Raw genomic sequence first — 282639 nt, forward strand, 5'->3', positions numbered from 1 at the left:
TGGAACAGGGTTATATAAAATAACGGACCAAACCTATTTCCCCTCAGTGCAAACCCAAGCAAGCAAGGGAATTTACAATTTCCTTCATTTCCTCTTCCACACTCATTTCCCTTCATCTCCTTTGCACTCACTTCCTCCTTACTGTGGTAACCAAACTAAGTGTGAGTTCAGCACCGGCAGAAAACAAGTGCAAACACTCACAAGCAGCACCCATAGGCGCAGGAGTTTCCACCACCAAAATGAACAGACATCATCTAAATATAAACAAGTGCACAAATGCAATACTCCAAATCTTCTACGGAAAACATTCTTCAAGAACATAATTAATCTACTTCATATCATTTTGTTTAGAATTGATGCGGACATGGCACCAGTTTTCAGAAGATTCTTGCTTACATTTCTAGGCAATCCTTCACTAAAATCGTGTTAGCCTTAAACATACTTCCAAATCTAATGCTCGAAGTCCGCCAAACAATAAAGAATTTTCCCTCCAGACTTGACTGAGAAAATCGGTACCAACTGGGAACATCCGGTTTCAGATACAAAGACATTGATTCAAATGCATACATCACCATTCCCCGAGCTTCTACACTCCTCACATTAAGAAAAGGTGCATTGGATTTTTGTATACTCCCTAGATCATCAATTCGGATTATCGAAGCCAACAGGCATGGAAAAGGAGAAAAGGTCAATCGTACCATCTGAAACTCATTTTGTACAACCGCAAAAACCTAATTCCAGAGGGAAAAAATTGGTTTGGCAATATTTGTTACAAAATGCTGCTTCTCTTACTCCATTATTCCAGAACCTGCATTTTCAACATCAACTTCTCCCATACCTGTATCTTCCTCTTCTTCACTATCTTCATCTCCACTAACCTCCTCGTTGGCACGATTTAACTGAAGCATGTGCTCAGCAAGTAATTTGTCATCCCGTTCACTCACCTATTCAGATATGAGCTCATTACAGTCTCAAAGAAGCAATTTTCAAGTTTGCAGAAATGCTAAAGCAGATGAAGATCTCTTTAAAGTTTGCAAGCGAAGAAAATTCGCAGGATCACATCAAGTTCAGGATGCATAAAAAGCGCATAAGAAAATGCCCCTAGTAAATAGAAGAAACTGCTCACCGCTCTAGGGGCCTCCTTCATAACAAGTTTCCCCTTTTGCTTCTCAATAGCTTCGCTGCAGGCTGCAATAGCTTTATTAAGAACTGCCAATCCTTGCTCCTGCCAAATGCAGTACAAAAGTGGCCAAGGTTTCATGAGCTGACATGCCACCAACAACTTACAATCCTCTTGAGAAACATCAACATGTTTGAACAATCTAAGTAGCAGTTTCTTTAAAGAACAATTCAGAGCTTCTAAGAATTATCCATGCCAGTGATGAGGAGAAAGACACATCCAAAAACTATATTGGCATCCAAAAGCATCGATCAACAAAAATTAGATCCCACAAAAGTAGATCAAAGATCAACAGGGGAGGAATTTTACATTGCAACTTTTTGGACAAAACTTGCCATGAGAAAAAGATCTGTTAAAGAAGCCAAGACAAAAAAATCAAAGGAGTTTTCAGACGATCAGATGAATAACATGTTAGCAAAACCATATCCTTCTAAGGCCGAAAAAAATTAGGACAGGAACCTATCATCATAAAGCTTATAGGTCAGACTCCACAGACATCCACATATGGACTAGCTATAAAAGTGATAATACTCAGAAAGGTGGAGAGAAATGTTGATGATGATAAGTACAGTTGGACAAAAGTATATTTCTCACGGCATCATTAATATTTCACATCTGTACACAAAAAAACCCAACTCCCAATGCAAGAGTTACCAAAGGCTTGCAGTCTCGATATTTTATATTTTCCTCCAAAGAGGCAAAACCTAGTTATTAAAAATTGAGAAAATAAGTATGGACAAAGGGCACTTCTGGAAGCCCATAAAAGAACCAAAGTGGGAATGACAACTTTAAAAGAGGTCGAGAGAAACACCGACCTTGTCCAGAGTTTGAGTAGTGAGGACATAAAGTGGAGGTGCAACCAGCTTGATTTTCACAGGACAATCATCATTTCCAGCAGCTTCAGCTTTCCTCATAGCATCCTGCAGAGTCGATTGCTAGAACAATTAAACTAGAACAGTAACGAGTGAACAACTAATAGATAAAATCACTACTCTCTTGAACAGATGTATTCTAGACAGAGTGAACATAACCAAAAACTAAGTAGGGACCTTAATGTGCAGAACACCATCGAGCTGGAAGCATTTCATTTCAATATCAGCTCGTATCTTCAATGGTTGTGGGGTCATTCTTCTCCTAATATTCTTTACCAACGCATCTTTCACTTCCTCCGTCACAGCAGGGACCACTTTTGTCACCTACATACCAATTAAAGCTCAATTAAGTAATAAGCTAGAAGAACCACTCACAATCAGCATGTCGTGCATAGTCTACCTCTTGTCCATTAGGACCAACTTCTTTGATCTCACGGGTTAGCGAATCAAGAACTGTATCAGGATCTGTCACAATTATCTTAAATGCCTGCACAAAAAGATGTAGTTAGTAAACTTGGGACCCCAGGTCAAGCACCTGCAGAACTCAAGGCAAGCAAACCCCCATAAATGGCTGAACGGCTCACCTCAAACGCATGTCCGTATTTCCTGTACAGAGGCCAGCCAATACTAACGTACAGTTCCTGCGAAAGATCATTGCAAATTCCCTTTATCATCACAGAAAACAAATAAGAAAAATAAAGCAAACTTCCCAAATTAGAGTTTCCAGCATGTGAGACTTTCATTTCCAGTAAGCGAATCCACTGAAAGCAACAGCAATTCAAGTAACTTCTCTCGAACGAGAAACTCACAGCCCTCAAACTTTTTACTACTAGGAGCCTAACTAGTAACTACCAAGCGTGGAGAAATTGACCTGCTCCAGCAAGAACACTGCTGTCCTCCCAAGCAGCAAGCAAGACCAATGACAACACGATTCCTAAAACAATCTTCAACAGAAATATTTGGTCGGAAACGACATGGGCAACATCCGCGAGTTCTCAATTTCACTTCAGAAACTCAAATCACTGCCTCAAAGACAAGATACTCTTCGCCACAATTTACGAGGAAAAAAGAAGACAACCAGCAATCGTACTAGGGCAACTCGCAGGTAAGCATCCGAACAAACTTCCCTAACCATACCGACAAATCAACCGTCGGCCGATAACAACGGACGCAGAAATCAGGCGAAACAAAATCGACTAAGAACAGAACTCGAATCGAATCACGCGCACCTCAAGATCGATGCCCAGGGTCTCGGCCACGTGGCGCATGATGGAGTGGACGAGCTTGCTCTTGTTGTACCGCTCCTCGCAGGCCTGGATGTCCTCCTCGGACACCCGACGCTTGCTGAGGTCGATGTAGCCCTTCTCCTTGTCGACGCGAAGCACCATGACGGCTCGATGCGGCCGACCTTGATGAGGCTGCTGACGGAGCGGATCCGGCGGCGGGAGAGCTCGGAGAAGAGGATCATGCCCTCGATGTTGTTGTACTCGAGGAGGGAGACGTAGGCCCCATGTCGGCGATGTTCTTCACCTGGATCATCACCGCCATGTCCACCTCCGGGTACCGCGCCTCGTACATGCGGCACTCGAGGTTCGGTGCGTGCGACGCCATCGGAGCGGGGAGCGGGGAGCGGGGAGCGGGGCTGGAGAGTCTTCTAGGTTTTGGGGAGTTTCGGAAGGGAGGAGTGCAGGTTGCGCGAAGAAGGGACGAGAAGGCGACGCGCGAGGCGAGATGAAAATGGGTCGGGGGATTTTGTCGTCACGGTCGCCGAGAGGAATGACCCGAACGAGCTATTCGGTTCACCCGCGTCCGATTCGAGGAGGGGGCGGCAGGCCCGCATCGCTTGGCCCAAGCCCGTTTGGCTTCGTTCGGGCTTTTTTGGGCTGGAATGGAAAAGAAGGAGGCCTCACTCGTTTGGCCCAAGCCCGTTGGACTTTGTTCGGGCTTTTTTCGGGTCTTACTTTCTTTTCCCCATCTTAATTCACATAGAAATTCAGGAACTAGGGTCCTAGTTGAACCAGAGAGACACGAAGCCCGTTTGTTTTTTTTTTTTTTTTTGGTAAAGGGTAATGATATATTGAGCTAACCAAGAAATATATGGGATCCTAAGACCACAAAAACTCGACTCAACAAAGCATGTGTTCTAATCGAGTGAAAGGGCGCGGACACAAAACACCGCAAAGCGGTCAACTCAAGCAAGGGCCGAAACAAAAGCCCAAAACAACGCAGTCGAAGCAACAACTAAAAACAGATAGACTAAACAAAAGGCCACATAGGGCAAGGAGAAACAACTCGCAAAACTAGACTAAGGCGACCTCGACGATCGGCATAGGAGAGTTGAAGATAGATGGGTCAAGGCCCCGTTTCTTTGTAACCTCCTATTCCTCAAGGCAATCTTCCACGCTTTTGAACGTTAAGGCTTTATCCTTCACAACTTTAATGAGATGCTTCTTGATAGCCGCAACCACAACCTGATGATCTCTAAAGAGGATGTCGTTTCTATACCTCCAAATGAGATGGCACAAAGCTCCAAAAGAGAAGCGACCAATGGCGTGATAGAAATCCTTACCGTAAGGAATCTCATTGCCCACCGAAGATTTTCGTCCAAGTCCCATTTCTCCATGGGAGATTGCACTGGCCGCCCAAAAGTAGGCCATGCTAGCCGTGATGCAGCAACCAAAGAAGAGGTGGTCAATAGAATCCGGCGTGAGCTTGCAAAATGCACATACTTCATTCCCAATTCTCCCATAAGACATAAGAAAAGCTTGGGTAGGAAGTCGGTTCTTAGTGATCGGCCGAGGTTGAATTGGTATCTCGGAGTGATGGCCTTGTTCCAAATAAAGGATGACCATACCACCTTATCTTTCATTTTTCGAGTAAATGCCAAGCCGAGGCAATCGAGAAGACCCCTAAGGATCATCTCTCCATACAAATCTATCCGGAACCCTAGTGAGAAGAAGAGGAAGGGGATGGTTCCAAGAATCCATCACTAGCTCCGACTTCCCGACCCGCCGAAGAAAAAAGGTGCGACAACCGCATACCACGGTAGTCCCGAATCGAGATAGTACGTCCGAACAAATAAGATCCAAATGGACCTCTCGATGCCAATGGTCAAACCAAAGGGATGTCCCCCTGCCATCTCCAATCTTCCAATGGAAGTTGAGGCGGAGTCGGATCTAAGGTGGAGGATCCTCTTCCAAGCCCATGAGCGGTACCCCGTCTTAGCCACCCAGTTCGCCTTACGAAGAAAAGTAGAGTGAATCCATTTGCACCAAAGAGACTCCTTGTCCGTGAATAGGATCCGGATGTGCTTGAGCATTGCCGCCTTATTGCACTCTCGCAAACATCGAATCCCAAGGCCCCCTTCTTCCCTTGGGAGACAGACATCCTCCCAGGAAACCTTAGCTCCTCCCTTGCCAAGGCTGGGTCCCTTCCATAAGAATTGTCTAAGAATCTGCCGCGATACGGTCCAGACTCCTACGGGAATAATGAACACACTAGCCCAATAGGCTTGAATTGCATGGAGCACCGACCTTATTAGCCGAACTCTCCCCCAAATGAGAGAAATCGATGGGTCCAAGATTGCACCCTAGCCATTATGCGATCGACTAGAGCTACACAATCCGCCTTCCCGAGCCTCGAGGAAATAATCGGTGTTCCTAGATAACGTACCGGCAATTTTCCTTCCACAAAACCGAATGTATCCTTTATATGGCCTCTCAATTCATCCGATCCCCCTGCAAGAAATACCTCACTTTTGCTATTGTTCGGCTTGAGTCCACTCCACTTCGAGAAGGTATCCAGCCCATCCTTTAGAAGCCGGATGGAGACCATATCCGCACGGCAAAAAGAGGAAGACATCGTCCGCAAAGAAAAGATGAGATAACCGAGTGGCCTTGCACCTCCAAGAGAACTTGAAACCCGCTCCGCACTAGAAGTAAGGATCCCTGAGAAGACTTCCATAACCAAGGTGAAAAGATAAGGAGACATTGGGTCACCCTGCAAAGGCCGCGGCTACTGGGAAGAATCCATGGAAATCCCCATTCATGGAGATAGAAAACATCGGGTACGAACACATATCATGATAAGGCGAATGAAGTGGTCCTGAACCGAAAGGCACGGAGAACGATTCGAGGAAATCCCAATCCACCGTATCGTAAGCTTTCTGAAAGTCTACCTTTACCGCACATTTGGGGAGATATGGCAGCAGTGAAAGCCGGCAAATAACTCCACAGGCTAGGAGGATATTATCACTAATCCGTCGACCCTTCACGAACGCATTCGAGAAGGGCTTATGGCATCCTGGAGTACTGAGGCGATGCGGTTAGCCAATACCTTGGTAATGCATTTGTAGATCGTATTACAGCAAGTGATGGGCCTATAATCATTAACCGAGGTAGCATTAGGAATCTTAGGGATCAACACCAGGATGGTGGAATTAATTTCCTTAATAGTCTCCCGTAACAAAGAAATCTTTTACGCTTCAACCGTCAACGGTCCAACAATATCCCAATTACTCTTGAAGAATTCGACACCAAACCCATCCGGACCCGGTGCCTTCCCACGTGCTAGAGAAAAGATAGTGTCCTTAATTTCCGTCTCCGAAAAGGGACGACCAAGAGAAGCGATTTGATCCTCTGAGAGCGGACGAAGGATGGCTTGCTGAAGGTCTCCGAAGGCCGGTCCAATAGGGAGGAGAGCGTGATGCAAACAACTCCTTAAAATGAGCGACAAATGTATCCTGAACAAGGCTCGGCTCGGAGACAAGGTTGCCATTCCTATCAAGAACCGATATAACCCTATTCCTTAGTTGCCTCGTAGTCACAGAGTGATGAAAGTATTTAGTGTTTTATCACCCCTCTCAAGCCAACGGATTCTGGATTTCCGTCTCAAGAAAGCCTCCTCCCCGACTCCTCAACTCAACGAACATCCTCCGATGACTTTTTCTAGCTCGCAAGAGGGCATTGTCCGATCGTCTTTGAAGGGCCACTTGAGCTAGTGTAAGAGCATTTCTGGATTGAGCAACCCTCTCGGACAAAGTTGGAGAAAGAGTCTCTATTCAATCGCTTAAGACGCCCTTGAGCGCTTTCAATTTGGTAACCAACCTAAAGATGGGTACTCCATCACTCGGTCCGCCACACCTGGGTAAGAATATCTCGAAAAGATGGGTGCTCCATCCGAAATCAAAGAATTTGAAGGGCTTTCTTGAAAAACTGGCCGGATCACCTTGACCACCATAGGAGAGTGGTCTCAAATACCGAAGGTAAAAAGGAAGCTTCAGTAAGAGAAATACAAGCTCCAGAGAGCGTTAACTAGAACCCGATCAATCTTCCTCGCTTTCCGATTAGCCCCCGAAGACGTTGACCAAGTAAACCTAAGTCCAACATATCTCAAATCCTCAAGCTCTGCCTGATGCAGACACTGATTAAACTCATCAAAGGGGCGGCCGGCATTAGTACCCCTAGCCTATCGGACGGGTCTCTTAGGGCATTGAAGTCACCCGCCACCATCCACGGTAAGTCGAAAATACAAGAACTCATCCTGATCAAGTCCACCCATAGAGGTCTCCTACGAACATAAGAATTCTGAGCATAGACTACCGAGATACAACAACAAGAACCCGTCGAGATCAGGGCCTAACTCTTCCATGAATAACTCCGATCATTGGAGGATATCTCCTCAAAACATGACAACAAGGGTCCCGGCCGATCCACACCCCGCCGCCCTGAGAAGAATCATAGTTGGCAATCCACGTCCACCCCGATAATAGACTCGACGGACGAGAGAGCCAAAAGATGTTCCTAGGGACTTTAGTTTCCAATAACCCAACCAAACAAAGGCCACTAGAGAGAGCCCACTTACGGACCTCGGCTCTCCTCAAAGGATTCACGAGACCTCTAATATTCCAATAACCGAAATACATCTAAGTTATGTACAAACTACTCTAAACAACGAAGAGCAAAGGGCAGCAAGGCCTACCTCAATTTCTCGAGGCTGCGCGGCGAAGCTCCGGACGCTCAACGCCTCCACCGCTCCGGGACAGGGCTAAGGACAGCAACTGTGTTGGATTGTTTCGACGATGTATCGTCAAGCGAGGAGGCCGACACGGCGCTTACGGGAGGAGATATCATCATCCTCTCGAGGAAGAGCAACCTCTTCCAAACGCTTTCCGAGTCCTTCAAGGATGGGGCACGGGTGGGTCGGGACCAGTAGTGAGAGAGGAGACGACTTTAGGGGAGCATGGGCGCCCCCTAGCCCCCTTGCGAGCGAGGCGGAAGGAGGGGGAGTCGCTACCCGGTGTCTGTCCCCCGAAAGGCTGGTCGGCACCAAGGGAGAGGGATTCACCTATCTTGAGGTCCTTATTCCTCTTCCTCCTGTTCTTCACCCTTCTCCAAGGTTGATCCTGGTCGGGCAAAGTTGGAGTCGGTTGAGGGGAGTCGCTAACATCTGTGAGGGATGCCTGCACAGAGACCGTGGAAGGTTGCAACCGAACCGGATCTATATCAGACTGAGGTGGGATGGGGGCATCCACCGCCCGAGGCGACTCGGATCAACCTGGCCTCGCACATCCCTGTTCCAAGACAACAGCGAAGGAGGAGTGGCGATCGCGGATCTGGAGCATGGACGCCGGAGGCAGAGCAACCGCATTCGCCTACTGGATGACCGGACTGCCCCGCATTCTGCATGTGCGCCTCGTGGGATTTTCCTGGGAGCACGGCGGTTGTGGCCGAAGGCGTTACAATCCGGACACGCAATCGGGAGCCATTCATATTCAATATTAATGACCCGAGAGACACCCTTCAAGGTGACTTTGGCCTTCTCAACTCTTGGCCGATTGGGCCGTGACTCGACACAAACTCTTGCGAAGGAGACCATCTTCATTTCGTCGGTCCGTTGATCCACATACAACGGCTTCCCCGCCACACTAGCTATGGCACTCATGGCTGGCACTGTCCAAATGTCAAACGGCAAATTCCGTAGGCGAATCCAAACGGGTATGGTGGAATGCTCTTCTCTCTTCAAATCCATGAGAGGCTTCCACTGCCGAAGTATTAACGGCACCCTTGCAATCGTGATCGGCCCATCTTCAAGGATCTTTCTTCTAAATCCGGTCCTGGATTTGGAGAAAGAGGAATCATTGATCGTCGGCAAAGATTTCACCAATCTTGGAGCCCCACGTTTTCCTCGGACTTGCTCCACCAATCCCGAATGGTAGCCTCCTTTTCGTAACCAATTGGCCAACCAAGCAAGTCATGCCATTTCGGGTCCATAGCATCGAGTGCTTCATCCAGGAGATCCACAACAGCCTCTCCCTCCACAAAAGTGGGCGGAACAAAAGACAATTCGGAACCTTTCACTACCAACCGAGCCACATTTGCCCAAGAATGCGCCGGGGCATCATGGTGACCAGCGGGTGCTTTCCCCGGGTGCTTGGAAGTTGAGCGAAATCGGCTTCGTCCTCTCGACCGACGAGCGCGAAGGTCGACTCCTTCGAAGCTTGCTGCCTATTCTTCATTTCGTGTGTCGGATGAAGAAGCCGATGCCTTACTAGGTCTATTAGAAGTGTGGAGTGGAAGCCCTTCCGAGGCAGCCTAAAGGTCGGGCATCTCCTGCACTGATTCCATCCCCAAAGAGTGCATAAAGACATTCTCACAAACACCTTATCTATATCCCAATTGCAGCAAGCGAAATCACCATTGAACAGAGAAGACTTACCCTGGACCAAGTCAAAGAACACCCACTGGGTCCCGTAAGAGACCAAGCTCGCACGGCGAAGCACTAGAAAACCAGAGCGGCTCGAATCGCAGCTTGCCGGGAGACAACGGGGAGAAGCCAAGCTAGGAAGTCAGAGGAGAATCCCCCGGCGAACCGAATCCCTAGCCGTTTCCCTTCAACCCGCGATGAGGAGCGAATGGCGGCTCCCACGCGATCACGCGCAGAACTTATCCCATGGAATTCCTCAACCAAAACAACCCAACCGGGGACATTCGGAGGGTGCGAAGGGCTAAGTCCGCTAGACTCTCTTCCGAGACTCGGCCAAAAACAGCCATGGAATCTCACCAAACGAACAGCGGAACGCATCGGACAACTTTAGGAGAAAATTGCAGAAATTCAAAATTACCCTAGGCCGACGATTTCTCTCGCATGCAGCCTTCTATTGCGAAACCGTTCGTGGAAACGTAGAGGGGACCCGAGCTGAATCTTCCTTCCGAAAATCAGCCGAAACCACCCATCGTAACTCCTCAAACGAACAACGACGTCGAAACCGAGAGAGAAAAACTGGGCGGTAATTCATAACCTATGCCGATGATTTCTTTGCACACAGGCCATCTTATGCGAAACCGTTCGGTGGGAATGTAGAGGGCCTGAGCTGAAGCTTCCTTCCGAAAATCAGCCGAAGACACCCATCGTAGCTCCTTCAACGAACACAAAAACAGCCGAGAAACCAGAGGAGAAAACTGGGCAGAAATTCGTGAATTTTAGGGGCAGGCGATTTCTCCGCATCTAGGCCATCTTTCTTGAAACCGTTCGGTGGAAACGTAGAGGACTGGACTGAAGCTTCACGAAGCCCGTTTGTTGTTTATTTGCACTTAGAAGAATTAAGTTAAAAAATGATTTCTCCAAATTCACAATGTTTTCCAAATATAGATAATTAGGAATAAATTGTATATATGTTGATATTAACAAATTGCGAAAGTTTTGAGTGTTTTGTTCAAAAGTGATTTTAGTTGAATTTTGTATTTTGGGTTGTTGAAATTAAGGAAGTGAATTGGGTGGGCTCAGTCGGATGTTTAGGAAATTTTAGATTACCAATGTCCATTAGAATCAAAATAGACTCGTTTTTTTTTTTTGTGAAAAAATGAATAATTAAGAAAATATTTTCCTAAAAATAATCGATTATATCATCAAGCAATAATATTTTTATTATTGGCAACAAGTTATGTCTGAAAATTTTCATGAATAGTGAAAATACTTTATGACTCATTTATTTTTGTGAGCGACACGAGTGATCATATTTAGAAAAATGCTTTTTAAATCCTTTATTTCTTGCATAACAAACACACCTAGAAATATAAAATGGAAAGACTAGAAACGAACGGTTGGTGTTTTCTATTGACTTATAGCCATGATCAGAGCAACATTTGATCAGATTTTTGAAAGTAGAAAACAAGTGTATAGAAAATAAGGGGACCTGACCCGAACCCAATCTCACTAGCAGTTGTCTGTGTCTCAATCATTCATGGCCTTGGCCCATGAAGTCCACCAAAGAGCGCTTTATCTCCTTAGTTCCAAAGCAAAGACAAAAGGAAGAAGAAGAAGAAGAAGAAAAAAGAAAAAGAAATGGCCGTTGTACTTTCGCCAACCCCAAAAGCAAAGCAAAGCAAAGCAAAGCAAGGCAACGACTAAGCAAAGAAGCTGGCAACTTCAAGAGCCAACAACACCTAAAAATCAAAAAAGCCACCTTAAACTCCTCGCTCGCTCTCGCACTACTACTCCGACCTTCGCTTTAGTTCGCTCTCCGTCTCTCCAGAGCCTTCCCGCTCCATTCCCACCGAGGCACGTAACACGTTCATGGCGACCTCCGCAGCAGCGGCAGTGACGGTGAGCTCATCGGACGCCCTAGCCCTTGCGAGCGCGATCGTGTCGTTGGCCAGGGACGCCTTCACCCACCGGAGGAACTGCCAGCAGCTCGCCGAGCACGCGGAGCTGGTGCGGGCCCTGCTGGAGAAGGTGGACGGCACGGACCTGGCGAGGGTACCGGAGATCGAGGAGGGTTTGCGGGAGCTGGAGGAGGTCCTGAGAGAGGCGCTCGAGCTGGTGGAGAGCTGCAGAGGGAAGAGCTGTATGTACATGGTCGCCACCGGGTGGAACGCGGTGTACGAGTTCCGCCGCGTGGAGACGGAGATCGATCGGCGGGTGAAGATCCCGACGTTGACTGCGTTGGTGCATGAGTTTCGCATGGAGGTAATTAACGGGAGAACTCTTCTCCCTATCTTGTCGATCTACTAGTACTCCCCGTAAGCTAGTCGAATTCGACCCGATAATCACTTAAATTCTTAATCATCTTAGGCTTATCGAGATGAATAAATTAATGAATTACACTATTTTTCAACATGTTCGTTTAATAGTGGTTTTCTAAATTAACATGTTCCAACTTACCGGCTTGACCTCATTATCAAGTCGATTAAGTTGAACTCGAGTTTACAGAAAACATAGTCCTATTGAGGTAGTATTCGAGAAGTCAAACTGGAGACAAATATTCCGTCTTACAAATTTGAGTTTAATCAAGATCCAACATTAAAGAATGTTTGCTAAACTTGATTAGATAAATGATTGTTGATATATCAAAGTGCTCACATCCTTTGTTAATGAGATTTATATACCCCTTATATATTTATATGCTCTTTCTTTGCTTATAAATTTAAATTTTCAGATTGAAATTTTTTAACATAATCAGTCTACAGTTACATCTTCTCTTGTTTTGCCATGTCCATCGAATAGCTGTCGCACCGGTGGGACGAAAAGTTGAACGCGTGCGATAAAATTCGATAATAAATCATTAAAGTCAGCACGTTTCTAAATTAAATAATGCTTTTGCGGCCAACAATTCTTCCTTACTTTAAGATTTTAAAAATAAAGTTGCCTCCACGGATGGCCCTGTTGCCTTTTCATTTTGTGAAAAATAAATCACAGGAAATAACTGTTATTAGCAATATGACCACCAAGCAATGACGTCAACTTGTTATTTAATCGCGTCATGTAGAGTTCGCACGAAGCGCTATATGCGACCGAGTGAAGTTCTCATCTTCTTATCACGCTCTGATCCTTACTTGGGATTTTCTCGTTCCAGCATTTGAAGCAAGCCCTGCGAGCCATCGAAGACGACCACAGAGATTACATGCTGGACGAGCTGGACATCAAAGCTCAGAAGGCGATCCTGAAACCCGACCGAACCAAGAGAGATGCGGACGTTTTGGAGAAGTTCCTGTATCGGGCGTACCCGACCTGCGATTCGACGAAGCTCTTCAAGAGGAGCGAGAGAAGCTGCATGTCGAGTTGCAGTGGTTGCGGTCAAGGAACGAGACAAAGCAGTGTCGGGTGATTGAGCATCTCATCAGCGTCGCCGAGAACCCGTCCAACACATTGCCGAGCAAGAGGGTCACGAAGCTGCTTGTGAATCAGCCGGCATTCGTCATGTCGGGGTACGTAATCAGTCTGAACTTTAATTCTCTTAGATTGGCTTCAATCCTATTTAGCAGAAACTAGCTAGTGGGATTCTTTTCATGTGGCCAGGTATATAAACAATGTAAAGTCCATCAGAGAGAGCTTTCAGGATCAAGGACAAGATGACTGGCAGGCTGATCTTTTTGGTTGCTGCATGGAGCCCTCTTTGAGTGAGTCTTTGCTTACATAAAACACTTATAAGTGCTCTTAAAACCGACTATGTAATTGATTTATTCTAATAAATCAAGGCAATCATGCACATGGAGTGTATGTAATTTGGATACGAGTGATCGGTTCTATCTGTCCCGATTACCATAAACGTGTTTACCTACTAATTCATTCTGATGTAGCGGCAGAAATATAGATTAATCAATGACTTGAGAAATTACTAGATGAATTGGCTCCGTAGCGAAGTGATAAGAAGCAAAGCCAATCAGCCTCAGCATGTCTTCTTGTTGCTTTCTGACCCAGGATTAATAGCACTCGATCACTTTATTTAGGTTGCAAGCCATTCTATCGCGTTACCATTCACTCCTTGACTGGACAGCGGTTTAGCTTACGATTAATGTCATCAACTTTGATTAATCTCCATGAAGAAATGGTGTTGCTCAAACGGGAGGTTCTTTGTAACAGGCTTCAAGACCTGCCTGTATCCCTGCGGAATGTTTGCAAGGATTGCAAACGCAGTGTCCAGAGGAGAAATATGTAAGTCCTTACGCCAAAAATGACAGTCCATTTGAGAGAGGAGAAAGCGTGCGTGCGTGCGTGCGTGCATGAGCTAATTCGTTCTGAATCTGATGGCCAGCTCGTGAACTTGCCGTAAACAACGTTTTTGCATTCTCTCTCATTGGCAGTTGCTGCTGCTACACTTGCTGCGTGAGAAGAAGGCTGAGAAAGCTTTTCAACATTCAGGTGCTTTCCCTTACTAATCGGTTGCTGACATTATGTTCCCTCAAACGATTTCCAAATTCATTTGTAAGAAGTAGGAAAAACTCTCATCGAACTCATGGTTTGCTGTGTAGGGAAGCTTATGCGATGACTTCCTAACGCACCTGATGTGCTGCTGCTGCAATGGTTCAAGAATGGCGTGAACTTGAACTGAGAGGCGTCGAGGGTATGTGTGTTTTCCAGATATAGCCTTCTCGTCTGCCAGTCTTGCTACTTATTTACTGCAAATCCGTTCTTTGCAGGGTGCCAGGGAGGAAAATGATTCCTCCACCTTACCAATTCATGAAGCCTTTTAAACCGGTCGACTGGTAACTGGGTACCATCAGCCCTTCATTTTGTTTTACATTGCTACACAGTTTAGTCCACAGAGTCTGTATTAATATGAATCTGTGTTTACACGGATTAGTTTCTTTGCATGCTTAATCTATGGAAACTCAATATACATTAGTTACTCCAGCATCAGCAGATCAAAGACAAGAAGAAGAAACAGAAATTTTTCTAAACAAATCTGCTAAGCAATTGGATAGAAACCTCTACAGCTCATGAAATTATCCAAACCGGTACATGTCAAGTTCTTTATGAACTTCTCAATAGATACAGTCTCACTATCAGATGAATGACCGAAAGAGCACTGGCATCCGATTTAAAAGTCAATGATTTGTGCACTCTTCAGCTTGGTGAAAGAAGCGGTACGGGCTATGGTTAAAGGTACAGTTTGGAAGGTGCCTCCTAACCTGAAATTAAACTAAAGGAAGGGTCAGCAGCTAAAAGAAAGACCTTCCATCACCATGTTGGCAAAAGCAAAATTACAACTCATTTCCGTGGGCACCTAGCTCATTGATTCCCGGCGGGAAAAGCCAACGGTACAATGCTGACAACTTACTATCCACAGAACTCTGCTCCACCTGAGCGGCCTTCACATTACATAATGCATTATAATCATGCTTCAAATGGGAGCTGCTATCTTTTCCTGAGAAAAATAACACTTTCATGAAATATGAGCGAATATTCTATCTCAGGGAGAAACTTCAAACCACGAATAGTACCTTGAAAACCTCAAATGGACAAGAATCAGCACCACCGCAACCCTATAGTAGGAGGCAAATAAATGAGGCAGTCTTACATATATATGAATACAAATAAGGCATACAATGAACTCGAATATGGTGAAAAGAGAAAATAAGACAGTTAATGGCAAACGCAATAATGACTATCATAATCTGGCTGACTGTCTCATTTGTCTAAAACGAACAGTCAAAGATAATTATGCTATGAATACAGACAAAAAAAAAAGAAAAAAAATGAGCGAGGAGTTCAAGGTTTATGATCAGACAACATACCGGCATGGAAGTGGGATGTTCATTGTGTAGTACTTGCACGTAGTACTTGCTTGAAAGATTAGCAGGACAACTATAAAGTACCAGCATATTATTCCCACCAAAAAGGTGCCACGATGCTCCCCTCCAATTTCTGTTATGAGGAGGTCTTGAAGGATGTGGCAAAGGTTGCTCTCTCTGGATTTGCTCAAACTCTAAATTATCAAGATACAAAACCATTAAGAGCAGTGTAATTACAAACCAACAGAAGATGTTGGAAAGTGGTTAACTTCAGCCTCATCACACACTTCCAAAGAAATTTAAGTACAGAAAACATTTGGCCAAAAAACCAGAGATGATTTGCTCAAACTACAACCAAATAATGAAGTTCGAATGAGCTTACCAGATCCTTCAAGGAAAAGGCCTAGGAGACAGGAAAAAGGAACCACAGTTTCAGCATGCGCAAAATTGAAGTCTAGCTTTCATAACTTCCTGGAGGATGCTTTTCTAGAGAGAGAGAGAAAAACACAAGTAGTTAAATTAGGACTAGGAACAGGTACAGCCAGAAAGAGATAACAAGGCAAATCCACGACGAAGAAACTACAGTAACAAGAGAGAAATCATAATTGCATGCAGTTAATAACCTATCCAGCCATGATGAAAAAACTATCAGGTCAGTGCAGATGCCATTACTAGAGATAGGTCACAGTCTATCATAAGGACTACGTTAATGAAATCTACATTAACTAAGAAAACATTAACTGCCCTGAATGTGACACATGGGACAAATAGTTTGATCTGTTTACATATGGTTCCTTTCTACATTCTATGCATGAACAAAAATCCATCATTCTTTCAAACCGAAGTTGGTAACACCAAACAAAGTCTAATACTGCAGCGGCCCCTGCCCAGATCCAGGAGTTCCAAGGTTTTCTAGAATTAGAAGTCAATGTCCAATAAGAGACTCACCCAATTACCCAAATGTAGAAAGAAACTGACCAGCAGGATCCTCCTGATTAGTGAAAACCCAGATACGAATCGAGAATAAACACATAAAAGGAAAACTGAAGTTTGAAGATTGATTTTTGAGAGAACAACATACTACATAGCATGCCTAGGAACTGAATTTATTTGTTTATTATTTAAAGGCACAAACCGTCGACAATTTACTAAAAAAAACAAAAAATAGAAGAATCATTCCAATTTTCCTTTCTAACACTATGAAATCATCCTCACTCAGCTCTACCAAAGCATTCATAAAGCTCCATCTAGAAAAGGTTAAGCTTATTTACTGACACACTTCCATAGTAAAATGAGACAGAAAGGTCAAACAAGATGAGACTTGAAACATCTGTGTCACCTTCGTTCGCCTGAATAGCTTCCTCCATGGATTGAACGACATCTTTCAGCAAAGGTACGCCCATTCTGTAGTTCAGTGCTTTACCATATCCTTTTAGCATAAACACCTCCAAATCATCGGTCCACTCCAGCAAAGCAATCTTACCAAATAAAATATCAATTGAAGTAAAGCATAAAATCGTCAGGGAAGAAAAGCTCCTCGAACTTCAAAAAATACTTAAGTTTGACAAATAAAGCATTCAATTTGCAACTGACACCACTAAATTCATGGTTCCATAAACCTTAGACATTCACAAAAATTCACTATGTGAATGATTAATTATTCAACATCAAGTACCTAAATATTAAGCATGTTACCAACATAGATGTTCAGAAACAACCAAAAAAAAAAAAAAAAAACGGTTCAATAAACTTAAAAGTTGTGGCCCGAGTTCAAAGTGGGCACCCACGAGATACCATCATTACTCAACCAAACTGCACGGAGATTGGTAAATAATAGACCCGGGGGAAAAACAGTAGAAAGCAATTTACCTCATTGGGGTTGAAAAGAGCACATGCTTGATTGGTTATATCCAACAGTGATGCCTCTGTAAAGGGAGAAATGAAAAAACAATAACCACATGGTCAGTTCTAAATGGAGAAAGTATAACTAATCTTGAATTTGGCACAAGATAAGCACGTCTCTCAAGGGGAAAACAATCAAAAGGACAATCAGATATTGTCACCTCTTTGCAGAGAAACCAGAGAAGCTGTGTCCTGCCTTGTAAAAATTCAACTTATAGCGTTTGCTATAGCCCGAAATTTCGTCCAAAATGGGTTCCTTAAGCTTATCAACAGCAGGCTCCTGCTTTTTCTAATATCCTGCACCAAAATCAGAATGCCTTTGTTTCGTTAATGCATCCGTGCCACAAGTCCAAGAGTTATGCAACAACATGGGCTTTCAATACTCCGATACAAATTTTTTTTTTTTTTTTTGAAATGCCGTAATAAGATCCTTGAATATTAGGCTTTGTACAGACAGATATATGCGAGCTCTTAAATTCAAAAAAACACCATAGACTCACATGGAAAATACCTTGTAATTTGCACAAGAATCAAAAAATCTGAGCAAATATCACTTGCATCACTGGTGACAGCAAAAAAGCTCGATGCTTCCCTGGTCCAAGAGTTCCTTTTCCACTAAATAGCCCCATTCCAAAAGCCACAGCACTTGCTGCTGCCAGGGGACCTTGTATCATTGAAAAGAAGAATAATTAGGACAACTTCACGGTGGACAGAAAGAGAAAACATTCCCAGACAATATGACCTTTTGCTGAATGCAATTCAGAATTCATGATGATTTGTCGAAAATAGAACCACAGACCAATTTAGAATATCCAATTTTTTTTTTTTTGGTCTGTCATACTCTAAGCCTACTCTAACATTTACTCTCAGACTTTTGTCCTGCCTCGGTGCAGGGCGTGGGAGTCGAAACCCACTCCTGAAATGAAATCGTCCCCACCCCAATCCCCCCTGAGAATGTGGGGATTTGAACCCCACCTCCCCCTTCCAAGTTGGAAGGGTGGCCACTGGGGCGAACCCCCAATGGTTGAATATCCAACTTTATTTGCTTACCTGTGTTGCTTTCAGTCTATATATATCAGGATGGTAGTCTTGACTGAACAATTCAGGAAATCTTTCACGGGTCCTGATTCCAAGATCATACAACTCGTCTTCTCCTTTGCTAATTAACTCTCCACCTTTCGCTTTCCCCTTCCAAGGAGACATCCATCCCCGCAACCAAGCAGGAGTATTATGTCCTAAATTCTTTTCTTCAGCATCTCTTATGAGTTCCTGTATGTGAGAAGCCAAATTTTCCAACTGTCTCATTCGCTTCTTGGTTGGATTGCGAGTTCCATGCCTAGCCTATGTATACAAGAACCAGGTGTTAGAAACACAAATGATGACGATATCATAACTCAGCATATTTGAAACAACTCCTAGCAACTGAAAGTACTGACACAACTGCCGATCTAATGTATGCAAGTGCAAGCTGAGAATCGCAAAGAAATTTTAATGTGTTCCCAAACTTCCCACTCCTGGACATTGTGCCTGGTGGACGATCACCACGCTAAACAAAGGCTGAGTTTGCAACCTTATCAACCTCACAGTTTTCATAAGTCGAGTCAGGTAAATTTAAGTTAGTTGATCCCAGAGGATACAAATCCCGGCAAGCAGGCAGAATGCCTAATAAATCTACAGCAGGCAATAAGGCAGGACCAAGTTAAGATAGGAATAAACCAGAAAACTCCACAAACTTCACAGAGAAGCCTCTACACGTTACTCCTTAAAGGTTTAACTACATCAGTCAGTACTAACACTTCGACCAAGAATGATAAGATGGTCAGTCTCCCAATCAAACGCCAATCACTAATGCAACCATGTAACACAAAAGAAAGCAGAGATTACCACGAGATTTAAGTGAATAGGAGTACATCCATCGGGCACACTGGACGGCACGTAGGCGTTGCTCGCGACGTCCTTCACACCATACCTGCATCAGAAAAATAAAGCAAGATAGGGCAACACAGAAGACCGCGATCCGACTTCGGAAAGAACCGATCGCACGCTTTTTCCGCAGCGAAAATTAGCGCGCTTTCCTACTGAAACGAACGGGGAGGTTGGGGAGAGATTCAGCTTAAGACGCACGACGATCGAACTTAAACAGTTCCTCGGATGGGAATCGAATCAGACAGTTCCACCGAGGCGGAAACGCGAGTTGGAGACCCGATCCGATTGTTCCGTATTCGTTTGGGGAAAACCGTCGAACAGTAGAGGTTCGGATCAAGGACAAGGAGTTACCTGGTGACAGTGCAATAAAGAAGTGTTGTGAAAATTTTTGCATTCATAAAAAAGTGAGACAAAAATGTGGTTATACTTGAAAAAAAGGGGCGATCATTCGGTATTAAAAAGAGTAATTTTGAAATGAAAAAAAAAGTGAGAATGATAACATTTATCCCTCATCCACGTCTTGACTTATAAATTTTCCATCCCTCATCCACGTCTTGAACGCCACTCAATTTTTATTCTTTTTTTGTAATTTCAAGTATTATAAATATTGACAAAAATGCAAATATCGGTGGAAATATGAAAATATTAATAAGCATGTGAACGGAGCGGGGGAGGGCCCATCCCCACCAACCCTTGGGGCCCCTCCACGTGTCGGCCAACGAGCGAGTGAGGTCCGGCCCAATCGGGTGGAGCGGCGTGTCACCCTGCAATTGGGTGCCACGCTCAAGGAAATAGTTGACTTTCTGAAATGATTTTGAGACCGAGGCGTTGCTAAAATCATCATGTCTCGAAAAATTTTCACCTGACTGTATTTTGAAAGAGAGAAAATCTTCTACGTTTCTCGATTTAAATTTGACGTGAATCTGATTAAACTCCTAAAAGTTTCAAAATGGCATCAAAATGTCTCGTACCATCAATATAATGTGCAGGCCGTAATTGCTTCACACAAAACTTTTTTTATTGTAGGCTTGTTGGAAATGGTTAACTATTTGTAGCTAGCGAACCATGGTGCCTTTTTGAGACTCTGGTTTTTTGGCCCTGTGATTGGTGTTGCAAGTATCAAGTGATTTTCTCCATGGTATAAGATCATTTTGAAAATAGTTTCTCCAAATATAACTTTTTTCCGAGAGTTCATCGCACTATATATTAGAGAGAGACAGAAAAATCATCTTTGCTTTTCATGAGAGAGGAGTAGTCCAAGACTTACTGAAGGTTTGTTAACTTTGGTATTCCTAATGTTGATGTGGCCATAACGTGCCCTTTAGTGGACATTGAGTCAGCAAATAAAGGTGAAAAAATGTCAAAACCAGAAAATGAAATTCCTAAGAAAGATTTTTTTAGGAAAAAAATTTTGGAACAAAATAAAAGTATAGAGAGTATATTACACATTAAACCAAAATTTATAGATTATTTATGTCATTTTTTTATTTTTCTTCTCTCTCTATTTTTTGTTTAGTTTTTAATTTCTTTTAGGATGACCTAGCTTTTCTAAATGATGCGGCCAGATCCACATAGATTGCCGACTCATTTAGTAGACTAGAGCTTGTTAAACTTTTCATTAGCATATCATTACTCTAATCATGGAATTTAGACAAGCTCCTTGATTTCGAAATTTGTGAAACTCTGACAATTGTTCGATGTTAGAATGAGCTCCTTTAATTAATTACTTGAATAAAATATACATAGAGCGAAAGATCCCAAGGTTAGCTCCGGTACCAGGATAAACAATCGGCTTAATTAATTTTCTCACGTAATCAAATTATTCTTACGTTGAAAAAAAAAGAGTGCTCCCGTAAGGAAAGACTCTTTATTTTGTTGCAAAAGATATCGATTGACATTGCTGCAAAGATTACGATGTCTTATGGAAAGACTGAGTTGCACGAATTTGAAAATCCAAAAACTATATTGAAATTATCATAAATCATGAGCTAGTTGTCGGACAGTGATGGGGAACCCTTAAAAGTCGTAGATAGTTTTTTTTTTTTTTGTTGGTTTGCTAGCTTTGGGAAAATAAACAACTCCGGAGGGGACTCAAAATCAAATGGAAATTAGATTATTATATAGTTTAGTCAAATTGGCATGTTGACACTGTGGAGAGCGAGAACTTGGTCACATCAAGCTAACGATTATTATATAGATGGTCGGTTCTTCCTTTTAATCAAGCAATTTTTTTTTGTTAGTGTTGAGAAAGCATGAAAGATGCCTTATGTTAAATATTCTGTTTATGAAGATATCAACAATACGTGTGTTTCTTTGTTAAAGATCCCAACTTGCATGTCCTTTTGGATTTTCTTCATGTGCCTCCATTGAACTCTTATGAAGGTTGTAGTTGCTAACACGGTGCTTGGGGCGTCGACTAGGCATCATTTGTCAATCAAGTTAGTAATAAGATTATAGAAAAGTAAGAGAGTTCCTAACGTTTTGCTAGGTAAAAGTCGAAAAGGCTCGATTGCACTATTGGAATAATTTAGAGTATTTAACTGTACTGTACTGAACAAAAGTTTAAGAATCCAATCACATGATAGTAAGCAAAGGAAAAAATAAACTTTTTGAAGTCTGATGTGTAAAACAGTCCTTTTAAATCATCAATTAAATAGACCTTTGTCACCTTTCAAAGTAACGTGTACGTAATAACAGCTTAACCTCGCGTTCAACTCTCCTTTTCGAGATGGGGTTGCAATAATATCACATGCCCGATATTCATAGAGAGAAGCCAGCCAAAACAAAACATTCACTTGCATTTTCCTATCAAGAAGGTGCCTTTCTTTTTTTTAATTTTCCGGAGGAAGGTACTTGGGTAGCAATAAATAGAGCTTCCCTTTTAGGCCCGACTTGGCCACTAGGATGTGCAGGAGAACCTGTAGAATACTAGAATCCACGGGCCTTGTAAAGTTATATTATCAAGTAAATTTTCAAGGTAATTTTAGAGGTTGCATGATAAGTTGTAGGTTCTCAAATACTTGAATAATAAGTAAAGCTTCTCTTTTAGGCCTGACTTACCCATTGGGATGTGCTGGAGAACCTGTAGAATCTACGGGCCTTATAAAGTTAATATGATCGGGTAAATTTTTAGGGTAATTTTAGAGGTTACAAAAAAGAGGTTTTAGGTTCTAAAATTTTGAAACCAATGAGTATAAAGTATGTGCCCTCTCCTAGGCACTTACTTGCTCACATTCATGGTGAATTTATTGTTTAATTTGTCTTTGAAAAATTAAGTCTCTTTATTTACTCTATTTTATAATTGAAGTTTTGTTTACATACTATCGGCAAAATACTTTTACATAAAATATATAAAAAGTTATGATATAGAAAAGCAATGCAAATCGAGGCAATTTGATAATTTTTATTATAGAAACTCCGTGAATGATACTAATTTTTGTTAATCTAAAATGAACAAAATTTCGCTATCATTATAAAACTTCAACCTACTTTATACAAAATTCTGACTTTATTTTATATTTAAATTTTCTCGTTGGGACTGCAATTGTGTTTTTATTTTGGCAAATCCTTAATAAGGATTTGTTCTTCTTTTTTCATCGGTCATCCCATTATATCGAGATAAGTGATAAGAAAGAGTTTGACTATAAATTGTCATAATAAAAATATAGTTTTATAAACATTGGACTTGTTAAAAAGTTATTTATGTTTACATTTTTCTACTTGACACGATTAATCCATAAGTTTACTCGATAATATGAAAAAAAAGAACTAGATTTATAAAAATTTCCTTTTTAAATAAAAGCTAATGTGTACAAAGGTAGAATCTAAAAATAAAAATAGGATGACATATTGCTATTATTAGAGGAAAGATACGATATTCTTGATTATGTCAACGATTCTCACATAAATAAAAGGAAAGAATTACTTTGGGTTTAATTGGAGTGAATTTAGTTATATGCATAGATACGGTCTTTATAAAAAAAAAAAGATTTTGCAGAAAATGAATGATTTGGAAAATAATTTCTTAAAAAGGGTTGTGCTTGTGTCATTTAGAACAAGTGGTCAACTACATCTTACATAAATAAAAGGAAAGAATTTCTTTCAATTTAATTGAAGTGAATTTAGTTATATACATGGATACGACCCTTATAAAAAGAAGTTAATTCATGAAAAGGAATGATTTAAAAAATAGCTTCCTAAAAATAGCTGTGCTTGTATCATTTAAAATAAATAGTCAATTTTCATTAGTGTGAATGATGAAAATAATGTATGTTCATTCAATTAAAACATTTTCTAGGTTACCTTTTTGGGAAATAAACAATGGCTGAAAAAGAAAGGGTTAATTATACAACTGTTTTCTAAATTTTTGGTCTTCGAACTTTTAATCCATTTAATTTAATTCTTAAATTTTACCCATGTGCAATATTAAACTCGAACTTTAAATTTATTCAATGATTTATGAAATTTTTAGTATATATTAAATCTAATTCTTGATTTAGCTGATTGACTAAATTGAACACGTATCAAAAGGTCGATGACGGTATTGAATAAATGAAAAATTCATGGACGATATTAGATTAAAGTCTACGGATCGTATTGAATAAATTAAAATTTTAGGATAAGGATTATTTGCCAACTTTTTTTTTTATATATAAAAAAGAAATATCTACCACTGTTCTGCCTGATGCTTGCGAGCAAAACAAAGGAAGGTCGCATTCCATCATTTTCTATGGATCCGACTGTGGCGATGCCTTTGGCTCTTTCTTTTTTCCAGGCTTGAGAGCTTTCTGAAAGCTTCCATAACAAGGTCACGCAGAGACGCCTTCTGCCTCTCCACCTCTCTCTCTCTCTTCTCTCTCTCTCTGTGCGACGAGTGCGGCTCACTCTACTCTTGGGCCGCCGCCGAACCCAGCCGCCATGGCCGATTCCAAGGTGGAGACGCTGTCGCGGCTCGCCCAGTGGAGGATCGACGGCTTCGGACCCTCCTCTTACCGAAAGTCGGAACCTTTCAAAATGGGCATCTGGAACTGGTGGGTGGGTGGTGGGGGCTCTCCATCTCTATCGATCGACGGCTTCGGACCCTTTCTTTTTTTCTTTCTTTTTTTTTGAACGAGCGGCTCGTGCTCATTCGCTCTCTTTCTCTTTCTGGGCAGGCACTTATCGGTGGAGAGGAACCGCTATCTGAACGTGCGCTTGTTCCCCGAGCTCTCAAGGATTTCCAAAGAACAACCCCCCCTCGCGCGATTCGTCGTGCGCGTCTCGGTTGCTGGTTCTGGCCGTAGGCTATTCACTTCGCAAGGTGAAATGTTTTCTCCAATCTGATGATTCTATTGTTCTGGGTCTAGGGGATATTCCTGAATGCTTGATGATCTGCTCTTTTTGCTGCTTTTTTTTTTTTTTTTTGTCGTTTTGCTTCCACCTTTTTTCTTGGTAGTGTATTGGGTGTCAAGATTCCATGGACCTGTTTATATACTGTATATATCAGTGAAAATCTGGTTAATTTAAAGGGGAGAAGAAAAAGGGTTGACCTTTTTATGACTTTTTGAAGGAATCAAGTTGCTCTTTTGGGTGATTTCGTTGTTTGTGTTTTTTGTGTTTAAGTGCTCTCTGTTTTTAGGGGATCATCATTGCGGCATGCTGCTCATTCCATGTAGAAAAGTTGGTTTTTTTTTTCCCTTTCTTTTCTTTTCTTGGCGCAGCGGGAGGGGGTGTGTGAAGAAACAGAAAATTCACCTGCAGCTTGAAACAGCCTAATGCAAATTTACCTTTCTCCGGCCTTCCAAAGTTGCATAGGATGGTGGAACTAGAGAGCTTACTCGTAGCCCTGTGTAGCTTTTCATCGATTTCAAATTTGGTACTTTGAGTCCCATGTTGCTTGCTGTGCTGGTGGCAGTTGAAGCTAATTTGTCAGAGTTTTGGGTCTAAATCATATCATTTCTAGCTAGGCTAGTAAGACACGGTGGTGCCATCCACATTCGCATTCGTATGATTTCCTTCTTGCTTCTTCTGTCCATACTGTGATTTGCATGATTGAGCATGCATTTCTGGAACCAGAGTTCCAAGGCAATAAAAAGGCTTCTCTGACATGCGATATTTCCCTGAGCACGGTAGGAAGCAATAATTGCACGATCTCAAGAGGAAAGCACCACTTTAGACGACATAGGTGTTGATGAAACAGACTGATGTTCTTTGCTCTTTTATAGTGATTTTGATCATATTCCAATTCAAATGTCATATAGTTAACTGTTGCAGAAATGATACTAATGTTATATGAAAAATTCTTTGTTGGCAGTAACAGGCACATGATCTCAAATTTCAATATACTGGCGAGCATAGATGCTATTGCTTTGAGAACTTTCTAATATTATGTTGGTGCAGCTATATCTTTATCCTAATTGTCTCGCCTATTAAATTTCATCTGCAGTACATGACAAATTACTTCGGACATGTGACGACTTTGTTTGGCCTATCGACAGCCTTCCATGGACGTTTTATCATCGATGTCGAGTTTTGGATCTGAAGATCTACCCATCGAACGTGAGATTTTATCAATAATCACTTTAATCTTGTAGCAGCATGTTGGGTTTGCATGGCTTTATAAGAATTTCTGAACTATGTCAGCAGCATAACAAATTTGATGTTGGTTTATTCTTTTCTTAGTAATCAGAAATATGTCTTAATTGTGCTGTTTCATAACTATTGTTGAATTTGCCGATATCTGCCAAGTTTGCTTCATTACCTCTTCTACTATATAATTATTTATATTATTTAAGTACCTATAAAAGAATTATATCATTTAGAAGAGCTGTATATGAAGGAAAAGTATTATCATATCTGACATAAAAAAAGAGAGCAATTTGATGATGTAACTGAACTTTTTTGGCGTTCTAATGTTGCTCTTTTGCTAATTGACCATCAGGTAGGGGAGGCCACTCCTGTATGGCTCGGAGATGGGAGTGGGTTAATGCAATCTGCAGCGATTCAAAGGACTCTCCATTGCCTCTCACGAATGCTCGAAGAAGCCATCCATTCTGACATCACCATCAATACATCTGACGGCTCTTTGAGGGCCCACAAGGCCATCTTATCCGCAAGCTCTCCAGTTTTCCAAAGCATGTTCCATCACAACCTAAAGGAAAAAGAGTCTTCCGTGATCTCCATCGAAGACATGTCCCTCGAGTCCTGCAAGGCCCTTTTGAAGTACTTGTACGGATGCATAAACCAAGAGGATTTCTGGAAGCATCGTCTCACGCTTCTCGGGGCAGCCAATAAATATGGAATCGCAGATCTAAAAGATGCATGCGAGGACAGCCTGTTGGAAGACATTAGTTCGAACAACGTCCTCGAGAGGCTGCAGGAGGCTTGGCTGTATCAGCTGGACAAGCTTAAGAAGGGTGCTTGATGTTCCTGTTCGATTTTGGGAAGGTATACGATGTTAGAGAGGAGATGAATAACTTTTTCAGACAGGCGGATAGGGAATTGATGCTGGAGATGTTTCAGGAGGTGCTTACTGCATGGAAACCTGTATGAGGTTTCGCATAAAGTTTTCACCGATTGTACATTCTCACCCTAGAAATTGTATATACTGGTGTGGATCGAAGTTATGGTGTTCTGTCTGAGCCGCCCGGGGTTGATGCGAGACAGCGACATGTTTTACACTTCTTTAAGTGCTTATTATGGCAGTTAAATCCCAGTTATCAACTGAGATATCTTGACAATGTAACGCCCTACTATATCTGTGCAGTTCATTAGTATGGGTGTGTTCTTTCATCACTTTGATTCCCTCCTTCGGTAGGTTCATGTAGATGAATTTCCTGGATGTTGCAGATCACATTGCTGGCTAAGCAAAATGAGATGTGTCCGAACCGAAAAACAACTACCAATCTTGAGATAGTGCAGGATCAGTCGGCTTGACTGAATTGTTCGAACCATTAGTTGTTACTAGCGCAATATGATCAGCTCGATATGACCGAACATCTCAGATCGATACATCCAAGTTTGATGGCCATGACCTCCGGACGACATGGAAGGAGGGCGAAAGACGAGGATGAGAAGTTCAAACTTGCGGTTTCGAGCGATGATGGCGATGGAGAGGTGGGGGAAGGGAAACGAGTAATGGTAGTAATGGAAAATCACATCCAATCAGCTATAAAATAAAAGCTAAATCTGGTTATGCTAATTGACTCAAAAGATAGAGATGAGGGTGGATCGGGCCGTATTAAAATCCAAACTTAGGGTCTGGTCGCCTAAGGTTAGGAGTATGTTTTAGGAGAAAAAAAAAAAAAAAGTTGTCGGAGCACGTATGGGACTGAACTTAAAGTTACCTTTTTTGTTTGGATGAAAAAGGGTTCGGGGTAGCAATGGAACCAGACTAAATGTGTGGATTTTCGTTAGATAAAAAAAAAAAAAAAAAAAAAAAATTAGGCAAAATTAAGATTGATTCAAAAGTTGAGATTTTTATTTTATGGATATATTTATTAGAATTCTTAAAATTTGTCATGAAATTACAATTGAGTCTTAAATCTTACAAATTGTGCAATCAAATCTTAAAGCTTATTAAATTTGTACAATCAAGTCTTATATACCATCAATTTGATTAACAAAAAATGTTAATGTCGCATTTTTAAATTAATTTTTATTTTCCACATGGTATTTTTTATTTATTTTTTATTCAATTTTTTTTTTTAAAGTTAGATTTAAAAACTAAAAAGGAAAAGCTAAAATTTATTTAACAACAAAATTTGAAAAGAAAAAGAAGAAAATGACAAGATCGCTAGTAGATGCTTTTGTGGTTGTCGCCCATTCTTTGGAGGGTTAACGACGATTGTCGGCCGTGAGTAGAGGTGTTAAATGGGTTGTGCAACCCATTTATGAACCCATTTATGGTTAAATGAGTCGTTAATGGGTCAAGCTTTATTTCATAAAGCACTTATAATGAGTTTTAATGGAGTCAAGACTAAGATATATGGGTTTTAAATGGGTCAAAATCGCCCATTTATCAACCCATTAAAAATGAACCAATTTATTTTTACTCAAAACCTCACAATCTCTCTCTCTCTCTCTTTAAATTTATAATTTTTTTATAGAAACCGAAATTATAATTATTTTTATTTTATTTTATTTCTTTTTATTTCTTTCTTCTTCCTCTGGTTCTGGCTAACGATGGCTAGCGATCGACTGAGCGACCCGAGCTCGTGGCGTCGGGAGAGCTCGAACTCGCTAGATTTGGCGAGACTCGAACTCGCGGTGTCGAGCGAGGCTCAAGCCTTGCTAGATCCCGAGGGCGCTCGAGCTCGCTCGACACTTTGGCGAGCCTCGAGCTCGCCAAATCTGGTGAGGTGGAGGCCTCGGCGACGTCCGCAAGGCTCGAGGCTCGCCGGATCCGGCGAGGGGCGAGCTCAAGCTCATCGGATGCGAGGCGGAGGCCTCACGACGTCCGGCAAGGCTTGAGGCTCGCCGGATCCGGCGAGGGGGCGAGCTCAAGCTCACCGGATGCAGGCGAGGCGGAGGCCTCACCGATGAGCCTCGAGACTCAAGCTCGGCGGCATCAAGCGAGCTCGAGCTCGCCGAGTCTGGGGCGCGTGAGCTCGCCGACGCGTTGGCAAGGCCGGGTGAGCTTGAGGCTCGCTGTGGCCGGCCGTCGTGGTGGCCGGCCGCCGGCCAAAGAAGAAGAACAAAAAAAAAAAAAGAAAAAGAAAATTAAAAATTATATTAAAAAATAAAAAATAATTAAAATTGATTTTTTTTATAAATAAAAATAATTAAAATTTGATTTTAAAATAATTATTTTAAAAATTATAAAAAATTGTCCAATGTATAAAACTATTTTAGTTTTTAAATATATATAAGAAATATTTTTTTTTTGAAAAATTATAAAAAAATTAAAAAATTATTGATCGGATTTATATTGCTTGGAAGTTTTTAGTAATATAATTTTTTTTTAAAAAACATAAGAATAAGTTTTCCTAAATTTGGTTAAATATGAAAATATTTTATTAATATAGGTCAGGTCGGGTATGGGTTGAATATGGGTCGAGTCGAGTATGAATCAAAAAATTTACATTAAACATAAATGGGTCATAAATGGGTTAATGGTTAATTTGGGTCGACCCATTAATGTGAACCCAAACCCGACCCGACCCACCCCGTTTAACACCTCTAACCATGAGTGAGGGTGGCCGATCCTTGCCTGGCTAGGGAGGGCTGGCAACCCTCTTTAGGCTCAGGCATCTAGATTTGGGCATGCCAGCCCTAATGGGGGAAGTGCTTGTGATTTGGGCAAGCCTCATCAACACAAAGCAAGGGTTGACGAGGCCTTGTTTGTGCCTGGCAAAAGTCGTCGAACCTTGCTCAAGATTGGCGACCATCTTTAAAACAAAAAAATTAATTTAAAAATGCCACATCAACATTCTCTATTAGTCAAATCGGCGATGTTAAGTATAGAATTTGATTGTATCAATTTAACAAATTTTAAAACTGAATTATCTTGTTGTAAATTTTATAACTCAATTATATTTTTTACGACAAGTTATAGGATTTTTAGAAAACAAATCCCTTTATTTTGAGGAAATGAGGCCCACGGAGTTAATTTCATAGGTGAGGCCTTTAGAGCGTGGTCGGGGGAGACGTAGCGTGCCGACAGCATCCGATTCGGCTCCGTCGGAATCCGGGTCGGGTCGGGTCGGGTCGGTGACGATGACGATACTGTTCATGTCGCATTCGTACGGCCACGGCTAGAGCAGAGGCCACGGGTTACGGGGTGGTGACGTGCGGCGTCGAAATCCAGACAAGACAACCTCTCGAGAATCGACCGCCTCCGGCACCGTTCCGCAGCAGCGCTCGCTCGCTCGCGAGGGAGGAAAGACGCCGCGCCGGAGAATGGCGAGGACGAGGGGCCGCGTGGGGGGCGAGAACAGGGCCGGGGCGTTCTTCCTGGCGACGCTGATCCTGTGGCTGGTCTCGGTGCTGTTCGAGATAGCCTTCAACGGGAGGACGGAGCTGCTGTCCGTCCTCGCGGGGTGCTGCTTCTACCAGGCCGCCAATTGGGTCGTCCGGTCCCGCGTCTCCCGCGACCCTCTCTTCGTCAACACCGCCGTCTCCCTCCTGCACGCCACCGTCACCTCTTCCTCAGGTTCTCTCTCTCTCTCTCTGGCTTCCTCGCCCTCTCGTTTCTAACGTCGTTGGTCGGAGCCGGTTCTGTCGTTCCGTTTGAATTGGGTGGTTCGGTGGCAAGCGGGTACCGGCAATTATACCAGTGACACTTATAACGCTCTGCCTCTCTATCTCCGTACGTGCTTTGCGGGATTATCTTACGACGAAATTCAGAACCTGAATGACAGCAGGTCCAAGTTCACATTTTGATCTTCCTACTAGAAAAACTGCACTGCAATCTCCAGTACCCAAGTATTCTTGGCATGCATTATTCGCGAATTCACGGTCCATAAGAAGCCACTCTGCAGTATTCTGTTCGCACTGCTTTTGTCCTGCCTTTCCTTGTGTGGTGGAAGCTAAAAGACTAAGTCCTTCTCCGGCGTTTTCGGCGAGTTAACAAACTGATAGTGTCGAGTGCCTTGTCACTGAATTGTTAGGAGTAGATCAATGCTAAATTACTGATTTCCGAATAATAGTAGGTGCAATCTCCTCTAATTTGGAGTTTCAATTGTCTTGAAATTGTACAAGTCTTTGGAAGGGGTTTCACTTGTATCTGGTTTCTTGGACACTTCGCTCTCCATGGAAGAGCATAAGGACATCTGAGGGAGCGGCGATAAGATATCAAGGAATTGAGGACAATTAGAGATGTGTGTGTGTGTGTGTGTGTGAGAGAGAGAGAGAGAGAGCACCGTTAAAATACTAGCCTCGTTGGAGCATCCTTTTTTGCACATGTTAGCTCTGATTGTAGTGAATTGAAGTGTCCATGTTCTTTTGGGTGTATTGCTTAGGTTTGTTGAAACTTTTCCATGCTGAAGATTTCTCTTCTTTTTCAAGGCTAGATGTCTGCTCACTTTCTATTGACTTCTATATGTTTTGCATGCTTGACATCCGGTAAAGTGTCAGCTGCATTCACTGTATTGATTTTTTGGTTTTATTCATATATAGATTAGACCATAATAGATATCTGTTTCCTATGCAGTGGTCTTCATTTTACTTAATTTGTGGCTAAAAGATGGTTATAAGGACATCTTTGAGCATTCAAGGTTGGTTGGGGCTACCTGGCCTTGGGCGTACAGGGCATTATGCTTCTCCTGTGGTTATTTTGCATATGATCAATGGGATATGCTGCAGTACCGACTATATAGCGGTTGGATACCTTCCATCTTAGTGCATCATTTGATACTCCTCATATGCTTTACTCTCGCTCTATATCGAAATGTGACCATCAACTATCTTATCTTGACCCTCATTTGCGAGGTATGGTATGCTTTCTTTCTGAAATTTAGACATACTTAGACATTCTCTGCCTTATATGTGTGCTGTCTTTTTCCAATTTAGATCACAATGGGCCCATGGGGTAGTAAGAAATTAGGTGAGTATATACAGGATATGCCTTGTAAATAAGCCCAAGAATGTCATGTTAGCTGTTTACAATGTGTGTGAATGCAAAGAAATTGATGATGGTCTATGTGATATCCTTTTTTCTTATTGATATCCCGCATCTTGCAAGGTCTCATACTATGATATTTTTTTCCAAGCATCCAACCTTTGCCTTAATGATGCATCGTTACCTTACCAGTGGGTAAACTAGCTGAAATTGAAACTACCTGAAATTGGGCCCAAAAGGAAAGAGTAGCTGAAATTGAGAGCGGCTGTGTCTAATGAATCCAAGAATTCTGTGCATGTAATTTCAACCAGCATATGTATGTCGTGCATCATGATGCACGTGTGAAATTTTGAGAGCAGCTGAAATTGAGCCTAAAAGGAAAGAGTAGTTTGAATTGAGAGCAGCTGTGTAAAATGAATCCAAGAATTCTGTGAATGTGATTTCAAACAGCATACGTAGGTGCATCGTGATGTGCATGTGAAAATTTGAGTATCTTTTCCTTCTGTGCGATTCACTTTTGTTGTTTAGACACTGCTGATGTTTTTTCCTTGCTATAGCTGTCTCTGGTTAGCTTCTATTAATCCTTTGAAAGATCTGTTTTACTTTATGCCCATGGGTAATTCTATCTCAAATTTTGTTCTTTTAAAGGCCCAGTTTTGGGTCAAGTCAAACCCACAATAGAAATATTCGATCTCCACAATAGTCTGCTATTAGCATGCGAGTCTCAGACTTGGAGCAAAGAACTTTTTGGCATTCAAGTAGAATCCGAGCACTATCTGTGAGAGAAAATTTTAAAGTTCAAACTATCATGTTCTAAATTAGGTTTGCTAGAACTTGGTGATAACTGCCAAAGCAAAAAACCACAGCCGTGTTGAGTTTCTTTCATTTATATTGCTAAACGTGGTTGTTCTCTCCTTATGGCACAGATACATTCCATATTTCTGCACATGAGGAAAGTACGGAGAATGGCTGGTATTCGCGATGCCAAGAACGTGGTTGTGAAGATTGAGTGGGTTCTGAATTGGGTCTCCTTCTTTGTTGCGAGGCTAGCAGCTCATGTTTTCATAACAGCAAAGCTCATTATAGATGCTTCCAAATTCGAGAAGGGCATTGAGTTGCCACTTGCCTTGTTTGGGATGGCTGGAATGAACATGCTCAATATCGGTCTTGGTATTGATCTCTTCGGTGCTTTTAAGAGAGAGATGTGGACGTCCAAGAGTAACCATCGCCGTGATTGAATGCCATTGCCAAGCCCAAGAGTACCTAAATTTGCTGTGCTCACACCCCTTGCTGTGTTTGGGATGGCCAGAACGAGCTTTGCTCAATGTCAGTCTTGGCATCAATCTCTTCAGGACTTATTAAAAGAGAGCTGTGGACCTCAAAAAGTGACCGTCTCTGTGTATGAATGCCATTGCCAAGCCCAAGAGTAGATAAATTTGTTCTATCTTGTAAAATCTGATTCTTTACATTGTCTTGTGTGTTGAAATATTAAATTGATGCATTTTTGGAAAACCGTAATGAACATTGTAAAATCTATTTAGATCATAGTTTACCGTTGGTAAACCAACTACGTCTTCGGTACTGCTGTCGCATGCAGGTAGATGAGGACTGTCTCAAAAATCGTTGACAAGAAAAAGACTCCAGTAGAAACACTGATGGACTCTGGAGTTGGTGCAGCTTTATTCTTATTTAATGGAAGTATGATATACTAAGACAGATCTAAGAGATTAGCTTATACTAAGACAGATCTAAGAGATTAGCTTAATAGCTGATGTGATTAAAAAACAAGTGTGCATGCTCGATAGGCGGACCGCATTCAGCACTCAGACAATGATCCGCCGCATTACTAGTCCTTAGCATTTTTCAGAAAAAAATATTGGGTCATCTGCAGACCATTCCACTATCATATAGTTGTCTCCCTCACCTTTTACATTTTTATATGGCGTAACACCAGAAAGGCCATTTGACAACACACGACGAAAACTATCATAAGCTGTCTAATTCTGATATATACGCCTGAGTCACCAACCAGATACAATCGCCCATCAGAGTGGGGTATAGGCTGACACAAAAAATTGGCCAACAGAAATAGCAAAACAACAGCACTAAAACAGATCACTCACACTTCACATCTACTCTAAAACAGATCACTCACACTTCACATCTACTTCTCCTGCTGAAGATACCCTTCACGTATCAATGAAGCCCTTCACGTATCAATGAAGCAATGATATAAAACATTTAAATGTGGCTAACAGCAAAAGTTAGCCAATCCCAAAGGACCCAAAACTTGCAACTGTTGTCTTGAAACTATCGTACCGAAGTTCTAACCTTTCCTCCATCTTCCTAGATTTCCAGCTGAATTCCATTTTTTGTTCGGGAGAAGAATTTAGCAAATCCATTTCGATTCTTCTCTGAGCTGACTTGAGCCAATGGCATGGCAGATGAAACTGACGACAATGAAGATGCTGGTGGCTTTGCAGTATCACTTGGATTTAATGAAGGACACGTACTGTCACCTGGCATTTTGAGAGAACTGGCATCTCGTTTAGGCGAAAAAGTTCCGTTCGAATGCAGCCTCCACATCTCTCCATTGGTTCTGGGAACAATAGATCCGCCCGCAGTGAATTCTGGTATGTTGGTTGTATCAATAAGGAAGTCTTCAAGTGTTGCCAGAGATTCCAACTGCTTTCTGAGAGACACTATTGTCTTCTGGCAGTCTGAAAGTCTTCCCGCGGCCACATCTAAATCCTCCTAAAACGTCACAGAGCCACCATTAAAATGGTATTGTCAATATTTAGTTTGATATGCCCGGTAGAGTTTCAGTAGACCAATTAACAAAGTCCTTTGTCATGATCAATACAGATTATCCTTCCAAGACTCTGTATTAAAATTAAGATAAGTACACTAACATGGAAAGAAGAAAATAAAAAAACAATGAACCCCACTTGATACCTTTTCATTTTCAAAGCACCATTAAGCGGCCTAAACAAGTGCCCTCAAGGCTTAAAAATATCTGGTTGAAAAAATAAATGAAACCCACCTGCTTTACCTTTGGTTGGCCATTTGAGCTTGCAATTTCCTGGGAATCAAGCTCCTCTTTTTTTCTTTCTAACTCTTCCTCCATTTCTTCACACTTGATTGTAAGTTCGTCAAACAATGCTCTCTCCTTCTTCACTTCTTCCTCCAATGCACTAACCTTAGTGTCCTTCACCTGAGCTTCTGTTTCCAGTTTCCTCAGTTGAGACTCTATGGCTTGCTTCTCCTCATTGGCCATATGTAGCTCCTTTTGTAGCTCTTCTATCTTCAACAGAGCCTCTCTCAGCTTTAGCTCCAATGCCTCAAGAGAGTCGCCACTTGCAGTTAGAGCCAAACGCAACTCATCTTTCTCCTTTTCCAGCTGCTCTCTCTTCGCTTCCAATTCTATTGTACAACCGGTCGCTGCATCAAGTTCTGCCCTCAGCTGAATCTCTGATGCATTAATGTAGATTTGGCTCTCAGCTAGAGCCATCTGGAGTTCAGCCTTCTCTTTTTCAAGCTGCTCTTTCGTTGCTTCCAATTCAATCATATGATTAATGGCTGCATCAAGCTCTGCCTTCAGCTGAACCTCTGATGCATTTATAGAGATCTCTCTCTCAGCTAGAGCAATCTGGAGATCAGCTTTCTCCTTTTCCAGCTGCTCTTTCTTTGTTTCCAATTCGATTGTACGGTTAGTCATCGCGTCAAGTTCTGCTCTGAGCTGAAGCTCTGATGCATTAATAGAGATTTGGCTCTCAGCTAGTGCCATGTGGAGTTCACCTTTCTCCTTTTCCAGCTTCTCTAGTTTCTTTTCCAGTTCTGCTATAAGATTGAGAGCAATATTAAGTTCCTCTTTAAGAGAGCTTCCAGCATCAATGCTCTCCTTTGGAACTGCTTCTGATCCTTCTCTGCTAACCTCAGGTAAGGCAGCAAGCTGTTCCATCTCAAGGAAATCATCCATAAGGTCTATCTCAACAGAAGTTCTGTTAACACCTTTTTCACTTTTGAACCGATTGAGTTCAGCAATTTGGGCTGATGGCCATGTGTCAGAGCGGCCTACCTCACTTTTTTCAGTCTCCACATTACTCATTTCCACCATATTAAGCCGATCGCCATTGTCTGATTGACTATCTGTTAAAGATTCGACATATATTGATGAAGCAGCAGCAGATCTATTATCAGCACCTGAGGGTGACTTAGTAGCCATAATTCTTAGCTTCCGGCACTCAGCCTCAAGTTTGGCAACTCTCTTTATGCTCTCGAGATGTTGCTTGCTTGCTGCTTCTGCTGCCTGGGTGCTCAAGTCCCTCTCAATTGTCCTAATCTCTAACTCTTCATTTTGTTGTTGGAGCTCGCACCTGAGAGAAGAATTCTCTCGCTCCAAAAGCTCAAGCTTTTGGTAAAGATAAGGATCTGCATCTGCAGGAGGTTGATTTTCCAAGGCATCCACTTTCTTTTGGAACTTGAGAATTTGATTCTCAAGTTCGGTTTTGGTCAACTCCCATTCCTTTGTAGTCTTCACTACAGCTTCATGAATCTTATGCTCCTGCTCCTCTCTACCTTGTCTTAACTGCCTAACACATTCCTTTAGGGCCCCATCAAGGTGACTCACCCTATCCTCTAATGATTTCTTCTGCTGTATTGCGACCTCTAGTCTTTCCTTAAGAATTGCCGCTTCATTTTCAGCCTTTTCCCAGCCTGTACATATTTAACAGTTATTACATATATTTGAAATAAAGCATAACTTACAAGTAAAAAATCAGATGGAAAATGTGAATGATGTAGAAAATTGCAGGAAAAACTGTACAAGTACTTATTGGTACCTGCAACAGCTTCTTCGGCTACTTTAGCATGCTGTTTTACCAAATCCTCTTTGGCACTTACATTCACCAGTGCAGCTGACAGTTTCTCTGTCAAACTCCTCATGACTTCATTGACATCATTTTCAGCCATTCCAGCTCTAGACATGACTTCAGGGAAATGACTGTCATGACTAGGAGATGCCTTTGATGCTTCCTGCTTTGAAAAATTAGAGCAACAATCATTAATTCTATAGGGATGAGCAAGTTTGACAGAAGACAGCACTTATGACTCCAACGAATGTAGAACAGTTCAAGCAAAAGTGCATGGCTCGATTAATCATATAGCAAACTGCAGCTTGTTCAAGCAAAGGTGCGAGAGGAGCCGCATTCACATGCACTCCGATGGGCAATATCCTTACTACTTCTCCTAGTCATTAGTTGATATGGAATCTGATGCATCATATCCGATGTCGTACAACATAATTATATCTTTAGGAAAAAGCACATGTCATTAAATACTTTAGACTTCACACTACCAGCAGTTTTGGTCTATGATTGGCAGTTTTACTGAAAGCTATTAATAAATAATCATACAGCACAATTACATGTAGATTTGTTACCAAGTGAACCCCAACAAGTGAGACTGTTTCTCACCTCTAAGCTAAAAGTGGCCAGATTTATTCACCGAGGAAATCAGATAACATAATCGGAAAGATGCCATGTCAACTAACAAAGCACTTCCAGTATAGAGAGTACAGTTTCTATTGTCACAGTGAAGCTAAGATTAACAGCAGGGCAAAGCTCTCATCATCTATATATCTCAACAGTCTTACTCAACCATACCAGAAGGATCGACGTTTGTAGCTGACCAGACAATTGAATGCATGTCTAGAATCCAGATATTTATGTGAACATTATTACTTCCAAAGAAACATAGTCAAAAATCTGTAACGACTAGAAAAAGATAGAAATTGTGCGACTATCTCCAATCTGCGGTAGTAGAACTTGCATAGAGCAATTTGATACGAAGACTGGGAAGACATAACACCATTATCTTGGGAACTCCAACGACCTAAACATTTCATGACAAGCTAATTAAGAAATATGAAAAAACAGGCCCTGCACTTGGTTACTGCGGTTTTAATCGGTCAAGTACTGGGAAATCCAACCTTGGCACCAGAAAAATAAAAAGAACTAGCAACGCCTACAAAAGAGAGAGTATCGAGCTGAAAAATGTGCAGAAGATGGATGCGATCCCAACCTGACCATCAGAGTCTTTCTCAGAAGGGGAAGAAATTGATTCTGAACTCTCGCTATCACCAGGGCTCTTATCAGAGGATTTCCTCTTCCACAGCCATTTTCGCTTTTCCATCACGCCTGCCTTTAGTCAATTAGCACTACACAGGCAGGTCAAATCTGCATTAATTTGCAATTTTGCAACATCCATTATGGAATCTACAATCTTTCCAGTACAATCACGAAAGGACATCCTTTTGAACTAGCCCTCAAGCCGTCATTATCTCACCTAAGCTCAAATTCAACCTCTTTAGCCCCCCACCAAAAAAAAAAAAGAAAAAAAGAAGAAGAAAGAAAAGCAAACTAATGATAAAAGGCACAAAAGATTCCCCCGTAATTTACTAAACACTGATCATATTGAAAGACTAGCCACATAACAAAGTCCAATGCAAGATAATATCTATCCAGCTTCAGTTAGCCCATAAAGAAAAGATTTTTATTGGTTAGCCACTGGGGGAGTGCCCTTTGCTGAAAATATTTGTTAAGCCAGTCGCTAGCTCCAGCGCAGGAAATACAAGGAAAGCCTAACTGAGCAGAATCAAAGATGGGCACTATTCACCTGCTAAGAGCAACCATTTTCAAGATCGTCTTGCATGAGAAAACAAGATCCCAGAGGCCTTTACAAGAACAAGAGAACAAGGAGTGCAAAAACCCTAAACGCCCATTCCCAAGCACGCTCTCTCTCTCTCTCTACTTCAATGGCCAGCCAGGCATCAACCTCCAAAGCTCCCCTGTTAACTTCCCAGAACCCAGAAGCACATCTAGGAAATGAACACCGCTGCGCCCCATTAAAGGAAAAAACGAACAAACAGTCGGAAGAATGCAGGAGCAGAAAAGGCTAAAAAAGCGAGTACCTTTGACTGGAATCAACAACGACCCAGAGAGATCAGTCGGGGGGCAATTAACTAATCGGATAAAGAAGCCCCCCGAAAATGATGGCGCTGGCTCAGACGTGAGTTACAAGATAATGCAGAGCGCCCCCCCGAATAAAATAAAGAACTCTGCAACTGCAAGAACCCCCTTTAGAATGTCAGTTGACTCGTTTACAGATAGATTTGCGAGCGAGGAGGAACCCACGAAAAGCAGCAGCAGATAATTCGGTGGTTCCCCATGAAAATGCAGAAATCAAGAAGGAGAGGCCATGTGATGGGGAAGGCAAACCAGAGGGAGCGACACCCAGAGAGAGATAATGCAAAAAACAAAGAGAAAGAAAAAACCCCCCCACTTTTTCAGCTTTTGGGTGCTTGCTTGCTTCACATTCAAATAAAAAGAATCATTTGTTTTGGGTTTGAATTTAAAGGAGCTGCCCCTAATTCCCGCCCGTGCATCACAGCCTATGGCTTAAATGATAAATCAACGATTTTTAAGGAGGTTCGGTTAGTGGGTGGAGCGTACTCTGTTCTGTTCTCTGTTCTCTCGCACCGCGTTGTGTTATTGACCCCGGTGGGTGTTTCTGGCAGCTTTTTTCCGCATTATTTTACTGCCTGTCTGTTTGTAGAACGGAAGGCAAAGAAGCGAAAAGCACGTAGGTGGGGCCCCTACGAGAAGAAGAAGAAGACGAAGACGCATCGCATGGTTAGAGAGGAATCTCTCTCTCTCTCTCTCTCTTGCTCGCTCGCGAAGCTGGACGCGCTCGGAGGTGGCGTGCGCTCTGTTCCATAGGCGTGCGTTGGAGCCTGCATTTTCTGGAGATGTGCGAGCGAGCGAGGGAGCGAGGGGAGGAGCGTCTCGATCCGTCATCGAACGGTGCACGATCCAGCGCTCTGCACGGAGGTGTCCTGTCCCGCACGATGCCGTCTGTCTTCGAGCGTCCCCGTCTTATCTCAACCGTCGACGCGTATCTCAACTTTTGGACATTAACGATTGAGGATTTGTCGCAATACCGACGGGAGCAACCGTGCAGGATCGAGTGCCCAATTTTGCCCCCAGCAAATGCTTTCTTTTTTCTTCATTCTACGATGAATGGTAAGATTAGCTGTTCAGTCCATCTATAAGTGTACGAATATATTTTCATTATCTTCAAAATGCGTCAAAAGTCAAGACATCTTTTCGCTTCATGATTTCGTGAAAGATGATGCAAATTATTGGGTTACCATATTTGATGTGGTTAAGTCTTACTTGATGCTTTGATCAAAAGTTAGAAATTCATTGGATCTTTCAAAATGAGCTTTTGAGCAAGAAAAAGGACTTGCTGCAAAAGCACTCTAATGACGTCTTTTTCACCTTGCCAAATGGTTGGTTTAGATGTGTATTAGATCGGGTGATTAGCGACCCACAAATTTGGCGGCACATGGGTCCACCGACAATCACAAGGGCTGAAATGAAAATTTGGGGGAGTCCGAACAATGGCTTATGATTATATGGCTCTATTTGACCTCCGTCCAACCCACACAATTATGACATTTTTTCTTAATGGGCAAGATCGGGCAACAACTCTTGTAGGCACATGATTCTATATTGAATCGCGTGACTAAATTTTCACTAAAAATTTGATCAAATGGAATAATTGGAGCTTCCTAAGTTTGCCTGATTTTATCAAATCAAACAGTTTGATCTCGAATTATTCACCGTTACCCAATCTCGATGATGTCAATACACTCGTGATTTTGAAAATCGTTTCTCATAAAATTCAAGTCATGAGCTTTCCAACGTATCGAGAATCAGGTCAATCAGATTTAAAATGGAGGAAATCAGGAGCCAAAAAGTTTTGATCAAATTCCTTGACGAAAGGACCGCTCAACGACGAGGCAAAAATAAAACAAATAAAGGGGGTTGGTTTCAGGACGGACTTTGAAACCCAACCAAACTCAGGAAAAAGAGAAGAAGCTCGAAACCAGCTAAGGACGAGCCGGTCATTATCAAATATTTAATTCCCTAGACTTCATTCGAGTGCTTTTGGACAACAGCATAGGCCCTCGTTCAACATGCCGACCATATCATTGCGACACACGGGAAAACTCCGGATTCCGTGGAAGAAGGCATAGGTGCGGCAAGTACATAGAAATCAAGGAAGTCCTAGTAACATCACAGAGAAAGGTGACCGAGTGCCAGATTCACAGAGCCCCATTCCGGACTTTGTCGACTTTGGGATTCCAACTGCCACAGTAGAGAAGGAAGAGGGATGGTAGAAAGCCTAAAAACCCAAGAAAGCAGGGAGGCCGAGACCCGATATCATTATTACCAGACTCCTGCCCTGGCTAGTAGCTACCTTCCTTAAAGAACGTCACTATAAATGGCGCACTGCGGAAATAGCTGGAGAAGTATTTTCTGTGGTCGGGATTCCCTTGTCTGCATATCGTCTTTCTCCATTGTATTGGTACATTTTTTATTTTTTTTGGGGTCATAAGTATTGGTACATCATTAAGTCATAATATTAAGGTTTCCCTGGTCCGGAAATTTCAACCCCTCAAATTATTTGGTACTATCAGTCCGCCACGGTTAAGAAAACCTTTCTTGTTTTTCGGCAGCAAACGGCAGATTTCTTCTGGCATCCGGCTATAATCACGGAGAATTACACTATCTCAACATAAGGATTGTTATTAGGCTTAACGATAATGCAACCTTTCCCATTTTCGCAATTAATCTCTCCAGCAGAAGGAGCAAAATCCCCGGCAGAGCACAAACTAGAGCTGTCGTGCAGAACTCTGAACAAACATCAGGACTAAGAGGAGCATTCACGATGTACAGACCTTCCTTCTGCATTATGGAAAATACTAATGGCAATCACAATTATTTGGCAAATTCTTTCAAATCGAACTGCTGTATAAAAAGCATGACAATTGCCCCCAAATCCCCAACAGGGGAAACAAGAAATATTCCATGACGAGACAACACCAACAGACCTTATCTTATCTTACAGTGTGGCGACAGAGAGAAGAAAGAACACATATTTTAGGACCATGTATGAATATGCCCAACTTGCTTGCAGGATTATTTACAGAAACACAAAACAAAGCGCAAATGCCTATTGAGAACCACAGTTTTATTGTCAGCCAGGTACGAAGAAATCCATCTTATCGACCGGAAGATTAAGAACTGATTTCTCCACCTGGGTACAGTGTAAATATACGTCAAGCACATGAATCAAAGGCAAAAAAGAATCATCCACTTCATTGAAAAAAACTTGCTTAGATCCAAGGAAAGAGAAAAGGGAAAGAAGGGGTGGGGGGGGGGGAGATATGGTAAGCATTCAAATAAATCGTGATCAATTTGTACTAAAAAGGCAAATGTAAAGAGATATTCAGCTGATAGTAGAGAAGTTAATATGATGCACTTCGTACAAAGGCATGTAAGGATGCATATCTTTCACAACCAATCAAAGTTTGCACTTCTTTTTTATTAATTATTGCTAAGTCAACTGAAGTTTCAGTTCATCCCCCTGAATTAGATGATGGGACAAACGATCTTTATTTACCTATGTCGGTATATCTCAGAAAACATCCTGCAGCTGCAGGGAGATTGTTTGTTGAGCTACTAGGCAAGTTCCCGGATACACTTTTGACTTATTTCTAACTATATATGGTTTGTTTCATTGTTTGCTTTTTCGCAAGATATTATAGGCCTAACAAGTAGGAGAGCATCAGGTAAAGCTCATCAATCTAACAATATTTCCGTGTATCAACTGCTTCTGTCTTACTCTCTTTAACTCGATTGCTACCATAATAAAGAGAACCTAGGAGCAACTTCTCAGAAATATACAACTTTTCAACTGGGTCAACTTTTGGATAGGTGGGATATCCAGTACGGAGCACTCACCTCTTCAAACGGAACAAAGACAAAGGGGTTAGACCCCTCTTGTGCAATATGGCAGGAACATCTGGATTGTGAGTTTCATCATCCTGCCACCCTTCAACCACTCCAAGGATTGCTTCTCCATCGCCCTGGAACTCATTATCGTTCACTCCACTTGTAACGAGGGATAGCATATCCATTCTGTTGTTGGCCCCTGCAGTTGTTCCTCTCAACCTATAAGATGAAATATTTCAGCAGCCTCATCAAGAAAACAAGAGAGGATTCATTCTTCCTTCAGAGTCTCAAGCTAAGCACCACCTGGATCTTTTTTCCATGCCCTTATTTCTTGGGTCTTAACAAGAAGGGAAAGCAGGAGGGAGGACGCAATGGAGTCAGGAACATCACGACTTACTCATGGAACAAAACTGGAAATGTTATATTGTCCTAAGGATGTGATGCCAGTTCAGTTAACTTCTGCATCTTCAGTCCACTTCCCATTTATACCATTATTTATCTAGTACTAAAGGAGTTTAGGGAAGTGAAAGATAGGCAAGTATGCAAAGAAAAAGAACTAATTTCATGAATTCATAAATCATCATCTCTGGCATGAAAATATTTTAGGCTGTTCATAACCATATACCTGATATGAACAAAAATTGATTCTCATGTTACCCAAAAGAATATATAAAGATCTTAGAATGAAGGTGATGTTAGCCCACCACAAAAAGTACCTTAGTCGGATTCTTAAAACTGTAGGCCGCGTGCCCGGATACAAAAGAGCAGCTTCAACCTGCCATTAGCAAATGACTACCAGGTGAGCAGAAGCACACCCAAAAAAAAAAAAAAATTCAAAACAAGCCCCTCCCTCACTCCCTCCCTGAGACAAAATATTTTTTTCATAAATGCAAAAAGGAAATAACAAAACCGAACCTTGTCATCAGACAATGTGTAGTGGCCGCCGAAAACAGAATCCGTTTTAGATGCACGAAAGTTCATGGATTTTGCAACGTCTTTCACTTTTTGAGAGGAATTCTGATAATTAAAGATGAACACAGAGTTTATCAGATACGACCTTTTGCTCTCACACACACACCCGCTCAAAGCAAAAGTTCAGTATTTACACGCAACAATCAATTTGTTAATAACCTTGTAAAGAAACCTCCCCGAAGGAAAGAATCTTATATAACGGAAATAACAGACCTGAAACATGTAAAGGAAATTATTAGTATCACAAGAAGGATCACATGCAAAATGGGTTTACTGGTTAGAGCAATGATTTGATCCCTAGGGAAACAAGTACCAAAGCCCTTGATAATGCCTATTACAATCAGTGTAATATGAAGGTTCAGGTATAATGGTACGCTCAGTGATGAATACAGCATACAGGAATGCATACAAGTGCACATTGTGTTGGTAATTAGCTTAATTAGCATAGTATGAACTCCACTGAGTGCATGTTGTTAATCATTAGCTCCATTAGCATAGAAGGAACTACTTTTGAGTGCACTTCCCCCTCCTTTTGGGCTTCATGCCCCAACGATACCCCCGTGGTTTTAACTTTTCCATAAGACCCCAGTTCTGCAGTTCTAAAGTCGAGTAGTGTTTTGAGGTTAGTGTGCTAGGCTCAGCATCCGCCTTTTAGCGGACTTGAATATTTAATTGGCAAATTTCCATGGTTAAAATTTTCTAGATTAGCAAAGTTCATGATCGCCAGATCCTGTTCAGCACAAGTTCCATCTCAAAGATCACACTTAGTCCACTGCTTTTCCCTTTCAATCATGTAAGCATAGACTAAAATCGGGCTAGTCAAGTCACATGACAAACTGCGCGTGATCAGATAAAAGAAGCAAGCACAAGCACATCATGATACCATTAAGTAAAGCACAAAATGAATGTTCTATCGATAGGCTCAACCCTCTCAACAATTCAGAGATCCTTCTAAGGAACATGATGGTCACATAAACTGGGAGCCTAGAAGCTTGCTTGACCAAATTATCTGGAGTTCCCCAAGTAAACTTGCTTCTGCTTCCAAGTCTTTACTTTGCATAATAAGATGCTTAAACTCATTGGTGCATAAAATATAAGCAAAAACTTGAATACATACCAAATGCACTGGGTTGGTAACCGTCCACTCAGCAACTCCAGTACGAATGTAGGTATTTCTACTGACATACAGACCTGAAATACAAAGATCAGGATTTCATTTGATTTTCTCAAGAGTCAAAAGAAATACTTAAATTTATTAGAAAATGCATCCTACCCATTAAAACAAATTGAGAGCAAAAACACCCATTAAATATGCTCCAAATGTAAATTTGGCAAAGATACGGAATATTAAGCAATGTTCTGCAACAAGCGCTGGTTATTTTATTGATGAAAATCAAATACACTAAGATACAATCTTGAACACCAATGGATGCTAAAAGAAACTTGCGTTATCAGAGGAACACAAACAGTAACTGCATAAAGGATCATATCTGAATTTTAAGATGAATTCACATTTGAACTCAAGTTAGTTAATCACAGGTCAAATCTGACCAATGTGATGCTCGGGCAAAATTGAGGACCCACCACATTGCCCAACTTACGCATCCTTCCCTCTTTTCTTTCTGTTTCACAAATTTGGGAAGATGGTTATTAAGAGTTGAACCTATATCTTGTACTAGGTGAAGGGGAATATATGGATTGGTCTCAACCCAAGCATTTACCCAACACTATAAATACTTTAACATGTCTCCCAAAAATTGAACATAAGTGGAATATATGGATTGGTCCAACCCAAGCATTTACCCGAAACTATATATAATTGACTAAGTGATTTCTTCATTAGTTTACACTTAGAGAAGCTAGCTAGAGCTCACACTGTTTTGCCAAGTCCAGAGTGGCAGCTGGCTGGACATTGAGCACAAGGATGAAGACAGCATTTTCGACATATCTAACCTCAACAATTAAAAACTTTCAATTAGAGTGGAAAGTCAATGCTTGATAATCCCAAGGTAATATGAGCAACCTTCAAAACAAAAAGGCATGCATTTGCAGCTTTCTGTTGAGATATAGATTTTCGGAAGAGGTTATTGGGGATTACACAGAATGAAGTAGTCACAACTTTTGCAGACTACTTGATACCACGATATACAACATTCTTGCATCCTTCACTATACCAATCCATGTCACTTACCCTGCCAATGATTTATCCATTAGTCTGATCAAATATCTTTCTTTCCTCAGTGTTGATTCATGCAAATGCACAACAGTAGAAAGACACAAGCTATGATGACTAAATTCAACCTCTGACCCTTTGTACCATTTCAAAGTTATTTTACAATGCTCCACAAGAGCTCCAACTCAAAAGGATGACTTACCATCAGTACGAACCCTTGGTCTGTCAAGCCACATCTTCCTCCAAGAGCCTGCGTATTTTTTCTGCAAAATCTTGTAATTTTCCACAACTCCCGAGACCTTCATTAGTGGGGCATCAAATAAACAATTTAAGCATCGGATGATAGTTCATAGAGATGAACAATAATAAATGATGAACAATAATAAAAAGTACTGGAAATTTACCTGCCAAGCCTTCAAGCATGCATTACGCCAAAATATGGGGTTCCGAATGCTGTACCTCCATTTTCTACACACACAAGAAGCCCTTCCTAAGTCATATGGAGCTAATCGCGCAAAGACCTGCAAAATAACCTTCATATAAATACTCTCTAGGACAGTCGCTGCATTGTATTATGTAATTATCATGCAATTTGATGTCATACAGTAGTAGATGAAGTTATTTGGACTTGTCAAAGGAGAAAAAGAAAAGGTATAGTTCTTTTGGCCATTATATCGGCGGTAGCAAGTTGATCCAGATTCACCATCGCTTACCTCTACAAGATATCGAATGCCACAAAATTGTCCTACCAAGAAACAAAGTAACCTGAAGCAAACAATCTACAGTGCCTTTATGTTTATATGCATAAACTCTGTGAATTCATGTTTATATTGACAATAGAACATGATTATCATTATGCCTACACCAACTTCAATGAATGAGCACAGGATGTCAAACTTCAGAGTCCTGGGATTTCACCATGTGCTCAACTTGTTTTCAAGGTAACCTAATAAAGACCAGCAATCATATATCATATGGTGCTTGCTGCAAAGCTCCCAATGTATGACCAGAAAAAACCATGAAGCCTTCTCACCGATAATACCCAAGTGTGGGCACTAGGAAAAAGAGAATCTGACCTATATTTTCTGTATCAACTAAACATTTATTTATATACAAAATACACCTTGTACTCATTCCACATATACTATCCAGCTCTGGTGGTTCCATTTGGTAGGGAAAAAAAAAATTGCTCTGTCTACAGTTCAATTGGTTAACTACAGCAAGAATAGCAAAACATTGAGAGAATTTTGACATTTGATATAATAGAAACATGAAAGAAATGAATTTCTTGATACATGGTAAATCTAGTGAATTATCATTGATCAGAAACTTTGCATTTTTTAGTGGGCCGTAGGAACATAAAAGTCCATATGTTATGAGCCTGTCAAATGATTCTGAGGCTCTTAGTCTAGATGCACACAAACCAATCACCCTTCTTCACTGATTCACGCACACACAAAAAGATTATATAATACAATTCTGGCTTAGGATCACACTTCTTTTCCCCACCATATAAAAAACCATAGCTTTCTAGGATTAAATTGCAATACCTCATGAAGAAGCTCATCAGGGAGGCAACGATGGATCGGGGCTGGATCCACATAGGGTTTCCTACTCACACTCCCAAATGGAGCAACCGGTCTGACATGTATTCCATAAAGATCTGGAACAGAAGTATCAATAAGACACCATATCAATTCCCCATGCAGCAATTGAGCCGAGAAAGCACCTGGAAATATTATGAACAGCTGAAAAGTACCTAACCATGGTCTTTGGGTAACTAAATACTGCACGTTCTTCAACCGCAGAGCCGATTCGAGCTCAGCCGGAACCGACAGTGCGAAATCTGCAGCAAGAGGACGATTCATTACTCGGGAACAACCAACAAAATCCCAGAAAGCACCCGCCTTGTCACCAAGAACTTGCTCGCGGGTAATCAACGCAGCTCCGACGAAGAAGGCCGACGGAGCCTCGCCCCACTCAATGCGGGATGGCCATACGGATCATATCAGCAGGCTTCGCTCGGTGCAAATACGGCTCGACAGCTCTCGCTGTCTCCTAGATGACGAGAATTTCGAAAGTGCGGAAAAAAGGGCGAACAGAGCAGAAGTTTCGAAGACAAAACGACAATCGACGCGCACAACTCCCCCCGACCGCGTCATTCCCGCCAAACATGACGTCAGCACGAGAAAAGGGAAGGGGGGAAATGGAAATGGTCCTCCCTCGGCTAGAGAAAACTCAGATCAATCGCCGGACGACGAAACCACGCACTCCGTCCGTCCACCGTACATCGTCGAGAGAGAGTCGCGCCGCCAACACGCGAACCGCGGAGCACTCGACGTCGTCCGTACCGACATTCCGCGAGCGGCGGAACGCGCGCGCGCACGACAGATCAAACCGAGGAAAAGCCCGAGGAGAAAATCGAGAGACGGAATGAACGAACGTCGAATTCGACGGAACGATTTTCTCACCGGAAGCCATGAGAGAGGACGGGAGAGGCCGGCGGCCGTCCTAATCCGAAATCCTCCTCGAGCTCTCGAGGTCGCGCGGTCTCTGCCTATCCAACAACTTCGCCGGAAGCATCGAGAGTGGGGAAGGAGAAGCGGAGGTCGGTGAAGGGAAGAGAATTTTATAAATCGATTTTCTCACCGCTTTCTTTCACTTTTCTTTTTTTTCTTTTTTTTATAAATCTTTTGCGGTCGTTTTCTTGAGAGAAGGGGGAGAAGAATTACCGGCTGTGGATTATTGCAGACCGCCATTCATGTGGGACCCGCCGTGGGAGTTTTGGGGACTGGATAGCTCTTCAGGCCGAATTCACGGCTCGATTCTTTCGAAAAAAGAAAGAAAGAAAGAAAGTATTTTGTAATAAATGATTGATCGTGTCTCTTAAAAAAATTAATCAATAAAAAAATATTTTCACCGTTCACAGTATTTTATAAGTAATACAAATAAATATTTTTTTAGAACATGTTATTCAAATCGTGAGTTCTTTGATGAACAAATGCAACCCTAATGCTAATGATATAATTGGATTTAAATTTACATGGTGAGTAGGCTTTTATGGAAAGTTATCTTCTCTGAATTTAAATTTACATTGTGAGTAGGTTTTTATGGTAAGTTATCTTCAAGGAGGTAACAGTTGTGTTCAAGAAGAGGTCGTTTACGATTTTTTCGCGATCGATCATGCTAAGTTAAAATAAAAATAAAGAAAATAGAAGAGAATACAAAAAATTAATGGAATTTTAAAAAATTATCCACGTTAACACAATAAAGCCAATGCTAATTGAATCGTCACATCAATAATTTCGAATAAAAGTTAACCAAGAAAGATTACATTGATAATTCGTTAAAAGACTTCAATCTAAATTTTGCACAATTTAATGATTTACAAATGGATTGATAAATTGTCAAAATGTTTAGAATTAAACTAACATAATTGAAAAATTCGAAAATGAATTGATGAGCGTATAATAGGTTCAAAACTTTTTGGACAATTTTCAGGCTGAAAGGAAATTATTGTTAAGTGCACTCGGAAACATTTTCGGAATTTCAGGAAGTGGAGACTGAGACGGAACGGAAGTCATCTGCGTGCGGGGCGCCTGCAAACGCCGTGACCACATGGTTTTCTAATCTTCACGCCGTGCACCTCAATTAATGCGGAGTGAATCCGTCAAATCATCACCTAGATACGGAGGTTCTCTGCTGACGCGAGAGATGAGAAAACTGTCGGGTGAAAACTCGTGAGCAGGAGTGTCCTGTCTTTCAATGAAGGAAGATCACCTTCCTGATCATGAAGAGGAATTATACTGAGGAAACCCAAAACAAAATGTGTTCAAAAAGCTGAACAAAAACAGCAGAGCCCGAGGATTCGATCGAATGAAAAAGGGTTCGGGGATAAATTGGAAAAACAATAAAAGTTCAAACACTAGCGATGCCTTTATCATGACGATGCACAGTGCATGCAAGATCAAAACTTCCCGAGTTTCGTCTCTCTTCAAGTGCAGAGCGCTCTCGCAAGGCTCGTTTGCTCGAATAGAATTGGTAAGGTGCATTTCTACGTCAGTTCAGCAATTTGATATTGAAAAATGCGATACATAAGTCGATCGAGAACGTCGTTTAGAGGGGAAATAATGAACTTCTCTAGGTGAAGATTCTGGGAGGAAACCTGAGTATTCAGTAAATGGGGTCAATATGAGTAGGGCGGAGGTAATTTTAGACGTAAGATTTCATGCTGTTATTGTACCATACTTTTGTGATGCAAGACTCTAAGTAAATACAAATAATAAAGCACGACTAATGAAACATCGATAGTCAAGTAAGAATTTTTCCAACGAATTGAAGTATAAAATAATTCCTTTATATTCTGAGTAGCGTTTTAGGTGAATGGAAGTGTTTTTACAGGAAAAGTTTATCAGAAGTCCTAAGCCTTGGGTATAAAATCAAATTCCAGGACTCCAAGGAGACAGTAAGATATAATTCCGCACTCATGCAACCGAGGAATCTGGCGAAACTTACTGAAGTTGCTCCCACATACAGAGGATCACTTGACATGTTCACTGCCAGTAGAAGGCTTTCCATCACCAACTGAAGTTATGGTGACAGCCTTCACAGCTGCCACAGCTGAATCTCCCCTTTTAATAATTTTCTCGAGCTCTTCAACCTTTTCTAACAGCAATCCGGCATTCCCGTGTGTTGATTGTACCAACTTATTAGCCACTTCCAGAGAACTGCACAACTGCAAATTTTATGCTAAGTAAGAACATGAAATGCCAAAGTTGACTGAAATAGCTAAAACACCCAAGTTCATGTGAATGGATTTTTCGAAAATAGACTGATGGTGAAGAGAAATAACAAGCACCAAGTCGTTCGACGAGAAGGAAAATTACACCTTTCCTCAGAGAAATCATTTCATATAATAGAGAGATGTCTCAAATTACATCAAGCCCTCTAAATATTTCATTCTGTGAAAACTGTATTGGATGGAAATCAGGAGTGCTATCCACACATAGAGGAGGTAACAGAGTATGGTGCAAGAAAATGGCAAGGAAATATGCAATGAAGCATGCATAGTTAGTGAAACCCACCAAATGAGCTCTGAACTAACATAAGAGGGACGGAAAAGCAGAGAACTAACTAATGCTCATAGACTAACTCCAGTACGGTTTTGCAACAATAAACTGAAAACAGGCTAATTGCTAATGCAGATCAATGAATCATTTCTTAGCCAAGGAACATAACATCATCACCTTTAATGTTAGGGCAGTCCATGAGTGGTCTCCTCTTGCAAGTGCTTCATTCAACTTGTCATAGTTTTCCTACAGGATGACAAGTGGATTCACCGATTCAAATCATTGATAGAGTCAGCATACAAACTAACAAATCCGCAAGGCAGAGTGGCACAATACAATGACAAGATTTGAAAAAAGGTTCCTGTAACTTGTGAGTTCACATCATATCTAGGACATTGTTGTTTTAAGGTGATGCAGGCAAATAAGTGGTAACAATTATTCAGTCGGGCCAGATGATCAGGATACGACTTAAAGCCAAATGCTCTGTCATTAAGATTCAAGACATCGATATCAAGCAAATTATGTAAGTTGATGTAAAATGCAGGGACAAAGCAGAGGACAATAACAAGCAGATATTTAATGGATACAACCATTCATGTTCGACAAGTAATTCATGAGTGTCCCTTGCACTGCGGGGTCTGGGAAGTAGTTGATGCACAAGCAACGAAGACAGCACTCAGAAATTCTAATGCAGTTTGATTCGGGCTGCTAGAAAATCATTCAAATCAAAACTCTACAGGACTATACAATCTCGCCATTATCTATCTCCACGTAAGAAGCCTCATCCACATAAAACAGCAGCCGAGGAGGCAAAACCTCATCTGCTGTAAGACTTCACAACATATCAAGCCATGGAAATCAGCGATTACTATCACAATCCTGGACAAAAATCAACACATTCCAAAGAGCTTCATGGCTATAGTCGCAAACACGGACAGACATGGATGTTGCTCAAGATACCACCCTAATCAATGGACATCACTTAAATTACCGCCACAACCACTTACAAACTGCCACTCAAAAATCCATCAACGCACCACCTCCGGAGTACGCGAAATCCTAGCCCTATATCAGCGGTACAAAGCAAAACACTAGAGCTTCCTTAAATCTACCGTGAAAAATACCGCCCCGAAGATCAGACCAAACGAGAATTCCACTTTTTTCATTCACTTTCTTCAAGGTAACGGAGGTTAATCACATAAAAAATAACCCTCGATCACTCCAATTTCCAATCTGACCCCCCGCACATCCTCAACGGCTCACGATCATCAGCAAGTTCAAAGCGTCGATCCATGCTCGCTTGCGCACCTTCCCTTTCTCAAGTCCAGAACTCGCCAATCGCCATAACCTAAGGCTAACGGAAATGTCTGGCTCGGGCGAAGAGGAAAAATAAGCAAGAACAACAGGGAGAGAGATTCTTTCAGCATCGGAGAAACCTGGAAGAGCCTGGGCAGGTCCGAGGGCTGAGCGGCTCTGGCGCCGACCTCAGGGAGCGAAGGAGACGAAGACGGCGGCGGCGGCGGAATAGTCTCGGGGGGAGCGGCGTCTTCTCCGACGTCGCCGAGCAGATCTCCGATGCAGAGGAGCGGACCTCCGGTTGCTCGCATCATCTCCGACGACCTCTCTCTCTCTCTCTCTCTCTCGCCCTCCCCGGCTTCGCAAGCTTCGTGATTTAGCTCGGCCCGAAACTCCATTGGGCCCTTCGAATGGGCGGGCCGATACGGCCCGAATCGGGCCCGGCCGGCCCATCAGATTGACTCTATAAAGGCTTTCTTCTCCGCGCTTCGCAACGACCAGAGAAGCTCCTAGAATCGGTGATTTCGGCAATGGCGTACGTCGAGCGAGGTAAGCTGTATTCCCCAACCGGAGATGCCCCGACCGGCCGCTTTTGGCCTTCGATCTTCCCTTTCTTTGATCGTCAATTTGCTTTTGATTCGATCGAGAAATTCGATGTCTGCGAATCGCGCGTTCGGTTTACCTGTCGAGGCTGAGTGTTGTAGGTGCTCGAAGGCGTCTGTTGGATGATGAATTCGTTGAATTGGTGTAAATTTTTGCTTCATTTTTGTGATTTTGAGTTCGTTTTGGGGAAACGATCCATTGGTTCCGACCATGTCGGGGTCAACTGTCGAATTGACTTGGGCTCTTTTGCATTATTTCTTCATGAAAGATCGAGGCTGAGCACATATATGACATGTAAATCTGTTCGATGTGCAAATCACCCGGCTCGCGGTGTTTTGATCCTGCCCCTGGCTTGCGAATTTGAGGTGTGATGGTCGACGGTTGGCTCGACTCGCGTGCGTGCGTGGTGTGTTCTAGGAATTGAATGTTTTTTGTTAGGTTCAAACTGTTCAATTCTATTGAAAGCACCTGTAAGCCAGTTGGATATACCTAGGAAGTGCGCAAATTTATTTTGCTACCGGGGTCGTTCCTCTTGTCGAAATCTATCTTTGGAGTTTGATCTGCCATTCTTTGACCGTATGCTACTGGGCAGCTCATTAATGTTTCCTTGACTCCTTTGGCGTGAAAAATAATACAATCCACCCCATTAGAATTGAGATTTTACGAGGCCGTGTACTGCCACAGAAGCTGCTCATTCATTATCTTGGCCTCTCTGGGCTTACCAATGTGAGCTATCATGCATTCGTGGATGCCCAGGAAAGGTGCTTCTGATGAGTGATAATTTAGTCTTATGCCACTGCACTGGAAACTGCTGATACATGAGTTGTTGTGTTGGCATGCTTAACCTGAAGGAGGAGTCCAATGTACCTTAAGAGTAGTATGACTTGGGACAATTATTTTCGTCGCCTGCATTATACATTCTCCTTGAGTTCTGAATTTCCTATGTTAGCCCTTTTTACAGATGCTTGTAGGGGTATGAAATCTTCACTATCACTTTGAAAGATGATGAAACAAGATTTCCTTTGGCATTTACTTAAAGGTGTTTTGAGTGGTTTTTCATAAATTACTTCGTTTCATCATAAAATTACCATGTCTCGTTGTTCATGTGAGATGTATTGCATAATCTTTTATTCTGAGTGTTTCCTCTACATTGAAAGATGTTTCCTTTTGAGTTATTGTGTTTGGATCGGTTCATAACAGCACAACAATGAGAAATGCTTAACATGTTTAGTTCTATTGCGTTTTATGGATTTACAGTCTTCTGTCATCTAAGTTTTCATCACGACATTTTTTGGGCCGCCTTTCTTTCCTGGTTGTCATCAAGTTGCTCTATGACAATACTTTTACCTTTTAGTGCCCGGGTTACACTGTTTGGAATCTGTTAGAATGGAAGGTAGAGCTAGATTAGTATGAAGAACTTATGTGATCGATATATTTAGTTTGATGTATGATGCAGTGGTGTTTTCTGGACTTGCAGGTGTGGTGAAATCCAAGAAATCAATATGGCGACTTAAAACGATCACGGACTTATTCTGGGCAATTGTTAATTATATAGGCGTGTTTTTCGCTACAATGTTTTCGGTAATGTGATCACTGTCTTGATTGCTCCTTTGGAAGTAGGCACTAGCAACTCATTATTGTCTTAATATTTTGCCTGTTGTTTCCATATTGTGTGAATAGATGGAAAAGTCTGACGCTTATAGGAAAGGCCTTGCCTCTGGCAAGAAATGGGATGGTGGTGGTGGTGGCCCAGGAGGTTCCGGAAGGGGTCCATATGGTGGCGGTCCTCGTGGCCCACCACGTGGATTGGATAATGTCCGTGGAATTGACCACAGTGAGTTCGATACCATTCTTATGAGTGCTTATGTTTGTTACCATCAGAAGGTTTTCTTCAGTTTCTATGTGTACTTATCTAGTAATTTGTCTTTTGCCTAGGTTCGTTGCCTGCATGTGGTTCTTGCTGTGGTTGAGGGGACGATGCCTCTATTCTCCTGCTTATGGAAGCGTTGAGTGTCTATGATGCCTATATTTGAAACGACAAAAGCTCAGTTTACGTCTATGTATACTTTATCATGACTCCTGGATTGTGTTAATGTCAGTAAAACTTCTAAGAGGACAGGAATTGGTACTTGCCAGATTGTCTTGCTCATCAGCACATAATGATTCGAAAGTTTGTAAGTGCTATTTCTAAATTAGCACGATTGGTCTATTGAGGATATGCTGCTGTGCCGACTCTCATCTTTTGTTCTGTTAGTTCTTTTGAACAGACGGTGAAGACTAATCATCTATCATAGAGTTGATTAAACAGATGGATAGGGCTTACGATGAGATTCCGATATCCCCAAATATTTTTCCTCTTAAGCAGGCAGCTTCATTTATAACTAGCGATAACTTGTGAACGAACCGCGATCGAAGTAGCATCCCGATGTTCTGCTCACAGTGAGTTTTTAGGGTGAACGTTTGTGCACTTTGATGTTGGTTTGGAAATTGCTTTTGTTAGAATATTTATATAATAAATCACCTCTTTATCTAATAGTTTAAAATTTTGAAACAGCTGGCAATGATCTTATAAAAATTTCACATAGTATCAAAGTTAATGTTATACCTTTTACGAATGTGCAGCCACAACTTATTAGTCAAATTTCATGTGTTGCTAGTAATTCGGCTTGCACGTGAGAGGAGTGGTGAAATCATTGTCCCCTGCATCCACCTAATAGCTGAAATTTGTCAAAAGGCTTGAGACAATACTCCAATAACATTATCTTAATTTGAATGAGGGTTTGATTCAGCAATTCATTTGTAAACAATGAGACGAATGCAACTTAACTTGACAATCATGTATGGTTTAAGTGGTCTTCTCTACTTCAATCCTAAAAGTATGCAATGTACCTACTACGCGATATGAGGAGAACGAATCTCGGGACTTACTTAAATACTAACTACTAAGTTCAAAGAAAAAGATACCAATTATCTCGTGTAGCGTTGCATATAGGGTTAGAAATGAGATGTCTCATAAGCGAAATACTTTTTTTCCCATAAACATTTGTAAGTTTGTCCGTCTAGTAGCTTTTAGGCTAAAACTAAATTGGTACACCAATAGCAAGACGTCCACGTGCCGCGTGCCCATACGACCCGTTCTAAAGCGAGGAAGAAAAAATTTCCGCTGATTTTCTTGGGGAAGGTCTAGTGGAGCAGTTGATAAATCTAACTAGTTGTCTTTTCCGCATGGACCGAGTAAAACACTGGAGATCTTATTTGATGCTTTGGAAAGAAACCATCCGCTTTCGTTCGTTGTTTCCTAAGCCGTGATTGTCGGGTCCATCGCATTGACTTGGCGATTCTCCTAGCTCTCGTCGCAAATCATACAAGGGAGGACCACCCACTTGAACCCAACAACCACATCACATGCATATCATACAATGAATCCAAATCACAAACAGAACATGCTAAGGCAATTGAAGCGTTTTTCACCATTTATGTGCATTCTTAAACAAATCCTTTTTAGGGGACAAGTATAAACTTCCCCTGTGAGGGATACCATAAGTTAGGCATACGAGTAGAATGAAAGGAGCGAAAAAACAAGGGAAAAGATAAGCTCGTTACGGGAATAAATCAAACGGCCAAGAAAATATTCAGTGATATTTCACCAACAAGTCATGTGCTGATGTCAGAGCCTATCAAAACCTCACGCGTCAATTTATAGTTGGTCCAATAAAATAAATGCAAATTTAATGTCTACTGTGGTTGGAATGCAGATTAAAGCAAATTAACTGCATTGGCGGCTTTAATAAATGCCTTCGAAATCGAAGTGTACGCACCACCCGAGTCAATTTTCTCCACTCTTTTACGTTTAGAAGTTTTGTCCTTTTATTGACTTTTCTCGATCCTTGTTCGCTTCTGGAGGAAAAATCCCCATCAGATAGGTGGAGATGTAAAGAAGAATTGGAAAAACAAAAGAGAAATCGTTGAAAGTTAACGAAAGGACAAAATTTCTAAACCTAAAAAGAGTGGGTGGAGAAAGACGTCTCGATTAGGTGCTGCGCGGAGCTTCCCACCTTCAATGGATAATTTTCCTTGACAAAGTAAACATCAAAGAGTGACGAAGTGGCGAAACAATTATCCAATTTTGAAGGCGCTCGCTGAAGTTGCCAACGCAATCGATTTGCTCTCTTTCGCAACCCGACTTGACATACACTTAATTGATACGGGTCTAATTTTTCATATGTTTTAGACTAGGCAAATGCCTTAAGGGGGTGGCATAAAACCACTGAATATTTTTCTCCATACACCTGGGTCTGAATAACCGAACCGTGCTCTGTCAAAGTTACTACTTAACTTCGCACCAAGAGACCAGTTTAATCTCATTTTGAAAACTCCAAGCGGATTTGGGCTTCAATTAGCTGGCCTTGGTTTGGTACAATCGTATTTAACCCTCTGGGAAGAAAACTCATTTAAATCAAAGTCATTCATTCTTTCTGGTTTTAACATGAGCATCCGCACAAGATCCATCCACTAAACATAGAAGATCAGATGGGTAGGGGTTAAAAAAAAAAGCAAAAGCAGCACACACCGGTATAAAGGAAATCAACGAGGCACCAGAAGGAAATTGGAACCGCGAACTGACTTCGAAAATTTTAAAGATGATGGATATCTCGAACAGTGGCCGCAGAGATACATCATAGATTAAATAAAACTAGACCTAATGTAAAGAGCTAAATCACTCTACAACCCCAAAAACCCAATTCCCTTTTTATTTCGAAATTGGCAAAAAGTTCATAGGAAGGAGAGGGAGGGCAAAGGGGGTCAGACACGACGATTCCTAATGTATTACAGCATGAAACCTGTATGCAGCTGTGTACACCAGTAAGCAAAACTTCCTGCACAAAAGGGAAAAAGATAATGAATTTCCAATCGTTTAAAAGAAATTAAGAGGGATAGTGAAGATCATTGCACATCTAGAGATTGGATTATCACACAACAAAGAATTTTTCATCAGCATGCTAGACCATCATCCGCCAAACATGAGGGATACCGACATGCGAGCTCATGGCTAACAAACATGAGGGATACGACGTGTTATGAAAAAGTGACCAGCCAAGTACCTTCATCTAGAGCTCATCCTTGCCTACGACTTTCTCTTCTTCGCCTGCGACTTTCTCCTCTGCTTTATCACCCTCTGCTTTATCACGGTTCTTCTCAATGAAATCTATTATACCTTCCTTTGTCCTATCGCCATCATACTGCACCACCTTCCCGCTTGATGACCTAAAGTAAAGAGTGGGGTACCCCTTGACATCGAAGGTGTCACTTGGGACATCATTTGCGGTAGCGTCCTGAAAAGGAAAGCATAATATTGGTACAGACATGGTTGTGAACCCAAATAATATTATTGGGTAAGGGCAGCCAATAAAGAAGGTAAAAAACAGTACTTCATATACCAGTACATGTACCTCGCATGAAGCATATTTCATCCAGAGAATTTACCCACTAGATCAGGATATCTCTTTGCCTTCTCCAAAGAGGGGAAAAAACACAGAAATATATTAACAGTAGTTTAAATTTCTAGCATTGTTCTTTGGAAAACATATGACTTTTTTATGTCACTTCAGTTTCTATAAAAAGGTCCCTAAGTTCGTCATTTGCGCCTTTCTATGATTCAATCACGCATTGTGTCCCAAAACCAATCAGTACCAACCCCCACACCAAAAGTGCTTTTTATAGGTACTCAAACAATAATCACTAACATTACTCAACCAGTTTTGAAAAGGTTAGATCACTGTTGCTGCAATTTGGGAAAATTATCAACCTAGTTTAAGCGGGAATACTTACAAACTTAGCAATAACGACACTGGCATCACTTTCGAAAGAAAGTGCAACTTCATCCAAGATAGGTGCCAATTTTTTGCAATGTCCACACCAAGGAGCATAAAACTCCAGAAGAACTGCAGAAAAGTTTTCCAGCATGTTAGGTGAAAGTCTTCTAACACTGAGTCAGGAATGAAATTAAACATGACAGATTATATCAAACTGAAAATAAAAGAAATTACACAACCTCCTCCTTTATCATCCAATTTCCTCAACTATAAAAGTATAATAAGGTGTAATAAGAAAGCATCCCTTTTTGACACCGACCAAAGACAGGAAGGCAATTTTCCAACAGAGAAAAGTACATAGAAAATAATTCAAGACAAAGATCCCCATCATTTCTACCGTATGAAAAATACTTACTCTATGATCGATTAAAGCGTTTGCGAGCAGAAGACATCCATGAAAAAGCCAATAGATATCAAATCGATACAAAGTATACATCAATGAATAAAAGATCCCTGCACAGTATGCTTGCAGACAACACAAAACAACACAATGCATAATGCTATGTACCATTTTTGTCAGAGTTCAGCACCATCTCCTGCAGGCTCTCAGCTACAACTACTTTCACAGGCTCGCTGTTATCTTGGGGTATGGGTTCAGACTTCTTGTACTGTGGAACCTTGCCTTCCTGCAATTAACATAACAACATTAGATTAAAGCTTACAACGTGCTTTAGAAACTCTCAATGTCTCCCACGTTTTGTGAGAGACAGAAGCAGAAGACATATATGTAACCTTGTAGTCCTTCACCCAAGGGGCAATATCATCAGGTTGCAGATTTGGTTTCAAGTACTTTTGCCCATCATTTGTCTGTACTACAATAAGTGGCACTTGTTCCTCCTTGAGTCCAAAATACTGCACGTAAACATTAAACAACAATTTTTTTATCTACATAAGTACATGTGCAGCAGCAAATGAAGAACTTAAAAAGAAAAGAAAAAAACTAACCTGGAAAGCACCTTGACTAGCTTCAAGATCACCTATCAAAAAGATGATGCCCTGTCCTTTATATTGCTCAGCAACAGCGCGGTAATTTGACGTGAAAGATTCAGCTTCTTCAGTGCTAACATTCAAAAACAACATTGCCTATGCAATGCAAATGGAGTTGTCAGATGTTATCCATGAAACCAAATAAGGAATAACAGACAAATCCGAACTATTCAAGAGTGATCTAGTAAGTGGAAAAGCAATTGTGCTTGAATTTAACTACCATGCCCTCGATTAAAAAATCGATGACCAAATAACAATCTGCGCAGAACATTCTCACAAATAAAATTAATGATAAACAATTAAGAAAGCATATTGAGCTTCAAAAGAGAAAAGAAAAATAATTCAGGAGAAAAGGCTTGCCAATTATTTGACCATTAAAAAGAATTTAAAACCAACCAAAGATAGTAACAATCATCACTCTCGTGCTGGACATGAACTATCTAAAATTATGTCAACAAAAAGATTTGACACATTGCACCATTGAAAAACCCTATAGTACAAGCATATCCAAAGAATAGGTGCAAACCACATTTTATTGTTAGAGATATATAGCAACACTTACAAGGTCCACATAACATCATACTATCACCTGAACCATCCACCCAAGAATAGCGCAAACGGTCTTCACCAAGGAAACAATCAACGACATAGAGATCCGCAAATCAAACACCAGTACCAAGTGTGAAAGAATAAAATAACAGCTTGCGACTATCTACCTTAGCATTATCACTGTTAAAAAACTTGATCACAAAAGGGTGGTTGCTTGGGTCATTATTAAAGAGAGTGACGAGAGGCACACTGGATTCTTCAACAAACTTCTCCAGAGCATCCACATGGAATTCCTGCAATATGTTTGTCCACTTATTAGTGCACCATGCATCCGTGAAAAGGAGGAAAAGATACATCTATTCTAAAAAAGAAGTACCTGTAAATCAACGAAGAGTTCATCAAATGGCTTAAAGAGCCTAACAACAGGTCCAGCAACTGATGACTCTCCCCGTGGAAGCAGTTTGGCATCCAAAGTGTGACCAAACTCATAGTCAGAGCGCAAGGTGTCAGCTAAAGCAGTGAAATTCTCATACTCTTCACCAGAAAACTTTGGGAATATCCCAACCTGTGAGTATAGCCCCCAATAGCATATAATCAGATATGGTAGGGAAGTCATCGAAATAGAAAACCCAAGGCAAGAGCACTTACAATCACTATCTTTTTATCTCCTATCAGAGTGCTGGCATCTTCAACAGATTTAATTTCGACAGAAGCAGGACCGCTTTGTTTCTTCAAGTATGAAACAATGCCGTCCGCTTCGCGGGGACCTTTGTACTCTTGAATAATCTTCCCCCCTTTTCTCAAGATTTTAATTGTGGGAAAACCCTTGATGTCAAATTCGCTAGCAAGCTCCTTGTTTGCTTCTTCATTAGCATCAACTTTGGCTAGAGCTATGGGAGGGTCATGACTGCTCAATGCGGCCGCAGCTTTCTCATACTGCGAATAGAACAAAAGCCATTGTTACCAACCGAACACATACAGCTATCTATAGAATTATATCGTGTGTCTAACAGGATCTATGAAATCTTGTTACCTCAGGTGCAAGCTTCTTACAATGACCACACCTGAAAAAGGGATAAAAAGCTAGTCAAAATCCCATCAGTAGGTGATTATTAGTGTGAAATGTCCTGCCTGGAAAGAGGGAACAAGACTAGATGGAACAGAATGAAGGTAGGAAAATGCCATCCCTCTCAGCATTAAATTCGGTAGAAGACAATCTCCCACTTCCCATCCTCCATTCACCCTCCCCCTCCCAAAAAGAGAAAATCAGCTGTACTTCTTATCATGCATGAATGGGCAGAGTAAAATGTACCCATAAAGAACATTTCTTCACATCATCACCGTTGTCACAGTAATTATCACTCCACCAATGTTAACCGGAACTCGGGGTTTAACAGAAACCCAGAATGAATTAATAAACCCACACGGTAACTGCAATCAAGTGCAATTATGATTCCGCAAAACTCCCCCTCGTTAATTACGGGTTAAACATGAATTGCCCAAAAAAAAAAAAAAAGGGGTCTCAACAATGCATTTACTCAACACAAAAAATGCGTAACCGATTCGATTACGCCCAGCCCTGACGGACATGAGTATCAACCAATTCCTCGACGATCAGATACATGCTGGGCGAATCCAAAACAGGAGTAGAAAGCGAAAAAGGATAACTGTTGCTGTCACAGATTCCCACACCGAGAGAAACCAGCGAATAAAGCGATGTTTATCTCGTGCATGCAAAACAAAGGCAGAAAAACTTTTGCCTCCGGAAAGGCCCAAAAATTTCACGAACAAAGGAGACTTCGAGCGATCGCTAGGCTGAGATTCGTTTCGAACAAGAAAAAGGGGGAGAAAAAAAAAAGAAAACCTTTTTTCCGTACAATTGTACATAAACAGTAAGCAACCGGAGAAAAACCAGCCAAAAACCTCGAGATCCGAAGCGGATCGATCGCATCGACCCGATTCGAGCCACCAGAGGACTAAAAGGGAGAGGACGGGCGGGATTTTACCAGGGGGCGTAGAACTCGACGACGATCAAGTCGTGCTTGCCGACGGTGTCGGAGAAATTGGAGTGATCCAGGGTCAGCACGAACTCCTCCGCGGGCCCGGCTTCCTCCTCGGCGGAGACCGCCGCCGCCGCCGCGAGGAGGAGAGAGAAGATCAGCCAATTCGCAACCCTAGACGCCATTGCCGCAAAGTCCTCGGAATCTCCCCCGCGCCGCGAGAAGGAGAAGGAGATGGATTTCGTCTTCGAGTGATAGAGAGAGAGAGAGAGCGTTGGGGGGTTTTAAAGGTTTAAAGAGAGAGAGAGAGGGAGACAAGCACGGGACTCGCACGTGACTCGTGTCTCGGCTGATTTTTTTGAGATCCTTGCGAGTACGGAATTTCCAGTACTCGCCCTCCCATTGGGCAAGGGGCCCACGTGGAATGCTGTGGTTGGCCCCATCATGTCACCCCCCTTATATGTGCGGGTAACGCGCTATAAAAGGAAATTGTAATCCGAGGGTTTTGGGTAGTAAAATTAAGAGCATGGGAAAATCGCGCGGTGCGGCCATTCCCAGCGTCAGCGAGGCGACGGGGCCAACCACGTCGCGCCACGTCGGCGACGGCCGAACACGTGGCGAGCTCCGCTCGCGTCTGCGTTCGTTCTTGGGAAATTGGTGATGTCTACGATGAACCTGCGGGGTTGATCTGGTGCGTTGATTGGGACCGGCGTTCTGATTTTTGACTTTTAATGGGATCGGGTGAATCGGCGTGGATGATTTTTAAGCTTTAGCATAATATTGAATATTTATTGAACATTTTCATGCAATTTGAAGGATTGCGTTGAATAATATAAAAGTTTAGGAACAGTATTACATATTAAATCAAAATTCAAGACGACTAAAATTTTCATATAATTCAAAAATTAAATAAAATATGTATTAAAAATCTACATATCTTGAACTATTTAAAATTTCATGAATAATATTATACATTATATCAAAGTTCAAGAACCATATTAAATAAATTAGAAATTCAGTGATTATATTGCATATTGTATTAAAGTTCAAAAAACATACATATCATTTTTTCATATTATTTTGTGAATATTAAATTACATTAAGAAACTTTACAATGACATGTCTAATTTGTACGATGTTTGTGAAAGGTGAATTGAAGATGCTTGTTTTAAGCATTCTAATCTAGTTAGCTAAAACTTCATAGGTCTTCGCTACAGAAAGACTATTCAACAATACCCCCAAAAAGAATTTCACATGCCCTTTTAGCGCTTAATCCAATAGATAGCTTTTATAAAATCTCTTGCAACATTTTAGATGTGTTTCTAAGTGACGTCATCTTAGACCTTCATAGATCCCTATGGGAGGTTCAAGATCGATATTCCAGGCAATGTATTATATTAGGATGTTGACTTATCTGAAATCATTCTTAAACCTATCATAATAAGAAGGTAATATATATATTAGAATACAATTGTGGTCCAAACTCTTGACGTGACTACACAAAGGATGACGTTCTTGTTGCTTTGTCAAAATTCGTTTAGATCAAGATTTATTTGATTGATGCCTAAAAAAAAAAGCATTTTCGACTCAAATAACTTAAAAGCTTAAAGTGAGTTAACTAGATGTATACTGAATTTTCATGATTTGGATTAAATATGAGAGTATTTTAGTAAATAAATCGAGCTCGGATACGAGTCAAGTACTGATCAAGTCAAGTCAAGCTTGGGTCACCAACTTTTGTATTACATGTAAATAGATTAAAACAGTTTAAATGATCAATTTGGATCAAATCATTTTCGTCTCAATCCAAACTTGACTCAATTCACTTATTTAACGGCCCTATTATCAACTTTCATGTCTCAAACCCCCAACCCCCCAAAAACCCCGGCGAATGACATTCCATGTCACAGGGGAACTCACATCGTTTCCTCGTTCACTAAGGTGACTGCGTCTCTCGTGAACCAGCAGATTTTTCAAGCCCGCTTGTCACGGTAGAACGGTCCACAAGGCCTGTCCGGCAATCACTCGTGGTCGAACACCTGTCGCTGCGAGTCCTAATCATTCAATTCAGCAGCCCACGACAAAGTCCATTGCGGTAGCCTCCGTTACCATTTCGACTTAGAAAGAAGTGGTAATCACCAAGTCTGTATGGTCGTCGAGAAAAGGAGAACTTGACCTCGAGACCATATCTGTCGCGTGTCTGACATCGTCTCGACTCTCAAGTGCTTGGTCCCGTAAGTGAGAACAATTTCGTATACGTGAGATACCAGTGTCGGACAGGGAAACATAGATTGTGGATAAGATAGAAAAGAAAATTACAGCAAGCTAACTCGAGTGACATGAAGATCTCGCACAGAGATTTTTCAAATAATTAGTACTAGCATTGCGAAAGGCGCTGCGCGCGTGCCTGAAGAAGAATGCTGGTAGTCAGATCAGACTATCCTAAAAGTGACACCAAACCCACCGTTCCAGTTTATATCCCGCGGACCACTATACATCGTGGAGCAGTTGAGCCCTTCATTACCGGGCTCCTAAGGGGATGTTAGAGAATGACTGGTATAGTCGCTTGCTCCAAGTCACGCACGATGCTTATCGTCCATTCATGCTGTAGCAAGCTGTTCGTTATCCTTGGTGTGCAGAATGGGGAAATAAAATCACTTAGAAGTGAGTTCTAATAGGACTAGAAATTCAATACTCCATGTGAAAGGAATCACAGCAGGACAAAATGTAAGCGTGGGTTGCCTTCTGAGGAGGGTTTAATTTGATCAGAGTCAACAGGGGAGGACACGAGCTGGCCCGGGTGACAAAGAACTGGTGAAGCTTCCATGTAAAGAAGCCTGGAGATTCTGAAGGTGTATAAAGGAAGTGACCATCAATTAGTTGGCATATTGATGAGGCATTCATCAATCAAGGATTGCTTTCCTCACTGCTTACTCATTAATTTGTGGAATGGCTTCTGCTCGCACTACATCTGTACCTGAGTAGCTAGCGTCTTGCTCAGGATCGAGGACAGCACGTTTCTCAGGAGCGAGGATAGCATAAGCCACAGCCGCATGATACATAATAGAGTAAACAGGCCACAGAAAGTAGGATTAAGAAGGATACATGTTGCAACTTGCTAAAGTGACTTCGATTGGATCTCTTTATCCTTCAATTTAAGCTCTCTCACTCCAACAATTAAGCTTGATTGCAAGGATTATATTAAACATTTTCGGAAGAAGTTGAGCTAGTTCTGGGCCCCTTGATGATGATTGGAGAGGCCAGCTCATTCATTACCTTGAGAGGATTCACCATAAGCAATTTAGCAGTGAACTCTGTTTCTTAAGCATTCCAAGACTAATGACTGTTGGAAGCTCATTAACTCGGCTGATAAAGAACTGCCTCAAAAAATGGATTGAAAATCAAAATTATTCAAATGCAATCGGATTGCATACAAAAAATTGCCGTACTCACAGGCTCAAACACCAGTTCAATTTACTACTAGAGATGACAAGAGTGCCAAAGCAGCAATGACAATGATTATGTTCAGAAAATAGTTGGATTGCAGGGGCTTATCTGGGCTGCCACCGAATCCTTCATACTCAGCTCGGATCTTCTGCTTCATAGCATCTGACAGTTCTCTCTGCAATTCAAATACGCAACACGCGTTGAATTTTATTCCTCCTTTCGCTAAGACTCCCCAAGTTTTAAGAAGTGGTTTCACAAGATTGAAAATATCTTCCATCTTTTATTTATAAAAGACACGGCACAGAAAACGGGACATTGTTTTCTAATCCTGCAGCAAACCATAAGAAACAAGGAACATGAACAATTTGCAAAGAAATAGTCTCTCCGTTAAAGATCACATAATGAAAAGGAACTCTCTGTAACAATGGAAGATCAAGATGTAAGTTATTTCTTAGTATAACCTTTCCAGATGAGTAGGTGGCAGCCACAAACTTCTCCGGTGCAGCTTTAGCAGGACCATCTATCACGATACCCTGAAAGATTACTCAACGTAAGCTTTAGTTTTCACCACAACTCTAACCCAAGTTCTGTATAAGTTAAATTGCAAACTAGTAAATCTAGACTGAAGAAAAACTTGTAAATCTAGACCCAAGAAAAATTTGTAAATAGGTAGAAGCGCTTGTTATCTACGCACAAATTTTTCATAACAAGCCAAACATCAATGCTGATAAGATGAACTTGATGGTTATTCATGCCGTGCAATATTTGGCAATAAAACTACAATTGATGCGTCTCCAAATGGGAGGCCCCATCAATCCTGCAAATTTCACTTGATCCAGAGGCCAATGCCATCACAACAGATGGTCAAATAGCCAACATGAACGTCATGGAAGAATTTCAAATATTCGGACAGTTCTTATAGAACTTTGGCCATTGGCTCCTTAAAAACTTAAAATTAAGAAGGCATTGGAAATGATTCGAACACGGTCCAGCGTCACTACAATTAGCAAAGGAATGACCATAAGAGAGCAGTGACAAACCTCTGGAGGATCAAATTTTGCACCAAGGTTGCTGAGTTTTGCATGTGCTTCAGCATAATCCTTAAAGAATGCTTCCTGATCTTCAGCGTATTTCTCAGCATAGACCTACAATTCGCTAACATTCTTTAGAAAGATAACTCAAATTTAGAGACTTCTTTTGTTTTGGAGCTTTCAGAAAAACTCTTATTACCTTGAATGAAGGATCTTCAAAAAGAACACCATCAGTTGGCAATACCAGCAGGTCTTCATCCTTCCGTTCTTTTATATCCTGCATGAAACATCAAGTTAGCATCCCACTTGATTCTGAATCACCACCTTCCCATGGAAAAAGTACGTATGGATTCAACTCGCAAACCTTGAAGTATGAGTTATCAAACTTTAACCATTGCACGGTCCACGACTGTCCACCTGGTGCTCCTGGTCCATCTTTCTGTGATACGATGGAGGCCATTACGATTCATGAAGGCCATTTATACTATTCTTAATCATTTCAACTAAACTATATTGTTGAAAATAGTCATATAAGTTCAATTCAAGCAGCCATTAATTTGTCCACTGGGGAGAAACTTTTCCCAAGCTTCAATGTCCACAACCATTTCTACTGTCGGTAAGAAAGGCACACGTACAAAACTAATATAGCTAAGATAATAATGCCTAAGGATATTTGGACACTAACACAAGATCAAGTTAGAACAGATCATAGCTGAGGGGGTGGCTTAAAGTGGGAATAAGATGAAAAACCTTTCTAAAGTAGTTTGGACACAAAAGGCAATGGCCTACAGATGATAAAGTAAGAAGATGTGACATTACAATGGACACATGTAAAAGAGGTAAATAAGACCTAAAAGACATGGATGGATACTTTTTAGAAAGATGCCGAGTTCTTGAGTTTTATAGAGGATTTGATACTACACAGACGGTAATGATGTAAACAAACTCTTTAAGCTGACCAACTAACCCCTAAAATGCTTGCTTCTTGTACTCCTAGAAGAAAAGATCTGCAAATATCAGTTGATATGGACCTCCTCTATGGAAATTAATAGACAACTGTCATCCTTAACAAAAGAGACTCTGAGGCGCAAATCCCATGGCAAATATGGCTATTGAGATTCATTAACGTGGTCACAAGCCACACTATAAATGGCTACTTTTTCTGGGCATCATCGTGACCATCAAGCCAAAATATTGTAACCCAAATCATGAGTCGCAACTGTGTGAGACAATGGAGATTACAAGCACATAAAAGAATTTACAACAACGTCCTTGGGAATATCAATCTATTTCTGATGGTTGATCACTGATAGAACGCCATCCTACTGCACAGCTCCTTAAGTGCTTGGAGCTCAATGAAATATTGTTTCTAAATCCAAACATAACATTTCTGTAGTTTTTCACATTTAATGGACAAGACTATGACCATCAGAGTCCTGTTCCCTGTTATTCGTTTAAAGATGATCAAGAGTTCATAACTCTAATTGTATATCGAGGATAACTTTCAATTCACCAATGGTAACCATGGAAAATACATTCTCGACACTATGCATGCTGTTTCAGAATTCCTATGGCAAGTTGAGTTTGTCAAATGATTAGTACGGAGCATTACATTAATAAATAGAAAGTAATTAGTTACCGTGTACTTTGTTTCTGGCTTGCCCCACCCACTACGTTCTGGTCTTGACCTTCCAAGAGTGTGTGCCCCAGATAAAGCAACTATTTCCTGCAGAACAGAGAATTCATAGTCTCAAGCACATGAGATACACACAAATAGCACACAACATCCCATTAGGTAACGATTACAAAAACCTTGTCATTTAGTCCCATCCTGTAGAAAACTTCCCGGAGATGATTGGCTGGTGAAGGGGGGCCAGCATCTGAAAGAAAGAACTGTTCAGTAAAAAGAGAAGAAATGGATTGTTCCAAGAGGAACCGACAAAAACTTTTTTTCTGGCAGAAGTAGAAAGTACACTAATAAGTGAGACAAAAGGATCCGAGAAAGAGAAGAAATCAATCACTGGAGACAGAATAAAAAAGTGAAAACTCCAGACGAGAGATAGAAAATGACTTCTGACCATAGAAAGGACGGGATATTCAAGTTCATTTATGTGTGATAAAGCGCATCTAAATGCATATTCTTTTTTTTTCCAAACAATGCTTTGTTTCAAGAGCTTACCACGCATACGAATGTGATCCATTCAGAAACAAAACACAGACCTAGGATGAATACATCTCTTGTTGCTTGAATTTTTTTAGTAAATGCCTAAATGAATCAAGTCATCTAGAACTTCATCTGTTGCCCAAATCAGCAAATTACAGTTCTTTAAAATTACCACCTTCAACCTTAAGTACAAATCTCACCTAAAAAAGAAGCCTTTGCGTGTTAGGGTGCCCACTCAGATTTATCATAGAAAAAGCAGTCGAATAATCGGCACATCACAACAACTTGCGCGAGATAGTTACAGTGCTTCATAGAGCCAAATTAGTGATCCCCTAGTACAACAAAGCCGAGTGGATGTCTACTCTTTAATGAACAACAATGTTTCACTCACCAGGAAGCCTCCCTTCTTCAGGGCACTCCTCAGGTTTTGAGACATCAACTCTTCCATACTTCATGGGAATCTTGGGACCACCAGCTTCCTGAAGAATAAAGTAAAAGGAAGAACATTTTCACAAAGAACGAGTGAATCTCAGGTTACATATGGCTTCAAGAAATCTCAGGTTAAGCAATTAAGAGCACAAAAACTAACCTCGATAGCAGTAGCGCCAGCCAGCTGAAACAAGTCTGCATATGTCACACTGGGATATTTTTCTTTGATTGGCTCAATAAGTTTTAGTGCATTTACAAGACCTGTAAAAGCTAGTTTTGAGAGAAGTTCAAGAAACAAGTCATGCCACCCGTAGTATCACTGCTAAATTATTACCAGCATTAGCTGCATGCTTAAGCTCAATTTCAAACCGAAGACTCCCATTAGCTCCACCTCTTTTAGGCCATTCTTCAATGTTCTTATTATAAGTACCAGCATCATGCCATCCCAACCGAACCTGTAAAGTACTCATATGTCATTAACGGCAAATTCTATTTCCTTTTCCTACAAAACACATGTAATGCAGAGACTGTCAGACCTAGTAGATTGCATAGACGAGTGGGAACATGGTGATTAGCCACTTCAGGATTTACAGTTCTCTGTTGTCAGCTAGCTAAATGGATGGGAACAATGTAATGAAGTTTCAAAATCTCAGGTGCTTCAATTATCCATAGCATCTCAGAGGTGTATTTTCTCAACTAAGGGTTCATTCCAAAAATAGATATGCTTTCTTCAGGGGATAGATGAATCTGTGCAGTAGGCTAAACACATTACAATAGCAAGAGCAATTTCGTTCATTCAGCATCATCTCATGCCGCGATTAAAGTATATATCTTCCAAAATCACTGAAAATCAGAGCCGGCTAATTCAAACAAATGACACAAACAGGCAGAATAAGAACTAATCCTTTTGCAGAGGATACGAAGGCACGTTACCAGAAGAGGATGACAGAACTTAGTCTTGAGAAGCTCCTTAATTTCTTCCCTGGCGCCCTTCAGCTGCTCCGGATCGGAAGCGGCGCATTTGGGAGACGCGGCTCCGCTGTACTGCGCGGCCAACAGGTGCATGGACGGCCTCCTCTGCATTTTCATCACGAGTCAAGCCGAAAACCACTACGGAAGCAGTACGAGGCGACGGAATCGAAACAGCAACAAGGGAACAGGACCGGAATGTACACGATCCACACGCGCTTATCCAACGTAGACGACTTAAGCAGAGCTACGTCCGGACAGACGCACTCAGAGAGAGACCGAACCGAAACGCAGCTAATCGAGCAAAACAGCGAGACAAAGCGACGCACGATCACCACACGCGAATGCTCACTCAGGTCCTCCTCGACACAGAGAGGAACGCCCAAACCTAAACTCGAGCCGGTCGAGGAAGAGGCGAGACGCGAGATTCGAGGAAAGAAAGGAAGCAAGGGCGCGGGCGTACCTGGCTGAGGAAGAGGCGAGAAGCGAGCGGGGACGATCCGCGGAGGCATCGGAGAGAGGAGAGAGGAGAAGCAGGGGAGCGGCCGGCGGAGGAGGAGAGGGAGAGGCGGGCGCGGGAGGCGGAGGGGAGGAGGCGGGAGGCGGTGGCGGCGCCGGTGAGAGAAGCCATGGGCGCCGTTGCTGTCGACGCGGATGGTGGCGGTGACCAGGAGAAGGACTGCGGTTGGAGGGGGAGGAGTTGCATTTTTTTTGTTGTTGTCGCTTTTCGTGGGCCGTTGGAGGATCACACGCGCATTTTTATTCGCTGGCTGCCCTCTTCCCTTTTGTGGCTTGTGCTCGAGCCCAGTGTTGGACCGCGAGTGGGTCGCCGCTGGGGATATAATCCCAATTCTTTCTTAACACATCTCCAAAAGACAACATTCGGGGCATCTAATCTTCCAAAGTCCTAATTGCGATTCCACGCCTTCATCGGTCACCAACTAACTAACTAGGTGGGTCGAATCGAAATTTTAGTCATATATATCCGACCCGATCTATATATAGAAACCGAGTTATATTACTAAATATTTTCATATTTAACCAATTTAAAAAAAATCATACCCAAATTAATATAGAAGCATGGAGCGAATGAAGGAGAGAGAGTAAAAAGAGAATCTACGATAGATTAAATTTAGATAAGTCTTGAACTCATATAATATCAATATTTTGCCATTCTAAACTTATTTTTAATTCATTTATTAAATGCAATCAATCTACATCACTACTCAACTTATGAAATATGAGTTAAAAAATTGGTCATGAACCCATTTTGACTGGTTTGCTTGTGCCGTGGCCCTGGCCCTATGGCTTCATGATATAAATTGTCATGCAAAATTCTACTAATGACATTCGATGTTAATATGGGAATGCAAAGATATGTTTTGTTATATGACGATTGAACATCGCATCTCATCCAAAAATGAAAGACAAGTTGGGCAATTTAGTAATACTGTAATTTCTTTTAAACATATAATGTTGTTGTCTTTTAAATCATTTGGGAAGGGCGATCTCCCCACCTTTTCAGATATTGAGGTAAGGAATGCATGAATCAGTGAGTGAGCAGAATTTCACAATTTGGGCACAGAATATAGTACACAAAGTGATTTGTAAAATACATATGGGATAAGATAAAAGAAAGAAATAAAGTCATTTGGAACTTTTCCATAACGTTTAAAAATAATTTTTCGACTGAAAAACTGATAAAAATGACATCTTTCTATTTCAGCTTTTTATGCTACAGTATTACATTAGCTTTGAAAATGCTGATAGGAAGTGGGATTTGTTTAAGCGTGGCGTCTGGACACCGTTTGTGGTAGTCGAAGGGGCAAAATGGAACACCGCCGTTATGACGTAAGCGCGTTCGAATGCCTCCAGTAATGCCGCCGTGTCTATTTTGAAACATTTGGAGATTAGTGGACCCCACATAATTTTATTTTCATCTAATTTACCTTCTAGCAAAATCTTCTTTGAACAAGTCATATTCCGTGGACCTAACTTGTCATTCTGATAAAAAAACAGAGTTGTTCACATCAAAATTAGAAAATTCACAAGATATTACTTTTTCACGACTCAGCATCGAGTAATTAACTAAAACCTAAATATTTTTTCACTAGAGTGACTTTCTTGTCTTAACAAATCGTTTTAACAATCGAAAATTGGGGGTGTTTAGCGTGATATCAAAGGCAAAACCTCATTTTATATCAAGTAAAGATTCGAAAGTAAAGCTTTAAAAAGTAAGACGTCTTATGAAACACGCGCCTGCTCGATAAATGTGGAACTTGACACGGGTCAAAAGATCAAAAGGGAGTAGGAAAGTGAAGACATTTCCTAGCCTCTACTCCACACGATAGAAGTCAAAAGTTAGGCTCCAAGGAGTAAAGTCGACGACGGACTCGAGTCCCTCATCCCTTTTCATGATTTGATGTTTTAGTGCAACTTTTGTAAAGGTTAATTCTCACCGAATAGTTTTTTTTTTCAAAATTTATTATGCTGACCAAATTTGCATCAAATAATTGATGTATTTTGGAGCAAGTCTTAGCATGTTGATTCATGACTCATTGACGTAAATTTTTGATTATATATGAATTGTAATCGAATTCAATAACTAGCCTATTTTTCTTTTAGTGATCTCCCCCGAGCCAAAGCAAGGATTTATGCCTCACTTTCCAACAAGTGATGCCACTATAGATGGTTGATTGATGGAGCTTACAAGATTGATGTCTTGATGAAAGATCTCGAAAAGGAACCTTTATTATAATCATCAAGGTTGTTTGGTGAAAATTGTTATGTGTTGTGATGTTCAACAACAAAACAAAGAATCGAGTCAAGATGGATGGGGACATAAGGACACTTGGATTCAGGGGGAGAAGCTCTAAAACAAAGAGACTCACACGGTAGGAGTTCATTAAAATGAGCACACAGGAAAGGGTGCTAATTGAATCCCACCTTAGAAAATTGTTGTAATCTAGAGCAATTGATTGTCCTACGATTCACTATCCTAAAATTTTGAGGAAATGGTATCCGATTGGGTATGTGAATGAGATCGGCCTATTGGACATCTCTCTTGGTGATCTCCTTGAAGTGAGGTGTCGAGCTTTCGTTGCTTGTTCCCAACACCCCAAATTCGGGAATTGCGGCTTTTTTCTTTTTGAGCTTGAGTTTTTGCATCAAATAGAAATTTACGATAATGATGGAAGTGTGAACGCAAAACATCCTGGCAGATTCCTTGGTACATTATTCAACAAGAAACTGCAGAATGCTTGTCATTTTCCATCCAAGTTGCAAACTTGTTATCCAAGCCAAAAGCCGCATATGGATGAGGATGTTCTCTCGGACAAGCTTTTGTGGATGCTAATGTTTCAGAGTGCCTGTCTTCTCAAGAGAGAATACTTTGGGAATGGTTAGAAAAAACTAAAGAATTAGCTAAACTTTCATTTAGGAAAACAACACCAAAAAAATGGTAGGGCCCTGCCCTTCCAACTATTGTCAGAAAAAACGACGAAGGTGGGGTAATAATGGTTGGCCCTCACTAGCCTCGAGCCAAATCAGGGTTGGGCTGATGTTTGGAGGCTAAGGGCGCGTTTGGAAACAATTTTGTTCCATGAACGGATTTTGATCCGCAATCATTCTTTTTTATTTTGTTATTGAGAACAATTTCTAAGCATTTAAAGCCGTTTGGTAATCGTCTAAAATTTATGATTCTGGAATATAATTGTGTTTGATACCGTGCTCATTGATTTTATTCCAAATCAAATTCTTTTAATTTTTAAATATTTTTTTTATTTTTTTTTATTTTCTTTTTTTTTTTCATTTTTTTTTTTTCTTTTCTTCCTCTTTCTCCTATTCTTCTTCTTTTTTATGGATCGATGCCGATCAAACGAGGGCCGGCGACCTCATCGAAGCGTTACCGGCCCTCGGCGAGGTCGGCCCTTGTCGGTTGAGCCTCGCCGACAACTGGGCGAGGCTCGCCTAATCCCACCAAGGCTCGGCCTCGCCCGGCCGGGTGGGCCCGCCCGCCACCCCGGTGGGCAAGGCCGGGGGAGGCTCGCCGAGCCTCACCGAGCCTCTCCGATGGGTGGGCTTGCCTTCGGCGAGCTCGCCGATGGGTGGCTTGCCTTGGCCCGGCTAGCTCGCTAGACCAGTTCCGACAATTGGCGGTGGCGGCAAAAGACGGCGAACGGCGGCATATGACGGTACGATGGTGGATGGCGGCAGCGGGATGGCGGTTAATGAAGAATAAGAAGAAGAGAAAATAGAAGAAAAAAAGAGTTGGTTTTTTATTCTTAGATTTGATCCCGGAACAATAATTAACTTTTTTATTATTTATTCTTGATTTTGTTCCAAATCTACTTTCGAGAATAAAAAAATAGAAATTTATTCACATGAATAAAAATTTTACCAAACGCAATTTTGTTCCAAACTACTCCTAAGAATAAAAAATCAAAAGCGGATACTATTTGGATGGTTACCAAACAGCCCCTAAGGAGGCTTGCCTAGATTTGGGTGACGTTAGCCCTCACTAGTTTCGAGCGAGAGCCAACCACCATTGTCATCATCGGCCCCTCCAATAATGGCTGGCAGCAGCACCATTCCTCCTTTTTCTTTTTTAAATAAAATTTTTGCTCTTGTTTTTTTTAGTGTTTAAATCTAATTCAAATAAGGTTTGGAGAAGAAAATATCACATAGAGTAGAGAAATTAATTGAAAAATGCTACGTTAACATTTTTTATTAAACAAATTGACGATGTTAACAAAACCGCATAATTGCACAAATTTTATAATTTTTAGGATTTGATTTTTGAAAATTTCAAGATTTGATTGTGCTTTAAAAATTTTAGTTCACTCATCCCTTTTTTTTTTATCAACTTTTTTTGACACTTATTAATACAAATTGAAATATACCGACATATAAAGAAATCTATATTTTCGAGCACAAAACAAAGAATTCTGCAAGCTTAAAATGTTTCATTCGTGATTAATTTGACACCTTAATCGATGCATGCACAAGATAACTTTTTCTTTGGAAAATGTGTTTTATGCTGTATAAACTATATAAACCAAGTCCATGTCGACCATCAATTATTTTGATCCTACGATGAATCTCACGTAATCAATGGTAGAGATGATATTGATATGGCCTCTAAGATATTCGAAGAAGTCCAAGATTGTTGAATGTATCCCCTCAAGTTACTTGAAGATTCAATGTAGAATTATGCAGTAACTTTTCTCTCAAATAAGGAAAAGATGCCCTCTCGTCCCTTCTGAAAGAGGAAGAGAAGAGAGATCATTAGCAAGAGGTAAGAATACACATGCATGAACTTTGACATGGAGCAAAACCCAAACCATCACTAAAAGTTCACTCTCTGATCAAGCAAACAGCTTCGGCTCTACAAAATCTATTGCAATGCCTGCTTTGACTTCTATTGTAAGCCTATACACCACGAAAGTCCCTCAGCTATGTAACTTCTACAACAAAACAAGCAGCGATGTGTTACGTAGAGAGCCGTGACAAAACCGAGGCTTCTCCTTCAAACCGACCCTTCCAGGACGCCGACGATCTCGGCTCGCTGGTCGGCGGTCAAGTCTGTCGGGAAATGCACTAGGAAAATGACCTTCAAGTCGCCCCTCCGGCCCTGCTCTTTCGACACGGGCATGCCGTGCCCTGCGATGACCTTCTGGTAGCCAGGGTGTATGATCTCATCCACCGTCAGGTCCAGGCTCTCGCCACCCAGCAGCGGGACCGAGATGTCGCACCCGGTCAGGGCCTTCACCAGCGGGATCTCGACCGCCAGTTCCAGGTCGTCGCCGTCCCTTCTGAACAGGCTGTGCTTTTTCTCTGCGATGACAAAGGTTATGTCAGCCGGCTGAACGCCGGGCCGCTCGTTGCCCATGCCCTGGAATGTTATTTTGGTCCCCTTTTTCCATCCCGACTTCACTTTTATCGTCAGTAGTTCTTCTTCTTGAATTATTTGCCTGCAAAGAATAATTCATCGTTTGATAAAAATTACACCTTGCCGTCTTCAGGGTAATATTGTATCTTGCTGAACAAACCATGTTTCTTAAGTACTTTTTTAGTTGTTTCTGTTAAAAATAGAACATACCCAGTATTCGTAAGGACGTCTCTTGTCACCTTGATCTTCTTCATGCAACCGTAGCACAGCTCCTCGAGGGTGCACTGCAAGGTCCGCTCGATCGCCGGAGGCTTCAGCATCCCAGTCGAATTGGAGAACATGATTGGCGTGGAGCTCATCCGGCTCGAGCTCCTCGAGAGTGAGGTAGGGGCAAAGGTGCCGGCATCGGTGGTGCTCCTCCGGCTTGCGCTCCTGGAGATAGAGGAGTGCGCCACCGGCAGCTGGCTCCTCCGGCTCACGCTTCTTGAGAGAGGGGACGGCATGGAGGTGAAGAAACTCTCTTTCCGGGGCCCGAAGCATCCTCCCCTAGGACTCTTCGGCTCATCGATGCCGTTCCGGTGACTATATCTGTAGCTGCGGATTCCATTCATGCTATCTTCTTCTTGATCGATGGAACCAAGTTCCTGGAATTGATAGGGATCATACTTTTAGATCATTACGAATTATTTAACCAACAACCATCACGGTTCATTCATATTCATCGACCAAGTTATCGAAATCCCATTTTTTTAAATTCAGTTTCATGTTGGTGCAATCGACATTGAAGAATCCTAGGGTCATTGGCCGGTAGAAACTTCGTTCATAATCGATCCCTTTCCATCACACATATCGATCTTTAGCCTAACTACCACGTAAAAGGAGAATAAACGCGCACCTCGTCGTCCTCTCTAATGGATATGGAGGTCGGATTCGCTTCGACGTCGCTCGACGATGAATCCGTGGCGGCTTCCACAGTCTCGGGCACGTTTCCAGCTCCAATGCGGCGAGGGGACGAACGCCTATTGGGATTCCATTTCGCCCGGAGCGATCTGTAGGCTTTGGAGATTTCAGGAATGCAGCCGACGCGGACGGCGTCTGAATGATCAACCATGAGTGAGAGGGAGAAGGAGAGGGAGAGGGAGAGGGAGAGCATGCGAAAGGATTGCAAGGTCAAGCATGCGCGAGCCGATATAAGTGGGCCTTAGATTAGACAAATCCGTTGTAGAAAGATGAGACAGGGTTGTTCGTTCTCCTTGGTATTTTAACATCGGCTTTTTGCCAAAAAATTTAAAGCATGAAAAAATGAACAATAAAATTTCCTTTTTTTCGCCCGAAATCACCAATTATTTTCATCTAAAATGAGGGTTGACGCCACGGCTTGCGTAATTTAATGCAATTTAGATTTATCTAGAGATGAATTGCATGGCTACTACACCCGAGGTTACTGCGCATATGATTCTTGGCAAAATAGAGCATAATCTTGTTCACCAAAATAACCCTCGAGCTTGTTGAAACCCATGTGATAAGAAGCTTTCCATTAACATGAGATCCGATTGATTTGACTGAGATATCGAGGTAGCTATCCAATCAGTCCTATAATTATTATTCGGATGTTGACTCGTTCTAAACTTTTTGATTTGGTTGATTTAGTACTGAATTTTTGTGCAAAATTTCAATATAGTCATTTGGTTAGCGTATTTAGGGAAAGAAGACTTATATTGTATAGTATTCATTAGAGAGTCCCTTTGTAATTTATTATATATGACTCAGTAAGTTTTTTATTTTTTAAATTTTTATCGCCGAGTAGCAAGAGAGCAAAAGTCATTTTGCAAGGCAGAAACTGTAATTTTCTGCTATGATCATGTCGTATACTAATTGAATTAGGGCCTAATACCCTAAAACCTAACTTTAGGTCTATTCCTAATTCTACCTCATTTTTTTTTTTTTATCTCATAGAAACCCCTCAACTTTAGGTCTTGCATGAGATAAGGGTCTAGCGAGATTTTTATTTTTAACTTTTAACTTGAGTTATTTCTTAACAAAATTTTAGCATTCTTAATTTTTTTTAAACCTAATTTAAGTAAGATTTAGTAGGAGTAAGCAAGACAACCCGATCAAACTGGGAATTGTCCAGATTGGACCGAAACGACTGGTTTTGCACATTTCCGAGGAGTGCTGTCGATTCCCGATTGCATAAAATTGGAATTGGTAATTTTCGGTTTGGTTCTCCATTCTAAGGTGGGAATCGAACCAATCAGACCGGGCCAACTATATATGTATTTTTAATTTTCTTTTTAGAGTCCGTTCTGTTTTATAAAATATCATGTTTTTGGAAAACATTTTTCTAGAAGTCATTTTCTAGGAAAATAACTTTATTTTCCGGTGTTTGGCCGAAACCTAAACTTCGAGTGGAAAATATTTTCCATCGTTTATTAGCTAATTTAATTGTTTGGGAAAAATTAACAGAAATTGAATTTTAATATTTTTAATTGACCAAAAATTAGTTTTATTTTTTATATTTTTTAAAAGAATTTTTAATTATTTGTATTTTTAAAAATTGAAATTTTTATTATTTTTTATTATCTCTTTCTTTTTCTTTTCCTTCCTTTCCTTCCTCCTCCTTCCTCCTTCCTTGCCACCGCATGCCTTCTTCCTGATCCTTCCTCTCGCCACCGCATGCCCGGATGATGGCCGATTGCCCTCGGCACCACCAAGACCCGGCCGCTAGATCCGGCGAGCGAGGGCGAGGCTCGGTCGATCTTGGTCGAGCTCACAGCTTGCCAAAGCCCGGCGAAACTCTAGCGAGCTTGAGCGAGGCTAGAGCCCTACCCAACTCGCCGCCTCGCCAGATCGGGCTAGGTGGAGCCTCGCCGGCCTGGGGTGAGGCTCGAGCTGGCTTGCAGCCGATCGTCAGCCGCCGCCGTGACCGGCGATTGGCCACCAAGGAAGAAGATGAAATGGAAAAAAAAAAGAAAGAAAAAATTAAAAACTCGATTTCTTTTAAAATAACAGAAAAGGAAAGGAAAGCATAAATGCGTTGGTGAAAATAAACAAGTGGAAGAAGTTATGGAAAATGTTTTCCTCTTCTCAAAAGAGAAAATCATTTTCCACAATGTTAAGAGGAGATTTTTATTGACCGGAAAACATTTTCTTTGACCATATGTTTTCCACCATTCGAACACTGGAAATTCTGAAAAATGCTTTCCAAAAATTGTTTTCCGCGAAACAAATAAACCCTTAATTTCTTAAAACATCAACTAAAACCCCTAATCTCCTTCTCCAGTCCCCTCACGCGGCTCTTTCCCTCTCGCCACATTGCCCCATGCCTCGCTCTTCGATCTTTCGGTCTTTCCCTCTCTTGACTAAGCCAGCGAGTCATGTTCCTCTCGCCTCTCCCTCAACTCTCGGTGCCCTTTCGCTCTCACGTCTCAACTCTCACCTCCTCTCTTGCTCTTTTCAAGTTTGTTTTGAAGCTTTGCCCTTTCAATTGGTTCTAGATTTTGGGTTGCGTCCACGTCTTGCATTTTTGTGCGGTTAATTGCGATGAGCGAACTCGTAGTTCAATTTGGTTCATTGCAACATCTTTGATGCTTCTTGCGTGGTTCTCCAAGCACTCGCTGTATCGTAAGTTGGCCGTCGGCGGAGGTGTCGCTTGGATCAAAGTCATGATTTTGGGAAATTCAGCTGAAGGTGAACTTGAAGTAGGAATTCATGGTTGAAGTAGATGATCAAATTGTGAAGTAATTGGTTTTATTGGATGAGACGAGCTTGAGCCCGATCCCTGGTTCTAAGCTATCCGGTTCGATCCCCATTCTAGAAATCGAGAACCATTTTTCTTAATGTGATTCTTGGTTCTTGTGCAGGACTTGATCGAACCGAGAATTGATTTATGGAAGAAAATAATAAAAATGTCACATATAAGAGATAAAATAATTAAAAAAAAATGCCACATTAGTATTTATCTTTTTAGCAAAATTAACAAAGCTAATACAAAATTTTGAAATTTGATTGTCTCTTTTAAAAGTTCAGCTAGTTATAGGACTAACGGTTTGCTTATCTTTAAATTAGGCTAATGACAAGAAAGTGACAATTAACGTATTTGCACTAAAGAAGACGAGTATAAATAATAATCCATGCTTGATTCTTGACTCAATTGGCGTTTAAAGGTAATTTAATCAATTAATTAAAAATAGGATGCGTTTTAGCCCCCAAAAAAATAAAAAAAAAAAAGAAAAGAAAAGGGGGAAGGACTGAAATAAACCCCGACAAAAAAAAAAAAAAAAACAAAAAAAACAGAGAAACCCCAAGAAATTCCATTGGCGCCATTTCGAATCCGGACAAGAAAAACCTTCCCCTTCCTTCCTTCCTTCCTAGCCCCTATCGAGAGAACCAGCGGACGCCCCCCGCTCGACCCGACCGACCGACGATCCGAACCCGGAGGATGACGACGGAGGTGCCCTCTCTCATGGACATCGACGGCGGCGACGAGGGGCACGCCGACAACAACCACGGCGGCGGCCCTCCGAAGTCCGACAAGGGCAAGGGCGCCGCCGTCCCCGGCGCCTCTCCGGACGGCAAGGCCGCGCCGTGGGTCGAGAAGTACCGGCCCCAGTCGCTCGCCGATGTCGCCGCTCATCGCGACATTGTGGACACCAGTGCGTCTCCCCTCTCTTTCTCTCTCTCGCATTCCTCCTTTTTTCTACTGAGGTTTTTTTTCCGGTTTCGCTCTGATTTTTCGCTTTGTTTCTGGAACTAACGCCGGAGAAAGAGGGGGAAGAAAGTGAGCTTTAGGCCTGCGTAGGGTTCTTGTGTCAGTCCTATTGAAGGGGTTTCATCGATTCGGTGGTTCACTGAATTGGTTCAGTCGTATCCCGGTCGGTGTTAGGGTAAAGTTGGTGTCCAAATTAGGGGATTTCGATTCGAGCTCTTTAATGTGATGCGTCCTATGTGATTTGAAGTCTCTTCATTCTCTAGTTTTGAGCTTTGACTTGTTCTTATGTGGGTATTGGGTGTTTTGGGCAGTTGATAGGCTGACGAATGAGAACAGGTTGCCGCATTTACTGCTGTATGGCCCTCCCGGCACAGGGAAAACGTCGACCATCCTGGCAGTGGCTCGCAAGCTTTACGGGGCGCAGTATCACAATATGATCTTGGAGTTGAATGCGTCTGACGATAGAGGCATCGACGTCGTGCGGCAGCAGATTCAAGACTTTGCTAGCACTCAGAGCTTCTCATTTGGGTAACTATGAATTTGCATTCGCTGCTACAACCTGTACCCTTTGAGTAACTGGTGTGATTACTGGCTTTTTGGCTCTTTGGAACCATGATTGGCGCTCTTCCCCATGCGTAGAAATTTACTCGCTTGAGATTTTGAATGTGCTTCAGTTTTATCTATTCCTGGAGTCATGAAATGATCTTTTGTTTGCAGTACGTTTGATATTTCACTGCACTTAGAGATGTTATATACTCGTACATGTTCCTACACTCTACCATGCCATCATAAGTTCGAGATGGCTTCTTTGAAGTACCATTACTGGAAAGAAACAGTGGCACATGAACTCAATATTCCCAAACTTCTCAAGAGTGAAATTTGGATCTTGAGGGCTTGTATGTATGGGTTGACGCTGTCTGTGTAGCATCTCAGTTTAGGTTTTGAAACTTTGCATGATTGTGAACCAGTTGTTTTTGTTAAGGAAGTGTTGCTTGTGTAAATTATGGCGTGCATCGCTTAATTTCTCTCTAATCATGCTTAAAATAAGTAGGTCTTAAGCAGCTATATGGCACTGCTTTTTGTTGAATAGTATTGGCAATCAAATGGTCTGGAGTGCCGCACTATTTTACCAGCTTTCTAGTATAAACATTAATAGGCAAAATTCAACCCTCAAGCAAGCCAAATGTCAGCAGGTATGCAAGTATGCATTGCAAATGAAATGGCATGATTCCACTGAGTGAGATGGGAAACAGTGAAAGTAGTACAAAGAAAAACTTGCAGAACAGAAAATGGAAAGAAATTGCTTGAGATGTTTCCCCTCTTTCCATAGATAGATGAGTGGTATTGGGAAAAAAGATAACCTGGAGTTGACGTGAGGCCCCTAAAAAACGAAAGTTAGAAATTTCTGCTGGAATGTAGAATTACCGACCTCAGTTCCGAGGTTTTGGAGACTGTTGGTGTGGTTATAGTTTTGTGACAGTTCTGGGTTATTGAATCCGCATCTGACTCTACCAAAGTTGCAGGAAAGCTCTGTTCGATTGAGATCGGTGAGGCTGAGGGTGAGCTGATCTTACGTATTAGTTTCTATTACTTGCTGCTGTGATCTTGGAGCGTATGTTATTAATATTAAAGCCCTAGACTGTGACTATGAATACCTTCTATAAGAGTCTTTTGTTGTTTGGTTGATTTTTTATTCAATTTTTTATAGAGCACTTCCAAATGTTCTTCATTGCCAGAGATGGCTTAGAACTCACATAAATGCAACTGCACTCTTCATTTTAGTTTGTGGAGCAAGAGAATATCTTTTTCTTCTGAACTCTTTGCACTACTGGATGACCTGATTGCTTTGAAGCTCCTGACTGTCTATGTAAAGTCCTCATCTAGAATCTAGATAAAGACATCTTAGATGAAATGTACCGAGTACAGATGCTTTGCTTGAACATTTATCCTGGCATTGCTTCAAGCATTTTGTTCTTGAGAATTTCTACCTATATGATGGTCATCTGAAACTTTATGCATATGTTGGTTAATCTTGCAGTGCTAAGTTGTCTGTGAAGTTAGTACTACTGGATGAGGCTGATGCCATGACAAAAGATGCCCAATTTGCACTACGTAGAGGTCTGAACATTATGAGCCCATTACCACTTCCAACACAAGTGAATTTACTATTTTTATTGTAAACTTGACTCATTTTATTCCCATCTGTGCAGTGATCGAGAAATACACAAAGCACACTAGGTTTGCTCTTATCGGTAATCATGTCAACAAGATTATTCCAGCTTTGCAATCTAGATGTACCAGATTCAGATTTGCTCCTCTTGATCGCATCTACGTTGCAGATCGACTGAAACATGTCATAGCAGCTGAGGGGTAACTTTGGCTGTGCTCGATTTACATTTTTCTCATCTTTTGTGTGTTCTATGAGACTGTGTAGTAAGCATACCATTTTCAACCAAAATTTTTTCAATTGACTTTTGAAAGCAGATTATTAATGCCATGGGCTGGCTTGTCCTTCACCCTTTTCTTATATCTTATGTGTACCCTGGAAAGATTTCCTGATATGAGTGTTTTTTGGTGGGTGAACTCATTAGATTTTTCTTAAATGACCAAATTGTTCTCCTTGTTCACTCATGGAGACAGTCTGCAGGGGAAAAGTGGCAGACTGATCTTTACTTTCACTAAAGAACTCATGATGCATTTAAGGGATTCGTTACAATGGTTTACATAATAACAAAACATCTGATCAATGTGTTGGGGTTTAGGTTGATTACTTCCAAAGCTGGGGTTTTTGGCCTATAATGATCTACTTGTGTCAGTCTGGCAATAGTTATGTTCCTGAGTGTAACAAAAGTTGAGAGTTATCTGATTATTGTTCTTTCGATAGGCTTGATGTAACCGAGAGTGGCTTGGAGGCACTTGTACGGCTCAGCAATGGTGACATGAGAAAGGCTTTGAACATTCTACAGGTTACTCTCTAGACATGTCCATGACCAGTGGATTTGCATGTTCAGACACATTTTTTGAAAATTTAGTGACTTACTGTCTAGAAAGCACTCAGTGAAACCATGCATCTGATGCTAGATGCTCATGATTGCTTGTTTTTACCTTTGCTTGTTGCATCCGTGTTTCAATGCGTACAATTTTTTTCTCAAAGCGATTCTCTGTTCAGATGCGTACGCACAGAATCACCTTTTTAGTTGCTTCTGCTTACCTCTCAGTGTGCATGTTATGTTATTTGTGTTCTTCTGTCTGAATTATTTAAATTTATCATCAGCTACATTATCAGGGATGGTTTTATAGTGGACACTGTTTGTGCGGAACGCTGCTTTGGATCCATGTTCATATGGTGGGACTTGTCCTGCTGTTGTTGTTGAACTGCAAGTTCCAAGTATGAGTGCACATGATATATTACTCATGTTGATATGGGTGAAAGAAAGAACACAAACTGCACTTTTGTTCAATTTCTTTTAACCTCTTTTGCTTAACTTAAAAACCATATGTAACTCATGAACAATTTGCCCTTGGTGTCAACTGTATGCTTTATGTTATACCAGTTTATGGTTCTGCTGTTCCGCTTGTGACCTGCTTTTACAATGCTCTAGCAGTGAAGAGCTGATTCCTTGAGGTGATGAGTGATAATTGCTGTTGTTTCTTTAGCTGACCTATTGTTGTTGTCATCCTTTAAATGTAGCATCTTAATGATGCTGCATGGGGGAAGATGTTAACTGCTGAAGTTTCCTTCTGGTGCCCTTCTCGATTGATGCATCTCCCATGCTTCTGTGTCACTGGATGTAAAAAGAAATTCTTTTATCTTTTGTGCAGTCCACGCATATGGCTTCTCAACAAATAACTGACGAAGCTGTCTACCTCTGTACCGGAAATCCACTGCCCAAAGACATCGAGCAAATATCTTATTGGCTTCTAAATGAATCTTTTGCTACAAGTTTGAAACGTAGGTTATTGCCACCTCTGTTTATCACGAAACTCTTGTAGTGGGAATATTTGTTTGAATTCATATTAACTTATTTTGCTTTTGGTATTTCTTTATAGGAATATCTGATATTAAGACGAGGAAAGGTCTGGCCTTGTTGGACGTTGTTAGGGAAGTGACGATGTAAGTACTGTGTGGCTTTTGAGGGACATTTTCTCTGCCAATGAATGGATCATGACATCCAGAGGTTCTTTCTTGTAGGTTTGTATTTAAAATCAAGATGCCGTCAGATGTTCGTGTCCAGTTGATCAATGACTTAGCAGACATTGAGTATGGTCCCCCTCTTAGTTCATCTTGTGCATTTTATGATCTATCCATTGGTTGCTACAGGAGTAAAAAGTAGAGTTGGACTGACAGGATCAGTTGCATTGATCAGCGTGTAAAACCATTAAGATTCTTAAGGACCATATCTTACACAGTGTATATCAATCTTAAATCCACGTAGATAAGCACTTCTGCCTTTATGAAGAATCTGGGAACGAGAAGTTAAGAAAGATACCATAAACAAGTGATATAATAGATTTCTGAATTTGAAGGACGAAGGGTTCTTAAAAGTTGAATAGGGTACTGCCTTTTCTTTATCCAACCAATTAGTCTAAAATCTTCTCAGCCTGATCTAAACTGAACTACATTGTGGCAAGCACTTCTGTCGCTAATTTAATTGTCATTACTGAAATTGTGGTCCATTCTACCATGTCTTAGCCTAAGAAGTGTCATGCTTTAGTCGGTAGAATAGTTTTGTTCTTTTTCTTTTGGCCCAATCCTGATAGGCAGTATAGGTAGCAGCTGTCACCGATAGTGACCTTTCCCTGTTGATGGCATCTTATCTTTGTTATGGTGCATTTCGGTTGGTTTGATCTGCTATGCCATGGACTGGAGTTAACCTGGCATCCACAGAAGGGAATCGCCAAAAGGAATCATGATTGTGTTTAGGGTTTCCAGATTTCCTTACTTTCCATTAGCCAGGCGCTTGTGGTACTGAAAATTATAAATTAAAAGCATGGAAACTCTAGGAAAGAATAATGTTGACGGTCCTTACGGGTAGACGAAAGCTTTTATGCTTTGATGTCTACTTCAAATTGCTGGTAAATGTGATTTGACATTCGTGGTTCATCTTTACATCTTCAAACGCGACTATGGTTTCGCTGCAGGTACAGGTTGAGCTTCGGATGCAATGACAAATTGCAGCTTGGATCGCTCATTGCCTCTTTCACACATGCTCGCGCTGCGCTGGTTGCTGCCGTGAAGTAGACATGCCGTAGCTACAACTTGTTTCTACCCCTGGCCTTAAACATTTATCCGAGTTGTATTTTCTGTATCGCGCAATGAAAGTTGGATCTATATTTTTAGAGTGCTTTTGTTCGGTGGAGTAGTAGCGCTCTAGAGTAATGCACAAGGGTGATTGCAAATTGATATATTACCAAAGGTCACAAGCAGTGCTTGATGCGGTGCCCATCATCTCCGGCATCAATCTTGGAGTCCGTTCATGTCTTGCTAGATAGAGCAAAATGCATTTCAAATAGATAATTTCATTATCGGTCGTTAGATACAATTACATCTTCTCAAATCCTCTCTTACAGCCTTGGATATTGCGCTCACAAGAAGAGACGACCCTAACTTCATTCATAGACTAATGGTTTTTGTATGCATACACGAAACATGCATATACACAGATGATGTACACAAGCTATAGGCGACTAAATCTGCTGCTACAATTAAACGTCCAAACATCGCTGCCCGGTCGAAATAATCATCTCCCGGATGCCGCGCCCGCACCAGCGCACTCATGGACTTTGCGGTCTCGTGCTACCGTCGCGTGCTCCGCCAAATCTGGCTCGGTACGCTCGTGGTTGTCGAACGAGAAAAATTCAAAACGGCTTCTGCAGGTACATGAACATGTCCTGCAGCGGCGACATCTGACCGGCGGCAGCGCCGCCAGTGAAGTACCCGTAGCTGCACCCGCCCCCGAAGTCCAGCATGCTCTCCCATTCATTCTTCCACCGGGGCTCGCTCTGGACCTCGCACGCGAGCTCCGGCGTCACCACGTGCTCGGAGCAGCTCGAGTCCGTGTGCAGCCTCGGCACCGAGTCTGACGTGTCGAAGTGCACCAGATCGTTCAGCACGGGGGGCGGCGGGGGAGGCAGCGCCGGCATCGTCAGGACCGGGGGCTTCTCGTCCTCGTACTCCGTGAAGCTGCTGGCCGCCGCGGGCCCCAGAGACTGGATCGCCACCGGCGCCGGCGCCGGCGCCGGCACCGGCGGGGGCTGCGGCTGCACGTGGGGCTGCTTCTTCTCGATCGCGCCCTTCTTGTTGTATATGCGGCACAGCACCCAGTCGTCAAGCTGCCGAAAGAAAATTAACCCAAGAGTAAGACCGCTGATTCAAATTACGAAACGGCCCCCCGAAGTCAACATTATCCGCGCGAACGGTCAACAAAAATTAAAAAAGAAAAGTCATCTTTCATTTTCCGGACATCGTGGTCGTCACCCGTGACTTGACGCGAGAGAGAGATAAGAAGGGAACAATTTTTCCCACCACTTCGCTTGCCTTAATCGAAAAGGAATCGCCGTCGGCGCACGAAAACCTCGTGCCATAAAAAAAAAAAAAAAAAACAAAACAAACATTCACCCGTCGCGCCGTCTCCGCACGTGCGCTTTTTCAACGCCGGTCGGCGTCCAACCCGTACGACTCACGGGGGACGCGAGGGCGGCTTATGTTGGGGAGGTCGGGGGAAGATCGAAGAGGAGCCCGATCGCGATGACGTCATGCATGACGCCAACGCAAATTCCACCCCACCACCCCCACCCCCCGGAAGCATATTTTATTCCTAAGATCAGCGGGCGGGCCGGCGCCGGGGACCCCTGATCTGCGAGGATCCGATTGGGATTCCGCAGCGAATGTACGTTTCTACCCCTCCCCGGACACGACCCAATAATAACAACCCACACCCCAAAAAAAAAAAAAAAACAAAAACAAAAAACAAAAAGGGAAGGAGGAGAAGGGCGGGACGTTGTTCATACCCTCAAGCTGTTCTTCTTGCGGATGGATCTGTCGACGTCGGCGAGGCGGTACTCGTGCATGATCCAGTTGGTCTTGTCCCCACGGGGGGCCTTCCCGGCGTAGAACACGAGCGCCTTCTTGATCCCGACCGGCTTCGGGCTCCCGATCGGCTTGTCGGCCCCAGTCGCCTTCCAGTACCCGCTCCCCGCCGCCCGGTTCGGCCTCGACCCATTCGGGTACTTCCGGTCCCGCGGCGAGAAGAAGAACCACTCCTTCTCCCCGTACAGCGCCAGCCCTGCACCCTCATCCGAAAACCCGAGAGACCCCGTTAGACATCGGGAGCTGGCGGCGACAAAAAGGAAAGCCAAAAAAAAAAAAGAAAAATCCGGGAGTTCCGGTCGATCGTACGTACCGGGGAGGTCCCAGGGGTCGTGTTTGTAGAGGTCGAGCTCGGCGATGATGGGGACGGCGATCGGCTGCGAGGTGCAGCGCCGGACGAGGTAGTGCATCACCAGCTCCTCGTCCGTCGGGTGGAACCGGAACCCCGGCGGCAGCTCCATATCCACCGTCATCTCTCGCCGCCTCTCTGTCCTTCTCTCTCTCTCTCTCTCTCTCTCGTCTGGAGTATCTGCTCAACTCTAATCTCCGTCGGAGGTTGAAACTTAGGAATGAAGGGAAGGGAGAGGATATATAGGGGGAGGAGGGGGTCGGGCGGTGGGGCCCGCGGGACACGTGGCGCGAGGAGGGGGAGAGGGCTCTAGAGAACACGTGGACGGTACACGTGGAGGGCGGGAAAGTGGTGTGCGTGCGTGTCCGTCGCCCACATGGTGGACTCGATTTTGTCACTGCTTACGATACTTCTTTTGGACTCTTGTGCCTTTTTTTTTTTTTTTAATCATTTTATGGTGTAGTGTGTGCGCCCAGTTGGTGCCTACACTTGCCTGAATACATACCCAAACAGACAAAAACCAAAAATCACGCGTATTATTTTGTGCTTCCTTTTGTTTTTTTCATGGCATTTTATTTACTCTAATTGTCTTACCACATAACAAAATGGGTATGTTTCATTGACAAGGGCCTTCTCGGCTTACTATGAACACAATTTTTTGTTTTGTTTTATGAGGTGTGTAATTCATATTTAGAACATTAGAGCTCCCCTTGTGACCATGTTCGGTAATTGTCCAAAGACAACATTTGAAGAATCCACATTAAATTGCCAAAGTTATCGTCTGAGTAGATCATGTCCCATTTTTCCTATTTGATTAGAAAAAGAATTAAAATCATAAAAAAAAATTAAATTATGACTACTATAACATAAATACCTCATATTATGATTATACATGTGTGTAGTAGCTGACATAATTTGAGGATTTTTTGAGGTATTTGTCCGTAAAAAAGAAGAAGAAGAAGCTTTTTTTTAAAATCGTGTACAATGCGGATGAAACTGGGGGAGCTTTGGACGTAGACAAATTAACGGTGGAGAGGGGGGGACAAGTCAGCAAGTATGCTTTCCGCGTGGTCGTGTTGATTTGTCAGCATCCCACAACCTAAACTGACAAAAAGTGTGGTCCTGGTCCTTGACGTTTAACAACCATTTCGTCGCAGCGAAACATGCGCTGCCACGCGTGTATACAAATAAAATTAAATATTGTTCCGTAATAATTGTAGAAATCGCAAAAGGAAAATCGTTTCACAAAATACGAATATTCAATTCGAATGATTATCTGACCAAAAAAAAAAAAAAAATTCCAATGATTATGATTTATACACACACACACACACACATTATTGGGTTAAATTTTAAGCATGTAGTTGGTAATCGAATTTTCGTATTCCAAAGAATTGAGATTGTAAGGGAGAAAAATCTTTTATGGGTCTTCCTTATTTTCAGCTAATTAACCTTTTAGTTAACACGTTTTTTCACCTTTTGTGAATTTGTCGATGTTATGTGGTTCATTTAGAGAAAGGGTGAACCGTGTGTTATAGGTAACCTTTGTTCCATCCTAGTAAAATGAGGGTTTTTGAAATGGAGATTAAAGGTGGTGAGGAGGATTGGCCTAATTTTTGAAGAGGAAATTGGTATTTGGCCTATTTTCTAAGTACTCACAGATTTAACTGGATGAAAGAAATACATATAAGATAATATATTTAATAGGTGATCCGATTATTTGAATGGTGAGGTCTAAATCTGATACTTTGAAAAGGTTTTTAGGTTATTTAGAAAGATCATGTCGCCGGAACAATCAAATAATGCAAATGTGATGCATTTCATTATTCCATCTAAGAGAATGATCAACTCAACATTTTTATACTCCACGATTAGTTGGATGGATGGGTGTCCTGATTTGCCTAAAATTTTTGTTCAATATGTTTAATTGTCTTTTGACCTTTTCCCTTTCTAGGTGGGTGTTGACTTCTTCGATGATGGTAGAAGTTACTCGAATAATCATTCAATCTTTTGTTAAAAGATGATTATTTGATAACAAAAGCCGAAAATCGGATTACTTTGCAGAAAGAAAAAAAAAATTGTTTCTTAATAGCTTCTACTTAAAAGCTTAGATCTTTATGGCATCCAAGTTGGCAAACTTCCTTTTAGATCTCTCCATTTTAAAAATCTTATGAGCATATTATACTCATTTTGAACCGATAGTCCACATCATATTCATATCATGCTAACCTAGTAATATTTTTCATCAAACATCACTACCAAATGGAAATTACCTTGCCTATCTATTTATTTACATTTATACAATGTCTAAAGCCAATTGTTGCTCTAATAGCATAACTCTCAAATTTGGTGCACACTTTTCAGATGATCAACTTACATCCCTTCTCAATTTTAAAAGAAAATGATATAAGCAAAAGCTCGATATAGCTTAACAGAGACGTAACAAATCTTTACTATCATGTACACATAACCTCACATTTTAAATTTATATTTATGTTCTTGTGCTGAAAAAACCTATATTTTCAATTGAACTAATTCAAATAAATCGAGGCAACCCATTATTTTCCAATAAGATCTATTTATTACTTTCAATGTGCTTATTCTTTTACTTCAAGAAATTAGAAATATATTGATGCCAAATTATCATTCTCTATCTTGTATATTACATATCTACTATTTAATTTATCCTTTCGACACCGTCACTTGGTACATGGATGGATTCAATGAACCTGGATAATAAAGGTGAATGTCAAGCGTAATTAAAGGAAGGTTTGTCCTGATATGGCTCATTAAATTATTATGGACAAATTGATTATGTGAGAATTCTGTCACATCCATCAGGACAATTTACTTTATCATGCAAAAGAAGAGACGACGTAACTTTTTACTTGGAAAACAATTATATAAACTAAAAAGAAAAGAAGAGGGGTCGGGCAATTTCATTTTTCAATGAAAAAATTGTAAATAATGGGTTCCCATTAGATTCTAACGCCGAGAATTCCTTAATTAAAAAGCCCATCTTAATTCAATTTAATGTCCCCTCTACCATTTCTCTTCGTTTTTATTTTTATATTTGTATTTTTAATAAAGTATATCCCAGAAATTTTGACGATTCACAGTTGGCAATTGGGCACATGCGAAAAATTTAGAAAAAGATAGACAACACATCAGTGAAAGCGAAATGAATTAGTCTTCCACAGCTGTAATTATTTCCCAAAATGTTGTCTCCTTCTTTGTAATAAAAACAAGTAAATAGTATTAAATAAGTAAATTCGATGAACGATGACTTTCCGCATAAGTTTGTAACCCAGGTACAGTGGATAAAGATAACGCTTTTCCTCCACTAAAATCGGCCATGGCATTCTAATATATTTATATATATATATATATATATATATATATGTATATGTATTTGTCAACTAATCCCATCTCCTTTAGGAAATTCAAACATCCCTTTTGGAAAGTCTCCCATGAATAGCGGGATCCCGATTTCTTCGCGAATAAGCTTTCGGACTTTGTTCTTAGCTTAACCTAAAGCATCCTATTCTGGAAGGATGTGGACTTCTGTCTTATCGAACTGTTAAAAAATCTTAATAGCTCCCTTCCAAAATATTCGAACCAGCCGTCATCACCCACATAATTTTTGCATATAAACGTATTTTTTATAGGCCTTTTCCCCCTCTTTTTGCTTTTTTTTTTTACAGGAAAATAACACAAATTATCCCTATATTTGATTTATACGGTTCTGAATTTTTGATTTATTTAATGTGATATAAAATTTTAATATTTAATTTAGTCCGTAAACTAATATTGTCTATGAACTTAAATCAATAGAAGATAACATTGAATATTTTCCCATAATTTAAAATTAAGTTAAATATGTATCAAAAGTTTAATGATCATATTGAACAGATTAAATATGTTTGGAGACTGCAGTACAAATTGAGATAAAAGTACAGAGATCAATTGAACAAATTAAAAGTTCAAGAATTATTTTACATCTAATCAAAATTCAGAGCTTATTTATGTCATTATATCTTTTTTCAAATTATTCCATAGAATTATTCCATTATTCTTTTTAGTCAAAGGAAGGACAGAATTCCCACCGAAGGCGGCGGGCACACGTGGTAAAAAGGATTAGGGCGACGTTGAGAAGCTTCCCGGCTACTTCCCTCGTTCCTATCCTCAAGACAGAGCCGCGTAAAGGTCGTCCCAAATCGACCGTCATTGTCGCTGGTATTGAAACGTGAAACGAGCCATGAAGAATTGAAAGCAGATGTAATAATGGCATCGACCAATATCTATCAATTTCGACAACTTTGGTCGTATAAATGGTTGAACCACACCAACCCACTTTCCCCAGACGGCGGTCCTTTCTCGATCCTATGGTAAGAATTCACATGAGTGAGAAATTGACCCGAAAGTTGACATTTGAGAAATTCCGTCGCACGAACATCGATTCAATCTTAACTTTTCAATTTTGTCTATTTGGTCTTAAACTTTTACATGAAATTCAAATACAGTTTTTTCGATTAATTTTCATTAGAAATGACTGATATTGAAATATGTCACGTTGGACGGCTGGTAAAGTATATCATGATGTCGATTGTCTTTACCTAGAACAATGGTCCCCCAACAGCACATGAAGAGCAGGCTTAGACTTTACAGTCTTTTTTTCTAATCTTTCATGCGTTCCCATTACCTTTGTTTTGAGATTTGTCTTAAAAGGAAGAGATTCACGAAATCCACAAATCAAAGCATATGCGAAATCAAGATCCGTTCCCAGAACAGGAAGACCAAAAAGCAGATTGATTGCAAATGCGAAGGCGCCGGACGATTGGAAAATCTCCCAGTTCTTCGCTACCCACTTCGAAATACTCGTGGAGCGTGCGCAAATAAGCTTTTTCGACGTGCATTTTTTGCGTGCTGGGGTCGAATCCCGGACATAGATCCGTCGTCCATCAAGCTCGGGGAGAAAAAAAATCGCAAAATTACGACATTCGCCTTTCTTTTTATTATTATTAATGTGGACAAGCAGATGATTCTCTGCCATGGAATATTGGATTGCTTTGAACAAACCACTTTCCGGCGTGGACCCCAATCTGCACAATTCACATAAAAAAAAAAAAAAATAGAAAACACGAGAAGATTCGACGAGCGTGAAAGCAAATTAGGAAACATTGAACTAAGACGAGGCGATGGATGGTGCCAGATTGTAACGTGTGAGAACATGCCGAAAGGAAAACCGAACCGAGAGATCATGGCACTGATTCAGAGCACTCCGGCGCCGCAATTTGGGGTGAAGCAGACCGCGAATTTGGCATAATGTCGATTGTCGACGAGAGCGACGGGCATCGTTTTCTGTTCTTGCGGTGGCGCTCCTGCCGCCTTCTTCAATCTTCTTTGATGTGTGTAATCAGAGCTCGAAAACCTCGAACTTATCATAGCTTTTATCTACTTTAGCTTGTGCTTTGATTTATTAAGTTAGAATCCTTGGGGCATCACGTGGCTTTTGTTTTTTTAAGTCTTACGTGACCGTTGGTTATGCGACGGAGCACTCTGAACGAAAACCATGATGCTTTTGTGGAAAAGAAGAAAGAAGGCAAGGGGCAAGTGCCGGCCGGCCCCTCCTTTGCCGGCGACGGCCAACGTCCCTTGCCTGACCACTTGCGATTGGCCTTGACCCTCCTTACAAGCAAGCGGGGGCCTTTGTTGCCCTTTTGCGTAGCTAGATGGTGGCGCTGTGGCTGCCGGTGCCCAGAGAGGGGGGCTAGCCCTCAACCTGGTGGTGGCAAGGGCAGCCCCACCCTCGCTCGATGGTGGGGGCCGTGCGCCACAATCGGGTGCTTGTCCTCCCAGATCTGGTGAGAGCACGAAGGTTAGTCGGCGGATGGGCGAGGGTCAGCAACCCTCACTATGACCCTAGCGAGGATTGCTAAAGCTAGCGCCCCTTGCAACTACCACCTAGATATGCTGCTTTTGTCTTTTCGTGTTTGTCTTCTTCTTTAAATTTTCTTCATTTCCTTTAGTTTTGATTCTCCGTTGTTGTGTTGAAATTATGTTGTTTTGATACCAAGAATTGAAAAAATGATTAAGAGAGCCGCATGTGATAAAAAAAAAAAATCATAAAAGGAGCTACATGACATCTTCCGTTTACTCAAAAAATGAGGTAGTTGACATAAGGACGCAAATACATATGTTAATAACTTGTAGAATTTAAATGCATGAAATGAAAATTTTAAGACTACAGTGCAAGAAGCGTCTAAGTTTTTACTAGCTCTGCAATTTTGATAGTTGTGGAAGCAGATTGAGTTAGTAAGCAAGAGAAATAAAAGTTCATAACTTGATAAATAAATAAATAAATAAAAACTAGATGAACGTTAACATGATAACTTGATAAAAAAACCTAGATAAACGTTAATGAGGAACTCAAATGAGAGTTCATAATTTACTAGCTGAAGTTATTCGAAACGTGGAGATAATTGAAGGTCGGCACGGGATACTGCGGATATGGTTGCCCTTTATCAGTGTCACCCGAATATGCATAATGCGCGAGCACTAATGGACAGTTTGCTTTGAGTGACCCTGATTGTCAAACCTAATTGGCGTGCTAAAAGCATAACGTGAAGCGAGAAAAAGTGAGAAAAAGGGGTTCCATTGTCTCGTGTGTAGTGGCAAAGAAAAACAAGAGCCTACCTGCATTGCCTGTAAAATGATTTGCCTCGGCATTCAGCACATACTTTCTACGCATCCAATAGCCGCTACGTCCTATCGCATCAGCCCATACGTAATCCCAGCAAAAGACAGACACGACCTAAACAACCATATCAAGTCATTTTCACAGGATTCGGTTTTGAAGGCAATATTGCTCAATGATGTCGTGCGCAGACACTAACAAGCAGGTTCACGCTTCTCTGCTGAAAAGACTACAGAAACCAGAGCTCATGCTAGACCTTCATTCTAAAATGATACGAAAGAGAAAAAGGTTCAGCGCAACATAACTTGCCAGTTGCCACCCGGCAACAGATTATATGGCCAGTACAGGAAAAAGGAATCGCCATTCAAACTAAGTGTTCTCGTTGAACTGGTTTGCTCAAACTGCACCCATTAACTGATGTCCAAAGGGATGAGGGATTGTGATCCCAGCATCGAGATTTCAATCACCTTGCAGACATTAAAAAGAGTACAGCATAATTAATGCAAAAGAAGAAAAAGGAGCAAGCAGTCCCTAATTGATTCACTCTTTTGGAACAAAGCGAAAACAAGGATGATGGAAAAGCTACAGGTGGTTGAGGAACTCTATGAATGATCAGCTTCCAGCTCCAGAGAAAGATCAGTCCATTCTCCCCTTCAGAATTCGTTCTCTGATTTCAGTCGATGTTCTGCAGGAGGAAAAATAAAAAACACAACGATGGCATCAGCCATAGTTTTCATCGCACTTCCACAATGCTGTCACATTCAGAATGCCAGTTTTTTATTCTTTTCATCCACCTTAAGACAGTTGAATAAGCAAATTCCACCAAAAAAGGAAAATCAAAGCACTAGGGAAGTACCGACTAAACTTATTAGTGGTTGTTAGGGTGGAAAACGGAGACACTATAATTACAGGCCTTTCCTTATATTCTCTTCCCGGGGTGGGGTTTTGTTTTCTTCATCTTTCTTTGTTTTTTGTTTTTTTTTGGGGGTTGGGTTTCCCCCAGGGAGAGGGGGGAGGGAAGTGGGTGGAAAACACTATTTTGTCAAATCCTTACAAGGCTAGCTTACTTCAGCTATCCATTTCTCTCCCAAAAACCTCCCCATGAGTGAGAAAAAGAACTTCTAGAAACTGAAGAGGGCCATGGAATTTTAGATTTTACCAGATCCATGACAAACCAGAAACTACAATTTAACCTCATGCATGTAGATACACTCCTCACACAGGAGGCTACGATATCAACAATTGTCCACAGAGCCACATTCATACAGATAGTCATGAAGACATAATCTAGTCATAAAAAAGACGAGAAGAAGGCTTACACAACATAGACATGTCCTCCCCAACCACTTAGACAGTCCCTGTCTACTGATGATAATAGAGCTTGAGAGATAGTTTCAAACAATTCCTCAGGTTCCTGATAAAAAGGCCAAGGCAAATTGACAAAGATGAGTAGTTGCACATGCAACATGTAACATTTCCGGACTATTATGAGCACACAGCTTGTGTAAAGAACTTTACACGAGCCGTGTTGGATCCATGATGTGGCATCTTGAACGACTTTTTGAACCAAACATGACACAAGTCATGCATCCAACATAGCCTGCGTAAGCCTTTCTCTACACAGATTGTGTGCCAAACATTAATCCTTATGAAAGTACAAACCAACCATGTCAGGCTTGAACATTGACTCGCAGGCACCATAAAGAGATTCTGAGGCAGTGCCAGCAACAACAAAATCTTTAGCTAGCTCCCTGCAAAACAGAAGCAACCAAAAGAAATCACTGGATTATAGAGAAGTTATAACATATAGCAACAAGAAGCTTACGGTATTGTAATCATCTTTTAGTAAAGTGAATCTACTGAATAACACCGATACAATCAACCACAAAACAAGATGGATCAAAAAGAGCTCCACATGGTCTAATGATAATTTTTGCTCGTAGGTAATCCTTGGTTAGATTTGGACATTGAATGAAGACAGCAGCATATGACCTAAAAAGTCATTTCCTAGCTCAAAGAGAAGCAAAATGGTATGGAATCACCAAAAGTTAAAGAAAGTACTGTCACTTGGTGTCAGATGCAAGGAAATTTGAAAAAAGAAAACACAGATTAGTCAATTAAAAGAAGATAGAACCAAGGACTGAAACTTGGCAAATGAGAATATCAGCACAAGGACTGAAATTTGGCAAAAGAGAATAAGAGATAAAGAATAATAAAAAAAGAAAGATAGAATTGAGCAACCGTACAGGCATCTTTTGCGCATTGCATACGGCTATACAATGGAATTCACTTTACCTTCCATTTCCATCTCAGCACATTCTCACTTACATGTACACATGCCAATTTCTCTTTCAATTGATCATGGAGGTACCGTTTACACTCCTTTTTATAAAGTAACAATTGGTCTCACACTTGATCTAACAACCTTGAAAAGCTTTGTCAAATGTGAAATCAAGCTTGATATGCCTTGACAGAAAAGTTAAAAGGACTCATGTAACCAGGTTATTTATTTTCTAATCTCTTAGGCAAACCACGTGCCTATTTTCAGGTAAGAAATAATTGGTCTCACACTTGATGTAACAACCTAGAAAAACTTTGTCAAATGTGTACCAAGCTAGATATGCCTTGACAGAGAAGTTCCAAGGACTCATTTAACTAGGCTAATTATTTTTTCACCTCTTTTGACAAGTGTCAGCAGTAGAAAAGTTCCCAAATGAACAATTGTCACTCCATCTTCATAATAGGAGAGAGATATCACTAAACGGTAATGAGTTTTTACAGCAAGTTCTGCTAAAGACCAAAAGACGTAGGATTCACAACCTATACAAATATGATGACAAACATTGAGAGAACTAAAGAAAAGAGAAAGCATGGATAAGGATTTGATACAAACCTCAAAGATCAGACTTATATCATAAACAAGACATTCAATGAGTGGCTATCACATGCCGTTAAAGATTGAAGATGTCGATACAGCTAGTCAGATGATGCAAAAGTAAGACATGGAAATATGGATGTTCAGAGTCATGCAAAACAACACCACAACCGCCTAATAATTTTCCGACCAAAAAAGAGAAACCTCCTGATAATTTGTTTAAGTTGAATTTAATACAACTCGGACTGCAAAATGTCACGGGACAATGGAAAAAGAGCAAGAAGGATAGGTGTTGAAAAAGGAATATGACAGCAAAATTTGAGAGAAGATGCAAAAAATACTGAGATAGGAATTCTAAGAGTACAGACGAAGAAGTGGGATACCTATAAGCTACATAAATATGCCGACCAACAAAACAATGAAACAAACTCATGGCAAATAAACATGATTCCAACCAAGTACATCTCTAGTAAGGTTATGACAACATTTATCAGCAAAGTTATGGCTCCATTGCAGAAAAAAAGAGAGGCGACTACAGTAAAGTCACATAGACAAAACCCAAGAGATGGCATTGAGTTGACAAAACAAAGAAACACAAATCATACATCCTTTTCAGTGATTACAATGTAGAATATTGAACAGAATAATCAAGATAAGTACAAGAAACGATATTCTGTGGAAAGCACAGGAATGCATGGAAAAAAAACATGATAATACAAACAACGGGGGCAAAAAGCATACCAGGAAATTGTTCTTAACCTGAAAATTCTATTTGTTAATTACTACACTTGTTTTTGCCTTTCAATCTAATGATCAAGCAGCTTATTCATCCAAAAAGAAAACTTAGATCCTGTCAAAAATATTATGATTGAGAAAGGGGGAGAGAGGACTTGATCACCATCACAAATAAGCATTAGGTATCAAAGGTCATCTTAGCCATTACGCAGAGTCAATGGGTCGATTTGGAACTTATTAAGGGATTTCCTCACTCATGTGCAATTTAACTCACCTAGGATAACTAACTAGATGTCATTGTATTTTTTTCTTCAGTATACAGTAAGACAGAATTCAACAAACATACAAGCAGTTGATGGTACAAGCAATCCATTTGTGCTACTCATTTCAATTGAAAATTTAGGATTTCAATTCAAATTTCACAATCCAATGGTGCTAAACTGAAATAAATCTAAAATAGTAGAGATACATGGCAAAGTTACAGCTACCACAAAGATTTAAGGGGGGAAAAATTAGGAAGCGATATAGTCTAAAGACGATGTTAATAATTTAAGCTGCAAGGATTTCACAATTAGCAGTAACCAATGCGGCAGAAAAAGAAGAGTAAACCGTAACATACTTGGCTCCAATAGAATCCATCGTGCAAATGAAGGGCTTGTCTTCATCTCCCAGTCCAGCAATTACAGGTTGGCAAAAGTATGGGCCAAATCTGAACAGCAGACAGAAGCAAATTTAATTTTAACTAAGACCTGCCTGCACGACCTGAGAAGTAAATAAAAGATGCCAATACTTGGAACTTTTTTATAGGTTTTTCTAATCATACTCATAATAGAAAAGAGGAACATGCAGTAAAAAGAGTATGATAGTTAAAGAACATACTGAAGAAACCGCATTCTACAGAATTAGCTTTTAAAACCCAGTGAATTAATAATTAAAAATACAAGACCATCAATCTCTACACTATGAAGGAAGAATTCTGCAAAAGCATCAATACTCTGCAACGACCCAACACATATAACTTAAAGATCACAATGGCATTTCACATCTCAATGTGCATCTCAATTTTTTTCTAATGGGGGGAAGAGCTGACCAATATGTGGCTGGACCAGTCCAAGACAAGCCAAAACGAGTCTAAAATTGCAGGGACTATTCTCTATTGCTTGTCTGCCCATTATAAGTCGAATGTGAACACCAAGCACACAATTTTGAAGATTTTCCTACACAATCTCCATATCTTATGGCTTATAGGACCAAAAGCAAAGGAGCATCCTCGAGAAGCCAATTTCTCATCCGACGAATTGGTTCCAAGTGAATACACTTGTAACTATCCCCGCAAGTCAAATTTTCCGAACCAAAAAGGGGGAAAAAGAAGCCCTGCGAAGTAAGAGTTGAAGCTAACCTTTTCTCGTAGAGAATAGACGAAACAAGGTTGGCAAACGTCTCGGGCTTCATGTCCCTCTCTTCCCGAAGCTGATACAGCTTGTGCCTAAACACCAGCCTCTGGTACCTTCAAAATCACACGCCATCAAGACTCAGTCAATCACACAAGCAGCTAAACCCTCAAACACCAAAAAGAAAAATACTACATTCAGTTAGCGACCGAACACCGAAACCGAGCTTAACGAAATCGACAGCTCTTACAGAGTCTGGGCATCGGTGGCGAGCCCGGAGAGGCCGAGGAAGAGCTTGTCGTGGACCTTGTAAATCTTCTGGAAGTCGGTGGCGATCGTCTGGAGCTGCACGCCGAGCCTGCGGTCGCTGGCGATGGCGAAGCAGTTCTTGCCCACCATGGCGATTAGGGCACTCCCGTTGTACTCGAAGATCTGCAGCACCGGCGTCGCGCACCGTCCCGACGAACCAATCCATCAATCAATCAATCAGTCGATCGACAACATTCAACGCGATCGGTACTTACCGACATCGGCGATCCGGCGGGCGTATCGATCCGGCGAGCGGCGTCGAGCTTCGCAGGAATGGGAGATCTTCCGGCTGAAAAATGGAGGCCTGAGTGAAGAGGGGAAAGGTTAAAGAAAGCGCAGGATTCATTGGCTTGGTGGTCACTCCAGGAATTGTTTATGGCCGGGCTTGTCGTTATTGGGCCTGGTCCTGGGCCTGGGCTTGGTCCACGTCCAACCGGTCGAACCGAACCGGAGGCTCTAAAACCCTTCCGTCCTCCATAAATTTCGTAAACCTCTGCTGTAAAACCCATCTCCTCCTCCTTCTTCTCCATCTTCGTCTTCTTCCTCGCGCTCTGCAACTCCAGGGCTGGAGGATGGGTTGAAGCAGCAAGGCGCGCCGTCGGGTATCGTCGTATCCTTATGCGCTGGCGTCGCCACGAGATTGCTCGGTCAGCCCTCCCGAGACTTTGCTCTTTTCGCTCTTTTCGCTCGTTTCGCTTCGCCTGAGAATTCGTTTGGGGGGGGAAGCTCATTCTTTCTCTGTCTTTCGTCTCCGAATCAACAGCCATATAGAACCGATTTTAATGCAAAGTTTGGTCGCGTGCTTGGTGTTTGGCAACTCGTGCTGATTTTATGGTGTCTCCCATGAATTAGGCGGTGGTGATTTTGCTGCTTTAGAAAGCTTTATTTTTAGGAATGGAGCTGAGACTAGTCTAGTTGCGTGTGCATTGAGAGTTTTGATTATGTTGCCTGTCGCGTCAATGTCGAAGCGAGCGTTTTTGATTGGCGGCTCTCCTCAAGTTCCTCACTTTACTTTGTCATTCGCATTGATTAGTCTGCCCATTTGTTTTCCTCTATATTTTTCTCGTATATATGTGGTGTATGTTGCATCGGTACATCCGCTGATCGTATTCACTTCTGGCAGTGAAGAAGTCTGTTCTTGCTTCCTCTACATAGCACGACCTTTACGTCTTGTGCTTAAAAGTAGCTGCTGTGCGGGTTCTGTTGATACTGCTATTTGCTACCGCAGAGAGTTTAACACACAGGCTTGGTCAGAATCGCATAGTGGGAGGCTTTCTAACCACAGTCAAGCCGTAAATCTTCCATCTAGAAGGGAGTTGAGCAATCTGGGCTGTACTCTGAAGGCTGCGCGTGATGGACCGGACTCTGTTCTCAAAGCGGATTGTTTACAGCACTGGTTCAAAGATTGGCAAGAACTAAGGAGAAATAAGCTCACAGCAAGCACCTTTAGTTCAGCGATTGGTTTTTGGCGTAAGCGAAGAGTCCAGCTCTGGTTAGAAAAACTTGGCTTGATTGAGCCATTTTCTGGTAACCTGGCTACCTGTTGGAATAATATAAAGGAAAAGGAGGCGCTTGAGAGGTACAGGCTTATCACTGGAAATGACGTCGAGTTACCTCAGTTTCAAGTTTATGGAAACAATAATTCCGAAGACAGTTGGCTTGCTGCTTCACCGGATGGAGTAGTTGAGCAATTTGTTTATGGATTGCCCTGCAATGGAGTTTTGGAGATCAAGTGCCCATTCTTCAATGGAGATATGAATAGAGCTTCTCCATGGTCTCGGATTCATCTAAATTACATTCCTCAAGTGCAAGGTTTGATGGAAATTTTGGACAAGGATTGGATGGATTTCTATGTATGGACTCCCAGAGGCAGCAGTCTTTTCAGAATATACCGTGATAAGGAATACTGGGATCTTTTGAAGCTTGCTCTTTCTGATTTCTGGTGGAAGCATGTGCAGCCAGCAAAGGAACTGTGTAGTAAATGTGAGATAACTGATCCCCTATATCAACTAAGATCATTTCGACCAGCACCGAGGCATGAATTATGCAGTCGTATTGTCTGTGAAAGCAAACGCATTGTGGACTCATCCCAACTATTGGTTTATGAAATTCATGGGAGACTCCAAAATTGACATCTGGACAGCCATAAAATGTATTATAGAAACGTTTGGTTGGTGTGGCTTAATATGGTTGAACATCATCTCATACATAGTGGAAGATTTGATCAGAAATTTAAGATATAGAAGCATATGTGAACTTCATGTTTCTGGACTATATAGTGAAGCAATCTATGCAGAATGCAGGGTAAAGCTTCAGACTTTTCCTTTCACTGGACCTAAAATGCTGGAGCCTATCACACCAAAACGCTGATTTGAGGTAATGCTGAAGTAGACTATTTGATAATGCCATGAGAGGATTGGTAGCATTCTTGTTCACTGAAAGATTATTCTAAGAAGATGGACAATTTTGTATAAGCGTCGTTGGGCTTGAAGCTCATGTAGGTTCCTCTGTCTCTGTCTGTCTCCGTTTCCATCTGGCAGTCTGTCTGTCTGTCTGTCTGTCTGTGTTCATGCACATGCATGCAGGGATTGATTTTCTTTGGTCTTTTCCTATTCAGTGCGTTTTTTTTTCTCTCTCTGTGGTTTTGCTGTGCTTTGGGTCAAGTCTTGTCATTGTCCTATAATGTTTGAGGATCACCTGTCAGAAAAAGAATGTTTGAGGATTAGGAATAGTACCTTGTTGAGGTTATCGTTGGTACCCTGTGCTCACAGCTCTCCTTTCTTGAAGTTCGAACCTTTTTCTTAATTAATGTCATCAAGAAAAACAGAGCCTGGCTCGACTACTTTTCTGTTCTTCCTTGGTTTAATGTTAGTTTTTATCTAGCTTGGCACATTAAGAGACAAGGTGTGGTGATCTAGTGATTGTAACTCATATAAAAAGACCTTTTTTTTTTTCTGCTAATGGTGGTCACTCTTTCGTTTTTCATTTGTTGGCTGTTCAAGAGCATGGTACTTCATTAAATGACGTAGATATGGTTCATGCCAATCCATAAGAATCCCCACAACTATATTATGCTGGTAACCAATAATAACATGACCCTGTGTCATAAAGGGATTTCTATGTTGGTGACCCATTTTCTTTGCAATGAACTTGAAGATCCCAGTAATTCTTTGGAAATTTGATGATTTTATAATGTTTCTTTGATTATCTTGACACTTTGATAATCCACATACCATTCTCCAAAATTGATAAAGCTGGCATCAGTATGATTTTATGGTGAAGTTTCTCGTTTTGAGAATGCAACTGTCTTTTCTAGTACTCAACCAATTCGTTGTCACATCCTCAGACTTCCTCCCTTCTCCACCCTGCTAAAGTACATGTATTAGTTAATAAATAAAAGGCAGCATGAACTTTGTGAAGGTTGCTTGTGGTTCTGCTTTTGGCCTATTATTCAGGTGTTTTGCACTTCTTGGCTAAACTTCTAATTCAATTTTTGGCCTTTCATACAAGTGTATAAAACTTCTTGACTGAGAGCATGGAAATCAGTGGCTCCCCTCATTTAAGAGCAAATCAGCAAAACCCGGTTTTGCTTCCTTCCCCAGTCAAAAGCCAGTTGACTATGGTCCAGGCTGTGCACCAGTTTACCTCAGTGTGTATGATCAGACCGATATGTTTCCTGGCTTGGACTTGGCATCTTTGACTCTGGTGTAGAGGGTAAGCCAACCTTATTCAGTTTGTATTTTATGGACATATTACGTCTGATTGTCCAATTGGACTCAATATGGGAGTTTATAGATTAAATACTAGAAACGAAGGTTACATATTTGGGGATATTTTATTTTCACAGGTAGAATGAAGTGCAGTTCTAAAGGAACATAGAACTGTGCTTGATGCTGGGTGGTTTCCATCTAAAATGCACGAAAAGACTAAAAGTTCAGGTTATTGTTGGTGTAATATGTATATGTGGGTCTTAACACAATTCTTCTTTCTCTAAATGCTTGAAAGGATGACAGGTGGATATATCTTTATTGTACCTTCTGACAAGCAATCAGTCAGGAAGTTGTTCCTTTTATATAATTTTTTTCTATAGAAATATTTCGAACAAACTTCCTCTAAATCTCATAACTCCTATTGGCAAGGATAGGATGGGGTATTGTTTGGATGAGTATAAACATGTCCAGAATCCTCAGAGAGTGAAATTGACAGTTGGATGTATACCTACACTAACATTGCTGCCCGTGTGTCCTTGAGGAAGCTGTTTTATATTGGAGAAAGACATACAGAATTAATTGTCTTTTTGCTGTGGATGAGCAATCACCGTGCATTGTAATGTAAATTCAGATATCCTGCACTAAATATTTCCAAACTAAGTTCAACATTTTGACAATTGCAACTTCTTGGCAGTTCATGGTGAGGAATATGCATTTTGAGACCATGACTATCGGGTTGAACCTTGGCAATCCCCAGCTTCAAGTCTATCAAGTTTAGAAAATCAATATTCATCAGGACATCCCCTTGGACCCTACTCAGGTTAGGGAGTTAATGGAAAACCATGCGATAAGCCACAATGGTGATGTCACTCGACTTTAAGAATTACAACCACTTCTGCAATGATGTTTGTTACAAGCTGGCGGGAAAAATGATTCCAAAATGGGTCATCTGGCTACCAAAAATAGGTATCCAATTCGTATCTCACTTCTCTACCTGAGTTTCTTCTGAAATATAATAAAACCCAAAAGTATGCTTCCGGAGTGATTGAGTTTATGCTAGATTTTTTTCTTTTTGCTTTTCTTTTGCTGCTTATGCCTTCTTGCACTCTACAAGTCAACAATAAAAGACGGATAAAAAATATGCATGGCCTTCATTTCCTTTTTAATCTTTCCCATGAAACCTCACTGTTCTGGAAATTGGTCATCACTGCCTATCTTTTCTGCTGCCTTTAAAATCACTTTTGAGCTACTTAAGTTGCAGCTTTTTTGTCAAATAAAATAATGCCCCTCTTTTGTAATGCTGCTGCTTTTGTTTTTAATTTCTCTCCTCCACTCTGGAGGATTGAGAAGTTATTGGCTTTCCAGTTTACTTTCAAGGTACCACTTCTTAAAATTGCTGCATTCACTTGTTTCATCTGGACTTCTTTTCAATGTTTTTCTTTGTTTATCTTGCTTCAAGTTAATGATTGCAATAAGGGAAATTGTCGAGTATTCTTGGTTAGGAAAATTCTAAAATATTGATTGCACTTATCAAAACAAGAAATAGGGCATAACTGCAAATTTTCCTTATTTGATTACATGATGAGTGCCTAAAAGGCTCTTCTAACGAAATGTCCATGATAATTTGGTTTTGTCAGTAAAGGAATGTAGCAGAATGTTTTCTGGTATTCAGTGCAAAATAGATTGTAAGCCTTTTGTTGTGCGCTCATATGTGCAACTTAAATGAAACATTTGTTTAGATCAGAGATGAATGCATGGTTTAATAATGGTGCTTTGGATGACATGGTCTTCTCTCTTCCACAAGAAGGATCAGAAGAAGAAAAAAGAATGGTTAGTTCACCATTATATCATAAATGACAGATCCCCAAATATAGAGAAAAGAAATAGTACTCCTTTTATTCCAATAAAATTCTTAAGTTCTTGCTGCTGGTAACTTTTGTAAGTTTTTGAGAATTTCATCTGTATCTGTCCATCATAGGTTCTGCTAGCAACTTACTTCCCGATGCCCTTAATGTCACTGCAATACGTCATGACCCTATCTGCCAATTATGCGAAAGTGAGAAGTGGAGGTCAAGAAACAACTTCAGTTGCCTGTCTTCGGTATTGATAAGGCAGAAGCAGGTTCCCCATTCTCATTATTGTTTTATTCTTCCTAGGGAGGCTGTCCACTGCCACTCATCAAAAGGTCTAACAATGTCTCCTTGAAGGAACGATGTGAGAATGCCAGGGCTGAAACTGCAGTGTGAGTAATCACGAAGCTCTGGGATGTTCAGTATCTGATTTTGTGTATAAGCTCAAGCACTGTGGCTTCTCATATTATGCTGCTCTGGTTAGAAAAGAAGCTTGTTGCCAAATTGTTGGACATGTCTAAGAAATCCCTAATTCTATGCAGAAGGCAATCATGTGAATTCAGAGAGAGTAACCTGTATACAGTTGGTGATTCTATGAATAAGCGGGGTGCTTGTTCCCTAGGTTTTCCGTACCAAGCTCTTGTAAAGCATGTGCTAACATGCTTTGTGCCAATGGAATAAGAAAGGATTCTGCATGGCCATCTTGTGATGTGCTTATTCTCTTTGCCTTAGAGGTTCATTTGGGGTTAATCCATCAAACTCCGATCGATAACTTGGCATTTATTATTTCTAGTCGCTTAATCGTAAGACTCTTCTCTATCTTGTCTCCATCTATTTTCCCCTAATCTTATTGCAACTTGTCGAATTCTATTTGCCAGTTTATGGGCCAAACAATTTTAATTGCCATTTTTTTTTTGTTGAAGGAAGAATGTATTCATTACTCAAAAGGATACATAAGAAGTACATAACTTTCATGGCAAAACAAATTGAAGCAGAGCAAAGGTCGGAATACTACAAAAAAAAAGGCAAGTCTAGAAAAAAAGAGGGTTAATAGAATATCGGCAAGGTTAAGTACACACTCAATTCATAAGAAATGGATCTGTTAAGTAAAATAACTGGCAACGGATAATTAGATTTTATATTATCGTCAGTGATGAGCACATGTGAGAAATTCAATCTCCAATAAGTACATCGTCATTTGGCGGTGCACGCCTAAGTTTGGCTTCCTCTGCGCTTAAGTTTGGCTTCCTCTCCACTATCATTGTACGGAAACAACCAAAATAGGTTGAATAAATACAAATCTAACTTTTGGAATAGCAAATCTTCATAATTAAGTGAGACAACCAAAATAGGTTGAATAAATACAAATCTAACTTTTGGAATAGCAAATCTTCATAATTAAGTGAGACGCCAAATCTCATGCGATCATTAATGAAACCGAAGTGGAGGACCCATGGATTGAGCACGGGGGTATCGAATCCATGAAAACATTATTAAACTCCCATATCTAAATTGGGAGAGAAGAACTCTCAGATCTAGAATTAAAGTAGGAGAGTTCAAACTCTCAAATCTAGAATTAGACCGAGAAAAGAGAGTTTCTAGATCTAAATCGAGAGAGAACTAGAAAATTCAAATAAAATCAACAACTGATAGAGGGTAGCGTGAGACTGGCTTAAAACCTCCCCATGGTTGAAGGCTGAAGAAGACGATGGAAAGAGAAAAGAGAGGGAGATTGAACGACTTTTCGGCTACAGACGGAGTCCTTTTTTAATTGCCAGTTGACTTCGATTAAAGTGAGCTTGAGCGGCTGCGGAAATAAGTAAGAATTAATTATAATCCTTGGAGATAAACTATTGATAACTACGCAATCCATATTATATAATTTCATAGCTTGTCATACTCATACACTTATGCGACTCTAATAAGAGGTGGGTCTTGCACATTTATTTCTTATCTATCTGTTTTTACCTATAAAGTAACTTTGCATGATGTTAATAGAATCAACCTTAACCCAGAACTCATGTCCAGAGATATTTCCGAAGCCATTTTGTTTGTTCTCTTCCTTTCGGTCGATAACGAAATGGACCGTTCACGTCTCCCATCAGATAATTGCTTTTCAGAACATGTAGTGGTCCATGCTAACAAGCTTAGCTACGTGCAAGTGACGATTCCACTCCATGTATCAACTCAACTACTCCAGTGTATCAAAGAGATGAATCGTGCACGCCATAAGAAAAATGATTTTGCTAATCTAAGACTGGCTAACTATTTTGGCGACCGACAAAATAGTAAAGTAGATGCACTTGATTAGGCCATCATTAGTTGGTCTTTGAGTTTGAAATGACGGATGGACGTGTGAGATTAAAATGCGTGATGAGATGGTCTCAGAATTGCTATATAACATCCAGTAGGTAAAAACTACATGCGAGATGATGAAATTTGGGTCACTTTTCGAGTGAACTTTCTGTCTTAATGTTGGGAGGAATGTGGCGGGAAAGCACATGAAGGGCGAGAGGAAATGGAACAAAGTGAAAAGTAGATCGAGAGATTTTTTTTTATTTAAGCTCTCTTCTCACAACACACTTTGTTCTTAGTTACAGGAACAGAGAGACAAGTACATCGACATTTGGTCAAGATCAGGATCATTGATGAGAAAATTACCAAAGAGCCCTAAACTTATTATGTGGATGCCAATTCAATTTTGAACATTTTAATTCATCTTATTTAGTCCTAAAGTTTTTGACGATTTGCTAAAATATTCATTTTGACCAATTTTAGCCGAAAATGGTATTGTGGCCATTACCTAGAGTAAGTGAAGGCCTTGACGCCCTCTCCCAATGCAGATGAGGGTTGCCGGCCCACATTAAAAAGAAAGAGAAAAAGAAAAAGTAGAAAAGAAAAAAGAAAAAGAGAATGAATAAAAGGAAAAATTATCTATGTTAGCGTCGACCATGTCAAGTAAGATAACCAGCATCCACGTCAGTGATTTTTGGCTAAAATTAACGAGAATGACTATATTGACAAATTGTCAAAATGTTATATATTTAAATTGACCAAATTGAATGGTTTATTATTGAATTAATATGCGTATTATAAGTTTAGGACGTTTTTGGTAATTTTTCCATCAATGATTGGTTGAATTCAATTGATTTTCATTGTGGAGTTGACAATTTGACAAGAGCGATTTTTGAATGACTTAGAGACATAAGAAGGGATCTACCCTAAAGATTGTTGTCCAGTATTGCTTTTTAGGGGCTTAAGCAGTATTTTGGATCGTATCGTTTTTAAGTGCATATTTCTTAGAAATAAGAAAAACATTTTTTCCTCCCTAGGCATGTCGCCTGGTAGACTGAAAAGTTGCTATTAAATCCTAAGCCTTTATTGAAAAAGTAAACATAAAGTTATCATGCAAGTGTTTTGCAATGGCCTAGTAAGCAATTTCCAATAGTGACGATAAGAGGACTTGATTGCGCTTCTCCAAAATTGATTTAGATTTGATTGCACATAGCAAAGGTTCACGAACAAATCGCTTTCCACATATTAGGTCTGTGGTTTTTAGAGTTCTTCCATTGCCTTGGAAATTTTCCTGATTAAGTCTATTAAGAGAGGGGTTTTGGGAAAAGTCTTGTGCATTGTTCTCTAGTGTGTTTTCCTCAATTCAGAGAATTGAATTCCCTAGACTAGTGCCGTTGTCTCAGAAATTTTCATTCTCCTTTTGCCTTTTTTTATTAATCAAATCGATGAGTTTGTTCCGAAAGCAATGCACCACAATAGTAGGGATAAGTTAGGAGGGCTTTTTGTCCACTGGACTTCCATCGACGGCTTCCTCGAAGTTAGTTATTGTTTTGCTGTTAAAATGTTGGATTTTCAGGTGAGGGCGCCATACCTTTTCCGTTTTGGCCGTGAGCTTCTCAAACCATTGAGAATGTGCAGCACAAGGAAACACAGCGGGAATGGGGTTTCCATTATATGAGTTTACCATCTCTTGCATAAATACACGAGGGACTCGAGAAAAGCAGGTGTTCAGGTCACTGAGCACAAGGCCTTGTGTTCTATTTCATCAATAATTAGGTTGGATGAGGTAACTGGCATAATGCTTCTTCAGATGTAAACTGTGAAATCTTCTTGTGGTAGCTGGGATTGTTAGTCTCCCTCTACATTGTCTACTTCTCATGCAAGCTTTCGTTCTTTGCTGAACCTTTTAATACGAGCTTTCAAGCCTTGTTAATTAGTCCTAATTACTACGTGGCCCATTGTCTGTTATGCGTAATGATTAGGTTAGCCCAAGAGGATCTCGAATCACTTTGCCTAAAAGAAAGGATCCAACAAGATAGGCCCATTATCCTCTATGAACAACAACAAGAAAGCGGATTAATAATGCTTAATTATACTCTGCCTTTCTGCTCAGTGTTTTACCAAATTGATTCTGCATAAACATTTAGAGTTCATACTCCTGACAGTGAATAATTTTGACACTACATATGATTTTACACAGCTCAACTCTAGCAACTCTTTTATATTTACATGATAGATTCCAAGTATTAAAGGGATGGGAGATACGGTACAGGGGAAAAGGAATAATTGTTAAATCCACTTGGTATGAGTCGGTTCAGCAATTCAACATTCTGAATCCTGTTGAGGTTGTAGTGCAAGGGAAGTAGCATCGGGTTCTGGTGTTTCGATTTTGCCATTTTGGCATCAAAATGCATCAACAGATGGGCATTATCATCGTTCACTTTATGGTATCATGCCTCTGCCTCATGTTGAAGTTTATGTCCTCTCTCAGAGATTACTTGTATGGTTTTGCAGTGATGTTGAAAAACCGCAATGATCCTGCGGAGTTTTATATTTACTAAAGATAAAATTTAAAGGAGTCTACTAATAACTTAAAGTTACAAAGGCATTTTTGCTCGATGTTTTGCCCAGTAGCCCTGCTAAAAAAAGCTGCAGCAAGAGAGTACCTTAACGATCTTGACTCTAGCTACGATTCTAACAGCACTATTTTTTACCACTTTTCTACTAGATAGTTTCACTCTAGCATCTGTCTCTGCATACATTGAGGGATAGCTTCTTGAGTTGTTAAGCAATGTGATGCAAACTATTCCGGAAGAGGAATGTCTGCTAGATCCTCTCGATAAGGAAGTCGGTCTGGTGACTTGCCAGAATTGCCATAGCCAAGTTCGATGGCCATTGTCGTCGCATGCTTAACAGGGTCATCAGAAAATGTGATGATGGTGTCTTTTCGGAAAGTTAAGTAGATCACTGCAACGATGTAGACTGCCATGAGTGGGAACACTAGGATTCCAATGAAAACGTTGGCAACTTTGGGAACACTATTGTTGATTAGCCAGCCGACAAAGCCCGTGCTGAGGTAGTAGATGTTGATACCGATGAGTCCCACTCCTAGTATCCATGAGATCACGATAATCTGCGTCCAGAGACATAAAAGATTTGAAAAGACAGGATTGTCATTTTACTTGAATTTCCAGATGTTCTTCTGCATTTTTTCAATTCTTCCTTTTTTCCCCCGAATTTGCATCTCTTTAGGACTTCTGAACTAACCTACCAAGTCTAAAGTTCACTTGTGTAAAGATCAAAAGACAAGCTTACGTAGATTGAGTTTTTGTGGGGTCCCATCTTTGTTGCACTGCTACTGAACTTAAGGAGTGGGATAAGAGCAAACGGAAGCTCAAATGATAGAATCATCTGAAAAACAACATCAAACTCATTATAGAATGAGCATAGAATGCTCACATATCTTCACCAGATTATGATACAAAGAATTTAAATGTAGAAGTGGCAGGAGACATCAGAGGAATCTTCATACCGACGCAATGATGATGAGCCTACTGGCTCCTGAAGATCCGCTCATTATAGCGACAATGAGACTTGACGTAATGGCAGCACATCGAGTCACTAGGTTCCTCATCCACTTCTTAATTTTGAGATCCAAGAATCCCTAAGCAATTAACCAACTCGCACACAAAAAAATAAATAAAAATCAGATCCATTCAAGTGTTCACTTTAAACAGCTAGTTACGTGAAATTTCTTAATTAACAACCTGCATGATATATTGGCCTGCATAGGTTCCTGTAATTGTGGAGCTTTGTCCTGAAGCTAGCAATGCAATGGCATAAACTGTTGAGCTAGATCTTCCCAACATATTCTGTAAATGCAGGTATTTGAGACGATAATAAGAATATTATTCTTAGTTAAAATGTTATCTTGTGGTCCAACTGGTTTATAGTCTCTGTTAGGAATTGGAACCTTGAGGAGGAATGCAGCAGAATTGAGAGTTAGATCGTTGCATTGACTTGCATTCTCACTGGAAAGATTGTCGGCCGAGCAGACGGTGCCAGACACGGAAACAACGGCGACGTTGATCAAGAATGCCACGAATAATGCGAACCCACTTTCTATGAGGAAAAAACGGCAGGCGTCCTGCAGAGATTGATGAGATGAAATGAAAAGTGCACGTTTTTTTCTTTTGGATAATTGACTAAACAAAAATACACGTTTCATAACATTGACAATAAATTTCTCCTATATTTTGTACGTTTTACCAAATATAATTAGTGAAAACAGAAGTGACGATTATTGAACGCACATTATGCCGTCTAAATAATAGCCTAGTTTTTCACACGAGGAATAAGATCTTCACCAATAAAATTTTGACAACAAAAGAAAATGAAGACGAAGTTAGGAATTTAGTACATTGACGCCTCGGACCGATCTCGGAACTTTTCTGGACAAGACCAAAGCAGAATGGAGGAACAGGTTGTGCCTGTTGACAAGCAATATAACTCTCAAATCTGGAAAATCAGTTTCATGTATATCTAACGACAAAGACAGTGTGTGATGAAGTATAAAGTGATATCATACGGCATCACGAGGGCGCCGAGCATGGCGATGGCATCGCCAGTGGCACTGTTCCCAGAGAGCTTGGGGATGAACATCCCCTCCAGGACCTCCGTAGCAGGAGGCTTCACGTAGCTCATTTCGCCAAAGAAGCATGCCGCCATTATGAATACCAACGTAGCTATCAGCATTTCCAGCTTCCGAATCTAGTAAATTTGAAGACCACATTTTTTTTAGAAACAACCGAGGTTCGGAAAATAGTGAACAGCATTGAATTAAATGACGGTGAAACAAATCTGGTCTTCAGACAAGTCAGTGTGACTATTATATAATTGGCATAGGCAATTCTGTAAGGAGCCAGGTCTTCACTGTACATATATTGTCCGCTTTGGACACTAAGTCCAAACGATTTTGTTCTTCTTAGAGTAGCCCATACTACCCGAGAAAACGTGTATGTACAGTTTGAAGGACCAAAACCTTATAAGCTAGCCCATGACTCCCCCTAAGTGATGTGGGACAGGAGACATGCACTTAGCCTCGCCTGCGTACTGCCGAGGTGATCTTAGTCCGTTCCTCTGTGCTGCCCGGGTTGTCACAAATTCAAAGGAATCTAATACACACGTTCTCATTGAATCAATGGAATTCCAAGTACGCATACCCCATATGTCTGCAGGCCAAGAAGCGCGATCGTGCTGAAACCAGTGAGCAAAATTCCAGCCCACACTGGGATGTGAAACAGTATGTTAAGTGCGAAGGCCGTCCCAATCACTGCAAACATGAATATGGTTGGTCAGTAAATTTGAGAGTTCCGAAGGGACATATGAACAAGTTTTTCTCCCATTTCTTTTAATTTATATTCCTTCTCTTGTTCTTGTACTCTTAACGTCTTCCTTGTCATAATTCCTCTTAAAGCTCATCGTGTACCGTCACTGCTGCCCACTGGGATTGTCCTCTCCGGCAGTCTCCAAACAGACCACCGCCATTTTCGTTGTTGGATGTCTGTCGTAATCACGATATGATGTTGCAGCCTCAAATTGGAGGTCTCAAACTATAGACGACCTCCAATCTAGTAACACTTGGTGCCGTGACTACACTCTGCCTAGGCGCTGTAAAGAGGCGAGGGACTGTAAAAACAAAAGAAAGAGGAGACAAAAATTTGGAGAATAGGGTTTTGTGTGTGATTTTCATAAGAACTAATATGAGGCATGCATATGAGCAGGCCAGAAGTTGTGAAAGAAAAGTTTGATATGTTCTTGCAATCACATGTTTTGTGTTGTATCTATTTGAGATGACATCCTCGTTCTTCATCTTTGTCTCTATTTAGTGTTTCATTCGTTTAATCCATATATATATATATACATATTAGCCATAAGGGTAGTTGTGAAATTCATGACTGAATGATGAAGAATTGAGATTTGTTAGGACATCAAACGAGACATTTGTGCAAGTAGAAGATTGTTGGTCCTTAGAATATTGTTATGTATTTTACCTTGTGAATGTCGATCTCTATTGATTTGATAAGTAATTATACTTAACATATTTGTGTATTATGATGCCTAAGTTTTTTTTTTCCTCTAATTTTTTCTTATTGAAGCACATACAAGGCGAAGAATTTCATGACACCAAATGCTTTACTCTTTTACTTAGTAAAGTTAAACCATGTATTTTAAGAGATTCAACTATCATTTCATATCTTAACCCTATCCTTAAGATTAGTGGAAAGAGAAAAGCATAAAGAGTGCCAACTCAATATGTACAGATGAAAAAGTTGACTGAGATCCATGACAACTAAAGAATGATTGAGAAATGATATATAAGATATCGAGCTCGAGTTCTATGAGCTGATGAGAGAGAGAGAGAGAGAGAGAGAGAGAGAGAGAGAGAGAGAGAGAGAGAGAGAGAGAGAGAGAGAGAGAGATGCCTTCTGGTATATCGGCGGCTATAACGGCCACTTCAGCCAAAAACCATAAGCAATACTTCACCAACGGTGGGTATTCAGCTTTACATAGCTCAGATAGGTGTTTCCCTGAAATTTCGATAAATTTACAATAGACAAGTGAATCATCACAACAATAAAGAGAGTGTTCACGAGTAGAAAAAAGTTGTCATATTCCTCCTTAATTTCTCTAACGAAATAATTACCAGTGCTCACTCCGAGATTAGCAGCCAGTGATTGGATGATGAGAGCGAATATTAACCCGATGAGTATGATCCACAGAAGCTGGCCATATGATCCAATATATTATAAAAAAATTAGTATACGATTTAAATATACGCTATATAATTGCATAAGTATGAACGAATATATGTTGGGTATTGTCCGTTCGTTTGTGTTACCTCATATCCATGATTCGCTCCTGCCTGCAGATCAGTTTCTACTGCAACATTAATTGTAGAACTGTGAATTCAACATGAACTCATTCAAAAGCTTCATGTAGGCACGCACGCGAACAAACACACTCACAGAGAGAAAAGGTGGGGGGGGGATGAGGTATGAGAGAGAGATTACAGTTTCCAGGGTCAAGATATGCGAGGGAAACGAGGAAACCGGGGCCAACAAATGATAAAAGCGCTCTCCATCCAGGTTTCTGAATAATTCTAGGGACAAATGCGATTAGATCATAAACATATATCACAGTTAGAACAAATGACATTCTCACTTAGATATGGAGAATGTTCAAATTAGGAAACATCCACCTAGAAACAAGCTAGTCCCGTAAGATTGTGATTGGTTTGACCCTTTAAAGATTGGAGATTGAGGGACTTATTGAAGGTTATAATCCCCAAATGTCTGAAAAAAGAAGAGAGAGAACCTGATCATGTGAGTCCTGTTGATCAAATTCACCTTGCGTGGAACTAGGGAGATCAAAGGATGGGATCCTGCCCTCCACATCAATGGTGCTCCCTCCCAATATTGATGGGGCTCCGACAGGTGCCATCTCATGCTCCTCCTGCATACTCTCTCTCTCTCTCTCAACTTGCTTTTCGTGAAGCAACTAATGAACTTGATTTATACCCGCTTCACTTCGTGTTGCACTCCAAACACAGCCTACGACGGGAAAATTACCAAAAAAGTCCTACACCTATTATAATTGTGCCAGTTTAATCATAAACTTATTTTTTTTTTGACCAATCAAGTCCTAAAATTTTTAAAATTATTCTCGATTAGTCCATCTGGCCAAAATTAGCTGGCCGGGCTGATGTTGCAATTGGCCAGCCGCCGACCTTTTTTTAATAATATTTTATTTTTTGAAATATTTTATTATTTTTTTCCCTCCTCCCTCCTCCCTCCTCCTTTCTTTGGCTCCGGTGGGATTGCCTCGCTAGTCGATGAGCTCGCGCCCATCGATGGCGAGGTGAGCCCCAGTTAGATCTGGCGAGGGCTGGCCTCGCCCGACGATCGTGAGGTGAGCCCTCGCTAGATTCGATGGGGGCTCACCTCACCGTCACCGGGCGAGGGCAAGCTTGCCTATCCACAAGTGAGGCGAGCCCTTGCCAGATTCGGCAAGGCTCACCTTGCCAGACCCAGCGACGGCGAGGGCTCGCCTTGCTAGTGGCTAGGTGAGCTCGTCCTCGCCCCGAGACGGTGAGGCGAGCTAGCGCGGCCGCCTCAGTCCAGTGATCGGCCAGCCCTCCCCCTGGCCGGTCCCCGGAGCCAAAGGAAGAAGGAGGGAGGAGGAGAGGAGGAGGAAGGAGGGAGAGGTAGAAGGAAAAAAAAAAAAAAAAAAAAGAGAAAAAAAAAATAAATAAATATTTCAAAAATAAAATATTATTAAAAAAGGTCGCCAGCATTGGCCGGTTGCCACGTTAGCGCCAGCCGGCCAAATTTTGGCCGGATCAACTAATCGGGAATAATTGTAAAAGGTTTAGGATTTAATTAATCAAAAAAATAAATTTAGGACTAAATTGACACAATTGTAATAGGTTTATGACTTTTTTGATAATTTTCCCACCTACAACTGACTGCATGCTTCATAAACCAAAGTCACCACCTCTGGTCACTTAATAAATGCAATAAAGAAAAGAGAGTCAAAGATCTGTGGGGAAGGATAAAACTAAGACCATGCAGACTAAGATCCCTGCTTAAAATGCCCTTTTGCTATCATTTTTTTATATGTGCACCAAAATCCTGTGAGATGCATCTAATGTTGGCCCTCTCTATTTTTGTTTGGGTAACGTCATATATATTAAGACTTGTCTCTAAATTTGACAATCTAATTCTCGTGATAGGCTGTAACAGATAAGTGAGGAGCCATATTTAACACCCAATCAATTACGGATCATCATTTCATTCAGTGTACCAACCTTTGTAAATTGAACGTGATATATACCCGATGTTATTACTTTTCTAGAGGATGACTTAATCCACATCTAACCACTAGGCCAAATCTTCCAGGTATGACCAGGAAAGATGGAGTCCCATTCAGGGCTGATCGCCTCATTGGTTGCGATTATCTTCGCCCCTTTCTTGAGTCGAAATAATACAATCTTGACTTAATTTATTTGCTTGCTGATGTTTGTCTTTTAATCTATTCCTGCTTTCCTACATAAAATATAGACCATAACATGAGTGCTTAGATTAGAATTCAGCTGGCTCTGCGTGATAGTTTACTTGGAGTAAAAACTATGCATTGCGAGTCCAAGACTCGAAGCCGAAATTAAGATTTCCTTTTTTTCTTTCCCGCAATTAAACAATCTAAATTGGCCATGATAGGGGAGGCTTTGAACATGATAAGTTGTAATTAGCTCTAATTCGAACAGGTGTAGCCGAAAATTGATTCACGCAATGAAATACTTTTCACCAAAAATTGATCTTCGATTTTTATTGAATTGGATGTTGTGGCGATTTGGACAGGAGGTAGAACGCATGACCAAGAACTGGAACTAATTTCTGTAAAGGAAAGTAAATGCAGGAATTGGAAATATATATTGATAATAGGAAAGATACATAATTTGTGTTGATGATTGCGGATCCCCTCTACAACGATTCAACATGACTTATATAGTCCATTACAAAATGTAACTGCTCCTGAGCGGTTAATATTCCAATTAAAGATTATAGCCGCATTTCCATTGTTTTTAACTCCATGATCACATTCCATGATTGAACGTTGGCCTTATATATAAGTGGTAACTTTTTAGCTGCCACTAGACTCAATCGTATCTCCATAATTTTAGACTCCATGATTGCTCTTTATGCTTGCATGAGGATCGTCTCTAGAAGTAGTTATGACTTCTCAATTGTCATTGAATCTAACCTCTAATCGACATCTTCGTTTTTTTTCAGTTTTTGCATCATATAAATGTTGATGGTTGACTTATCTTCATCACATGTTGTTAACTGTCCTATGGTCATCAATTATCATAGTCATCGACAAGCATCTTTGCTGTCAACGACTCATCGATGATATAATAACTTAATATCTATTTTACGAATCGACGTTATATCAATTTAGAAGGCAGTCATTTTTGGGTGTCAACATAAAAATTTGCTAACATTATGTGCATTTGGGGTTAATCCATCAAACTCCGATCGATAACTTGGCATTATTATTTCTAGTAGCTTAATCGTAAGACTCTTCTCTATCTTGTCTCCATCTAATTTCCCCTAATTTAATTGCAACTTGTCGAATTCTAGTTGCCAGTTTATGGGCCAAACAATTTTAATAGCCATTTTTTTTTTTTGTTGAAGGAAGATTGTATTCATTACTCAAAAGGATACATAAGAAGTACATATACTTTCATGGCAAAACAAATTGAAGCAGAGCAAAGGTTGGAATACTACAAAAAAAAAGGCAAATCTAGAAAAAAAGAGGATTAATAGAAGGCAAGGTTAAGTACACACTCGATTCATAAGAAACGGATTTGTCAAGTAAAATAATTGGCAACAGATAATTAGATTTTGTATTATCGTCAGTAATGAGCACATGTGGGAAATTCAATCTCCAACAAGTACATCGTCATTTGGTGGTGCACACCTAAGTTTGGCTTCTTCCACGCCTAAGTTTGGCTTCCTCTCCACCATCATTGTACGGAAACAACCAAAATAGGTCGAATAAATACAAATCTAACTTTTGAAATAGTAAATCTTCATAATTAATTGAGACACCAAATTTCCTGCGATCATTGATGAAACCAAAGGCGGAGGTCCCATGGACTGAGCACGCGGGTATCGAATCCATGAAAACATTATTAAACTCCCATATCTAAATCGGGAGAGAAGAACTCTTAGATCTAGAATTAAAGTAGGAGAGTTCAAACTCTCAGATCTAGAATTAGACCAAGAAAAGAGAGTTCCTAGATCTAAATCGAGAGAGAAGAAAAAGGAAGAAAAGAATTAGAAAATTAAAATAAAATCAACAACTGATAGAGGGTAGCGTGAGATTGGCTTCTCCCTATGGTTGAATGCTGAAGAAGACGATGGAAAGAGAAAAGAGAGGGAGATTGAACGACTTTTTGGCTACAGATGGGGTCCTTTTTTAATTGCCAGTTGACTTCGATTAAAGTGAGCTTGCGCGGCTGCGGAAATAAGTAAGAATTAATTATAATCCTTGGAGATAAACTATTGATAACTACGCAATCCATATTATATAATTTCATAGCTTGTCATACTCATAAACTTATGCGACTCTAATAAGAGGTGGGTCTTGCACATTTATGTCTTATCTATCTGTTTTTACCTGTAAAGTAACTTTGCATGATGTTAATAGAATCAACCTTAACCCAGAACTCATGTCCAGAGATATTTCCGAAGCCATTTTGTTCTCTTCCTTTCGGTCGATAACGAAATGGACCGTTCACGTCTCCCATCAGATAATTGCTTTTCAGAACATGTAGTGGTCCATGCTAACAAGCTTAGCTACGTGCAAGTGACGATTCCACTCCATGTATCAACTCAACTACTCCAGTGTATCAAAGAGATGAATCGTGCACGCCATAAGAAAAAATGATTTTGCTAATCTAAGACTGGCTAACTATTTTGGCGACCGACAAAATAGTAAAGTAGATGCACTTGATTAGGCCATCATTAGTTGGTCTTTGAGTTTGAAATGACGGATGGACGTGTGAGATTAAAATGCGTGATGAGATGGTCTCAGAATTGCTATATAACATCCATTAGGTAAAAACTACATGCAAGATGATGAAATTTGGGTCACTTTTCGAGTGAACTTTCTGTCTTAATGTTGGGAGGAATGTGGCGGGAAAGCACATGAAGGGCGAGAGGAAATGGAACAAAGTGAAAAGTAGATTGAGAGATTTTTTTTATTTAAGGTCTCTTCTCACAACACACTTTGTTCTTAGTTACAGGAACAGAGAGACAAGTACATCGACATTTGGTTAAGATCAGGATCATTGATGAGAAAATTACCAAAGAGCCCTAAACTTATTATGTGGATGCCAATTCAATTTTGAACATTTTAATTCGTCTTATTTAGTCCTAAAGTTTTTGACGATTTGCTAAAATATTCATTTTGACCAATTTTAGCCGAAAATGGTATTGTGGCCATTACCTAGAGTCAGTGAAGGCCTTGACGCCCTCTCCCAATGCAGATGAGGGTTGCCGGCCCACAGTAAAAAGAAAGAGAAAAAGAAAAAGTAGAAAAGAAAAAAAGAAAAAGAGAATGAATAAAAGGAAAAATTATCTATCTTAGCGTCGACCATGTCAAGTAAGATAACCAGCATCCACGTCGTGATTTTTGGCTAAAATTAACGAGAATGACTATTTGACAAATTGTCAAAATGTTATATATTTAATTGACCAAATTGAATGGTTTATAATTGAATTAATATGCGTATTATAAGTTTAGGAAGTTTTTGGTAATTTTTCCATCAATGATTGGTTGAATTCAATTGATTTTCATTGTGGAGTTGACAATTTGACGAGCGATTTTTGAATGACTTAGAGACATAAGAAGGGATCTACCCTAAAGATTGTTGTCCAGTATTGCTTTTTAGGGGCTTAAGTAGTATTTTGGATCATATCGTTTCTAAGTGCATATTTCTTAGAAATAAGAAAAACATTTTTTCCTCCCTAGGCATGTCGCTTTTTTATTAAATCCTAAGCCTTTATTGAAAAAGCATAAAGTTATCATACTGGTAGACTGAAAAGTTGCTATTAAATCCTAAGCCTTTATTGAAAAAGTAAACATAAAGTTATCATGCAAGTGTTTTGCGATGGCCTAGTAAGCAATTTCCAATAGTGACGATAAGAGGACTTGATTGCGCTTCTCCAAAATTGATTTAGATTTGATTGCACATAGCAAAGGTTCACGAACAAATCGCTTTCCGCATATTAGGTCCGTGGTTTTTCGAGTTCTTCCATTGCCTTGGAAATTTTCCTGATTAAGTCTATTAAGAAAGGGGTTTTGGGAAAAGTCTTGTGCATTGTTCTCTAGTGTGTTTTCCTCAATTCAGAGAATTGAATTCCCTAGACTAGTGCCGTTGTCTCAGAAATTTTCATTCTCCTTTTGCCTTTTTTTTATTAATCAAATCGATGAGTTTGTTCCGAAAGCAATGCACCACAATAGTAGAGATAAGTTAGGAGGGCTTTTTGTCCACACGACTTCCATCGACGGCTTCCTCGAAGTTAGTTATTGTTTTGCTGTTAAAATGTTGGATTTTCAGGTGAGGGTGCCATACCTTTTTCCGTTTTGGCCGTGAGCTTCTCAAACCATTGAGAATGTGCAGCACAAGGAAACACAGCGGGAATGGGGTTTCCATTATATGAGTTTACCATCTCTTGCATAAATACACGAGGGACTCAAGAAAAGCAGGTGCTCAGGTCACGGAGCACAAGGCCTTGTGTTCTATTTCATCAATAATTAGGTTGGATGAGGTAACTGGCATAATGCTTCTTCAGATGTAAACTGTGAAATCTTCTTATGGTAGCTGGGATTGTTAGTCTCCCTCTACATTGTCTACTTCTCGTGCAAGCTTTCGTTCTTTGCTGAACCTTTTAATATGAGCTGTCGAGCCCTGTTAATTAGTCCTAATTATTACGTGCCCCATTGTCTGTTATGCGAAATGATTAGGTTAGCCCAAGGATCTAGAATCACTTTGCCTAAAAGAAAGGATCCAACAAGATAGGCCTATTATCCTCGACGAACAACAACAAGAGAGGGGATTAATAATGCTTAATTACACTGTGCCTTTCTGCTCAGTGTTTTACCAAATTGGTTCTGCATAAACATTTAGAGTTCATACTCCTGACAGTGAATAATTTTGACACTACATATGGTTTTACTCAGCTCAACTCTAGCAACTCTTTTATATTTACATGATAGATTCCAAGTATTAAAGGGATGGGAGATACGGTACAGGGGAAAAGGAATAATTGTTAAATCCACTTGGTAGGAGTCGGTTCAGCAATTCAACATTCTGTATCCTGTTGAGGCTGTAGTGCAAGGGAAGTAGCATCGGGTTCTGGTGTTTCAATTCTGCCATTTTGGCATCAAAATGCACCGACAGATGGGCATTATCATCGTTCACTTTATGGTATCATGCCTCTGCCTCATGTTGTAGTTTATGTCCTCTCTCAGAGATTACTTGTATGGTTTTGCAGTGACGTTGAAAAAACGCAATGATCCTGTGGAGTTATATATTTACTGAAGATAAAATTTAAAGGAGTCTACTAATAACTTAAAGTTACAAAGACATTTTTGCTCGATGTTTTGCCCAGTAGCCCTGCTAAAAAAAGCTGCAGCAAGAGAGTACCTTAATGATCTTGACTCTAGCTATGATTCTAACGGCATTATTTTTTACCACATTTCTACTAAATAGTTTCACTCTAGCATCTGTCTCTGCATACATTGGGGGATAGCTTCTTGAGTTGTTAAGCGATGTGATGCAAACTACTCTGGAAAAGGAATGTCTGCTAGATCCTCTCGATAAGGAAGTCGGTCTGGTGACTTGCCAGAATTGCCATGGCCAAGTTCGATGGCCATTGCCGTTGCATGCTTAACAGGGTCATCAGAAAATGTGACGATGGTGTCCTTTCGGAAAGTTAAGTAGATCACTGCAACGATGTAGACTGCCATGAGTGGGAACACTAGGATTCCAATGAAAACGTTGGCAACTTTGGGAACACTATTGTTGATTAGCCAGCCGACAAAGCCCGTGCTGAGGTAGTAGATGTTGATACCGATGAGTCCCACTCCTAGTATCCATGAGATCACGATAATCTGCGTCCAGAGCCATAAAAGATTTGAAAAGACAGGATTGTCATTTTACTTGAATATCCAGATGTTCTTCTGCATTTTTTCAATTCTTCCTTTTTCCCCCGAATTTGCATCTCTTTAGGACTTCTGAAATAACCTACCAAGTCTAAAGTTCACTTGTGTAAAGATCAAAAGACAAGCTTACGTAGATTGAGTTTTTGTGGGGTCCCATCTTTGTTGCACTGCTACTGAACTTAAGGAGTGGGATAAGAGCAAACGGAAGCTCAAATGATAGAATCATCTGAAAAACAACATCAAACTCATTATAGAATGAGCATAGAATGCTCACGTATCTTCACCAGATTATGATACAAAGAATTTAAATGTAGAAGTGGCAGGAGATATCAGAGGAATCTGCATACCGACGCAATGATGATGAGCCTACTGGCTCCTGAAGATCCGCTGAGTATAGCGACGATGAGACTTGGCGTAATGGCAACACATCGAGTCACTAGGTTCCTTATCCACTTCTTCATTTTGAGATCCAAGAATCCCTAAGCAATTAACCAACTCGCACACAAAAAGAAAAATCAGATCCATTCAAGTGTTCACTTTAAACAGCTAGTTACGTGAAATTTCTTAATTAACAACCTGCATTATATATTGGCCTGCGTAGGTTCCTGTAATTGTGGAGCTTTGTCCTGAAGCTAGCAATGCAATGGCATAAACCGTTGAGCTAGATCTTCCCAACATATTCTGTAAATGCAGGTATTTGAGACGATAATAAGAATATTATTCTTAGTTGAAGTGTTATCCTGTGGTCCAACTGGTTTATAGTCTCTGTGAGGAATTGGAACCTTGAGGAGGAATGCAGCAGAATTGAGAGTTAGATCGTTGCATTGACTTGCATTCTCACTGGAAAGATTGTTGGCCGAGCAGACGGTGCCAGACACGGAAACAACGGCGACGTTGATCAAGAATGCCACGAATAATGCGAACCCACTTTCTATGAGGAAAAAACGGCAGGCGTCCTGCAGAGATTGATGAGATGAAATGAAAAGTGCACGTTTTTTTCTTTTGGATAATTGACTAAACAAAAATACATGTTTCGTAACATTGACAATAAATTTCTCCTATATATTGCACGTTTTACCAAATATAATCAGTGAAAACAGAAGTGACGATTATTGAATGCACATTATGCCGTCTAAATAATAGCCTAGTTTTTCAAACGAGGGATAAGATCTTCACCAATAAAATTTTGACAACAAAAGAAAATGAAGATGAAGTTAGGAATTAGTACATTGACGCCTTGGACCGATCTCGGAACTTTTCTGGACAAGACCAAAGCAGAATGGAGGAACAGGTTGTGCCTGTTGACAAGCAATAGAACTCTCAAATCTGGAAAATCAGTTTCATGTATATCTAACGACAAAGACAGTGTGTGATGAAGTATAAAGTGATATCATACGGCATCACGAGGGCGCCGAGCAAGGCGATGGCATCGCCAGTGGCACTGTTCCCAGAGAGCTTGGGGATGAACATCCCCTTCAGGACCTCCGTAGCAGGAGGCTTCACGTAGCTCATTTCGCCAAAGAAGCATGCCGCCATTATGAATACCAAAGTTGCTATCAGCAATTCCAGCTTCCGAATCTAGTAAATTTGAAGACCACAATTTTTTCAGTGGATAGAAACAATCGAGGTTCAGAAAATAGTGAACAGCATTGAATTAAATGATGGTGAAACAAATCTGGTCTTCAGACATAGGTAATTCTGTAAGGATCTGGGTCTCCAGTGTACACATATTGTCCGCTTTGAACATTAAGTTCTCACGGTTTTGTTCTTTTCAGGCAGTCCATACTATCCCAAGAAAATGCATATGTATAATTGGAGGGATCCAAGTCTTATAAGTTAGCCCAGGACTCCTCCCTAAGCAATGCGAGACAGGAGACATGGCCTTAGTCTCGCCCACGTACTGCTGAGGCAATCCTCAGTAGTTCGTCCCTTCGTACTGCCTCGGGTCTGGGTTGTCACAAATTCAAAGGAATCTAATACACACGTTCTCATTGAATCAATGGAATTCCAAATACGCATACCCCATATCTCTGCAGGCCAAGAAGCGCGATCGTGCTGAAACCAGTGAGCAAAACTCCAGCCCACACTGGGATGTGAAACAGTATGTTAAGTGCGAAGGCCGTCCCAATCACTGCAAACATGAATATGGTTGGTTAGTAAATTTAATTAAAATATGATCTCACCGGACAATCTGCGTATGACTATCATACGGCACATTCAATGAGTTACTGAACAGAGGTTTAGAACTATGCGACTTCGATGCGATTCTCGATTGGGTGTTTCAGGACTATATTTGCGATGTGGATTAATCAAAGCTCTACTGTAATAGCTTGCTGGTGCTGCGGCTTGGAGTCAGTTGAAGGTTTCAGTTTATCCCTAAACAAAGAGGTAACATGTTACTGAGTATTAATAATATAGAGAATCAATGCATATTTCAGGACTGGGATCCTCTAAATCTGAGAGTTCCGAAGGGACATATGAACAAGTTTTTCTCCCATTTCTTTTAATTTATATTCCTTCTCCTGTTCTTGTACTCTTAACGTCTTCCTTGTCATAATTCCTCTTAAAGCTCATCGTGTACCGTCACTGCTGCCCACTGGGATTGTCCTCACCGGCAGTCTCCAAACAGACCACCGCCATTTTCGTTGTTGGATGTCTGTCGTAATCACGATATGATGTTGCAGCCTCAAATTGGAGGTCTCAAACTATAGACGACCTCCAATCTAGTAACACTTGGTGCCGTGACTACACTCTGCCTAGGCGCTGTAAAAAGGCGAGGGACTGTAAAAACAAAAGAAAGAGGAGACAAAAATTTGGAGAATAGGGTTTTGTGTGTGATTTTCATAAGAACTAATATGAGGCATGCATATGAGCAGGCCAGAAGTTGTGAAAGAAAAGTTCGATATGTTCTTGCAATCACATGTTTTGTGTCGTATCTATTTGAGATGACATCCTCGTTCTTCATCTTTGTCTCTATTTAGTGTTTCATTCGTTTAATCCATATATATATTAGCCATAAGGGTAGTTGTGAAATTCATGATTGAATGATGAAGAATTGATATTTGTTAGGACATCAAACGAGACATTTGTGCAAGTAGAAGATTGTTGGTCCTTAGAATATTGTTATGTATTTTACCTTGTGAATGTCGATCTCTATTGATTTGACAAGTAATTATACTTAGCATATTTGTGTATTATGATGCCTAAGTTTTTTTTTTCCTCTAATTTTTTCTTATTGAAGCACATACAAGGCAAAGAATTTCATGACACCAAATGCTTTACTCTTCTACTTAGTAAAGTTAAACCATGTATTTTAAGAGATTCAACTATCATTTCATATCTTAACCCTATCCTTAAGATTAGTGGAAAGAGAAAAGCATAAAGAGTGCCAACTCAATATGTACAGATGAAAAAGTTGACTGAGATCCATGACAACTAAAGAATGATTGAGAAATGATATGTAAGATATCGAGCTCGAGTTCTATGAGCTGATGAGAGAGAGAGACAGAGAGAGAGAGAGAGAGAGAGAGAGAGAGAGAAAGAGAGAGAGAGAGAGAGAGAGAGAGATGCCTTCTGGTATATCGGCGGCTATAACGGCCACTTCAGCCAAAAACCATAAGCAATACTTCACCAACGGTGGGTATTCAGCTTTACATAGCTCAGATAGGTGTTTCCCTGAAATTTCGATAAATTTACAATAGACAAGTGAATCATCACAACAATAAAGAGAGAGTGTTCACGAGTAGGAAAAAGTTGTCATATTCCTCCTTAATTTCTCTAACGAAATAATTACCAGTGCTCACTCCGAGATTAGCAGCCAGTGATTGGATGATGAGAGCAAATATTAACCCAATGAGTATGATCCACAGAAGCTGACCATATGATCCAATATATTATAAAAAAAATTAGTATAAGATTTAAATATACGCTATATAATTGCATAAGTATGATCGAATATATGTTGGGTATTGTCTGTTCTTTTGTGTCACCTCATATCCATGATTGGCTCCGGCCTGCAGATCAGTTTCTACTGCAACATTAATTGTAGAACTGTGAATTCAACATGAACTCATTCAAAAGTTTCATGTAGGCACGCACGCGAACAAACACACACACACAGAGAAAAGGTGGGGGAGGGTGGGTGAGGTATGAGAGAGAGATTACAGTTTCCAGGGTCAAGATATGCGAGGGAAACGAGGAAACCGGGGCCAACAAATGATAAGAACTTCCTCCATCCAGGTTTCTGAATAATCACAAGGACAAATGCAATTAGATGAGAGACTTAGGTCGCAAGTTTACTGACCCTGCATGTATTTTAACTTTTCATCCACACTCCCTGCAAGAATAGTGATTTATTAGTCCCATGGGACCCAGGACATGGTGAAAGGTGACCCGACGGGAAGTCCCATAGCAAGTGACATTACACCCATTGTTTGCCTTCCTTCCCTCCTTCCTTTCTCTCTTTCTTTGTCGTAATGGACAACGTAAAAGTCTTTATCGAAGGTTCTATTCCCTGCAGTTCTTCGGACAGAAAGAAGAGAGAGAACCTGCTCGGGTGAGTCCTCTTGATCAGATTGACCATCCGTGGAATTAGGGAGATCGAGTGGGGGTCGGGCCCTCCACATCGACGGCCACTATCCTGTTGCTCCCTCCCCATATTGTTGGGGCGCCTACGCTTGCCATCCGATGCCCTTCCTCCTCCTCCATGCTCTCTCTCTCTCTCTCTCTCTCTCAGTACACTCTTGCTTTTGGTGAAGCAACTGATGAGCTTGATTTATACCTGCCTCACTCCATGTTGTACTCCAAACAACAGCTTAGGCCAATTGGCATTGTCCTTCGTGCTTTATAAACACGTCACCATCTTCGGTAACTCAATAAACGAAAGCAAAGCATAAAGAAGTCCAACTACCAAACGGAAGGATATAACTACGAGCATGCAGACGAGATTTGTCTTATAAAATGTCCTTTTGCTTTCCATTTTGATTTTTGGTCCGAAACTTTGCGAGGTGCGCCTGACATTTAGCCCTCTTGCTGGTCTTTCGAGTGACATCAGATATATAGGACCAGATTCCAAATAAGATATTCTTCGAATTGGCTACAGCAATGCTTTTTAGATAAGCGAGCAGCTGCATTTAATCACCCAATTAATAACAGTCGGCCATGTCATTGAGCATGCTAACTTTGGAAACCAATGTCGACGTATACCCAATTTGATTTTTTTCTTCGGAATGACTTGATCTAAACCTAACCACTCGTTATGTCAAAATCACCTAGATATGAACAAGATCGCACTCAAGGCTTGCCGCCTCATTGATACAATTACTTTTCCCTTTTCTGGGTCGAATGGATGGAATCATGACTTCATTTATTTGTTTACTGGTGTTCGTCTTTTTATCTATTCCTGATTTCCTACCCGAAGTATAGACCATGACATATGTGCTTTGATCAGAATATGCAGCTGGCTCTGTATGATAGTTTTCTGGGATGCAGTATTGAGTCCATACATTTGCAACCAAGCGAAGGGAGAAAAACAAATGATTCCAGTTGTATGCATACGCGGTGGAGAAAGATTTCACTAACGGGTTCAAGAGGATAACCATGCCCGAATTCGCCCGATTCCAACAGAATAGGATAGATAAGAAATTTAAACTTTAGATTTAAGTATTTATCATTGATAAATCCCAACACAGAACGTGCTAAAAAAAGAAGATTCAAGGCTGAAAATGATCTCGATCACCTCTGGAAGTTGGCACCATGGCATCGAGCTTTAAAGGGGAAAAGTACCCAAAAAAAAAAAAAAAAGAAGGCAATCCTTCCAACCAATTTTGATCATAAATCGTTAATGTGGATGCCGGCCGTTTTACATGACATGATTGGTACTAATGTGGACAATTTTGTTAAAATTTTCTAATTTTTTATTACTTTTTTTGTTTGTTTTTTCTTTCCCTCATTTTATTTTCCCCAACTATGGGTTGGCGAGGTTGTTGGTCCTTGTCAACCACGAGCAAGGGCCTCTATGCCCTTGTTGGCCACAAGCACAATGCCCTTACTCAAACCAGGTGAGGGTCGCTAGCCCTCGCCTATGCATAATGATGGTGGGCCAACGACCTTGCTAGCCTGGAATTGAGAAAAAAAAAAAACACAAAGAAAGAAAGGACACGAGAAAAGAAAGAATAAAAAATATTTAAAATTCAGAAAAATTAAAAAAATTTAAATTTTGTCATCATCATTATTGATAGTGTCATGTAGGATGACTAAGTCTATGTTAGTAATTTCTGGCCAAAATTGATTTGATTGACTATATTGATAATTATTAAAAAATTTAAGACTCAATTTGTATAATTGAAATGTTTAGAATTCAATTGGTACAAGTACAATAAGTTTATAATATTTTGGTACTTTTCTGGACTTTATAGATTGTACTCATGGGCCTCACAAATTTGACCAGGATTAGAAATTATGCCGCGTTATAGCCGAGGTGCTCGAATTTTATTTCTTCGGATATGAGATTTATAAATTTTTAAGTCGATTGCGCGTTAGAGTTTTAAATTTAGTAGTAAATAAATTTTTTTTCGGTCAATTCAGAATTTTTTTTACTATTTCTCGCTAGGTCGATAAACAGTCAAAAGTAAGACTCTTTGCCCGTCTTATGTCTTTTAGTTTTCCCTGACAACTTGCCAAATTTTAGTTGCTAGTTTATTGGCACTAGCATTCTAATTGCCAGCTTCACTTAATTACAAATGCTGAAAAGAATTGATTACGGATGCTCTGAAATAAACTAATACTAAACATGCAATATGATCAAACTCATACACTTGTGAGAGACCTAATTAAAGATCAGATAAACCAGATGTGATATTTTTGAATTAACTCATTCTATGTATTATCCGTTTTGACTTGTAACTCACTAAATTTAATGGTTTTGTCCTTTGGTGTAGATCCAAATACCTTCCTAGGAGGTCACCACTATTGCTTGTGCTTTAACCTAAGCATGCTTAATTTTGGAGTTTCAAAGCAAAACTTGTCGTCACGTTAAAATGTATATCTATAAGTAAAATTTCCGTTTATATATATCACGTGCACACTTTCTTTTGTTCATTGAGCAATTTAGTTCATTCCTACCTCCTTCGCTATCCTAAAAGTCTACCAAGAGCCACTCTTTGTTCGAACTTTCTCGCTCTAGTGACCACTCCCAGCTGTCATTGGATAGGGTTGTTACAAGTCCACTAACTTCTGCATGGTTTGTCCCCGAACTGCACATTTGCTGGAGGGGCTCTTGCTCTAATACCATATCGTGACCTCCTTGTATTAACTCACTTGAGTTATTGCCCGCTTTGGCTCGTTCCATACTAAACCTTAGCGTTTTGTCCTTTAGCGTGCAAGCAAACACTTTCCTAGGAGGTTATACATCCTAGTAGTGCTTTCTTGCCATTTTTAGTTTGATCATGTAAGAATTCTTGGGTCATGTGATCTCAAATCATTACATTTCCGTTGATCCGAAGAAAGTCGAAGCAGTTGTTTAGTGGAATTGCCCTACCAATGTCATAGAATGGAGAAGTTTCCTTGGGTTAGTGGGTTATTATAGATGATGTGTGGAAGGATTCTACGAAATTGCTAGTTCACTTACTCACCTAACTTAGAAGAGGGTTAAATTTGTATGGTAAGATCAGTGTGAGTGTAGTTTCCAAGAGTTAGGGGGTAGTCTTGGCTCTTATAGTGACCTTACCTTCGGGAGCTGGTGGTTTCACGATCTATTGTGACACATATAGAGATGGTCTAGCTTTCACACATGCGTACGCACACACACGCACATTTCAGGCAGGGTCTTCCCTTGTTTGGTGTGAAATTTAGTTCATTCATGCCTAATTCACCATTCTAGAAGTCTATCAAGGGCCGCTTCTTATTCGAGCCTTCTAACCCAGGTGACCACGCCCCACCTTTGTCGGATTGGGCATTACACTATAAGCAATTGTGATTCTCATCATGAAATCTAAGAGGTTGGTCTTGCGTTTGTATGTTTTATCTATTTGTTTTTACCTTGAAGGTAACTTTCTGTGGTATTAATGGAATCAGCCTAATCCCAGAGCCATTTATTCTCTGTTCTTGGTCGGCAACGAATTGGATCGTTCAAAATCGACGTACTTGCAACCAAAACCAACCCCAGATTAGTACAAGAATCTCTAGTCTCTTTTCAGATAAGAGCCTTTTCAAAAAATATAGCATCTTTGACTTCACACTTAGCTACATGCAAGTGGCGATTCCATTCCACGTATCAACTCAACTACCCCAACATATCAAAGATTTAAATAATGTCACAACAAGATAAAACGATTTTGCTAATCATTTTTGTTTTAATAAGGCAACTAACTAAAACTTTCTCTGCCTATTATAATCTTCCTTTTATCTTAACCAATCCACTTGGATCGTCATCGACCAAACTAATGAAGTAGATGCTCTTGATTCGGCCATGATTAGTAGTTCTTTAATTTTGGAACGATGTCGAACGTGCTGGATTGAATTGCCTAATTAGATGGTCTGAGCATCGCTATTAATAGTGACCTTGAATGACGTCTTGTAGGTAAAAACTACATGCAAGAAGATGAAACTGGGTTTCCTTCTTGATTAAATTTTTTTGTCTTCACTATATACTAAACATGGAGAAAACGTCTGAAATATATATGTAAAAATTGGAATTAACTTCCGGAAGTGCCTTTTGACGTAATATTATGCTTATTTTTGAAACTTCAAAGTTGAGTGTGCTCAGATGGGAGCACTCCCAAGATGGGTGACCTATTGGGAATGTGCTAACTTGCACATCAAAGGACAATGTTGTGAGACTTAGTATAGGATGAGCTAAAGTGGACAATTCCTCAGTGGGTTGATAATATGGTATCAAAGCAGGACCCTCTCTAGTAGGTGTGTGGTTTGGGGATGAATCACGTGGAAGCTGCTAGGGGCTTGTAACGACTCGGTTCGATGAGAGCAGGCAGTGATCGTCAAGGCTAGAGGGCCTAGACAACGAGCAGCTATTGGGAGGCTTCCAAGATGGTGAAGGGACAAGAATGAACCGAACTATCTATATATATAAGAAAACTAGAATTAACTTTTGGACGCGTATTTTGATGTAATAGCAATGCTTAGCTTTCTAAATGCCAAAGGATAAAACCATAAAACTCAATATGAAATAGGTCAAAGCGAATAATACCTCAGTGAGTTAATTTAGAGATATCGCATTAACTTAGGCTGATAATAATGAGAAAGTGCTAATAATATTCAAACAGAGAGGAATCTCTTGAGTTGTAGTGACAAAATAGATCTGGCAAACAAAGTCAAGGGTGACTATGATTATTGACAAATTGATAAAACATGTCGGGGGCCAGCAAGGAAGCAGTAAAGAGTATATTGAACAATACATATGATCTGATATTGACTGTGAGTACGTCAAACATTAGTATTGAGGTGAGAAACTAATAGAATTAAGTCGAAAAGGTCGGAAAAGGTTTTCGCCCATGGACATAACCAAGTCGATGTCAATCGAGTTGAAAAGCGTTAGCGTTGACTCACAAAGATTGAATGAAATAAAATTGACTTCAGGAACCAAAAATATCCGGGCCAGTTATTGCAGTCAAACTCTTACGCAAGACATTTACAAAAGGTGTCGATTTATCGTTGTAGTCAAATAGTTATAAATGGTTACTGCAGTCGAGTCAATCAGTTGTTGCAATTGAGCTCGAGGAAGAACAATTAGACCGTCCGATATGGGGCCAAAACTTGATTTTGATGAGCGGGAATGAACTTAAAAAGGAGCGCATCTGAAGAGGAAAGGATATATATACAGCGTCCTTCTTGCCCCATCTTGAGATTTATTTTCCAGCTGACTGACTTCGAGTACCTTACGCAGAAGTCGATTTTCCACTCATATCTCCAACCCTAACGATCTTGGGATCTCCTTCTTCGCGTCGCTGCTTAAATGACTTTAATGGTTTCTTCTGGGAACTCCTTGGTTACTCATATATCACTAGCCGAGGAACTTGCATCATGGGCGGTTGAGGAGCGTTTACTACTGGTGGTGGTACGTAGTACGTACCTCGTGTGTGGGCTGCCTCCAAGCCTTTGCTTTCCCTTTGTTACTATCAAGGAAATATTGCTGCCTTAACTCTTGGCGGCACCGTTGGCAAAGGTTATGCGGAGATGGTCTTCCCCTAAAGTTCGCCGACACCATACCAACCATCTGAGGGAAAGGATCAATATCGACCTCCATTTTGCGTTTATCTTTCCCATCGGCGAACTTGATCTTCCCTTGTTGAATTGTTGCTTAGGTCGTTCGCCGGAGAACAATACAGCAGGTCGTGTCATGGCTTCATGAGTGACGTCACTTAAAATGATTTTTTCCTTTTATGATTTTGGTTTCGCTTTTCTCAGACTTTGTTGGTGTACAGCTCTAGTTTCGAAAGAGATTAGAGGAGTTTCATGAAAACTTTGTTCTCACAAGTGTTAGATCTGTACGTGTTCAACCTTGTTATTTTGAATGACGATGGTGTTGAGGCCGCTGAATCTAGGCACACACTGTCAAAAGACAAAATCATAGTAACAGATGGAGATCTTGGTGTGTGTTCATTACTAAAGACGAATTCGATGATGGTCGCCGATTTTAATTTGAAAAATCACATCTACTCTTTGAGCATGTGACTCCCGACCTTGTTATGATAATTCGTCTCCTTATATAGAGTTTACTTTGTTTATGATTTCTGGGATTTGTCTTGATTTGTGATTGGATTACATTTCTTTATTGTATATCCATAGAAATAAGTGAGTTTTTTTCTTTGACAAAAAAAAAGTTGGAGATTGCCGGACTTATGGAAGGTTTATATTCCACGAATTTCTAAGAAAAAAAAAAAAAGAAAAAGAAAGAGAGAGAAATCCTAATCATTGGAGTCCTCTTGATCAGATCGACCATGCGTAGAATTAGGGAGATCAAAGGGCGGGGTCATGCCCTCGGCCTGAATGGCCACTATACCGTTGCTCTCTCCCATTACTGTTGGTGCTCCTACGCTTGTCATCTTATTCTCCTCCTACATATTCTCCCTCCCTCCCCCTCTCTCTCACCTGCTTCGCTTCTTGTTGCACTCCAAACACAGCTTATGACTTGTACAGCATGCTTCGTATACCCAAGTCACCATATTTGGTCACTTAATAAACGCAAGAAAGGAAAAAGAGAGCCAAATGACTGTAGGGAAGGATACAACCAAGACCATGCAGATACTATTCCTGTCTGAAAAATGTCCATATTAAGACGGGTCTCTAAATTTGATGCTGTAAATCTCGTGAACAAGCACCGTAACGTGGCTTGTAGGTGAGTGAGGAGCCATGTTTAACACCAAAATTAATGACATCATAACTTTCAAATTTTCAATAAGCCAAGCCTTGTAATATGTGCCTCATTTTATTTCTTTCTTGAAGGATGACTTAGTGTATAGTCAACCGCCAAATTTTCCGGAGATGACCAAGAAAAATGGCGCCCCGATCGGGCCGCGACGCCTCATTGATCGAGATTATATCTGCCCTTACTAGAGTCGAACAGCTATGACTATGACTTGGTTTATTTCTTTGTTAGTGTTTGTCTCTCTTCGTTTGTTTTTTGAAATATGAATAATTTGTAAAATAATTTCCTAAAATATAATTGCTTATATCACTTGAAATAATTTATTAACGATTTTTTCATTATAAATAATAATTTATATCTAAACATTTTTGTGACGATGGAAATATTTTTTTCTTTAATTTATTTTGTAAGCGATACATGCGATCATATTTTGAAAAATATTTTCAAATAATTTATTTTTATGAAACTAACGTACCCTTACTCTATTCTTGCTTTCCTTCAAAAAACATAGACCGTGACATCTGTGCTTTGATGAGAATTCAGCTGGCTTTGTATGAAAGTTTACTCGGAGTAAATCTATGCATTAAGAGTCCAAACACTTGGAACCGAAATTAAGGGCGCGTTCATCGGGAAAATGAGTGATTTAAAAAATATCTTCCAAAAATAATTACTTATATTGTTTAGAAAAATTAGTCATTGAGAAATATAACAATCAATGCCTAACTAATTTTATGGGTAATGAAAACAATTTCATTCATTATATTTTTGAGCAATACAAGTGATTATGTTTCAAAAAAATGTTTTCCAATTCACTCATGTTCTGCGAAACAAACGCACCATAAGGTTTTGCAAAAATAAGCAACCTAAATTGGCTATGATTGGGGAGGCTTTGAGCATGATAAGCTGTAATTAGCTCTAATTCGAACGATTTGCTCGCTTTATGTGCATTTGGGATTAAACTATCAGACTCCGATTATAACTTAAAAGAATTATTTCTAGCCGCTTAATCGTAAGACTCTTCATCCATCTTATCTCTATTTATTTTTCCCTAATCAAATTGCAACGTTCCGAATTCTAATTGCTAGTTTATTGGCCAAACAATCTAATTGCCAGTTGACTTCGATTGAAATGAGCGTATGGATGCTAAAAGACGTAAGAATTAACTATAAATCCTCAGAGATAAACTAATGATACATATGCAACCCATATTACATGATTTCATAGGCAATGCCATACTCATACACTATTCCGGTTCTAATAATAAAACCTTAAGAGGTGGTCTTGCAGATGTATGTCTTATCCATCTGCTTTTACCTTTGAAAGAACTTTGCATGATATTAATGGAATCAACCTAATCCCCGAACTTATCTCCAGAGATATTTTCGAAGCCATTTCGTTCTCTATATTTGGTCAATCACGTAACGACCCGTTCATGTCTCTTATCAAAATATATAGCAGTCTATGCTAACAACCTTAGCTACATGCAAGCGACGATTCCATTCCATAATTTTGCTAATATAAGCCTGACTAATTATTTAGGTGACCGACTAAACTTTGTCCGTCGACTATAGTCTATATCTTATCTTCACCAATCCACATGGATCGTCATCAGACAAAGATAGTGAAGTAGATGAACTTAATTAGGCCATCATTAGTTGTTTTTTAAGTATGGTATGACGGACGAACGTGTGTGATTAGATTGCATGATTCAATGGGTTCGGCATTGCTATTGGTGGTCCTCTTGGAATAACATCTTGTAGGTAAAAACCAGATGCAAGATGATGAAATTGGTTTTACTTTTGGAGGAAACTTTTTGTCTTCGTCCTGGAAAGAATGCGGTGGAAAAGCACACGAAGGGTAGAGGGAATGGGTAAAGAGAAGATTTTTTTTTTTTTAAAATTTAATCTTTCTCCTCACAACACACTTTATTCTTAGCTACTAGACGAATAGACAAGTACATTCGGAGCAATTTTCAGTGATGCAGAGACATAAGAAGAGGTCTACCCTAGAGTTTGCCGTTGAGTATTGTTTTTTAGGGGCTTGAGCAGCGTATTTTAGATCATGTCGTTTTTAAGTATATACTTTCTAGTTTTCTTAAGGTGCGCTAAACTTTATAAATAAGTATATACTAGGCCTGATGCCGTGTAAACTTAAAGATTGCTATCAAATCCTAAGCCTTTATTGATAAAGTAAACATAAGATTATCACGCAAGTTTTTTGTGATGGCCTAGTAAGCAATTTCCAATATCAATCATATTAGGATTTGATTGCACATAACAGAAGACTCATGAACAAATTGCATTCCACGTATAAAGATTATGATTTTTAGGGAACTTCCATCGCCTTAGAAATTTTCCTGATTAAGTCCATTAGGAAAGAGGTTTTGTAAAAGTCGTGTGCTCTGTTCTCTAGAGTGTTTTCCTCCATATGGAACTCCCTCGGCTAGTGCCTCGTAGCTTATGTCATACTCATTAACCAGAAGCAATTGCGACTCCAATAATAAAATCTAGGAGCGTCTAGGATTGCCTTCCGGAATCCTATCACATTAAGGTAAAGACTCATTCGTACTCCTAAAGGGCTCCCAGTATAAGGACAGACTTTCCAAGTCTAAATCAGGATGAGATAATCAGATGCGTAAATCTGTGTGCGGTCATATTTGAGACAGGCTTTATTTGAGTAAAAGTTTCTTTTTTCTTTTTTTGCAGGTTTTTGGGTTAATGTGATTGGAGGTCATGCTGCCACGAGGTGGCAAAAGGATTCAACCTTCGACCAGAGAGGAAGGTAATTTGAGATACAAATGCGTAACACCTTTTTCTGAAGTAGGTAATTAGCAAAGTAATACACCAAAGTCAATGGGTAAAATCCATTTCAAACGTAAGCAAAGTGACTCTTATCCCTTCTGCTCTGACCATAATTGCTCCACTTATCTATCTTAAGAAGTCATTCATAATCACGCAAGCAACTTATTCTATCTGTGCTCAAGCAGAATATACGATGTAACCTAAATCGATACAAAACGGAGTAATCATACATGAGATTCGTCCATTGTGTTTAGGATATTCGATCCCTACAAGTAACAACATTAGGTTCACTTGTCGATTCTAATTACATTCACACTAATTAGTAACTGAAAACGGTTTGATTTATATCTTATAATAAAAATGTGGAGCATTTATTTGGAGAGATATTTTTCTAGTGTGACTTTATTTATGATTCTAGCATTCCAATTTAGGTCTTTTCGACAATCCACCGGTAAATTTTGTGTTATAAGTTGATTGAATAGAAAAGTACCGATATGTCATAAATTATCATTCCGGGTAATATAATTTCCATGTAGCGTCAGTATCCGGAAGAATATGTATAAGTAGTTTCTTTCCTTTTTGGCCGAAGATACGTTGAACTAGTTGAGCAGGTTTAGTAAGCCCTGGATTTTGTCCAGAATTTGGTTAAAACTATCGTTGACGTGACATAAGCTTGTTCACAATTATCTTCTTGAGAAGTTTAAAATCATCTGCTTCAAGGAAAATGACAGACCCGCGAGGCAACAAGCGTGATTCATGACAACCATAATTAAGACAGATTCCTGCTACATAGTTTATATCGAGCGCGCGTAAATATATCCTAGGGAGCTCATTTTATTGGACTACTTAAGTTCGCGCCATCATGTCGACACCCCTCGAGTTCAACTAATAATCTATTATTCCAATTCCAACTGCTTTTAGATCATTGCTTATGTCTACATTCCTTGAATTCAACTTCTACTCTAATTATGTCCAACTAGTATTAAATAATCAAAAACATACAAGAAAACGTATTTTCTTTAGTAAAATATTGCATTTTGGCAACTATCAATCCACCTATTAAACTTCTTTTTAATTACGCAGTCCTCTCGAGAGGTTTTCATTGTTCTTTGTTTAATAGTCAGTGGACCGAGCGCAAGGATAAGGGCCACAATTGTGGAGTTCAGATTTCAGATATAGCTGACCACTACGTAAATTTAATAGGAGTCAACCATCCATCAGCCGCACCATTCATAAGAAAAAGGAAAATATCAGATGGACAACCTCTCACTCGTCGATTATGATACCGCACTAAACAGGGCCAATTCTCATGCTAGATCCCATGTTCTAATGTTTGAAAAGGAGACAATCATTGGCACATACAAGTCTGATATAGAGACAATAAGGCATGGGAGAGAAATAAAAACCAAGTATCTGAACATCCTCTCAGAAACTCAGAGAAGATCATCACGACATCTTTATTTTGATGATTTTCAAAGAGAAGCTCTGCATTCTGCAATGTCTGTATAAAAATTCTCATCCTTTCCGTCCCATACTTTCATTTGGGTCGTGTGGCTGTAATTGGGGAATTCAATGGAACTAAAAATCCATTTCTAGATCTACGTTGCTTTTGTTGTAACGACCCAGTTTGACGAGGGTAGGAGTGATCGCCAGGGTCAAAGAGGGCTTGGACAAGGTGCAGCTCCAATTCTAAACAATGACGATGGATGTAGGAACGAACCAAATTCCTTATCATATAGATGTCGTGAGGTGACGTGCCATACATATGATGGCACTTATCCTAACTTGTAACGAGGCATTTTCTGGGCGAAATCCAGAAGAATAAAACCATGCAGCCTCCCGCCCAAAACGAACAATATCGTTATGAGCGGGACATGGGCTTAACATTGCAGATAAACGAATATCTACAATATTTCATGTCAATGACATCTAATCATGTAGCTGCATTGACTCTTTTGTTTCTCCCATTTGTCATACAACTTAATAAACTTCACAACACAGTTAAAGGAGAACTGCAATCATAGACGTACACTCTTTTAAACTCCTGCTTTACGTAGCTATGGAGACACAAGATGCTAAATTAATTGGAACCCCAAGGAAATCCAAGCACAACGGATATTCCCAGAAGAATCGTAATCTCATCTGGGTCAACCAAGCGAGTTTACGATCCAGCTCTCAAAGCATATAACTGAAGCCTCCTATGTCTGCCTGGTTTTGAGAACATTCGAAGCCAAAGTGAAATGCATATTAGGTTGTCTCGCCTTTGGGTGAAACCAGGACTATTACTGCTCCAATCCCTTTCTCTTTATCTCTTCCTGAACCGAACCAGAGCTTCAAGAGGACATTTTATACTTGAGAAACCCTGGATCTTCTGCCAAGAATTGGCTTGAGGCTTGTCACTTCACATCTTTCTCTGTATGTTGCCTCTGCGTCATATTCAAGTCCATGTCGTGTTTCATAGGTTACTTGTACTGTTATGAAGTGACGGTGTAGATAAAGCAACGAACCTGAGTAGGCTTATATTTAATGAAGACAAAATTTATAGGAGTCGATTAACAATTTTAAGTTACAAAGGCATTTTACTCGATGTTCTGTCCAGTAGCTCTGATAAAAATAGCGGCAGCAAGAGATTACCTTGAATGATCTTGACTCTAGCTATGATTATATTGATAGTTATTTTACCACAACTCTACTAGATCGTTCGACTTTAGCATAGCTCTCTATGTACATTGGGGGATACTTTCTTGAGGGTTAAGCAGTGTGATGCAAACTATTCCGGAAGAGGAATGTCTGCTAGGTCCTCCCGATGAGGAAGTTGGTCCTGCAACTTGCCAGAAATGCCACATCCATCTTCGATGGTCACTGAAGTTGCGTGCTTAACAGGGTCATCAGTAAATGTCACAAAGGAGTCTTTTCGGAAAGTTAAGTAGATCACTGCAATGATGTAGATGGCCATGAGTGGGAACACTAGGATCCCGATGAAAATGTTGGCAATTTTGGGAAGACTGTTGTGGATTAGCCAGTCGACAAAGCCCGTGCTGAGGTAGTAGATGTTGATACTGATGAGTCCCGCTCCTAGTAACCACGAGATCACAATAATCTGCATCGACAGTCACAAAAGATACGGAAAAAAGGATTGTCATTAGCTCATAATTCACATGTTCTTCTGCATTACTTTCAGTTATTTCATCTTTTTTAACAATTGGTATCTTTTTAGGACTTCTAAAATAAAGAACCTTTTAAAGTTCAATTGTGTAAAGATAAGAACTACTTACGAAGATTGAGTTTTTGTGGGGTCCCATCTTTGTTGCACTGCTACTGAACTTAAGGAGTGGGATAAGAGCAAACGGAAGCTCAAATGATAGAATCATCTGACAAACAACATCGGTTACATCATAAAACAAATGGAATCAGAACAAAATGCACACACATGTCACCAGACGATTGTAGGAAGAATTCAAATGTAGAATTGGCAGGAGACTTTGGAGGAATTTGCGTACCGACGCGATGATGATGAGCCTACCCGCTCCTGAAGATCCGCCAACGATAGAGACGATGAGACTCGGTGCAATGGCAATGCATCGAGTCAGTAGGTTCCGTTTCCATTGCTTCATTTTGAGTTCCAAGAATCCCTAAGCAATTATACAACACACACAATAAATATAAATAAATAAATAAATCAAAATCAGAGTTGTTCTAGTGTTCACTTTAAACAGCTAATTACATGAAATTTCTTAATTAACAACCTGCATGATGAATTGGCCTGCATAGGTTCCCGTGATTGTGGAGCTTTGTCCTGAAGCTAGCAATGCAATGGCATAAACCGTCGAGCTTGATCTTCCCAACACATTCTGTAAAAACATGTATTTAAGACAATAATAATAGTCTTATTCTTAGTTATAATGTCATGTTGTGGTCCAACTGGTTTATAGTCTTCGTTAGGAATTGGAACCTTGAGGAGGAATGCAGCAGAATCGAGAGCTAGATTGTCGCATCGACTTGCGTTATCTTTGGAAAGATTGTCGCTCGAGCAGACGGTGCCAGACACGGAAACAATGGATACATTGATCAAGAATGCCACGAATAATGCGAACCCACTTTCTATAAGGAAATACCGGCAGGCATCCTGCAAAGATTGATGAGACAAAATCAAAAGTGCACGTATTCTTTAGATAATTGCAAAAGAAGAATTCATGTTTGAAAGCGTCAACAAGAAATTTTCCCTAAAAACATGAATGTATACGAAAGAATGGCGAATTTTCATGCTGCTGTATTAATAAAACCCGTCCACAGAAATTGAGCTTACGAAATTGATAATTTGTATGTCGTACGAACATGATTAGCAAAAACACAAGTGATGATAATCGAACACACATCACGCCGTCTAAAGAATGACCTTGCTTTTTTAACAATGAATAAGATTTTCACCAAAGAAAACTTCAGACAGGAATAGAAAATCGAAGATGAAGTTAGGGATTTTGTACGTTGATGCCTCGGACCGATCTCTGAACTTTCCTGGACAAGACCAAAGCAGAATGGAGGAACAGGTTGTGCCTGTTGACAAGCAAAGGAAGTGTCGAAACTAAACATGGCACGAGCAATTTCATGTATAAAATAGACAGTGTGAGATTTAGTATAAAGTGATATCATACGGCATCACGAGTGCGCCGAGCAAGGCGATGGCGTCGCCAGTAGCGCTGTTCCCAGAGAGCTTGGGGATGAACATTCCCTTCAGGACCTTTGAAGTGGGAGGCTTCACATAGCCCATTTCGGCGAAGAAACACGCCGCCAGTGCTAATACCAATATAGCTATCAGCAGTTCCAGCTTCCGAATCTACCAACCGAACATTTAGATTGAGTTTCTTAGTGGATCGAAACAATCACGGTACCGAAATTAGAGAACAACATCAAATTAAATCACGACGAAACAAATTCAGTCATCATCAAGTTAGTGTGACTATATTATAATTGGCATAGGTAATTCAAAGAAAATTAATACCCATGTTCTTAATTAATTAAATGGAATTCCAAGTATACCCCATATCTCTGCAGGCTAATAAGCACGAGCGTGCTGCAACCAGTGAGCAAAACTCCAGCCCACAATGGGATGTGAAACAGTATTTTAAGTGCGAAGGCTGTCCCAATCACTGCAAACATTAACAGGTCAGTAAATCTAGTTAATATAAACTCGCAGGACAAATGCAATGGAACGTAACTACATACAACTATGATACGACGCATTCGATGAATCATCGAACAGAGTTTTAGAATTATGCAACTGCGACCCAATTTCTGGTCAAGTGTTTCAGGATATAATTGTGATGTGGATGAATCAGAACGCTACTGCGTCAGCTTGCTGATGCGGCGTCTTTGAGCAAGTTGAATAATTTAGAGATGAAGAGGTTTGATACGTTCTTGCAATTACATGTTTTGTGTAGAGTCTATCTGGTGTTATGTAATCTATCTAAATAAGGGTCGTCTATCTAAATAAGTATATTGGGTAAGCAAACAAAAGACAAACATTTAACCTAATTAAATGACACCAAATGCTTTATCTTTTCACTAATAAAGTTATGCCGTTTATTTTGGGGATAAATATATTCAAAGTCTTAGAACTTGTCATGAAAGTACAATCAATTCTTAAAATTTTCAAATAGTGCAATCATGTTTTAAAACTTATCAAATTTATGCAATCAAGTCCCTACTTTCGTTCAATTCGGTTAATGGAAAATATTGATATGCCTTTTTTTATTACTTTCATAAGAAATGTGCCACCCATATAAGGCTCACCAAGCAGTACATTAGGAAAAAAAAAGAACTTGAAAATATGAAAAGAAAAAAAAGGAAAAAATTAGAAAAGAAATTAAAAAGAGGATAAAAAGGATTAGAATTAAAGACATAAAAAGGTAAAAAAAATTGAAAAAAAAAGGAAGAATATAATATCATCAATTATTCTACTTTGCTGACGAGGGCCAACCACCCTCACACAGATCAAGACGAGGGTTTGCAAGCACTACCCATTGTTTTTAAGCACATCAATGTCATAAAACTCCATTGACATTGTAATGACTTGATTTGACAAGGGCGAGAGTGATTGCCAAGGCTAGAGAGCCTAGACAAAGTACGGGCAACTCTTGGATAGCGATAGGGGTAGGAATGGACTGAATCCCACGTCGTCTAGGTGTGGTAAAATGAAGTGCCATATATGTGATGGCAATTGTCTTAACTTGTAACAAGGCATTTTCTAGTTAAAGCCCAAAAGAATAAAATCGTACAAGCTCTGACCCAAAGCTAAACACATCTAAACCCACCCATCTCATAAAGGGCTTTTTGGTACACTTGCAACCATAAGTTCATATCTTAGCCCTATCTTTAGACGTTGTAAAGAAAAACACCCTATCCTAACGTCAGTAGAAAGAGGGGTCCAAAAAAAAAAAAAAAAAAAAAAACGTCAGTAGAAAGAGAAAAGTAATAAAGAGTGCAAGTCCAATATGTGTAGATGAAAAAGTCGATAAAGATCTGTGACAACTGAAGAAACAGTTCGTAAAAGGAAATATGAGATACCGAACATGAGTTCTACGACCTGATATGATGAAGGGCATGATAATGAGAGAGAGAAAGAGAGAGAGAGAGAGAGAGAGAGAGAGAGAGATGCCTTCGGGTATATCGGCGGCTATGACGGCCACTTCAGCCAGAAGCCATAGACAATACTTCACCAACGGTGGATACTCGACCTTGCATAGCTCAGCCAGGTGTTTGCCTGGAATTCCGAAATATTCATAAAAGACAAGTCAATAATCACATTCAAGAAATTGCAAGAGTGTTCACGAACAGGAAAAATAGTCATAAATTCCTCCTTAAATTTCTTTAACGGAATGATTACCAGTGGTCACTCCGAGATTAGCAGCCAGCGATTGGATGATGAGAGCAAATATCATTCCAACGAGTATAACCCACAGAAGCTGACCATTGATCCAATAAATTATAAATATTGGCACAAAGATATATGGATACATTATATACTTGTATAAGTATGAACTTATATACTTTGTGTATCGGTGTTCTTTTGGGTTACCTCGTATACATGATTTGCTCCAGCTTGCATATCAGTTTCCACTGCAACATCGATTGTAGAACTATGAATTCAACACGAACTCATCCAGACACCACACTAAAGCACGCAGTCAAACACAGAGAGAGAGAGAGAGAGAGAGAGAGAGAGAGAATTCAACACGAACTCATCCAGAGACCACACGAAAGCACGCACTCAAACACAGAGAGAGAGAGAGAGAGTTTACAGTTTCCGGGGTCAATATATGCGATGGAAACCAGAAAACCGGGGCCAACAAATGATAAGAAGTGTCTCAGTCCAGGTTTCTGAATAACCACAAGGACAAATGCAATTAGATCAGAAACTTATACTGCAAGGTCAGTGGTCGTGCATGTATTCTATTTTTTTAACATGCACTCCCCTCAAGAATAGTGATTTATTAGGCACTTGGGACATGGGACATGGTGAAAGATGACCTGATATGAAGTCTCATAGCAGTGACTCAACTATAGTGTTTCTTGCTTCCATACTCCTCTTTTTTCTTTTTCGTAATGGACAACATTAGAGTCTAGCAAACAAGATAGTCCCGTAGAATTGTGATTGGTTTGGCCCATCTAAGGTTGGAAATCGGGGGACTCATTGAAGATCATGTTCCGTGAATTTCTGAGAAAGACGAGGGAGAGAGAACCTGATTTTGTGAGTCCTCTTGATGCGTGTTATCAGGGGGATCAAAAGGTGGCATCGTGCCCTTCACATTAATGGCCACTATCCTGTTGCTGCCTCCCAAAGCTGCTGGGCCTCCTACACTTGCCATCTGATGCTCCTCCTGCATACTCTCTCTCTCTCTCTCTCTCTCTCTCAATACACTTTTCCTCCTTGGAAGCAACTCATGAGCTTGATTTATGCCTGCTTCATTTCAAGTGGCGTGTCGCGTTTCAAACGCAGCTCGTGACTTATAGGGACAACCACTTAAATCATCTTGCAGCCAGTTGGCAATGTCCTTCATGCTTTTATAGACAAAAGTCACCCTCTTTGGTCACTCAATAGACAAAGAAAAAAGCCAAATTACTTTGGGGAAGGATTAAACTAAGAGCATCCAGAGAAGACTTCCCGCTTAAAAATGTTATAATTACTATAATGGATTATTAACGGTGCCTTTCGAAGAGCCATATTTAACCCTGATTAATTACAGTCGGCCACGTCATTTGGTATGCGAGTTTTGTGAACCAATCTCCATATGTCCTCAACTTTATTCATTTTATTTAGGATGACGTAGTCTATACCTAACCAGTCATTATGCGCCAAATATTATAGGTATGACCATGGAAATTTGAGCCCTTATGAAATAATTTATTTGTTCGCTGGTGTTTATCTCTCAATCTATTCCTACTTCCCCGGGAGAAATATAGACGATGACAAGTATCCTTTGATCATAATAGGCGGCAGGCTCTGTATGGAAAACAGAAAACCGAAACGAAGGAAAACAAACGGTAGATTCTAATTTTACGCACAGACGGTCGAGAAAGATTTCACCGCCGGGTTTAAGGGTTTTTAACTTGTATGTCCAGCCTTCCGGACAAGAGATGCCCCATGTCCCAATTAGCCGGACCCCATTAGAATATCAAAAATAAATGATCTAAGGCGTCAAAGTGCGTTATTCATCATTGTTAAACCCCAATACATCAATGAAAAATGTGAAATTGATGATCCTACATCAAATGGGCTTAACTAAACTGTCCATCATTTGTTCTTCAATTTTAAGATGACGGACGAACGTGTTGGATTAAATTGCATCGTGAAATGGTGTCGACATTGCTATTAGCAATCCTCGTGAATAACATCTTGCAGGTAAAAACTAGATGCAAGATGATAAAATTGGGTTTAGTTATTGAGTAAATGTCCTATTGTAAAAAGCGAGCGATCAAATAATAAAATAGATATAACAAGAAAAAGAAAAATCAAACACCAAATTTATGTGGTTTGATCTTAGAGACCTATGTCTATGAGGCGAGAGATCTATGTCTATGAGGAGAGCAGTGACGAATTTCACTATAAATTAAGCGATACAACGGGGATTATATACTCGAGTCACTTAAATACTTTCAGTGTTTTTCAAACCCCAATTATTCCCAACAATGTACTCAATGTTTAGTCCCACAACTTCTCACGAAATAATCTCTCAATCTCACAAAGAAATTCATAAATCTTACCGTAAGATTTCACCGCTACAAACACTAGTCTTCCTTGGATGTAATTTCACGAACAAGAACAACGAGTCCACTTTCAGGCACTCGAGAATGGTACTTCGATTTTCTCTACTTATTGGTCAACAATTGAGCAAAACCTCTTGATGTATAAATAATATACATATGTGTATGTATATATGTATGTATGTATGTATGCATGCATGCAAAACAGGCCACACGTACTGAAGAAAGGAACAAATCCAAGTCAACTTCGGTTAACAAAGCCCAGGATTTTGGACTTTCCTATTGTGATCTCTCTTTGGGCGCGACTTCAACAGAATCAAGAGATTGCATCTTATCATCAATTCTTTCTTGCACCCACTTTGTCAAAGTCTTCCCTCTTCTTATTTTGCTTGTAATCTTCATCCAACGAAGCTCGTCTGTATGGAAAATATTTGGGCATCTATAAATAACAATATATCTTGATTCGGATTTTATTTACAGGCCCAAACTCGAGACATATTTCACATGTCCTGTCTTCGTGTTGGACAGAATGTGGTGGAAAAGCACATGAAGGGCGAGAGGGAACGGTGGAACAAAGAGACAAGTACTTTCTGCTTGATCTTTCTTCTCACGACTTCATAGTAAGACCTCTTAGGATGATCACCATTATTCTCCAATAACTAGGTAACATAAATTAATAGTGGAAAACATCCATGAGCTAGAGAGGGCAGTGGTTGGGTAGGGAAGTCACAATAATGGTTTCTCAACAATGGTACAGGGGTGGTGGCGGTGGTTAGTTGGAGGTAATGGTAACCGTCTTACAACGGACAATAACGGTCGATGATGGGACGACATTTGTTCGGCACCTCAATAACACCTTGATTCACAAACGTGTTGATCAAAAGATGTGATCCGATATCGACTACGGATATAACCGACGGTGAAACCCCAGCATTATTTAAATTTTACCTACAGAGTCTTGACTCTAAGGCGCAACTGTTCATTCATTTTAGCTCTACTGACGCTCATGCTCTTGTGACAAGATACCACATATATTCACCGAGATCGAATGAATGATAGGTATCGGGCCTAATTGAGACAGTAGATATTCCTTGGCCGGAAAGTGAAAGCATAGATACTCCCAAGTTGCAACTAGGTTGTTTTGTAGGTACATGGGAAGGGCCAGCATTAGGGGACCAATTTTGCCCTACGCTGCTTCAAAACCCTAAAGTAAGAGACAACAAAAGAGTAGTGGTCTGGCCAGTGTCATCTGATTATAAAATGACAGCAAAAGGCGAGCACGACATCAATGGCGTAGAAAAAAGAATGTCTTCACGTTGCCAGAGGACTCGCATCACACAATCTCTCTACATATTTCCATTGACAGGTCCTTATAGAGCATCTAGGATTGCATTTTGACTTTTGAGAACACCAGCCGACCCATGCACCCACGAGACTTCTACAACCCCATCTCGTCATGGCAACGCTTATCCGTATTCCTGAAGGGCACAAGACTTTCCATGTCTAATTCAGGATGAGGTAGTCACATATGTCAACTCTGTGTTAAAGATTATAACTGAGACAGGCTATAACTTGAATAGAAGTTCGTTTTCTTGCACGGTTTTGGGTAAATGTGATTGGAGGACATGCTGTCACAAGTTGGCCAAAGGGTTTAACCTTCTGACCAGAGAGAAAGGTAATCTGAGATTCAAATGTGTAATCTCAAATCATCTATCTTTAGAAGTCATTGAAAATCATGGCAGCATCTTATTCTATCCGAACTAAATTAAACATATATGGCCTAATCTAAATGGATGCGAAACCGGGTAATCATACATGAGCTTTATCCATTGTGGTTAGTATGTTCGGTCCCTATGAGTAACAACCTTAGGTTCAAGGGTCGATTTTATGGAAATTTTACATTCACTCTAGTTAGTAATTGAAAACGATTCAATTAATATATCTTGTCTTAGAAAGATGGAGCATTCATTTAGAGTGATACTTTGTTAGTGCCTATATTTATATTTCTGGTATTCCAAAAGAGGTTTTGTCAAACTTCCGACGGATAAAAATGTGCTATAAATTGACTTAATAGAAAACTAATTATGCGTCACACATTATTATCCAGATGATATAACATCCATTTAGCATCATTAGTCTGAATACTAATTTTGAATTTGAGTACAACTATCTTTGACGTGACATTTGCTTGTCCCCAATTATCATCATCAGAAGTGTAAATTTTATATGGTTCGAGGAATATAAAAGAATTGCAAGGAAGATAGCACGCTTGTTTCATGTCACTTATGATTTTGCAAATTGTAAACACAGTCCCTTTCAAGGCCTTCTTAAGTTGACTCAACGATTCAAATTTTATGACAGATTTCTGGCACATTATTTATATTGAATTGAATCGAGCATGCAAATTCGAATGCTAGTATATCCATGGTATCCCCTCCTATTGAACTATTTATGTTTCACGTCATCATGTCGACATTCCTCGAATTCAGCACATAATCTATTGTTTCGAAATGCTATTAGGTCATCGCATTATCGTGGACATTCCTCCAACTAGCATTACATCATCACATAACACTGGAGGCAAATGTATTTTATGTGATCAATTGATTGCATCTAGCAACAACTGTCAATCCATTTAACAAATTTCTTGGAAAATTACCCAAAAATTTCTTTACTCAGTGCACGACGGTCAATTCAGTTTTAAATGCTTTACTTGTGCTAATTTAATCATTAACATTTTGACAAATTGCCAATCAAATTATAAATATTTTAATTGTATAAATTTAGTTATAAATATTTTCGCCGAAAATAGCCGACGTGGCAATTTAGTTAGCATCGGCCGTTCTACATGATGCAATTGATATTGATGTAGACAACTTTTGCAATTTAATTTTTTTTATTGTTATTTTCTTCCTTTTAAAATTCAAAAAATCAATAAAAAATATTAAAAATTAAAAATTGCAAAACTTGTTTATGTTAGTACCAACCGTACCACGTAAGATGGTTAGACCACCACGTTAGCGATTAACGATTAAATTGACAAAATGTTAAAAGGTCCGGAACTAAATTGGCACAGCTATCGAGATGAAAAGAATTAGATTGGTACAATTGAATGGTTTAAAACTCAATCGGTTGCTGTATAATAAGTTTATGTTTTTTTAAACAATTATCTCCAAATTTCTTTATTAAATAGTCCCTTCGTGAGATTTTTAGTTTGATTTTTTTCCCCAAAAGGCAATGCCCCGCCACCATGAATTAAATGTCACGGATAAGGACGTCTATAGAAATTAGAATGACAATGAAAGCGGCGATAAACATTGAGATTAGGTTATAATATAGTCGAAAATTAAGTAAATATAGTTGAAGTCAACTATACATTCGTTTCGATGGTGAACTGACTATTCAATGGAATTATAGATCCATTTCTTAATCTAAAATGCTTTTGGAGATAAACGAATATCCGTAATACCACATGCCAATGTGATTTGACATTGTAGCTGCATTGACTTCTTCTTTCCCCCATTTCTCGTAAAACTTGATCGACATAGCTGAAGGAAGAATTACACCTAAAGGTGTTAAAATGGGTCTTCGACTCATATATGATCATAAATGGGTCATATATGAGTCACTTACTTTTTGAAGAGACCAGTTAAATGGATTTGAAAATTGAAAGTTTAAGATAAATGGGTTGGATTTAGAATCCATTTTCAACTCAAGCCTCACACTCTCTCTTTCCCTCTTTAACTTTATAAAAATTGAAATTATGATTATTTTTTATATTTCTTTTTCTTTTCTTTTTTTCTTTTTCTTTGTTCTTTCCTTTTTTTTTTCTTTTTTCTTTTTTCTCTCTTCCTCCTTCCTTAACCAATAACCAGCATGGCGATGGCCAATGACTAGCTAGGCGAGGCTCGAGCTTGTCGAATCTAATGAAGCAAAGACCTTGCTAATCTAGTGAGACTCGAGCTCGCTAGCATCGAGCGAGCTTGAGCTCGCTAACGCCAGCTACGACATAGAATAAGAAAAATAAAATAAAAATAAAAATAATTTTAATTTTAATTTTTAAAAAGATAAAAACTAATTAAAATTTGATTTTTAAAAAATTTATAAAAATTTTCCATTAAATTTGTATTTTCATGAAAGTATTTTAGCAATACCATTTTTTTTAAATCATAAGAAATAAGCTTTTTTCGTTTAGTTAAATGGGTAGGGTATGAGTTCGGTATGGGTCGGGTTAAGTATGAGTCAAATTTTGCACCCTGATAAATTGGTCATAAACAGGTTAAATAGATCGATTTGAGTCGGACCATTTATGACCCGATCCCGACCTGACCCATCCATTTGACAGGTGTAACTACACCATATATACATCCTCTTTTAAACTCCCGCTCCTCACACCTACAGAAACGCGAGACCGCTGAACTAATTAAAATCCCAATGGAAATCCAAGTGCAATAGATACTCGAAGAAGAATCGTAATCTTATCGGGGTCAACCAAGCGAGTTTACAATCCAGTTCTCAAAGCATAATGAAAGCCTCCTAAGTCTGCCTGGTATTGAGAACATTCAAAGCCAAAGTGAAATGCATATTGGTATCGTCTCACCCTTTGGTAAAACCAGGACTAGTCATGCTCCTATTCCCTTCTCCTTATGTGCTTCGTCAAACCGAACCAGAGCTTCACGGGGACATAATGTACTTGAGGTACGCTAGATCTTCTGCCAAGAATTGGTTTAAGGTTGGTACTTCCCATCTTTCTTTAGGACATGTTTAAAACAGTATTCAATTAATGCAATCAGCCATTTGCCTATTTCCCTCCCAAGACAGGCCTAGTGAACAGAAGCTTAACTTCGTCAGTTTTAACCATTACAAAAATTATTACGGAGATGCGATTATGGGGCAATCAAGCATCAACCTAGTGTACCAAATGAGTATAACAAAGATGAGAATGCTACATTGTGTGAATACTCGAGGAAAAATTGTGATGAGAGAAGCTCATTCATACACATGCCATGGCGACCTTAGAATGTTCGGGGTGAGAAAATGCAACTTTACAATGGACATGCAGATCAAAAGGAGTAGGGAAGATCTTAACATGCATGGAATAAGGATATAAGAAAAGATTTTAGTATTTGGATCTTTTGAGATAGAGCACAATGATGCACGAGGGTTATGTAGCCAACTCCACTTCATAGTATAAGCACTTGGTGAGGCTGGTTGATTTGTTGTACATTTGAACAGAAAATCTGGCTGGATTTATGGAGCAAAAAGGATATTGTTCTACTAATACAGCCAGCAGTATCATGGTAAGAATGATCTAAGAGCAGACCTGACTACAGCAGAAAAAGGCATAGACGTTTTCGTACAAAGATCCCAAAACGTGGATATATTATCAAGCAGAGTGAGACAATTGAATAGCTCCTACACATCCTTTTGGATTACAGTAGTATAAAAACCAGCACAAAATTAGGAAACTCAAAACCCCAACAAGATCATTTTTCCATGTATCATGGTACAGTCATAGCCCAGCATTCCCAAGATTTAACATTATCATGCTACTATTCAGAGAATGTGAAGTCATACTATTCAGAGAATGTGAAGTCATCGCCATTCCATTGCGGACCACAATCGAGTGCCTGCAAGCTGAAAGGTTAAGGCATGAATAGGGAAATCAGACGTTCAGAAAACAGCTCTTTCCTTTTTCTCTCCATAAGATAGTGAAAACTCATAGCAACAGAGGAATGAGCAGAAATTTTGGCTTTTCTCTAAGCAACGGGTGCAAAAATATAGATAGAGGAGTTCGTCCTTGAACTTGACACTCCTGCCACCATTCACCTTGCATTGGCTACCTACAGGTAAATCAAAATAAAAGCAATTCACTCTTTACCAAACAAAAAATTTTCCCTCCTTATGCTCCTTCATTTCAGATAAAACTTTTGGCTGATAGCTCCCCAGAACCTGAAAAGCAAATCAGAAAACCCCACTACTCATATGAATGAGGTAGATGGAATGAGCAAAGTAAAAGGAATCAGAATCACAAATATCATGCCGTTACTAAATTTAATACAGACATGGACATGGACCAGAATCTTTGTATGATTTGCCACTAAGTGAGTAGCTACTTTTGGACCAAAAAAGCACACTAGTAGTAGCTATTTGCTTCAACATCATAATATGAAAACACTTGAAGATTGATGAATATACATGGACCAAAAAAACACACTAGTAGTAGCTATTTGCTTCACCATCATAATATGAAAACACTTGAAGATTGATGAATATACATGGACCAAAAAAACAAACTAGTGGTAGCTAAATGCTTCAACATCATAATATGAAAACACTTGAAGATTGATGAATATACATCAACTATTCAAAGTGGAGACACTTTGAGCACCTGCCAAGTTTATCTTCTTTTTTCCTAGTTGGAAACAATGCTATCCACGTAACTCACAGATATATTAATGAAAGCGCAATTATAAGATGTCATTCCCATAAAACTTCATCGAAGAAATAAGAGGAAGAGGGGAAACATATGATGCGATGAAGATCCTTGAATGACAATACAATGATTGCTTTTGTTTGCTCAGTGCTGGAATTCTGATTTTTATCAATACATGTCTGCCCAGCAACAAAAGCAGGATCATGGAGACAGTTTTACTGCATGTGAATGGTGACTAGTTTCTATTCCTGTCATTGCATGTAACCAAGCATCTTTATGAAAGGAAATGAAGAACCAATTCCAATTCCACTACTTTAAGAACTATTACCAATTCATGCCAAAGTACACGAAATCAATCAAACAATTTAGATATGCTGACGACCTTAGGCTTGCATCTAACTAGAGAGGAGCCAACCACCATTCTGGCTTCAATCAAAACTCCACAGTGGCATGAACGAGCTTAAGGTAGAACCTTTGACTTGTCGAAGAACTCGACTGTGTCTGCTAAATCAAGAAGGTGAATGCAAAGGTAACTGACAAAAGCGTTTTCATTCGCCTTACAGAAACAGACCGCAGTTCTGTATTTTAATAAACCAGTTCTGACACCTCAACTAAGTTAAAAGACCATAAAGCATCCACATTAGATCACTCATTTCACAATAAATTACGGGATTGCGACAAACACTCCAATCCCTCCCCCTCTCGATCAGTTTCGGGAGCTTAAAAAATTCACAGTATATGGGTTAGATGCAGAAAATATTCAGAGGAAATCATTCATCTCATATAGTTTATTTTTAGTCTCTGAAGGAAAGATGATTGAAGATGTGGAATTCCTTGACAGGAGAAACATACCAGATCTTCCTGTCTCGTGCAGAGGGCAAGCCAGTGAAAGCATGGATCAAAATATCTAGGCATACAAGAAAACTACAGAAAGAACTTTGCAATAGCAAAATATGCTTCCAAGCAATTTACGCTAGCAATATAGGCTATAGACTGGCATTGCTCATCGTAATGACTAATGAGGAGTCATAAGGAAGAAAAAATCCATGTTACCTGAACAGAGAGAGAACACTGGTCAAATGAGGGGTGACTGGTGACATAGCTTGTATGCTTGAGTAGATTCGATTCTGGAATTTTCAATAGAAACATTACTGTTTCGCAATGCAGCACCTCTTAGCAAGGTATGGTCATGTTCAACTTCATTCCTTGTTTTTATCTATTCTCCTTGCTGTGTGATATAGCTTGCTCAGACAAAAGATTTAACCTTGAGGACTGATCCATGTGTTTGGAACATCCAATTCCACATACATGTTGAATCTTGCTAAGCAGTCAGGACAATTGGCAAGTGACCAATGGTTTCACCTTCATCACCTGCCTAAGCCTTTTCTCTATATCATCTTGAATCTTTCTATGCAGTTTATCATCTATCAGACCACTTGCTCCAGAAGAGTTGATCGCATCACAAACTAATTTATATGTATACTCTCTGGGAACCGAACCTCCATCAACCAATTCAATGAGGAAACGGTACGCATCAATCACTCTTCCTGCTTCGCATAAAGCATGTATAATAGGAGTATACGAGCTCGAGGTGGGTATGCCATGATTCATGCTTTGCATCTTCCTCAACATCTCAATAGCTCCATCAATCTCATTAACAGCACTATAGTATCTAATAAAAGAATTATATGTGACTCGGTTTGGGACACAAGCTCTTTTATTCATGTCATCAAGAAGTTCTAACGCCCTCCCGATCCGATTCGTTTTGCAGCACCCGTCAATCAAACAGTTATACGTGACCACATCTGGGACAAAACCTTTGAAAAGCATATGACGAAACAAATGGTTTGCCTCCCACATCCTCCTCCGAATGGCCTTCCTGCATCCAGTTTGCATACTATACTTACAGTATGAACCAATCATTATCGTATATGTGTAAGTGTCCGGGGGGCACCTGAACCCCGGCAATTCCATCTGCTCCAACAGGAACCTCGCCTTCTTGAAATTCCCCACCCTACAAAGCGCGAGGAGAATGGTATTATACGCATGGACATCCGGCTTGCAATGAAACTGCTTCATCCTATAAAACGCGGCCGTCGCCTCCTTAACGAAGCCCTCTTCTCCTAGGACCTTCATCAAACAGGTGATGGTGGGAGTCGTGACGAGCTCATTACCTCTCTTATCCATCGTCTTAAGAAACTCCCACAGATCCTTCAACCCGTTTCCTCTGGCCAGAACAACAGCCATCTCTCTACAAGTCATCTCATTGTGCACGAAGCCGAAATGGGACTCGACCCAGTAGTAGAACTCGAGCGCTTTGTCCAACCCAAGCTCGACCCTTTGCGGGTCTCTGTGAGCCGCGGGACCTAGAAGGAGCGCACCCTTCCGGAGCTTCTCGGACTCGCGCCTCGGGTCGCGCTGTCTCAGGGGCGCCCGGTGGCGGAAGGTCTTCTGGCGACCGATGGAGCGAGGGGATTGGAAGAAGCATCTGGGTATCGACCGCAGCACCTCGGAGACCGATTCGGTGTCCCAAGGAGGCGAGGTGGGCGCGGCGGAAGCCGCCAGCTTTGCGTCGAACTCGCGGTTTTGGACGATGACGGCGAGGACTTGGTTCACGATGGAGACGTAGTTACGGTTCAGAGGTCTGGAGGAGATCATGATGCTCCGGAAGACTTAACAGATTCTCGTGCTCTGTTCAACTCTCGTGTAACATTTGCACGTCAGAGATTTGATGACGGCGATTTCGGGAACGCTGCAGTACGGGTGAGGAAGAGCGAGATGCGATTGGGCATGAGAACATGGGAGACAACATGTGTCCTATGAATCTGACCAGAGACTTGTTATGTCGGATTGAGAGTTTCCTGATGAGATAAAAATGTGGACTTTAATGATAAAGGAGCAGTGATTTGAATAAGCATGTCGATCCCAAATTGCAATTCCCTCACAATTCTTCGTTGTCGGATTGAAATGCGACGAATCTCAGCCGTTCAAAGAAAGTGATGATTAATGATTACGTGGACAAGGAAATATCATTTGCTTTAGAAAGTCAAGAGTTGCTTAAAACATTGACTTGTCTGCATAAAAATGCGGTAGCTGAGTTTGATATTTGTATGACGATGGGAAGGAGGGGGAGGTCACTTGGACGCGGTTGGATGAGTGGAGTTTGTAAGAAAGCTAAGATCGATGCGCATTGATTGAAGAAAGATAGTTCATTGAGTTTTATTAATGTCAACTTTAAAAAGTCGGATCAAAGTTTTGATCGATTAATTTTTATTGTGATTTACAACGTGGTTTCGATCAAACTTAAACGTAAAAGTTGACATTACATATGTTCTAATCCAACACATACAAAGATCACAAGACCAATCTTGTGCAGGTTGTCTACTCTGCTAAATCACTCACTTTCTGATCACAAAACAAAGCCTCAGCAATTCCCTTCGCCGCGGCGGGTGTGTAAACTTGTGTGCGTTTTGTGTCAATTTGGTGAACATTGAGGATCAATCTCTACTTCAAAAGAGCCCGAACCCAGCCCACTCTGGATCACCCATGCATCGAGGTGACGACTGGTGAGACCTTATGTACGAAGAAAACGACAGCCTCGGCGATGACATGACGGACAAATAGGATGACGCGCACGGCGATTCGCGGTACGGCGAGAGCGATCTCTGGGTCGAAAAAGAAAACCGGGATGGTGTCCCGAGATCAGAGCAGCTGTCGAGCTCGGGCTCGGGTTCGGGCCTGGTCCTGCGGGACCTTCTCTTGCTCTCCTTCCGCTTCAGCAGCGGCGCGGCGGGGAAGCATCCCGGCCCGGAGGAGACGCATTCGGGCTGGCCCAGCATGGGTGGGCCAGCCGCCACCGCTCGGAGCGGGTGCGAGGAGCCGACCGGAAGGACCCAGTCCGCATCTCCAGCGGCGAGAGGAACTGGGGTCCGGGCGCAGCGGGGGGTGGCTTGAGCTTTGGCAGGGACGAATGACCATCTCGGTGAGGAGGGTCCTCCGGCAGAGGCCGCGGGGGTGGGGGCAGCTGCCGGTGGCGGTGGTGCTGGATCTTGGGGACACCGGGCCGGATCTCCCACTTGAACGGGATGGCTCCTGGCTTCTTGAAGGACTCATCGACGGCCATCTTCCTCAACGGCAATTTCAACCGCTATTAACTGTAACGTGAACTGACGCTGGCTGTCTAGGAATGAAGTGTTGATGGGTGTATGTATATATGGAGGTGAGGCTGCGTCAAATGGAGGAGTTGAGTGAGGCGAGATTGGAGGCATTGAGTGGGGGATTGGTGGGCCATTTTTTTGTTCTCCTTGACTTAGAGAGGGACATCTCGAATACCAACATTTTCTCCATGTGAAGCTTGGATTTTTGTTCGCATGGAGACGTGATTTTTGACAAAAATTCAAGAATTCCGGTAGTACACCACTGCAAACTTTCCCTCCCATCACTGTTGTAACTTCTGAATGTTCTGAATTCAAAAGGATGGGTCCGGGTCGCTGTCGACCAATCTACATTTGCTCTCCTGATTGATCACGGAACGCTTCCAATCCGCCGACACTGATGCCGCAGGCAGCCCCCTACGTGTCCCCACACCGTGCAAATCTACAGGTCTCTTAGGAGTTTGAAATGTCCATGCAATCCGCTTTATTGATGTACTTTTTTTCAAAGGAAGGAAATATGGGTTGGGGCAGAAATCAGATTATGCTTCCCGAGCTCATAAAGGTTTTCCACATATAATATGAGATATACCAGCAATGGCATCGAATCCTATTGTATTTTATCAATCTACATGAGGATCATACATAAGATTATGTCGCACAGCCTTGAATATGCAGGAAAAGAGTATACCATTTTGAATCGATTTCATGGTTCCTTTCCCTTTGAGCAGACTTAACTGGTTATGAGATTCGAGAGTAAAACCCTCCAAACTAATGGGTTAAGCGTGCCCGTTATTTCAAGTCTGAGCTCGGCTCAATCGAATTCTCTAAGCCACCCTAAACGCTCTTCATCGAAATCAGTAGCAATCATACGGTTCTTTCAAATTCAAACGTGAACATGATGAAGCTGAGTGGTGGTGGCTTGCCCACTAGCATGGACATATGATGATGATTAAAATGACATAAACGCAACACTATGATGAAATGCAATAGATCATTTTGGGGGGCGTGGTGAACAGAAGAAAGTACTTTGCTTGCTCCATTTCATTACTCAGGAGTGGACAGATCTGATTATAGCTCTAGCAGGCCCACAGCATAGCTTTGTATAGATACGCATGTCCTCTTTCGTCTCCCTGTACACTAATCAAAGCTACTCGAGATCTCATACATAAATCAAATTGACTATTATTAAAGCAGCACATGATAAGTGCGAGCAAACAAGATTGCTCATCCTAAATAACATTGATCCTGATGTCTCTATCTCGTGCCTCCAAAGTAGAAATTAGGAAGAATAAGCACTCATTTATCCCAAAAACAAAGATTATAAAAAAAAAAAAAAAAACCAATACTTAAACCACAAGCGTACCAATAATTAGACCTTTGTATCAGCTAAGGAGGCACAATTCTGGCAGGCTAATCGGATAAAGGAGGATGTGTTGCAAAATATAATGAAAAAGGGGGCAACCCGAAAGTCCCTCATCACAGCAATGGATCAGACCTTTTGCATCAGCATCCAATATAAAAAAATTATAATCTCTTTACACACTTAGTTTCCAATTTCTCCCTAGACTATTATCACAAACTTTCTCTGGATCTGAAGGTTTCAGGTCCCTCAAGTCTCATAAGAGAATTCTTGGGGCATGTTACACAGAGCTCGCATGGTGTTGCTAGCCACGTCCAAAAGCTGCAAGTACTCATCCGCACCGTCAACAAGACACTGAACAAGAAAAGAGCCAACACTTACTTATAAAAACTAAATTGTCTAATGGCATAATTTCTCTAAACATGATCAACTCTCCATGTACTTTGGCACGCAGCATCAAACTATAAAATTTTTGTTACGGCTCAACATATGCACAGTCATTATGCTTTTTATGAAACATAAAGTTGACATGTGTTACCTTACCAAAAAAAAAAAAAAGTTGACATGTGTTTATGTACATTTGGATAGACACATAATGAAAGACCTGTATTTGAAGAAACTGTTCCTTAAAAGTGTCATACATCTTATATGGCGTGACTCATCATATAAACAAGTCGGTGTTCAGATTGCAACAAAAAATTTTGATTGATAAATGCGTTGTTTCCAGGTTCAATAGCTCACTATAGTGCAAAGCATTCAACGAAATAATTGATATAACATGAGAACACAGCTCGCTCGCCTTGAATGTTATCCCATAATATCTTGAAGGTTGCTATAACTACAAGAAGGCCTGAAATAACTATTTACTGTCGCAGCATGATCTGACAGAATTTTGTACTAATTCAAAGCATCAGAATGAGGTCAAAAGCAACAAGTGGAACATTGCACAATTAGCCAAGTGGAGATGGAAAAAGGGAAGCTAAAAGAACTTAATATCCTTACCTGCTGGAAACACCGGTTCGAAAGACCAGGTGATTATTGTTTTTGTGTCATAGTCATATGATGATCAACCATTACTCAGGTTGATCATATATTCAGTTACTAGTTACACCAAATTTAATTTGAAAATATAAAACAGTTCACATAATTTCATCATAGGCAGCTAACCTTATCAGCTTCACCCAATCTCTTGCATATCCTAGCCTTCTGTTCATCCGAAATATCGTCTGCTTCTACAACCACCTCAAATAACTTGAATAGGACAAAATTTCAGCTTAATGTAAGTCCATAAGTTGACATTAGAAAGGACGCATGCCTAGATATTAGCTAATTATACCTGAGAGAGCATCTGGGAGACTGGATATCCCTCTGCAATGACGTTATTGACCTCCTTGTTTGCCAAGTCAAAGTTGCCACTCTTGCAAGCTGCAAGAAGTGCCCCGACAACCTCCTGTGGGATTACCTGATAAATTAAGATGTAGGAATCATATACAAGTGATTCTGAGATGGAAAAATGAGAAAGAAAGGAAACAGAGATAATAAGTCTCGAAAGAATAAAAACAAGAAGGCAACAAGTTAGAAAGTGCTCTCCTTCAGCTAAAACCAATCTGTCTAGCATCCAGCAGTTATAAATTCTAATACTAGAATATGTGACCAGAAGACTATAATCACCTCAAAAAGGAAAATGAAAAGGAAAACAACTTCCTAGCAAAGGATCACTGCTATATTGTCCCAGATTTTAAGTTCCCATTTGAAAAGGAAATCTTTTGCTTAGATATCCAGTTTATAAAACAATAGTATTCTAAGATGCAGCTAGCATAGAAATATCCTGAATGCTACAGAATTGGTCCCAAATTGGATTGAAGAGGGACCAAAAGTAGGACTACACTATCATGCAGGATTCCATTATACAAGCTGGAGATCCTTTGCCTTGAACTCAGGCCTCTTCCAACCATGTCATAGAATTGGACCCAATACTCATAAACCAAGATCCTTTGTATTCTTCAAGCAATCTTTAAAGTCCATTTGACCAATTAGGATGAAGAAAGTGCAGCTACCACAGATGCTTTGTGGGGACAAAACTATTTGGGCGCATGGTTTATAAAAGACTCAGACAAACAAAACTACATAGCTTACTCATTTGAAGAACAAATATCTTAGTTTTCATATTAAAATCACAAGCAAATTATGATTGTTACACCAGAATAAAGGCAAAGGAGTCCAGGATCACTTTGGAAAAAGAGAATCAAAATTAATTTCCTGAAGAAAAAACACTTCCCTTTTCATGTTTAAAGACAGCACATGACTGTCATCCAATTATTCAGTTTGATATAACCTTGGTTTCTGATAGTAGCACGCTATTGGGATACATATATCAAAGGATAATGAATGACCAGGAATTCAGAAAGTTAAGTATATAATAACTACCCCAGAGACACTTATTAGATCCTTTGAAGTAATTGATGATCCAAATAATCGAGCAGCCCCCTGCAAAACTCAAAAATATCAGCTTAATTTACTGAGGTTGAAAATACTCAAGGGAAGGGGAGGGAATTCACACACCACACAAAATATTACTATTTTAACAGTAAGACTAGATTAAACATTTCAAGTAACACCATAACATCACAACTAAAAACAAGATAAATTGTATGGATAGCACAACATAAAATGCTTGATCCTATTTCTTTTATCCTATCAAGTTACTGGCTGGCTATCTTCATAATAATTTCTTCCATGGCAAAAGTCTTACAGCATCCATGTTCAGTATCCAAGCAATTCGAGATGCCCTCCTGTTGGCATATCTATTTCTGGTTGTTGGCAACATTGAGATGCCAATAATTCAACAAAACCAAGGACCAATTCATAGTTTTTGTGTATAAAACTGAACCACCACAAAACATATCAACCATCAACTGAAATGATCAAATTGATAAAAAGCAGATTAAATGATCCATAACCTGTTTCTTGCCAGCCTGAGATATACTTGAAAAAGAGGTCCAAATAATTATCCCTTCTCATGTTTTTTCCCTTTCATATGAAAACACATTTAAAAAATCTATCCTCTCGTGTTCAAAAGAGAATGTTCTCACAAGATGACATCTGCAGAAAGCTTCTTTACATGCCACAGCTCTTAACAAGATAGAAGCTCTTATGCCTTGCAAGAGAAGGTGCACACAAGTCAGATATGTCGGTGTCCCTTTCAGTGATCAATTCAAGTCGTAATCAGCATCTGGCCAGGTAATTATTAGCAAATTTGAAAGCAAGGACTCCCGATGGTAGAAAAACGTGATGTCTTAAAGTCCTCCGGTGTTATTTATGTAGTACTGACTGACTAAAGATTTAGCAGATTTAGATGCACCAAGAGCAGGAGGCAGAGTTGGAAAGTATCAGGCATGAACCTTAGCCCAAATACTAAGAGAAAATAGGCAGAGTCTGGAAAATCTGCTGCATATTGAAGACACCACTTGAGGACAAAATCAGCTAACCCAACCCCCCCCAAAAAAAAAAAAAAAAAAAAAACCAAAAAGAAATCAAATTTGGATCTCTCGGCATGCAAAACAGCAACATTCTAAAGGTTTAAAGTATTCAGGAGCTCTATTTTGCAAAAAACACAATTTATAACAGCTGCAAAGGTATCTTATCCTGACATGAAAACCACATCCTCAAAGAATGGAGTTCATGCACCATGTGACCCTTTTATACCTGTAAGTATGTGATAGCCCGACGCAAATCACCTTGGGAGATTGTACTTAAGGTTGACAAAGCCTGCCACGACAGAAACATTCAACAATGTCAAAAAGAAAAGTTACAAAATGGTGTGACAAACCATCTTTGAAGCCAGATAAAAACAATCAGAGCCAAACCTCTGCATCCAGATTGAGACCTTCTTCCTTGCATATGTGCAATATACGGCTAGTCATTATTTCTTCTGAAAGAGGCTTGAACCTAAACTTTGCACATCTTGAAGCAAGCGGCTCTATGATTCTACAAAATTGCAAACACACATGTCAATTAAGGCCTTAAAAGCTTGTGGCTAACCTTCCATGTATGATATTTTCTAACCAAGCAAAAGCAAAAAGTCACTTTGTCACTCCAATTTGCCTAGCTATTTTAGAAAGCCTTCTCCTTATAGTAAGCAATAGTTATAAAGCAAACTGGAATGCACTCCTGTTTTTTATTGAAAATGTGATGCTACAATGAACAGAACCTAAACATGTGTTAACTAGGATTCAAAAGAAAAGCTAAGAAAGAAGTTGCACCTGCTGATATAGTTACATATAAAAAAGAATCTTGTGACTTTAGAGTATGTCTCCATTGTACGCCTCAGAGCATTCTGTACAAGCTGTCTGACATAAGCATAATGAAACTGATAATAAACCTATTGGCAGAAAAGAAGAGGGGACAGACACATGCCTGAGCATCCTCAGTCATTGAATCTGCCTCGTCCAGGATGATAATTTTGTATGGCGGACACGGATAGCCCCTACATAGTATCAAAGGAGAAGACAAATTATGAAGGAATAAAATTCACTTATGGAAAAGGGTAAATATGTGGAAGTAGAGTGTATACCCTTGACGTTGACCAGATCCCACAGCCACGGCTGCAAAATCTTTTATTTTAGTTCTAACCACATTAATCCCACGATCATCACTCGCATTGAGCTCGAGCACTCTAGATTTGTAGAGCTCAGGCCTGTCAAAAGATACTAGTGAACAGATAAAACAAGAATATACACACTGACAATTTAAGCCAGACAATAATGCAAGCACATGAAAGACACTGAAATAGAAGGCATAATCTGTAGCCTCTAATCTCTACACCAACAACCCAGCATCATCACTTGCATAAAAACCAAAAATTCCTGATTTAGTCCAGTGTCTTACCCAAAAAGCTGGTGAGCAATGGCGAGCGCGGTCGTCGTCTTCCCAGTACCCGGCGGGCCGTAAAAGAGCATGTGCGGGCACTAAACCGGAAAAAAAAAATAAAAATTCCCACTGCTTGATTACGCACGTACATTCGTAGGGCTCGAACATAAGAACGAGAAAAGGCGACGAACATCGTCGTCAGGAGAAACGGACTCACGTTAGCGGTCTCGAGAGTGTTGGTGAGGACCCGAACCACCTCGTCCTGGTGCGCCACGTCCTTCACTTGCTTCGGTCGACTGCCGATTGTAAGAGACCAAAAAACGAAGATTAAACTTTGACTAAGCCGCGACGGAACTGAAACGAAGGGGAAGATGAAATCCATGAAAGGAGAAAAGGAAAAGGAAGAGAATTCCTACTATTTCTCGACCCAAGGCTGTGAGCTCTGCAGAATTGGCGCCATTCTCAAGCTCCTGAAGAAAGAAACCCTCTCTCTCTCTCTCTCTCTCTTCTGTAAGAAATTTTCCCGCTCTAAGGGACAGCGGAGAGGCGAGGGTTGGAAGGACAGGGGCAGTCGACCGACGGCGGGTCTACCCGGTTCGGTTCACGGTAGAACCGGTTTTTTTCTCTTTTTCTCAACAGTTTAAGTCGATTAATGAGGGTGAAGATATGATCCTCGTGACACCGTGCCCTTATAATCTTTCATCATTGGATTGAAAAGCAAAAATTCGCAACCATCCGGGCTGAGATCTGTCAAACATGGAGAATATATTGCATTCACTACAACGGTAAAAGATTATGCGATATGTTGCATCATCTATAAATTCGTCTTGAATGTCCGATGGTATCGGCACTAGTTTTCACACACCCCATTGCTTCACCTCCTTGGACGATTTTAGAAGCACACTTTGTTATAGCGACATAGTACCAGGATTTTTATTCTTGGAGTTGGAGTACTCCCAACCATACCAAAACCAATACCATATTGAGAGAAACAAAACTCCTTTGCCATCTAAGCCATGTTATTCTATCCATATCTAGATCCATTTAGATTACCTATAAAGAAAGATTTTCGAGGAATGATCAATTACAGAATTGATCATTTTGCTCTTCACTATAATTAGGGGTGACCACTGGTCCAAGGTAAACCTTAAAATCGGACTGAACAAACCTTACCTAGTTAAATTTGATTTAGTTTTAGGTTTTTAAAACTAGGAACCAATCCTAACAAAACAAGTTCCAGGTTTTAGATCTACAACCTACACACACTAGAATTGGGCACCCCTATTTGGTGTATGACCATTTATTAGTTGTAATCTAAGGGATGTTTTACTAAAATTTGTTTTCTCCAGGGAAAAAAAAAAAGAGGGATTTGGTTATTTTTCTGAGTACACCTTAGAACTAGACCAAATCAACAAGTTTAGTTCTAGGATGTAATAGTTACAAGTTTCAAAAAATGAGAACCGATCTCGATAGAGTGGGTCTCAAGTTCCAAGTTTGAAATCTACACACCTTAATACCACTCACCCCTAACTATAAATTCTATAAGTCTCACTTCCTTCTTAATCTCATTTTTTGTTGTGTTGCTCATTCTTTTATATGTTTACCACCGTCTCTTCCACGGATAGAATTTTTTGAGACTCTTCAAACATGCACATAATGGAGTCTTGTACTATACTATAAAAATGATACTTCAAATAACGTGAATCCTAAAGTAATTCGCTTTTGAACTGGTATTTTTCTTTCATTAATTTTCCGAAGGTAAAGGAAAGAAAATTAGAAGCCTTTTTTCCCTTTCTGTTGACATTTTCATTAGAAAACGCAGATCAAAGGTATTTTTTCCCTTTCTCAAGGATCCCTTTCTGTTGAGCAGGTTAGGCAGGGAGTTGCATACTTGTAATGTTGGCAAAGATAATTAGAAGAAGCAACGAAGATGTTGGAGAGGCAATTATGGGGGGAGCAAGAATTCAGCATGAAAGAGACGGAACACTTGCTTGATGAGCAGCAGGGTATCGGAAGTGAGACTTGAGTCAAATACTTTTCTGTCTTCTGGATTTCGTTGCGAACGGAACACTTGCCTGATGAGCAACAGGGTATCCAAGTCAGAAGGTGTTCGTTTGGAATTTGTCTCAGAATGTGCTATCTTCTGTCTTCAATATAAAGAGTTGCCAGTCCCTTTAGTTGCTTCCCCCAGGTGATATGAAGCATGATGTTGACAGCTTGCTTCTCATTCCCATAGAAACTTTAGGCAGCTTAGCGGGAACGAATCTCTAGCAAAGCTAATATGAACATTGGGAGCTCTGATGCCGAGAGTGGATTTCAGCCAGCAAGTATAATGTAGATGGGAGCTTATTGAGAGTCATGATAAGCTGTTTAAGTGAAAGTTTTCTTATCCTCTAAAAAGGAGATTATTTTGCTCATCTGTTTTTGGAGTTCTGATTAGATAAAATTAACTTTGGTGATTATTGGAAAGTCTGCTCATGCTATTTATTTTAGGCATCCTTGTGTTGCTCATTCAAAAGTCCACGGCTTCTTGTCAATTGATTCGAAATACTGTTATTTTGGGTGATGTTGTTCCAGATTTAAGACCCGCCCTATTAAATACTGTAATGCTGCGATGCCGAAGCTAAGCATAACATTAGCTAGGGCATGTGGTCTGTCTTTTTGACCCTCCCCCCTTTTTCACTTCAGAAGATGCTTCTTTTGCTTTCTTCGCCTTAAGTGATAACGCAGTCATCTTCTGGTCAGGTAAGAAGTGAGAAGTTCACAACTCTAAGATATGTTAAGTAGGAAACACATTCTACTTCATGCGCCGGAAGAGAGCAGTCATCAGTTACCGCTCAAGTGTAGGGTTTCTTGCCTTACTAGTTTCTGTAAGGCTTCGGATGAATACAGAAGATACTGTGTGCACCAAAATGTAACTGCTTTCTGGACTGGCCAAACTACTAACGACTCTGAAATCACAATTTCCGTTGATCTGCAATTTGTTTCTCCAGTGTTTGCTCGAGTCGGCATTTAATCTCGATTGACAAACTCGACATTGCAGAGATAAAATGAGAATTGCCACACAGGTGATCTGAAGAAACCTCGTATTTCATTGAATGAACTAACAACGTCCGACAGATGACGAGACTACAGCATTCAAAAATACAGGAAAGGAATGAAAAGGTACATCAGATAACTGGTATCCCCTTCTTTCCCATCCACTTCTTCCTATTATTTTCTACTATCTCTTCCCTAGGGGATAACAGATCGAACGAACACTTCAAGATCTGTGAGTTCAAGGAGGCCAGCGGCTGAGGCACTTGTTCTTGACGCTGTTCAGAGGCACAAGCTTTCCAACCGGGCACCATCTTCACGATCAACCGGTCCATCAACTCGGCCACAACATCAGCATCTTCTTTTGGCAGATCAAGCTGCTCCATCATCTCCTGAGCAACTGAGACCACCGTATCGGAATCCAGATAAAATGCAAACTGTATCTTGTTGGCCTTGCCTTCTGGAACCACGATGTGCAATGTCAGCGAAATCGATGCCTCATCGCTCCTCTCCCCTGCTAGTCGGAATTCATTACACCCAGAGGAAATCCTCAACTCAAAACCCGAACTTGGAGCGGTTCCTCTTCCACCCTCGTTGGATGGACATAAGCTTTTTGGCACAGTTTCCGGCTTCTTCAAAGCTTTCGAGTCCACAATTGCAAGGAAGGGATCTCTCAAAAGCTCTGCCGCAGACGGCCGCGAAGTGGCGGGCAAAAGACACTTCTCAATGAACTGCTTAACATCAGGGTCCTTCACCTTCCCAAGGGACAAGGGTTTGACGCCGGAGAGGACCTTCTTGTAAATCTGCGCGGAATTCTTGCATTCTCCATAAGGGCATTCTAGAGTAATCATCTCCAGCATACACATCCCGAAAGAGTAGATGTCGACGAGCTCGTTGTAGTCCTCCTCGTAAAGCTCGGGAGCCATGAACTCCGGAGTCCCGATCACGCTGTGCGCGGTCGGCTGCTGCATCACGATGGCCAACCCCAGATCACCGATCTTGACATGCCCATCGTACCCATTCACGAATATATTCTCGCACTTGAGATCCCTGTGGATGATGGGCGGGTCGTGGCCGTGGAGGTACTGTATCCCCTGAAGGATCTGCCTGCCCCAGTTCTTGATCGCCTTCATGTCGACATGCTTGTGCTTCTTCCGGTACTGCCGCAGATTCCCGGACGTGAAGAGCTCGGTGATGATGTTGATGGTCCTCGTCTCCTCGTCGACCCAGGAATGGTAGAACCTGATGATGTTCCCGTGCTTGACGGACCTGAGCACGTTGACCTCCTCGTAGAGCCGCCGCAGCAGCGCCGGCGACTCGGAGAAGTGCTCGACGTCGACCCGGTTCCACGCGACCTCGATCCCCTGAATTTCATCGAACGCTTTGTAGACAGTCTTGAAGGCGCCCTCGCCCAGGACCTCGTCGTACCTGCCGTACCTCCCGGACGGGTCCTTCTCCACGAACTCGCCGCCGTCCTCGGCCTCGGCCTCCATCCGTCAAGAACCCAAAAGGGAAGAGAAAGAGAGAACGAGAGAGAGAGAGAGGGAGAGAGAGAAAAGGGGGCAAGAGAGAGAGAGAGAAGATCGCGATCGAGATCAAGAAACCTCGAGCGCGGATCTGCGGGGGACGGGAGGCGGAATCGAGCGGGGCTGCTCGGAGAAGGCTTCGCAGGCGATGGTGAACGAGTCGAGGGCCGATCGGAATCGGTGCCGGCGGCAGCGGACGTCACAGAGACTCATCGTCGACGGCCAGAACTCCCGATTTTCGCAGATCTTCGTCGGGGCGGCGGAGGGCGCGTGATGCGGGACGGGACGCGGATCGTGGGGGACTTTCTAGGGTTTGCGAGAAGGTGTTGACCGGAGGGGAGGAGATTATTTATCTGGAGCAGGAGAGGAGAGAAAAAGAGAGAAAAAGAGAGTTTTGCAAGATCAAGATGTAGAGTGCGTTGTTGTTGTTGGGGTGTGTGGAAGAGGAAAGAAGAGGCTTATCGGTTTTAATTTGACAACAGGTGTTCCTATCTCCGAGGCTCGCTCTCCCTCCGATTCCGAGTAATGCAACATGGGAAGTCAACGCCCGCGCTCCCAGTGCAGTCTCCCTCTCTCTCTCGAGAAGGAAAGGACACGGTGTTTCCATACTATCTTTGCTTATCCAACACTCCATCCCAAATAATCCAAATACTCTTTTCTTAAAGTAGTCGTTTCTTAAAAATTAATCAATAGCAAAATTACTTATAAAAATATGTAGACATGAATTATTATCGATAATTGAAAATTTTTATCATCAAGGCCTCGTTCGATTTCGATTCACAGAAAGAAGCTTCCAAAAAAACCCTTTTTGGGATTTAAAAGTAATGTTTTTCGCTTTTTCAGAACATGCTTCCTTTCACCTTTAAACCAAGCACTTTTTTGCCCCAAATATATTTTTCTTTTTAAAGAAAATTCGAGTTATTATTATTATTATTATTATTATTATTATTATTATTATTATTATTTTTTCCTTTTCTTTTCTTTTTTTGCATGCTTCTTCCTTGGTTAGTTGCCTCCGTGGACAATGCGAGGATCAAGCTCGCCAAAATTGAAAATATTTCAAGTGAAATGGATAATTATTTTTAAGGAAAATATTTTTTTAATTATTCGTTTTCGATAAAGCGGATAGAATCAATTATGTCAAATATATCTTTAAGTTGATTTTGCAACTCCTTTCTCGATTTGTTTCTCTAACCGTGTGATAGGATCAATTCAGGAAACAACTTTTAACTTATTTATCTACCTATCTTTATCAAAAGATTTGATCTGATCAAATTTCGGATTTTCCATTGCTCCGTTTGAACTGAGTTGACTTTGAGGGGAATGTATCCAATCAGTTCTCTTTACCACACCACTACTAATCTAATACCCAACGCCCATGGACACAACACAGCTCGTAATTAGTAAACACGCATGCCTTTTGTGTTTCTTGCAGTTCATGTTCATTATATAAACTTCTTTTTTCTCTCATTTATGATAGTCTTCCCTTTTATTTATATTTTCCGTTTCCTTTTCCGAAACTCTGTTTGCTTGGATTTTTTCTCTTATACTCGAAAGCATTTTTTTCCCATCGGTAGTTATTTTCATGAACTCACAAACAAGATAGGTATCGGAAGACGCATCTTGGAAAGTTTGGCTTTCACGTGAATTTATTATCTTTTTCATGATCTTTTATTTTTTTAGTTGTTAATTCGCATATCTTGAATATAAAGCAAATAGGAGGAGAGACAGGTGTTGCCATGCAAGCAGCAAAATAAAAAAGTTGGCTAGTTAAATTAAAGGAAAAGGTACTTTTTCTATATCTACATGTAATATTCATATTCTGTGAAAAAGTTTTGGGAGTTTTGCATTTTAAAATGGTCAATATGCGTCGATCGCCAGATTTAGGTTAAGTAAGAATCAAAAAATAAAAATTAATTCAGACAGGCTCTGATCACTTAACATAATCGATTAAGGTGGATAGAATTTGTACTCAACCCGGGCTCTTTCATTATTGACACGTATGAATCTTAAGGGCAAAGGAAAAACTCACCTATGCTAACTAGTTTAATTTCGTCACTTTTATGATGTTTTGCTATTAAGCTACCAGGTGTAAGCTAATCTAGGGAAAATTACTAAAAAAATCTTAAATTTATTATAATTTTTCTAATTTAGTCATAAATCAACTTTTTTTTTGCCACTTTAATTCTAAACATTTTGCAATTGTTTCAATTCGAGTCTATCAGCCAAATTTGGCCTACCAACCAACCAGATCTTTGAGTGGATGTCGATTGGTATTGGCAAATAATGTTTTAATAATATATTTTTAAATATTTTTATTCTTTTCTCCTCTCTCCTTCTTCCCTTCTTTGGCGACTAGCCAGAGAAGAGGGCGATTCTGACTAGTGGGGAGCTTGCCTCACTGTTGCTGGGCAAGGGCAAGCTCACTTCACCCAAATCGGCGAGGTAGGCCTCACCCAACTACTGGTGAGGCAAGCCCTATCTGGGCGAGCTCGCCTTCTCACTCAACGGCGATGAGGCAAGCTCACTATTGGCCGGTCCCTTCTGGCAGTCACTAAAGCAAGAGGAAGGAGGAGGGAAGAGAAAAAAAATACAATGAAAAAACAAAAAATAAGAAAAGAGAAAATATTAAAATAAAATAAAATATTATTAAAAAATTGTCCACTACAAGACTGGTCGATGTCTATGTTAGCGCTAATCGGCCAAATTTGGGCAGATGGACAAAATTGACATAATTATAAAAAGTTCATGATTGAATTGATCAAAATAAATTTAGAACTGAATTGAAAAAATTATAATAGGTTGATGACTTTTTTAGTAATTTTCTCATCATATTACTGTCAAAACATGTTAACCATGTTATCTGGATTGATGTATTTTAGTTCTAACTAAATGGGCCATGCCCACTTAATAACCTAATCTATAATTAATCTTGTTTTTTCTGGTAAATTACCCATATAAATTGTTTACGTTCTTTGTTTATAGCTGTAGATAAGGTGAAAGGCAGCAAAATCATCTTTCATTGGTGACTCTTAATTTAAAATCCCCAAGTGATGATAATCTCTATGTTGATTGATTGGATAATTGTCGAGCAATATTGATTTTTATAATCTGAAATTATAATCTATCTTACACATTAAGAAAAATATAACTTTAATTGTGTCTGATGCATCGGTTAGGGACATAACTGTACTACTAGTACTCAAGGCTCATTATCAATGCGATGGCGTTTTTGCCTTTTTATGGGAAAAACCCAAGGAAGGGAACCAAATGAACAGACTTCAAAAACCAAGGCGAAACGACTGACCGTTCAAGTTGAAACTCAGCAATCACTAACATAGGAAGACATAAGAACATGCCTCAGAGCAGCTCATGCAATTTGCCCGAAAAATTCACTCCGATTTGTGATCACCGGATACTAGTCAGCGTGAGCGAATGCGTGGTATCGGATCCTCCTACACGGGTGCTGAATCATTCTAGTCAAAAGCGCAGTATCGATGGTCGATAACCGGAAAAGTTAAGCATCTAGCAGATTCTCACAGTTCACACGGACATTACCTATCTCAGTCAAGTGAAGCAACAGAAGAAAGACTTCGGAAAATGAGCCTGCAAGAGCGTCTGGGTTAGATGCTGCCCACTCCATTTTCGCCTCATTGAGGTATGCTGTAATCGGTCCCTTTAGACTAGAGAAGAAACATCCATGAACGGCCACTTTCGGTTAAGGTAGGATACTCAGTTTCATGGGGGTCAGCATTCTAGGGGAGGGTCTAATTTAGCCGATACAATAGAAAACTCAAACTTTGACTCCGTCCATAAACATGATACAGACCAACTTGAGCTTGATTGAGTCTCGCACTTTTGCTCGAACTCAGCTCAATGCCATACTCACGATCGACTTAAAGTCAATCTAAACTCGACCAACCACGTTTAACAACTAAGCTGAAGCTCAAACACCTGGAGAGCCATCAGCTCAGGTTTAATCTTTGAAGTTATGACAGAACAAAGAATGCCCATGCTTTTCTACGGTGAAGCTAAACGAGAAAACCCCGAGAAAAAAACTCCAGAACATCTCTCAATCTAACCCAACAAAACGGATTCTAATACAGAGATTCTTACTACAAGTATCAAACAAATCGATAATGACCATGAACTAAACATTCACTTATGATTCTTTTTAAGCTAATTTAAAGCACAAAACTGTGTTCTTAAAAAGATCATTTTTAACTCAGAGACGTCATTCTCCTTAAAAATCTGCAATAGAATAACCACAAATAAGAAGCTGGAGCTCAAAGCGAAGACCACCATACACGAGCTGCTGGGAAATTCATCTTCAATCAAATCAGAGAGGGAACAGAATTTTTTTCGACCTTAATGAACCACGTAATGACCCTGTGTGAGGTTTCAGGGACTTCACTCAGATGCGGTTCTTCACAAATTTCAAATCCAACTTCGTCTTGGCAATATGCCATAATCTAGTCGAATTTACTGATTTTAGCAGTGCCATTGCCCTTTGTCGCCCCAGCTTCGCCGCTGCAAGCACCACCATCATTCTCCTCCCGCATTTGTTGGAGAAGCGGCAAAGAGATGACTACAGTGAAGGGCAATGGCACAGCAAAAAAAGAGCAAAAACTGATAAAAAGAAGTAGCAAAATATTGAAGATGTTTTAAAGTTCAGTTAAAGGCTAAATCCCACTCTATACTTAGCTCGGATATAATTTTATCCATATATGAATTATAATAAACGCATGCAAAGGCCAGGCAAGATACCAGTACATGATTGCACTAATTTCTCGCATCTTCTAAATATCTCAAGTCTCAATAATCCAAAATAGACATATAAATAGCAGTAAGCAGAACTCTTATCTTTAATAATCATGTATATCAACAAGTTATACTAGTACAAACAGACTAATGCACAGCAAGTCACAAGCATTATTTATCTGGATATGGTCCTGATATGCATTTTACAGAGAGAGAGAGAGAGAGAGAGTTCAAGCGCCACATTGAGCCTTGGCCGAGTAATTTGGTGCACCTCCAAAGCTATTATTTGGCATGCGGCTAAGCCAGTGGCAGTCTTCAAATGAGCACCTGGACCCATAACTTGGCCACTCCACGTCAGCTGGCTTGATGAAAGTGGGTCCCCATGCGGGTGTCCCATCTTCATAGGAGTTGTGGGTCAACCGCTTCAAATCAGAGCCGTCCAATTTTATCGTGAAGATCTCACCATAAGGTTGATAGTGATGAGAGTTTGAGATTGGCTCAGCTGATACTGCTGCATAGTCCGATGTAAACACTATGCTCTTCCCATCCGGGCTGAAGTACGGATGGTTAGCCCGCCCAAGGGAGCCGCTCTGAATCAATTTCCTCAGCCCAGTACCATTCGGGTGGATCAGGTACAAACTGAAGCTCCCGCTGCCAGGGTCTTCCCGGTCGGATGCGAACGCAATCCACTCACCATCAGGGGACCAATTACACATAGTATCCGACCATGGCCCGTCTGTCAGTCTGTAGAGCCCGCCTTCCTCTCCCTTGACAGCATCCATTATGTACAAGTTTTTATGGCCTGATCGGCCCGAACGGAACACGATCCACTTCCCATCAGGCGAAGGGGCAGGGAAAGCATTGTTCTTGCCACTGGTGGTCAGCCTCTTCACCCCCAACTTGTCGACATCATCGACATTGATGGATATGACATCAACTTCAGTGCTCTCTGTAGCGAAAGTAGGACCCGTGCTAGTGTAGATCACCCCTCTTCGAACTGGGTCCCATGAGGAGGAGAAGGCCATACCAGAGTATACCTCACGTTGATTTGAACCATCTCGGTCAACTACATAGACACCCGGCATATTAACATAGGCAATACGATCACCTGCAGGTGAGAAAGATGGGAAAGACCCATCGATTCGGAAGAGAGAGAGGCCTGGCACTGGGCTTTGAAGATTTTCAAGTAACAAATGGGGACTTTGAGTATCTCTCCCATTGTCATCACCTCTGCACCTGTGGTACCCAACTCGGCCCGAGTCAGGGGAGATAAACGGGTTGAAGTGGTGAGCGTTGGGTGACACATGCTGAGTTAACTCCCTGTATTCATTTTTGACAAGATCAAACAGCTCTATGTGACGATAACTCGAACCAGGTCGTCTTGTAGCAACAGCAATGAACTCCTTGTTACCTGAAAAGGGAAAAAACGAAGGACGTCATATTGGAGACTTGACAAAACGGAGAGATATCATGGCAGAACTTTAGTAGTCCTCTGTCACAATATAAAGAACAGAGAAAAGAATCTTGCAAAGATACTGTTGAATGAGTCGAAGAAAATTTCATTGCATAATCAACTCTCCAGTCGTACAGTAAATGGTGCTTTGCTTAAATATTTTTGAACTTATTGAAAATAATTTTGTTCAAGTAACACTAAGAAATACAATATATACGAGTTTCATATCCATCCTTGTCAAAATCTATGTACATCATCAATATTCTTACTGTATCAAACCAAATCTTTTGCACTGTAATTTGGTACATAATCTATCTATACCCTCTCTCCTAGTTTAATTACCGAAGTCTAAACACTGGATTTTTTGAAGCCCCAACACTCAAAAAGGAACTCTTAAGAAATTGGGACGAACATTAGATACTTCCGAAGCATAACGTATCGCTTTACATAGTCCATCTAACCAATCGTCTTGCGTCAAGTGTCATCAATGGCTTTACTTTCGTCTTGAAAAGAATTCCATATCACTTGATATCAGATAATCAACATGGATAAACCACACCAAGTGACGAAAATGCTCCCGAATTAACTCGAATATTTTTCTGAAAGGAGATAAGGACACCTACAACACCAACAAAACAAGCCAAACCTCAATTGCACTCGTTCGGATTTAGCACTTGCATTTCTAGGCCGGAGTCGTGTTGTCAATGAGACTTCACCTTTCAATTCCCTTTATCATATGGACAAAGCTCGTTCATTTATTGTACTAATTGCATATATAGTACGCTGCCATTTAAACGACAAGTTTCAGTGTAGCAAATAGTATTGTCAACACAATTGTCACCTGGGGAAGTGGCCGGAGTGAACGCGTGAACGCCCGGCGGCGTCACTCGCTCAGTCACCACCGACTCGGTCGAAATCGGTCCCCGGCTCGGCAACGTGGCCTTGTACACGCTCCACCACCCGTCGTCGCCCCTCCGGTGGAAGAACAGCGTCGTGTCGTCGACCCAGCACGGCCATCCGCCGTGCTCCACCACCTTGGCCCGCTGGCTCCCGTCCCGGGTCAAGAACACGTACACGTCCGTGGCGAGCTCCTCCACCTCGCCGCCCCACGCGGCCCCCGCCCCGTACGACGCCACGGCGGTCCAGGCCCCCGACGGCGACACCGCGGGGCTGTAGTCGGCGGCCCCGTACGGGGTCAGCCTCCGCGTCGACCCGGTCCGCACGTCGGTCGAGTAGACCGCGGCCCAGCTCGTCCGCGGCACGCCCGTGTCCTCGTGAGTGGACACGTAGATCAGATTCTCCCCGCTCAGACTGGGCCTGTCTTTCATCGAAATCACGCTCGTGCCACTCCCCACCAGAGGCACCTGAACCCTCGGCGGAGCAGCCTCGAGCGCCGATCTTCTGCGGGGGCTCCCTTCGGCGCCGCCGCCGTCGCCGTCGTAGACGGCGTCGTAGTAGATGCTCGACGACCCGTTCCGCTCGGTGACGTAGATGACGTGCAGGGAAGGCGGGGTCTGGTCGGGGGAGAGGGCGAGGAGAGAGGAGGAAGCGGCGGGCGACAACGAAGGGAAGTGGCCGTTGAAATTCACGGAATTGCCGTCGGTGAGCTTGACCTCGTCGGCGGGCTTCGGGGATCGGTCCGGCCGAGTCGGGAGGGCGAATATGTCGAAGGCGTAGTCGGAGCGGCCGAGCGTGGCGAAGATTATGCTGCTGCTGCCGCCGCCGCCGCCATCGCTGCCGACGCCGCCGTTCGGACCGTCGTGCTCCGCCGAGGGATGGAATCGGGCAGAGAGCACGTGGACGGAGAGGAGGAAGCAGAGCGCGAGCGGTGGCAGAGTTGTAATTTTCATTTTGCAGGGGGAGCGACGAAGCTTTTGGGCATACTCCTTAGTTTGTTACTCATTATGTTTTTTATATTTTCGAGGTGAGGAAAACAGACAAAATGCCGAGAGTGGCCCTCGTATTTTTGGAAATTTTGTGTAAAAATTGTCTTTGTCTATAGCATTTTTTTGTGGTATTAATTCATCGCCTCGAATTTCTCACATCCGGCTGGGAATATTTCGAAAGACAGAAAACGAGTGAGACGACGATTGCTTTTTGACAAGTCCATTTTTCACGTCATAAAATCTATGGACAATTTCAAAACGAGGCTCAAAATACCGAGAGGACGGAGTGTGTTTATTTAGTTTTTCCATGATCTTGTTTTTGATTAATTTGATAAACATCCTATTATTAGTAATTTTGAACATTTATTACATATTTATTGGGATAAAGCTACAAAAATTTAGATTTTGCTCATTGTAATATATTTATCTTAAATTTTTTTATGACACAAAAAATTCCAAACTTGTACTTATGTGATACATTTACTTTAAATTTCTGCGGTGTGACACATTTACTCAAAATTTATTTTTTGTGACATAAAAACTCTAATATTTTTCGATGATACCAAAAAACCCCAAACTTATAATTATTGTCACGTAAAAAATTTTGGGATTTTTGGATGTTACAAAAAATAATTTTAGGATAAATGTGTTACACGAATAAAATTTTGTATTTTGATGTCATAAAAAAGTTTGAGATAAATGTTTAAGTGAGTAAAATTTGAGTTTTTGTTGTAACAAAAAATAATTTAGGGTAAGGCAAAGTTTAGAGGTTTTTTTTGGCTTTTTCCAATTATTTACGGCAATACCACTTCGAATGCATTTCTTGCATACAACACGGGAAATAATTAATATATTATTATAAACTGCAATGCGTTTTTTCGGGTGGTGATGTAAGGGATGACGTAAGGATGGGCGAGTGGTGGGGCCAGTCTCTATCGTCCTCCGACACGTGTACGATCCTGATCCATGGAGTTCTGAGGATAATATCCTTGGTGGGGGCCCACTCGGTGCGGGGGTTGTTTTGTTCCTATTTCTGTGACGGGCAGTCAATTTTTATCCGGACGTTTGGAAGCATTTGTTTTTTGTTGGGTGTCGCATAATTTTGCTAGGACGGGTCCTATTTAATTATTCACCGTCGCTATCTGTCGACTTTAGTTCGCCTTTTTTTTCATTTAAGCTATTCCACTGGAGTTTCACTTATAATAATGACGTCATTCATTCATCACCTAGATTTAATCATCATAAAATGGGTCAAAATTTTCGTTTAATTTCAACTTTAAGAACCGTTGAATTAGCTCGACTCTCGTCTTAATGCCGATTCTTTTACTTTAGTTCGTCTTTCGGCTAAATTGGAGTCGGGATCAAACTTAAGCATGTTAATTTGATTGAAAGTTGAGTGACCCAACTAAAGACGAGGGCGTAATTTCATGACCACAGAACTAGCACTATATATATATTTTTTTTCCACTCAAGCAACACATCTAGCGGAACATAAACAACAAGTCTCTAAACATGACATATCTCAAAAGGTTTTGGGAAGGCTTAAATAGCCAATTAGGAGGAAAGGTCCGCTAGTTTGATTGCTTCTCATGGGTAGTGGATTATCATAACTCCCATTCAGCTTGGCCAAATAGCTATTACATTCCTTAATGAGGTTCTGGAGAGCCCATGGGCTTTGGGATTTGTCTAATAAGAACCCCACAATCGATACACTATCGATAAGAACTTCCACACGCCTATCACAATCTTTATGGAGTTAGATTTTAAGATAAATTTACATTTTCGGGGTTCTTTTTTGGAATGCAAGTGAGGGATCTTGCCCTTCTTGAGGGTCACAAAGCATGTATTCCGGTTTGACGGGGATCTATTTTCTCTGATTCGTAGAATGTCATGCCCCATGACGTGGGTTTTCTTTTCTATCGACATGGCAATAAAGGTTATATAAATACAATCATTTCCTTTTTCTTTTCATTTTTTTTTTTTTGTCAACGGGTGAATTGATGGTCCGGACCCTCAAAAGGCCCATTTGATTCTTCACTCATCACCACGGAGTCTATTGGGCCTGTGGCCAGCAGGCCCGGCTTTCACTTCATGCTTGCTCCTCATGTCTAGATGGAGGCCATGCTCACTGCTCACAATCGACAAGTTCAAGAAAAATTGCAATATGGGCTTCAGTCCTACCTCAGGCCCACCAAAATGTCTCGACTTGAACTACGCATCGACAAGCTTAAGAAGGTTAGCAACCAAACTTGATCAACTGGATGGATCAAGCCAGGCACTCGGACCAGGTCGGTCCATGACTCGAAATAATCGAATCTTGTTTCCCAAAAAGGGCTTGAGCAGGCCCAGATGAGCTTATATGGGCGGGCCCCCAGCTAAGAAGGAATTTACTTGTCCATGCTCGCCCTAGCATGTGCTTCGAGCCTTATTGGCCAGGACAAGCTGTCAAGCCCGTGATTAGATCTAGTTCGAGTGGGCAATGAGATCAAGCGTTAAGAAAATTCAGTGGTCGCAGATTTGATCCAACTTATAGTCGAACTCGTTGAGTCCCATATGAAACCCGATTGACAAACGTCGACAGCTGCGTATACTTAGCGTGAGTAATAATGATTCCTCCCAGTCATATTTCTAGCAATATGAGCCGGAGAGAACCCATGTTTTCAAAGACTAACTGCTAAGGTGGAGGAGTTCATGGTCTACGTGAAGATCACCGAATCACTGGCCATTGCCTCGGATCCACGGAACAATCGTGCTCTTTTGGGTAGCTCTTTGAAATTGGGCATGGTGTTGGACGACTTTCCTCGTGGCTAAAACCAATTGCCGACTATAATATATATATTTTATGACGTGAACTTTACAATTCAGTTTGAAATCATGTACTTCCAACAGAAGATTCGAGCTGCGACTTGTTTAATTATATGATGTAGAATTGGCACCATTTGGACCTATTCAAATCTCAGGTTGATTATAAGCTATGCTCCACCTGCTCATTGATAAAAGCGTACAAGAAATCGATATATACAATTATAATAGTAAAATTCGAAGGACTTATCTTATTTACCTTTTTTGTTTCTTCCGGAAATGTCATGATCGGCAGCCATTAAATAAGAACATTTAATTCTAGTGGACTCTTTGCTCTTAGTCTGCATGATAGGGATCGCTTTTTGGAAACATGTTTTTCCAGACCTTGACTTCGGGGAGCGCACATGCACCTTGGTCATATCTAATTATTTCAAAAGAGACTGTCAAATTCATATCTCCATCGATTTCCCTACATTTAATTCTTCCGTACAGATAATATATATATAGGATGTATGTATCTCCAAGATTATATTGGGGTTCTCTTTTTCAGAGCTTTTGCAATATACAATAAATAGCCGCAACCCTCTTTACGTAAAAGTGCATTTTGATTACCTATCTTGTCATATGAATTCACGTAAAAAGGAACAAAAGTGACACGTTACGCAATGTACTTTTTGATTATTACTCGCCTCACATGATGGGTTTTAAAAGGTCATTTTATTTTGTGTATTCGAATAAGCACGGTAGCGACAGAGTTAAGGAATGCTGACGAGGGGTTTGTTTTCTGGCACACTGAAATTATGTCTTAAGGTTTGAACCCATAGAGGGAAATCCTAAGCCTGCTAACGATCCTAGTTGGAACTTGATTCCTAGTTTGAACAGGATCTTAGTTTTGATCCAATTATTTTCTATATAAAAGGTGCGTCATGTTCATGAAGAGCATCTAAAAGGAGCTTTCAACAATGATGATCAATTGTGCAGCGTGCTCATGACTTACATCATGAGTGTTTGAGTTGGTGAAAATCTTTTGTCGAGATTTTGCGTAATTCCTTTTTGTGAAACTAATAGATTGTTTCGTCAAGGATTGTAAGGATTAAACATCCTACGGGTGATTAGAGATAATTGGGGATTGAAAAATCCTAAGAGTGTGTGAGTGACCAAAATATTTATTTTATTGGATAATCTGTAGTAGAATTATGTACTGCTGTCTCTACGGAGTAAATCAATTAGCAGGGTCAAGGCCGTGAAGCACGAGTACCAGCATCATTGCCGAAGGCACTTACATACTGGCCGATAAAGGACACCCGTACGTAAGACTTGACCAGGAGGCCATCCAATTCGACCAATCCGCCGCATGAAATGTTGAGTCAACAACCGAGTCTTCCTCCTCCTCCTCCATCACCACCACCACCACCACCACCACCTCCACACGCAGAAGACTAGTAGTGCTCGATGGAGGGGAAGGCAGCAAGTCAGGCAAATAGTCAACGACTTACGATGTACAGTCGGTCAAAAACTCCACTCGATATCTTCAATGAACAAGCACGCATGCCCATACATGAAAAGAGCTGAGAAGATTTAAATTTCGTCAAGAATCGATAAGAATTCAATAGGTCGCACATGACATAATCCATGTCATGGTGTTTCATTAAATTTTCGCCATAAGCATATGTTCTTGTAATGTAATAATCTAACCTTTATCATTTTACCACTCGGACCAACTCTTATCTCGATTTTCACCAACAAAAATTAGCAACATATGTTCCAACAAATCGTTAAAGTGGACAACATAGATACATATAGCTTGTCCACTACTATAGGTCAGAACAACAATCATGTGAGGTTTCAAATCAGGCTCGATTCATTGTTCTGTTTCCTAGATCTTTATCATACTTTCTCGTTTATTTCCTTTTCCTATGATTCTGAGCTTATTTTATTTCTACTTTTGGCCAAACGATACTTGATTACTAAGCACTTCCGCTCTCACTTATGGTGTGAAGACTATATGCTGCATTCTATCGCTTATGTGGAGCACATTGTTCAATAGTGATGTATAGCTATTAAAGATATATTTAAGATAATTTGTGTTTTTGTAAATTACTATTTGATTCTGTATATTTTTCTCGATCGGTCCTGATTTGTTACTTTAGATACTCGCTATGTAAAGCTTACAAATAGGCATATATACTACTTCAGTCATAATTCTCAACTATAGCCACAAAGACACATCGAAATCATTTGCATCAACATCACTGTAACTTGTCCCGTGCATGCACATTAAAGAGTATTTCTATCAAAGAGTGCATTTGTTTGATAAAAAAACTCAAAATTTGTAAAATATTTTTGAAAAGTGATTGGTTACATTATTTAGAAAAATTAGTTAACAGAAAATATTTTCATAATCAACAATAATTTACGCCTCAATATGTTAGCGTGTGATGAAAATATTTTTCATCCATCATTTTTGTAAAAGAAGCATTATTTTCCTGAAGATATTTCTCAAATCTTGTGTTTCTGGCAAAACAAAACACACCCCGGATTTCAAGGGTTAGTCAAGTTAGGTTGCTAAGGATAAAATAAGATGGGGGTAAGAAATCTTCTACTTATGATCGCATCTTATCTTTCTTTTACAAAATACACGGATGCAAAGTTGCATATTGTCATATTCAGTCTCATAAAAGTCTTTAGTAAACCTTGGGGTAAAATTGGACAATATGTAAAAACTTAAATAAATCGCATAAAAACTAGAAGAAACATGGCTTCTGTAGCAAGCATCTCTGTGATGTGTTGATGGTCACCGTCATCCATGGCAAAAACTACTTTTGGTGGTAGCTTTGCCACGAAGAGATAGAGAGAGAGAGAGAGAGAGAGAGAGAGAGAGAGAGAGAAACCACTCCACGGTGGTCACTTGAGCTGTGGCCACCCCGTGGTACGGTGGTCCAGGGGAGCTGTGGTACCATGGTTGCTAGCCACGCCACCAGCACTTTCATGGCGGCAACGCTGAAATCCAAGAAGAGTGAATTTTTTTTTTTTTAATTATTGTATTGAATCTGGCGTCACTCTTTAGACTCAGACAAGTATATTTCTTCTTCTTCTTCTTCTTCTTTTGGTTGGAAGTAAACTTCTTCTTGACTTGATGGATTTATGCCGTTACAATTGAGTACTAACACTAACGAGGATAACTTCTATCTTATCTGGTTTTTTATCCCAAATATTAGAGTCGGCCTTCGTTAAGTCTCAACAACAAATTATCCCAAAGAAAGCATCCTCGTGGATTCAAGTCTCAATGGAGCTTTGTTTTTGGGTCTCCAAGACTATCAATTATTGAGTCCGGTGGGACACAAGGATTGCCGTGACGCAAGACCGATCGACTTTAAGCAGCTTGGATATGCCGAAATGCCATAAACGAGAATAATGTCATGCAGACATAGCTTAAATTATTCCCACAGTATAAGCAAATTCAGTGGCTCTTTCCTTACTCATTTACCCTCTCTCCATTACACACCGTTTTGCAACAAATCTCTGCTTATTTCTCTCCTTCACGGCTGCTTTCAAGTCCCCATAACATTGCCCTATTTCGTAGGGGTGTCAATGGGTCCAGTCGTACTTCGTACTTTCATAATACCTGACCTGATTAAAACCCTATAGGTGCGATTGACACAACTCGATACCCGAATATCATACAACCTAAGAGAACGAGTCTGGTTGGGTCGGGCCAACACCGATTAGCTGGGCTCAACTCTATGGTTTCACCCTCGTTGTGCAAAGAGAGAGAGAGAGTTGTGGGAGAAATCCACATTGGCCCGACTTTACCCGACCCCAGCCCTAACAATACCAACATCTAAAAATCCCTACCCGAATAAGACTAAGTCCCCGATCCCAAAATAATCTAATTTTCGGGTTGGGTTAGGTTGGCTCGGCTCGGGTCAGCACGGATTTTTTTTGACAGCCCTTCTCTTTCAAGGGACCACTCTCAGTATATTAAAAAAAAAAAACAAAAAAACAAAGGCTATCGTGTAGTTTCATGGTCAGAAAAATAGAAATAGCCAAGACATAGTCCCATAAAATAAAGTGCGGTCCTTCAATACACAGGGAAGCAAAGTGAGACCATGCGTACCGCTAGATACCAAGTTCCAAATAGTCGGCTCTGCATACCTAAGACCTCATGACTAAAAAAGAAAAATACCCGTTACTTTTTCCTACATTTCTAGAACAAAATATTATGGCTACATTATACCCCGAGTTCAGATATTTTCAGATTTCAGCTAGAAAGCTGATTTTCTTGCTTTGTATGTTCAAAAGTAATTGGCTTATGTAACATCAGTTAATGGCCTGACATCAGAAATATCGACGGATCTTAAATTTCTTTAGTTTGTTAAACTGTATATCATCACTAATTACTATAAATAATGGGATTGGGGAAAAGTCAGTTGGCCCATTAGCTTATGCTTGGCCCTGTCATGCTTTTGTAGGCAAGAATAAATCCATCATCATCTGTTGAAATTTGGGCATACCCAACTGACAAAACACAAGTGAAAGGGCTCTCCAAACAACTTTGTAATAATTCAAATATAGCTTTTCAATGCAATTTATATTCACCTTTTGCCTTCTACCAACAAACAAGCCTTGGTTTTTTTTTTCTTTTCAGCAGTTCAAGTTCACTGTTTTATCTCCGTAGATTCCTCGGCCACGAAAAATCAACAGCACGTGCCAACCTTTTTGAATGCGTGTATCCTTTCTGCCCACACGGTGGGCATCGCCTTTAGAATTCATTGAATTCGTTCTTTTGTGGGGGGCGCTGCTTTTCCAAGTGTTTGACTTTGAGGGTCGAATGTTGACCGGACCTTTCCATTTGCCGTTGTCTTCACACATGTGGCGGCGAGGTTTTCGTTTTTTTCGTCTGCTACGGTCGGTGCAGAAATCCAAGAAACGAGTCACAGGTCGATCTAAATGACTTTCCGAGCTTGACCCAATTGGCAATTGCTACCTCCACTCGCTCGAACCGAGTCGCCTCGCAAGAGCAGGGGAGTCAACACCGGTTCTCCTCCTCCACCACCTGATGATGCAACGCCCCCCAGTTGACAGTGGTGGGGGCGGTGGAGGTTAGCCACATAAAACTCGAAGTCAGCTTCGCAGTCCGATCTGTCAATCGGCTCGGTTGAATAATTCGTGCCGACAAGCGAAACAATTTGCAGCCTTTGGAGTTTTTCCTCTCTCTGGGGGTAGTAGATGGGTCCGACATCCTCCATGTACTTTGACGAAATTGAAGGACCTTTTTCGCCCAGCTTGGAGAGACCAACCTAACGTCACCTCTCACGACATTTGCCCTTCGACCATATTCTACTATACTTAGATTGAAAAGATGCACACCCAACCTCACCTAATGGGGCTTACCGATTTTACCGGTCAAACGCGTCCCTTATTTCGGTAAGGAAGAGAGAATACACCAATAATTTAATATGAGTGCAACCCAATCATTTACCGAAAAATGTTTAACGATACAACGGATTGTTGCCGCGTATGATTTACCCGATTCATTTAATTTATTGACACTTTGCGAATCGATTTTAATATTCTTTTGCCAAAGTACGGAGGGCATTGTAGGCTTTCATTTTCTGTATTGACGGGCAAGTTGCGCGGAAGTTGGGGGGGGGGGGGGGGGGGGTGGCGATAGAAGTAGGACGAAGAGTCAAAGAACGAAGAGACGGGACGCGGCAAAAGGCGCAATAATCGAGCTTGCCATAGTTGACCGGCATCGTGCGAAATGACGTTTGCTTTGCCCATCGGTCCTTTCTTAGGGATCGGTCCCCACCACCTTTATCCCGTTGACAGTCTCCCATCCGTTCGTCGTGGTGGAAAAATCTGGTTTCAGAGATAGGGTTTCGCCTTCGGTGCGGAAGGAGATAACAATCAAATCCTCGAAGATAGTCGCTTGTTGTTCAGGAAGGATGCGCCTGCGAGTTCTCAAATTCATCAAGCATCTTCTTGTACAGTTAATGGCTTAATCTATCAACGAGTTTTATATGATCTTTTGGAACTATGATTTGCATGCTACAGTAACGATTCAGATCATCGCCATGAGAAAGCATATTTGCGGGTCAAGTTGAGTGAATGATTGGGAAATAAGGCTGCTGTTATTATACGAATAAATGCGTTATATGTTTAGTAGTGGAAGAAGTTATTATCATTATTCATTTTGTTTATTTTTTTTCATCTTTAATAATCCGAGATTACAGGTAAAATTGTTCATTGCGTTTAAAGTATAATCCTCTCCAAAGTCTTAAATAATACCCGTCTTTTTTTTATGAGTATCCTCAAAGTAATGTACAAGCTATAGTTCGAGTTCTTCAGCCACGTATTGTGTGCGTTGCATAACTTGAACAGTATGACAAGTCACTCAAATAGATCCTCTCACGTAGAATTTCTTTTCACATAATAAAAACTATGTGGCAAGAGATGTGTGATACATTAGTAAAGAATGGATGATTTTAAAACTTAAAGGCCATGTGTGATGAGATGTATATAATGGGAAAGTTTGATTGGTTGCCTTACCATAGCAGCCATGCAAAACCGACACTTGAAAGATATTCCTAGGTCACATTGTGTCATGGTAATTGCCTCCTCTCCGTTTTGTCTAGACCAAGATGTCCTTAGACACATATAAGTCTAAATATAGGCATTGACATTGTAATTAGCATCACATGCTACCTTATCACTCATGCGGGAAAACTCGAAACATGACGGGTAAGAGATATTTCAATTGTTGTTTTTATGTTTATATAATATAAATCTATATACAGCCTTTTCACTGACATAATCGGAACCTAGTTACATATAAATCTATATATAGTCTTTTCAGTAAAATAATCGGAATCTAGTTTTTGTAAGCCGCTAAGTATATCTCTATTGTAGAGTCCTAGTTACAGATTTGTCAATGCACACATATCCACTGGCACTGACGTATGTCTCGCACCTGGAAATAATAGATGGTCTTCTTTGTAAGATGAGCCCGACGATCTTTTATAATCAACTCTTGCAAACATGTCCCCATTGTCAAACTCTTACACCATCAAAACCTAGCAGCCTACAATCCAAAGGCTTCTCCTACTTCTTTGATTGCACGATTCGCGTTACAACCCCTCGAATTCTCCACCCAACCCATAAAAAATCCCCAAACCCATGTTCGATCTCACCCCACTACAAAGACTACGGGTCGATTCTGGGGCAAATTCCAGAAGTTAAGTATTCATTTAGCTTTTACTTAATTCAGTATTTGTGGGCGATTTGGTATGTTCCAAGGAGGTGCATGTGAACGTTGTCCTGATCGAGGAAAAACGACGGTGTTGATGACTTAAAAATACTTTGGATTATTGTCGTTGGTCAACGGATAACTACAGCCGACCCAAGCGCGAAATTAGAAAATTTGGTGCTCTCATTTTCTAAGCAGGTGAAGACGACAGCCGTGGCTGTCGCTGTGTTTTATTCGCAAGAGCAAATTATTGCAGTGGGATGCTGTTTTCGTAGTTGGACAGTTTCAAATGTTGTCGACCTGTGCCTACCAAAGTTGTCAACAATTATAGAACTCCTCAGAGTTACGAGTCTTACCACCAACGTATTAGTAGATTGATGTGACTTTATACTTATATTTAAGTGATTGTACCTCAATTATATCTGCGACATAAAATGATGAATTTTTATGCATATGGTATCATAATCAAGAAGTCTAAAAGCATGAAAGGGCGCTTCTTGTATAGAATGGATATAACTTATGGGATGGGAAATGTGTCCAAGTGTGAAAGGACCTTCGTAAAAAGTGAACAAGCTGTCGAATGACGGTTAGTTAAACCTTGGATGGGCCAGTAGAAGATGAACAACTTGTAGAACATATGAACGTCAATATACTAGAAAGGGCTATTTTGAAGAAATCGAACAGACTACTTAGCGAGAACTCGTGAGGAGTCTGGAAAGACCGCTTTGTAGAAGTGGCTCCTGCTACAAATGATGTATATGGTTGATTTACGAGGTTCCGCAATCCTGAAAAGAAGGCCTAGACTCTTTATTGGTTTGATTTGAATTCCAATTGTTGTCTCATAGCTGTTTTCATGGACTAGAATCCACTCACAAGATGTCGAGTAAGAGCTCTATTTCTAGAACTGGCGTGCTCTGTCCTTGGACCATAGTTTTGTTCTCATAGTAAGCAGATTTATCGATCTACGAGAACAGATCGGCAGCTTTGGCTGAGATAGCTTCCAACATATACCTCTGAAAATCGGAAGTCTGTTCAAACATATCAAAGTGAGCTATGAAGATCGCCAGAATACAAATACTCTCCTTTTCTCGGTCGCATCACTAGTTTTTCTTTGAGCAAAATTGAGTGTTTTCTGGCTATAAACCCTTATTGAGGGCTAAATACTCGTAATTTGGAAAGAGAGATACGGTGTTGTGAAAGGAACTTGATTTTGTAGAACATCTACTGCAACTTTGCATAGAAGCAGCATATAATCTTAACTACATGCAAAGCACGGACATCTTTTAGACGTGTGTGGAGAATCATAAGAACGTCTCTTTGATACCCACAAAAGGTGCTGAGATTATTTTTATTATAATATTCTAATATATGTATATTTACATATGAGATGGCCAACTTTTTGCCTATTTTCCCCTACATTTGTGCATAGAATATGGACCAAAAACGTCGTGCTTACTTTCACCAAAAAAATGTCGCGCTTATTAGCTAGAGAGCACAGCCACTGTCATAATGTTTATGGCTCTGATTGCTCTATTAAAAAGAATCTGTCACATTTCATATCTTTCGTCTCCCTCTCTACTTTTTATCTGAACTGGGGTCCTCCAAAGTAGGAAACGTATCCATTAACAAAGACGTTACTATCTCTTCCTTTGTTCTTCTCCGTTTATCATTATGTGTTCGTCTTTTATTCTTTTCCCATCTTGAACAATGACTATTTGTTCTCTTGTGCTCACCTCTGGTGTCCTTTTCTACACTTCCTCTGCATAGTAATTGCATAGTTCTTTTCAATCATCTTCTGTTGACAATAAGCAACGATTTCTCGTTATTAATCTAATAATTGAACCCAAATTTGAGATAAGTATGTGTTTAATATTTTTCCAAGAAGTCCTAAATCTATCATATTGACAGAGCGATTTTCGATTAAAATTGATTAGAATGATTAGAATGAAAAATTGTCAAAATTTTTAAGGTGAAATTGACAAAATTAAAAGGTTTGAAATTGAATTGGTCATTATACAATAGACTTAGAGATTTTTTGAAAATTTTATCTCCTTAGACAGAAGTATTTGGATGGACTCGAATGCAATGAAATGAAGCACGTTTGCCTTAAGATAATATATTTTCCCCAACCCTCGAATCAATTCGTGTAATTTGCGACGTGAAAGGATATTTAATGCGTTTGCCTTCGTGAGAATGATTATCCACGTGATAAATTGAAAAAGGGGGATTCTCGTGTCCACTCATCATTAGCTTATACTCTAGTGCAAGCTTGTCATTCGACCCCGGAAAGTTGAAGGAAGAGGGGATTTCCTCCGAGATTGTATCATTATAATTTATAACTAGTGCGAAATCCCATGAAGCGAAATGATTTATGGAAATTTTTAATTACTTCTCTGGAGATAACAGCATGGCCACGATTATCCAATCGAGGCAATCCGGGGGCAAGTTGTACATACTTTTAATTATAATTAAGTTAATGTGGTAGATGGCAAAGGACAATAGCATGGCCACGATCTATGGCTGCTAAAGGTAAAAAAGTGCTAAAATGAATGGCAAAATATATTTTCTTTATGTCATGGTGGATCTGACAAGGAAATCCATATAATACCCATGTCTCCCTCCTGATAAATATAATGCTTTTCTTCCATAAAATCTATGAAACGGATAACTAATGATGATGGTTATAGTCCTCGACAATTGGATCGATAGCCTATGGGATGATAGGGCAAAGCGGAGCGCAAAGCAATGACACTAGTTGCGAAATACGGTATATGTAAGAATGAAAGAATTTGTGGAAGTCCTTTAGCTAAGTAGGCAAGAAATCTTTATTCAATCACATAACAAAAAGATTGCAAAAGCCACTTCCAATTTATTGCAAGCTCAAGGAAATCTCTAATGTTACGATTTGGAGAAACCCCTAACATACAGAATTGAAGAGGGATATCTATAACTAGGTGAATGCATATGATGCATGGGATACCAAACTCGAAAGATGTCTGTTAATTATGCTATAATGCCCCAACGTTTGTTCTGGAAAGTTAACAACAATAATATTGTATTCCAAACTATCATATTCAACTTTCGTTTGGGAATTTTATTTAAGCAATATTGAGAAGGAACTTTTCAAAGATTCTATATCTAGTGGGCCTATATCACCTTTTCTACTAGGGTTACACACTCTTTTGGGGAATAAGATCCTCTATTTTCGTCGCTCTATCTCTCTATGTCTCATTCAACCAAGTTGTTCGTCTGGGTGAGTAAGAATAGTTCTAAAATGTATGATAATATATCAATGATTGGTATTCATAGAGATAATGAAGACACCGAGCAAGGAGATCCTTGTTCCTCTCGAGAAGGCTCCTAGGATGGAAGAAATTCCATCTTCATCTGTAGGTGATTTTGACAATCGATTTTAGGTGGTTGGAAAAGTGCATAATCCACTTGTTGTGTGCTTTTGGAGTGAAAAAGTGGTGAAGATAAGAAGAAGTGTGGGCATTGTCGAAACCCTCCCAAAGAGAACTCATGTTCAAACATTTCAGCTGCTTAGAGACTATTGGGATGGCTGAGATCACGCTGGTTCGATTCTCTCTTTTTCTTGTGAAAATATCCTAGGATTTCTTCGTTGTGCTTCCGTGGGAAGCACTATTTCATGAAACAGTAGTAGAACCAGATTTAGGCAGATTTTATTGGTGATCACTGAATTTTGATGCACTCTTGCAGTCAGGTCAGTGAATTATTGTTCCAGTCATTGAATGAACCGAACTTTGATTTCTTTGCAGTTGATGCGCTTTCACTGAAACCTTCTTGGATTCCAGACAAATTGCCATGATAGGCCATTTTTGGCGCATATAAATATGACTAGAGTGAATGGTTTTTATATAGGTTAATTGATTCTCAATCAAGAAACAAGAACCACGTTATCGGCTAATAAACCAACCGATTTACTAGTTTTATCAAGAAACCAACTGAAATCTTTTTCTTGGGGTAGCAAAACTAGAAAACTAGAGCGAGTCTATGTGTTTTTTTCTTGTCGAACTAGAACGAGTTTATGTTGATGATATGGAAGTTGCATCTTTTACTTCAATAATATCTCTTTTGTCATTTTAATCATAAACCTTTTGACTATTTGCTAATATAGTCCATTAAGCTAATTTTGGCAGGAAACCACTAACATGGGTACTAGCCACCCTATGTGATTTGACTAGTGATGATGAGGATAAATTTTATAACTTTTAAAATTTTTTAAATGAATCTTTCATTTCTTTTTTCTTTTTCTTTTTATAACTCTAAACTAGCGAGGTCACCAACAACCCTCGTTGGCCACGAGTTAGAGCGTCCGCACCCTCCTTGCCTAGTAGGCAAGGGTGTGGCAGCCCTCGCCAAACAATAGGTGTGGTCCTCTCCTAGATTTGGGCAAGAACTCAACGCCTTTGCCGTGCCTAGCGAGGCCAATGACCTTGTTGGCCCATGGGTAGGAAAAGAAAAAAGAAACAATAAATTCAGATTTTTTTTTTAAAATAAAAAAAAATTATCCACGTCAACGCCAAACATGCCACGGAGGATGATCAGTGTATATGTCAGCGACTTCTAGCCAAAATTGACCGGGTGAACTATATTGATAAATCGTCGAAATGTTTCAGACTCAATTGGCATAATTGAAAGTTTTGGGACTCGCACAAATGCAATATGTTTATGACATTTTTGGTACTTTTCCTGAATAGAATTGGTTCAAAATCATCTCAACTTAGTTGAAACTTGGTTTGTCCAACATTGAAGCTGAGAATTAAACAGATCTCAGGCTGGTTAAATGGAGAATAACTATTCCTTCCTAAAACTAGCTTCGAATCGAATTGACAAAGTATGTTTTGAATTATTCTTGGATTGAACAACGCCGGGTGCTCATCTCTGTATTTGATGTCACATAGGCTCCCCTTCAACAGTACTTTCAATTATATATAAAAAAAAAAAAGAAAAGGAAAGGAAAGGAAAGCATATTAATAGATATACTTCAACAGTAGTTTCAATTATTAAAAAAAGAAAAGAAAAGAGAGAGTAAGGAAGGCGCGCGCGCGCACATATATTATATATATATATTAAAGGGAAGAAGAATGCTTATCCTGCGGTTACCTTACTTATGCCCTTGTCCTTTGCACAGGAGACAGAGGACCTGCTCTTATATCGAGAGACGATCTCAGGTGTAGCTGATTGGTGCTATCGAAGAGGAGATAGACTTCCGACTACGGAATCAGATATGATAATTGATAGTACCTCCAAAGGGTTAAAAGATAGTGGGATGGGTAAAAGATAGTGGGACGCATGTGGGTTTAAAGGAGAATCATGGCGATGTTGGTCAAAAGCGACCAAATATGAGGCACGCCCAATAGCGAAGGGGTTTATACAACGTGGGGTATTAATTACAATGAGATATTCTCACTTATGATGAAATATAACTCGATTAGAGTGTTGTTTGTTGTAGCTAATAATGTAAATAAGAAGGTGGTGAGTAGGTTGATTCATAAAATCTTAACAATTTTTACAAATAAGACAAGTTAAGTTTGATATATTCAGAAATATCAAATGCAATATGTTTCTATCAAACATAATATTAGACAAGTAAAAAGAAAGAAGATGATATATGCAAAGCTTATAAGGGTTTGCCTTATGACCAAGCCCACATCCATTCCCCCAAACCAACAATCACCAAGAAGCTAAAATTCACTAGTAAGCATTAAGAAGTTACAACTTAGCATTGGTTGCCTCTACCTGAAGTTGATAGATCACATTATCGATAATTTAGTACTATTCACTCACTTGTACACTTATGGATATTGGATTTCAAATAACAATAACTCTCATAGAGTAAATGACAAGTAACATAGATTGCTAGCAGTAATAATGTGGCTATATCAGTGTTTGCAGCTTTCTCAATTGTCCATTGTCGTGACTCCTTCAGTATGTGTTGATGCTCTTATACAGTCTTTGATCTTCAAATTAGCCATTGGAGATGATGAACATAATCACTGGAGATCTAGTTGCCTATACAATCATATCTTCCTATTAATGGTGAGGTTTCCACAAATAGAGTTAGCTATACATAATAATATTCCATTCTACCAAATCCATAACAATCAATTTGATTTTGCTTTAAAATTTTCTTTTGGATTTTCAAGCCTGAAGCTAGCTACTAGTTTCCTTATGATCTATGGTATAAGTAAGAAGAATATCCGAGTCTTCTTATCCAGATTGCATAAGTCATGTGAAGAATATCTTCCCACATCTAATATAGTGAGTTGCTTCTATTAGCTTCTCGTGAGTCTATCCAAGCTTTTGCCAGTAGTTGACTTACGAGCTACTATCCATTCGGTCTTCCTTAGTACAATAGTGATCAAAACTTCACTCACCTGTTCACCTCATTAAGGTATCTCCAACTTTCACAAATTTCTCGTTCTTCCCAACTTATTCACCCTTTACGAAAGTTCATTTAGCTTCAATAAGTCTTCTTACTTTGCACTTTGGATTTTATCAAAGGTGATAGAGCGTCCTCTATATTACATTGCCCTAAATAAGACATCTACACTTATGGAACAATAATGAGAAATAGATGTCTTGGTCAACTTCAAAATATCATAAGGGGTTTTCCTAACACTATTGGTATTGCTTATGGTGGACAACTAGGAGTTGGACTGGTTGGATGTTAAGACAATTTTTCTGCATGGAGAGTTATAGCGACACATATATGTGCAACAACCAAAATGCTTTTGTCATTTCAAGCTGCGAAGACAAGGTATGCTTGCTCAAACAATTCCTCCATGGCCTCAAGCAATCTCATGGTACAAAAGATTTGATTCCTTTATGACTAGTTAGCAGTATAGTAAAAGCACTTTTGATAATGCCTATATTATTGGAGGTTCGAGGATAGTAGCCACATTTATTAGTTGTTATATATTGATGATATATTTATTGTAGTTAGGAACATGACTTATATTGATGAGCTGAAATAGCAATGGAGTAATGAGTTCGAGATGAAAAACTTAGGTGCAACGAAAAATATACTCAGTATGGAGATCCAAAGGGATAGATTTGTAATGACACATTGGCTATCATAGGGTGACTACATATGTAAAGTGTTGAGGCAATTTAGCATGCAAAACATCAAATCAGAGAGTACTCTACTAATTACGCACTTCAAGCTTTCAATTGATCTTTAACCACAATTAGAAGGTGAGGGGAATACTTACCATTTTCCCTTTGGTAGTGTTATCAATAGTATTATGTATGTTATGGTTTACTCTAAGCTAGATATTTTGCATGATTTTAGCAGGTATATGAGTAATCTTGGAAAGAAACATTGGAAGCTATGAAATGGACTCTAAAGTTTTCGAGAGGTATAACAAAAGTCTATTTTACAGTTGAGAAGAGGGGCTCCAAAAGAGAGAACAAATCATGTAGATCTGAATTTTACTAGTGACTTGGATGGATGGAGGTTATCGATCAATTACGTGTTCAAAACTGTGAGTTGCACCGTAAGTTGAAAAGTACAATTATAGTCTATAGTTGCTTTGTCAACAAATGAAGAGAAGTATATGGCGTAATTGAGGCGATCAAGGAAGTTGTTTGGCTCAAAGGTTTGCATAGTGATATAGAATCATAACAAGAGAAGATTGCTATTTACCATGACAATAATAGTGCAATACATTTGACTAAAAATCAGATCAACTACAAGCGGGTGAAACATGTTGATGTTGAATGAGAAAGTGCACATTGCAAATAATATGATAGATATCTCAACGAAGCCTATCTTGTTGAATAAGTTCCAACCCTACTCGGACGTTAGTCAGCATATGCAGTTGCTAAGGATAGGGGTGTGCAAAACAGACAGCTTGAACCTAGCCGGTCGGTTTGGTCTAATTCTTGGGAGTGTCATCCATTTCCTAGCTCTTAAAAGTGGAACTGGTGTATGAGCAGTCCAGTTCCCACTTTCGATTCTAAGGGGGAGCATGACCAAACTAGACTAGACCAAATTGACTATATATACAATTTTTTTTTATTTCTTTAAAAAAATTAGTAAAATGTGTTAAAAAAAAGTGAACTAAACACTATCTCGTCCAATGGCACCATAAGTTATGGCACAATGACTCTTCACTCATTTTTTTTTTTGTCAATATCTTAAGATTTGTCATTCTTTAATGGGAAAAAAAAAGTGAATGGTTTCATTAGATCGGATCAGACGGTCACCCCTAGCTAAGGAGCCTAGATGGGTTTAGGAGAGACGACGATCAATAGAGATGATGTTGGACTTCTCGCCGACATGGAGATATAATGATTATGGATCGAAGTTGATCCCAATCGATTTGAAATCCAGCCCATAATTGAATTTAAGTAACTAGGACGATATTAAGAAAGGACAAATTGGACTCTTGCTAAAGGATCACGTATGATTAAAAAAGGAGAAATTAATTTTCCACGAGAACCCTTTTTTTCTTGTTGAAGGCGAAAACCATGTTGACGCAGTAGAAGTGCTGAAAAAATAATTCTATGTAAGTATTTTGTTGTTGAGTTTGGTCTGTTGTGCGTATTGGCTGATCTTAATATGTGTGAACTTTTGTGAGAGACGCTGAGCACCTAGAGCTGTCGTCCTAAAGAGTTGAGAGTGCAAGAAAACTCTTTTCTTTTAACTGATTCTTGTGAGTTCAAGTTTAATTTAGAATTGAGAAATAAGTATGACTGAGTAGAATTAAGCAATTGCAGTCTCATCTTTACCAATTATAGTGAAAAGATCCCGTCGATCTCTCCTCATGGAGTAGACACTAGGGGTGTGCATTGGACCCGGGAACCGCCCGGACCGCCCGGAACCGGACCGGAACCACCCGGAACCGGCGGTTCTTGAGGGAACCGGTCCAGTTCCCGGGTCCAATTGTTGAGAACCGGTGGGAAACGGTCCGGTTCCCGGTTCCGTGGGCGGATCCGCCCGCCCGCCCACCCGGACTGGACCGGTACTATTTATAATTTAAAAAAAAAAAAAAAAAAAAAAAAACAAAAGTCGCGAACGAAGCCCCCTGCCCCTAATTCGCGAAGCCCTAATCGCGTTTCTTCTTCTTCAACCTCCGACTCTCTCTGTTCCTTTCCTTCTCTTCGTCTTCGATTCCACGGTTCCACGGTCCACCCCGAGTATCCACGCTGCCGCCGCTGCCCTCCTCCGCCACTTTCCCCCCCTCGCGCCGGTCACCACTCGCCGGCGGCCAACCGCTGCTCCTCCGCCTCTGCAAGAACTCTTGACCGAGCCGGCGAGCCCCTTTTCGTCACTCAACAAGGTAAGAAGCCCTAATTTGCTTCTCATCTCTTGATTCTCTTTCGATTTCTTCCTCAGTTTTTTATTATCTCTCTGTTTCTTCCTCAATCTCTTCTCCTCGTCTTCGATTCCTCACCAAGCATTCACGCCGCCGCCGCTGCTCCTCCTCCGCCACTGTCCGCCCCCTCGCGCCGGTCGCCACTCGCCACAGCCGCTGCTCCTCCGCCTCTGCTGTCCGCCCCCCTCGCCATAAACCCTACAGAGCTCTTGCTTTCCTCACCACCAAACCAAAGGTACAAACGAGTTCGTGCGTGGCGTCTCGTTATTCTGCTCAATTTGTCAATTCCCGTAGTTCTAAAAGTGAGTTCGGTTGTGTTTAGAACTTTAGATCCACGTAGCAAATTTGAGGGTCGTGTGATTTTGGGGTCTCCTGAATTGAGTTACAAGTTGTTTCGCTCTTGAAAACCAGAATTTTTGGCGTCAAAATCGGTTCCATGGATCCACCCAGGAACCGGACCGGCCGGTTCTGATTTTTCGGAACCGGTCCTTAGCGGGCGGTTCCCGGTTCTAGGTCGGGAACCGCCCGCCCGGACCATGCACACCCCTAGTAGACACAACCCCAAACCATCTAAATCCAATCTAGTCACTTTTCATTTTGCAATTTATTTCTTACTCAAATCGTATTATTTGTTCACGCTTCCACATTAACCCTAGTAGTTGACAAAAATATATTTTACTCAGCCCTGTCCCGCCAAGGACTTTTGGTGTACTTAATTAATTGTTCTCTTCATCAATTGAACGAGCTAAAACGAGCTAAGACACTTGATCAAGCAGTTGCTTGTTAGGCACACGCATCACAATGGCCCAAAAAATGAACCGACCAAGTGGGTATTCGGGTGCAATCAATCCACTTCGTGAATCAAATAATTCTTGGAATTTGGTGAGCATATATATAAATATAACAACGGACCCGGTTAGTTCCTTTGTTCTTTAGTCTACTCATTCATAATGCAGGCATCATCTGCTTTATACGTGTACAACTTCGATGCTCTCTGCTTTATATTATAGTTCTCAAATATTTTTCAAATAGCATTTCGACATTTAAGTGGCTGGTCAAAAAGGTTGATCCTTCCTTATTTAACTATTAGTTTTCTTGGAGAATTTCTACAGTGAATGCACCGGAATCAAAAGTGCCCTCTCATGGTTCTTCATGTACCTAATTTGTCAATATCAACAGCTAGACAACAGAGCTGATCTTTTTGGAAATATGAAAACCTAAGACAAAGTATGCTCAACTTTTCTCTCTTAATATTTTTTTTTTTTGAATGATAAAGATGTTTTTTTGCATTAACAACGTTTAATGGCATCTTCAATCATGAAAGCCAAACTAGGGGGATGCCAGAAAGGAAAGCTGCAACGTGTGCGATCATGGTTGCGCCATGTGTTATTTAGGCAAAGAGAAACTGATTCGGGTAAAGTTTTAAACCTGAAATTAATATATTAGATTCAGCTTTATCTCTTTTTATAATGAAGAGTATGAGTGGAACAAGTTATTTCTAGAAATGAGGTTGGGCATGTAAGTAAAATATCTGGACATGCAAAGAAGGTCTTTCTTATTGAACTTTTCGAGGTTGTCCGAACCTGGCCAAGTTCTTTCTTTTCTCATAATGTAATTTTTTGGAATTGGGCATGAGTTCCTTTTTTGGGCTCGATCAATCCTGATTCAATCAATTTTCTCTACGGAAATAATTTTTTTTTAAATTATTGGTGGCTTTGGCAAAGATATTTAGGTTCGGTCCTAAACATATCTTGTTCGTTCATCAAGTCTACTCATAAGTAAACATCTCTATAAACGAATCTTGTTTTACATTCAGCAACAATTTGCCATATTACTTGATATAGTGGTTTTGTAAGTACGTGTTACTCGAGATATAAGTAACATCATTGACCTAAAACTATTATTTTACCACATTCAAAATGATTATCATTGGATTATAGTAAGGTTCGAATGGACGAAGACTTAATCACTATTTAATTGAGAAATATCCCATCCCCAAAAGATCTACTAAGGACCTTTCTTTCCACAGCTTATTGGGGAGCAAAAGATGATTCTAAAGTACCACTTGTTCACCCATCAATGGCAATCGTTCCTTCAAAGAATCATGCACGGCAAATCGTTAGAACGACAACACTTACGGTCTTGCTTACAATCGTGCATCCATGGAAAGAAAAGAAGAAGCATTTGACTGGCTTTCTTTATTTCTACACAATGACTAAAGCAAATGATAAAACTGGGAATGAATAATGAAGGAACCTCCTTACCAAAAAAATAATAATGAAGGAACCTTATTCTTCTAACAAAAACGATGGATGAGAATCGACTCACGTGAGAAGGATTTCGACGAACTCAAGGTGGTCCTTTAAAGAGAGATGATGTAGAATATGATCTCTGGTGCTGCTTCTTACAGCTATAAAGAGCCCATAAGTTCTTCCGAATAAGCCATGCTTATTACTTTCTAAGAATCTATTTCTTTTCAATAGGCCTCTTATTGTGGAGAGTACTTCCTTTGTCAGAGAGGGGAGGAAGTTGGGGGCCTTGGCAAGACGACGGTAAGCGCATTGTTTTTGATTTATGTAATTTGCATATCATTTGAGTTTAACATCTTGTTAATCACCAAGTCTTGCTCGAAATCAAGACGATTCTTAAGTATATCTTGGTTCATTAGTGCATCAGATTTGGACAGTCGATCACATTATTCATCATCTTCGACTATAAGAAAAGAAACTCAGTGCATTTAATCATCATTTTTATAGACAGGATGACATACAATAGCAAGCTCTTACTATAAATGTTTGAAAGGGTCTTTAAAACTGGTCGAAAGCATAAAATGGCACTGAAGTCTGATATTTTACCAGAAGGGTTCGCAAATCCCAAATCAATCAAATATCTAGGTAAAGCTAAAGGCAGCTTTCAGAGACAATCCCTCCAAATCTATACCAAACTCCTAGTACAGATAGAGGCAATCATCAGGTGAACCAAGTGCTTGATGTCACTTGCATATGTATAATTCTTTTTCGGTCGGACCATCCCGAGATTTTTTCTGTACAATTAATTCCCGACACAAGTTTAAGCAAGTTTTAATAATCTATATATAGCCGATGGACTGTTAGGGGAAAAGCTGGAGTTCTAGTGGTTTCATATGGTAGTTATTCGTCAGTTTCAATGAAAAAGCAGATATCCACCAATCTTCCCTTTTGCTATATGATGTTATAATTATACATACATACATACATACATATATACATACATACATACATACATATGTATGTTATATTTTAGGTTATAGCCACTGAAAACGAGTGGACTGATGACCGAGGGAGATGAGGTAAGTAGGCCAGCCTTGAGGGTGCGATTGGATGTGAGAATCCGCGTGCCCCGAAATTACAAATCTGGCCTCAGAATTTTTTATTTCATCAATTTGTTTGTAGAAAAATCAAATAACTTACTAAAAAAAAAAGGATAAGCCTTGCATTTATGTCTAATCTTGGCACGACGACAACATGTCGCGCGAACACTTTCCACAGTGAAAAAACATGGTATGCTCGTGTGTTAGTACATTCCAATCAATAGTTCTATGACCTTGTTGTTGTGGCACATCATATCATGATATAAAGTTTCATGCCACTCAATGCCTAATTATTATGCCCCATATAAGGCCGAGACTATGTAGAATATAAGACAAACCAAGTTTCGTAATCAATTCATTCTAGAAACACGATGAAATGAGCTAATCATAGTCACATGCGAATTCACACTTCTTGTGTTGATTCTACTACAAATTCTTCATAGTACTTACTCGAATCTTGCCATGATCATACCATCATAATATCTAAGCTTGAAAATCTCGACATCTTGTCTAGATTTAGTATCGATCAAAACTCTGAAGTCGTGGTTATAAATAGAATCGTCATTAATGATCTTCATGATCGAAAATGAGAAGAACTGTTGCGGCTCTTTTATTTAATCAAAGACGCTTTCATACAAAAACGTACTTATACACATATACATCAACTCGAAAGTAGATTATACACCCAGTAGCAGCTAAACTGTTATACGTGCATTCAACACGAAAGATAACAGCAAATTAATAAAGAAAAGGGTAGGAAGACGAGCGCCCCCCTTCCCCCACTTTCCTTCTTCCTTCCTTCCTTCTCTCTGCGTGTCCCCATCGGACCCATTTCCGACCATGCGCGTCCTCCCAGAGTTCGTCTCCAATTTGGCACGTGGCACTCGCATGCCACGCTCTCTCTCTCTGACTCTCCCCCTCTCCGCCCCAGAGCTCAGCTATATAAACGACCTCTCCTCCCCGTACGCTCCTCACACCATCTCATCTCCTCCTCCTCCTCCTCCTCCTCCTCCTCCTCTCTTGCATTTCAGCAAGCAAGAAAGCGACCAAACCCAGTAGTCTCCAATAACTCTTCCGAATCATCGAAATAAAAACAATATTTTGGGACTCGGTGTCTCTTGGTTAGCGTGCGTGCGCTCGTGTCTGCCTCTTATAGTCGGTGTTTCTCGTGTCGCAGTAAACTACGCACGGACGAAACCACCCGTCCCAAGGAACACCGCCCCAATTGTCTCTCTTCCTCACGGCTTCCGATATCCTTCCTGTTTCTTCAGCTGACACTTTTTCTGGGTTCATTTGATCTTCGGCGATACGAAGATGGGTCAGGACAAAGCTGGTTTCGAGGTCGCCCTCGATCTGCCTCAGCAAGGCGGTGGCTCCAAGTGCTTCGATGACGACGGCCGTCTCAAACGAACTGGTAAGCAAAGGAAACAAGCACTCGCAATCTCTATCTTTATGTTCGAACTGCGTTTCTATTTCGCTTGGTGATTTCATGCGCCCAAGTCCTCTCGTTCAGACAGCTTTGCCCGCTTCCTTTTTTTTTGTCTCTTTTTTTTCCCTTTCCCACCTTCGTTTGTTAGCGGCATAGAGAAAGTAAAGAGTGAGATTTCACCTAACAGCGTCTTTCTTGCACGGTTGCACCTTCTATGAAGGCGAAAGGCACTCTTGGACAGGTTTTGCTAGGGAAGCTATTACACATTGTGTTCATCCTGTGTTTCTCTCCTCAAATAAATCCAAAAGGTCTCGCGGGAAGCAACTAGATTCCAAAGATGTTTAGCTGGACAAGACTCAATTATTTGCATGCACTTGCTGGTGTCCCGACCGAAAAAAAATAAAAGAATAAGAAGGAATAAGCATTATTGGTGTGATGTGTAATCGACCAAAACCAGTCGACAGTCAGCCCAGTGGTCATAGGTAGACTTGGGTTCGATCCCTCTAGAAAGGCCCCCCAAAAACATAATTTGACTGCTCACTAGCTCAAAAGAAACATAAGTTGATTTCCTGTGTGCTTGAGAAGAGAGGTGACTCGTTCTGCAACTTCTGCTGATACCAGAGATGGGTTTTCTGTTTTGGGTTCAATCCAGGCACCGTGTGGACGGCCAGTTCTCACATAATCACAGCTGTGATCGGGTCGGGAGTGCTGTCGCTGGCATGGGCCACGGCGCAGCTCGGGTGGATCGCTGGGCCGGCAGTGATGTTCCTGTTCTCCTTCGTCACTTACTACACCTCTTCCCTCTTGGCTGCTTGCTACCGCTCCGGCGACCCCGTCACCGGCAAGCGTAACTACACTTACATGGATGCTGTCCACTCCAATCTCGGTAATAATCCATTAATAATAAATTTAACAAAAAAATTACAGATCTTGGTCCACCGACCAAATCTAAAGATGCTCCCTTTCGTTTCATTTGATTAATGGAATTTTCTCTTTTTCTTCTGTTCTTTGGAATATTTGCAGGCGGGGCAAAAGTGAAGTTATGTGGAATGGTTCAGTACCTGAACCTTTTTGGGGTTGCCATTGGCTACACCATTGCATCCTCCATAAGCATGATGTGAGTGGTGAATTTGATTATACTCAGAAGTCAAGTTATATACCAAAGAAAATGGAAGGAAAAATCGGATTGCTAGAGCTCTTAATTGGGTCTGCTATTTCCCGCGCTAATTTTGGTTTTCCTGAATGTTTAATTGAATAGGGCAATCGCCAGGTCAAATTGCTTTCACAAAAATGGCGATGATAGTCCTTGCCACACGAGTAGCAATCCGTACATGATCGCTTTTGGGGTCATCGAGATCTTTCTTTCCCAAATCCCAGACTTCGACCAGCTGTGGTGGCTCTCCATCGTGGCCGCCGTCATGTCGTTCACTTACTCAATCATCGGCCTCGCCCTCGGCATCGCAAAAGTCGCAGGTCACTAGCGCATTTTCATGCTATCAATTCTTTTTTGTATGAACTTGTTATGTGATCATTAAAGTGAACTAGAAAGATTGAGTAGAAGAAAGCCTGACAGAAGCCCTTGCATCTTGTCTTTCCTACCAGAAAATGGCAAAGTCGGAGGAAGTCTCACTGGGATAAGCATTAACACTGTCAGTCAAACTCAAAAGATATGGAGGAGCTTCCAGGCTCTTGGTGACATAGCTTTCGCCTATTCATACTCCATCATCCTCATTGAAATTCAGGTAAAATTACACGACACCCCCTTTAACTTGATGTATTACAAAAAAACACCCCTACACTTTCGAAAAACTATCCTTGATTGTTGTAATTAACTGATTAGTACGATGCGTTGGAAACAGGACACGCTTAAATCCCCTCCGTCAGAGTCCAAGACGATGAAGAAGGCCACCCTGGTCAGCGTGGGAGTCACTACTCTATTTTACATGCTCTGCGGCACCATGGGCTATGCCGCCTTCGGGGACATGGCGCCAGGTAATCTCCTTACAGGTTTCGGGTTCTTCAACCCTTATTGGCTGATCGACATAGCGAATGCCGCCATCGTGATCCACCTCATCGGTGCTTACCAAGTCTACTGCCAACCCCTCTTCGCCTTCATCGAGAAACATGCGGCAAAGAGGTTCGGGGACAGCCAGTTCATCACCAAGGAGATCGAGATCCCGGTCCCGGGTTTCCGACCTTTCAAGCTAAATGTCTTCCGGATGATTTGGCGAACCATTTTCGTGATTCTAACCACCGTGATCTCGATGCTGCTCCCGTTCTTCAACGATGTGGTCGGACTGCTCGGCGCTCTGGGATTCTGGCCTCTGACGGTTTACTTCCCGGTCGAGATGTACATCGCCCAAATGAAGATCCCCAAGTGGAGCACCAAATGGCTAAGTCTCCAAATCCTCAGCGCCGCTTGCCTCATCATCACTATAGCTGCTGCTGCAGGCTCGATCGCTGGGGTCGTGCTCGATCTCAAGTCCTACAAGCCTTTCAAAACTAGCTATTAATTCGCCCCGACATCACCAATCTTCTCGTTGCTGATAAGGAGTCGCGAGGCTGGGGAGGAGTCTAATTTTAGGAATTTGCTTCTTTTTTGTGTCCATAGGATGCCTAAGGAAGAGAAATCGATCCACAAGTTGATCGACAGCTCCACATTGTTTTCCGGTGGATGTAACGCAAGGTTGAAGTTTGTAGTCTTGCTTTTCGCGAGATATGATAGGAGGGACCGACAACTACTGTGAGTCTGTGATGTCAACTTTGCCTACTCTGTTCTTGTTTGCTGGAGAAAAAACGAAAAGCACAAGTTGACAGAAAGTCCAAAAGAGACATCCGCCTTTTAAACGTTTGATTTAAATTCTTGACGAGTTTGGAACCTATCATTGCTTGTGGTCGGCTCCGCTGCCCCGTGAGGACCCAATAATAGAAAAATGGAGACTTTGCATCATAAATGAGATGATGAGAAGATAATGAGAAGGCCTCATTGAATGCATCTAACTTATCGAATGTGGTGAATTCCCAATAAGATCTAACATGCAATCTTTTAAAAATTGAGGATTAAATCGAATCCGGGAGTCCAAACCAATCGAACAGCAAAAAGGCTTGTCTTAGGGATCTAGGAACGTTCGTGCACCGTGTCTTATGCAAGAGAGCAGCCAGGGTGTGCGTGCATTTTTCCGCCACCCAAAATCGCGTCGAAGCGAAAGTGGAACATCGCCTAACTTCCGGAACACCATCGAAAGTGCTTTGTTTCTTGTCACGCTTGAGTGTTGGGAATTTGAATTGTCAGAAACTTTGATGGCTCTGAGGTGATCTTTTGGCGTGTCATCGAGTGGCTAGTCACATTTTCTCCGCACGCATATCTTGGGTGGACTCTTATCTCTACTTATCAATAATTAGAATCGCCAAATCAGCCGAAGGAAAATTTGAAAAAGAATGGATAATAGAGTCTCTGAGAAGAAATTAATAAGTGAATTGATCTCTCAAGCACGCAGGTCCTGATGAAACCTTCCGTGTTTCGTTGTTCATAATGTGCGCTTGTCCAACAAGCAACTCCATCTTTAGAATGAGCATCGCACAACATGGACTATACCCATGGTGTAATATTTTCCTTGGGTGGGCCCATAAGAAAAAAATAAATAAAGTAACAAAGGAAAGGTTGACAATTTAACAAAGAAGTAAAGTGGACGCTGAGCTCATTTTAGGGACCGAGAGCTTTTGGGGAAAGAGTAAAAAAGAAGAGCGAGGGAAAGAAAGAAAAGGAAATAAAGTAAAGGAAATAAAGAGGAAAGGGATTTTACATGTGCACGCCGATAGGCCCTCACCAAAATCTGATACCGTTAGCATAACTATCTATACTTCTTTTACAATAAGCCCCCTACTCAAATATTGCCATATATCTCCTTAAAAGTTAGTGCAAATTTCGAGGACAAAATTTCTTTTAAGAAGATAGATTGCAATATTTATTTTGAGGGGCCAAACGCCATAAACCACCATTTTCAAGAAATCTTATAGCTCACCATCTCAAAAAATATTGTCCCATAAAATCTATATCCAAAAATTAAAACCTAAGTTTTGATGTCACACCCCTATCCTTGTAGAATTCGGGGTGTGACACATGGAGCTGTCACTTTAATATAATGTGTCACATTCAGCTTTCAATAAGGTAATTTCACTTCGTCAGTTCCTTTCCATTTAACACGTTACCGTTCAACACGGAAATTTAATCTTTTGACAATTTGAACTCTCTGAAAGTCTCAAAGTAAAACAAAACTTTGGCCAACTTTTGGATGGAGGGCGGTCCAATGACACCAACTCGACCTTTTTCTTCTTTTTTTCAGCTCACTAAACACTTTTTTTTCTTTTTTCTTTTTTTGGTATTTAGACCGTCCAAATTTGCCTGTGATTGTAATCAAGACAGTCGAGACTCCACAGCCCAAATAGTATGCACTCTCAAGCATCAAAATCACAACTTTGCAGATTTCAAGTCGAAGTAATGATGAGAAATGGCAAATAGGATTGGTTTGCTGGGAGTGGATGATCTTCCTGCACCAAACACTCTTGACTTGTATGATGGATTAGAGGGAAAAACATAGGATAAGTTAGTCAATACATATGAAAACGACAAAAGGAGCACGGTAGTCAAATAAAAGCAGCATAATACAAAGAAAATACATGCTGCCTTTAGTTCAACTTAAGGGAGATGTAAAGCCATTTCCCAAGGATCTTTAAATAAAGATGTGCTTGCGGAAAGCAAATAGCGTTTAAATCATTGATTTTGGTGGATACTTTATATAGTAACATTGAAGTTACAATATAAAGAAAAAGAAAAAGGGAGGGAGGCAACTCGACAATCAGAGGGAGAGAGGGTAAGTGAATGTTGCCCAGCAACCATTGACTGTTGGCTAGGCAAGCGTCAACCGGCAACCATTGACCATCAGCTAGGCCTGGTGAGCTTCATGCAAAAAGCTCGGGCAATCAAAGCTCAATGATTGGCGACAAAGCTTAGCAAGGCGAGCGTCAATCATCCCAATAGAGCTCAACATGCCTCGGTGAAGCTCGACCAGGGTCATGCAACCTAAGGCAAAGCAATGCTAAGGTTGCCAAACTTCGAGCTTTGCAAATTTGGGCTTTTTACAATTAGGCTTCCTACATTTGGCCCTTCGACACCGACATGACCCTAGGTGAGGGCTGCCAAGGTCGTGCAACCTCAAGTGAGCAAGGTGATGGGTCGCCGAGGCTACATGACCCCTTGCTAACATCCATCCGGTTCCTCCGAGCCATGCCAACGTTCAGCCATCTCCCAAGTTGAAGATGAACAATGCAAGGGTAAGACTGGAATAGTGAAATATTAGTGGGGCCAATTTTGAAAGAAAAAAATTATTAACCTTAGATTCAGCTTTCCAAAGATGCTAAAAGCCCAAGACATGCTTTCAGCTTTGCTAAAGCTGCAAAGGGAGCCTCATAAACATTTACCAAACACCCCTAATATTCGCCAATGGGATTTTTTTGGCTTTAAAGGTTCAAATCCCTTGGAAAAACTAAACAAAACGCGGCTTTAGAAGGCTTTCTTCATAGATCTAATACCCTAAAAAAATTTAACTTTTGGTATTCTATTACTAACCTTTTTTTTTTTTGGTTAAAAGAAATCCCCAACTTTCACTCGAGTCTCAAATATGTCCCCGTTGATATGCCATCCAAGTAGTAGATAGTTCACTGACATGGCATCCACACAAACTAGTTAACGTGAAATTTAGTTGCCACGTCAAACAATGTAAAGAAGAAGAAAAAGAATAGTTGAGTGAGGTGCAGCCTGCAGCTTGAGCTTCGCGCTTCAGGCTTGCAATGGGGCTGCTCGTGTGCTCTGCTCAGTTGGTCTGAAGACTGAACCCAATATCGATTTGAAGCTCAAGTTGCTACGGTTGCGAACTTAGAAGCTTGAGCAACCATGGCTGCATCTTTCTTAATTTTTTCCTTTTACGTTGTTTGATGTGGCACCTGAGTTTCATGTCTGTAAATTCGTATAGATGCCATGTCAGATAATTATTGACTACTTGGATGGCATGTTGACGAGGGACAAATTTGAAACTGAACTAGAATTGGGGCTGGTCTAAAGTTGAGATATTTTTAAACAAAAAGAAAAAGAAAAAGGATGGCACTATTTTCGCCTCATTTTGACTAAAATACCCTTTTTTCCATTGAACTTACCCAAATGCTCTCCTCTTTCCTTCTCTCTTCAATTTATTGTTTCTTCTTTTATCTGGGCTAACCCATTTCTTTTCTTAACAAGCTAACCCATAAAATTGCCTTTAATTTCTTGTCCCTTTTATCTTATCAGTTTCACAATATAAATGTCAAATTTCACCTAACAAGATATTATCTTGATCCAATTATCACTTTGCTTAGAGAATGTCATTAATTTTAATTTATAATATCATTATTTTAATCACAAAATTAATTTGTAGTTTAATGGCTTTTAAATACACAATTAATTGCCTACTTTTTATCAAATAGTTTGAGGGAAACTTTACTTCAAAGTTAAAAATTTAAATTCAATATAATTATCTTGCTGATGTTGACATTATGGGTATTTTTCAGGAATAAGTTCGTAGGTTTTAAAGTTAAAAATCAATGGTTTGTGCTTTCTTTTGAGTTTTTCAAGTTTTAATAAGAATTGCAAGATGAGGGTTGACAATTTATTTACACCTTCTTCACTTTCAAAGTCACATCAACTTTTTTTTTCAAAAGAAAGTTTTAAGCATATTTTAAAGTTCTAATCCGATCAATATGAGATTGAATTCACAATCGATATACAAGAAGAAGTTTCCTTTTTTTCCTATGTGCTTATCATTTGTTAATATTTATATATGATCTAAATATTGATATGTTGGACATTTGATCACGCTTCTAACAAATTAGCCTTTTTCATATTTTGATCAATTTTTTCTTTTTTTATTATAAATAATTACATAATTTTTTCTACTTTGAAATATAGTTTTGTTTATACTATTTGACAATAAAAATAGACTATTTTTTGTGTGTTCATAAGCTATCATAAATAGAAATATCTTGTGATTGAAGATATGATGAGACCATATATCAAAATTGACAGCATTATCTAGGCAAATTGATAACAAGATGCATGGTAAAATGATATTTTAATGAGTATAATGGAGTATTTATATTGTGAAATTGATGTGAGAGATTATAGAAATAAAGGCAGTTTGTGGATTTGCTTGATAAATTAAGAAACAATAAATTGAAGAGAGAAGGGAGGGTATTTTGGTAAGTTAACTAGCAAAAAAAGAGTGTTTTAGCCAAAATAGGGGCCAAAAAAAAAATCAAGTTAGAATTGAGATTGAACTAAAATCATGGATTTTTTAGCCTAAAGTTTAATCGAGTTGAGTCAACCTGCCCAGTTTGCTACCGGAGCAAACTCAACCAGACTGGAATAGTCCTGGCCCAATGTATAACCCACTCGAGCTCGATTGAAGTTCATTGTTCTTGTTATACCGCATTTCAGCAAAATGATTAGTGAACTCGAGTAAACTTGGACTGGGAAAACTATTGTCAGTTTGAAACGGCCCAATATGACATTATCGTCTTGAGTTTAGAAACTATAAAAGGTAAAACCCATTGCGATGTGCACGAAGGGCCTGAAAAGGCACTTAAGCTACATTAGTCTATATTTCAAGCACGATACTTAAGAGTTATTTAAGCGCTGAAATTTCAAATCATATGTTAGTCACTTGTTTTCGTCATCGAGGTTAAGCAGAACTACGTGTTTGTCTCAATTAGAATTAAGTCTCACTTTGATTTAATGACATTTCGTGTGTTATAATGGGGAGGGACAATCAGCACATCTATTCTCTTTGACATTACTATGAGGTTCCCACACCTGTTATGTGATGCTTGATTTTGAAGTATACACATGAGTCCGTCACCGTAATCCTACCTCAAGTTACTTCAAGGCAAATGGATGAGCTGATTGCTAGATGATATGTAAGGGAAAACATGAGTCCTTATTTGGTTCCAGCCTTACATAATATAATCATTTTGTAAAAGTACCCAACTTGCTCTACCATATTCTCAAAGATTGATATGAAAAGCAGCTATTGTCGGGAATTTTCATCACATGAAGCAAAATGCTCAAGACACAAGCTAATTAGAGGTTCGCTCACCACATAACTCAAACTTGCAATCTCATGAAAGGCATTGTGACCACTTTACAACCGGACAACCACTCTCAATTGTGACATTGCACATGCGTTTCGTCCAAATAAGGGTGTCAATAAGTTGCATGAAGAATTTTCCTTGCAAATTTTTGCGTCGCTATAATCAATAGGGACAATCAACTTTCCATAAGTTTCACAGAGGGGAAAAAGAGGAGGATCAACGATGAATTCTCTAACATCTTCACCTTAAGCGCAGGTACAAAGTAGCATTATGCATTCCCATATGCGGAAAATTAACTAAATGCCCCCAAGTTTCTTGGAGGGTTTCATGTGACCCTCCAGGTTATCAATTTTAACAATGTTTTCCCCAACCTTTCACGATCGACGAAATGTTCCCCCTCCTCTGACCCACATTCTGATCAATTTTTCTCAGAAGTTGGAGCAGGTGAGCTCATGACGCTGAATTGAACAAATTGACGGTAAAGCGTCCAACAAAAGAGGGCTAGAGTCCCAAACTCTTAACTTCTCAACAGATTGCATGTGAATGGTATTCATTGTCACCGTGAAACTTGTTGAACTATTTTCCTCCAAAAGCACCAACTGAAGGTGATGGCGTCCCCGTCAAGGTAGGTTTGCGTCGGTCGATGAAGTCTTCTTTACAATCCTTCTTCCACAATTACAGACATTGTTCATTTTCTCACTCTCAATTACTTGATCGCAATTGAAAGTTTGGGATGTTGGAAATCTAACCATGGGGAGAAGAACGCCCGCCCCCGGGACCAGGTGGGGGTGGGGGGGTTTGACAATTTGTTCAATTTCAATTGATAGGAAGCCTAAGAAAATGAGTGGTCGATCAACAGTTGAATTCGGCATGTCACGTGAAGTCACAGGCTCCGACTTCCCGGTGAAAGTTGATCAGGATATTCTTCCCGGGGGTGGGGGTTGGACCTAGTTGATTATGAAAGGTCGAGGGTGCCATTGAGTGGATTATCAAAAAATAAGGAGGAACATTGTCTAAATTATAAAACCTGAGGCGCCATACAAAAATTTCCCAAAAAATTGGGGGGCCAATAGTAAATCTCCCCGCAATTATGCTTTACATGAATGAAGAGTAAAATAATGAAATTTAAATCTGCCATGCGTATTTTGCACGACTTTAATTCCACATAATTAGTGAAGCAAACAAAATACTTCAAACCTACATCGCATGATGAACAGCAAGCAAAATCTTGGATGAGAAAGAATTCAACTCGGTGCCATATGATTGTTGAAAAATTCCTTTTTAGGGCCACTAACTATTCATGAGAGAAATGGTAATTTATACTATAGAGTTACTAGAATAACCACTCGAAAAAACCTTATCCGACTAGGCCAAACGATTAGCAATTAAATACTACTCACCCTCACCAAGCTTTGGAATTGTGATGTAGGTTCAAATCCAAAGAAAATTGTGTCAAAGATGCATCAAATCATAATAACAATGTACCGAACTTGAGTAAGTCTTTAAATGGCTCCACCCTGAATTGGGCATCCCATGGTGCCTTGTTAGCCCCAATAAGAGGTTTAATTAAGATTACGGGATAACGTCCCCATTGGACTTCCCCGCCAACTCCTTTCCAAAGGGAGGGGAGCCCACCTTGGATCCCCGTGAAGCCCTTCTTCTAGCATACTAGGCTGGGTTCAGGGAAATGAAAAGGCCCGAATAGCCCCCCACGCAAGAGGGCTACCCGGGTGGCGGCGGACGAATAGAAATCGATCCCTATGATCGAAGTAGAACTTTATCCACACAAGCAGTGGAAGTTTACATGGGACCCAGAAAGTAAACAGGCCTTTCTGTCATGTAATTCACAGGGACGACAGCAGGCATGTGGAGAGATGCTCCCAATTGGGTTGCTTGAAGCATTAATGTTGTCGATCATCAATTAGCAGAAACATCATGATATATCTTTTAAAGCAGAAAACATGGGTATTGAATTTAAGATCACTGAGGTGAAAAAACCTAATTTTTTTTGTTTCGTTTATTCAATTTTCTCAAAGCGAGTCATACCAGAGTCGATGATACCTCATATTTATATGGGTCAATGTGATTTCAATTGCAGAAGATCTTCTCGTCAGAAAATCTGCATGCGTACGTCAGAAAAAACAAAACAGTAAAGGATGCGATAACCGTTTCGACGCCACGATCAAAAGCCGCTGAACCAGGCAGAATTCACAATTGATGATAGCCATCAAGTCAAGCAAATATCCAAGTTCAAATTTTTAAAAGCAAGATATCAACACCAAGGATGGCAGTAAAAAAGTCACTAATGAACCATATCGATGGCGAAAAGGGTCGCCAAGGAAATCGAAAAGGAAAACCCTAACCTGAAGTAACTAGCGTGTGACAGAAGAAAAAGAGACCGATTTCAGCTCTCGTCGCCGACACGGATTCTCTCAGACTTCCTCGATACTGCTACCACTAAACGGACTGACTACTGTAGAAACACGACGAAGTTTTTGTGCCAATAATAGTGCCTAATCGGCGATCATCAATTCCCTCATCAACAAACTCGATGACCATCACCGTACCAGTAAGTTCGTACCCAAAAAAGCGCAGGACTAACCACGATCAGTCAAACATCCTTCAACAGCTTCGTCCCCATCTTGCAAGCCAGGAAGGCGTCGATGCTCGCGTGCTTGATCAGCTCGTCGGATAGCCTGATATCATAATCCCACGCGCCCGGGCCGTACTTATCGTGCATCTGCCACTTAATCTTCCTCGGCCTCGCCACCTCGGCCTCCGCTCCCAGCACGATCCGCGCCAGCTGCTCCAGATTCTTCTTCCGGAAGTCGACGTACCCGAGCGAGACCTCCTTGGACTTCTCCGCCACCTTCCGGAGCTCCACGGGCTTCCGCATCGTCAGCCCGTACTCCCTCTCGAGCTCCTTGGCCATCGCCTCCACCCCAACGCCGAAGATCCTCGAATCGTGGACGAAGTCCTTGAGGACCTTGGGGATGGGGTGCGAAGGATCGAGCTCGTAGAGGAGGCACTGGCTCCCCGCGCAGAGCTGCAGCAAGTCGTAGGGATTGTCCTTCGAACCGGCTGAGAAGGAACAGCAAAAGAAAACACCAAAAAAAGAAAAAAAAGAAAACCGATGAGAGGAACAATGTCGATCTTAGGGCCTAGGGTTTCGCGATCGGGGACGGAAAACTGCTGAATCGAGCGGGAAGGAGCGACATACGCGTCCGCATGTAGCGCGTGTACAGGGCGTTGGCGTAGTTCCGGCTCCGCTCGGCGGAGATGCCGACGACGACGGCCTCCCCTTTCTTCCCCTTGCGGTGCGACTTGTGGACCTGCTGGACCCAGTCCTTGACGATGGGGTCGCCCTCCGGGTCGCCGGCGACGGCGACGGAGAGGAAGAACCTGTCGCCGATGATGACGTCGAACGCGTGCTTCCGGCTGGGGTCCTTCTCGAGCTGCACCTCCATGGCCTTCATCTCCTCCTTCTGCGACTCCATGATCGCTCGCTCGAGAGAGAGAGAGAGAGAGAGAGAAACAGAAGGGTTCGCGGCGTGGGAGACGTGAAGAGCGAAGTGAGGTGAAAATGCCGGTGACAGAAAAGATGAAAAACCCTATTTTATTGACGTTTTTGTTCGGGCGGCACTTTTAATCGGATTTTTTTATTATTATTATTAAAATCGTTCGAAATTGAATTCCCCTCGAGTCCGCGAGGAGCTGGACCTTTGTGGGCCTCTGCAGCTGGCGTGGCCCAATGAATTTTCCAATGGGCCTACCAATCTCTAGGCCCAACTGAATCTGACGAAAGTCCATTGTTTAGGTAAAATATCTAGAGAAAATGAAAAATAAATTAAAGAAAACTTTTTTGCATTTGATTAATAAGAAGCAAACCGACACTTGGTAGGTTTAACTTTCGTTCGTGTTTTGATACAGGTGGGGATGCTTCTAGGATTAGCATATGCATCTGGCATAATCTCTTATGGTATTTGTCGTTTCATGGAATCCTTCTGCTGTAAATACATGTATATCTCGAAGGTATCTGTCATCGTTGGTTTTTTTCTTCTTTTTTGTGGTGCTTTTTTAAATCTTGTATATTTGAAGAGCTGCCTTGTGTTGTGCAAATGAGGAAATCCCAAACGGGCTTCAATCATACACCTAAAATGTGCTTCCAGCATCTTGGGCAAGCTGTCAAACTCATGATTTTGATCTATAGTTCGACTAAGTAATGAGTCTAATGACATCAAGCCTTGAGAGAATCCAGCGATCACTCATGTAAACACAAAGTTAATGAGTCACGTATCTACATCCCCTTAGTGCATGTCATAATTTCTCACAAAATTATAGGAATCATCCCGATTTTGTATAATCAAAGGGTCCAACCATGAACATAAAGAACCATCATGGCACGCATCGTATGTAAGCTTTCTTACTCATTTTAAGATGGGGTTGCTTATTGGATTATGCCATGCTATGTACAATGAACATGGTAGGTTTTATCAGGATAACATACTTAGAGAGATCACTTCTCAGAGGAGAAAATTGTCCAAAAAGTCCTAAACCTATTGCACTTTTGCTAATTTAATTTTAAACATTTTAATTTTGCCAATTAAATCTTAAGCATTTTCATTTTTTACCAATTCAATCATAAAACTCTTTTCGCTTCTTGCTCATTGAGTCTAGCTAGCCAATTTTGGCTATAAATTACTAACATGGACATACGTCACTGGCTTGGCACTTTTTTTTTTTTTTAAATTTTTTTTTTTAAAGATTTTTGGATTTAGGACTTGCATAGGGTCGACAAGGGTTGCCGGCTAACCTTTGCTAGCTCGGGTGAGGGCCATGATGCCCTTGCCGACAAAAGCGAGGGGGCACGAGCCCTTGCCCAAAAAGGGCGAGGGCCATAACACTCTTGCCAGATCTAGCCAGGCGAGGAGTTAATGTTTGACCCTTTGCCTTTCTTTGGCGTAAGACAAAGCTTATTTCTCTTATGTTGGTCCCTAGATGTAACTGCTTGCCAACGAAGTCTCTTCTTAAGTGGCTAGAATGTAAGTATTTATGAATGGAACAAGAAAATGGTTGATACCACCAATGATTGCGAACAGATACAAATTAATTTTCGCCTCATAGAACTTTTCAAATTGGTACGTTTGGTACATCCGTAATCCTCTTTTTCCCTCAAATTGAGATGGCCCAAACTATAGTGGGTGGATCATTTTGGCCTATCTGGGCTAATAAGAAAAGCCCAAATAGGCTTCGGTCATACCTTAAGCGCACCAAAATGTCTCTTCAATTACAACCTTGATCCCAAAACTAATGAGGACTCCCATTAAACTTGATCATTGGGGTGACTTACTAATCCCTATCCGAACCGACCCATGTCTCAAAAAATATTAAATTTTATTTCACATAAAAGACAGGGCCTGAGTGGACCCAAATGAGCCTATATAGGTAAAATCCTACCCAAGAACGAAATTGCCTGTTCATGCTGCTGTGATATGTGTTTCGAGGCTTCGAGCCTTATTCACTTGGGCAAGCTGTCAAGCCTTTTGAAGACGAAATGATATCAAGCGTTAATATAACCTGTGCTCCCTCTTTTTATCCATCACATAGTTGAACTTGATGAGTCTTATATTAAATCCAGTCGACAAATGTCCATGGCTGCATCCCCTTATTGCACTTAATAATTTCTCACAAAATTCTGGGGATGGTCTCTATTTGCATAATCAAAGGGTCCACCTGTCAAAGAAGTATCGTGGCATGCATCCGATGTAACCTTTCACGGTCCATCTAGATTGTTAAATTTTGGCGCAACACGGCAAAAAACAGTGCGTTCCATTCGATGCCTATATTGATTCTATGGTTTTGCTATAGTTGGATAATGCAATAATCTCTCGTGACTTGTTTAAGAGGATGAGAATTAGAACGTATTTCGGGGGGAAAAAAAACAGAAACAAGAACAAGAACTAGAAGGTACACTAAGGGTGCGCATGGTTTCATTTCTGTTTTTTTCGTTCCCAGAAAGAAACAAAAAAGTGTTTGCTTCCGGGGAACAGTTTCGAACAAAAGAACGCGTTTGGTAAGTGTAAAAAATCTGTTCTTGGAATAAAAAAGAACAGAAACATGTTTGGTAAATCGCACAATTTCTGTTCTAGAATAGAAAAGAACAAAACACGTTTGGTAAACGACAAAACAATTTCTTTTTTTTTTTTTTTAATAAAGTTTAAAATTGATATTAAATTGTCATTCTTATGAAATGCTCATTAATTTTATTTTGTTCATGGTTAGTGAAGACAAACATTTTTAGCATGATCATATGGCATATTTCGTATAAAATTTTGTAATTAAAGTTTGTATCTAGTAAATTCAAGTACATTTTTTTTTTTTTTTAGTTTTAAAGCATATAAACTTGATATTGATTTCTTTTACCAAAAAAAAACTTGATATTGATTTCTCATTCTCATTAAATGCTTATAAATTTAATTTTTGAAAAATGGGATGTGAAATGAAAAATATTTTCAACATGCTCATATGTGCGCCCTTAAATGAAAATTTCATACATCTCGACATGAACTTTTCCATACATAACATCACAATAATTGAGTAATATAGTTCATTGTTCAACTGCATTACAGTGAATACGTAAAAGCAATATTACAAAAGTCAACAAATCTCAGTCATATTGTGATCCCTTGCCATTTTATTTGCAATTCTTATCCTAACGCTGTTCATCTCAGATGCCTGCTCAGCCGATGTATCATCTGCAACTTCCCCTCCTGTAGGTCCAAATGGATACTCCGGATCTCCATACATGGAAAAATTTCTGTCCATCCTATCTTGATCACGAATGTAATTATGAAGAGCACAACATGCAATTACAACAAGGGCTTGCTTCCGAATTGTAAATGGAGGCATATGTCTCAAAATGGTGAAGCGATTCTTTAATGCCCCAAATGACCTCTCAATTACATTTCTTAGTGAAGAGTGCTTATAGTTGAATAACTCTTTTGTTGTTCTTGGCCGTCTCCCACTCCCTCTATATTCGCTAAGATGATACCGTTCCCTTCTAAAAGGAGTTAAAAATCCCGGAAGTGCTGCATAACCGAATCTGCCACGTAGTATTTCCCTATAACATGATATATAAAAATTTGTTATGATATTAAACCATAATATAATCACAAATGTCAATATAAACAAAGTAAATACCGGGCGGTGGTCGGGGAAATTGCAATTGAGGAGTTTCGAGTGCTGCCGAAAGCACTCGACAATCATTGGCAGATCCTTCCCATCCAGCATACACGTAAGTAAATTTCATATCAAATGAGCAAACACAGAACACGTTCTGTGTTGTAGTCCCTCTCCTGCCTCGAAATCGAACCTGCTCAGACACCGGGACAATAACATCTATATGGGTGCCATCCAGCACCTACGCAAATCTCCCTGTCAATTTAATATCAATCTAAGATTATAAAAGATTATGAAGTACATGTATTTGATAATATAAAGTTGATATAGAAATCATACCTTGAAGTAGCGTTTATGCCTAGGATCCATAAGAATTTCTTCAGGGATGACATCAAAGGACGGTGGTTTGATTATCTCTTTTGAAAGTTTGATAATTGCTTTCAACACTTTGCTGAAGTATTTGCTGATTGTTTCTCCAGAATGTTGAAATCTCTCACATAAAATTCTATTTGAGCTACCATGACAAACCATTCATAAGAATATCCCCACTTGTTCGTCTATTCTAATATATCGACTATCTTTTAACCAACCTCTTACTCTCATCAAATCACATAAATTCAGAAAACATGCCTCTCCATCCCGAAGGCTTCATATATCCTATCTCGAATGTCCAAGTAATAATCTCCTTATCCATTCGGATCCTAATAATTTGCTGTCCCTAATTGGTTCTATTGTATGCATGGACGCGTCAATGGCAACCGTGCACAACCATACTAGCAATACGGCTAACTCATCCTCATCCAAGACTTGTTGAACTTGTTCTACCTCTTCACTACATATACTATCTGATCCCTCTTCCATAGTACCTATATCATCAGAAAAATATAAAAACATCAATAACATAAGTCATAGTTCCAATTGAAGATGCCATTACATATAAGTAGGAAGAGTCTCAACACTTAAAACGACATATAAAAAGATAACATAAATAATACAATCTCTACGTTACCCCACTCAATTCATAAATCTACTAAAGATGATAAAGAAGTCCAATTCTCCTTTCAGGTGTAGATTTAATGAAAGCCACCCTCCACGAGGCACTTTCGCATGCCCGATCCACTGCTTTATTATAAAGATCTTGGTCTATCTCAGGCATAGTAAGCAGAATATCCATCATAACAGCGACGGAGAAAGGATCTTCAGGTGATGGCATAACCCCAGAGGTCGCAGAGGCACTACCGGATTGACTGGACTTAACTTTCAAATAGTCTTGGATAGCTTTGCAAGCGTCATCAATATTGTTTTGTGTACTCCTCCTTCTCCTCTTAGTAGTTGGAGTCCTATCCAATTTGTGCTTTCCTCGAGCTGAAGTTCCAGCATCTTCTGGTGTAAAGACTCTCTCATTAGTGTGATGATCACCGAAGTCATCTGTATGGCCACCACCAGCATCACCATAGGCATTGCCACCACTGTTGTCACCATATGCATTGTAACCACTGTTGTCAGCACCTACATTGGCATCACCAAGCAGGATCTTCCTCCGACCCCAGCCCATCTTCAGCAAACAGCTTGCAGTGCCATATTCCCCAGTAGCATATGTACCACCAAATACAATACAAAACTCGGGATATTGGGGAAATCCATCCTTCCTGAATTTTGCCCACTCTGCATTCTCCTACAATTTTGACAATAATGACATTTGAGGTATATAATCATACATTTTAAAATTAATATACATAATGACATCAAAAATGATCAAAAAAGTTAAAAAAAAAATATACCTTGATGTGCTCTTCCCATACGCTTGGATCGTCAACAGAAACTCTTTTATTGACACTATCCCAACCGAAGCCAGACTGAGACATAAGTTTTTGGAAACTGCTATATTGTTTTCTCAGTTTGTTGACCTTGTTTCGCATCTAGATCATGCTATATTGACATCTTGTCTGTCTAACGAATTCAGAATGTATATTCCTCCACCCTGCCTTATTGAAAGTTGAAGTGGTCCGATTTCCCTTTTTCACCTCATCCACCAACAAACCAATAAATATGTTGGTTACAGACTCGGTCCACTTCGCATTGCATGTCTGTCTCTCAGATGCCATTTAATCTTTCATCGGTTGAGCAACATATGAGTTACGAGTTAAATCAATAACATAATACTATATATGCCAAACACAAAATCATTCTCAAGAGATGCAAGCCAAGAAGACTATATAATGAGAAAATTGAAAATTGTTGAACTAACTTGTGTGAAACAGATCATAAGTTGCATTTTCTGCTACAACAAGTACATAATAATGCTACATATAGAATGCACCATGAAATTCAGCCAACACAAGGCAGCATTACCCTTGGTTATACCTTCTTACGATGCCGCACAACCACACTACACCCCGACTTCAGCCTAAATCTCCCCTTGGTGGTGAAATCGTCCTTCAACACCTCGCCACGTGCTTCACCAGCCCGTCCATTCCACATCACCATGAGCAACAAAATAACAATCGAAGGAAACCACATCACCAGCCTATTCATTCAAAAAAATCACCAGCCCACGTCCACCTCGCTAGGCTAGAGTCAGCTAAGGCTGAGCCGCAAAGCCGCTGAGCTGCACAAAGAGCTCGCTCGAGCAGCTCGAGCTGCTGCAGCTCGCCGGAGTCGAAGCTGCAGCTCGCTCGAGCTACTTGCTCCAGCAGCTGCAACTCGAGCTAGAGCTCGCAGCCGGCTCGAGGCAAAGAACTCGAGCTCGCAGCAACTCGAGCTCGCAGCGCCTCGAGCGAGCGAAGGGGGAGGCAATGACGAGCTGCAGCTCGAGCGAGCGTTGCTCCTTCGGCGCGGCAGATCTGGCCAAGCAACGCCGCTCGAGGGACGGCTCGTCGCGCCGAAGGGGGGAGCAAGCAAGGCTTGACCGGAGAGAAGGAGCGCCGAAGGGGGAGCGACGCCGGGAGGAGGAGGGCCGAACGGAGAGCAACGCGACCGGAAACGTACTGAGTCGCCGGAGTGAGGAGTCGCCGGAGAGATGGAAGACACGCCGGAAACGGAAGAACGAAGCTTCAGCCCGAGAGGAGCGACGACGAGCACGCACGAAGAGTTCTTCGCTTTGTTCCGAATTTGTTCTTTTGTTTCTTTCGTTTTTGTTCTTTTGTTCCGTCGAAGAAGTGTTTCTTTTCAAAAGAAACAACTTTTTTGTTTCTTTTTTCTGTTCCTATTTCTTCCTGTAACAAAAACAAAAAGGAACAAAAACGCAACTAAACGCGTTTCTGTTCCTTTTTGTTCCCGGCACACTTTCCGTACAAAAGTGTGCCGGAAACGTTCTTAGAAACGCTTCCATGCACGCCCTAATTGGCCAACTTGGTGAACAAGAACAAGAACTAGAAGGTACATTAATGGCATATTTGATAACGCTTATGTTCTCGGAACAATTTTTAATCAAAATGATTTTTGTGATTATGTTTTAAGGAATAATTTTTAAGCATTTGAAGCCACTAGTAACTACATAAATTTATGTTCTTGTAATAGAATTGCTTTTGGCATCATTCTCAAAATTTATACTTTAAATCATTTTCTTTTAATTTTTAAATAATTTTATTAATTTTTTTTTCTTTTCTTTCTCTTTTTCCTCGCCGGTTGTTGGCCTTAAGATGACCAACAACCAGCCAAATGAGGCCCGATGACCTTGCTAGCAATTGGGCAAGGCTTGCCTAAGCCTTGGCTGGGCTAGGCAAGGCTCAACCTCGCCCAAATCTAGTGAGGTCAAGCTCGCCTAGCCACCGGGGGGGGTTGACCTCATCGGGCCATCGCGAGGTCAGCCTTATCAACGACTAGGTGAGCTTGGCCTCACCCAGCCTAGCTAGGGCTCAACTAAGCCTTGCCCAACCGGGCCAAGTGAGGCTCGCCAATGGCCGGGGGAGGCCCTGACGAGGCTCACCTAGCCACCGACAAGGCCAAGCCTCACCGATAGCTAGATGAGCCTCTAGCAAGCTCACTGAAGCTCGCCCAACCAATTGCCGGCGATCGGTGGTGGTGGACAGCGGTGGTGGTGGTGGAAGAAGAAGAGGAAAGGAAGAAAAACAATAAGGAAAAAAGAGGAGAAGAGAAAAGAAAAATATGGGTTGGCTTAATTCTAGAATTGTTTCTGGAAACAAAGAATGCATTTTGTTTACTCTTCAATTTTGTTTTAAATCTATTTTCGGGAACAAAAAATTAAAATTTGTTCTCGAGATAAAAATTTCATCAAATAGATTTCTATTCCAAATTTACTCCCGAAAATAAAAGAATAATTTTTTTTTACTGTTTACCCGGTTGTCAAACGCATCATAATTAGCCAACTTGGCGACTTCCTTTTCGTTCCTTTGTTTGACGCACTACTGTCCCATCTAAGTAAATGAGGGCTCTTTTTATCCCAGAAGTAGAATTCTTGGTAGATGGCACGACCAATTAGATTAGGAAACGAGATAGAAAAAGCAAAACACACACCCAAAATCGTACTAAGAGGGATGAAAGGGAAAAAAATATTGCGTGGAACTTCATCCAGCGCATCGCGAAATTACTGCAACTTTATAAGTATAGTCGACTCACTCATGTCGGGCTGGCTATACACTAGCCTTTCATCATCGCTGCCACTCGGTTGCAACTGTCGGCGCGGCAAATGATCCAACACAAACCATGAATGAACCCTGTTTCAAAGACTAGCTACTGTATACCAATCGACTTGTGCTCGAGAAGCAGTCATCAATTAGACCATCTGCATCATTCATTCAACAAGGGAAGCCCCATATGGATGATCATCAAGGCTTTCGGTTCAGCTGAAAATGATGAAAGAAGATGGGATTGGGGGGTGTTGGAATGAGGATGAGTCAATTGTTCACCCCCGCTGCTTGTGTTGGTGACGTGGAGGTAGGTATCCATTGAATTTGTAGTTTCGATTATAAATTTATAAGTAAAAGTCACAAATCCAGCCCATCCAAAATGCTTTCGGGTCCATCGGGTATGGATGGGAAGGCCGGGCCTGACCGCCCCCCCAATTGATACCGGGCCGCTCAGCCATGACCCACTACCAATCGATTAAGACTCCAGACCAACCCCCGGAAATTGAACAAGGAAAAAAGCATCAAAAAGGAAAAAGAAGAAGAAAAAAAAGCGCCATGCTATTATGAAACATTTATTCTAAACTTTCTTTTATGATACAAAAAATCTCAAATTTGTACCTATGTGCCACATTTTCTTTTAAGTGGTTATTAAAGGGATATATTTCACCTCTTTGTAATTTTGAGAGCCTGCCGCATGTTCACACACTTTGAAAATACATGAAAAGAATTGGTCATGGTTTATTTTATATTTTTTCCTTTTATAGAAACCTACTGAATTTTTTTATACTATACATCTTTTAAGAAAGGACCTAAAGTGGGATCATTTCCTCAAAAAATGACCCAAAGTGGACATTATCTCAAATAATTTTCTAGAAATGGCCAACTTAGTCTCAAATGAAAACCTAAAAGCAAGATTGTTTTCACAAAAGATGGCCAGAGAAACCTCATCTAAAATAAAAATTTAAAGTGGCAAATTTAGTTTCAAATAAGTGTTGAAGCTCACTTATCGGTCAAACCTTTGCTGATGCATGTGCAACTCATGTGCTTGTTCCGTTGGCAAGGCAGCAATATAAGGGCAAATTTCGCTCATTCTTTCGCACAAAGATGCTCCCTATCATTTCATTGGAGTAATTGAATCTTCTCATATTTCTTCTATTCTTTTGAATTGATAGCCAAGGCAAAAGTGAAGTTATGTGCACTACGTTAGTACCTGAAACTTTTTGGGGTTGCCATTCGGTACACTATTGCATCCTCCATAAGCATGCTATTGATGGCAAATTTGATTATACTTAGGGCGTTTTGTAACGTTTCTATTCCGGGGAATAATTTTTTAACAAAAATATTTTTTTTTTTTTATATTCCAATGAACAATTTCTAAGTATAAAAACGCGTTTGATAACCGTAAAAATTTCTACTCCGGGAATAGAAACGCGTTTGATAAACTTGTATAATTTTTTTGTTTCTTTTAATTTTTATATTTTATTATTTTTTTTTTTTTTTCCTTTTTCTTCATTCTTCATTTTGGTCGGTCGCCGGCCTTGGTCATAGCAAGCGATCGGTCGATGAGGGCCGGCGACCTCAAGCTCGCACAAAATGCGAGGCCGAGCCTTGCCCAACCACAACAAGGCTTGGCCTCGTCGGTGGGTTGCCGGCCATGGTTGAGGCCGGCGACCGGCCAAAAGGAAGAAGAAAAAAGAAGAAGAAAAATGAGAAGAAAAAAAGTGTTTCTTGGAAGTGTTTCCGGGAACAAAAATAAATTTTTTCTACTTCTTATTTATGTTCCAAATCTATTTTCGGGAACAAAAAAATAGATTTTTTATTCCCGGAACAAAAGTGTCCCAAAATAAAAGAACAAAAATTTGTGTTCGGGAGAAACAGAAACACATCTTGCCAAACACACTCTTAAAGTCAAGTTTGCTGAAAAAAAACTTTTAGAAAGGTTTTCAGTCTGATTTTTTAATTAAGTCAATGTGGTGGATGAGCTGGAAAGAGAGAGAGGGGACTGCTTCGAATTTTTCTTCTCACTCCAGAAAAGATGGATTTGGCGTGAGAAAGTTTCAAAAGGTAGTGGAGAGTTGGAGAGTTTGCTGAAAAAAATTGACATCTACTCTTTTTCTGCTTTTATTTTTTGGGTCGAAACCCTTACTTTCCGAGCTCAGACAAAAGTAAGTGGAGCATCCTTCGTGATCACGAATGTAACGTTGCTGATACGTTACCTGGCCTTTCTCTCTGAATAAACTTTTTGTGTCTGACCAGATAAGCACTTTCCAAAACTTTATGAAGTAGTTCATAATAAACATCATTACTTTTACAATGATTATTTTCCTTTGTTGATATATACATATGTAAGATTTGAAATTATCTACCAAGAAAAGTTTACTTTTTGCTTCTTCAATTATATAAGAGGGGATACAATCTAAGAATAAGATTGTTACAGTTATAGTCAGCTAGGGAGAGCTTACTAGGAAAAGATGCGGCATATCTCAATTCTCAATGACGTGGGTTCTTCTTACTTCTTAGGGCAATTTTCCTTCTAACGTCACTGACTTAGCTTCTCTGTTTTAATCCGGTCCGCTGTTCTTGGTTCCTTGATGTTGCCACCAAAATAAGAACACGAATCACACGTGCATTAGTTAAGGAAATAATGTCACGGAGCTCTTTAATCTTTCGAGGACAAAACAATAAATGCGGAATCAATTTGGAACTTCTTCAGCATATCTATAGACAAAGCTTAGATACTTAATGATATTAATTAATTAAGGAAATTATCAGCAAACTTGGCGCCGTCTAATTGTCGAAGAATTTCCTTTTTGGACCACTTTGGACCACTAACCTTTTATGAGAGAAAAGAGTGCACTTCAATATTGCTAGAGCAACCACTCAAAAAACTTGGTCCGAGTGTGCCAACTGAGAAGAAATCAAATACTGCTCACACTTGCCCTATAGTAAAATGAGCATAAGATGATGAACGGAAGTAGTGATGGTAAGAAAGGGTTTTGAGATTCTTCTCAATAATTTGGTAAAAAAGAATATTGAGATGAGGATGCTATGTGGCTGATGTGTCTTTCCTTTATTCATCAATGCAAAATTTTCCATTATTATTACAAGCCCACCCAAAATATGTTATTAAAAGTGGGCCGAAATTTCACTATAAAATAAACAAAAAGAAACTGAGAGATTTAGCGACTATGACTTGAAAAATCTGAAGAATACGAACTTACCTCTCTAATGTGCATTGGTTTTAGTAGCACTACTTATAAAAGAAACACTAACTAAGGCTCTATTTGTTTTACATAAAATGAAATATTTGAATATATTTTCCTAAAAAAATTACTTGTATCACTTATAAAATGATTAGACGAAAAATACTTTCATCATTCACGAAAATGTATAGACAAAAATTATTATTAATAGTGAAAATATTTTGCATTGATTAATTATTTCAAGCAATACAACCGATTATTTTTAAGAAATTTTTCTAAACTATTAATTGTCCACAAAACAAATGGAGCAGGAGGAAAATTGTTTTTGGAAAATTGTTTTCTGACTTTTTGATGTTTGGATGACAAAATTGATCGATTTACAAAAACGTTTTCATAAACTGAAAATAACAAGCTTAAATTGGGAAAAACGACTTCCCCTTATGGTAATAACAAATTCACTTCCTCTAAACCACCAAATAAATGAAAATTAACTATTTTTCTTGAAAATGATTTTTATGAAGAATATTTTCCTTTATCATGAAATTTTTAGTGAAACAAAGTGCCCTAACATAAAAAGGAACTTGTTCAGAGTAGGGCAAGTGACGAAGGACTAAATACGGCTTGCACTTAGCTAACTTTGAATTTCCATCGTCAGATGTCGCGGTGGAGTACAATCCAAAGAAAATTAGGTAAAGGCTTCATCTAATTATGAAGACACCGTGCTAAGGCAGCCGTGGGCTTGAAGGTGGCGCCGGAGAAGGTAGTAGATGGTTGGGTAGCTTCACCCATTTCATCGGTATACATGCTCCACTAAATCGGAACTTTGGAGCTTGTTCTTCTGTATTCCTGCATATTCACTTCTAAACTAGCTTCTCGACTCTCCAACTTTCTTTGCTTGAGGATGCGGCAGCTTTTCAAGAAAATAATCCAAAAAATCCAAAATCCATTACACTATTACCAATCAAGTTATAAACTTTTCAATTGTGTGAATTAAACAATTAACCTTTTCACTTTTTACTAATTGAGTCCATCCGATCAATTTTTGCTAAATATTACGTAGACGTTGGTCATCTTACATTGCACGGCCAAGTCTTGACGTAGACAAATTTTAATAATATTTTAATAATTTTTTGTTTATTTTTTTGTTTTCCTTTTTTTTTTTTTTCTTTATTTTTCCCTTCGTTGGCCACCATTGGCTGGCCTGTAGATGGCAGCAGTGGGAAAAAGAAAGAAGAAGAAGAAGAAATTAAAAAGAAAAGAAAAGAAGGAAAAGATAAGAAAAGATACAAAAAATTTGACAAAGAATATTAAGATATTATTAAATTTTGTTCACGTTAGCACTAATCGTGCAATGTAGAACGACCGGTGTCCACGTTAACGATTTATGATTGAATTGATTCAATTAACAAAACGTGAAAATGTTAATAACTAAATTTACAAAATTGAAAAGTTTAAAACTAAATTGGCAAAGGTACAATATGTTTAAGATTTTTTGGACAATTTTTTTCGACCTTAAATTTATAGTATTCTCATTTGCTAGAAAAAAAAAATCAAAATTTCGCTTGCTTCCACTAAAAAATGAAATTATTTTGGGCATTCTCATAAAAGGTTAGTGTAATCGAATGGAATAGAGTCAATAGATTCAATACTGGAGTTCAGCTCGACCTGAAATATTCAAAAGCTCGATCCTGCGAGCATAGTTAGTTTTCTAAGCTCGAGCTCGACCTGAAATATTCAAAAGCTCGATCCTGCGAGCATAGTTAGTTTTCTAAGCTCGAGCTCGACCTGAATTAGTTTTCAATGAACTCGTAGTCTACTTGATTGGTTAAAAATTTTAGTCAAAGCTCGTCTTAACATGAATGGTGTAAATGTGATTGCTGAAACCCCATGTGAATGCGTGTCCACGTCCCCGGCACGGCTATTTATTTATTTCTTTTGTTGAGAAAACCTCATTTAATTTCACTTCAAATAGGTAAAATAGAGGAACAACCCAAACGGGCTTCAAAGCAATGAATATCCAACAATGATTGGGGGGGGTTTGAGATCCAGTTCAAAGGGAGGATTGATGGAGTTGGGCTTTAACGACCTAATTCGCAATTTTATTTTGGTCTTTGTAATAATGGATCAAGCTTAAATGAGGCAAAGAAGTAAGTGTGGCTGGGCATGGATAATTAAGGTCATGCGAAACGTGACTCACATCAACCGACCTCAGGCCCGCCAAAATTTCTCGACCTTCAACATAAACTCAACCCCCAAACAAGAAGTCAACAAGTTTACGAGGGTTAAAACCAAATTTGATCGATTTAAACCAAAAACTCGACCTAAAAGTCCTTGCCCGAGCCGGCCCACGACTTGACATATGTCAAATTTTATTTCAGCAAAATGACCTGGCTTGAGCGGGCCCAAATGAACCCATATTAGAAGGCTCTTGCCCAAAAAGGAAATTACGCATCCATGTCCGCCCTCATATGTGCTTCAAGCCTTATTGGCTGGGGCAAACTGTCCAGCATATGATGAGGCCTAGTTTACACAAAACAATGGAATCAAGCATTAAGAGAACTCCGTAACTGCTCATTTAATACAATCAATAGTTAAACTTGATGAGTCTCGTATCAAATCCAATTGACAAATGTCCTAGCTGTGTACGCTATGGCATGTAATAATTTCCCACAAAATTTTGGGTATGGTCCCTATCTTGCGTTATCAAAGAGTCCAAATGTCCTAGCTGTGCATGCTTCGGGTACGTACTAGTTTCCCACCAAATTTGGGGTATTGTCCCTATCTTGCATTATCAAAGTCCTAGCTGTGAGCGCTTGGGGCATGTAATTCCCACGAAATTTTAGGTATTGTCCCTATCTTGCGTTATCAAAGGGTCCAACAGGCTTGGCTTTTTTATTTCATGCTTACTCAATTTTCCCAGATAGAGGCTGTATAGACTATTGTGAGCTTTCTTTTTTCCCCAAATTGCGAAGGCCCGACTATAATTGTGGGTCAAATAATTTTGCCTATATCAAGGGACGACACATAACTACCAATTTTGATTTCCCAATTAAGGTAACTTGGTCATTTCCTAATTTAGCTTTACTAGCTGGATTAGATTTTGCTAGAAATAGGGAAAGCTTTGTATACCAAGGCGAATAAGATTATATCCACATCTGCATATCACTTGAAGACTCGAGCATATCACTCGAAGACTTTCAAGTCTTCTTTTGTTCCTTCTCCACCATCAAGTACAATCAGGCTTCTCTTATGGCAAGGGCCTTTATTTGCAGTGTGGAAGAAGCCGCAACTGACTTCGCAAACCCTTCAATCGATAATTCCAGGTCATCTCGAACAACTGTGGCGATCGACTCCTCCGACAAGGACGAGCCAGGACCCATCAAGATTCACTCTCAAGAAGGCCTTGCCGGTCGATGAATTAGGTACGGCTCCATCTCCTTTCCTGTGTGCATTCTCGTGACAGCTTTTCCTTCTTCTTTTTTTCCTTTTTTTTTTTTTTTTGGGGGGGGGAGGGGAGGAGGAGCGGGGCCGCACGCCACGCGTAATGATCAAACCTTGCGAGGGTTCGCTTTCCAAGTCCCAAGTGGACGCGGGCCCCCCTCACGTGCATGGCTAATTCGGGTCATGCAAGACAAAACTTATGGCAATTCTTTTACATCTCGCATTTGCTAAGTGCATATAATGCGGTGACGCCTCACCAACACAGATGGCATTATTATGTGCCTCTGAAAAGGAGACTCGGACCGCAGATACGATTCCCCGGTCGGTCGTAGTTGTGGGGGTCGCATTCGTCAACGCAGCTTTCCAATCCGGAGGACGGTAGAGCTTGCTGCTCTCCTCCGACTTCAAGAATTGCGACATGTAAGTCCAAGACTGATTACCTGGCATTTGGACAGGCGGGCTTTACCTCGACCCCACTGCCACTACCAGCACATGCAGAAGATTGTTGCTTAACAGGGGGACATAAACATTTTGGAAATGTTTATAATTTAAGAAATGAATTAGTAAAAATATAATATGTTTAGAATTTTTTGGATATATTTTTTTTCCAAAAAAAGAGCCATGAAAAGTTTACATTTCTATCTCCCTTCTTTCTTCTTCTTCTCATTGCGCGTGTTTATATTCTCTTTCCATCTTCAAAAATGACTATTTGTTCGCTTGTGATCACCTCCTGTCCTTTTTGTGCATGGCATACGCATATAATGAGAATAAAAGTGTCATAACCTTCATGTAGCACTTATTTTGATAAAAAAAAAAAAAAAAAACTTTTTTTCGAATCACTCAAGTATACTGACTTTGATCTCGGACATTGAAAATCCAATGTGAAAATAGATTATCATTTTTTTGAATTGACATGACTCGTTGGCAACTTGACTCAGCATATGTACCCAAGCGACATCGTTTAGCGTGGCATTTCTCAATTTAGAATTTGAAGATGGCCAAACCGACTAAATCCCCAATCAATTTAATACCCAAATTTACGAGAAGGGCATACATTTTGACTTCGTTGAGCCTTTAATCGAACGGGTAGTGAGCAATCACAATTTCAAACATCGATTCTCAAATGATTTTTTTTTTTCATAAAAGAAAAGCAATAGAAGACATATCAAAGAAATCAGCCTAAACAAATCGATTCTACTCCTAGGCAGAGACAAAAGCACTTCGATATCATCATCATTCGAAAAAAAAAAAAAAAAAAAAGGCTAGCAGAAGCATTACCTTGTTAGTGAATTTGATCAAAAGCCTCAATTTGTTGATCAGAGTCTTCAAAAACTGACGATAAGTAGACTAAACAGTTGAAGATCTAATGAAAGAGAAAAATAATATTTTGTTCATTAATTAGTGAATAGTACACAAGCCTATTTATAGGGCTTACATAACAACTATTTATAATAACATATATCAATCAAGATATATATATATATATATATATATATATATATATATTAATGGAGATATACGTGCAATCTTGAGAGATATAGATCAATAATATTATCAAAACTATCTCTAACATAAGAAAATATCCTATATAAAATCTTAAGAATATCTACTATAATATCGTTAACATCCCCTCAAACTCAACGTGACTTCAAAGAATCAATAAAAATTTGAATCAATATCAAACGGAGCCATGAAAAATGATACCAACGGCAACGAAGAGCGACGGGGATGATCTTAATCAAACTCCATAGGTGATATTCGACCAAGACTCAAGCTTTTCAAAGCTTTCACCCGGGAAGCTTACCCAACCAGAAGCATCGGCATTGGCCCAAGACGAGCTACCACCTTGACACACCTTGTTGAGCAGATGGCTTATCCCATCCAATTTGGCTTGTCTTATCATCAGTATCACTGCTGCCGTGGGCTCCGTCGCCGGGTCGTGCTCCATCTAAAGAACTACAAGCCTTTCAGGACTAGCTACTAAATTGGCGGACCCAAATTTGTCTTTTTCATGTTCATCGGATGCTTAAGAGAAATTGCTTCATATGTTTGGACATGGAATTTTGGGAACTGTAACGTAAGGTTGAACTTCTTACTTTGCTTCTTTTTGGAGCATACATAAGGAAGAGTCGCCTGCTTTTCTATAAAAGAACAGCTCCCCGAACAAAGATAGGTCATGTCGCTAGTACTGTGATCCTAAAAATCATCGCTGATGCCGCTTGATTGTAATTAGAGATATGGTGGATGGTTTGATAGATACGAACCATGAGAGAAATGACGTTTCGACGACTAGCTACTTGAAGTGGAAGGGTTCATGGCCATTCATACATATACACACGCCGAGATTCAACCAATTGATCTGCATTCCAGAAGCAGTTGGCAAAAATCCAAGACCGAAGTTTCATGGTCGCTGAATATAATATACATATATTATGAAGTGGAAGAAAACAGACTCCGTTGAAACGTCACAATATCAGCGAACGTTACTTAGTAAAAACACTCATGGGTAATGGCCTTCTCTTGGTCTTTAGCTGCCCGGTACGCACCACTGATTGGAATGATGTTTTTCGTACCCTTGACTTTGAGGCACCCTCACCTTGGACAGACCTGGTTAGTCCAAAGGGACTATCATTTCTCTGTTTGGTTAACTTCCCCTCCACTACATGCCTTGGTACATATGATCTATACCCTCTAAACTATCTCGAGTGACTCGACTTAGATTTTGTGATATTTGGAACTTACCTTATCAGGATTGATTCCCCAACTTTCGAAACTTAAAATCTACTCTTCATATTTCGGAATCCAATACCTACCATGTTAATCGGATTTAGGGTCGATTTTAGGATCTACCAAGGAATTAGCTAATTTTTTTTTCTTTTTTATTTTGTTTTATTTTTAGTTAAGTAAAATGAAAGTGAATGCAACAATAAAAGTCACCATTTGTCAATGACTCAATTGCAACTATCCATAAAAAATGAAATAAGCATGTGCTTACAATGATCTTAATCAAATGTTTATGTAGATAAAACGTTACTACTGATGTCTTCTCCTGCTTTGCCAGTTACGCCTACTCCATATCTACTTTTTTTTTCCTCCGTTCTTATCCACATTACGTGGACACTTCTTACGCGTTTTCTAGGAGTTTCCTTCGTGGGAAGGATACCGCCGCCGCCGCCCCCATCTCCATCACCGTAACCACCACATGCGTCCGTTTTGAAGCGGGGGCATGACGCAGCTTCCCAATCGCGAGTGCGCGTCACCATCACATGCGTCGGCACGGGTCCACCAGAAGTAAGCACTTACGTAGGCTCAATATCATTTGATGTAATAGTTGACCCAGCTCCTTGTACCTCTGGCGTCATCTGCCGCTCTTTGATTCTCTGACGTGCAATTATTGCGATAGGCAATCCGAGGCTGAAAATTCAGGAAGCACTATCAGATAAGAATGATATCTAAAAGTTTGCCTCCGCTGGGTGGACGCTAACCTTTCCATAGTACTGCAACGCTAAAATCATCACTGATGACGCTCGATCAAAACTGGAGACATGGTGGATGGTTTGATGACTGCGAGCCATGAGAGAATCACGTTTCAAAAGACTAGCTACTGAAGTGGAAGAGTTCATAGCCATACATACAAACATATGCACAAACCGAGATTCAACCCAATTAATTTGCACTGAACTTCAAGGTTGCCGAAGATCTATATAAATATATTATGACGTGATAGAACACGACTCATGAAAATCGTTACTTCGACCGGAAAGTACTAAAAATAGGGCCGGCGGCATTGATTGTCCCAGACCGAAACTCAAGGACCAATCATACCCGGTTTTGATCGGTCCTTGTTGAACAAACGTCCCCACATGCATGATATGGAAAGGATCTTGTCGTTATTTAGGGCTCACGTGTCGTTATTTTCCCAGACAAACTATCACGTCTCGTCTACTAGTCTTCCCCTCGACTTTGTTCTCGCATACGTATTGCTCAAGGGAATTTTCTCTTTCAGCAAAGCAGTTTGAGTTTCTTTGGGAGAATTGCTTTTTTTGAGTTCTTCGCATGATATATATTTCCAATTTTGAAGTATTATTGCCAAACTTATTATGTCGGCTACCATGTGTTTATTCAAGGGAAGACAACCTTCAAAAAACATTTCTCAAAAATCTACTGGTCTATTTGACATGGTCGGAGTTATTTTGTAGGGTGCTCCGCTCTAATATAATCACCGCAAGTGCTTAACAGGTGCTTGTCAATAATGCGCATTGGCTTGCAATGACCAATTTATATGGCTTAACATAAAAGTGCATTTTGATCAACCTGTCACATAAATTCACATGATATAAACATGAATAACACGTTGCACAATGTGCTGTTTGAAAAGCAAGGCCGATGATTACCATTACTTGTTATCAACAACATCTGGTCAGGTGGCCCGCACCATCACCATCACATGCGGAAAGCTACTGCTCAATGGGAGGGTTGAAAAAAAAATGGAGGCGTCAAGTTAAGCACAACTTACCGAGCAAAAACAAAAGAGAGTCGCGCACAAATTTGCCATAAAGGACCACTTCCACGTCTTTCGATGAATGAATGCACGTGCCCGTCCATGAAAGAAGTCGAGAGGAATTAATGTCCTCGAGATCTACATGAATCCATAGGTCCCACATAACCCGATTGCAATTTGTCCTGGTCTTATATGCCCTCAGAATAAATTTCCTCGGATGGGCATCCAACATTAATTCGTGGACACAAGGCCATAAAGGAACAGAAGAACCGCCAGCCCCCACAATATCTTGCGATTCAGCGCAACTTTGATAAATTTATGTCGCGTTCCATAAAGATTTTTCCGTAAGAATATGTCTTCGTAAGGCTTAGAGATGTAATTAAACCTCGCGTTTAATTAATTTTGTTATTGGGCCTCTAGCCTTATCATCTTAAAACTCGGCTGACTCTTACTTCAATTTTGGCCAGCACAGATGAGCAAATTACATTCAATTATATCATTAAAGCAAACACTGTGGATATTTATAGCTTGTCATGACTATAATGTTACGAAAGTAAGCAATTGAACAATAAAATAAATATAATAAAGAAATATATTAAATATCAAATTTACGTTATTCGGTCGTAGTGATATACATGATTCAATCATGGTGACATACGTCCAAGGAGAGAACAATAACGAATTTTATCGATACAACGAAAATTACAACTACACTTGAATTACTCAAATACTCTCAATATTTTTCAAGCCTTAATTATACTCAATATCACACGCAATGTTTAACCCCATAATTCATCATTAAATAATCTCTCAATTTTATAGGGAAATTTAATAAATCTTAAACTCATAAAATTTAATTGGCTTGCACATTAATATTTGTTGGATGTAATTCATGAGTAAGTTTCATTGCACAAATGACAAAAAAACCGGTTGCCAAGCACTTTGGCGCCTATGGACGTCCCTCGCAATAGAGCAACCACGGTAACACAAAAATAGCGCTTCAATGCCCTCTGAGCAAGAGCATATATATTTATATTATATGCGATCAGCAAAGTCAACACCATTTGTGGAAGGAATCCACTGCTCGAAGAAGTCTTGTGTTGGTCGGTCAAAGAAGACCACGCATACTAGAGAGGAAACCGTATCAAAGTAGGATTCAGTCGTTAAGGAATAACCATTCTTTTTTTCTTTTTCTTTTTTGGTTCTAGAACTATCTCTTTTGTTTCATAAACAAGTTTAGAATAAAAATTGTTTGGTAATACAATTTCATTTTTCTATTTTTGAAAAAAATAGTTTAAAAATAGATTTGCAACAAAAATAAGAAGTAAAATTTTTCTACTTCTCTATTTCTAGAATAAAAATGAAAAATAAAAACTCTTCTTGTTATTTGTCCTCACTACTAGTATGCTGCTCATCCGCCACCCGCCGCTAACCCCCTGTTGGTTCTTTGGGTCACTAACCACCCCCGCCGAACTCAACCAATCACCGCCCACCGTTGTCCATCGCCACACGGATGGGAGAAATTTTGTGACGTTATAACGAGAATAGTAATTTTGTGTCGTTATCAAATGCGTATTTTTTTAGAAATTTATCTAGGAATAGAAATAAAAAAATCTATTTCTATTACAAAAATTAATCTCTATATAGAATGATTATCATTTGCGTCCTAAGATCAATCTTGGGCTTTTCTCTTCACCTTTTTGCTTTCCTTGTTTTTAACTTCCAAAAGAAACAGGAAACAATATTTTTTTTATTCTTTCTACTTTGCTTTTCTTTTTTTCTTTTATTAATTTTTAAAATTCAGATTTTTATTTTGTGCTCAAATTTAAGACATATTTTAATATTTAGTGTGGAAGTTTGGTCATGAACTGCGAATGAAAATTTTAGTTTGCCTATTCCATTGTCCATCTCCCGCCACCCCCAAATCTAGGCTCTTTGTTTATTGTAGTTGCTATGTCAGCATATGTTTTTCCCTCTTTTATCCCCCTGTCTATGATGCGGTGCTTACTTTATAGGAGGGTTGCTATCGAAATAGGAGGACGAATAAAAAAATCAAGAGTCTGATGGTGGTGTCAACTTCTCAAAATGACGCGCAAAATGTCGAGAATAGGAGGGAAATAGCAAGTGCTGATACGGTTGGCTAGCGAAACAGTTATAGAGCGCTTGGGCAGATAGTCACTAAGCGATGCAGCTTGTGCAGGTGATATTGAAAGAAGGCCTCCTTTGTGAAAAAGACTTGACTAGGCGATGCGGTCAGTGCGATTTTACCAAATGGACTCGATTAAATACTTCCTCATGTAAGACTGATGTGCACAAACACTGTTAAGAGATAGGAATGAAGGGAGAAACTCGCATCCCGCACGAACATTGTTGAGAGGTAGAGATGAAGGGAGAAGCTCGGGGTGCGATGTGCACCTGATACACTTACGAATTCCTTAGGAAGGATGGCTCTGATAGAAAATTGAGATTTGTGAATAAAGAGAAAATTAATATCCAGCTCATTAAATAGTGATCTTGAGAGATATATTAACAACTATGTAAAGTAATATATATTAATCAAGATATGCATAATTAAAAGAGAAATACATGCGATCTTGAGAGATATATTAATCAACAATAGTATCATAATTGTCTCTAACATAGGAAAATATCCTATAGAAAATTTTAAGAATCTCTAATTATAATATCATTGACATTGACAATGGTGGAGGAACCTTTTAGAGAAATTCGCCCATGTTGATGCTCTTGAATGTAGAACAAATGGGCAATGAAGTCAGACACAGCACACCTGGTATTCTTTCAAAAATGATACCAACGGCAATGAACAACGACGGGGATGATCCAAATCAGTGTCTATAGGTGATCTGATCTTCGACCAAGACTCAAGCTTTTGAAAACGCGCCCTTGGTAACTGTAACGCAAGGTTGAACTTTTTTACTTCGCTTCTTTTTCTAGCATATATAAGGAAGAGTCGCCTGCTTTCAATAAAAAAAAAAAGAGCTCCCCAAACAAAGATGGGCATGTCGCTAGCATTGCGATGCTGAAAATCATCGCTGATGCCACTTGATTGGAATTAGAGATACGGTAAATGGTCCGATAGGTACGGACAATGAGAGAAACCATGTTTCGGAGACTAGCTTCTTGAAGTGGAAGGGTTCATGGCCATACGTGGACACTTTCTATGCCAGTGTTTCCTTTTCCTTAAGCAAAAGTATACCACCACGACCATCCCCGCGACCGTCACCTCCACCATCACAATAGCAATCGAACTTGTTATTACGTGTATTAGTCATGATTTCGAAAGATAATTTCGACCTGCTATAACTTAAATCATTAACTACATAAGAGAGACGTGCAATGAATTTAAAGGTTTCTTTCTCACTGTCCAATTCACGAACGCATCCTTCGTAACATCAAGTGACTACCCATTAATCTATTCCGTTTAATCGGTTAAAGTGAACGCACTTGAAGAAAGACGGGATATTGTCTTCTTCTACCCCAAGCCTTAACTCTCAATTTTCTACCGCGATGGACTGTGGTGAGACGATCAACGGAATAAGGGCCGTCGGATTCCCAAGGGATCGATGGACAAGCGATTGGCATTTTGCACCGCTCCCGTCAATCATGGAGACTTTTGATTTTGTATCCGTCATCCTATTTCGACAGCGACCCTCCCATCGTGTGCCGTGGTTGGCAGCGAGTCTTCTCGTCTCCCGTACCGACGCATGTGATGCGCCCTTACTCACGATTGGGAAGCTGCGTCGATGCTGGCCCCTCAAAACGGTGAACTAATATATTTCCTTTCTAAGATGAGCTGGCAATTTCTTAATCGACTCTAGCTAACATTTTTTTATTCTTGAACTCGACACCTTTTTGGATTACACGATTCTTGACAACAAAATCTCTACCCAACACATTAAAAATGCTCAAGAACGTTCAATCTCACCCCATTACTAAGATCACGAGTCAATTCTGGGCCACTTCCTAAGAGTTTAATATTCATACAGCCTTACTGGTCCTTATGTTCCTTAGCGCGAGGACGATGTAACTGCAGTTCGTCTTGTCCTCACGAACGTGGAGACGTGCAAATCGTTGCGCTGCTCAAAATCAAAAGACAACCTCGATTGCTTTATGGTGGTGGGGGCACTAAACTCAGAAAGTCTGTATGCATACGACCAAAAAAAGAAAGGAAAATACTTGCAAAAAGCAAAATTAATTAATGTAAGAGAGAGAAGGAAGAGGAGCCCCAAGCCCACCCCCAACTACCAGCCGTCCTCTCGCCACCCCCAACGGCCAGCCCTCCTCTAATACCCCTTTTCTCCTCTTTGAGGCCTGTATAAAAGGAGGCCTCGGTCTCCTCAGTATTGTCTTCCAAATCAAATTCATTGTAGGGATGTCTGTCGGGACCCTGCGTATGGGCCTGTGTCTGTGTCTTTTGTAGTCAGTTTCTTTCACAGCTTCCTGCACCCAACCATCATGACCGATTTCTGAACTTCTTACTAAATTGGAGTTCATTTGATCTTAGGTGACATGATGATGAGCCAGAACAGAGCTCCTTTCGAGGTTTCGCCTGATCTGCCTCGAGACGACGATGGCCGTCGCAGGCGAACTGGTGCGTAAGTCTTTCGAGGTTTTGCTTGAACAGAGCTCTTTTCGAGGTTTCTTCTCCTTCTTCTCCTTCTTCTCCTTCTTCTCCTTCTCCTTCTTCTGCTTCTTCTTCTTCTTCTCCTTCTTCTCCTTCTTCTGCTCCTTCTTCTCCTTCTCCTTCTGCTTCTCCTTCTTCTCCTCCTTCTCCTCCTCCTCCTCCTCCTCCTTCTCCTTCTCCTTCTTCTCCTCCTTCTCCTCCTTCTCCTTCTTCTTCTTCTTCTTCTTCTTCTTCTGCTCCTCCCTTCTTCTTCTTCTTCTTCTTCTTCTCCTTCTCCTCCTCCTCCTCCTCCTCCTCCTCCTCCTCCTCCTCCTCCTCCTCCTCCCTCCTCCTCCTTCTTCTTCTTGGAGGCGATGGAATTCGCAGAAGTGGAGGATGGAAGCGTCGTCCTCCACCTCCTCCTCCTCCTCCGGTTATTCTTCTTCTTCTTGATTTCAAGAGGAGGCGATGGAATTTGCAGAAGTGGAGGATGGAAGCGTCCTCCTCCTCCTCCGGTTCTTCTTCTTCTTGAGGAAGCGATGAAATTCGCAGAAGTGGAGGATGGAAGCGTCCTCTTCTTCTTCTCCTCCTCCTCCTCCTCCGGTTATTACTCTTCTTCTTCTTCTTCTTGAGGAGGCGATGAAATTCGCAGAAGTGGAGGATGGAAGCGTCCTCCTCTTCTTCTTCTCCTCCTCCGGTTATTCTTCTTCTTCTTCTTCTTGCTTCTTGCTTCTTGCTTCTTCTTCTTCTTCTTATCTTTCTTCTTCTTGCTTCTTCTTGAGGAGGCGATGAAATTCGCAAAAGTGGAGGATGGAAGCATCCTCCTCTTCTTCTTCTTGGTTCTTCTTCTCCTCCTCCGGTTCTTCTTCTTCTTCTTCTTGAGGAGGCGATGAAATTCGCAGAAGTGAAGGATGGAAGTGTCCTCCTCTTCTTCTTCTTCTTCTATGAAATTCGCAGAAGTGGAGGATGGAAGCGTCCTCTTCTTCTCCTTCTCCTCCTCCTCCTCCTCCTCCTTCTTCTTCTTGAGGAGGCCATGAAATTCGCAGAAGTGGAGGATGGAAGCGTCCTCTTCTTCTTCTTCTTTGTCTTGGTTCTTCTTCTCCTCCTCCTCCGGTTAGTATTTTTCTTCTTCTTCTTGAGGAAGCGAGTCGCAGAAGTGGAGGATGGAAGCGTACTCTTCTTCTTCTTCTTTTTCTACTTGGTTCTTCTTCTTCTTCTTCTTGAGGAGGCGATGAAATTCGCAGAAGTGGAGGATGGAAGCCTCCTCCTCCTCCTCCTCCTCCTCCTCTTCTTCTTCTTCTTCTTCTTGGTTCTTCTTCTTCTTCTTCTTGAGGAGGCGATGAAATTCGCAGAAGTGGAGGATGGAAGCGTCCTCCTCCTCCTCCTCCACTTATTCTTCTTCTTCTTCTTCTTGATTTCAAGAGGAGGCGATGGAATTTGCAGAAGTGGAGGATGGAAGCGTCCTCCTCCTCCGGTTATTCTTCTTCTTCTTCTTCTTGATTTTAAGAGGAGGCGATGGAATTCACATAAGTCGAGGATGGACCCGACTAGACCCATTAACGCATGCTCCACTCGGTGATCCAAAAAGGAGATCTTCTTCTTCTTCTTCCTCCTCCTCCTCTAACACAAATCACTTCTTTTTCTTCTTCTTCTTCTTCGCAGAAGTGTGGAGGATGGAACCTCCTCCTCCTCCTCTGGTTATTCTTCTTCTTCTTCTTCTTGATTTCAAGAGGAGGCGATGGAATTCGCAGAAATGGAGGATGGACCCGACCAGACCCATTAACGCATGCTCCACTCGGTGATCCAAAAAGGAAATCTTCTTCTTCTTCTTCTTCTTCTCAGAAGTGGAGGATGGAACCTCCTCCTCCTTCTCCTCTGGTTATTCTTCTTCTTCTTCTTGATTTCAAGAGGAGGCGATGGAATTCGCTGAAGTGGAGGATGAACCCGACCAGACCCATTAACGCATGCTCCACTCGGTGATCCAAAAAGGAGATCTTCTTCTTCTTCTTCTTCCTCCTCCTCTAACACAAATCACTTCTTTTTCTTCTTCTTCTTCGCAGAAGTGGAGGATGAAATCTCCTCCTCCTCCTTTGGTTATTCTTCTTCCTCTAACACAAATCACCAATGTTTCGGGTTTGGTTTCTTCTTCTTCTTCTTCTTCTTCGCAGAAGTGGAGGATGGAACCTCCTCCTCCTTCCCTGGTTCTTCTTCTTCTTGATTTCAAGAGGCAGCGATGGAATTCGCAGAAGTGGAGCATGGACCCGACCAAACCCATTAACGCATGCTCCACTCGGTGATCCAAAAAGGAAATCTTCTTCTTCTTCTCAGAAGTGGAGGATGGAACCTCCTCTCAGAAGTGGAGGAGGAGTGGAGGATGGAACCTCCTCCTCCTTCTCCTCTGGTTATTCTTCTTCTTCTTCTTCTTCTTAATTTCAAGAGGAGGCGATGAAATTCGCAGAAGTGGAGGATGGACCCGATCAGACCCATTAACGCATGCTCCATTCGTTGATCCAAAAAGGAGATCTTCTTCTTCTTCTTCCTCCTCTAACACAAATCACTACTTTTTCTACTTCTTCTTCTTCTTCGCAGAAGTGGAGGATGGAACCTCCTCCTCCTCCTCCTCTGGTTATTCTTCTTCTTCTTCTTCTTGATTTCAAGAGGAGGCGATGAAATTTGCAGAAGTGGAGGATGGACCCGACCAGACCCATTAATGCATGCTCCACTCGGTGATCCAAAAAGGAAATCTTCTTCTTCTTCTTCTTCTTCTTCCTCTAACACAAATGACCAATGGTTCGGGTTTGATTTCTTCTTCTTCTTCGCAGAAGTGGAGGATGGAACCTCCTCCTCCTCCTCCTCTGGTTATTCTTCTTCTTCTTCTTCTTGATTTCAAGAGGCGGCGATGGAATTCGCAGAAGTGGAGGATGGACCCGACCAGACCCATTAACGCATGCTCCACTCGATGATCCAAAAAGGAAATCTTCTTCTTATTCTTCCTCTAACACAAATCACCAATGGTTCGGGTCTGGTTTCTTCTTCTTCTTCTTTAACGCATGCTCCACTTGGTGATCCGAAAAGGAAAAAAATGAAATAAGAGGCGATAGGGAGAGACTAGAGTTGGGTTCGATCCCTCCGAAAGCCCCCAAAACAAAAATTTGACTGTTCACTCGCTTGGAAGAAACGTTAGCAAATTTCCCGTCTGCTTGAGAAGAGACGTAACTTTTTCTGCAACTTTCGCTGCTTCCAGACAATTTCTTTTTTTTTTGGTTCTGTGACTGATTCCAGAGTTGGGTTTCCTGTTTTGGGTTCAAATCAGGCACCACGTGGACGGCCAGTGCTCGCATAATCACAGCCGTTATCGGGTCCGGAATTCTGTCTCTGCCATGGGCTACGGCGCAACTCGGGTGGATCGCCGCACCGGCGGTGAATTTCATGTTCGCCTTTCTCACTTACCACACCTCTGCCCTTTTGGTCACGTGCTACCGCAATGGTAACCCCGTCGAAGGCGAGAGAAACTACAGTTACATGACAGCCGTCTGCTCCCATCTTGGTAATAGATCATATAAAAATAATAATATCTCGGTCCACCCACCAAATCTTTTCGGCTAAATACGCTCCTTTTCATTTCATTGTATAGATTAATTTTGGGGTTTTATTCTCTTCTTTCGAATGTCGGCAGGCGTGGTAAAAGAGAAGTTATGTGGACTGGTTCTGCACCTGAATTATTTTGGGATTGCCATTGCGTTCACCATTGCAGCCTCCATAAGCATGATGTGAGTGGTAAATTTGTTTATACTAGGAAGTCAAGTTATAAACCAAAGAAAATGGAAAGAAAATTCGGATTGCTAAAGTTGTTGATTGTGTGTGTGATTAAAATTAATTTTGGTTTTGCCGAATGTTTGCTCGAACAGGGCAATCCACCAATCATACTGCTTTCACGAGGAAGGTGACAAAAGTCCTTGTCACACAAGTACCTATTGGTATATGATTGTATTCGGGGTCATCGAGATTGTTCTGTCCCAAATCCAAGACTTCGACAAGCTGTGGTGGCTCTCCATCCTGGCCACTGTCATGTCGTTCACTTACTCAACCATTGGAGTTGCCCTTGGGATCGCCAAAGTAGTAGGTTGTTACTACTTTTTTACTCGATCAGTTCTGTGTGTGTGAACGTGTTATGTGGTGATTAAACTAAACTAGATAGATTGAGTAGAAGAAAGCCTAACGCTAGCTCTCACATCTTGTCTTTCTCGAATATCTACTAGAGAATGGCAAATTTCAAGGAAGCCTCACTGGAATAAGCATTGGCAATGTCACTCTGACACAGAAGATATGGAGGAGTTTCCAGGCTCTTGGTGACATAGCTTTTGCCTATTCATTCGCCATCATACTCATCGACATTCAGGTAAAGTTACGCCACACTCCCCATACCTAGTTGTATCAGAAAAAAGAAAAAAAAAAACACCCTTATTTTCAAAAAACTAGCCTTGGTTGTTGTAATTAAGTGATTAGTAATTTAGTCCGATGTGTTGAAAACAGGACACGATCAAATCCCCGCCATCAGAGTCCAAGACGATGAAGAAGGCCACGTTGATAAGTTTGGCAGTCATGACGCCATTCTATTTGCTTTGCGGCTGCATGGTTTATGGGGCGTTTGGGGACTTGTCACCCGGCCACCTCCTCGCGGGTTTCGAGTTCTTCCACCCATATTGGCTCATCGACATAGCAAATGTCGCCGTTGTGATCCACCTTGTTGGCGCCTATCAAGTCTACTCCCAACCCATCTTTGCCTTCATCGAGGAACCCGGCCTGAGAAGGTTTTCACGTAGCCAATTCTTCACCAGGGAGATCAAGATTCGGGTCCCAGGTCTCCAACCCTACGATCTATATGTGTCTCGGTTGATTTTGCGAACCATTTTCGTGGTCGTGACCACTGTCATCTCCATACTGCTTCCATTCTTCAACGAAGTGATCGGACTACTCGGCGCTCTCGGATTCTGGCCTTTGACGGTGTATTTCCCAGTCGAGATGTACATCGCCCAAATGGAGATCCCCAAGTGGAGCCCCAAATGGCTATGCCTCCAAATCCTCAGCGTAGCTTGTCTTACCATCAGTATGGCCGCTGCTGGCGGTTCCATCGCTGGGGTCGTTCTCCATCTCAAGTCCGGATAGCCTGCGGGAAGTGGGCTCACATTATCGTAATATATTTTGGTCCTTTCTCAAGAAAAAATTGGTGGCACATTATCGTAATAGAATGTAGTAAGCTGCTGGGAGGATTTTGGCCCTTTGTCGAGCACAAATTGGTGGCCCATAGGAAAGTCAAAAGAAGAAAGAAGGTGAATTTTTATTTTATTTTTTTGTTCAGCAAAATGAAAGTAAAATTCACCAAAACATTCGCTGTATAGGGTTACCACGACTCCTTTAATGAATAATTTGCTTTGAGTGTTATGTATGATATAATGCTTGTATCTAAATTTGGTATAATAGGTGTGCCTTGAATTATTTATTACAATTCTTTCATATTATCATAACAACACTTCCACATACCTTATAAGTAGTATCGGAGTAAGATTGTGCACTCTTTGCAACATCATCATCGTGAATAAGCTGGTACTATATACTTTGGTTCTTTTTGTAAGACACGAAAAGGGTCGGTGATGTCACCATCACTTGGACCAATAGATACAACATTGCTTTGCTTTTTGAGCCTTGTGCTAGTGACTTTGTTGATTTTTATCTTTTAATTGTTACTTATTAACATTAAGTTTCACCCGCTTTATATTTTGTTTAATCTGAAACACCTAAAACATTACAATATGTGAACCTTAACATGTAGATTAATGAATAGCGTGCCTACACGATTGCTTTTTTTGTGATTTTTTTTCAGTGGGTAGAAAATTAAAGGCGCTTGATATACGGATAAAAATATTCAGAGTAAATATTGACATTTTCACATTTAGGTGTTGCAAACTACCACACATGAAAATTTTCAGCATATGGTAAAAGTAAATGGAAAACGATGAGATAATAAATAGGAATACTGATCATAAGAAAGAACATTCAAAATCTTTGCCATAACTAGGTAAATGTATTGAGATGAAGGCGCTATGTGGATGGTGTACCTTTCATTTTCCATTGCTACACCAATTTTTCATTATCATTGGTGTAGGCTCTTCAGTTAAGTCAATTTTTGAGATTTTCCCACGCATTCCTAAAGATGAAACTATTTTTAGCCTTCCGACTCGTAATGGTCCAATATACTTTCCACTAAGCACGTCGATTTGTAGGCGCGATGCAACTGATTCTCACAAAATTTCGTGAAATCCAGTAGAGCGGAGTCAACACAGCTTCAACACTCGAGCTAGGCTCCGACTCGAAATACTCAAGGTTCGTTGCTTCGATTTGGAGTTAATTGTTCAAGTTCGATCTCAACTTCAATTGCTTTTCAATGAGAACTTGAACTCAACTTGATTGTTCAATAAAAGTTCAGTCCAAGCTCAAGCTCGAATTCTGAGAGCACACAAAAATTGACAAGGCAATAATATTTTTACATGCTTATTTGTATTTATTAAGATATATAACTGTATGTAAAATACAATTACTTAATTAGGCTTGTGAGCTTTTTGAGTCAAATAACTTGTTAGCTCAAACGTAACAAAATCATGAGAACAATTATTAAAAAAGTCCTAAACCCCTACACTTATGCTAATTCAATCATATACCTTTTAATTGTGCATTTTTTTTGTCAAATAATTGTGTCAATTGAGTTCTAAATATTTTCACATTCTTCCAATTGAGTCCATCCCTCCAATTTTAATCTTAAATTGCTAACGTGAATGGCAGCCTTTTTTTATTTTTTATTTTTTGGCTTTTCTTTTCTTTACTCTTTTTTTGACTAAGGGCTAGCAAGGGATGCCAGTGGTGATCGAGGGCTTGTAGGTAAATACGATTGTTTAAATCACGTATGTTGCAGCCAATATTGATTAGGCATTCTATGCTAGTCTTAGATAAGTAAATTATTCAAGATGGTCTCGAAACCAACTTGTGGCTAGTCGCTGACAATAGCTGAGGCCCAATGATTGGTGGTGGAGGAGGGGAAAAAGAAAAAGAAAAAGAAAGAAAAGAAAAGAATAATATAATATAAAATTTGATTCTTTTAAAAAAATTATAAAAATTATCCATGTCAGCATCGACTACGTTATGTAGGATGACTAGCATTCAAGTTAATAATTTACGGTCAAAATTGTTTGAAATGATTATATTGGTAAATTGTCAAACGATTTATGACTCAATTGATATAATTAAAATGTTTGCAATTAAATTAACATAAATACAATAGATTTATGACTTCTTAGGTAATTTCCCCAATTGTTAAGTAACTCCTCCTTAGTTGCATAAGGAATGAAAAGTAATAATAAGATCACGTTCAACTCATTTGCAAAAGTTATGCTCTCAAATCCAAATGAGATTCTTAAAATTCGAATTGAAAATAGCTAAAGTGTTAATTGCATTGAGGTTGGATTTAAGTCAATTATTCAGGTCACTTTCGAATCCGTTTGCCGACATAAGGAGGGAGATCACTTGTTCCTTCGCATCACACATCCCGTGTCAACCTTGTATTTGACTCGATCGGCTTAAGTGCGAAACCCTCGTTAGATGACCCAATTTGAAAAATCTTCCCCCTACCTAATTTCTAATATCAACCATAGTGTACATTCGTTAGCCTGTTAATCAATTCCATGTCTTGTCATAGTGACATGACGTTGCCTAAAAATTTTCATGTCATGTGATAATTGTTTTGGAATTTTCCTTGTAGGGTTTATGGCGTCAATCGAGGCAATTAAGGAAATTATTTGGCCCAAAGTTTCGCTCAATGATCGGAATCACGGCAGAAGAAGATTTCTACCTAGACAATCAGAGCACAAAGCATTTGAACCCAAAATTAGATGTATCACAAGCAAATGAAACATATTGATGTTAGATACTATTTTCCACATGATAGTATATCACAGAAAACCGCATCTGTTGAGAATATGTGCACGAGTTGCGGTACCGTTTGGACTAGGTCAATTTCTGCAGCAAGTGAGGAGCCCATAGGCATTTGGAAGAGATGGATGACGACCGGTGAAGATGAAATTGGACTTCTTGTGAAGATGAAGATTTGTTGACTGGGGCTCGAAGATAAACCCAATTCATCTATAAAAAAAATCTAAATAGAATTTTCACTTAATATCAGGATGTCTTCGCCTGATCAAATGAGGCTATGCCCAGCACCCATCATCCAAATAGATAGGATTCAGTATTTCATTGGTAGCAAAGTATCCATAAGAGCTGCAAGGTGAATAAATCCTATGGTAAAAGTATACAGCTTCAGTAATGGTGATTGATATCTACGTATCATTATACTTCAATAAAGCTTTCAAATAAATTTCTTCAGATTGGAAGTTGCCGCGATATATATTATGATCGTAGTTCGAAGCTAGCTAAGTGTGGATTGTATTTAGTCTTTGTCACTTGGCCTACTTTGGACAAGGCTCTCTATTGGTTATTCTTAAAACTATTAGCACATTGAGCATCTCTTTAAAAATTAGTGGCACTAAGACTAATGCACATTATAGAGTTAAGTTCACAATTTTCTCTTTTTATTCATAAATGCAAATCTTCTAGTGACCCAATTAGAAAAATTTGGTAGCAAGAAGTTTGAGATCTAGTGGCCAAATCTCTCGGTGGCATGGTGGATTGCTTGTAATAACACAGGGTTTGAAATTTGAAGCTAGAAGTGGAACCCATTTGGAAAGTGAATTCATGTGATTATTCCCATCTTCCCAGAAAATATGTCACTTTCATTATGGAGTAGCATCTCAATTTTTTTAGTACAACACAACGCGGTACTTTTAATACACAAGATCTAAAAAGCATCACAATGAAGAAACTCGCAATGGAAGGCTATCAACAATAGTAAGTAATCATCAATTTCAATTACGATTGATTCCTTTGGAAACATACAAATGGGGATATGTGTTGAAAACTCTTGGAAGGGATGCAAGTTTACAGGGTCGCATGCCCTTTCGGAGAAAATAAAGTAAATGAAACAAAAGATTAGCTTTTTCCACTAAAGTAATCTTAAAGTTTAAGAGTTAAACTTAACACCTAAGGTTTCTGCTATATTTCCATCGCAAGGAGATAATTGATGATTGAAGATATTAATTTGATAAAGCTTCAACACGATTCTCCTCAGATTAGTACCAACGTCATAGTTCGAAGCTAGGTATATGTGAGTTGTATTATATTAGCATGTCTATTGAATCTCATCCCTCGTTGCAGCACTCTCCTAGACATAGTGGAGACAAAGCTTTCGCATTATTCTTTTTCGGATTGGAGTCTGCCCCAACATCAATTACGATCGTAGTTTAAAGCAAGTTAAGTGCGAGTTGTATTTAGTCTTTCGTCAATCCGAACAAGTTTTTCTTTTTCTTTTTTCTTTTTTATGTGGATATTCTGGAAAGTACTAGCACCTTTAACACTTCTTTGATAATCAGTGGCACTAAGGCTAGTGCACCTTGTAGAGGTAAGTTCACAATTTCCTTCTTTTATTTTTTTTTCATAAATGCATATCTTCTAGTGACCCATTAAGAAATTTTGGAAGCAAGCAGTTTCATCTAGGGACCAAAGTTTGATATTTGGTCGCTGAATCTCTCGGTGGCTTGGGGGTTTGCTTGTGGTGACTGAAGTTCATGACATTTCGTCGCTAGAAGTGGAACCTAATTGGAAGGCAATACATGTGATTTTTTCCATCTTCATGGAAATTTATTTTACATTCATCATGGAGTAACATCTCAATTTTTGAGTACAACACGTTGTGGTTCTTCTAATACCCTAAAGTTTAAAAGCCATCACAAAATTGAAAAGAAAAGATTCTAATGAAGAAACTTACAATGGAAGGCTCCCATGAAATGACAAATACCTTTTAGAAATTGACAGATACATAAGCTAGACCTAGAAGCATCCCCACCTATATGAAACACAAAAGAAAGTTGCGCTTACCACATGTGGTTTTCTTCCCATTAATCAGACGCAAAATATATATATATATATATATATATATATATATATATATATATATATATATATATATATTCTCGCTAAAATTTAAAATATGTGATCTATATTTCAAGAATTAAGAAAGAAAATGTCATACATGGTAAATTAGAACTTTCAATAACTTCTATTATTAATCTTACATGAAAATGGCGTAAAGCCATAGAATATGGGTGCGAAGATAAACTCCATTCTGTCTCTCTCACTATTGCTCCACGTACATTATCTTCTGGATATAAACGATCTGTAAGGAAGAATTAAAAATGGACTGCAATTAACGAAGATAACGAAATGACTTATGCTAATTGTTGCGTGAATATTTAAGTAAGTGACGGCTCATACATCTTCATAAAGAAAGCGAAGAATATTATGGAACCAGTGAGTTCCTCGTCAATCACATTGACCACGTGAAAAATGTGAGCCTGTTCTTCCATCCGAAACGTATTCCTCCAAGGGTCAGCTATTTTGTCCGTATAGTTGTTTTTGAAAAGACCCAGCGTTTACATGTGGACGCATCTGGTTGGAAAAAGAAGTCCAAGGTTAACATGCCGACCTTGCTTCTGTCCGTGATACTTGTTTTTGTTCATAGTGGGAACCTTTCGATCATGCGAAATTGGGACCATCCACATAATTTCGTGAGAAACCATTACACGTACCTAACACATGCAGCTACGGGCATTTGTCGATTGGATTTGATATGAGATTGATCAAGTTTGACAATTAGCCGTGTCAACTAAGTGACCCTGGAGTTCTCTTAATGCTTGATTTAATTGCTCGTTCGAACTAGATCTAAGCCAATAAAGGCTCGAAGCATATATCAAGACAGCATGAAAGATTAATTTCTTTCTTGGGAAGGAGCCTGCTTGTATAGGCGCATTTGGCCCGCGCTCAAGCCCGGCCTTTTCGGGGAAATAAAAGTTAATTTTCCTTAAGTCCTTTGTGATATTCATTTGTGGTTTCATCTAGCTAGTAACAAAGTTGCCGTCGTAGTACGTATCCGACAAGCAACAGGAAAGCACAGAGTCTTTAGGTCTTGCCCGGCTGATGCGCCGCATGGACCATGACTAGCCTCGCTTGGGATTGAGACTGGGACTGGGACCGGGACTGGGATTGGGATTGGGAAGCTTCGCGGATACCGCCCCTAAAAACAAAAGCATTGTATTCATCGATTGGATCTGAGTCTCCTGTCCTCCCTTTCTCTTAATCATGGGACCCCCAAAAACTTTATGTCCCCATCCTATCAAAACGCCAGCCAAAAAGAAAAAATTAAGAAAAAGCTGTCACTTGAAATGTCACTTCATCGCGGCCGAGTTAGGTATGCTTTTTATTCTATTTCTTGTAAAGAAGAGATGAAACGTTCGGTACTTTTTTAGTGATAAGAATGATGCATTCGAATCTTTTTAGTGCTAGTTATCCTTTTCGCTAATGTGGGGGGCATGAAAAGGGCGTAGAGACTTTGACCGAATGAATAGGGATACGGACCAATTGTTAGATATTTTTTTTCGAAGAAGAGAATCCAATCTAAGATAAATGCTTTTTTCATTCACATGAATGATAAATAAAGAGTATACAATGTACTTGTACATTGAAAATGATGCTCATTTTGATTGGTTTTTGGTCGAAAAATATTACTTTCTTTCACGGTTACTGCATTTATTGATAATTGGCGAGAGATATGTCGGCAATCTCTCGTGTACTCGCTTGGTTACAAATATAATGGGAAACTAAAGTTGTGGTTCTGCGTCGGCCCTTAGAATAGGCAAAATTGATCGACCCATTATATAATTTAGAAAATATTTTCATAAAATATCGTTTTTAGAAAATATTTTCATAAAATATCGTATGTATCTCTTTAGAAAATGAACGAACAAAAATTATTTTCATCATATACGAAAATCAAAATTATTCTATTTAGCTTGCTTAAATTTAATTCCACTTGCAATCCTGACCGTTCCATTTATTTTAACGGCCAATCCATCCCAGATCCAATTTGGCCGAAAGATGAACTAAGGTGAAGTCCCATTAGATGAAAGTTGGACTAAAATTTAATGGTTTGCTATTGAGTTAAGAGGCCACGCAAGAAAGTTTTGGACGCATCTTATGGTCATTTAATCCAAGTCAGAAAGGAATGACTTTATTATAAGTGAAACCACTATGGAAAAACTTAGAGGAATCACTTCATGATAAACAATGTGGGATTTTTCCGCAATTTTACCCAAATTCTGTTGTAAAATTACACTTTAATGTGTAAAGTTCCATCTTTTTTTTTTTTTTTTAATTTCATCCTCTTTTTTACGATACTATGTTTTCTTTTTTCTTTTTCATCTGGTCTCCTGATCTAACTGCTTGTGTCTTCTACCAAGAAGACTCAATCCCCGGATCCAGAGCGCCCTTGTATGCTTAAATGGACGGTTGAGTATCAAGCAAAAGAACAAAAAGAAGCATGGCAATTTAGCCAATTAGTGTACCTTCTAATGCTGACTACCCTAAACTTGAAGTGCGAGATTATTGCATGTACTCAAATATAACGAGAGCATGGATTCAATTAGGCATCATGGAACTCAACAGTGGTGTGCCAAAAATTCAACAATCTAGAAGGACTAGGGAAGTTTATATCGTATGCATGCCATGATACCTCCATATATTTACGTTGGACCCTTTGATCATGCAAAGGAAGATGATAAGCTCACGGTGCATTCACCACCACACATATTGCAGAAAAAACGGTCAACTTGCTTTGCCGGTTTCTCTTTGCTTATTCAGTCTGTCATCCACAAAGCATCGACACCAAGATATGCAGAGAGAAAGATATAGGGAGAATCTTTGTGGTCCCAGTTGCTAATTGCATATCAATGGCACTTTGTGTTTGTGGTAAAGAAGGCACTATTATTCTTGTGAATAATGGATAGCAGCTCTTTGGTGCCCGGAAATTTTGTGAGAAATTATTATATGCGCTAAGTATATGGAAATATTGACATTTGTTGATCGGGTTTCATATAAGCCTCGTCAAGTTCAACTATTAGTTTGTATAAAATTTGGGACCATGGAGTTCTCTTTATGCTCAATGTTGTCGTTTGTTCGAACTAGACCTAATCATAAGTTTAATGACTTTGCCCCAGCCAACAAGGCTCAAAGCACATATCAAGGCAGGCGTGGAGACGTAATTTCCTTTTTGGAAGGAGCCAGCTTGTATAGGTTCGTTACAAATATACAAATTTGCCATTCACTTTGCTCGAGTGTAAAAGGAGTGACTCAAATGTAATGATAACATATCAGGAGACATAATTTCTTCTATTGTCATTAATGAGAAGAACGGGATAAGTCCACTAGTTTGTCTTAGCATTTATGGATGGCCCCGACACTTTATTCCTAAATGTTAAATAAAAAAGTCGAGTTTTAAAACTTCCAGAAATATGGTAATTCAGTCGTTTCAGCTTATATTAGGTGTTATCTAAAAAGTCACGTAGCCTGGGGAATTGGCATGCAATCAAATCACTTGTCCAAGGAAAAGGAAAAGAAGTATGAGAAAAACAAATAATGTAATGAAAAAAGGGGTGTCCAAGTGAGTCAAGTTATTTATCATTGGAAAAATACTATAAATATTCTAAATCTATTTCATTGATACTAATTCGATCATAAACATTTCAAATAAACCAATTTGAAAAAAGGGTTATGGCTATCTTCCAATTTGGACAGAGCCAGTAGGTCCTCACCTGTGGTTGGCAAGGATCACAAATCCTCCCTAAGACCTCGATTACCATTCCAAACATTGCCAACACCCCCACGATCCTTTTCAGTGACAATGCCGGTAGTTTTTGTTTTTTTTTTATTTTTTTTTTTTTTTAACTTTTCGCATTTTTTTGTTTTTTTATTTTAAATTTTTCTTGGATAAAACTTTTGGACTTTTTAAAACTAATTTAATTAATTTTTGCTGGAAAAATTAGATTTAAACCACAACAACGTCATTTAGGTGCTTTAGTTAACATTAATGCCATATAGAACAGCAAAAAATAATAATTATTATTATGTTAACATTTTCCATTAATCAAATTAGATAGCATTCACGAAAAAGCTTGATTACAACAATTTAACATGTTTTAAAATTTAACAGTACTTTTTAAAATTTTTATGATTCAATCATTTTAACAATATGTTTTAAGACTTTTGATACACTTATCCCATGATGATGATGATGATGATGATGATGATGATGATGATGATGATGATAATGATAATAATAATAATAATTAATAAATAGCTTTAATAAATAGCTATGAGCGGTCCACTCGCAAACAAGGGTTCAGTGCCCCTTTGCCAAAACAAAGGTAGGTTAATAACTCTATAAAAATCAAGTTATTTTTACCTATTTTAGGCAACAATTAATGCAATATCTATGAGAAAATATTTGGATTTCCTTCTAATTATTTGGATTTTCCTCGTTTATGCAGAATAATAAGAAATAGAGAAGATAAGGAAAAGAATGGCAAAAATCAGAAATTCAAATAAAAAAGCAATGGAAGATGGATATCAAATGAGTGAATCTTTGATTTTATTTCCTAATGTTATTTGCAAGTGTTGGGAGATAGATATCTTGGATATATCATATGAATAGGAGAACATTGAGAGCCTGAGAGAGCAGATCGTTTTTCATTGTTCTGAGATTTTTTCAAGTATTTTGAAGAGAAGACAAAAGTTGTGACAGAATGTTCAAGATGCTGGATTTGATTTATATTTTTATTTCTTCAACTACTATGTTCTAATTTTCTTTTGTTAGGGCTACGATGTAACCTAACCATGATGATGTGAATTTCATGATTTTTATATTTTACAATTGATTTCATTAATGTGAGTTATATATTATTATGCATAATGCTTTTAAGTGACTGGCCACCACTTGAATGATCTGATGTGCATGTTTGAGACTGAGAAGTGGTAATATACAATTTCTTATTATAATATATCATCATGAATTAAACGTAGATAGAGATATACCACGTTATTTGTGTAGCTTTCGGTGATAAAGTGATTCAAAAGACTCATTGTAAACCAGGAATATTCATAGTTTTTAATACACTTATGTTTATTTTAATTCACATAGAGATATAGTTGATTAATAAATTGAGTAGGTTTGCTATAGCTAGAGATATGATAATAAATAAATTAGGAAATTCCGCTATCACATGTTTGATATTGTTCTTGTACCCACAACAATCTGAAATTCATATTTAGTGATTATGGTGAAATCGGATGCTCTAACATATTTATATGATTGATTTGTTGCATTTAGTTTTCAAATTTAGTTTTTAATTTATTCTAAATTATATTTTGATCCGTTAGATAAATTTTAGAATTAATCTATTTTAGTATTTCATTATTTTATTAATCATCGATCTTCGTAGGACGATACTCTATCTCATCATTATATTACTTGTTCAACATGTTCACTTGCGTTTAGAATTTTACAAACATAGGTCATTCAAAGTATAGAATGACTATCCCCTCAGCATCTTAATTCCCACCTCCATGTGCAAATGGAAGAACTAAGATGATATTAAACTGTTTGATCACTGTTTAGCTAATCTGGATGTACAATACAAGGCCATGTGTGTGTCTCTTGAAATACAAGGCCTGGTTATTGTTCCAAAAAGGTGTTCTCATTCGTAAACCAGATCGAAACAAAAACTAGAAAGCAAGATCACATCTTCGTAGTATATTCAAAAGCCATGGCCACAGCCGAAATGGCTGAGGCAATAGCGTTTTCTTGTATAAACCATTGATAAAATGAACCAAAAGAAGGTCAACCCAGGAAACAAGGTGTTGGCGCCAAATCAGCGAGTCACACATACGAAAGACAAAATACAAAACACTATTCTGTAAGAACATGTTTTGACATAACATGCCATAAGCAAAAGAGCTATGGCTGATATACCAAAATAAATATATCACGGAGAATAGAGTCGTGACAGCCACACAGACCAGCGTGGCATTCTTCATCGTCTTGGCCTCTGATGGCAGGGATTTAGTTGTGTCCTGTTTTCAACAGATGCTGCACCGATCAGTTAATTACCACAACAGCGATTAGGGTAGTTTTCTGTAAGTCTAGGGGTGTTTTTTGTAATACAACTATTAGGGGGATGCCATGTAATTTTACCTGAATTTCGATGAAGTGTGCATAGGCAAAAGCTATGTCACTGAGAGCGTGGAAGCTCCTCCATATCTTCTGGGTCTGAGTGACGGTGCCAATGCTTATCCCCGTGAGACTTCCCTTGAATTTGCCATTTTCAAGTTGAGATTTGAGAAAGACAAGATATGAGCTATAGTCTCAGGCTTTCTTCTACTCGATCTTTTAATTTAATCATCACATTACATGCTCATACATCAAAAAATAAAAATAAAAATTGAGGGTACAAAGATGTGCTTGCAACCTGCGACTTTTGCAATGCTGAGGGCAAGTCCGATAGTTGAATAAGTGAACGACATGACGGTTACCACGATGCGAAACCACCACAGCCGGTCAAATTTTGTGATTTGGGACAGAACGATCTTGATGACTCCAGACCCAATCATGTATGGATTGCTACTCTTGCGGCAAGGACTATTATCATCTTTTTTATTGAAGCAGTTTGATCGTTCAATTGCCCTAATCGATTAAACATTTAACAAACCAAAATTAAACAAAAACCTCACATCCAATTAACAACTCAAAATCCAGATTTTCTTTTCATTTTCTTTGTTATTTAACTTGGATTCGAGTATAATCAAATTCACCACTCACGTCATGCTTATGGAGAATGCAATGGTGCACCCAATGGCAACCCCACAAAGGTTCAGGTACTGAACTAGTCCACATAACTTCGCTTTTGTACCACCTGCAAATATTCAAAAGAAGAGAAGAGAAGTGAGAAAATTCAATTGAATGAAGGGGAGAAAATATATGGTGGGAGACCACTTTCCTTTTTCTTTTTTTTAAAGAAAATATTTGGATTATTACCAGGAATGGAGCGGACTGCGTCCTTGTAAGTGCAGTTTCGCTCTCCAATGTCAGAGTTCCCGCACCGATAACTAGCGGCCATGAGGGTTGAGGTGCTGTATGTAATGAAAGAGAACAAAAACATCACTGTCGGCCCGGCGATCCACCCGAGCTGCGCCGTGGCCTATGCCAGAGATAGAACTTCGGGCCGACAGTGATGTTTTTGTTCTCTTTCATTGTGATCATGTGAGCATTGGCCGTCCACGTAGTCCCCAGGTTGAACCATGACAAAGAACCATACAAGAATTACATTTATTAGGTAAAACCTCACTCTCCGATTTCTTTCGGTAATCAAAAAATGAAAAGGAAAATGAAAAAAAAAAAAAAAAAAAAAAAAAAAGATTTGAGGCAAGCTTTCTGAACGAGGCTTTGTTACACGAAATCGCCAATAGAGATAGAAGAGAGTTTGATCATAAATTAAAAGATTGTAGGTGCTTGTTTCTTGCTCACCAGTTTGTTTGAGACGGCCATCGTCTCCGAAGCATCTGGAGCCACCACCTTGCCGAGGCAGATCAAGCGAAACCCTGAAACTAGTTCTGCTCTGAAGCATCTTTGTATCACCAAGATCAAATGAATGCAAAAGAGTATGAGCTGAGAAGAAAAGGTAGAAGTCATTATGTATGGATAGTACGAGCTAAGATGAAGGAGTAGAGGTCGATATACATAGAGAGGGAGAAGCCGGGTGGTGACTTGTTTTGCCTCGTTTCTACAAAGAAGGAAAAATGGTTTTTTATTCCACGTGGTTTTGATCTAGAAGGAAAGGGTTTTCGTTCTTTCCCAAGTCAACAAGGTTTTGATCTAGAAAATTAGGGTTCTCTCTCTTTCACAAGTCCACATGGTTGTGGTCTAGAAAAGAAAAAGGTTTTCTTTCTTTCACAAGCCGACATGGTTTTGATCTAGAAAAAAGGGTTTTTCTCTTTTCACTAGCCAACATGGTTTTGATCTAGAAAGAAAGGGTTTTTGTTCTTTCACGAGTCGGCATGGTTTTGATCCAGAAAGAAGGGTTTTCTCTCTTTCAATAGTCACAAGTCGACATCGTTTTAATCAAGAAAGACAGGGTTTTCTCTCTTTCATCGGTCAACATGGTTTTGATCTAGAGAGATAAGAGTTTTCGTTCTTCCACAAGTCGATATGGTTTTGATCTAGAAAAAGGTTTTTCTCTCTTTCACTAGTCACAAGTTAATATGGTTTTCATCAAGAAAGAAAGAGTTTTCTCTCTTTCACTAGTCAACGTGGTTTTGATCTAGAAAGAAAGGGTTTCCGTTTTTTCACAAGTCGATAAGTTTTTGATGTAGAAAGAAAAGGTTTTCTCTTTCACTAATCAGTGGGGTTTTGATCTAGAAAGGAAGTGTTTTCTCACTTTCACTTGTCAACATGGTTTTGATCTAGAAAGAATGGTGCGTCATTTTGATCTAGAAAGAAAGGATTTTCTCACTTTCATTGGTCAACATAGTATTAATTTAGAAAGAAAGGGTTTTCTTACTTTCACTAGTCAACATGGTTTTGATCTAGTCAACATGGTTTTGATCTAGAAAGAACGGGTTTCTCTTTCACTAGTCGACATGGTTTTCATGTAGAAAGAAAGGGTTTTCTTTCTTTTACAAGTCAACATTGTCCATCATCATCATCATCATCACAGATCAAAGGGGGCATCCGTGCATACTGGCACCGACAAGTTGGTGCATCAATTTAGATGCCATCGGCTTTACCAATTCGTAACGAGAACAAATTGGTGCATGTAATGCATATCGACCCCAGGTTTAGCTGTTCCAGTTCGAGTCTCCCTGATTAAAAAAACAAGGGGCAACGTTTAGCTTTTAATTTATTTTTTAATACAAGACTAGTCCAGTATTGTTAACACACAATAATTAAAAAAAAAAAATTCTCTCTTTCACGAGTCTCCCTAATTAAAGTAACACAAAATAAATTAAAAGCTAAACGTTGCTCCTTGTTTTTTAATCAGGGAGATAGTCAATATAGCAACTGTGCTATATGACTAGTTACCGTTGGCTGAATTTTACAGTTTAATCATCGTTATTTTTTAATACGAGACTAGTCCAGCATTGTTAACACACAATAATTAAGTGAGAAAGTTATTTCCACGAATCGACGTCCTGGCTCTGACGTTACTTCCATTGAAAATCATAATATTAACCAGATTGTGTTTGTTTGAGTGCAACTGTTTTCCGAAAGTTAGTTTTCCGGATTTTTACCTGTTTCATTCATCCAATATGACTAATCAACCGGAAACATTTTCTGATCAATGAAAATATTATAAAATTAGGAAGGCAAATTCTTAATTCTAAAGAGGTAAAAATACTTTCCAACTTTCTCCCAAACAAATGTGCCCCTAAGAGATATTTGAAGCTCAATGTTTCATGCAAATGTTATTTCTTCTCGTTAATAAAAAGGCTAAAACGATCACTTTGCGTGAATGGTAACCATTTTGTTCCAATTTCTCTCTCTTGAGTGGCAGGCAGTTGGCTAGTAGTGAGGGTGAGTGACGAAAATAATTTTTATTTCTTATTTTTGTTTTAGAAGTAAAAAGTAAAAAACTTCTCACTTTTGTCCTAAACATATTTCTGGACTAAAATTTGTTCTAAAAATAGACCCTTAATGAACACTTTACTTTTGAGTACCGTCGGATCCATTCTATAGGGGCAGCACGACTTTTAATCTCACAAATGTTAGCGAAGTGGAGCAGAATGGAGTTGACACAGCTTTGATACTCAAGCTCGGCTCAATTCCAAATATTTAGGGCTTGATACTTTGATCAAAGCTAATTTTTAAAGTTCGAGCTCGACTTGAATTAGTTTTCAATGAACTCGAACTCTACTTGATTGCCCGAAAAAGTTAAGTCAAATCTCGAATTAAACTCCCTCTCGAAATCGAATTTTGAAATCACACTAAAATTGTCATCTCAACAATTTTTTGTCCGTATATTTATATTTTATAAACGTATATAATCGTATGTGAAGTAATACTTACTCAATCAAGCTTGCGACCTATTCGAGTGGATTTTTTTTTTTTTTTATAAACTCGGACTCTACTCAGATTAAGTATGTGCGCCGCTAAACTTTTAATATAAGGAATCAATTCCAGTTCGAATAAGTCGCAAGTAACTTGACTCACTTAGCCCCCTGATTTATTGCGTCTCTTCATTTTATTAATTTTCCCTTCCTTTATTCTCAGGCCTATGTGACCTTTTAGGCGGACCCCTAATAGAAGCCAAAACAACGAAATTGTACCGTTTCATCTTCAGAACTTGATTTTCTTATTAACATTTAGTACTGAAGTGTCTGTGTCATTCATAAATGTTAAGACGACCAGTGGACTTATCCCGTTCTTCTTGGGCATGACAATAGAAGAAATTATGTCTCCTAATGTATTATCTATACATCGAGGGTCACTCCTTTTACGCTCGAGCAAAGTGAATGCCGAATTTGTATGCTTTTACTGAATCCTCGAGCAAATCCAGCTTGATCTCTTCTGGGCCAGTAATGCAGCTTGGTATTGATTACATGTAAATCAGTTCATCCTATCAGGGTTAATAAGAAAAGCCCATATAGGCTTCAGTCATGCCTCAGACCCATGACTTGACAAATATCAATTTTTTTTTATGACTTGACAAATATCAAATTTTATTTCACAGAAAAGACCGGGCTTGAGCCGGTCCAAATGAGCCCATATAAGAAGGGTCCCGCCCAAAAAGGAAATTACTTGTCCATGCCCGCCCTAATATGTGCTTCAAGCCTTATTGGCTGGGACAAGCTGTCACGCATATGATCATGTCTGGTTCGAATAGAGCCATGAGATCAAGCATTAAGAGAACCCTGGGGCCACTTTTTTAATACAATCGACGGTTAAACCTGATCCAGTCTCGTATTGAATCCGATTGACAAATGCCCTAGCTATGGACACTTGGGGCACGTAAGAGTTTCTCATGAAAGCACGGGCACGTAATACGGTGAGTTACATCTGATGCCTAATTGAATTATGGCCTCGTTATATTTGGGTACACGCAATAATATCTTAAATTTATAGTATAAGATAGAATTAAATTTGAATATATAAATAAAAAGAATATTAAATTGAAAAACTAAATTGTTGTTATTTTTTATTACTTTGAATTTCTTATATTAGAATTAAAATATTATTTATATTAAATATACTTTTAATTTCACTAATTTAAGAAGTTTGTTATTAGAAGAAAATAACTTTCTTATTATAATTATTAAAAATCCTATCCACATTTATCTAGCCTACTCCATGTGATAATTTTATCCAGGTTATATCAATCTTATATCAAACATTATACTATATTATATTGAGTAAGCATTAAATGCAAGAGAAGATAAATTTTGTCCTAACTATCAAACACACTTGGGGTGTTTATAGCAGAAGAAGCATGATGTTATTTTTTTTCCTTTTACTAATAATTTCTCTCGCCCAAAATTTAAAAATGCTGTGCAAAAGTTTTTTTTTTTTTTTTAATGGCCAAGAATGTGCCAGGTTAGTCAAAAGGTTGGAAAACGTCCATTGTATGGGCAAGGATGGACACGGATGACGTCTTGGGACGGTCCGGTGGTGACGTGTGCGTGCTAAGGTGTCATGCGATTGCTCTTGTCGAGACCAGGCACGTTCGAAAATGCTGGGAATATTCCACATTTGAGGCTTCTTTTTCTTGGGGGCGGGCGAAGTACCACTTATGCATCTGTGCACAAGTACAGTAGAGTTCGTAAAATTTATTCAAAACAAAAAAAAAAAAGTCAACATAATCTTAGGATCTGACTAAACATTAAAAAAGAACCGTTTTAAAGAAAAAAATTTAAAAGTGAAAATTATGAACTTACGTCTGTAATGTGCATTAGTTTTAGTACCACTAACTATAACAGACATGCTGGATGTACTGATGGTCCGAGTGCCAGTTGAGAAGAAATCAATTACTGCTCACGCTATAGTAAAATGAGGATAAGACGATGAACGGAAGTAGTGATGGTAAGAAAGGGCTTTGAGTTTCTTCTTAATAATTTGGTAAGAAATATTGAGATGAAGATGCTATGTGGCTGATGTATCATTCCATTTTCCATTAATGCACATATTTTTATTATTATTACAAATCCACCCAATATATGTTATCAAAAATGGGCCAAAATTTAACTGTAAAGTAGACTATAAAGTAGACAAAAAGAAATTGTCTGTCTTGAATTGAGAATTTTCTTTCCTATTTAACTATCAAATTTAGGATGCTTATCATGTTTTTATTTTTATTTTTTTTGGTCGATGCTTTTTATATCTTGTGTATTAGAAGGACGTCATTGTGGATTTAGAATGTTGAATTTTCTGTTTATTTTGGATGCGGTTGAAGTAATTTGGGATCGACTTAAGATTGCACAAAGTCATCATAAGAGTTATGGAGATAAACATTGAAGACCACTGAAGTGTAAAGTGAGGAGCAAACTGAGGTGAAATGCCAATGGTCCTTACGGAAACAACCGAAGGAGCATGTAAGTCCAATAAAAGAAGCAGAACACCAAGACAACACTTAAAAGTTATTTACACCACCTGAAATAAAAACAAAATGTGGAAGCACTGTCGATCCACTAGAATTATACACTTAGACCCCATTTGGTTCAACTTTTGCAATAAGCTTTGGGCCTTCAAAGCCCCTTGGGGAAAATACAAAGAGCTTGGTAAGTGTTTTTGAGACTCCCTTAGACAAATGCTAGCATTCCGAATGCTGAAAAGCCCAATGTAGATAGAGACCTACTTTGGGCTTTCAATATTTTGAAAATGCAAACTCTACTATTTATCTGTCAATATTCATTCGTTACAGTTCGTCTTCTTCCTCCTTATCCACAACCATTCGGCTTCCTCGATTTGCCATCGAAGATCAAGCTTCTCTGGCGACCGCCATTGTTGCTTGGGGGTTGCGCCTCCTCAGTGACCATCACCTGGGGGGTGGCGCAACCCGCGAGTCAGGCAACGCGGTCTAGGTTGCGCGACCCAGGTGATGCCTAAGTTTTGCACGACCTCAGGTTGCCAAATCTGGCCATCCGAAGGCTAGATCTAGCCATCGACAGTTGGCCCGTAGTGGCCGGCTAGCAGCACCCTCTGCTGGATTTAATTTTCAAACTTAATATATATATATAGCAAAAGCCCCTTATAATTGTGGATTTTACACCAAAGCTATTTTTCAATGCTATTTGGAGTTATAATTTACCAAACGGTATAGCATTTCAGAAAACTTCTTTATCCCAATGGTATTTGCATTTTTCTAAACCCATTTCCCCAAAGCCGAACCAAACAGGCCTTTATAGTACAACCTGCGTACCCAGCATTCATTCTGTAGAGGTAGGCCACGACTTTATTCTCGCAAATGTTAGTGAAGTCAAGTGGAGTCGGAGTTGATGCAGCTTCGATACTTGAGCTTGGCTCAATTTGAAATATTCATGGCTCAATACTTCTACCAGAGTTAATTTTTCATGTTCGAGCTCGACTTGAATTAGTTTTCCTTGAAATCGAACTTTACTTGATGTATTATTTTTACATCGAGGGTCACTCTTTCTACACTCGAGCAAAGTGAACGGAAAATATGTATATTTGCTATGGATAATGAAGATCCTTAACCCCAAACAACGCGTAGTCTAGCAATGGTTGCCTAGGCCACCACAATCATGCCGACCTCTATCTAGCTGTCGGCGACCACTCACAGCCCTGAGCAACACGTCGGCCAACCTCAACATTGAAGAAGATGAATAGTCCAATGACGAGGGCAAAACTAGAAAAATCAAGAGTGAGTGAGGATAGTTTTGGAAGAAAATAAAAATATGAATAGTACCCCCTTGTATGTTGAGAAAGTTGAAAGCCCAAGGCACCCTCACACTTGCCTTGGTCTTTTAGCCTTGAGAAGGTCAACTTTGGCCTAGTGGGAATTTCAAATTTGTTCCCAAACACTCAATATTCAGCCCTTTGGGCTTTGAGTGTCCAAAGTGCCTTGTAAATGGCACTCCCAAAAGCACCCTATGTGTCCATGCCCGCCTCAATGTGGGCTTCGGGCCTTATTGGCTCAAGCGTTTGTCAAGTATAAGATTAGGTCTAGTTTGAAGAGAATAATGAGATCAGGAGATCCGTCGCTCATTTGATACAACCAATAGTTGAACTTTGACGAGTCTCGTATCAAATCCGATAAACAAATGTACTAGCTGTGCACACTTGGGGCACGTAATTGTTTCTCATGAAAGTACGGAGGTGGTCCCTATTTTGCATAATCAAAGGGTCCAACTATCACCGCACGCATCCGATGTAAGCTGTCTTAGTCCATCTAGATTGTTGAATTTTTGGCACAACGCCATCAGATATGGTGAGTTCCACCTGATGCCTAATCGATTTTATGGTATCACTATATTAGGATAACACAATAATCTCTCAAGATTTGTCTAGACGGTCAACATTAGAAGCTATTGTGTGTACGTAGGTTGTGAAACCATGCTCCCTTATTTTTGCGTTTCCACCCTAACTCTCATGAGAATGTGGTAAATCAAATTTAGCACCTCCCTTTTCTCAAGTAGAAAGGGTGGCCACTCAGATAACCCTAGTGGTTATTAATTGGCTGACTTGTCAAGCTCCTTTTACTCCTTTACTTGATACACCACCATCCATCTACGCATATAAGTGCTCTCTCGATCCAGGGATTCGGCCTTCTTGGTAGAAGACATGACCAGTTAAGAGTAGGAAACCTTATGAAAAAGGGGAAAAAAAACACAATATCGTAACAAAGGGGATGAAATGAAAAAAATTAGATGAAACTTTATACAGTATAATGTAAAATTACTACAAAGTGTGTGCAAACATTATTGAAATACCTCATATTGCTTAAAATCATTCCTCTGAGTTATTCCATTGTGGTTTCATTTATGATGAAGTCATTCCCTTCCCACTTGAAAATGACCACAAGATGTGTCCATGCCTTTTTTTTTTTTTTCTTTTTTGTGGACGCTTGACTCTTAACTTAATCACAAAGCATTGAATTTTAGCTCGACTAACATCTAACGTGACTTTACTTTAGTTCATCTTTCGGCCAAATGAGATTTGGGATGGATTGCCCGTCAAAATAGATGTATTGATCCGGATTGAAAGTGGAATTAAATGTAAGCTAAGCTAAACAGAATAATTGAAAGTTCAACCACGAAGATGTTGTTCGTAACTACAAAGAGGGATTGCTTGTATCATTGGCAACTAAAATTTTATTCGTAACCAAACAAATACACAAGAGGGAATGCTAATGTATCTCACCAATTATCGATAAATGCTTTGACTATGAAAGAGGTAATTTTTTTCTGACCAAAAACCAATCAAAATGAGCATCATCCTCAATGTACAAGTTCATTCAAGGTATTCTCTCTATTCATATCTGTCAAAAGTAAGAAACAAAACCTAAAGATGAGCACTTTCACATCTTATCGTTCATGCCACGTCAATAAAAACGATGATTAGCAATAAAAAAACTCTATTGCATCAAGCATATCAGTTAAATTATTTAAGGGTACCAAGAAGATAAAACACAAAAGGTTCGGTGCGTATTTGACAAGAGATAGAATGTACCTGTCTCATGGAGTAGGTATATCAAACTTAATCTTCAATGAGATTTCGGGTTGAAGTGTCGCTGCTAAATTTGATGGGATGAAGTGACATTTCAAGTGACAGCTTATTTCGTTCTTTTTTTCTTTTTGGCCGGATGCCCAGGTGAATGGGTTTCCACCTCACGTATCATCCATCCTCCGCCCACCCTTTGATAGAAACGTGAAGCATACTTATACGCCCGATGCCAGAAATTCAAAGGAAAACTCTTCCTCTATTCGCTTCTGGGGTGGGTGTTTCTTTGGACTTTAAGGGCCAAGGGGAACAACGTTCCTTATCTTCACTAATTGCCCTCCATTTTTTAATTATTCCGTACAGTTCTTTTATATATATATATATATATATATATATATATCCAAAAGACTCTTGATCTTCTCTTTCCAAAACTGTGGTGACGCATGGCCCACGAGTACGACGGCCCCCATATACTCTTACTTTTGTAAACTACGTAACATATTTTACGAAATTTCAGACGGAGATATTTATTTGTCGCTCCACTTGAGTCGGTTGTCATCATCATTTTTTTTTCTGGCCTCCTTGAGTTATATTTCAAAGCACCTTTCTTCTTTTGAAAGGTCATGTAATTGGCTAGCGGTTGGTCAAACCATTTGGCAGGGCTTGATGGCGTGTTTGGCTACTTAGTGGGCATATTTAACAGAAGTTATAGAAGTTCGTGAAAAATAGAGCAACGGTTTTATTACCTAATCATGTGTATTTTGCACGGCTTTAGTTTGACATAGTTGGCAAAGAACGGACTTGAGCAGGTTATTAAAAGATTCAAGAAGGAAGTAGGCGGGAAAATCGCCCTGAAGTGAGAGACCTTGTACTGTTTTATGTATTTATTCTCTATCAAAAAACAAAGATAGATAGAGAATTAAGGAGCCCTACAATGGAGAAGGTAGACTCCACGTTAGGGTATGCTTACACACTTTGGCTACCGCCGGGTAAGTTGGTATAGTGGCCATTCGCATAAAAAACCTTGTTCAAAGGTGGCCAAGCAACAAAAGACTAGACTCGCGCTTAACTAGCTTCAAACTCGATCATAGCAGACATTGAGGCCAACTCCAATCTGTAAAGGAACTATGTGAATGCTTTATTGAATTATAATGACACCTATATAAAAGTTGTTTTATAATTGTTGGTTGTGGTTCCATAAAATTTTACAAGATATCAATGTTAGAGGTCTTCAGTTCTAATCTTATCATACCCTATTTGCCTCTCCAATTAAAAATGTCTACGCATAGACACTAGATTAAACAGGAGGAGGAGTGATATAATAATAAAATATTAAATAATGTATTCATTTAACAACTTAAGTTTTTAGGATAGCTGTCTATGGTCTCACACACAGTATAAAAGCCATCAAAAGAGAAGGAATCAAAACAAACCCTAGCCTTTTCTTCCTTTTTGCTAGTCATCTCATGTTTAGTACCTTCCTGGTTTTGTCAACTCTTGACAACACTACCATGAACATTGTTTAATGTGGTAATCTGTTTTAATTACAAACATCATTGACAAGCAAAGTCGTTGTCAAATATCTCGATAGTTGGTAAGCATTGGAGTTGAGCACACCTTCATCAAACAGTCAAAGATGAGCACCATGGATGATGTCATCAAGTATTCAAGCCAACTCCAATCTGTAAAGGAACTATGTGAATGCTTTATTGAATTATAACGACACCGTTATAAAAGTTGTTTTATAATAGTTTGTGGTGGTCCCATAAAATTTTACATGATATCAATGTTGGAGGTCCATTGTTCTAATTTTATCATACCCTATTTGCCTCTTCAATTAAAAATGTCTACACTTAGACACTAGATTAAATGGAAGGAGGAGTGATATAATAATAAAATATTAAATAATGTATTCATCTAACAACTTAAGTTTTTAGGATAGATGTCTATGGTCTCACACACTGTATAAAAGCCATCAAAAGAGAAGGAATCAAAACAAACCCTAACCTTTTCTTCCTTTTTGCTAGCCATCTCATGTTTAGTACCTTCCTGGTTTTGTCAACTCTTGACAACACTACCATGGACATTGTTTATCGTGGTAATCTATTTTAATTACAAGCATCATTGACAAGCAAAGTTATTGTCGAATATCTCGGTAGTTGGTAAGCATTGGAGTTGAGCACACCTTCATCAAACTGCCAAAGATGAGCACCATGGGTGGTGTCATCAAGTATTCAGGTAGCTATGAGCGCCGAAGTTGAGCACACCTTTATCGATCAACCAAAGATGAGCGCCGTGGGTGATGCAGTTTAGTTTGCTATAATGTAAGTTGGGTTTCCACATCGTTTTATCGAAGCTTATATGAGAAAAGATATGTAAGTTGGCTTTCCACATTGTGAGTGCCAGTGAGGCTTGCTTGGGCCAGAGGCAAGTTAGGCCTTGCCCAGCCATGACAAGGGCAACCTCGCCCTCACTAGCACTTGCCTCTAGTTGGCTGGCCAGATGAAGGAGGGAGGAGGTAGAAGGGAAAAAAAAAGGAAAAGAAAAATTAAAATAAATTATTATTAAAATTATCTACGTTAGTGTTAGTCGGACAGTTAGTGCCAATAGGTGATGAACGAGTTGATACAATTACAAAATATTTATGACTGAATTGCTTGAAAAAAAAAAAACGTTTATGATTGAATTGGAAAATTTATAAAAAATTTAGGACTATTTTGATAATTTTCTCTCAAACTTCAGTTTGGTCACCGATTAGATGAATATGCGATTTAATATTTAATTATTTGTTCACATTCTCAAGCTCATTCTGGTCTTTTTGCTTAGTATTAAGTATGGATATATTTAGTTAGGGAGGCAAATGAGATCTAGTATGATTTAAACTTAAGACCTCTTTTTGATACAATGTAAAATTTTGTAGGACTTTCTAAACTGTATATACCACGAAGCATTTGAGAGATTGAGTAATTATAAACCTTTTATTCTTTATATTCAAAAGGAATTTCTTTCGTGGACTCAATATTCGAATCGAACTATATAAATCTTTCATGTTTTATATTGTTCCTCCTTAATTTCTCTAATAATGTTCCCCTTCTCACGTAAAGTATAGATTGCAAGATCCGTGATTTCCACGTCATTCTTAGGACCGCCTAATACGACATTGAATCATGAAAGAAAGTTCTTTGTAGCCAAAAAAAAGAAAAAAACCAGTCAAAGTGGCACTCGTGGTTTTGAGTGAGAAACCAGTGGTTTTTCTTTCTTACCGGAAACTCAAAACCGGCCCGCTGACCTGCCCACTCTCTTAAAATAACAATATTAATTAATTAAGGAAATCACAACCCGGCGCCATATAATTGGTGAAGAACCCGGAAACTCTAAAAAAAATTGCTAGAGTAATTATTCGCCGAACTTGGTCAGGAGAAAATGGTATCATAGCTTAATTGGATTATAATGACAACATGAGATTAGAAGATCATCCTTGCGAGTGAAACTATATATATTCTCGACACCATAGACTTTATCCACACAAACTGAGGAGAACATCCATGGGAGGCGGAGAAAGTAAACATGCCATCCTAGCATACAATTGACAAGCACAACTGGAAATATGTGGAGAGGTGATACCATTTGAGTTATTGAAGCGTTAATATCCTTGATCATCGATGGCTCCTCATGGTGAAATATCCTAACATAGCATGAACCTTAGGTGTTAAGAATAGTGAGGTCAATATATATCCATTTTGTATGTTTTTCTAAAGGAATCGGTCGTAATTTTTTCCCCAACTATCAATAACTGCTCTAACCGTGAAATAGAGCAATTTCATCTGCACAAAAGCCAATGAAAGGAGCATCATCCTCAATGTATTAGTTCATGTCATTCTCTCCATTCATTTTTGTTTGAAGTAAACAAAAAAAAAGAAAAAAAGATTAGCGCTTTCATGATTCATCATCTATAAAAATACTTGATCACATCAATCAGGTTAGTAAAATGATTTGAGGATACAAAATATATATATATATGAAGGCGTGAAATAGAATAAAAGGCCTACCTAAACTGTAAATAAAAAAGTCGATTTTTTTTTTCTAATTTGGAGCAGAAAAGGACTACGCGATTGGGAATTTGGTACGCCTGTCCTTAGAAATAGATATATAAAAATTCATAAAATATCCAATTAATGCTTTTTGACTTTTCGTGTTTTCTTGCCGAGTTGTTGGGTTCCCTGGTTAAACCAGGCATGTCATAAATAAAGTTTGATGTGGATTGATTGATTATTAAATTATTCCATGGAAGGAGACAGATTCAATCGATAGATCCGATCCAATGGGTCTATTATTCTACTGTTTTAAGGGCGCAGCATCGACGCAGCTTCCCCACCCGGGGCGTGCGAAGCCACGTCTATTATCTTCCCCTTCTGCCGGCTCTTTGACAAGAACGTCCAAGAATTGCGACACGCTAATCCAAGACTGAAATTCTAAGGACCATTATTAAAGCAGTTTGGCAGATGTCTAGTTCAATGTTTAAAGTATTATTGCCTACTTTATTATGTCGGCTACCGTGTGTTTATTCAAGAGAAAAAAACTTTTAAAAAAGCACTTAAAAAAATTAAAGAAATCAATTGGTCTGTTTGGCGACAGAATTATAATATGCACTTTTATTTTAAATTAATTATTGCGAGACAATGCTAGTAAGTCCTTGTCAGGCACTTGTGATATATGAATTCACATAACGTGCTGTTCCAAAAACGTATGCAACGGGCGAACACCGCTTAAAAGTCAAAACACGACCACCACGAACAACATTTGGCCAGGTGGCGGCCACCACCACCACCACGAACACCGCTTAAAAGTCAAAACACATGCCCGCCTTTGAAAAGAGCTGAGAGAAATTAAGGTCGTCAAGAATCGATATGAATTCAATAGGGTCACCCATGAGATAATGTGTCTTCGCGTTCCATAAAAAAGTTGCCATAATTTATTCGTTTGGCCTCTAGCCTTATCTAAAAAACAAGCAATTTATGTTAAAAAAAAATCATCAAAGCGAACGCCATGGATATCTATAGCTTGTCCACAACTATAGGTCAGAGCAACAATTGTCCTACCTCCATTTGTCTAGACTCTACCTCTATATTAGATAGCTTAGGAGAAGACGATATAAGTTAACTTTAATGCTAAATATTGTCATATTCGATCGCATTAAGTGTTAAGTAAACCTCGGTTAAAGTGAAACAAAAAGTTTAAAGATAGCAAGGGCTATCTTTTACCTAATTCCACCCCCTCCCTCCTCCCCTTTCGGATCTTCTTGTATCAGATGCCGTAACTGCAGGCTGTAATTCTGTTTCCATCTAATATTATTTCTTTCTGCCCAAAAAAAAAAAAAAAAAAAGTAATTGCAGAAAACGGAAAAAGAAAAACCCGGGCTACTGATGTGACCGCTCGGATGCATATCATGACTCATTACTAAAAGTTACCATGTGCGAACTTATTAATAGAATACAGATCGACTAAGCAATCAATTTGTCTAAAATTAAGTTGGCCCAATAGCTTATACGCCGTTTCGTCATGCTTCTTGTCGGCAAGAACAAACCTATCCTGAATTTGGGCATACCCGATTGACAAAACACAAGTGAAAAAGGCGTTCCAAATCAATTTGCAATACGGTACAACTTTCTTATTCAATTCCAATTCACCTTTTGTCTTCTGCCAACAAGCAAAAGCTTCGGTTGCATAATCTTTTGAGCAAATTCAAGTTCAAATTTTGTCTTCTGCCAAAAAGCAAGCTTTGCGATCAAATTGATTCGAGTTGCAATCAACCTTCTAAGCAAATTCTTCGGCCGCAAAATCAAGCTGCTTCATAGCATGAATGACCCTATTGGCAAAAAGCTTGAAGGGAATGCATCCTTTTGGCCTGCGTGGAGGGCACCGCTATCACCTTTTAGAAGTTATTTAAGGGGGGCGGATGGTCGTTTTCCAAGAATTGAATTTGAGGCTCGAATGTTGATCAGACCTTTCAATTGCTGATGTTTGCTCATACGTGTTGCGGCGAGGTCTATTTTTTCCTTTGCTTCGGTCGGTAAAGAATACAAGAAACGAAACATCACGTACAGAGGAAAAAAAACAGAAGTGAGGGGAGAAGGAGGTCATGAATGCGTATCACGGATTGATCTAAAGACTTTTAGAGCTTGACCCAGTCACAACCTCCACTCGCCAAACCGAGAGGCCTTGTGTGAGTGGTATCCTTCTGCATCAAGATATGATATCTCAAATAGGTTGGAGGCCCATCAATCTCTCTTAAGCTCTAATACCAATATTGGGTGATTTTGAATCTCTCTCTTCCCTAAAGCCAGTTCAATGGGTGAGACATTCCCTCATTTATAAACCGACCATCAATCCCTTTCATAATTGATGTAGGACAACCTCAATAGTGATGGTGGTAGGGTCATAGGAGATTAGCCACGCAAACTGAGTCAACTTTGCAGACCAATTTGTCTAATCATTCCATTTGAATTATTCGTGCCAATACACGAAACAAGTTTGCTCCTTGGGGGTTTCCTCTTGAGGGTAGTTGGTCCGACATCCTCTATATATAAAGATTAAAGGATCTTTCACATGCTCTGAGGGATTGACCTGACGTCCCCTATCCCAACATGTTGGATTACCCCGTATTACAATGCCCTTTGACCTAATTTAAACAAGCTTGGAATGAAAGTATGCAAGCTAATGTCATCTAATCTAGCTTCACTAACTTTATCGGTCAAACACATCCGTTATTTTGAAACAAACTTAGAATAAACTGACAATTTTGTCGTAATGTAATCCAAATGATTTGCAGAAAAAAATTACTCAAAGACATGATAGACGGTTATGACGTATGAAATGGTCTGCCCGATTTACTTTATCGATTAATTTCGTAAGTCTTTTTTGATGTCCTTTGGCAAAGTATGGAGGGCATTGGAGTAATCAACTCTCTTTTTCCCCAGTTGTTTTGTATGCTTTTATCGTTCTCTTTTTATAAAGAAGAATTCGCTGTTAATGGGTTTGTTGCTGTGTTGCTAATCAAAATGGGATGACGGATAAAAAATTAGGGTTTCCATTGTTTACCGGCGTTGTGCAAAATGCCAAATGACTTGTCCATCGATCCCACCGCCTTTATCCTGTTGACCGTCTCACCCCAAGTTCATCGCGGTAGAATATAATGGTTGCAGAGTTAGGTTTGGGTTTGGTTTCAAGAGCGTTCACTGTGAGTTGGACCGAGAGAAAGAAGCCCCAATTCATCATACATCATTCATCTATAGCTAATGATTTAATTTGTAGTGAGTTGAAATGATCTTTCGAAACCACAACTTGTGCGGATAATAATAAGTTCGATTGCTATTGTGAAAAACATCCTTTCGTATCGAGTTGAGCGAACTATGGCAGAAGAAATCTGTCGTTGCTATGAGAGGAAGTGCTCTATATATTTAGCTGTGAAAGAAGTTGCTAGGGTTACTGATTTTTGTTTATTTTTGTTTATTTTGATTGTTCAGGCGGATGGGTAAAATTGTTTGTTGTAATTTTCATCAATAATGTCTTCTTTTTTCTGCGAAAGTAATCGTATCTTACTGAGATCTAACACAAAATTTCTCCTATATCCTAATTTAAAGTGCGTCTGCAAAGTCTTAAATAATGACTGCGCCTTCATTATGGTAGAGTTTTAGTATCATCAAAGTAAAGAATAAGAAGAAATTCACCTGTACAGTCCACTATACTTCTAGTTCTTAAGCCTTTGCATTAATTGCACAACCTAAAAGCCCGACAAATCACTCAAATAGGCCTCCTTGTACGAATTTTTTTTAATGTAATACGTATATTATATAGGAGTGACACCTTATGTGTAAGATGAAATGCATATAACTGAGATAACTTGATTGATTGCTTACACCCAACGGCCATGTAAAATTGACATGTGAAAGACTTTCCCATCTCGCAGGATGTCACGGTAATCACCTTCTCCTCTTCGTTTTGTGGTGGCCAACATAACAGTGGATGTAAGTTTGAACATAGGAACTGACTTATATAATAGGAAAGTAGTTGTGTAGGCCGAGAATTATATCTCTATTGTACTATTGATTCAGCTTGGATCGGACTGGACTTGTCAATTATGGACTATTCTCAAGGATGTCGGTCTGGTTCCTAGTACCATAAAATTGGAATAGGTGACGGACAATTCCAGTCCAGTTTTGGGGTGGGAATCGGATCGATTGGATCCCTCGGACAGAACATTGAGCAAAACCAAGTTGAAGTTATTACTAGGCCCAGTAAAAATTGTGCTATTTCCTCCATCGGACTATCCGTCCATGTGATGATCTCCTTTTCATGGACAAGATTTTTTTTATCTTTTTTAAGGGCGAACTCGGGCAGGAGTTGACTCCTTTTTGCATTGAAATACTTTCCACGTGGACAGTCGTGGCTACGCGCTGTATTTTTATTCGCAATGGCAAATTATAGCAATTAGATGTAGTTTGTCGTTGGAAAGTTTTAAATGTTTATGTTGAGACATTGTCCAAGACTCGTCCGATAAAGAAGAGGTGATGTTGTCGACTTAGGCCTACCAGAAGTTGCCAACGTTTATAAAATTCCTGAGCGTTGCAGGCCCCTCTGATGCATCACTGGGTTGACGCGACTTTATATTTATAATTCATTTGCGTTTTGAAGTTATTATTATTTATTTTATCTTATGTGTTAATCTTTTATGAGTTGTTATTTTTATCAAATACAAATATCTATTGTTGCTTGACTAGGGATGAGTTGAATAATTCCCTATTGTTTTATAATTCATTTGCGTTTTGAAGTTATTATTCTTACTTTTTGGATTGATTTGGGTATAGATTCTTTATCATCCCGACTTTTTTTTTTGGGTCGAAAATGAGATTTACTTTCATTAAAAACGCGGATTACAAGTAGACGGTAACTTAAGATCATAACATAAAATATTCAGAAGGGGTTGAGGTGGCACATTTAACCAATTTGGGGGTAAAGACTTACGGCGATGCACTTTGGTGATCTAATCTGCTGCATGGTTTGCGTCCCGGGAGCAGTAGGCGAGAGTTACAAAAGAAGTCCGTTGAAGGAGCTGTCTAATCTCACCACGATTCATTGCTATTCGCTCTCACTCTCCATCTCTCCCTCGCCCTATCTCCAACCCCCCCCTTACGGCGATGCGCTTTGGTGATCCAGTCCGCTGCATGGTCCCGGGAGCAGCAGGCGAGAGTTACAAAAGAAGTCCGTTGAAGGAGCTGTCTAATCTTACCACGATTCATTGCTATTCGCTCTCACTCTCCATCTCTCCCTCGCCCTATCTCCAACCCCCCCCTTACGGCGATGCGCTTTGGTGATCCAGTCCGCTGCATGGTCCCGGGAGCAGCAGGCGAGAGTTACAAAAGAAGTCCGTTGAAGGAGCTGTCTAATCTTACCACGATTCATTGCTATTCGCTCTCACTCTCCATCTCTCCTCGCCCTATCTCCAACCCCCCTTACGGCGATGCGCTTTGGTGATCCAGTCCGCTGCATGGTCCCGGGAGCAGCAGGCGAGAGTTACAAAAGAAGTCCGTTGAAGGAGCTGTCTAATCTCGCCACGATTCATTGCTACAGTCGCACGTCACTCTCACTCTCCATCTCTCCCTCGCCCTATCTCCAACACCCCCCCCTCGTCTTCTCTATTAAAGCTCAACGCCCTCTCCTCCCTATTCCTTCCTCAACTCCATCTCTTCTTCTCCTTCTTCTTCGCTCTCGCATTTCATCCTGACTCCTTGTCTCTTGGTTAGCGTACTTGCGTCTCTGTGTCTCTTTCCTATAGTCAGTGCTTCTGGTGTCGCAATACACTACACACGGACAGAAACTGTCCAAAGGCACATCGCCCATTTTGTTCCTGCTCTCGTCACAGCTTCTGACACCCTTTTCTCCGAGCTACTTACTAAATTTGGGTTCATTTGATCTTGGTGACAGGAAAATGAGTCAGAACGGAAATGGTTTCGAGGTTTCGCTTTCCCTGCCTCGGCAAGGTAGCGGTGGCTCCAGCGGCTATGACGACGACGGCCGTCACAGGCGAACTGGTAAGCAAGACACGAGTACTTGAATTCTTTTATCTTTATGGTCAAACTGTGTTCTGTTTTTTGGTGATTTCGCTCAGCAAAAGCCTCTCGTTCAAAGCTTTGCCCGTTTCCTTTTTCTTTTCTCCTTTGTATCCCTTCGTTTCTTGACCGCTGGGGGAAAGTAGAGATTGAGATTCAACCTAGGAGTGTCTTTCTTAAACGGTTGCACAAACTATGGAGGGGGAAGGCACTTTTGGACAGGTTTTATTGCGAATTAAAAAATTATCAAAAAAGTCTTTTTTATTGCACTTATTGATCAATTTAATCTTTTACTTTTTCATGATTTGCTAACTCAATCCTAAATTTTTTAATTACATCATTTTAGTCATATTTGACCCCAAAAAAAAAAATTAATCCTAAGTTTTCTTACAGTTTGCCAGCTTAATCTTAAACATATTAATTTTTTTCTCAATTTAGTCAGTCAATCAGTTTTAGTTGGAAAACACCAACATGGACACTTTTTTTTTTTTTTTTAATTCATCTGAATTTTTTATTATTGTTTTTTCACCAGTTTCTGGCCTAGGGTTAGGATGAAAGAGTTTTGATCAAACTCTGCTCCAAGTGAATTGGCAAGGAAGCCTTGTTCAAAAGCTTTACCCGAATCCTTTCTTTCCTTTTTTTTATTTTTTTATTTTTTATGGGGGTCGTTTTCCCTCCAATATTTCGACTGCTGAGAGAAACCGTGAGTTGACCAAAACCAGTGGACGATAAGCTCAGTGCTGACAGGCAGAGTTGGGTTCGGCCTTGTTCAAAAGCTTTACCCGAATCCTTTCTTTCCTTTTTTATTTTATTTTTATTTTTTATGGGGGTCGTTTTCCCTTCAATATTTTGACTGCTGAGAGAAACCGTGAGTTGAACAAAACCAGTGGACGATCTGCTCAGTGCTGACAGGCAGAGTTGGGTTCGGCCCCTCGAGAAGGGGCCCGAAACGGAAACCCCCTCTTCCCCAGCTTAAACGAAACGTTTAGTTAGTTTCCTGTGTGCTTGAGAAGAGAGGTAAACTTTTTTCGGCAACTCTTACTGATTCCAGAGTTCGGTGTTGTTGTTCTGGATTCAAACCAGGGACCGTGTGGACGGCCAGTGCTCGCATAATCACAGATGTGATCGGGCTGAGAGTGCTGCCTCTGGCATGGCGATTGCGCAGCTAGGGTGGATCATTGGGCCAGTGGTGGTGCTCTCGTTCTCCTTCATCACTAACTACACCTCCGCCCTCTTGGCCGACTGTTATCGCTGCGGTGACCCTGTCAGGGGCGAGCGCAACTACACTTACACGGACGCGGTCCGCTCCAATCTTGGTAAGAATCCAAAAATAGAAATTTTAGAAAATCTTGGACGACCCGCCAAATGTTTTTGCATAAAGGCGCTCCTCATTTTATCCGATTAATTAGACTTTCTCCGTTTCTTCTCTTGTATTCGATATGGGCAGGCAGGGGAAAAGAGTGGTCATATGGACTGGTTCAGTACCTGTACCTTTTCGGGGTTGCCATTGGGTACACCGTTGCATTCTCCATAAGCATGAGGTGAGTGATGAATTTGATTATACTCGGACGTCAAATTAAAAACCAAAGAAAATGAAGAGAAAAATGGGATTGCTAAAGTTGTTAATTGGGCCCGCTACTACTCCTGTTATTTTTGATTTTATTGAATGTTTTCTCAAACAGGGCAATCGGAAGATCAAACTGCTTTCATGAGAAAGGTGACGATAGGCCCTGCCACACAAGTAGCAATTTATACATGATCGCCTTTGCGGTCATTGAGATCATTCTTTCTCAGATTCCGAACTTTGACCAGCTGTGGTGGCTCTCCATCATGGCCACCGTTATGTCGTTCACTTACTTAAGCATCGGAGTTGCCCTCAGCATCACAAAAGTAGCAGGTTTCTAGCGCATTTTCGTGTGATCAATTCTTCGTGTATGAACAAGTTAATGTGATCATTAGATTAAACTAGAAAGATTGAGGAGAAGAAAGCCTGACACTAGCCCTCATATTTTGTCTTCTGAAATCTCAACCAGAAAATGGCAAACTCAAAGGAAGTCTCACTGGGATAAGCATTGGCACCGTCACTCAAAACCAGAAGATGTGGAGGAGCTTCCAGGCTCTTGGTGACATAGCTTTCGCCTACGCATTCTCTATCAACCTCATTGAAATTCAGGTAAAGTTACGGGACATGTTCCGATGATAGCTGTAATACAAAAACAACCCTGGACTTTCAGAAAAACTACCTCTTTGCTCTACTTACTGGTGTGGTAATTGACTGATTTGCGTTGAAAACAGGACACCATTAAATCCCCACCACCGGAGGCCAAGACGATGAGGAAGGCCACGTTGGTCAGTTTGGCGGTTATTACTCTATTCTACTTGCTCTGTGCCTGCATGGCCTATGGCGCTTTCGGGGACATGGCACCAAGGCACCTCCTCGCGGGCTTCGAGTTCTTCATCCCTGATTGGCTCGTCGACATAGCAAATGCCGCCATCGCGATCCACCTCATAGGTGCCTACCAAGCCTACTCGCAACCCATCTTGGCCTTCATCGAGAAACGCGCCATGAGAAGGTTTGCAGATGGCCAATTCATCACCAGGGAGATCGAGATCCCGGTCCCGGGTTTCCGAACGTACAAGCTATATGTCTTCCGGCTGATTTCGCGAACCATTTTTGTGATTGTAACCACCATGATCTCGATGCTGCTTCCGTTCTTCAATGAAGTGATCGGACTGCTCGGGGCTCTGGGATTCTGGCCTTTGACGGTTTATTTCCCGATCGAGATGTACATCGCCCAAATGAAGATCCCCAAGTGGAGAACCAAATGGCTCGGCCTCCAGATGCTCAGTCTAGCTTGCCTCAGCATCAGTCTTGCCGCTGCTGCGGGCTCCATCGCCGGGGTCGCGCTCCATCTCATGTCCTACAAGCCTTTCGAGACTAGCCACTAAATTACCCGTTATCATGGTTCTTTCTTAATTTCAGAGGACGCTTTAGGAAGGGAAATTACTCCGTTATGTTTGGATAAGGAATTTTGGTGTGTAACGCAAGGTTGAACTTTCTACTTTGCTTCTTTTTGGAGCATATACAAATAAGAGTCGTCTGCTTCTAGTAAAATAAGAATCCCCCAAACAAACATCTGCATTATTGACGTTTGATGATGAGGCCAAGGTCCATTCTCATTCATGAATGAAAAACAAAATAATGATCGCCTATATCATGTAGGGCCCGACTGTTATTTGCTTGTTTGCTTTTATTAGATTCTAAAAATTGTTTGGCGGCCAGAAGAAGACTCGTGTGACCTTTTTAGTCAGTGGAGTCATTTAAACAATTTGTGGCGTTGCGTGTCTGGGCTGGATCCCACGAGCGAGATCGAGGACCATCTGAATTGGACCTATTAGGGGGCTCCTGCATTTGTCAGCTATTTTCTGTTGGGGATTATCTAGTTTTCCCTCACGACTTTCTTTCTAAATTTCGATAATTGATGAAAAATAATTTCTATTTTCATAGCTATTTTCTGGACGTAACCTATCCATATTTGTACCGTTTTAAGCAATTTCAAGTGTTTCATGCTAAATAAAATTTAAGAGTTGCGTGTATGTAAAAAGCTTATGAAAAGCCATAGATTAAAACATAGAAGTCATCTCAAATAGTGTTTGATCTTTCTTGCAATAAGGAGAAACTGCATGTGAAACGCAAAGTTATAGAAATTATAAATTAAATCACACGCTCATTTTTAGGTAAAACCAATTTGTTGCATTTGTGGTCCCATCATATGAGAATTTAGTCTGCACGTCCAAGTGCAAAGTTGGTCTAAAGTGAACGTGCTTTGCATTGACTTTCCACTAATCAGCAAGTTGGAAAAGAATTCTGCACTTCCGTTTTTTTCTGAATGGCGTGGATGAATTCAATTTTTCTTGCAACTTCTGTTTATTTCTAAATAGTTTTACGTGGTCGGACTAAGTATCGTAAAGACTCAATTAGAGAATTTGTGAAAATGGAAAAGTGCTAAAGTATATGAACGACAAATGATAAAAGCGAGAGCTCTCTCTGCATGCCTCACATTTGTTTCAAGTTGCGACTCGTGTTTATCATCTTGTCTCCGCCAGTGGGAAAACGATGCGAATAAAACAGTTTCAGCTGGAAATAAAATGGATCTCTATCTACCCATAAAAACAAAAAAATCAGAAATACAGCTGGAAACCCTCACCAGGATAATCCAAATTCACTGGTGCCAACAATCATGTCAATCGAGCCTTTCAGTCAACTAAAAGCCTAAACAGAAGATTTGACTGGACTTTGCGGTAAGTGGGAATCGTTTGTGAACTCGAAAATTAGGACAAAAAAAAGATCCTTCTACACACATAAACGCGTAAAGAATAAGGAAAGAAGATCCGAGTGAAGCTTCCATGGTTTGCGACAATTCAAAAGGGTGGGAGACGAGCAATTATGTCAATTTCGTCGACTCTGGCTTTTTCCGGATATGAGTTTGGGAAACGCTACCGACGCCACTGCCGACTCGTAATCAAAGACTCGGTCAATCAATTAATTAGCGATCACCATCTCCCCTTCCAGGGCACCGCTTCTGGTCCCGATCACGAGGACTTCGAACCAGTGCACTCTCTCTTGCCAGCTCGTCTGTATCGACCTTCGTGGGAAGCCTCGTTTGGATCCGGGTCCGCGAACCGGATGCATCATAACTGTTGATCGCTTGAGCCGCACCCCCGATCCGTGCGGACCCGGGTCCATGCTTTGAGCAGTTGCAACGGAGCGATTGGCGGGTCGTTTTTTTAACGAGTCTTTCATACGCACTGTCGATAACTTTTGGTAGCTCGTGCTCTGTGCTGTGCGCTACGTTCTTTTTCACTTTCTTGCGTTTTTATGTCAAAGGTCAAAAATCGGCTAAAACAAAATTTGTGGATGTTAGACATCATCACAAAAATCAGCATTGTGGGCTGCATCGTTATCTTAATCATCTGGACAGTGACCACCGTTCACACATGAGAAAATGGAAAGAGAGCTAAAAGCTGGTAAGGTTTCAGGACGCCTTAATTCTCGCTTTTATAATTTACTCCCAAGTGGTCACAGAATTTTGTGATGATGACGTATAATTGTTTTTTAAAGCCAAGTCTTTGAACGTGCGAGGACCGTCACTATCTTATCCTTGAGACTTGAGAGCAACACCTCTGATGTATTAGCGTATAACCTCGTGTTTCATTTATGAATTTTTTAAAAGGAATTAGACGGTCAAAGGCCGTTTTGTGATCGTGAAAAGTGGGCCCGCGAAATAGCATTTGTACTGTAGAATTATATGGTTGTAGGTACGGCTAATTGCGTGAAAGGAAAGTATACAACTGAAAATTCCATTGAAGGTCTTAATCAACTATGCATCTCAACTCGTTCACTTTTCTAGGCGACCTTAAGGGCGCATTCCTCCACATCGGCCTAGTGATATTCAAGATCTTTTTCTTTCTTTTTCTTTTTCTTTTTCTTTTTCTTTTTCCTCTTATCAGCCACAAACGAGCTCAAGCCTCGTAAGGATTCCGACCAAGGATGAAGGAAAAAAACGAAAAGGAAAAATTAAAAATAATAAAAAAAAAAATCTATTAAAATAATAAAAAAACATTTAAAAGGAGTGCATGGAGGAAAAATTTTCCTTACCGAACAGTAGAAAAAAATTTTCTAGTTTATTTTTAAGTTTCATCTTAATACCGACAAAATAGTCATTTTCCTAAAAAATACCTTCTTGGAAAGCATTTTACAGAAAAATAACATTTTTTTTATGAAACGAACGAAACTTTGAAGTTATCAACACTAATGAAAATTGGGATGTTACTATATAATGAAAGCAACATATTTTTGTGAAGATGGAAAATAGTACGCGGATTGCGTTTCAGATTGAGCTGTATAGCGTGTAAAACCGGACTCTTTAGGTTGAGGAATTGCAAAGACAGCAACGGGATAAAATCCCGGTTCCCCCTTCTGGCTACAAAATGGTACCAAAATGTCAGACTTTGGTCGCCACTAAGAAAACCACCAGGTCAACGAGCGATTTAGCGACCGAATTGCAGACTTTGGTCCCTAGATGTAATTGCTTGCCAACGAATTCTCTGATTAAGTGGCTAGAATATAAGTATTTATGGATGGAACAAGAAAATGGTTGACACCACAATGATTACGAACCGGTACAATTTAATTTTCGCCTCACAGGATTTTTCAAACTGATACGTCTGAGCCACATCTACCACATCACTTATTTTTTTCATTGTAAAAATTCTAAAATAGGTAAATCATTGATCCTCTTTTTCTCTCAAATTGAGATGGCCCAGACTATAGCGGGTCGGTCATTTTAGCCTATCTAGGCTAATAAGAAAAGCCCAAATAGGCTTCGGTCATACCTCAAGCGCACCAGAATGTCTCTTCAATTACAACCTTAATCCCAAAACCAATAAGGAGTCCAACTAAACTTGATCATTGGGGTGACTTACTAATCCTTATCCAAACCGATCCATGTCTCAAAATTTATTAAATTTTATTTCACATAAAAGACTAGGCCTGAGTGGGCCCAAATGAGGCTATATAGGTAAAATCCAACCCAAGAACGAAATTACCTGTTCATGCTGCTGTGATGTGTTTCGAGGCTTCGAGCCTTATTGACTTGGGCAAGCTGTCAAGCCTTTTGAAGACAAAATGAGATCAAGCGCTAAGATAACCTGTGCTCACTCATTTTATCCATCACATAGTTGAACTTGATGAGTCTCACATTAAATTCAATTGACAAATGTCCATAGCTGCATCCCCTTATTGCACGTGATAATTTCTCACAAAATTCTGGGGATGGTCTCTATTTTGCATAATCGAAGGGTCCAACTATCAACAAAGTATCGTGGCTTCCGATGTAACCTTTCTTGGTCAATCTACATTGTTGAATTTTTGGTGCGACACGGCAAAAAACGGTGTGTTCCATCCAATACCTATATTGATTCTATGGTTTCGAAGGTACACTAATTGGCCAACTTGGGGACTTCTTTTTGTTCCTTTGCTTGACGCACGACCATCCCATCTAAGTATATGAGGGTTATTTTTATCCCGGAATTTAGCATTCTTGGTAGATGACACGGACAATTAGATTAGGAAACGAGGTGAAAAAGCAAGACACACACACACAAAATCGTACTAGGAGAGGTGAAAAGAAAAAAAAAATATTGCGTGGAACTTCATCTGGTGGACCGCAAAATTACTGCAAGTTTATATAAACATAGTCAACTCACTAATGTCAGGCTGGCTATACACTAGCATTTCATCGTCAGTGCCACTCGATTGTAACTGTCGATGCAGTAAATGGTCTGAACGAGCCGTGAATGAACCCTGTTTCAAAGACTAGAGATCAATCGACTTGCGCTCGAGAAGCGGTCAAATAAGACCATCTGCATCATTCATTCAACAAAGGAAGCCCCATATGGATGATCACCAAGGCTTTCAGTTCAGCTGAAAGTGATCAAAGAAGATGGGATTGGGGGGTGTTGGAATGAGGATGAATCAATTGCTCGCCCCCCACTGCTTGTGTTGAAGACGTGGAGGTGGGTATACATTGAATTTGCAGTATCGATGATTGGGCCGATTATAAGTAAACTTCACATATCCAGCCCATCCAAAATGCTTTCGGGTCCATTGGGTATGGATGGGATTCTGGGAAGGCCGGGCCCAAATGATGCAAACCCAAAACAAGCTACTGCTGATCACGGGCCGCCCAGCCATGACCCATTACCAATAGATTAAGATTCCAAACCAAGTTAACCAACCCTCCGAAATTTAACAAAGAAATAGCACCGTGCGACCGCAACACATTTATTCTTTTTTTTTTTTGTGACAGAAAAATCTTAAACTTATACACACATTTTCTTTTGAGCGGTTATTAAGGGGATATATTTCACCTCTTTGTAATTTTGAAAACTGGAACTGCACGTTCACACACTTTGAAGATACATGAAAATAATCAATCATTGTTCATTGTCTTCTTTTTTTTTTTTTTAAACAAACCTCCGAAATTTTTATACTGTACACCTTTTAATTAACTGCTTGAAGTATTCCTAAAAGAAAGTCCAAAGTGGACATTATCTCAAATAATTTTGTAGAAATGGCCAACTTAGCAGGATCGTTTTCATAAAAGATGGTCAACGTAAACCTTCTATAAAATAAAAATCTAAAATGACTAACTTAATTTCAAATAAGGGTCAGAGCTCACCAATCAATTGAATCTTTGCCGGTTAGGTTGCATGTGGATAAATGTGCGACTCACATGCTTATTCTGTTGGCAAGGCGGCAACATTAAGGACAATTTTCGCTGAGTCTTTCGCACAAAGATGCTCCCTATCATTTCATTTGATTAATTGAATTTTCACATATTTCTTCTATTCTTTTGAATATTGGCAGCCAAGGCAAAAGTGAAGTTATGTGCACTAGTTCAGTATCTGAAACTTTTTAGGGTTGCCATTCGGTACACCATTGCTTCCTCCATAAGCATGATGTCGATGGCAAATTTGATTACACTCGAAGTCAGGTTAAATACCCATGAAAATAAACAGAAATTTTGGTTTTTCCAAATGTATTAATTGAACTGGACAATCAACAGATCAAACTGTTCCCACAAGAAGGTGACAAAAGTCCATGCCATACGGATAGCTACCAGTACATGGATAAATGTTTTCTAATATTTGGATATTATTGGAAAATGATTTCATTCTCACGAATTTATTTCAACCAAAAATTTGAATTTTTTTAATTTGAATTTTTAATTTTGTTAAAAATCGAATTTTTAATTATTTTATTTTTGTCCTTTTTATTTTTATTCTTTTTTAAATCGATTTTTAATTTTTTTAATATTTTTTCTTTCCTTTTCTTTTTCTTCCTCGCTCCACTGCTACCGGCCGATGATGGCCATAGACAAGCTCCGCCTTGCTCAGCACGAACCTCAACAGAGCCCAAGCATGCCAGGATCGATTGAGCTGCGAGCTCACCAACCTTGGCGAAGCCACGACTTGCCTAGATCTGCCGAAGTTTTTTCTTTGAAGTTTGTTTTTTTGGGTCGGATAACTTTTTGAAGTTGTCCATACCTGGCCAAGTTCTTTCTTTTCTCGTAACATAAAAATATATTTTCTAAAGGATGAAAACCCCCCACGTTAAGGAAATAAATCTGGATTACGTAAAAATACGTAAGTATTTGTTAAACTATCACTTGACCACATTCAAAAAGTTGATGATAATCCTGTTCGGTCATTGGATTACAATAAGGTTCGAATGGACGAAGACTTAATCACTAATTAATTGAGAAATACCCCACTACCAAAAGATCTACTCAGGACCTCTCCTTCACAGCTTATTGAGGAGCAAAAGATGATTCTAAGGTTTTCACAGCTTAATGGGGAGCAAAAGATGATTCTAAAGTACCACTCGTTCACCCATCAATGTCAATCGTTCTTCTGAAGAATCATGCAAGGCAAATCGATGAAGCAACACCCCTTATAATCTTGCATATTGTTGGGCATCCATGAAAAGTATAAACAAGTCGTTAGAATTTTTTCCGTGACAAAATATCTTTCATTAAAAGTCATTCTTTGTCTTGTAATTGGAAGAGACAGGTTTTGTACGACTTTGGATGGAAGTATCACAGGTAAATAAGAAATAACTATAAACTTTACTTTGAATAGAACTATACTTACAAATTATGTCAAAATTTAATCGACGACAAAAATTGGAAATATAGCCACTTCCTCAAAATATAATTGACAACAAAGCTTGAAAATGCAAGTTATGTACATAACACCTAGGATAGAGACACACGCCAAAATTTAATCGATGATGCGAATCTAAAAACTACAACTGATTAACACATCAAAACTTAATTGACGACTCGAGTCTGAAAACTAAAAATATAGTGTAGGATAGTAAAGATAAATCAAAATTGCATTTTTGTTTGAATTTTATTGAGGGAGGGGTGAGGGGTTCTCTATTAAACGATGGGAAAAGTGTCAAAAAGTCCTAAACTTTTTGGCTTTGTGCCGATTTAGTCCTAAATCTTTTTTTTGTGCCAATTTAGTTCTAAACATTTTTACGTTGTGCCAATTCAATCATTTTCGGCCAATTTTGGCTGGATTTTGCTGACTGGACATCGGCCGGCTGACGTAGCCTGATTGGCGCTAACGTGTACAACTTTTAATAATATTTTTATATTTTATATTTTTTTCTTTTTATTTTTATTTTTATTCTTTTCTTTTTTCTTCTCATATTCTTCCTCCACTGGCCCGCCGAGCTCGGCGACCGGCTAGAGGCGACGGCCAGCCGAGGTCGAGGTCAACCTCGCTGGCCACCTCGTCCTCACCGGATTTGGTGAGGGTTGAGCCTCGCCCATGGCCGGCGAGGGTGAGCCCCGCCAGCTCGGCGCAAGGAGGTGGCCTCGAGTAGGCGGGGCTTGCCCATGGCCGACCATGGGCAAGGCTCGACCCGCCATCCTTCGAGGGCGAGCCTTGCCACCCAGCCTCGAGGGCGGCCTTGCGCCACCCTTGCCGAATCTAGTGAGGATCGAGCCTCGCCCATGGCTACGGCGAGGTGAGCCTCGCCCGCCCGATGCGAAGCCGCCCTCGTGGCCACCGGCAAGGTGGCCGGTGAGGTTGAGGTCGACCTCACTAGCCGTCGCCTCTGGCCGATCGCCGAGCTCCGGTGACTGGCTGGAGGAAGAAGATGAGAAGAAAAAAAAAAAAAAAAGAAAAAGAAAAATAAAAAAAGAAAAATTCAAAAACTATTAAAATATTATTAAAAGTTGTACATGTTAGCGCCAATTAGGTCACGTTAGTCGGCCGATGTCCAGTTAGAAAACCGCCAAAATTGGCCGGAAAGAATTGAATTGGCACAACGTAAAAAAAGTTTATGACTAAATCGGCACCAAAAAAAGGT

General features: G+C 40.1%; 27 protein-coding genes and 3 pseudogenes across 45 annotated transcripts; 10 read left to right on the forward strand and 20 right to left on the reverse strand.

The window, feature by feature from the left end:
* Positions 1-474: 474 nt before the first annotated feature.
* Positions 475-3714, reverse strand: LOC120296384 (eukaryotic translation initiation factor 2 subunit alpha homolog). Its single transcript, XM_039318313.1, is given in 9 exon segments — positions 475-944; positions 1127-1225; positions 1996-2100; positions 2230-2376; positions 2453-2539; positions 2637-2693; positions 3282-3442; positions 3445-3558; positions 3561-3714. Coding segments are annotated over 9 exon segments (1029 nt in total). The 5' UTR covers positions 3664-3714; the 3' UTR covers positions 475-788.
* A 7858-nt stretch (positions 3715-11572) lies between these two features.
* Positions 11573-14522, forward strand: LOC104454417 (protein MID1-COMPLEMENTING ACTIVITY 1-like). The gene is made up of 7 exons (XM_039317969.1): positions 11573-12018; positions 12905-12976; positions 13015-13256; positions 13348-13448; positions 13912-13983; positions 14084-14253; positions 14469-14522. The coding sequence occupies exons 1-7, from the start codon at positions 11626-11628 to the stop codon at positions 14520-14522; spliced, it is 1104 nt and encodes a 367-aa protein (XP_039173903.1). The 5' UTR covers positions 11573-11625.
* A 129-nt stretch (positions 14523-14651) lies between these two features.
* LOC120296244 lies at positions 14652-24310 on the reverse strand (annotated as a pseudogene).
* Positions 24092-27164, forward strand: LOC104450936 (BTB/POZ domain-containing protein At1g21780). Its single transcript, XM_010065664.3, is given in 7 exon segments — positions 24092-24421; positions 24545-24690; positions 25816-25867; positions 25869-25900; positions 25903-25928; positions 26311-26779; positions 26782-27164. Coding segments are annotated over 7 exon segments (978 nt in total). The 5' UTR covers positions 24092-24308; the 3' UTR covers positions 26922-27164.
* A 2948-nt stretch (positions 27165-30112) lies between these two features.
* On the forward strand, positions 30113-33474 carry LOC104450935 (TLC domain-containing protein 2). Its single transcript, XM_010065663.3, has 3 exons — positions 30113-30522; positions 31522-31799; positions 32856-33474. The coding sequence occupies exons 1-3, from the start codon at positions 30270-30272 to the stop codon at positions 33165-33167; spliced, it is 843 nt and encodes a 280-aa protein (XP_010063965.2). The 5' UTR covers positions 30113-30269; the 3' UTR covers positions 33168-33474.
* A 417-nt stretch (positions 33475-33891) lies between these two features.
* On the reverse strand, positions 33892-39952 carry LOC104450932 (filament-like plant protein 1). 9 transcript variants are annotated; one of them, XM_039317164.1, is made up of 6 exons: positions 39441-39951; positions 38900-39052; positions 38011-38146; positions 36771-36966; positions 34973-36645; positions 33892-34683 (listed from the first exon to the last, which is right to left on the reverse strand). In XM_039317164.1, the coding sequence occupies exons 3-6, from the start codon at positions 38119-38121 to the stop codon at positions 34276-34278; spliced, it is 2388 nt and encodes a 795-aa protein (XP_039173098.1). In that variant the 5' UTR covers positions 38122-38146; positions 38900-39052; positions 39441-39951; the 3' UTR covers positions 33892-34275. The 9 variants fall into 9 exon arrangements, with proteins under 9 accessions (XP_039173098.1, XP_039173097.1, XP_039173099.1 ...); XM_039317163.1 differs by lacking the exon at positions 39441-39951 and adding an exon at positions 38605-38806 and having other exon boundaries at positions 38900-39434; XM_039317165.1 differs by lacking the exon at positions 39441-39951 and adding an exon at positions 38605-38806 and having other exon boundaries at positions 38011-38165; positions 38900-39434.
* A 1807-nt stretch (positions 39953-41759) lies between these two features.
* LOC104450931 (F-box protein 7) lies at positions 41760-48608 on the reverse strand. Its single transcript, XM_010065650.2, is given in 12 exon segments — positions 41760-42093; positions 42801-42826; positions 42829-43010; positions 43508-43566; positions 43707-43808; positions 43923-43976; positions 44881-44954; positions 46139-46235; positions 46341-46457; positions 47487-47599; positions 47696-47782; positions 48408-48608. Coding segments are annotated over 12 exon segments (981 nt in total). The 5' UTR covers positions 48418-48608; the 3' UTR covers positions 41760-42033.
* Positions 48609-49410: 802 nt separating this feature from the next.
* On the reverse strand, positions 49411-52648 carry LOC104450930. 4 transcript variants are annotated; one of them, XM_039316440.1, is made up of 4 exons: positions 52442-52648; positions 51183-51251; positions 50452-50671; positions 49411-49720 (listed from the first exon to the last, which is right to left on the reverse strand). In XM_039316440.1, exons 1-3 carry the CDS (start codon positions 52613-52615, stop codon positions 50477-50479), a joined length of 438 nt encoding a protein of 145 aa, XP_039172374.1. In that variant the 5' UTR covers positions 52616-52648; the 3' UTR covers positions 49411-49720; positions 50452-50476. The 4 variants fall into 4 exon arrangements, with proteins under 4 accessions (XP_039172374.1, XP_039172375.1, XP_010063951.2 ...); XM_039316441.1 differs by having other exon boundaries at positions 49411-49742; XM_010065649.3 differs by lacking the exon at positions 49411-49720 and adding an exon at positions 49800-50101.
* Positions 52649-52778: 130 nt separating this feature from the next.
* On the forward strand, positions 52779-55140 carry LOC104452374 (selenoprotein K). 2 transcript variants are annotated; one of them, XM_039318369.1, is made up of 4 exons: positions 52779-52850; positions 54382-54485; positions 54585-54738; positions 54840-55140. In XM_039318369.1, the coding sequence occupies exons 1-4, from the start codon at positions 52832-52834 to the stop codon at positions 54872-54874; spliced, it is 312 nt and encodes a 103-aa protein (XP_039174303.1). In that variant the 5' UTR covers positions 52779-52831; the 3' UTR covers positions 54875-55140. The 2 variants fall into 2 exon arrangements, with proteins under 2 accessions (XP_039174303.1, XP_039174302.1); XM_039318368.1 differs by lacking the exon at positions 52779-52850 and adding an exon at positions 53871-53943.
* A 2344-nt stretch (positions 55141-57484) lies between these two features.
* Positions 57485-62585, reverse strand: LOC104450929 (protein disulfide-isomerase). Its single transcript, XM_010065647.3, has 11 exons — positions 62320-62585; positions 61347-61377; positions 60962-61249; positions 60690-60878; positions 60481-60606; positions 59723-59860; positions 59510-59629; positions 59286-59403; positions 58734-58846; positions 58007-58237; positions 57485-57781 (listed from the first exon to the last, which is right to left on the reverse strand). The coding sequence occupies exons 1-10, from the start codon at positions 62496-62498 to the stop codon at positions 58013-58015; spliced, it is 1527 nt and encodes a 508-aa protein (XP_010063949.2). The 5' UTR covers positions 62499-62585; the 3' UTR covers positions 57485-57781; positions 58007-58012.
* Positions 62586-65680: 3095 nt separating this feature from the next.
* LOC104450927 (probable L-ascorbate peroxidase 6, chloroplastic/mitochondrial) lies at positions 65681-71145 on the reverse strand. 2 transcript variants are annotated; one of them, XM_010065645.3, is made up of 12 exons: positions 70817-71145; positions 70318-70461; positions 69719-69839; positions 69545-69645; positions 69347-69434; positions 68604-68671; positions 68431-68517; positions 67156-67230; positions 66991-67068; positions 66801-66905; positions 66222-66293; positions 65681-65935 (listed from the first exon to the last, which is right to left on the reverse strand). In XM_010065645.3, the coding sequence occupies exons 1-12, from the start codon at positions 71057-71059 to the stop codon at positions 65783-65785; spliced, it is 1335 nt and encodes a 444-aa protein (XP_010063947.2). In that variant the 5' UTR covers positions 71060-71145; the 3' UTR covers positions 65681-65782. The 2 variants fall into 2 exon arrangements, with proteins under 2 accessions (XP_010063947.2, XP_010063948.2); XM_010065646.3 differs by having other exon boundaries at positions 65681-66088; positions 70817-71143.
* Positions 71146-75880: 4735 nt separating this feature from the next.
* Positions 75881-77396, reverse strand: LOC104452372 (dnaJ protein homolog 1). The gene is made up of 3 exons (XM_010066837.3): positions 77139-77396; positions 76454-76887; positions 75881-76325 (listed from the first exon to the last, which is right to left on the reverse strand). Exons 1-3 carry the CDS (start codon positions 77394-77396, stop codon positions 75881-75883), a joined length of 1137 nt encoding a protein of 378 aa, XP_010065139.3.
* A 3168-nt stretch (positions 77397-80564) lies between these two features.
* Positions 80565-86400, forward strand: LOC104450925 (replication factor C subunit 3). Its single transcript, XM_010065642.3, has 9 exons — positions 80565-80898; positions 81266-81482; positions 82993-83072; positions 83165-83324; positions 83839-83920; positions 84777-84906; positions 85005-85068; positions 85147-85215; positions 86097-86400. The coding sequence occupies exons 1-9, from the start codon at positions 80685-80687 to the stop codon at positions 86194-86196; spliced, it is 1116 nt and encodes a 371-aa protein (XP_010063944.2). The 5' UTR covers positions 80565-80684; the 3' UTR covers positions 86197-86400.
* Positions 86401-86454: 54 nt separating this feature from the next.
* On the reverse strand, positions 86455-88601 carry LOC104450926 (NAC domain-containing protein 2). The gene is made up of 3 exons (XM_010065643.3): positions 88358-88601; positions 87966-88240; positions 86455-87287 (listed from the first exon to the last, which is right to left on the reverse strand). Exons 1-3 carry the CDS (start codon positions 88515-88517, stop codon positions 86814-86816), a joined length of 909 nt encoding a protein of 302 aa, XP_010063945.1. The 5' UTR covers positions 88518-88601; the 3' UTR covers positions 86455-86813.
* Positions 88602-95481: 6880 nt separating this feature from the next.
* On the reverse strand, positions 95482-100765 carry LOC104450924 (proteasome subunit beta type-3-A). The gene is made up of 7 exons (XM_010065641.2): positions 100616-100765; positions 100342-100523; positions 100100-100207; positions 99320-99409; positions 96757-96841; positions 96410-96504; positions 95482-95775 (listed from the first exon to the last, which is right to left on the reverse strand). Exons 1-7 carry the CDS (start codon positions 100619-100621, stop codon positions 95727-95729), a joined length of 615 nt encoding a protein of 204 aa, XP_010063943.1. The 5' UTR covers positions 100622-100765; the 3' UTR covers positions 95482-95726.
* Positions 100766-100904: 139 nt separating this feature from the next.
* LOC104450922 lies at positions 100905-106661 on the forward strand. Its single transcript, XM_039316627.1, has 5 exons — positions 100905-101047; positions 101524-102776; positions 103911-104114; positions 104805-105076; positions 106089-106661. Exons 1-2 carry the CDS (start codon positions 101019-101021, stop codon positions 102530-102532), a joined length of 1038 nt encoding a protein of 345 aa, XP_039172561.1. The 5' UTR covers positions 100905-101018; the 3' UTR covers positions 102533-102776; positions 103911-104114; positions 104805-105076; positions 106089-106661.
* Positions 103806-106661, forward strand: LOC104444065 (deSI-like protein At4g17486). The gene is given in 9 exon segments (XM_039317970.1): positions 103806-103855; positions 103975-104014; positions 104016-104064; positions 104067-104114; positions 104805-104866; positions 104869-104911; positions 104914-104986; positions 104988-105076; positions 106089-106661. Coding segments are annotated over 9 exon segments (681 nt in total). The 3' UTR covers positions 106316-106661.
* A 4190-nt stretch (positions 106662-110851) lies between these two features.
* On the reverse strand, positions 110852-115786 carry LOC104430696 (metal transporter Nramp5). The gene is made up of 13 exons (XM_010043425.3): positions 115633-115786; positions 115329-115407; positions 115157-115197; positions 114962-115040; positions 114741-114845; positions 113478-113587; positions 112844-113025; positions 112676-112745; positions 112229-112402; positions 112023-112127; positions 111788-111919; positions 111571-111666; positions 110852-111388 (listed from the first exon to the last, which is right to left on the reverse strand). The coding sequence occupies exons 1-13, from the start codon at positions 115774-115776 to the stop codon at positions 111059-111061; spliced, it is 1647 nt and encodes a 548-aa protein (XP_010041727.3). The 5' UTR covers positions 115777-115786; the 3' UTR covers positions 110852-111058.
* Positions 115787-122420: 6634 nt separating this feature from the next.
* LOC104452370 (metal transporter Nramp5) lies at positions 122421-127850 on the reverse strand. The gene is made up of 13 exons (XM_039318381.1): positions 127599-127850; positions 127216-127294; positions 127041-127081; positions 126845-126923; positions 126622-126726; positions 125073-125182; positions 124448-124629; positions 124280-124349; positions 123834-124007; positions 123628-123732; positions 123399-123530; positions 123182-123277; positions 122421-123000 (listed from the first exon to the last, which is right to left on the reverse strand). Exons 1-13 carry the CDS (start codon positions 127674-127676, stop codon positions 122671-122673), a joined length of 1581 nt encoding a protein of 526 aa, XP_039174315.1. The 5' UTR covers positions 127677-127850; the 3' UTR covers positions 122421-122670.
* An 11879-nt stretch (positions 127851-139729) lies between these two features.
* On the reverse strand, positions 139730-145270 carry LOC104450921 (metal transporter Nramp5). Of its 2 annotated transcripts, XM_010065638.3 has the most exons (13): positions 144975-145270; positions 144534-144612; positions 144311-144351; positions 144119-144197; positions 143891-143995; positions 142273-142382; positions 141888-142069; positions 141720-141789; positions 141188-141361; positions 140982-141086; positions 140736-140867; positions 140511-140606; positions 139730-140335 (listed from the first exon to the last, which is right to left on the reverse strand). In XM_010065638.3, the coding sequence occupies exons 1-13, from the start codon at positions 145116-145118 to the stop codon at positions 140006-140008; spliced, it is 1647 nt and encodes a 548-aa protein (XP_010063940.2). In that variant the 5' UTR covers positions 145119-145270; the 3' UTR covers positions 139730-140005. The 2 variants fall into 2 exon arrangements, with proteins under 2 accessions (XP_010063940.2, XP_010063941.2); XM_010065639.2 differs by lacking the exons at positions 144534-144612; positions 144975-145270 and having other exon boundaries at positions 144283-144351.
* Positions 145271-151847: 6577 nt separating this feature from the next.
* On the reverse strand, positions 151848-155815 carry LOC104450920 (pentatricopeptide repeat-containing protein At1g77405). 2 transcript variants are annotated; one of them, XM_018875216.2, is made up of 2 exons: positions 153986-155815; positions 151848-152448 (listed from the first exon to the last, which is right to left on the reverse strand). In XM_018875216.2, exon 1 carries the CDS (start codon positions 155588-155590, stop codon positions 154262-154264), a length of 1329 nt encoding a protein of 442 aa, XP_018730761.1. In that variant the 5' UTR covers positions 155591-155815; the 3' UTR covers positions 151848-152448; positions 153986-154261. The 2 variants fall into 2 exon arrangements, with proteins under 2 accessions (XP_018730761.1, XP_010063939.1); XM_010065637.3 differs by having other exon boundaries at positions 151848-152473.
* Positions 155816-156223: 408 nt separating this feature from the next.
* LOC104450919 (formin-like protein 13) lies at positions 156224-157371 on the reverse strand. The gene is given in 3 exon segments (XM_010065636.3): positions 156224-156747; positions 156750-157079; positions 157360-157371. Coding segments are annotated over 3 exon segments (648 nt in total). The 3' UTR covers positions 156224-156441.
* Positions 157372-158408: 1037 nt separating this feature from the next.
* Positions 158409-163870, reverse strand: LOC104450918 (replication factor C subunit 2). Its single transcript, XM_010065635.3, has 12 exons — positions 163732-163870; positions 163533-163611; positions 163334-163413; positions 163020-163142; positions 162863-162932; positions 162709-162782; positions 162313-162433; positions 162152-162214; positions 160874-160933; positions 159783-159908; positions 159614-159697; positions 158409-158800 (listed from the first exon to the last, which is right to left on the reverse strand). Exons 1-12 carry the CDS (start codon positions 163773-163775, stop codon positions 158696-158698), a joined length of 1029 nt encoding a protein of 342 aa, XP_010063937.2. The 5' UTR covers positions 163776-163870; the 3' UTR covers positions 158409-158695.
* A 2514-nt stretch (positions 163871-166384) lies between these two features.
* On the reverse strand, positions 166385-168403 carry LOC104450917 (probable serine/threonine-protein kinase WNK11). Its single transcript, XM_010065634.3, has one exon. The coding sequence runs from the start codon at positions 167842-167844 to the stop codon at positions 166486-166488; it is 1359 nt and encodes a 452-aa protein (XP_010063936.2). The 5' UTR covers positions 167845-168403; the 3' UTR covers positions 166385-166485.
* A 4315-nt stretch (positions 168404-172718) lies between these two features.
* On the reverse strand, positions 172719-175976 carry LOC104450916. The gene is made up of 2 exons (XM_010065633.3): positions 174933-175976; positions 172719-174049 (listed from the first exon to the last, which is right to left on the reverse strand). The coding sequence occupies exons 1-2, from the start codon at positions 175939-175941 to the stop codon at positions 172869-172871; spliced, it is 2190 nt and encodes a 729-aa protein (XP_010063935.2). The 5' UTR covers positions 175942-175976; the 3' UTR covers positions 172719-172868.
* Positions 175977-197792: 21816 nt separating this feature from the next.
* LOC104450915 (amino acid permease 3) lies at positions 197793-203007 on the forward strand. 3 transcript variants are annotated; one of them, XM_018876351.2, is made up of 7 exons: positions 197793-197927; positions 200039-200138; positions 200806-201039; positions 201177-201270; positions 201412-201626; positions 201756-201895; positions 202013-202666. In XM_018876351.2, exons 2-7 carry the CDS (start codon positions 200039-200041, stop codon positions 202664-202666), a joined length of 1437 nt encoding a protein of 478 aa, XP_018731896.1. In that variant the 5' UTR covers positions 197793-197927. The 3 variants fall into 3 exon arrangements, with proteins under 3 accessions (XP_018731896.1, XP_039173161.1, XP_010063933.1); XM_039317227.1 differs by having other exon boundaries at positions 197828-197927; positions 199902-200138; XM_010065631.3 differs by lacking the exon at positions 197793-197927 and having other exon boundaries at positions 199544-200138; positions 202013-203007.
* A 7795-nt stretch (positions 203008-210802) lies between these two features.
* On the reverse strand, positions 210803-211909 carry LOC120295264. Its single transcript, XM_039316261.1, has 2 exons — positions 211552-211909; positions 210803-211412 (listed from the first exon to the last, which is right to left on the reverse strand). The coding sequence occupies exons 1-2, from the start codon at positions 211826-211828 to the stop codon at positions 210943-210945; spliced, it is 747 nt and encodes a 248-aa protein (XP_039172195.1). The 5' UTR covers positions 211829-211909; the 3' UTR covers positions 210803-210942.
* A 23718-nt stretch (positions 211910-235627) lies between these two features.
* Positions 235628-241318, forward strand: LOC104450914 (amino acid permease 3). Of its 2 annotated transcripts, none has more exons than XM_039316740.1 (7): positions 235628-235656; positions 235770-235856; positions 239182-239415; positions 239545-239638; positions 239777-239991; positions 240128-240267; positions 240402-241318. In XM_039316740.1, exons 1-7 carry the CDS (start codon positions 235638-235640, stop codon positions 241032-241034), a joined length of 1422 nt encoding a protein of 473 aa, XP_039172674.1. In that variant the 5' UTR covers positions 235628-235637; the 3' UTR covers positions 241035-241318. The 2 variants fall into 2 exon arrangements, with proteins under 2 accessions (XP_039172674.1, XP_039172675.1); XM_039316741.1 differs by having other exon boundaries at positions 235636-235684.
* Positions 241319-246986: 5668 nt separating this feature from the next.
* LOC104452368 lies at positions 246987-253216 on the reverse strand (annotated as a pseudogene).
* A 17726-nt stretch (positions 253217-270942) lies between these two features.
* On the forward strand, positions 270943-274698 carry LOC104452367 (annotated as a pseudogene).
* Positions 274699-282639: the final 7941 nt, after the last annotated feature.

This window comes from Eucalyptus grandis, chromosome 7 (assembly GCF_016545825.1).
Source record: "Eucalyptus grandis isolate ANBG69807.140 chromosome 7, ASM1654582v1, whole genome shotgun sequence".
Taxonomy (NCBI): Eukaryota; Viridiplantae; Streptophyta; class Magnoliopsida; order Myrtales; family Myrtaceae; genus Eucalyptus; species Eucalyptus grandis.

Coding starts and splice junctions, on each gene's coding strand:
- LOC104450916 (XM_010065633.3), bottom strand. CDS start 175,941: ATGAAAATTACAACTCTGCCACCGCTCGCGCTCTGCTTCCTCCTCTCC. Junction 174,050..174,932: donor CACTCCGGCCACTTCCCCAG/GTGACAATTGTG, acceptor TTCCCTTTTCAG/GTAACAAGGAGTTCATTGCT.
- LOC104450917 (XM_010065634.3), bottom strand. CDS start 167,844: ATGGAGGCCGAGGCCGAGGACGGCGGCGAGTTCGTGGAGAAGGACCCG.
- LOC104450926 (XM_010065643.3), bottom strand. CDS start 88,517: ATGACGGTGGATATGGAGCTGCCGCCGGGGTTCCGGTTCCACCCGACG. Junction 88,241..88,357: donor CGACCCCTGGGACCTCCCCG/GTACGTACGATC, acceptor ATGAGGGTGCAG/GGCTGGCGCTGTACGGGGAG. Junction 87,288..87,965: donor GCAAGAAGAACAGCTTGAGG/GTATGAACAACG, acceptor TTCTTTCGGCAG/CTTGACGACTGGGTGCTGTG.
- LOC104452372 (XM_010066837.3), bottom strand. CDS start 77,396: ATGCTCTCCCTCTCCCTCTCCCTCTCCTTCTCCCTCTCACTCATGGTT. Junction 76,888..77,138: donor CCATTAGAGAGGACGACGAG/GTGCGCGTTTAT, acceptor TATCAATTCCAG/GAACTTGGTTCCATCGATCA. Junction 76,326..76,453: donor GACGTCCTTACGAATACTGG/GTATGTTCTATT, acceptor TATTCTTTGCAG/GCAAATAATTCAAGAAGAAG.
- LOC104450935 (XM_010065663.3), top strand. CDS start 30,270: ATGGCGAGGACGAGGGGCCGCGTGGGGGGCGAGAACAGGGCCGGGGCG. Junction 30,523..31,521: donor CACCGTCACCTCTTCCTCAG/GTTCTCTCTCTC, acceptor TTTCCTATGCAG/TGGTCTTCATTTTACTTAAT. Junction 31,800..32,855: donor TCTTGACCCTCATTTGCGAG/GTATGGTATGCT, acceptor CTTATGGCACAG/ATACATTCCATATTTCTGCA.
- LOC104450925 (XM_010065642.3), top strand. CDS start 80,685: ATGACGACGGAGGTGCCCTCTCTCATGGACATCGACGGCGGCGACGAG. Junction 83,073..83,164: donor CCAATTTGCACTACGTAGAG/GTCTGAACATTA, acceptor CCATCTGTGCAG/TGATCGAGAAATACACAAAG. Junction 85,069..85,146: donor GTTGTTAGGGAAGTGACGAT/GTAAGTACTGTG, acceptor TCTTTCTTGTAG/GTTTGTATTTAAAATCAAGA.
- LOC104450914 (XM_039316740.1), top strand. Junction 235,857..239,181: donor TGGCCGTCGCAGGCGAACTG/GTGCGTAAGTCT, acceptor GGTTCAAATCAG/GCACCACGTGGACGGCCAGT. Junction 240,268..240,401: donor TCATACTCATCGACATTCAG/GTAAAGTTACGC, acceptor TGTTGAAAACAG/GACACGATCAAATCCCCGCC.
- LOC104450921 (XM_010065638.3), bottom strand. CDS start 145,118: ATGCAGGAGGAGCATCAGATGGCAAGTGTAGGAGGCCCAGCAGCTTTG. Junction 144,613..144,974: donor AAGAGGACTCACAAAATCAG/GTTCTCTCTCCC, acceptor GTGGTTATTCAG/AAACCTGGACTGAGACACTT. Junction 142,383..143,890: donor AGCCGCCGATATACCCGAAG/GCATCTCTCTCT, acceptor TAATGTTTGCAG/TGATTGGGACAGCCTTCGCA.
- LOC104452374 (XM_039318368.1), top strand. CDS start 53,907: ATGATGAAACAAGATTTCCTTTGGCATTTACTTAAAG. Junction 54,486..54,584: donor TTTTCGCTACAATGTTTTCG/GTAATGTGATCA, acceptor TTGTGTGAATAG/ATGGAAAAGTCTGACGCTTA. Junction 54,739..54,839: donor TGTCCGTGGAATTGACCACA/GTGAGTTCGATA, acceptor TCTTTTGCCTAG/GTTCGTTGCCTGCATGTGGT.
- LOC104450930 (XM_039316440.1), bottom strand. CDS start 52,615: ATGATGCGAGCAACCGGAGGTCCGCTCCTCTGCATCGGAGATCTGCTC. Junction 51,252..52,441: donor ACCTGCCCAGGCTCTTCCAG/GTTTCTCCGATG, acceptor GTCATCCTGTAG/GAAAACTATGACAAGTTGAA. Junction 50,672..51,182: donor GGACTGCCCTAACATTAAAG/GTGATGATGTTA, acceptor TAAAATTTGCAG/TTGTGCAGTTCTCTGGAAGT.
- LOC104450918 (XM_010065635.3), bottom strand. CDS start 163,775: ATGGCGCCAATTCTGCAGAGCTCACAGCCTTGGGTCGAGAAATA. Junction 163,143..163,333: donor ATTGCTCACCAGCTTTTTGG/GTAAGACACTGG, acceptor ATCTTTTGACAG/GCCTGAGCTCTACAAATCTA. Junction 162,434..162,708: donor ATATGTAACTATATCAGCAG/GTGCAACTTCTT, acceptor GCAATTTTGTAG/AATCATAGAGCCGCTTGCTT.
- LOC104454417 (XM_039317969.1), top strand. CDS start 11,626: ATGGCGACCTCCGCAGCAGCGGCAGTGACGGTGAGCTCATCGGACGCC. Junction 13,257..13,347: donor CCGGCATTCGTCATGTCGGG/GTACGTAATCAG, acceptor TCATGTGGCCAG/GTATATAAACAATGTAAAGT. Junction 14,254..14,468: donor AACGATTTCCAAATTCATTT/GTAAGAAGTAGG, acceptor CGTTCTTTGCAG/GGTGCCAGGGAGGAAAATGA.
- LOC104452370 (XM_039318381.1), bottom strand. CDS start 127,676: ATGTGGAGGGCCCGACCCCCACTCGATCTCCCTAATTCCACGGATGGT. Junction 126,924..127,040: donor GAGCCAATCATGGATATGAG/GTGACACAAAAG, acceptor TCATATGGTCAG/CTTCTGTGGATCATACTCAT. Junction 124,350..124,447: donor CTCGGCGCCCTCGTGATGCC/GTATGATATCAC, acceptor GCTTGTCAACAG/GCACAACCTGTTCCTCCATT.
- LOC104450927 (XM_010065645.3), bottom strand. CDS start 71,059: ATGCAACTCCTCCCCCTCCAACCGCAGTCCTTCTCCTGGTCACCGCCA. Junction 68,672..69,346: donor TGAAGAAGGGAGGCTTCCTG/GTGAGTGAAACA, acceptor TCTTTCTTTCAG/ATGCTGGCCCCCCTTCACCA. Junction 65,936..66,221: donor CCACCTACTCATCTGGAAAG/GTTATACTAAGA, acceptor TTTGAATTGCAG/AGAGAACTGTCAGATGCTAT.
- LOC104450929 (XM_010065647.3), bottom strand. CDS start 62,498: ATGGCGTCTAGGGTTGCGAATTGGCTGATCTTCTCTCTCCTCCTCGCG. Junction 61,378..62,319: donor GTCGAGTTCTACGCCCCCTG/GTAAAATCCCGC, acceptor TCCCTTTTTCAG/GTGTGGTCATTGTAAGAAGC. Junction 59,861..60,480: donor TTAACAGTGATAATGCTAAG/GTAGATAGTCGC, acceptor TGCATTGCATAG/GCAATGTTGTTTTTGAATGT.
- LOC104450924 (XM_010065641.2), bottom strand. Junction 100,208..100,341: donor GCCACCGATGCCCAGACTCT/GTAAGAGCTGTC, acceptor GTGATTTTGAAG/GTACCAGAGGCTGGTGTTTA. Junction 99,410..100,099: donor TCTATTCTCTACGAGAAAAG/GTTAGCTTCAAC, acceptor TCTGCTGTTCAG/ATTTGGCCCATACTTTTGCC.
- LOC104430696 (XM_010043425.3), bottom strand. CDS start 115,776: ATGCAGGAGGAGCATGAGATGGCACCTGTCGGAGCCCCATCAATATTG. Junction 114,846..114,961: donor TAATCTCGGAGTGAGCACTG/GTAATTATTTCG, acceptor TCGAAATTTCAG/GGAAACACCTATCTGAGCTA. Junction 111,920..112,022: donor CAGGCCAATATATCATGCAG/GTTGTTAATTAA, acceptor TTAATTGCTTAG/GGATTCTTGGATCTCAAAAT.
- LOC104450922 (XM_039316627.1), top strand. CDS start 101,019: ATGCGCTGGCGTCGCCACGAGATTGCTCG. Junction 101,048..101,523: donor CGTCGCCACGAGATTGCTCG/GTCAGCCCTCCC, acceptor CACTTCTGGCAG/TGAAGAAGTCTGTTCTTGCT.
- LOC120295264 (XM_039316261.1), bottom strand. CDS start 211,828: ATGGAGTCGCAGAAGGAGGAGATGAAGGCCATGGAGGTGCAGCTCGAG. Junction 211,413..211,551: donor CACGCGCTACATGCGGACGC/GTATGTCGCTCC, acceptor GTTCCTTCTCAG/CCGGTTCGAAGGACAATCCC.
- LOC104450920 (XM_018875216.2), bottom strand. CDS start 155,590: ATGATCTCCTCCAGACCTCTGAACCGTAACTACGTCTCCATCGTGAAC.
- LOC104450932 (XM_018876477.2), bottom strand. CDS start 38,121: ATGGAAAAGCGAAAATGGCTGTGGAAGAGGAAATCCTCTGATAAGAGC. Junction 36,967..38,010: donor AGAAAGACTCTGATGGTCAG/GTTGGGATCGCA, acceptor AATTTTTCAAAG/CAGGAAGCATCAAAGGCATC. Junction 34,684..34,972: donor GCCAACCAAAGGTAAAGCAG/GTGGGTTTCATT, acceptor GTGACGTTTTAG/GAGGATTTAGATGTGGCCGC.
- LOC104450915 (XM_018876351.2), top strand. CDS start 200,039: ATGGGTCAGGACAAAGCTGGTTTCGAGGTCGCCCTCGATCTGCCTCAG. Junction 201,040..201,176: donor TGCTGTCCACTCCAATCTCG/GTAATAATCCAT, acceptor GAATATTTGCAG/GCGGGGCAAAAGTGAAGTTA. Junction 201,271..201,411: donor GCATCCTCCATAAGCATGAT/GTGAGTGGTGAA, acceptor TTAATTGAATAG/GGCAATCGCCAGGTCAAATT.